Source organism: Cynocephalus volans, chromosome 11, assembly GCF_027409185.1.
Source record: "Cynocephalus volans isolate mCynVol1 chromosome 11, mCynVol1.pri, whole genome shotgun sequence".
Lineage (NCBI taxonomy): Eukaryota > Metazoa > Chordata > Mammalia > Dermoptera > Cynocephalidae > Cynocephalus > Cynocephalus volans.
The window spans coordinates 21,309,486-21,597,843 of NC_084470.1; the positions used below are offsets into that span (position 1 = coordinate 21,309,486).

Consider the following 288,358-nt stretch of genomic DNA (forward strand, 5'->3'; position numbering starts at 1 on the left):
AAAGTTTATTAAAATGGAAGTAGAAAAAAATGTGCTAATTTGAAAATTGCATATGTATTATTAGTACTCAAGAGTAACCGCAGCAATTATTTAGCTGTTAAATCAACAACATATTTTGGGGGAGGACTATTTATCCTTGGTAGTATACAGAAATATCACACAGTGATAATGAAAAGCTGACCAACTTTGAATGAATTTGGTTATTGCTTTTAAATTCTCTACAGATGATGTATCCCCGATCCCTTTTCCACATAAGCTCCTGAGCTTGGATTCAACCTGCAGGAAAATGTAGGAAGAAGACCCCATTTCTGTCATTGAGCAAAATGGGGCTTAAAGTAAAAATTATCCACAGTTATTAAAGAATGGACAAAGTTGTTGTCTTAAACATCGAGTTTGTGGCTGGAGATTTGTACTCAGTAACTTGTTATTCCAGAAACTGTTTCTGGGGGGCTTTCCCTCTTGCTTTTGTCTGAGCACTGGGTCTTCCTATACGGTGCAGTTTTTCTTGCATGGATAGAAGAAGAGATTTTAAACTATTATTTTGGAGAGAAGAATCACTTAGTGAATGGGATCTAAAGTGAACACGGATGTGCCTCCAGGGCAGAGGCATGAATGTATAACTCCAGCACAGTCTGCCCAGAACTCAGGATGCCCATGTCCAATGTCAGGTGGGACACAGAGGCCCCTTTCATCCTCACCCCCTTCCCTCCTTTGGGGCGTTCTACAGCTCATCTTCTTTGGTGATTCCTGGCCTGAGGCTGCTCCATGGAGCTAAACTGGCAGGTAGACCATGGATTCTAAATATCTTAGTTCCGAAAGCATTTATCTTAATATCTGTGGCTGTGAGTGAGGGGCCTGCAGTTGTAGAGGAGCGGCCCTCTCGTGGAGCAATGGAAATTTTTCTGAATAGTGAGATCCAATGTGACTTCGCAATTGACCGCTGGTGAGTGTGAGTCTTCAATCAGGATGCCTCTCTGGTGGTGTTTCAGCATGCCGTTATCTCCAAAGTCCACAGGGGAAGGCACAATCAATATGGTCCCCATCGGGCCTGATAACTCTTCAAGGCCTCCCTGGGGTGTGGTGCCCGTGCCAGGAAGGCGCTGCAGCAATTAAAGAAGGGTTTCTCCCCAAGCTCTGGGGTACATTTATCTTCAGGCTAATGTTACAGTTGGTGCTTCCTTGTGCCAAGCTTCGTAACAACTGGGCCTCCTATTCTATTCCTTTACAGCCTCATAACAGAGTGAGAGGAGAGTTCAAAAAATAAAAAATCTTCCTTCTGGGGAGGAGAGAAGAGTGCTAGTTGAATATCCATTGGATTCAATAAGTCAGCCTCATTTCAAAGGCATCTTGTTGACCTATCGTGGGTCCTGCTGAAGCTGTGACCTAGAAGAGGTACTGGACCTTTTGTCCCCAAGGGCCAGCGGGAGGGAGGCTGGGCGGCCAGGGACGATGCCCTGCTGGACAATGGAGAGCCTTGACGAAGTGCTCCCATTTATTGGCTGAGCGACTGCATCAGTCATTCATTCACAGGCACAAGGTCTAAATTGCAGAACCAATTAACAGCACTAATAGCCCTCGCCTGCATTAATCTTTGAGACAAAAGGGAGGAGAAGTGGAAGTGCTATTAGCAAATCAAGCTGTACCATCCCTGCTTTATTGCGGAAATCTGTGTCTGTATGTGGCTATTGTGCGCTGACTGCAATTACAGCTCTCATTTAAAAATGATTAAGTGGTTATAATTATTTTTCAATTAAAACTTATATCTTCCATTTATGCAACATTTCAGACTTCAATTAAACTTCTTTTTAAAAGTGCTGCAGAACCAAAAGATTGCTGTTGCCTCTTTTACCAGGAAACCCTAAACTCAACCCCAGATAGAGTTTTGATTTCCAGCCCTCAGAATTAGTTCCATTAAATGTAGACATTGTTATGAAAGTTAGAAAGTGATAAAATTTGCAGTGCCTGCTGGAAGTGACCACCACCACCACTACTACCACCACAGTGTGGGGGACAGAAACAGGTCCAGGCTCTTCCTGGAAAAGTCTGAGAAATTTGTGACAACTGAGAAGGGAAGTGTGTCCTTGGTGTTGGAAAGTAGTGTCACTAAAAGACCTGCCTCTCAAGGCTCAATATTTAGAGCAGCACCTTAACTGTGCTCTTGTGACAGTAATGAATTACTAAAAGAAAGGTGTGAAGTTTTGAACAATTTAATTCATTTGAAAACTGGAGCAGGACTGGCAGGTTAGCTCAGTTGGTTAGAACATGGCGCTGATAACACCAGGGTTCAATCCCTGTACGGCCAGCTGCCAAAATAAATAAATAAATAAATAATAAAAACTAGAGTAGTTTCAGGGTTTTCCCCTTAATATCTACCTTATTTGCCTTCTTTCTCAAGGAGGAGAGAAAGGAATTGTTTCATATTATTATGCATAATACGAATTATGCATAAATCATGGCCTATTTTTATCTTGCAAATGCCCATAATCAGAGCATATTCTTGGGAATGTGATCTTCATGGGACATCATGGGTCATGTGTGTGGTGGTGGAGAAGAGGGCTGGGAACCTCTGTTATCTAGAAGTTCCAATCAGGACTGCTTTCTAAAGCCCTGCTCATCAACTTTAGTGAGGACCAGAGTGGTGAAGAGTGATTCTTGGGCTCAGAGAGGTGGTATAAGTTGTCAGTTGTCATCCTGATAATGTCCCACCTTGACCTCCTAGTTCAACTGGTTATTCTGCGTTACTAACCACAGTTTTGTTCTGTGCTTTAGAAAACATGTATGTCACATGTAATAAGTTTCAAAATCACACAGTAAATAAGTCATTTATAATTCTTGTTCCTTAGTCAGAAAGTCCTGGTTTCTCTGACTTGATCATGGCACTGGTGAGGAATATTATGTCTCAAGAAATAAAAGGCAATGGCAGTAATGAATTCTTGAGCCTGTACCATGGACCAGATCCTCCCAAGACAATCAGACAAAATTTATGGCCCCTTCTGGAAGGAAGAGATGTACTATTGCAACACATCTCTTCCCTTTAAAAAAAAAAAAAAAATATATATATATATATTAAAAAATATATATATAAATCCTCTGATATTGCTTATATCTCCAAAGTACCTTTAATTTTTTACACTTATAAAATATATGTTACCTGTAGAAGAATACAAAATTTGGGAAATAAGCCTAAGGAAAAAAATCAAATCAAGTCAAGTTAAATGGCCCATGATCTCTGCTGAAGATTTCATGTAATGCCCTCTATGTAGATGTCTGAAAAGCTAAATTTCCAGATGGAATTAGAGAAGTTGTTCCAGGAGGCTAAGAATTACCCTTCGTTATGTAGCTATTAAGCAGAAAACTTTACTTGTCTATCTTGGCACCAGTACCCCTTTCTTAATTACAATGGCTATATACAAAGTCTGATGTCTGGTGGGACAAGCACTGCCTCCCTACTCGAGGTCCCAGCCTCTCTGTGATACACACCTTGTTCCTCTTCTCCAAAAACAGTTATTGATTTTCTTGACCTTTTATTCTTCCTTGTGCATTTAAGGATGAGCTTGTCACATTCTATACATTAGACCCCTGGTAGGATATTGATTGGACATTGACTGGAATTATATTAAATTTATAGGTTACTTTGAGGAAGACTTGGCATCTTTATGAGATTGGGTCTTCCTATCTATGAACATGGAGTATCTCTATTGATTCAGATGTCCTTTCATGTACTTTAGTATTTTATAGTTTTTTTCCATAGAGCACATCTATTTATACCAAGGCTTCTTACATATTTTTACATTTTGATGTTGTAAGTGACATCTTTTCCTATTGTCTTCCTAATTGATTATTACCCTTATAGAATATCAATTGATTTTTGTAGATAAATTTTGTCTCTAGGGAGCTTGCTGAGTTCTCTTATTTACAAATAAAAATAGTTTTGTTTCCTCTGCTAGTATTCAACACAATAGTGAATTTCTAAGTGATGTGGGCATTTTTGCTTCTTGTTTTAAAGGAACATCCTCTAATGTTTCACAATGAAGTATATTATTTGTTTTAGGTTTTGGTAAATGCTCTGTCTCAGATTAAGGAAATATTTTCTGTTTCTAGTTTGCTAGAAGTAACACTTAATCCTGAAAAGATTAAACTTCATCAGATCTCTTTCTATATTTACCGAGAGGATCACATAGTTTTTCTCATTTAATCTAGTACTGTGGTATATTGTATTAACGGATTTCCTTGCATTTCTGGGATATAGCCTACCTTGTCATGATATACTGTTGAATTCAATTTGATGATGTTTTAGCTAAGATTTTTCCATCTAGTTTTCTGAAAGAGATTCATCTATAATTTCCTCCTCTTTCCCTCCTTTCCTTCTTTGGTTTGTTTTAATACTGGGAGTATAATTTCTCCTCCCCTCTGTGAGTTAATTTCCATGAAATAACCCATGTGTGATTGAGATTGTGCAATTCAGTGCATATTTATTGATGCTGTTCACTGTGTGCTGGTTCATGTCTAGTCACTGGAGATGTAGCAATGGACAAGTAAAAGTCTTGCCATACATGTCCCTAGACATTTTGACAAAATTCTCCTGGCTCTAAGTCTCTGATAATGGGAAAGAGTCTTTTGATTTACTGTTCAGTTTATTTCATGACTTTTGGTTTATTCAGCCTTTCTATTTTTCTTCAATTTGTTTTTTAGATTTTTCCTAGGAACCTTAATATATCTGTTAACGAATGATTGAGATAAAATTATTTATAATATTAAATTATAATTTTTAATCTCTATTTCTGCCTTTTCACTCTTGCTAAGTCTGGTTAGGGATTTATCTATCTTATGAACATTGAACTAATTTTACTAGTTTTTTCAGGGAACCATCTTTTAGTTCTTAATTCCTGCCCTTAGCTTTACTGTTTTCTTTCACTTTTTTAATACAAAATTTCTGTTTCTATCTTCTGTTGTTGTCCACCTAACTAATTTATTTCCAATCTGTCCATTAAAAAGTGCATCTCTCTATCATCCCCCTTTGAAAGGAACTAGGGCTTCTTGAAGAATGGTTAAATCCAGATCTGGGGCAGAAAATATATAAAATGAGCCTGGAGCATCTGTCACAATAGATAACAAAGAAGCTATCAAAGACTACCAGGGTCATAACAATAGGACCCTGAAGCCTAATTAAAGGGGTTCATTCTCACTGGCCAAAGATGGAACAATATGACCATCAAAAAGAATAATATCTGCAGAGAATTGAAATGCATCATGTATATTAAAATCCATGAGCTCATAATGATACTAAAATTATTCATCGTGATAACCTTTGATGTTAGGATATTAACTTATCATTCTGAAAATCCTTTAAAAAGGGAGCGTGTCAGTATTTATCCTGCTTTTTCTATATACTTCAGGATAACTAAATAGTTGATGAGGGAAAGTTCTCTTTAAAATAATTTTAGTTAGTAAAGAAAGAATGATACACTTAGGATATCACTGCTTTGCAGCCCTTATAAACATATGCAGGGAGGCAATAGTCCCAATGGCTGTTAAAGCCTCCTGGTTTGATGCACTGAGAGTACACGCCACCACCTAGGAAGTATTCCTGCCACAGATTCAAACCTTGGTGGAATCTGATCTCAGTATCCAACCAACAGTTTATAGAAAGTACAGAGAACCAAGGAACATGTGAAATGACCCCATGAGGGTGTGATCAGTAAAACCTAGACTGTAGAAAATTCCACATGAAAAACATCAGGCTTCTTTAATAAATAATTAGCAAGGAAAAAAGAAAGAAAAAAAAAAAAAGAGGAAGCAGAACTTATAGATTAAAAGATACCTAAAGGACAACTAGACCTTGGTGGACTCTTTATTCAAACAAACTATATACAAATTAGTAAGGAATTATTACTGACTGTTTTAGTTGTGATGATAGAATCGTCATTTGGTTAAAAAAGAGATGTGTATCTTTGAGAGATGCACACTGAAGTATTTGGGAATGAGATGTATGATATATTTTGCTCCAAAATAACTCAAGATGGTCAAATGTTGATAATGCTTGAAGGTGGATGATAGGTACTTAGAGGTTCACTGTTCCCTCCTCCCTACTTTTGTATGTGTTTGAGTTTTCCTGTAATTAAAAAGAATGTTTTAATTTAAAGTTTTAAATTAACCTCTAAGTAGTAATTTAGTTTCACCCCGCGTTTTCCAGGTAGTACTGTCGCTGCTGTTCAGTTCTCAACATTTTAATTTCTTTTGTGACTTCCTCTTTTAACAATACATTATTTAGTGATGCATTTGTATGCACACACACTTCATATACCCTGATATTATATATTTTGTATGTTATCAACTTATTCTTCATTTCTGATTTGATTTCTGTTATATCAAGAGATGTTGTCTGTATTATATTGATTTTATTCTTCGAAGTTACTTGAGACTTCTTTTGTGACCTAATACAGAATCAAGGTCAACTTTTTAAAAATAATTTTTTAAAATAAATGTTGCATTTGAATTTGTAAGGAATAGGTATTTATTTTGTGGGCTCAGAATTCTCCTTGTATCTGTTAGATCATCTTGCTAATTGTGTTGTTCTTTATTCTTATAATTTTTTATTTGCTTGATCTATTTTTTTTGATAGAGCTGTGTTAACGTTTTCTGCTATGAGATTATAGATTCTTTCATTTCATTTGTAATTTGATAACTGTTTACTTTATACATTTTGAGCCTATTAGTTTCTACTTTATTTTCTGAGCCTATTCTGGCTATCTACGTAGCATATCTATGTGGCATAACACAACCACCATTTTAATCATGCTCATGGATTCTGAGTCAGGAATTTGGCCAGAGAACAGCAGGGCTGGCTGTCTCTCTGCTCTGCCATGTGTAGGGGCCTTAGCTGGGAAGATGCTAATGGCTGGGGGTGTCCCGAGTGGCTGGGTGCTGGGATCACCTGGAGACTTCTTCGCTCGTTTGTCTAGGGCCTGAGCTGGGGCAACTGCAAGGCCCAGACTAATGTCCAGGGCACTGCACATAGCTTGGCCTTCTCACAGCATGGCAGCTGTATTCTGAGAGGAGCACCCTAGACGGTGTGTCTAGAGAGCAAGCACTCCAGGAGGCTGAGTGGACGCTGCAGGGCTTCCACCTGGCCTGTGGGAAGTCTCAGAGCATTGCTGCTCCTGCTGCTGCATCTTGTCGCTTTCAACTGAATGGCCAAAGCCAACTCGGATTCAAGGGGAGGGAAAGGGGACTCTACCTCGCGATGAGGAGTAGTAGAGTTACATTGCAGAACAGAATGTGGAAAGGGAGATGTCTTTGTGGCCAGATTTGGAAAATATGATCTGCTTCACAGCTCATGCTGTTAGGGGCATATCTGAGGCCTTTATTATTATACACATGTTTTGTTTGACTATTTCTTTTATTATTTTGTCATGTTTCTCTTTCTTTTTTTAATAATCTTACGATATTTTTTGATGCAATTAATCTTGCTTGCCTAGCTTTCTGTTTAGTAATATTTGCATAATATCTTTTTAAAATTTCTTTATTTTCTATCTTTCTTGTAGTTTTATCTTAGGTTGGTCTTTTTAAAAATTCTTATAATCTCCATGATTTAATTGGTGAATGTAATGTGTTTATGTGTGTTGTGATTCTTGATATATTGGAGTTGTTTATACCATCTTATTTTGGGTTTGTTGTTTACCATCTGCAGAAGATATAGGTAGGAAAGACACTTCAAGAAACACCTGGTGAATGAACTCATGGAGGAAGATTTACAAGGTGTGATTTAGGGTATTCCAGCCACTTATATAATCATATCTACTTGCCAGTGCTTGAAGTTTCTTCAAAAAGGAACAAATCTGTTTATTCTAATATGGGAAAGAGACAAATGCTGATGGATGGGGTAAATTATTTTTTCCCTCAGTTGCTTATACAAATGATGGTTAGTAGATGACTGATGATTGTTAAGATCAGTCGGTCATTGAGTTCAGGTGTTTGTTGAGCACCTACTTAGTGCTGGGCATTGTGCTGGTGCAGGGATACAGTGATGCATAGGACAGACTCTACTGTTCCTGTCCCTGTGGAGATCATAGTGAAGGGAATGGTTATTAACAAATAAGGCTCAAACTGGGCTCCCTGGGCTATTTGGAGTAATGAGCATCCATACATGGGAAGAAAAGTGTTGTAAGCAGAAGTTTGGCTCCCATGGCTCTCACTCCCTGGTGTTATACACGTATTATCAGGGTCCATACAATCAATGGGCCTTAAAATAGGGAGATTATCCAGGTGGACCTAACCGAATCACATGAGTTCTTTTTTTTTTTTTTTTTTTTCTGAAACTAGGATCACTTTATTTTTTTTTATTTTTTTATTTTTTAAATTTTATTTTGTCGATATACATTGTAGCTGATTAATGCTCCCCATCACCAAAACCTCCCTCCCTTCTCCCTCCCCCCCCTCCCCCCCAACAATGTCCTTTCTGTTTGCTTGTTGTATCAACTTCAAGTAATTGTGGTTGTTATATCTTCTTCCCTCCCCCCCCCCGATTTGTGTGTGTGTGTGTGTATGTGTGTGTGTGAATTTATATATTAATGTTTAGCTCCCTCCAATAAGTGAGAACATGTGGTATTTCTCTTTCTGTGCCTGACTTGTTTCACTTAATATAATTCTCTCAAGGTCCATCCATGTTGTTGCAAATGGCAGTATTTCATTCGTTTTTATAGCTGAGTAGTATTCCATTGTGTAGATGTACCACATTTCCGTATCCACTCATCTGATGATGGGCATTTGGGCTGGTTCCAACTCTTGGCTATTGTAAAGAGTGCTGCGATGAACATTGGGGAACAGGTATACCTTCGACTTGATGATTTCCATTCCTCTGGGTATATTCCCAACAGTGGGATGGCTGGGTCGTATGGTAGATCTATTTGCAATTGTTTAAGGAACCTCCATACCATTTTCCATAGAGGCTGCACCATTTTGCAGTCCCACCAACAATGTATGAGAGTTCCTTTTTCTCCGCAGCCTCGCCAGCATTTATCGTTCATAGACTTTTGGATTTTAGCCATCCTAACTGGGGTTAGATGGTATCTCAATGTGGTTTTGATTTGCATTTCCCGGATGCTGAGTGATGTTGAGCATTTTTTCATATGTCTGTTGGCCATTTGGATATCTTCCTTAGAGAAATGCCTACTTAGCTCTTTTGCCCATTTTTTAATTGGGTTGCTTGTTTTCTTCTTGTAAAGTTGTTTGAGTTCCTTATATATTCTGGATATTAATCCTTTGTCAGATGTATATTTTGCAAATATTTTCTCCCACTCTGTTGGTTGTCTTTTAACTCTTTTAATTGTTTCTTTTGCTGTGCAGAAGCTTTTTAGTTTGATATAATCCCATTTGTTTATTTTTCCTTTGGTTGCCCGTGCTTTTGGGGTCGTATTCATGAAGTCTGTGCCCAGTCCTATTTCCTGAAGTGTTTCCCCTATGTTTTCTTTAAGAAGTTTTATTGTCTCAGGGTGTATATTTAAATCCTTAATCCATTTTGAGTTGATTTTAGTATACGGTGAGAGGTATGGATCTAGTTTCATTCTCCTGCATATCGATATCCAGTTATCCCAACACCACTTGCTGAAGAGGCAGTCCCTTCCCCAGTGAATAGGCTTGGTGCCTTTGTCAAAGATCAGATGGCAGTAAGTGTGTGGGTTGATTTCTGGATTCTCTATTCTATTCCATTGATCAGTGTGCCTGTTTTTATGCCAGTACCATACTGTTTTGGTTATTATAGCTTTGTAGTATAGCTTAAAGTCAGGTAGTGTTATGCCTCCAGCTTTATTTTTTTTGCTGAGCATTGCTTTGGCTATTCGTGGTCTTTTATTGTTCCATATAAATGTCTGAATAGTTTTTTCCATTTCTGAGAAAAATGTCTTTGGAATTTTGATGGGGATTGCATTGAATTTGTATATCACTTTGGGTAGTATGGACATTTTCACTATGTTGATTCTTCCAATCCAAGAGCATGGAATATCTTTCCATCTTCTTGTATCCTCTCTAATTTCTCTCAGCAGTGGTTTGTAGTTCTCATTATAGAGATTTTTCACCTCCTTGGTTAACTCAATTCCTAAGTATTTTATTTTTTTGGTGGCTATTGTAAATGGGCAGGCTTTCTTGATTTCTCCTTCTGCATGTTCACTATTGGAGAAAAGAAATGCTACTGATTTTTGTGTGTTGATTTTGTATCCTGCTACTGTGCTGAAATCATTTATCAATTCCAACAGTTTTTTTGTAGAGGTTTTAGGCTGTTCGATATATAGGATCATGTCATCTGCAAACAGGGACAGTTTGACTTCATCTTTTCCAATCTGGATGCCCTTTATTTCCTTCTCTTCTCTGATTGCTCTGGCTAGTACTTCCAACACTATGTTGAATAGGAGTGGTGAGAGTGGGCATCCTTGTCTAGTGCCTGTTCTTAAAGGAAAAGCTTTCAGCTTTTCCCCATTCAGGATGATATTGGCAGTGGGTTTGTCATATATGGCTTTAATTATGTTGAGATACTTTCCCTCTATACCTAACTTATAGAGGGTCTTTGTCATGAATGAGTGCTGAACTTTATCAAATGCTTTTTCAGCATCTATAGAGATGATCATATGGTCCTGGTGTTTGAGTTTATTAATATGGTGTATCACATTTATTGATTTGCGTATGTTGAACCAACCTTGCATCCCTGGGATGAATCCCACTTGATCATGATGAATAATTTTTCGTATGTGTTGCTGTATTCTGTTTGCTAGTATTTTAGTGAGGATTTTTGCATCTATATTCATCAAGGATATCGGCCTGTAGTTTTCTTTTTTGGTTATATCTTTACCTGGTTTTGGTATCAGGATGATGTTTGCTTCATAGAATGAGTTTGGGAGATTTGCGTCCGTTTCAATCTTTTGGAATAGTTTGTAAAGAATCGGTGTCAATTCCTCTTTGAATGTTTGGTAAAATTCTGCTGTGAATCCATCTGGTCCTGGGCTTTTCTTTGTTGGGAGCCTTCTGATAACAGCTTCAATCTCCTTTATTGTTATTGGTCTGTTCAAATTTTCTACGTCTTCACGGTTCAGTTTTGGGAGCTTGTGTGTGTCCAGAAATTTATCCATTTCCTCCAGATTTTCAAATTTGTTGGCGTATAGTTGTTTATAGTAGTCTCGAATGATTCCTTGTATTTCAGATGAATCAGTTGTAATATCGCCTTTTTCATTTCTAATTTTTGTTATTTGAGTCTTCTCTCTTCTTTTTTTTGTTAGCCATGCTAATGGTTTGTCAATTTTATTTATCTTTTCAAAAAACCAACTTTTTGATTCGTTGATCTTTTGAATTGTTTTTTGGTTTTCAATTTCATTCAGTTCTGCTCTGATCTTAATGATTTCTTTCCGTCTGCTAACTTTAGGATTGGATTGTTCTTGTTTTTCTAGTTCTTTAAGGTGAAGTGTTAGGTTGTTCACTTGCCATCTTTCCATTCTTCTGAAGTGAGCATTTAATGCAATAAATTTTCCCCTCAATACTGCTTTTGCAGTATCCCACAGGTTTTGGTATGATGTATCATTGTTTTCATTAGTTTCAATAAACTTTTTGATTTCCTGCTTGATTTCTTCTTGGACCCATATGTCATTAAGTAGAATGCTGTTTAATTTCCATGTGTTTGCATAGTTTCCAGAGTTTTGTTTGTTATTAATTTCTAGTTTTAATCCATTGTGGTCTGAGAAGATACATGGGATAATTCCAATTTTTTTGAATTTATTGAGACTTGATTTGTGACCTAATATGTGATCTATCCTGGAGAATGATCCATGTGCTGATGAGAAGAATGAATATTCTGAGGTTGTTGGGTGGAATGTTCTGTAGATATCTGCCAATTCCAATTGGTCTAGAGTGTTGTTTAGATCTTGTGTTTCTCTACTGATTCTTTGCCTAGATGATCTGTCTAATATTGACAGTGGAGTGTTCAGGTCCCCTGCTATTATGGTATTAGTGTCTATTTCCTTCTTTAGGTCTAATAGAGTTTGTTTTATAAATCTGGCTGCTCCAACATTGGGTGCGTACATATTTATGATTGTTATGTCTTCTTGATGGATCAGTCCTTTTATCATTAAGTAGTGTCCCTCATTGTCTCTTTTTATGGTTTTTAGTTTAAAGTCTATTTTGTCAGATATAAGAATAGCCACTCCTGCTCGTTTTTCTTTTCTGTTTGCATGGTAAATCTTTTTCCATCCTTTCATTCTTAGTCTGTGTGAATCTTTATGGGTGAGGTGGGTCTCTTGTAGGCAGCATATAGTTGGGTCCTGCTTTTTGATCCAGTCAGCCAGTCTGTGTCTTTTAATTGGGGAATTTAAGCCTTTAACATTAAGAGTTGTTATTGAAAGGTGTTGATTTATTCCTAGCATTTTATTGGTTGTTTGGTTGTCTTAGGTGTCTTTTGTTCCTTGCTTTCTGATTTACTGTTTGGTTTCTTTGTTTGTTGGTTCCTTAGGTTGTAGATAGTGTTTTTGTTAGCTTGTTTTCTCTTCATGAATGCCATTTTTATTGTACTAGCGGGTTTAGATTTTTCTTAGGTTTTTATGGCAGTGGTAGTTATTTTTCGGGAACCAAACCCAGTACTCCCTTGAGGATTTCTTGTAAGGGTGGTCTTGTGGTAGTGAACTCCCGCAGTTTTTGTTTGTCTGAGAAATATACTATTTGCCCCTCATTTCGGAAGGATAGCCTTGCAGGGTAGAGTATTCTTGGCTGGCAATCTTTGTCTTTTAGTATTTTGAAAATATCATCCCATTCCTTTCTAGCTTTTAGGGTTTGTGATGAGAAGTCTGATGTTAACCTGATTGGGGCTCCCTTATAGGTGATTTGACGCTTCTCTCTTGCAGCTTTTAAGATTCTCTCTTTGTCTCTGAGTTTTGCCAATTTGACTATGACATGTCTTGGAGAAGGCCTTTTTGGGTTGAATACGTTTGGAGATCGTTGAGCTTCCTGGATCTGAAGATTTGTGATTTTTCCTATACCTGGGAAGTTTTCTGCCACTATTTTGTTGAATATGTTTTCAATGGAATCTCCATTTTCCTCCCCTTCTGGAATACCCATGACTCGGATATTTGAGCGCTTGAGGTTGTCTGATATCTCTCTCAGATTTTCTTCCATGTCCTTGATTCTTTTTTCTTTCTTTTTGTCTGCTTGTGTTATTTCAAACAGCCCATCTTCAAGTTCAGAGGTTCTCTCTTCAACTTCGACAAGCCTGCTGGTTAAACTCTCCGTTGTGTTTTTTATTTCGCTGAATAATTTCTTCAGTTCAGCAAGTTCTGCTACATTTTTTTTCAGGACATTGATTTCCTTGTATATTTCCTCTTTCAGATCCTGTATACTTTTCCTCATTTCATCATGATGTCTAGCTGAGTTTTCTTGTATCTCATTCAGTTTCCTTAGAATTATCACTCGAAATTCCTTGTCAGTTATTTCAAGGGCTTCTTGTTCTATAGGATCTAGAGTATGAGATTTATTAACTTTTGGTGGTGTACTTTCTTGATTTTTTGTATTTCTGGTGTCTTTTTTTTGGTGTTTATTCATTGTGGCAGGGGGTTTCACAGTCCACTGGTTTGAGACTAATGACTAACTAGGATGTTGCTGTGGTTGCTAATTTGGTATGGCTCCCGCCGTGACTGCTCAGTTGGCCTCTAGTGTCTTGTGTGTGGGGTTGCCTCGGGTCTTGGGCTTCTCCGGGGATCCACCTTTCTGGTCAGCTTGTACTCTGCTGGGCTGGTGGATCACGTACCACAGGGTGTGTGATCTCTGTTGAGCTTTCACTTTCTGTACAGGACTTCTCCCCGTTCCGTGTGCTCTGGCCCAGGCTGTTAGATCGTGCAGTGGCGACCCCACCGGGTGTGTGGTTTCTGTCGAGTCTCCCCCCTCTGTGCACACTGTGCTGGGCTGGGGCGTGTCTTCTGCACCCCTCGTCTATCAGCTGGGCCTTCAAGACCCTGCTCAGCACCGACTCGCCCAGGAAGTCTATCAGGTTTCTGCTAGGCACAGACAACCGGTCTCTCTGGGTGCCTTTGTAGCACTGTGTAGATCTTTCTCGGGTCTTGTTCACCTTTGTATCCCCCCGGTATAAACCGAGTCTAGTGCCTGCCTGCAGCCTGCTCTCCGGCAGGTTCAAGCGGACCTGGGAACTCTCCTACCACACTATCCCAACCAGAAATTCGTTAGGCTTTTTTCCAAACTGGTGGTCGCAGAGATGTTATCTGCCTCCCAGTAACAGGAAGTTTACCGGGGCCAGAGTCCAGGGTGTGGTGGAGTGACAGTCGGCCCGCCCGTACTTTCTAGCCCTCCCAACACTGGTCGGGACGCCCCACACCCCCAGCCCCGCCAGAGAACCGCGGAGGGAGTGGGAGAGGAGGTCGGCCTGCAGGGTCCGGAAAGCCCCGCGCCAGGCCAAGCAAATGGGCTCAGTGATGGCCGAGCAGGGCGGAGCTGCCCGCGCCTGGGAAAATGGAGGCAGCACCGGGGCAGTGAGTGGCCTGGTGGTGCAGGCGGGAGCCGCGTGGGCCAGGGATCACTCACAGTGCTGTGCCAGGTCGGGCGCTCGCTCTGTCTCTGGTTTGTTGCCTTCCGTGTTCTCGGCGCTGCCGCCTCGGGCTGTTCAGTCGCGGCGCCGCTCGGGCGCTCCCAGGAATCTTCTTTAATGCCGGCCTGAAACCTCGAATCCTGAATAGGGCAGCTGGCCGCCTTCAGTGCGGCCCCAGCCTCCGGGATCCTGGCTGCATCCACAGCAGCCCTGGCGCCGTGTTCCCTGTTTCAAGACTCGCTTTTGCAGCTAAGAATCAGTTCTTTTCCTGCTCCACACTTCAAAGCTGTTGCCTGTAAATGAGGCAGCCTCTCCTGCCGGGGGCAAAGTGGCGTTGAGCCCCCACGACCGGCCAGCAGCAGCAGTCCTCCCTTAAGAGATGGCCAGAGGAAGGTCCACAAGTTTCCCGGCTGCCTGAGGCCCAGTGGCCACCTTTTCCACCTCAGCTACTCCGCGCCAGCCGCCGCAGCCGCCGCCATCTTGAAATCCCCAATCACATGAGTTCTTAAAAGCAGAGAACTTTCTCTGGCTGGTGGCACAAGAGGAAAACAGAAGTAGAAGACAGAAGGATGTGGCAGGAAAAGTCAGAGAGAGATATTTGAAGCATGAAAAGAATTTGATGTGCTGCTGGTGGCTTGAAGATGAAGGGGGCCCTGTGTCAAGGAAATGGGGACTCCAGTCCTACAGCCACTAGGGATTGAATTCTGCTAACACCAGTGAGCTTGGAAGAGGACCCCAAGCTCCAGACGAGAGCGATGGCCCTGGGTGATGTCTTGATTTTAGACTGATGAGACCCTGAGCAGAGAATCTAGCTACACTTGCTGAACTTGTGATTTACACAAACTGTGAAATGATAAATGAGTGTTGTTTAAACTTCTAAGTTTGTGGTAATTTGTTATAGCAGCAATAGGAAACTAATGCAAAGGGTACGATTCTCCTGCACTAGAAGTATGACCAGTCATGACTTGTGACACGTTTTCCAAACTGCTCCTCGCTGTCCTGGCACTGTGGACAGGTCTCCACTGCTATCCCATGTCACCATGCAGTGTACTGGTTGTGTTTGCAGGCTCCAGAGCCAGACCATCGGTGTTTAAATACCACAGTAGTGGTGTGATCTGGGCAAGTGTTTAAACTATCTGTACGTTAGTTTTTATATCTGTAAAATAAGGGTAATAATAGCACCACCATCACTGAGTTGTAGACAGGATTAAGTAGTTAATACACGTAAGGTGCTTATAAGAATGACTGGCATATAAGCAGGCCCTCAGTGTTAGCTGGGCTACTCCTCCCGTTATGGTTATTAATCCTGCATCCCATTCCAGAGCCCTCAGTCACGAAACCAGAGAGACGACTTTTCTCAAGCTCCTAATTACTCATTTTCCAAACTTCTCTGCTGAAAAATGCTGTTTGTGACTCTGTAAGGTAAGGATGTTCGTCAGAGACTTTCAGTGCTTTCTGGTGTCTGGCTGGGGAAAGACAGTTTCTTTCCTGGACCCGTAACCGTGGGGAATTTTCAGCACGGGCCTAGTTTTGGATACTGTGGTTAAGAACATTAAGTTTAGAATTATTTTACTACCTACTAGATGTTTGATTTTGAAAAAGTTACTTCACCTTTCAGACCCTCAGTTTTCATACTGGAAGATGAAGAGGCCAATTGCAATGAGAATTAAATGAAGTGACATAAAGTGACCAGCACAGCAATTTTAAGTAGAAGGTATGGTTATTGGCATCCTTTCCAGGGACACTTTCTGAGTGACAACTCCAGGTCAGGCCCTAAGCTGGGCCCCGGGGCACTGCAACCAGGGGACCAGCCTCTGGTCCCATCTTCCTCTTACGAACACGCTCCCTGTCGGGGCTCCCCCCACCGAGCCGTCCACTGCCATCTGTTTTACAGCAGGAAGTTAATCTAAGTAGCCTCTGCCTCTGCTGGACTCTTAGGTGTGTGATTCCCAGTGTGAGGTCCCGTGTGAGAAGAGGAGGACGGTGCCCAGCTGCGGGCAGGGGCCTCTGTGGCTGACATGCTAGCTTAACACTGAGTTTAGTGTTGCCACCCTGTTCCTTTTGTCTTCGGATGCTAGTGAGGAGCTTCTCCAGGGCTGATGGGTACATAGTGAGACACAAGCCTCAGGGTCAAGTGGGATTGAAATTTAGCAGCTTTTGTCTCCACCACTCGTGCACCTGCTGGGCAGGGCTGCACCAGGAGGGGTGGCGCTGCTTCTGCACGGCCATGTCTCTCAAGTGTCAGGAAGAAACAGGGCCTGGAGGATGTCGACTCGTGCTACCACCTTCCTTCTTTCTATCTCTCCTCGAAGGTGGAAATGTCAGTGGTTCTGACTGATGTCACAGTGCTGGGGGATGCTTAGGGCTAGTCCTGCCTCTCTCTCCTGTCTTTATCTCTGTGTCTCCTCAGCAGGGTGGGACCGACTGTGGGAAGCCAGCCCAGGAATTCTTCTGAATCTGCCCAGGCCTGTTAGGTTGGAGCTCCCCAGCAGTAGTGCCCTTCATCAGAGGCTGCTTGACTCCTGGCACCTGTCTCCACTCCTCCCCCAGCCACACTTTCTACAAAAGCACATACCCCCTCTGGAATGGGCACGTTGCTTCTCAAGCTTGTTGTTGGCCGTCAGTGCCAGGCTCAGATAGAAGCAGCCTTGGGAAGGGTAACGTGAGTCAGCAGAGCCCTGGGAGCAGCCTCAAAACAAGCTGGTGCCCTCAGGGTTTCCAAGAGTGTAGCTGAGTAGCTACCAAGAGTCCCGTCAAATTGGGAAGAGCATTGTTTCAAAATAAGCACATGCTCTGCCTTGGGTCTTTCTCATGTTCTCCATTGGTGCCATAGAAATCCCTTCTGTTACCTTTAAATATTTCTAACATAAAGGCATAGCTTGTCTTAGAATTCTGATAATTTTATAAAGACATGGTTGATATTTATTGACTGTGTACACGTGCCAGATGCTTTACACACACAATCTCTTTCAATCCTCACAAATACAGGTAAGGTATAGTGTATATTACCCTGATTATACGTGAAGAAACAGAAGCACAGAGATACTAAGCTGCCCCAAATCACATAGCTAGAAACTGAGGTGCAGAAAAATCAAGTAATGTGCTCAAGGTCACACAACTCTTAAATGCTAGTATGGGGGCTTGAGCCAAGGCCACTTCCACTCACACTTAATTGGCCAACTCAAGTCACAAGGTCATACTTGACTTCAAGCAGGGTGTAAGTGCAGTCCTACTGTGAGCCTGCACAGGTTCCCTTATCTGCAAAGACATAATGATAATAATTGTACCTATTTCATAGGGGTATTAGGAGAACTGAATGAGTGAATGCATATTAAATGCCTAGAACTGTGCCCAGCACACAGTTAAGTGCTTTTTAAATATCAGCTGTTAATATTCTCTCTGTGGGATAAGCCACCTGACATATGCAACTCTATGGATCATTTATCCATTCTGTAAACTTGACAGAGTGCCTCCTACATATCAGACCATGTGCTGTGCGAATAGGATCATGGAAACGGACAGCACAGGTGCCACTGTAAAGAAAGGATAAGTTGGAAGCTGTTTTAGTTCTGATTCCAAATCTTGACTCATGTTAAAATGTACCAGAGGATTCTGAAATCTTACCAAAACTACAGAGTCAATCCACCAATCTGGCTTATTTTATGTCACTGAGACATTTAACATATTGTCAAGTGCGTGATGGCAGTTGTGAAATACTTTATTCTCTATTTTAAGTTAGCCAGACATTTGTCTCACGTTACCCAATGTCTGCACTTTTCTTGGTTTGCCCTTCCTTGTGACATCCTAACAGTATGTGACAATAAAGCTCACCTGTTGCAAGGTTGTGAGACCTGAAGACTGGTTGTTAGGAGGTTGTGAGACCTTTCCACGTCTCAGGAAGCACTCTGGCCCCGGGGCTACTCTTTTCGTGAAGAACCACTAGAGGGCAGTAGCAACCCACTGATGCAAACACCGCCCCTCCCCCCTGCCCCCCCCCCGCCCGCCCACGGAAAGGGAACACTGGAGACAATCTGCTAAAACTAGTGCTCATTTAACAGATGAGGAAACTGAGTCGCAGGGGGACATTGTTTCCTCAGGGTCACACAAGGGATAAGTGGTAAGTTTGGACCTGGAGCCTGATTCCCAGTTTAAGGTCGCTAATTACAAATGCCACTTTAATGCAGAAAAGAGGTTACACACACACACAGAGAAGATTAAATGTTTTGCTTATTCTCATGTGTGCCTAAAAAGGACGTCCTGGGACTTCACTGGTGAAGAAAATTTTAACAATTTAGGAGAAGAGGCTTTTCAGATTAGCATCTGAAAGCTGGAGCATTGTAAGGAAAAGGCAGATTCTGGAGGGGAGACTGGATGGGGAGCTAGGCATCCTGGTACTTACAGGCCATCGTGATCAGGGAAAAGGCATTCACACCTACATCCCAGGCAGGCATCACTGGACACTCAAGCAAAGTTTGAATTAAGACCCTAGCTAAGGCCCTGACAATCTGAGTGTTATGATGAGAATTTGACTTATGCTAACATCATCTTATCTGGAGATCCTATACAGCCTTTGTATTACATGGCTGAGTCGTCTCCAAAATGACAATTGTCTTCTAGGAACAGCCTACACCTGATAACTGCCTAACCAGGGTCCATCTGTATCAATTAGGATTAGTTTTGGCTATTAAAAAACAGAAGACCCAAGAAAACAGTGACTCAAACAAGACAGGATGTATTTGTCTCTCTTGAGAGTTTAGAGATAGGTGATCCAGGGATGGTGTGCAACTCGGCTTCACAAAGTCCTCAGAGCCCAGGTGCTTCGATCCTCTTGGTCACTCGCACGGCCTTGGTTCCCACAATCACCTCAGGTCCCAAGAGGGCTGCAGCAGATTGCGACATCATGTTGCATTCTGGTCAGCAATGAGCCAGAGATGAAGAAAAGGAGCAAAGGATAATTACCAGTCATCTGTTAAGGAAGGTTGGTTCCTGAAAATGATGCACGAAACTTCTGCCCACATTCCATCAGTCAGAACTTGGCCACATGGCTGTAATTCCTGCAAGGGAAGTTGGGAAATGTAGTGTTTAATCTGAGCAATTACTGTGCTCAACTGAAAATTACGGTTTTATTGTTGTGAAAAAATGGAAAATGGATATTGGGGTGTGGTGACTTACAATCTTTGTGTGGTAGACATGGACATGCCCCACCCAGATCCCTCCACATGGAAAGACTTGCTGCCCAGCAGTGTGGGAGAGTTTGGTCAGCAGGTAACTTACAGCTGTTGACTCCTTCAGGATTGGCTGCAGCTGTACATAGTTGAGGTCTTGCTTTCCCTGACAGTCTGCATCTGGTCACTTCATTAGGTGGGAGTTAAAAGGCTCAACCTTTTCAGCCCATTGCAGGCCAACTTGGACCAGGCCTGCAGTGCAGTGAATCCTGCTTTTGCTCCGTCTTTTTACAGGTGTTGATCCCTAATAAGCATTCTACTCTCTAAACTCTGTCTCTCTGTCTGCTTTCAGAGAACCCAAGCTACAATTGTTGGTACCATTTACAGTTGGGTAAGGAATGCAGGCAATGAAATACCGTTTTGGGATCAAGATCACTCACTGCCCGGCTGCAGTAAGGAATCCATTACGGTTGGTGGGTGATCACAGATAGCCTCTGGTAGAAGGTGGAGGTCCACTTGTTAGACAGTGGTGAATCGGGGGTCTTGTGTGGTGGAAGGGAATGTACTAGCAGGCTGATGTATCAGGCTGTTTGAGAGGGAGGGAGGAAACAGGAGCTCTAAGGGCCACAGTATTGGATGGCTATTGCTAAATGCCACTGATGCCATACACCGAGGTAATGAACAGCCGAGAACAAGTAGCAGGCAATTGAAAGCCAAATGTGAAAGCTGAAGAGTCTCTTTGGTTAAATACAAAGAACCCCCCTTGTCCTGCTGGGAGGACATGAGAAAGCCAAGGATCAAGCTTAGTGTCTAATAGGTTCACTGGCTGACCATCAAGGAAAGTTAAATGTCCACCCAAAGCAGATCTGTTATACCCACGGTTGGGGCCTTGATTGGGAGATACCAGGACTCTGACACGTGAGATGAAGACATCTGGGAAGGTGCTTCTAAGGATTTTAACTCCCCAGACTGTAACTTCCGAGACTGCAAAAGTGGCTGGGCACCCTCTGGCAAGTGCTTGCACCCCCTGTGCTGGAAGACAGTGCAGAGGTCTCTTCACCAAAAGACAGCAGGTACACCCTGCTGTGAGAGGGCCACTGGTATCACTGAAATTTTCAGTGGTGGCTATGCTCTGTAAGCTGGAGCTGGTGATAAAAGATGTTACAAAACTTGGCTCTTTATAAATGTGATAGCAATGGGGATGATTGGACTCTGAAATAATAGAAGTCAGGTTGTGCTGCTTAACCTCCAATTAGAATTGTACAACAACTGGCAAGGTTAGAGTGACAGCCAAGAGGATCTGACCCACAGGGAGTTATGGAGATGGTGAGTGGAAGATGGTGGCCTGAGAGGCAAAACAGAAGGGAATCTGAGAAGGGTACTATCCAGTGTGTGCTAGCAAAACAGATCAAGGATGGGTGATCGGAAGGTCCTGTTCACTTTCCCAGTTTCCAGATCCCAGCCAATTCTTCGACTCTGGTCTATTGACGGAAGAGGTGGCTGGGTTTCCAGGAGGAAGGTCCTCCACGGAAGGACAACACCATGGAAATTTTGTACTGTAATGATTCCTATAGTCCTTCCTCAAAGGGACCTTGGCCACTTGTTCAGGTAATTGAATGTGAAGAAAGGGAAATACCAGATATTTTGAGGACTTTTGGATCCTAGATCTGAGTTGACATTGATACCCAGAGACCAAAAGTGTCATTGTTGACCCTCTATTAGAGTAAGGTCATATGGGATCTAGACAATAAATAGATTCCTGGCCAAGATCTGGCTTAGTGTGGATCCACTGGGTCTGAGGACTCATCCAGTTGTAATTTACTCAGTCCCTGAGTGTATAATTGGGATTAACACACTTGACAGTTGGGGAAAGCCACATGGGAGCCTTTGAAACCATCAACCCCACCATGGCTAGGATTTCAGTCAGACTCAATATTGCATCCCAGGGGGAATTGTGGAGATAAGTGTCATCTGTAGGGCTCTAAAGCAAGAGTTGAAAAATTATTTTTTCTGTAAAGGGCCAGATAGTAAATGTTTTGGGCTTTGTGGGCATAAGGTCTGTCACAACTCCTCAGCTTTGCTGTTGCAGCATGAAAGCAGCCATAGAGAGTAGGCAGATGATTGGGAGTGGCTGTGTTCCAGGACAGAGTTATTTACATGAATAAGGCACAGGCAGGATTTGGCCCTTGGACTTCAGTTTGCCAACTACTGATGTAATGGAGTCAGGAGTGGTGGTCTCCATAATACCTCAAATTAATTCACCAGTCTGACCCCTGAAGAAACTGGATGAATCTTAGGGATGACTACAGACTACCACAAGCTCAACCAAGTGGTAGACTTGATTGCAGCCACTGTGCCAGATGTGATGTCTTTATGAGAACAGATTAATATGTCAGGTACATAGTTCGGGGTATCAATTTGGCCAATGTATTCTTTTCTATTCCACCCAGAAATGAGGATCAGAAACAGTTTGCATTCACATGGAACAAACAATATATACTTGATAGTTTTCCCCCAGGGCTCTTTCAACTCTCCCACCCTCTGTCAGTATATGGTCTGAAGAGATCTGGACCATCTGGGCATTCGTCAGAACATCACTTTGGTCTACTGTGTCAGTGACAGTGAGCTGATCACCCTGGAGAGCAAGCTGGAGGTAAATGCATGTGCTCCAGAAGTGGGAGGTAGCCCTTTGCCACATATGTAAAATATTTAGGAGGCAAGTGATCAAGGGGTTGCTGGGCCATCCCATTCAAAGTAAGAAGATTATTAAATCCTGCATCTCCTACCAAAAAGAAAGAAACACAATGCCTGGTGGTCGTCTTTAGGTTTTTGAGGCAGAATATTCCACATCTAGAAACACTTATCTGGAATATACACTGAGTGACATAAAAGACTGCCAGCTTTAATGGGGCCCAGAGCTGGAAAGGGCTCTGCACCCTGGGCCATACAATCTGGCAGACCCTATAATGTTGGAGATACCAATGGTAGTAATAGATGCTGTGTGGAGTTTGTGACAAACTCCAGTGGGAGAATGACCCTTAGATTTCTGGAGCAAGGCCATGCCATCTGCAGCAGTAAATTATATGCCTTTCAAAAAGCAACTTCTATTGTGCTATTGGGCTCTGGTAAAGACAGACTACGTGACCATGGGCCGCCATGTCAGATCCACCAAGCTGTAGATTGAGTAGTTCCAGCAACAATCCATTGTAACATGTGACTGGTACATCTGGGATCAAGAATGTAGTAAAATCAGAGGGTGTAAGCAAACTGCATGAGCAGAGACCCCAGACCCCTGGCACACCCACCACTATTGTATCAAAATTGTGACCTATATGGGGATCATATATAACCAGCTGAAACAAGAGAAGAAAACCTGATCTTGGTTTTTAGATGAGGTGGCTTGGTATGTGGGCACAGGACAAAAGTGGACGGTATCTGCACTTTAACCTCACCTAGGCAAGGCCTTGATATACAGTAGTAAGAGAATATTTTTCTAGTGGGCATAGCTTTGGGTGGTGAACATGGAAGTCCACTTTTTGTGGAAAAATAAGTGTCTAAGATTAGACTACTACTCATGGGCAGTGGTGAATGGCCTGACCAGCAGGTCAAGGGACTGGAAGGAAAATATTAGAAGTCTAGAGACAAACACTTCTAGAGTAGAGGCATGTGAAAGGACACATGGGGGTGAGTAAAAGTGTGGAGACATTTCTATCACATTTTTTCACCCAACAGATAGTGTTCACCTTAGAGAAGGCACTGAATAACCCAGGTAGACAAAATGACCCAGCCCATTGACATCGGTTATCCTCTGTCATTGGCCAGCTGCATGACAAATACTTGAATGAAGTGGCCATGGTGGCTGAGATGGAGACTACTCGTTGGCCCAAAGCATAGATGCCCATTTACCAAGGCTGATCTAGTTACCACACAATGTGGTGACAACCTGCCATTAACAGGCACTCATGCTGAGCTCCTGATGTGGCGCCATCCATCAAGGAGGCCAACCAGCCACTTGAAGGCAAGTTGAGTACATTGTGTTCCTTCCTTTCTGGAAGAGCCATAGGTTGGTTCTCAAAGGAATAAGCACCTGTTCTGTACATAGTTTTGCCTTTCCTATCTGAAGGGCTTTGAGGTGCACCACTACCTGAGAGGTTATGGATTTTGATCCACTGACTCAGGCCCCACATAATACTATGTCACACCAGGGGACCTATTTTACAGCAAAGAAGGTGCAGGAATGGGCTCATGACCACAGCATACACTGATCGTATCACGTATTGTGCCATCCATGTGCTGCCATCCTGATAGAGCATTGGAGCAGCCTGCTGAAGTCATAGCTGAAGTACCAGCTTGGAGTCAATACACTTTGAGGATCCATCCTTCAGGACACGATGCATGCATTGAATCAGAGAATTTTGTAGGGTGCTTTGTCCCCAGTGGGAAGAACACATGGGTCTGAGAATAAAGAAGTAGAAGCAGCAATGTCCCTACTAACCATCACTCCCAAGGATCCACTGGGGGACCTGGTGAATCACATCCTTGAACCTCTAGGATCCATAAGGTTAGAGGTCCTAGTTTCCAAAGGATCCACTTTCACCAGAGGGCATAGCAAGAGTTCCATTTAATTTTAAGCTGATATGTTATGGCTGCTTCTTGGGCACTTTGGCATCCTTCAGTCTAGGGACCAGCAGTAAAGAAAAGTGGTCAATGTTCTGGTAGGGTGAACTCCTGGCTATCAGTAGAGGTATCCTGTTATTACACGATGGGGCCAGAGAGGAACTCAGATGATTATGTGGAACTCACATGATTCACTTGGCTTCCTCTTGGTGTTCCCTTGACCAGTGGTGAACAGATAAAGCAACTTGGAAAGAGTGTGATAACCAGGGGCTCAGGAGACTTGAGCATGAAGTTCTTGGTTAATCCACCAGGTAAACCACTGAAGCCTACAGAGGTGCTAGCTGAGGGTGAGGAGAATCTAGAATAGAAAGCAGAGGAGGGAGGCAATGAGGATCAGCTGTGGCCCTGAGACCACCTGCAGTGGTGGGGTTCATCATACTAATTTCCCTGTATATTAGTTTGTTGAGGCTGTGTAGTGGATTGAATTATGTCCCCCCGAAACTCAATGAAGCTTGAATTGCATCCCCCAAGTTTTATGTATTAGAAACTTAGCCCCCAGGCTGGCCCTGTGGCTCACTCGGGAGAGTGTGGCACTGGTAGCGCCAAGGCCACGGGTTTGGATCCTATATAGGGATGGCTGGTGCACTCACTGGCTGAGGGTGGTGCAGACAACACCAAGCCGAGGGTTGCGATCCCCTTACCAGTCAAAAAAAAAAAAAAAAAAAGAAAAAAAGAAAGAAACTTAGCCCCTACTGTGACTGTTAACAGGGTGGGAACTCCTAATATGGTAATTGTAAGGTGGGGGCCTTGAAGAGGTGATGGGATTGTAGGACCATGCAGTAATGAATGTATTAAAAATGGTGGTCAGGGGCATGGTTCTGAGGGCTTTAAAAGAAGAGGAAAGTCTGTCTTTATTTCTCTTTGCTCTCTCTGCTTCCACCATCTTGCAATGTGAGGCCTCTGGGTCACTGTCACCACCACCAGATGGACTTTGGACTTCCCAGCCTCAGAAACTGTAAGCAATAAATGTTGTTTTTCTTATAAATCACCCAGTCTCAGATATTTCTGTTATAGCAACACAAAACAGACTAATGCAGGCTGCCACAAAAACAAAACAAAACAAAACAAAACAAAAACCCACAAATTGGGTACTTAAATAACAGAAATTTATTTTCTGACAGTTATATAGGCTAGAAGTCCAAGGTTAAGGTGTTGGCAGGTTTGGTTTCTTCTGAGGCCTCTCTCCTTGGCTTGCAAGACGGCTGCCTTCTCGCTATGTCCTCACGTGGTCTTTCCTCTGTGAACGTGCACATCTGTGTACAGATTTCCTCTTCTTATAAGGACCTAAGTCATATTGGATTAGGGTCCATCCTAAAGACCTCATTTTAACTTAAATAGCTCTTTAAAGACTTTATCTAGAAATACAGTTAACATTCTGAGGTACTGGGGGCTAGGGGGGGGAGACACAATCCAGCTCATAACACCCTCTTACAAGCTTCTGCTCCAGAAGAGGGACCCAGCAGAGTCCTTCAGTAGCTGCTTCCTCAATGCACATGAGAAGTGGATTTGAGCAGTGCAAGGGGTGGACTGTGATGGACACAGAGACGCACCACTCACAGCCCCTCTCAGTTGTGGGGAGCGTGGTCAGCATAAAGTTTCCAGCTGTCAACTCCTTAAGGGTTGAACTCATCTATAAAGAGCCACGTTGTCTGAGGTCAGACCTTTCTGGAACAACCTGCCTCTCGTGACCCAGCAAGGCAGGGGTGTAAAAGCTTGGCCACTTTGACCAAACGTTGGCAATTAAAACCAGCAGTGTTTGCTCTAGAGCTCCCCACCGGATTGGCTAAGGTTTTGTCAAGGCTGTATGCAGTTTGACTTCTCCCTCCGCCCAATCCTACTTCCTCCCTTGAATCCCAATAAATATTTTGTACTTCAGACTCCATCTCAAGTATCTGCTTCTGGAGAACCCAACCAATGACATTTTCCCTCCTATATTTAATTAAATATTCTAGCTGTATTACAATTCTAGGCCATGCCACCATTTCAAGAAAAATTAGTTGAACAAACATTGAAATAATTGAAGATTAATGGAAAGTAAAAGTAATTATAACGGCGTTCTTGCCCTGTTGTTTCTGCCCTTTTTTAAGCCTGTCAACTGATGTCATTAATTTGGCCCCAGTCAAGATTCTGGCCCCTATTCTCCTTAAGCAAGTCCTTGCACTCCGGAGATAGGTTCTTATGTTACTCATTTATCACCAAGCCCCCACCTGGTGTCTTATCCGCTGTCACCCCAGCCCCCTCTCCCTGTGGGGGTTGTTTACCCAAAGTGGTTCTGCGCTGCCATATTAAATTACTAGAGCCCAGAGAAGAAAGCACATGCTTCATAGAGGTCTTTTGTTTGCTGTCCCTGCAGTCTTTTATCTCTCCTTACATTAGCACATAATTTTCCATAATGTGGCACTTAGTTTTCCTATAAAATTTGATAAGCTGAAGGTTAGACTTTTCCATCCTTCCTTATTTAGCCTCCTCCATCTTCTTCTCTTTTCCTCTTCCTCCTCTCTCCCTTCCTGCAATTATTGACTCTTCCTTCATGCCAGGAGAACACGCTTAGACAGAGAGATAGAAGACATGGTTTCAGCCCTCAGGGAGCTCCCAATCTATGGGTGGATGGGGGGGGGGGAGGAATCAGAAAAATAAACACGTAAAATCCACACGAGTGCACAGTACGGTGTTGTATGAACTAACAAGTCCCTGGGAGCCTGGTGTGCAGCTTCTTGGAGGAGTAGGGGCTTGGTCTGAGGGCTGAGGCATGAGAAGAAGGTGGTCAGGTTTGCTTCTGGATTCTTGACTGCATATGTGCTTGTTTCGGGGAGTTTAACCTTCAGATAAATAACATGCAAATGTAATTAGCTAAAATATCTTTTATATAAATGTTTTTGATGTGTTTGAAGCGTATGTGAAAACAATTATTTCAATATGAAATTCCCATTTGAAATTTTATCTCTGCACTGTTAGTTTGCCTTATAAGCCATGTCATTCTAGGTGGCAGGAAAACCAACTTCATCCTAGGTTTGGACCACATCACCTCCAAAATCTCAAGAAAGGCTGTGGAAATCAAAGAAGTTTAGTAGTATATTAAATGTTTCCATATTTCATTTTGGCTTCTGAGTACATACATGCAGATTTTCTCATCACATGTGAAACTACATTTTAAAAGAGTAATGATATTTCTCAGTCGTAGAACATCTCATCAAAAGGTGCCATTTTTCAAACCTGGGACTTAATGGCTTGGGGCTTATTCTGAGACTGTCTAGTGCTAGAATCCTTTCCTGCCTCTAAACATGTGTCTACTCTCCAGGCTGCAGTTGCTGGGTACTGCCCTGCCAATCCCAGAAACCTCTGGGTAGTGGTAACCTCAGACCTTTGCCATGTACCAAATATTTAGCTTAATTTTTCCATTTTTCAGGGAAAATAAGAAAGAACACCATACTGGTGACTAATCCGTCCCAAGTTTCTTATAAATGTCTGAGACAGTAACACTTGAATGATCGATACCTTGATAGTGTATATTCTAATAACTTTCAAAGTTATATAATTACTTACATATATCATTTTCATCAATAATTTCATTGGCACAAATGAATTCTTTACTGTTCAGTGCCAGGTAGAATTTATAAATAGAAATAACATAAATTCTATCACGTGTAATGTCCTAGAATTAACTAGTGTTCATTCTCAAGATTATCAATGGAAAAAAAAAAATGTAAGCAGAAGACAGCATCTGAAAAACTAGTTTCCCCCCCTTAGAAAAGGCCATTGATGATTTAGATTTGTTCAAAGTTTTACATCCCCCACTCCCCACTTACATGAAAATAAATCAGGTTAGTATTAGCTTTTGCAAAGTAACACATCATTTAAAGTAAAATCAGTGAGTCCCTCAGAAATCCTGGAGCACTGAAAATTTATCCCAGTTGATTCTAAGTCCCTCTTCCCCTTGTTACTGGCATTACCCACAAATGAGTCTTTGCCATCCTGAATCCTTCACAGAAATGAATGGAACTTGGCCAGCACCTGGGCCACATCTCAGTCTGCAACAGAATGATGTTCTGAAACAGTTTCTTGCTCAGCCAGCTAAGGTGCTCTTCACAGCGAGACCACCAGGCCCCAGTCCTGCCTGCCTCACAGACAGACACAGTGGGGTCACAGCATCAGCCCAGAGTGTGGCCTTGAGCCATCTTGGGAACTGTTCAACTGCTGTCCACACAGTCAGGGCAGGCGTGAAGCGCGAAGAGAAGTCCTCAAAAACAGCATGTGCCCAGTGGCCTGTTTATGATCTGCAGCACCTCGGACAAGCGCTTCCCACAGGCGTCTCCCAGTGAAGCCTGTCTGCTCCAGAAGTGCATCAAGACCCCATAACTGACCCTCCAGGTGCGCACTACTTATTACTTTTACCTAGTCATAAACACATACACAGATCCTTGAGAAATGATGCTATTTGCCCACAAAGCCAAAACAAATCAGATACTCATCACATCCTCTGTTAGTGCATTTGACATAAATTGCATTTAAGCTGAACTAGGGTGTGATCACATAGCTGTTTGATAGCAGCCGTTTGTGCTCCCTGCTCACTTATGCTCTGTGTTTATTACTGATATTATTCTGTACAAAAATGAATCTTTCCATGCTGAGAAATTAACTTGGTCTTAATGGGAAAGCCTAGAGGTCACAAAAATGATACAATGAATTCAGCACTTCTGTCTCCAAGTGACCGTTTGCAACAAATTATGAAGTGCGATTATGGTTATAGAACATCAGAGCATTGGCAAATTCAGTTAATTCTGTTGAGGCAAACCATTCAGAATTGGCTTTGGCTTTAGATTGAATTATTTGTGGTTTCATTTGGTGCTTCTCCATCACATTTACACATGTGAGGAGGCTTCGGGGACAGGATTTTGGCTGGAGTGCCAAGTACAGGAAGAAAAGAATGGCTGTAGATACAGGTCAGTCTTTTCCACTCACTTAAATAATGAGTGTCTTGGAGATAACGCTGCTAAAACCCAGTATATGGCATCTCTGCTTCAATTGGTAGCTCAGATTAACATACGTAGGTGCTCCGAGGACCGAGGATGAGCAAAACGAAACACCGATGCACAGGAGACCTAACATTGGGTGGAGGGCCAGGGGCCTCTCCCTGCACCTGTGGCTAAGATTCACTTGTCTCCTTTCTACATCATTTTCTGCAGGGTAGACCTGACTTGAGAAATCACAAAGCAGAATTTACCAGACCAGATAAAACACTCTGGGGAAAAACATTCGGCACTAACTTGGAGTGTGTCAAATGATTGATCTGCCTTCTTGAGGGGGCTGTGCGGGTGAAAGCACAAAACGCGCGCAGGAAGGCAGTGCAGTCAGTATCTCACTGCCAACGTCTTATCGCCCTTCTCTTTCTTTCTACCATAGTCCCTCCCTCTTTACCATCTTGTCCACATCCTGCCTCCCTCCTCCCATCCATCTCCCTCCTTTCCTGTCTAAATGATGGGGACAGTCCAATCAAAGGCAAAGAGGAGGAAAGAAGCATTTTTGGATCAGAGGCTAGTCAGGCAATAGTTTTGGCTGAAGCAAAAGGATGAAGTTTGGGCAAGTACACATGGACATGGCATTGAAAGTTGGGTTAGGATAGTCCCCAAGGACAGTAGAGAGCCTGGTAAAGTCTTGAGCAGGAAATTGACGTGATGGGATTAGTATTTAGAAGGACATTCCAACAGTGGGTGGAACTAATTGTGGCATAAGCTAATATTTCTTTATCAAGGTACAGAGCCACCCAACTGTCTCAGTTCTAGGTCATAGAATCTGCATGTGTCCTAATTAACAAAAGAAGTTATTGTTGGCAAGGAGGAATTCACTTTGGAAGACTTAAAGGTGCTTCTAAAAAATAGTCACAGCCATTTTTTGCCTATATCTGGGCTTAAGACATCTTTCCTTCAGGGCTCAGCTGAAGCATCTCTTCCTAGGGGAAGCATTCACTGTCATCCTCTGTCCGTGTGCTTTCCTCTGTCTCCGCTTATAGTAACACACTACTCTTCTCATCTGTCCACACGGGCTCCTGTCTCCCCCTGCCCACCTTATTCCTCCACTCCTGTTGACCTTTGGATAGCGCAGAGCAGGTGACTGTGGACTGGCTGAGCCTCCACAACTCTGGGCAATCAGGTGGGATGTACAGGTGCCATTCCACGTCCTTACTGAACACATTGGTTTTCAAATGTTCTTTCAAGCATGCCTTGTCTTAAGAAGAGGCCAGACTGTGAAAAGGCAGATTCAAAGGGACTGAGTTAGAGTGTTTGGAGCTCTGAATCCTGGGGCCCAAGTGCTGAACTTCCTAGAAGGAGGAGGAGATAGGATCAATGAAGCTGTCTGCTACGGTTATCTAGAGGATTTAAAGGCTGGAGGAAACCTGTTACCCTAATCTTCCCTAACCCACCCACATGGTCCAATCTAATCAAGTACTCAACATCAGAAACTTTAAACAAAACAAAGCCAGAATAAGGCCTCTTTGTTGGTGCAGCAAATAGAGCAGCAGAGATGCTGGGGTGCACCAGCCCTGATCTCCCTGAGTCTTGTTCAGGATAGATGTGGCTGTTGACAGACATGATGGTGATGACCTCTCAGATTGAGTTTAAATAGCTGTTGGATTCTCCACTTCAGCACATAAAGGAATACCACTTTAGGGCTAAGGCCTAAAGCATAATGATGATCACGAACAATATTTTAATAAATTCCCTGTACACCTTGGCAAGAAGGAAAACACAGGGGAAACCTATTTTTCAATTGGAAGGTCCCAGGGACTTCAGGTGTGACATGAGTGGTAGGGCAGTGGGGGTGGGGATTTTCAGATGGCTGGAAGAGCATGAGCAAAGGTGTGAACAACAGTTCAGAGCTATTGTGAGAAGCAAGAAAGAGTCCAGTTGTTCAGAGGGCTGGCTGTGTGGGGAGACAAAGCTGGAAAGGCGGGTTGAGGGTATACTGTATTGGGCCCTAAACTGGGTGGCAGTGAGCAAGTGAACCATTGGATGGCCCAGTTGGTGTTATTATTTAGAGGTTAGTCTCATGGTGGTATGTAGATCCATTTAATCTGTTACTATCCCAATGCTAACAGAATTCTGAGCCCTGTTGGAGGAGATTTTATAACTACAGATAGCACTAAAAGTGCACTGTCTTGCATCTCAGCTGCTTGGTCAACCCTGCTTAGCAGCCCTTCTGTGAGCCACCAGTCTGCCCCTCTCCTGTTCCCCATAGTAAACCATCCATTCTCCTATTACATCCTGTCTTCTTATGATATTTGGAGTTTTCTACTCAGTAGGTCTGTAAAAGCTCCTCAGCTGACTCTGACAGGAACTTCTGGTTAAGGCCATTACTATGGCAGTGGGAAAATACACAAAACAAAGGAACAAACAAAAACCAAACATAAAGTAGGGAATGCCCCTGATTTGCGTTTGAGAAAGTTCACTTAAGGTGAAGAATGAAGAAGGGACTGGGAGTAAGGGTGAGGGGTAGTACTTGAGGCGGAAAGACGCAAGGGAGAAAAGATAGGGGTCTGGAGTCAAGCCATGTATTGCCAATGAAGGAAAGAGAATAAATGCACAAGGATGTTTAGAAGATGAAATCCGCAGGACTTGTACTGCAGGTTGGATGTGAAGGTTGAGAGGGAGCAGGAGCAATCTCCCTGCTTAAGGTATCTCAAGGGGGCCTGACATTCAATGGGCCACATTTTACTGGAGGTCAGGGTGACTATTTCAACAGCAAAACCAGGCCTGCTGCTTTCTTGTTCACTGTGCAGGTGCAGCTGGCTCACTTGGGTCCTGCTCCTGTTGGCATCATGCTAGAGGCCAGCTAGAGGCCAGCTAGAGGCATTCATGTAGTTGCCTGGGAAAATGAAATTATAACCTGTTCTGGGGCTCAGAGATATCACTACAGGAGTATCTGGGACTGTGGGTCCCAAGATCTGCGTCTTTGGTTGAAAGTGGGAAATTCCTCATTGGCTTCATGCCTAAGCCATGTTCTCCGCTCTAGGTTTGGCCAGAAATTCTTTATTGGGAGATTATGTGCACTGATTAGTTAAATCAGTACTTGCTTTCCTTTCAGGTAGTGTCCTTCTGTGGGTGCTCCATGGTCAGGAAGGACAGGTAATTGGCATCTTGAACCCCTAACAGCCTGAATGTGTGTGACTGTCTTGGAAAGAGCAGGAAAAAGTGGGGTTATGCTATCCTGGTCAGCTTGGCTCACACTTCTCTAACCTTTGTGGATATTCGCTCTTAATCCCCAGCTCTAAATCCAGGTTTATGTTATCCTCTGTCCAAGGGTTTGGGTTTCTGATGCTCAAACAATACAATTTGTCTTGCCTAGCTCTATGATCCCCTTTATGCTTCTTGCTGTTTATCCACTGCCTGCTAAAGTCTGGTCCTCACCCCCAGTTAGATTGGCACTTGATTTCTGGACTCTGCTTTGACCTCGGTTTACAGTGATTACTCCTTTGGACTGATCCTAGTTTCAATGATTCTTTCTGGATTTATGTGCCCTCTGCTTATAAAAGGATGGATGACCCCTGGCTTTGCTCTTGTGATTAGAAAAGCAGGTCTCCCCCTGGACCTGGGGGTCTTCACAGACCCTCCACTTGGGTCCTGTTTATGACAGACAAGCCTGGCTTTTGGCTACCAAAGGGTGACCTTCAGAGCCTGCTCCATTCTCCAGGCTGTGGACGGGGACACTCTGGCCCAGGGGAAGAAGAGACATTGAATTGATTATCTCGACTGTAAGTGATAGCATAAAAAGACTTAGATCTGGGATAAGAAAGACTTTCTAGACATTGGTCATTCACTCATCAAATGTTTATCCAACATGGGCTTTTCGCCAGCTGTTATATATACTGTTAGCACTGTAGAGGTGAAATGATGCCAGGAGCTCCCAATGGAGTAGGGAAGACTTTCAGTACAGCCTGATAAATTCTCTGATAGGGCTAAGACAGAGGTCTGGGGGAGAAGGTGCTCCTCATCCATGGACATGGTGTTGGTCAAAACTGAGTTGTGAAGAGTCGAGTAAGAAGTAGACAGGTGAAGAGAGGAAGGAAGGTATTTCAGGCACAGGGAACAGCATGAGCAAAGCAATGGAGGTAAATTTGGTACAAGAATGGGAGACTGGGTGATGTCATGAGATGTTTTGCCCTGGACCACTTTGAGCGAAAGCCACATGTAAACTACCTAGGACATGTTTGTAGAATGTGTGATCCCAGAGCCAAGGTACACCTCATAACTTCTCAAGGTTGCTCTAGACTTGAAGAGTATGCTGAGAATTTTTCCCCTCACATCTAAGTATTCAAAGCACCTTGAGCTCAGAAAATTAGATGACAAATCCAACACGTTAACCACCTGGACATGGGTAGTGCCTTCAGCATTTTTTGGTGAACACTGAATTTTCCTCAATGAAAGCAAAACTCCACCTGCTTTCTGCTGCTTCTCTCCTAAAAGGGAGGTCCCTGCAAACAAATGTTCTGTTTTCATCCTTCATTTTTTTTGCAACATGAAACACTTTATAGCCCCTGTCTGCCATTTCTTAGTAAAAAGACGCCCTTCCTCCTTCCCGACTCTGTGTTGGAGCCCATTAATTAGAATGAGCTTTATCTAGCGAGCTTAGAATCCTTTCTTTTCTGTCCCTCTTCTTCAGCTTCACCTCTCTGGCTTCTGAAAGCAAGGACAGGTGACTGGCTTTTGTCATGAGCATTTGGATAACATGTTTTGACAAGTACATATATGTTTGTACACAAAGGCATGAAAGCCCATTTTTAATCGGAAGTGTTTTGTTTTCCTTGGGTTTTTAATTTTAAATGAAGCTCACACTCCCCCTCTTAGGCTAGTGTTCTGGGCCACTTTGTTTCTCTGTGTCCATGCTTTCATGTGCAGTAGAATAGCTTTTGTCTCAGAAGTACAGGGCAAGAGGACCCCAAATGCCAGGGGTCTGCATTATCTCCATAACGGTAGGTTTGCATGGCAAAGCGGAGGCAGGGGGAAGGTGAGAGCGAATGTTTTCCACTGGGAGCCTGAGTCCTTCTAGCAATGTGGGCACAATGGGTGCCTTTCTGAGCACAGAACAGTTTCCTGACACACTCACTCACATCCACACAATGGGCCCTGCACCGCAACCTTGCCCAACACCACACACCCGCTTCTCGCTTCTCAGTGTGATTGTTACAGAACAAAGAGAACTTTGTCTCTTGTGAATGCACTGAGCCTTGTGTGTTAACATTTCTTTCTTTAAAAACATTAAATTTTGTTTTCCCATTCTTTTATTTCTCTCTTCAAAGGGAACAGACTTAGGGAAGTTCAGCCTTGGTTCCAGAATCAGGAAATCCAATGGAGAACTGGAAGTGGTTGGTAGGAAAAGAAGACGGGACAGAGGTAATGAATTAAAGCAGCTCTCAGTGACTGCATCTTTTTAACCGTATTTTTAGTGAGGTCCCTACTTCACTAGCATTGGAGAAGGTAGGCAAGGCAGCCACCTCAGGCTGGAGCCCACAATGGGTGAAGACCAGGGAAGTCTCTGCTTCTAGGTCAATGCTGATGAACTGTCAGTGGCTCAGGGCTCCTCTCCTAGGCCCAGAAATCTTCCCTCTATCCATCTGGATATGTTCCACTGCTGTGGAGACAAATCGACTCTGTGTAAGCCTCAGTATTTGTGGAAATTCCAATGCCATTGGGCTTACTCAAATTTTAACTATTTATTTTAAAATTTTTACTCTTATAATCTGTTTTCTTTTAGTGTGTGTTCAGACAGGCCGCAGTACACAGTCCCCTGTTATGTTTGAGCTAGTTGTTTCTGGAAGTTGATTGGTTTAGGGGTAGTTCTTAGTTCACTGGGCACAGCTGATCTTTGATGACGGAACCAGCACTAAGAAAGCACTCGATCTGGAGCCGAGCATTGCAGCAAGACCTTGGCAACTAGTCTGACTCACGTATAATTCTGCAGGATTTTGATGCCATGGTTTTATCTACCATTACTAAAGTCAGTTAGTGGGTCAGTTCAATAGAAAGATAAGCCCACTAATTGTTCTGCCCATCTTTCCAGCCCTAGCTCATATCCTACCTTCTCTAAGGAACCTTCTTTAAGTTCTCCAGTCCATAGTCTGCTGTCATCTTCTTGAGGATTCTTCTTACACGTAATTAAAAGATGGCAAGAGTTTTATCACAAGGTGAAGAAAAAGCAATAGGAAGAAGAATTAAAGTCAGGGCTGTTTAGTCAGTACCAGAGTTCCGCATTCTCCTCGTTGCTCCCAAAGAGATTTGTTAAAACCTCAGACGTGTATTGACAAAACTCTTCTAGATCCAAACTGATTAACGCTGGTCACAGATAGGCCAACTTGTCCCAGCTGCTTTCTCAGAAGGGAGATAACTAAACAATTTTTAAAGATGAAGTTGCTGCAATTCCATTCAGGATCCTGGGTTATTTTGGATACAATTCTCAAGTTTAAGATGGCATGCCCATAAAAAAGAATGAAATTGTCCCATTTGCAACATCATGGATGAGTCTGGAGAAACTTATGTTGAGTGAAATAAGCAAAGCACAGAGGGATAAATACCGCATGTGCTCAGTCATAAGTGGGAGCTAAGAGAGAAAGAAGGAAGGAAAGAAAAACCACGTGGTGTGTTGGACTTGCAGAGGGAGAGAGCAGACCTTAGGATACAAAGTAGAGTGGGGGTGGGGAAGGGGAGCGGAGAGGTTGGGGATAACTGGGTGGGGGACATGGGGTACAAACGCAATTTGTGGTAATGGGCATGCTGCCAGTATGAATCTGGCCTTCACATCTTGGGCACGAGGGGTGATACTCAGCTCTGTATCTCATGAATATTCATAACCAATAAAAAAAAAAAAGATGGCATGCTCAGCACTCAAGAGCCTGTTATTTCCTCCTCAATGCCTTGCTGAGAAGCAGGGAAGTTATATGACGGAGGCTTTATTAAAATCTCCAGGTCTAGAGGTACTGGCTTTGGTAGTAGCCATGATTACCTAAGAGATTGTCATGGTTTTCTCAATTATCTTTTTTTTTTTAAAGGATCGTGTATTAAAATAGATAATCTCAGCAACTATCTATAGTGTATTGAAACAGGCTTTCTTTCTGGGGTTAATCTGTGACTGTTAGAAAAGCAATATGCTGTTGCAATGAAGAGGAGGCCTCTTGATTTGAATCCCAGCTCCATCCTTTAGTAGCTGTGTGACCTTAGGCAAGTTAGCCATCATCCCAGGGCCTTACTTTTCCTGTCTGTAAAATGGGGATAATGATAGTGTCTACTTAAGGGGTAGTAGGGGTGGGATCAAATGTGAGGCATTTAAAAGAGCACCCAGCATGCAGCAAGCTTCAGTACACATTAACTGCTATGAATGCAGATCAGAGTCTTCTTAGTGCTCTTTATTGCCGTTGGTGGTTTTCCTTTACCCACATCACCAGTTAGCTACATAAAGACAATCTCGTTTGTTCTCCTAGCCTCCCCTGTGGCCATGAAGGCTGGCTACAGCCTTCTATTTTATTGCTCTATCTAGTCCACTGGTACCGGAGCTACTTAAGCCCATGACCACCTTTTCCAAACAGCGGAGGATTTCCCAATCACTTTACTAACAAGCTGCCTTTCTCATTTCTGGTGAATCTATTATTTTAATAACAAAGTTTATGTTTGCATGTTAAACATTTCATTGCAATCCTCAATCACGGATTTGGCTCGTAAGTTAAAAAACAAAGTCAAATCAAATATCTGGCATCATAATGATTTATAAATGTTTTTATTATAATGATTTTTAGCTAATGCAAATAGGCTCTTTTATGGAATCAGTTTGAAAATAGGAACTCTGGTCAAAGATAGAATTCCTGCCCATCCTCCCTCAAAAGGAGCGTGTAATATTACTAAAAAAAACATGGATGTAAATGCATATTTATAACATACATAAAAAAGCTACACATTAATTTTAATGAAACATCAAAGCAAAACATGAATTGTAGCAACGACTTCATATACATAAGCGGAGAGTAAGTATATTTAGGCAGTGGGAGTGAGGGAGAGTGATAGAACACATCTGAGAGAGCTGGGTGAGAGTCTGGTGAGAATGGATTTGTGGAGCTGTGAGTAACAGAAAAGAGGCTGCTTGAAGGACAGCAGAAGCGAGAGAATGTGCCAAGAAAATGCCCTGGACTAGAGGGAAAGAGATACTCCAGTTCTTCCATGCACCTGACTATAGGTGATGTTACCAAAGTCAGTCACCTGGAAATTCCTGGCCAGAATCTATTTCTTACCTCTACCATAGAAGCAGAATTGAAAGGGTCAGTATAGGTCTAAATAAAAGGTTTCAGGCATTTATACGACCATCCCTAAGAGACCCTGGTGGATCTGAAAGTAGCAGCAGGGTGGTAAGGAGGCGATGGACCTGCCGCTCTCTGCAGCAGTTACACCTTTGACGAATTATTCACCCCCTGAGCTTCAGTTCACTCATCTGTAAGCTGGGAATAGTAGAAGCAACTACTTCCCAGTATTGTTGAGAGGATGGTTGCAGAGCCCGTAGCTTAGCGCCTGACATATAGTAAGTGCTCCATAAGTATTCATCAATCACCATCATCACCATCAAACAGAATAAACTGTTTGTGACCATCTCGATGGCATAATGCACTGGATATCATTTAGCTTCAGGCTATTCCATTTCAAACCCCTTGACCTTCCCACCTGATACTTTCAGTCCTGTGTCCTTCCAAGTGAGAACAGCTTGCTGGTGGTAAACATTTCTACCTTGAACTTTTCAAAATACTTTTCCTTTTAAAACCAATGAAGTAGGCTTAGAAATGAAAATATTGTCAGATAAATTCTGAGAAAACTTTAGGCACTGAGTGTTGGTCAAATATGGACCTGTGTGTCAGCACTAGCCAAATAAACCATCTTTACTCCAGAAAGGTTGATTAGTTAATGAGATATATGTCATCTTGGTTTCCAAGTCCTGGAGGCCATCAAAAGTATCCTGATGTTAAAGATATCACAATTTTAATGATTCCTGCTGAAGAGTATTTAAAAAAAAAAAAAAAAGCTGTGCTTTCAGACCTTAAGACTTATTGCCTGTATTTTCACAGCTTTCTTAAAGCAAAAAGGGGTGTTGTAGAAAGTGATAAAATTTATCATTTATAGCGAAATATTAATGTAGCAGCAGGAGATTCGATGAGGCCATCTATCTATGAGCATTCAGACTTCAAAGGAAGCATAAACACGAAATTAATGGTTTGTCTAGTGTAAGAGACAAATAAATGCAAATGTGGGCTCATTAATATCAAGTGGATGACTTCTTGGTTTATGGGGTTTGGATTGATTTTGTCAAAGGCCAATAGATTTATTTTTTAAAGTCTTTGAAATTTAGCATCCATACACCCATTATTGAGAGAAATAAAACTCCCAGCACTCCTGGACAGCCTCTCTTCCTCCTCCTACTTCCCCCGTTCCTAGATGTTGCTTTACCGAGATAAAGTTCTCGCATTAGGACTTACTTTCACACTGAAATATGTCCCTTGTAGGAACTGCTATAAACGTCAGCATTTTCCGCAGCATTAGTTTATGGGCAGAGTGAATTTTAATGGCATCATAATCTCGTGGCAATCAATTGCGGTGCTTGGAAAAAAAAGCTCTGGGGGTGTCCATTAAATGGGCTTTGCATCACTTTTAATGCTCCCAAATCTTGAAGTCTCTTCTCGTCTTCCCTGTTTGTCTATAGACAAAATAGTTTCCCCCCCCTCCCCTGTTTTAGGGTGAAGTAGAGCTAAACACTTTTATTTACCATTTAATTCTCTGACAAGGAGGGAAAAAGACTTATTCTCTTTTACTTAACAAGGGCATGAGTCTGTTGGCTCTGATGTAATATGAGAAACCAAGGCAGGAGTTCTGGTGGGTTTTTAACTCTTTCTAGATTGGCAAATGACCCTGCTAGAAATGACCCTGCTGTGAAATCTAGTTGTTGTGGTTGTCAAGTTATCCTGAGTGAAGTGGTCCAAATACTGAAAAGGACCCCATACACAGCAGCTCCTACTCTTTCTGAGCTTCTGCTCTATAATGTCTCTTTCCATCTCTACCTGCAATTCCAATGTGGTCTCCATATCTATTTCTGTGTATCATAAACATGAATGTGCAGCATAAATAGCATATGCATTACCATAATTATTTAAAGTGCGTTTTCCATTTTCAGTCTCTTTTTGCTCAATTTTTTGCATTCAAGAGATAATATGGATTACATATCCAATACCCTGTTCTGAAATTTTCAGGTTAATTGTATTCATATTTCTTAACCATTTTGTGATACTTTCTTGCTTCAAAATCTCTGACCCCTTTAAGAATTTATGTGCACAACGACCTAATTTGGGAAAAGAAAGTGTTCAGGATTTGGTTCTGATGTTGGTTCTCGACAAAACTTGAAAGTGGGGGAAATGATGTGACTTTCTGGGAGTTAACTTGTAAACGCAACACATGATGAACGAAAACAAAGATATGCAAGCTGATCAGAAAGAGAAGACTGAGGCTAGCAGAGTTAACTACAACCTGATTTGGTGCATTCACTAATTAATGATGAACAAATGTGTCAATTGGGTGGTCAGCTACAAAGTGGAGAGAAAGGAATACCAGGGGAACAAATGCTGATGTTCTTATCCAGTCCTACCCATGGGAGAAGAATTGCAGCCAAAAGATGGAGATGCAGTTCCTACTATGAAATGGCTGCATCAGGATATGTCAGCTATGGCCATTTGTGAGATCCACTATCTAGAATGTCTTGCCATCCCCAAAACCCCTTCTCTGAGAATCTGTCTCACTCACCCACAAGCCTGGGCTTGGCCAGAGTTGATTGCACCAAGGTAAGGCTTCTGATCCAAGGCCAGCTAATTGGAATTTGGATTCTGCAAATTTGGATGGTAATTCTAAACAGTCTCAACTGATGGCTTCAACAAAGAACATAAAATTCAGAGGTCTAGAGGTGATTGTGTTTGGTCATGAGCATGTTCAAGCAGTAAGAACAAGTCAGCAAGGAGAAAGAGGAAAATGAGAAAAGGATATAGAGTGAGAAATAGTAACATTAGGGGAGAGAGAGAAAGACATGGTGGGGCAGGGCTTGGATCCTGAGGCTTTATGGTTTTTGATTTAATCCTAACAAAGCCAGGCTATACTATCTGTCTTCAGGATACCCTGGTTCCTTATAAATAATCCCCCTCTTAGTTTAACTAGCTCAAGAGGCCTTTAGAACCTGATGAGGGAAAGGTCATTTGATCTGTCTCCATAGCTATGAATTTTTTAATGAGTCCTCAATGCTCACACAGGCTTCTGATTACCACTGGGTCTCCAGTTAGAGCCTGCCTTTGAGAGAGAACATGCTCTTCATACTGACATGAACCTTCCATTTGGGGCAATGGGTATTTCTTGATCAGGCAATAAATTGCCGTTCTGGTTGTATAGATGAGCCTCGTGAGCTTGCTTAAGGCATTTGCATATCTTGTAGATGCAGAGAATCAGGCTTCTGAGGGTGAAGAACTAGGGAGCATGCCTTAAAATTTGATCCAATTATCCCGAGAAGCCACCTGAGTCTAGTTTACTAGCCTTCCTTTGTCAGACTCATTCAGCCTTACAGCCTGCTTTATTTGAATGGCTACAAAAAACTTACGGCTGATTTGAGATTAACAAACTTAGATTTTTTTCAATTAATTTTTTTCTAAACTCAACTTTTTTTTAAATTTCAAAAAACCAACCCATGCTTTAAAAAGATCCTTGTCTTTTAAAGATGTCTACTCTAGTATTTATGGGTGAAATGATATCATATCTAGCGTTTGTTTTGGGAAATTAAGTAGGGGTGGAAGTAGAGGAACAAAATTAACAAAATGTTTACATTTTGTTGAAGCTGGGTGATGTGTACTCTACTCTGCATTCTGATGTTTGGAAATTTTTATAGTAAAAGGTGAAAAAAACCTAGCAGAACTGTCTGAATTGTGTTTGTGCATTTGTGGAACTAAACTGAATCAGCTCTGCTGGCTCTTTGTCCATGTTTCTTATCAAGTGCAATTTGACTCAATTGATTTTTGTTTCCCAAACATTGATTAAAGTGTTTTTTTTTTTTTTTTTTTTTTATGCTACATCTAGGGACTCAGGATCAAGGGACACAGAGAAGCTTGGACCCCTGTAGAAGTAGTAGACATACGAGTATGCGTATTTATGCCTAACATGTGCATAGATCACCTTAGCGATTTGTGACCTTTGATTTTTATTTTAACTAAAAGAATATTTCTGAGCCTCTGCATTTTTGAACTTAGGTACAAGTGGGACAGGAGGATAGGGCCATGTTATGACAATAAAAGCTTATCCAAAATGAGTAACCTGAAGTTTCCATGAAATACTCGGCCTAGGTAATGCCATTTTAATGCACTAATAAATAGTACCTATGGGTTTTTTTTTCCTTCCTAGGAAAGAAATTTTGTGGCTCTGTTAAATATCTTACAGTTAAGCCATGTCTGTATTCTGAGCTTTTCAGTGATTATGACTTACCTCTTTCAGGGATGTCTTTCTTTTCTTTTTTTTTTTTGTATTCAGTCTTCCTGGCATTTCTTAATCTTGGATTCCCACACCATGTTACCATTAAGCAATAGCCTCACAATGCCACTGTCTTGTTTTGAGTCAGGACTGCAGCCCCGGCTTCTGAGCTCTAGCCCCCTCCCCAATCCTGTGCTCTTCGAGTGGAATGTACACAACAGAAGGGTTCTCTGTTGGGTTGGTTCTGCTGTCTTCGCTCGATCAGTGTCCCATCCTGTGTTGTTCACAAATTGACCTGATGGAAGAAAGTGGGGATTAGAGAGCAAATTCTCACTCATTACTTCACTTTTAGGCTATTGCAACATGCTGCAGTGTATGAGTGTCCAGTTAAGTAAATGAAAAGATAATATTATGCAGTATTAATTAAGTAAGAACTGTTGGTTAAAGATGTTGCTAACAATAGAGGCATAAGTGAACAAAAAAAATGGCTATGCCTACTTTGTGCTTCCTCAAATGAGTGCTTCATCAGTCACCATATGTGGTAAAAAGAATGAAGATCTAATCCAGTATGAATGAAAGAGAAGCAAATACATGTTCCAAATTCTAAAGACTATTATGAATATGAATTGCATCCACCATCATTAATAAAAACCCTTTACCCATGTTTTACATTGACTTTGAGATATTAACCAGATCGAAAAAGTTGCAACCCATAAAACATGGATTAAATTTAGAGCATAGGACAAACTTCTATAGCTTTTTTTGCCAAAAGTGTCTAAAATGGTTTTCACAATGTTTAAAGTTTGCAATATTTTATTCATTTCTTAACATTTTAAAATTAAACTTAATAATAAAAATGGTTGAGAAGCCTCTGTAAATTTCTTTCTTAAGAGTGAATACAAAAAGTCAAACACTATTGGGAAAATACTTATTCTCCCTTCAAGGTATCAGCCAATCTAGTTGAGGACCTTCTTTATGGCTTGCAGACAGGCATCTTCTCACTGTGTCCTCCCATGACACAGTGATAGATCTGGCCTCGCTTCCTCTTGTTATAATAATACTAATCACTACATGGGGGCCCCACTCTCATGACCTCATCTAAATCAAATTACTTCCCAAAGGCTCTATCTCCAAATACCATCGCATTGGGGTTAGGGCTTCAACATACGAATTTTGGAGGGAAACAAATATTTAGTTCATGACAGTCATCATGGCACCCCAAATTTATGTCCTTCTTGCATGCAAAATACATTTATTCTATCCCAACAGCCTCAGAAGTCTTAATTCATACCAGCATCAACTTTAAAGTCCAAAGTCTTATCTAAATATTATACACATCAGGTATAGGTGAGTCTCAAGGTACAATTCATCCTGAGGCAAATTCCTCTCCAGCTGTGAACCTGTGAAACTACATAAGTCATGTGCTTCTGAAATACAGTGGTGAGACTAGCATAGGATAGACATTCCCCTTCCAAAAAAGGCAAATTGGAAGCCAGAAAGGAATAACAGGTCCCAAGTAAGTCCAAAACCAAGCAAGGCAAATACCATTAGGCCTTAAGGTTGGAGAATAATCCTCTTTGGTTTGAGGCTCTGCCTTCTGGATCCACTGAGGTGGTGGTTCCACTCTGCTGGGTAGGAGTTGTGTCCCCAAGGCTCTGGACAACTGCTATCTGGCCTTTTGAAATAGAGGCAGTGTCCCTTCTCCTACTAAAAACTGAGAAGGCATCCCTGATGATTCCTAAATTTTCTTTGGGGAATAATAGGACACGTTTGCATCCAAATAGCTGTACAGTTTGGTTCTATAGGATCTAAAAAGTCTGATAGTCTTCTTCATTCTGTCCAGTTTCCATTCCCTTCAATTCAAATTAGTAGTGTTTCTACTTGTTTAATCCCATAATCTCTTTACCAAGTGACAGTCCAGCTATACCCTTGGTGTTTTCTTATGATCATGCTTTCTCTTTTTTTGCAATATGAACAGGTTGAGAATTTTTTCAAAGCTTTAAGTTTTGGTTTCTTTTTGCTTAACAATTTCTTCCTCAATTTATTTCTCTCTTCTCACATTTTACTGTAAGCAGTAAGGAGAAACAAAGACACTCCTTCAACACTTTGCTTAGAAATCTCCTCAGCTAAATATCCAATTTTATCATTTACAAGTTCTACCTTCTACAAAACATTAGAACACAGTTCAGGCCAGGATTTCTTTTGCCGCTTTATAACAAGAATCACTGTTTCTCCATTGTTCAGTAACATGTTCATTCATTTCCATCTGAGATCTCAACCAGAATCGTCCTTAACTTCATATTTCTAGCATGCACTTCAAAACTCCTCCAGCCTCTAACCATTGCCTCATTCCAAAGCCTCTTCTACATTTTTAGATATTTGTTACAGCATTGCTCCACTTCTTGGTACCAAAATTTGTTTTAGTTTACTTGGGCTGCTATGACACAATACCATAGATTGGGTGGCTTAAGCAGCAAACTTTTATTTCTCACAATTCTAGAGGCTAGGAAGTCCAAGATCAAGATGCCAGTCACTTCAGTTCCTGGTGAGGACGCTCTTTCTGGCTTGCAGATGACTGCTTTCTCCCTGTGCCCTCACGTGGTGGGGAGACAGCACAAAAGATTTTTAATATAGGGATCAATATAATTCAATGAAGAAAAGATAGGTTTTCCAACAAATAATGCTAGAACAATTGGATATCCATATGCAAGAACATAAAATTCAGCCCATACTTCACACCTTATAGAATAGTTAACTTAAATTGGATTATAGACCTAAATGTGAAACCCAAAACTATACTACTTCTATAAGAAAACATAGGAGAAGAGAGGGGTCAAGATGGTGGAGTAGTTGGTTCCTGGTGTCACTCTCTCCCACAGAGTGACCAATTTGCAACTTTTGAGGAGCAGTGGCAGAGGACCCAAAATCTGTGCTGGAATAGACAGGAGCCACCCGCCGTGGGACCCCAGTTCAGGTTGCTCCCCATTTCATAGTGAGACCTTAGAGCTTTTGGGCCCACATGCCCCAAGCCTGCTGGCCAGAGAAGACAGGCGGGGCTGGGGCGGGACTTCTGACACAGGATATCTCATCTCCATGAATGAACTGAGAGGCATGGGTTCCCAAGCCCTGAGACAGACAAGCCAGTGAAGGCTGACGGGGTAGGAATTTCAGCCCAGGCTGTCCTGTCTCCGTGAATGTCCTGAGAGGCTCCGGGATCCTAAGCCCCAAGTCAGACAAGCTGGTGAACGCAGGTGGGATGGGGCTTCCAGCGCAGGCCATCCATCTCCATGAGGGAACTGAGAGGCAGGGGTTCCCAAGCCCCGAGCCAAACAAGCTGGTGAAGGCTAACAGGGTGAGAATTTTGGCCCAGGCTGTCCTGTCTCCATGAGTGACCTGAGATGCATGGGCTCACAAGCCCCAAGCCTGACAAGACAGTGAAGGCAGGTGGGGATGAAGGCAGGTGGGGTGGGACTTCTGGTCCAGGCTAGTTTCTGCTGTCCAGAAGCAGCAGACCCTTCAGGATCCAAGCCAGACATCAGGGTGAAACGAGTGAACAGGGATACCTCTGGACACAATGACAAAACACCAAAGGAAAGAAACCAGAAATGTGAAAAATCAAGAAAGTACATAACCACCAAAGGAAATTAATAACTTACAAATGCTAGATCCTATAGAACAGGAAGTCTTTGAAATGACAGAGAAGGAATTTAGAGTAACTATTCTAAGGAGACCAAATGAGATACAAGAAAACTCAGTGAAACAACACAATGAAATGAGAAAAAACATAAAGGATCTGAAAGAAGAAATGTACAAAGAAATCAATGCCTTGAAAAAGAATGTAGCTGAGCTTGTGGAGCTGAAGGATTCATTCAATGAAATAAAAAATGCAACAGAGAGTTTAACCAGCAGACTTGAACAAGCAGAAAAGAGAATTTCTGACCTTGAAGACAGGCTGTTTGAATTATCACAGGCAGACCAGAAAAAAGAAAAAAGAATCAAAAAAATTGAAGAAAATTTAAGAGAGACAACTGACAACCTTAAGCACTCAAATATCCAAATCATGGATATTCCAGAAGGGGAGGAAAAAGGAAATGGCATTGAAAACACACTCAATGAGATAATAGCAGAAAACTTCCCAGGTATAGGGAAAGTCACAGATCTCCAGATTCAGGAAGCCCAAAGATCACCAAACACATTCAACCCAAAAAAGGTCCTCTCCAAGACATGTGATAATCAAACTGACGAAAATCAAAGACAAAGAGAGAATATTAAAAGCTGGAAGCGAAAAACAGCAAGTCACTTATAAGGGAGCCCCAATCAGAATAACATCAGACTTTTCATCAGAAACTCTAAAAGCCAGAAAAGAATGGGATGATATATTCAAAACACTAAAGGACAAAAATTGCCAGCCAAGAATACTTTACCCAGCAAGGCTATCTTTCTGAAATGAAGGAGAAATAGTATATTTCTCAAACAAACAAAAACTGCTGGAGTTCACTACCACATGACCAGCCCCACAAGAAATTCTCAAGGAAGTATTGGGTTTGATACCACAAAAACAACCATCACTACCCTGAATACACAAGAAAGAACAATACCTACCAGCAAAACAAAAATGCGAACAAAAGAGAGAAAAAATAGTTTATCTATCACCCCAAGAAACCAACAAATACAGAAGATAAACAGAAAATTTGAAAGAAAGGAAGAAAAGATACTTAAGACATCTAAACAAAAATCAGTATAATGCTAGGAGTAAATCAACACTTTCAGTAATAACTCTGAATGTAAAGGGACTAAATTCCCCATTCAAAAGACACAGACTGACTGATTGGATTAAAAAGATGGACCCAACAATATGCTGTCTCCCAGAGACTCACTTGACCCCTAAAGACACACACAGACTAGAAGTGAAAGGATGGAAAAAGATACATCATGCAAGTAAAAATGAAAAATGAGCTGGAATAGCTATTCTTATATCAGATAAAATAGACTTTAAAGCAAAAACCATTAAAAGAGATAAAGATGGCCACTATATAATGATAAAAGGATCTATCCATCAAGAAGACATAACAATCATAAATCTATATGCACTTAATGTTGGAGCAGCCAGACTTACAAAGCAAACACTATTAGATCTAAAAAAAAAAAAAATAGACACTAACACCATAATAGTTGGGGACCTGAACGCCCCACTCTCATCATTAGACAGATCATCTAGGCAAAAAATCAACAGAGAAACACAAGATCTAAACAATACTTTAGACCAATTGGATTTGGAAGATATCTACAGAACATTCCACCCAACAACTTCAGAATATTCATTCTTCTCATCAGCACATGGAACATTCTCCAGGATAGACCACATGTTAGGTCACAAAGCAAGTCTTAACAAATTCAAAAAAATTGGAATTATTCCATGTATTTTTTTCTGATCACAATGGATTAAAATTAGAAATCAATAATAAATGAAACTCTGAAAACTATACAAACTCATGGAAATTAAACAACATTCTACTTAATGACATGTGGGTCCAAGAAGAAATTAAACAGGAAATCAAAAAATTTCTTGAAACTAATGAAAATAATGACATATCATACCAAAACCTGTGGGATACTGCAAAAACAGTATTAAGGGGGAAATTTAATGCATTAAATGCTTACTTCAGAAGAATGGAAAGATGGAAAATAAATAACCTAACACTTTACCTTAAAGATATAGAAAAACAAGAACAATCCATACCTAAAGTTAGTAGATGGAAAGAAATAATTAAGATCAGAGCAGAACTAAATAAAATAGAAACATGAAGAATGACACAAAAGATCAATGAAACAAAAAGTTGGTTCTTTGAAAAGATTAATAAAATCAACAAACCTTTAGCAAGACAAAATAAGAAAAGAAGAGAGAAGACCCCAAAAACGAAAATAAGAAACGAAAAAGGTGATATTACAACTGACACCTCAGAAATACAAGGAATCATTAGAGACTGCTATAAACATCTATATGCCAACAAATTTGAAGATCTGGAGGAAATGAATAAATATCTGGATGCATACAAATTACCAAAACTGAGCCAAGAAGATATAGAAAATCTGAACAGACCAATAACAATAAAAGAGATTGAAGCTGTTATCAGAAGGCTCCCAACAAAGAAAAGCCCAGGACCGGACCAGTTCACTGCAGAGTTCTACTGAATCTTCAAAGAGGAACTGATACCAATTCTCTACAAACTGTTCCAAAAGATTGAAACAGAAGCCATTCTCCCAAACTCATTCTATGAAGCAAATATCAACCCTGATTCCAAAACCAGACAAAGATGCATCAAAAATAGAAAACTACAGGCCAATATCTTTGATGAATATAGATGCAAAAATCCTCAATAAAACACTAGCTAACAGAATACAGCAACACACACACAAAATTATACACCATGATCAAGTGGGATTCATCCCAGGGATGCAAGGTTGGTTCAACATATGCAAATCAATAAATGTGATACACCACGTTAATAAAAGCAAAGACAAAAACCATATGATCATCCCTATAGATGCTGAAAAAGCATTTGACAAAATTCAACATCCTTTCATGATAAAGACTCTTTACAAGTTAGGCATAGATTGAAAGTATCTCAACATAATTAAAGCCATATATGATAAGCCCACTGCCAATATCATCCTGGATGGGGAAAAGCTGAAAGCTATTCCTTTAAAAATAGGAACTAGACAAGGATGCCCACTCTCACTCCTATTCAACATAGTGTTGGAAGTACTAGCCAGAGCAATCAGAGAAGAGAAGGAAATAAATGGTATCCAGATTGAAAAGGATGAAGTCAGCTGTCCCTTTTTGCAGATGATATGATCCTATATATTAAACAGCCTAAAGCTTCTATAAAAAAAACTCCTCAAGTTGGTAAACGATTTCAGCAAAGTTGCAGGGTACAAAATCAACACAGATAAATCAGTGGCATTTCTGTACTCCACCAGTGAACATGCAGAAAAAAAAATCAAGAAAGCTAGCCCATTTACAATAGCCACCAAAAAAAAAAAAAATTTAGGAATAAAGCTGACCAAGGATGTGAAAAATCTCTACAAAGAGAACTACAAACCACTGTTGAGAGAAATTAGAGAGGACACAAGAAGATGGAAAGATATCCCATGCTCTTGGACTGAAAGAATTAACATTGTGAAAATGTCCATATTACCCAAAGTGATCTACATATTCAATGCAATCCCCATCAAAATTTCAATGACATTTTTCTCAGAGATGGAAAAAGCTATCCAGACATTTATATGGAACAACAAAAGACCATGCATAGCCAAAGCAATCCTGAACAAAAAAAAAAATAAAGTTTGTGACATAACACTACCTGACTTTAAACTATATTACAAAGCTGTAATAACCAAAACAGTATGGCATTGGCATAAATGCAGACACACGGATCAATGGAACAGAATAGAGAACCCAGAAATTTACCCATATGCACACAGCCATCTGATCTTTGACAAAGACAGCAAGTCTATATATGGGGGAAGAGACTGCCTTTTCTACAAGTGGTGCTGGGGAAGCTGGATAATCATATGTAAAAGAATGAAACTAGACCTGTATCTTTCACTATATACCAAAATCAACTCAAAATGTATTAAAGAATTAAATATACACCCTGAAACAATAAAACTCCTTAAAGAAAACAGGGGAAACAATCCAGGAAATAGGAGTGGGTACAGAATTCATGAATAGGACCCCAAAAGCACAGACAACTAAAGGTAAAATAAAGAAATGGGTTTATATCAAACTAAAAAAGCTTCTGCACAGCAAAATAAACAATCAACAGAGTAAAAAAACAACCAACAGAGTGGGAGAAAATATTTGCTAAATATACATCTGATGAAGGATTAATATCCAGAATATACAAGGAACTCAAACAACTTTACACCAAAAATCAAGTAACCCAATTAAAAAATGGGCAAAGGAGCCGAACAGACATTTGTCAAAGGTAGATATACAAATGGCCAACAGAAACATGAAAAAGTGCTCAATATCACTCAGTATCTGGGAAATGCAAATCAAAACCACATTGAGATACCATCTCACTCCAGTTATGGATGGCTAATATCCAAAAGACTGAGAATGATAAGTGCTGGAGAGTTTGCAGAGAAAAAGGAACTCTCATCCACTGTTGGTGGAACTGCAAAATGGTGCAGCCTTTATGGAAAATGATATGGAGATTCCTCAAATAATTACAGATAGATCTACCATATGACCCAGTGATCCCACCGCTGGCAATATACCCAGAGGAATGGAAAGCATCATGTTGAAGGGATACTGGCACTTCACTGTTTATTGCAGCTCTATATACAATAGCCAATAGCTGGAACCAGCCCAAATGTCCATCATCAGATGAGTGGATAGGGAAACAGTGGTATATCTACACAATGGAATACTACTCTGCTATAAAAAAGAACAAAATACTACCATTTGCAACAACATGGATTGACTTAGAGAAAATTATATTAAGTGAAACAGTCAGGCACAGAAAGAGAAATACCACATGTTCTCACTTATTTGTGGGAGCTAAAAATAAATAAGTAAATAAACACACAAACAAATAAAGGGTGTGTGGGGGGGGAAAGAAGATAGAATAACCACAAAAATTCCTTGAACTATTTAAGCCAAGCGCACAGATACAATTGGGGGTCGGGGGGGGGCGGGAGAGGAATGGGTAAAGGGGCATGGAAACCAAGGACATTGTATTTTGAGAAGTAAAATAAAATAAAATAAAATAATAAAATAATAAAATTAAAAAAAGAAAACGTAGGAGAAATTCTTTGTGATCTTTGGCAAGGCAAAGGATTTTTCGATTGGACACAGAAAGCAGAAACCATAAAAAAATTGATAAGCTGGAAGGCACTGTTAAGAAAATAAAAAGACAAGCCACTGAGAGAAAATGTTTATAACACACATATCCAATAAAGGATTTAGATCCAGAATAGACAAAGAACTCTAATAGCTTGATAGTAAGAAACCAATTGAATCTTGAAAGAATAGGCAAAAGATTTGAATGGTCACTTCACAAAGATGATATGCAGATGACAAATAAACATTGGAAAAGATGTTCAATAGTGTTACTTATTAGGAATATGCTAATTAAATCCATAATGAGATTCTGGGAAAGGAAAAATCATAGGAGCAGAAAATAGGTCAGGGACAAGGGTTGGAGAGAAAGCTTGATGCAAAGGGGTGGTTCAAGAGAATGTGTCTGGAGATGGAACTGTTCTGTATCATGATTGTTGTGGTGGTTACATGACTGTAAGGAAGTGTAACCCAAAAGAATAAATTTTACTCTATGTAGCAAAAAATAATTTAAAAACACATGGTGAGATACCTGTAGACTTTATTAGCATGACTATGACTAAAATTTTAAAAATAGCCAGCAATATAGTGTTGGGGTGGATGCTGAGGATACACTGGTGGTCGGAATGAAAAATGACTCAGGCACTTTGGGAAATAGTTCGGCAGTTCCTTATGAAAACAGATATAATACACTTACGATATGACCTAGATACTCATTCCTAGGTATTTACCCAACAGAAATGAAAACATATGTCCACACAAAGACTCATACACAAATATTTATTGTAGCTTTATTTATAATCAGCAAAACCTGGAAAAACCCCAAATATCCACTAATATAAGCACACTGGTAAACACGACTTGATAAACACACTGGGAGGTGGCCGTACAATTGGGCACTACTGGCAACAACAACAAAATCAACCGTCGATAGATACAATGACGTGGATGAATTCCAAAAGCATTATGCTGAGTGAAAACAGTCAAACATAAAATCCTATGTACTGAATGATTCTATTTATATGAAATTCTTAAAAAGGCAAAACTATAAGAATTTAGAACAGGTTATTGGTTACCAGGGAGGGTCTGAGGGTAAGAGAAGGGACTTACAAATGGGCAAAAGGGAACTTTGGGGGGTTGATAGAAATACTCTACGTCTTTTTTTTTTATTAACATATTCGTTGTTACACATCATACTTATTCTTTTTGCTCCTTATCCAATCTCTCCCTTTCCTCCTCTTCCTCCCCCTCCCCCTTTCTCCTCTTTCCCCTCCTCTGTCCCCCTCCCCCTGCACTAACCATAGATTTATTCTCTCCATCTGATCGATTGACTGCTCCTCTGTTGGTTTGCTGCCTGGATGATCTGTCCAGTACTGAGACAGGTGTGATCAAATCCTCCCCTATTATCATAAATCACATGCTTCTTCTATTACTCTGGAGTGTGCTTTGTAGGAAGAGAGGACCTCTTCTTATTCTTTTTTTTGGTCCCCACTGGTGCCTCTCCTTGTGTCAATGAAGCAATGAAGTTGAGAATCTCGAAGGCCATCTGCACAGTGGCTGTGGCTGCTGCTAGAGAGACTAGCCGCTTTTGCAGCAGCCATGGCAATTGTGGTGACTATGGAGGGCTACCCCATGTAAAAATGGTGTTTTTGGTGAGCTCTTTACCTGGTTGCAGCTGGGTTCAGTTTCCCCCGGCTCCATGCCTCAGGCCCTCAGTGGAGCCCCAGGGTGGTCGCAGCAGCTTGGCTAGTTGAGGCTGGGTTTGGCTTCCCCTGGCTCCATGCCTCATTCTAAGATGTTGCTGTAAAGCAGTTGGGAGAGAGAAGGAGAGGGGAGGGGGAGGGGAAATAGGGTGGAAGGATGGGGAAAGAGGGGGAGCATGATCAAGGCCCATGCCCCACACTCCCATTCCAGCATGGTAGACCAAGGTGGTTCCAGCTGGGGCTCAGTGGTCATTGCTGGGCTGGATGCAGATGTCAGGGGGGTATGGCTGAAGCCCTCAGCCTCCCACTGCCCCAGCCCAGGAGCCTGGGGCACTTCCTGTGGCAACTTGGTGGTAGTTGCTGGGCTGGTTGCAGATGATGGGGGTGTGTGGCTGAGGCCCTTGGCCCTCTCCCCTCCACACTGGCTTGGGAGCCCAGGGGTCTTCTGGTCCTTTTAGGTTTTATAGGTGTTCTCTGGTGGAGTTGAATCTTTACTAGTTAATATCAAACTTTGTCTCTGATGTGGGCATTTTTTTTCTTTCAGTTTTGTGTTGAATTATTCGCTGTTCTAACCACTTAAACTTCACACTGGAACTAATTTGTTGTCCTTTTTTTACTTCTAAAATGGAGGAAATTCCTTGGGGACCAGCACTGGTGCCCTGTAGTTGAGCTAAATTGCTGCTTTATTGCTGTTTCCCTGGGGAATCCTTCTTGTGCAGCTCAGGTTTTAATGGTTGACCTTGTAAGCACTTCTGGGTCTTATGAGGACTGGTACACTCAGGTTGCATGGAAACTCTGCTCTGAGCCTGAGTCTTTTCAGCAAACTGCATCACCTGCCATTCTATATTCCTGACTAGTCTCCACTGAGTGGGGCTATGTTGATTGGAAGGCAGATCAGCGGTCTATGCTGTGCCCCAGTGTTCCTCCAATGACCTGTCTCCCCCACCACCCCCACTCCAAACACTTCCCATGAGATGGGCCATGCACTGGCCCCTTGTGATGATTTACCAGCCTCTTAGTGGCTTCTTTTTTCAGTTGTCGTGGCTCTTCACTCCTATGTGAGTTATTGGACTTGCTGGCCTGAGGCCCAAGGCTCTCTTCTCCCATGCTGCCTGTAAGCAACTTCATAGGAAGGGCACAGCTGTGGCTTTTGCCAGCTCTTGCTCTGTGTGCTCAGCAGCTCCAGCCTTAAAGTGACCAGGATTCAAAATGGTGGGAATAGTCCTCTCTTCTCTTATCGTGGTTTCTCTGGCCTTCATGAACTCCGTAGGTCTTTCCTCCTCTTCCCCTGAGCTCCAGCAGCCCCAGCTTGGCTGTTAATGCTTTTTAATAGTTGCAAATTGGTTGATTTGTGGGAGAGAGTGATGCTGGGGACCATCTGTTCTGCCATCTTGATCAGAAGCTGAAATAGTCCACATCTTGATTGTGGTAATGGCTACACAACTACATATCCTTGTCAAAACTCAGAATTGCATAGCTTTAAAAAAGGTGAATTTTATTATATGTAAATTATACCACAATAAACCTAACTTTGGAAAAATTAATAAACCATAGCTCCACAAAACATCATGGGTCAATCTTACAAATATAATTTTATTTTATTTTTTAAATTTTTATATCAATATACAATGTAGTTGATTTTCTTGTTCCTTTACCAAAGAAGCAAAAGAACACATAGAGTATGATTTCACTTATTAAATTTCTAAAAAGAGGCCAACCTCTACCTCACAATGTTTAGGGATTCATATGTGCATGACAAAATTATTTTTAAAAGGCAAGAATTTGATTAAAATATAAGTCAGGCTAGGAGTTACCTATAGGGCAGAGGGAGGAGATTGTGATCCAAGAGGAACATAACAGGATGGGGAAGGCAGGCAGCATTTGCCTTCTTGACCTGGGCAGTGGTTACATATGTGTTCACTCTGTAATTATTTCTTAATTCGTTTGTATATGCTTTATGCACTGCTACATATGTATGTTATATTTTGCAATAAAAAACATTAAATGGAAAGTTGATTATGTCACCAGCATTTACGAAATCATATTTTCCCTCATTGAAATGCCACCTTTATCAAATAAGATCTCATATATAATTAGATCTTTTACTAAATTTTGTATTTTATTTCACCAATGTATTTATCCAATTTTATGTTAATACCATAATACTTTAACTACAGTGATTTTTTAGCAATTTTTTATACCTAGTAGGACAAGTCAACTTTCATTACCCTTTTTAAAAATATGCTTGACAATTTCATTTTTTCCACATTTATTCTTTATTATTTTTTTAAATCTCCCACTTATGAGTGATGAGTGGTATGTCTCTTTCTCTGTCTGGCTTATTTCACTTAACACAATTTTCTCTGAGTTTGTCTATGTTGCTATGAATGGCAGAATTTCATTCTTTTTTATGGCAGAGTAGTATTCCATTGTATATATATGCCACATCTTTAAAATAACTTTTAAAACCACTTTGTTGAATTAAAAACATTAAGATTATCAATGGGGATTAGAATTTTATATTAATTTGGGAATAACTAATATTTCTATGATATTAAGACTTTCTGTTGAAGAGCATGTGTGGATCTCCACTTATTCAGTCTTGGGTTATGCTTATCAATAAAAATTATGTAGTTTTATTCCTACAAAACTCATATTTAGTGGTGTGCTCTAGTTAGTTCTCATTGACTTTAGAGAGATGATCATGTGCATCTCTTCCAAACTTCATGTTCAGCTGCAGAGTATACATACCTTTGTGTGGACACCAGGATTGTTTTTGGAATTTTGCAGTTACAAGTAGTGTCTCAATAAATGACACTGTTCATATGTTGCTCTATACATGTGCAGGTGTTCCACAAGGAGGATTGCCTGGCTAAAGGTAAATGCATTCATAAATTTTGATAGATTTGCCAGATTTCTCTTCTCCCCACCCTCAGCATTGTTCCATTGGGACAACCACAAGTAAAGAATGAGGGGGCCTGTTCACCCATAACCTTGACAGCAAAGTGTATTCTCAAACTTTCTTATTTCTCTGCACCACTCTGGTAGGTGAGAATGGTAGCTCTATGTGTACTTTCTTTGCATTTCTTTAATTTGAGTGAGATTGAACTTCCTTTTCATATGCTTAATATTTCCTTTCCAATGAACCATCTGTTCAAGTTGGGTTTGCTTTTCCCTTAGGGTGTACTGTTGGACTTTTTCTTCTAATTTTTCTAGAGCTTTTTTATGTATTTAAGAGATTAGCTCATTGTCTGCAATATGAGTTATAAATATTTCTTCCTATGTATTGGGTTTTCTTCACATTGCTTATGAAAAATCATTTTATTTTTTGCAATAAAATTATTAAATTTTTATTTTATGGCTTGTAGATTTTGAGTCACAGAAAGATCTTTCTTATTCCAGCCTTATAAAGGAATTTGTGTTATTATCTAGAGCATGTCTGTTTTCATTTTTTATATTCAAATCTTTGGTCCATTTGTAGTTTATTCCAGCAGTATCCTCTGCTTCTGGAGGGGAATATTTGCTGGAGATTTCCAAGATCTACCAGCCTTCTTCCTCTTGCATTCTTGCTGCTCTCCCCTGTGGCACCTCTGAGGCTTCTAGCACAAGCCTGCTGTTTGGCTCAGCCTTGGGAAAACTTAGGCGCAACCTGAAGTATTCAGGTTTCCTCTGTGTCCTAGTTTCATTGAAAATGTATTTTGTGAGGGTTTTCTCCACCATTATCTTTGTAGCTCTTGTTGGCTTGCAGGAGAAGTAGGAAGATTCAGACCTAAACCACAGCCACGTTCATGCCTTAAACAAAACAGCTAATAATACTTTAATGATTGTGTATATACAAAATATCAAACGATGAAATAAAATAAATCGATATACATAGAATCTGCAATATACCTACTGGGGATACCTCAGTGAACAAGAAACATTTTCCTCTCATTCTTGAGGATGAAGACAGATAATATGCAGGTAAATACATAATTTAATAATATACATGTAATTTGAATCTCTGTTACTGGACATATAAGCTGTAGTTCATATTTTGCTGTTCTATATAAGGCTGATAGGAACATTCTCACACATTTTTTTGTGAGCATTTCTGACTCCAGCAACCATCCCTCCCATACTCCCAGTCATCCCCAGGACAAATGGCTAGAAATGGGAGTATCGGATGAAATGGAAAGAGATTTTTAAAAGCTCTGATATATATGATTTCATATATATAATATATATGATTTTTAAAAGCTCATTGTGTATATTTATATATATAATGAACATTTGGGGTGTGTGTGTGTCTATATATACATACATATATATATGTATACACACACACCAAATGTTCTCTAGAGAATTTGTACTAGTTTGCCCTTTTCTCCCTTGTGTATGAGCGTGTCCATTTCTCTGAAGCATCCCCATTTTGTATTATACTGAAAGGTCCCTTAGGCTTTTTGACTATATAGTTAGTCATTTGAGTAACTATTTTATCTATCCACCCATCAGTGATCCATCCATCCATCCATCCATCCATCCATCCATCCATCCATCCATCCATCCATCCATTTGTCGAGTGTAAGGCACTCTCCCAGGTAATACAAGATATAAAAATTGTTGAAGGACCAACTTGATTTAATAGGCCAATCACTCTTAATTTTCAATAAATGGGTAGTAATTAGTAAGTTTACTAAAATATTCACCTTACTGGTATGCCCAATAATAATCTAAGACTGCATTTACAAGATGCCAGAATAACTGAGTGAACTAAAAAATTGAGTCAAAACAATAATCCTTCTACCACCCACCCTTGAAATTTGCAGCCCCAAAAGTTTCATCTGTAACATTCTTTCACTCTCTTCCTCGTACTTTTCATGAAGCCCAAAACTTCAACTTCATGATGGATCTTAAATGTATGTGTATAGACTATAACTCTTTTTTACTTATGGGGAAATACTAGGTACTTCTCTGTTAAAGTCGAGAACAAGACAAGGATGTCCTCTATACCCACTGTTGTTCAATAGTGTGTTGGAGCCGGCCCCGTGGCTCACTCGGGAGAGTGTGGCGCTGGGAACGCAGCGGCGCTCCCACCACGGTTTCGGATCCTATATGGGGATGGCCTGTGCTCGCTGGCTGAGCGCGGTGCAGACGACACCAAGCCAAGGGTTACGATCCCCTTACCGGTCACAAACAAACAAACAAAAAACTAGCCACTGCCCTTAGGCCAGAGAAAGCCAGTGGAGGCATAAGAACTGGAAAGGAAGGAGTGGAACTATCCCTACATCTGAAAACTGTAACGCTTAATAAAAAGTGTAGTAAGGTAGCATGATATAAAGTTAATATATAAATATCCATAGTCATTATATATGCAAATACAAACTAATTAGAAGAGGTAATGAAAGCCAAAATAATATTTACAATAGCTACCCAAAATATTAAAAACCTTAGCAAAACAAATTTAACAAGAAATGTAAAAACCACACGACTTTAAAATACTCCTGAAATTCACAAAGGCAGATTTGAACAAATAGAAATACCATGCTCTTGGAGAGACATCTTCAACAGCGTAATCTGAGGATTAAGACATAAACGTTTTGGGGGGGAAGAGGGGACATTATTCTGCCTACCATATTGTTTCTAAAGTTTATATTTAAAATGAGCAATGAAAGATAGGAAAAAGGAAAGCAATTTTATAAGAACATAATATAAAACATCAATAATTAAAAATGTAGTATTAGTACACGAATAGGCAGACGAATAGAACATAATAGAAAGTCTAGAAGTAGAACCAAATATATATGAAATTTGATATGACAAATGAAACTTCTCAATTTAGTCACGTAAAGAGGGGCTTGGTGTTGTGACAATTGGATAAGCATTTGGTTAAGAAAATTATCCGTATCGTGTCTCCAAAAAGCTCACAGTGTAGGAGAGCAGACATCCATATAAGTAAAGAATTTCTAAGAGCATAATAACTGCAGTAACTTAGATATAGCCTAGGTAAACTGGGCCACAGGAGTTGGTAATCAACTACTTCTTTGACTTAGTTTAGGCAGAGAGCCAGTCACCATTTGAAAGACGAGTTTAATGGAATCCATTCCAAGTCTGAGAATCTATAGTTAATTTCCTCTGAACCGTAGGTACATTAAATAGAAAAAACCAGGTGATGCCAGCTGTCCTTACTTAATCCAAAAAAATAAGCCCAACAAAATGTCACTGAATTTTATCTAGCAGAGTCCATGTACAAAAATAACCAGAATATTCTCCTAAGAAAAACGAGGGGGACTTGCTTTACTAGATGTCAAAACATTTTAGCATTGCTCTAAGAATAGACGAAAAGAGTTAGAAACAGAAAAGTAGATGCATGCCTCAGAACCTAAACAAAAATAAATCCTAACCGGGTCAGATATCTAAGCACAAAAACCCTAAAACATAAAGTATAACATTAGTAGAAGTAAGCATAGGAGAATCGTTTTATTATCATGGGAGTAGGAATGGCAATATGTGAAAACCAGAACTTATGAAGAGAAAAGACAGACAGATTTGACTAAATAAAAATTAAAAGGTTTTGTACAGCCAAATATACGACAAATCAAGATGGTATGAAATACGGTATAAATGCCTATTATCTGGAATATAATAAGCTTCTTTAAATAAAGGCAAGCTAGAGAGAGAGAGAAAGAGAGGGGGAACACCAAGAAAAAAATGGACAAAGGTTATGAATAAGCAATTCACAGTTCAGAAATGAATGACAATCAAACATGTAAAAAAGGTATTCTGTGTCAAGAATCAAGGACATTTAGATTACAACAAAAATGAAGTAATGGCTTTTGACCACCAAACTGGCAAAAATGAAAACATTTGTACCCCATTTTGGCAAGTATGTAGGCAAAGAAGCATTGTCCAAAACTGGTTTGTAGTTCTCAACTGGAAGAGCCTTTTTGAGGGGTAATTTGGAAGAATCTATGAACAAATTTTTAAATGTGCAAATTATATTCTATTACTGGGAACTTATCCTATAGAAATGTCTACATGTATACACAAAGTTAAAAGTATACTTATTGCAGCATTGTTTGTAATAGCAAACATTTGGAAATACTAAGTGTCCATTTAATTACATAAATTGTGGCAATGTATACAATGAAGTAATCCACAGCCATTAAAAAATAAGGAAAATCTATATGTTGTCATGTGGAGATACCTCCAAGAAAACATTGTTAATTGAAAAAAAGTCCAGAAAATTTGTGTTGGTGCAATCCATAATCCTGCTCAAAAAACAAAATTATACGACATGTGCATATTTAAACATAGTGTTATATTATATATATATATAGATATATAGCATATATAGTATATGTACAAGATATATAGTGTGATTCCATTTACATATTAAAATGTATGTAAAATTCTCATTTGTTTATGTAGCTGATTAGACAAAGGTCTGGACGGTTATGAAACCAACTATGAACAGTGAGATTATTTGTGGGAAAGGAAGCGAGGTTGGGCTGGGGGAGGGGGAGGCTACTAAAGGTCGTACTGCAGTCCTGGGCCTGTTTAATCTCCTGTCCACCATGCTGCCACCTGCTCTGCTTTACGTCTGAGGGTGGTTGACCCCAGCAGGTTGTGTTTCCCAGGCTGCCATGTCATTTACATCTGGCTGGGTACTAGCAGGAGAATAAAGGGCAGGAGGACAGGAAAAGCCCCCCACTGGTATTTTCCCCTCTTCTCCCTCAGGTGGCTTTTCTGGTGGCAGTTGTCTCTTCTATGGGTCCAGCTCCCACTTCACCGACTGGCTTTTCTGGTGGCAGTTGTCTCTCCTATGGGTCCAGCTCCCACTTCACCGACCCGCCAGCTGAGGGCTCAGCTTCAGTGGAGTGACCCTGGCTCCTGCTTCTGGTAATGCACCTCCTCTGACCCTACAGACTAAGAGTGGAAGTGGCTTCCTGGTGTCATCAGTCTTAGGTTGTCTCTTTGTTGTTTGGCTTCTCTGATCTTCTGCTACTGGTAGAGCTGATTCCTTGTATTAAATGCCTTTGCTTTGTCTCCATGTTCTGACTTGGACCCTCTTTCATACAGGAGTGTTTGCTTTTTAAAAAATCTGCGTACTTCAACTTTTGTTTTCTTTTCTTGGATGTTGTGAGTGGATTCATTGGATTAATTATAATCCTTGGTCATAAAGTTTCATCATTGTTTTATGCGTTGCTTTTCATCCATTCATTTGTTCATTCATTTCCTCACTCATCCATAATAATGTAATAAGCACCAGTCAGTTTGCCACCCAACACAAATCTAGAGCTCTAACGATAATTTATATCTACTTACATGTCCATCTCGCCACCCACTCCCTTCCTCCTTCCCCCATAACTCTCTCTCCCACAGATGTAACCAAATTCTGAATCCTGAGCTTAGCATTCACTCTGTTTTAAAAGTAGTTTTATATGAGATGTATTCCAAATATATATATATATTACTTAAACTGTTTACTTCTTAAGGAACGAGTACCATGCTGTACGTACTCTTGTGGATCTTACTTTCATTTAATGTTATATTGCTAAGATTCATCCATATCACTGCAGTTTGTTCATTTTTACTGCTATATAATATTCCATTCATTATACCACAGTTTAATTCACACATTTTCCTATTCATGGGCCTATAGTTGTTCTGGGTTTTTGCCGTTGAGAACAGTGCTGCTGTGATCGTTTTTGTTTGTGTCTTCTGGTGCAAATGAGCAAGAGTTTCTCTGGGATATATACCCAGGAGTGAAATTTCTGAGCAAAGAGTATGAGTTTCTTTGACTGCATGAAATAATCCTAAACCATTTTCTAAAGTGGGGTGTGAGAATTCCTGCTGTTCCACAGCCTCTCCAAACTCACACTGTTTAATTTTTGCTGGCTGAAGAGGTATGGAATGGTTTTTCATTGTGGTCTTCGAATATTTCTGTATTGTTTCCATTTTCAAATTGAGAAGATAGCTTTGTATCTATTTTAATAGTTTTTAAAAGCCAAATATATTTGGATAAAATTTGCTTGAAAGAACCTCTCTAATGTTTATTCGATGGAACATTTGCCAGCAGCTCAGCCTGTCAAACTAGAGCACAAAATTCACTTAGTTCATTCTGGTTGGTTTATAGCTGTACCTAGATTATAGATGTTACCTAAAAGTTATAGACTAATATTGTAGAGAAGCTTCAATATTATAGAACACAGTCTACTATCCTGCTTAGAAGGCTTTGGAAGACCCTATCCGGCATTGTCCAGTTCAAGAAGCTTCTATCACATATGTGAATGTGATGGTACCCGCCAATTAAATTAAAAACTCCAAGTTTAAACTTACTGTGTATGTGGCACTAGAGTCATGTACTTAAGGCTTTATGAGTGTGGAGTCCTATATTAAATGGGAATACGTAGAGAAAATGTTAGAAATAGCCTCTTTCAAAGAGCCTGATTATAAGAATCGAAGAGTCAGACAGGAAGACACGTGAGACAAATTTATGGAGCAACCTACTACCAACCATGAAATAATCTCATAAAAATCAAAACGACAAGTTCTGATGAGATAATTAATGAAGGTTTGTTTGGTTGGGGTGGTGTGTGGTAGAAAACTGATGACTTCCTGTAGGAGATGACATTTGAGCCCAGATTTTGAAGAGACTATTGTGTTTTAGATACTATAATTTTGACAGTGGATAGCATATATAAATTTCAGGTGAAAAATAATACCTCCATTTCTGGGAAAACTCAAATTTAACTTAATTTTTTTTAGTTATAGGGAAAAAAAGATTATGATGTTGAACATCTTTCATTTTGCCCATATGAAGCCAGCGTCGACTGAGTGGTTCTTCCAAAACAACTTTGCCTGATATTCTTGGAGTTAGGTGGGATTTCCAATCCAGTTATATCTTCTGCCTCACTAGTTTCCTGCTGAGCTCCTCTCGCAGTCATCTTCATTTCTATTTGCATATTTGTATGAAAGAATGATACAGAACTTGAGAAAGTTAAGACCTGATGAAACTTTTGCTTAATTTTCTCTTTACTATAGATTTTTCTTTGTGTACTTCTATACTTCTTACTTATCAACTTTTGAGGTACTGCACAACTAAATATGTGCAGTTACACAGATGGAGTGGAATGCACACAGAAAATATGCTGGGCAGAAGTCAACAAAATGGTGAATGATTGTCTGGTCTAAGACACACATCTTTAAGCCGTTTAACATCTCTGAAATAAGAGTGGCATTTTAGTCTAGAAGAAAGTAGAGCTCTTCTAAAGAGAATCTGCCCATCACCCAGGGGCACTGCAACCTGGGATCACTTAAATTCTCTGCTTGAGGCTTTTGGGACCATCCCAATAAGTGAGAATTCAGACTGAAAACTTACTTGAGTTGCAGTTTATGATTCAAATTCCCAGAGAATTTTTCCTTCCTTCCTTTGCCCAGTGTCAAGATGAGAAAGGCAAGTTCATTTCTTATTTGCTCCTGCACTGAGGACACAGCCCTTTCAGTCCCAGGTTTATGCCCCATCTTAGGGATTATTTTTTCCTCTCTTAATGTGACGTAAAGTAATGTGTATGTGCTAGAAATTGTGGCGTCCATAGAAGATACAGACATGAATGTGGGAACTTTCATGAGAGTAAACCAACTAATTCTGTCTTTCTCACACAGGGGGATTTTAATGATTCAAAAAGTACTTTTAATGATCCATCCTCATGTTCAGAGGTTTTTGCCCCCTGGATCTAACTGTGAAACTGGCATCTGTAATAAAGTAAGAGTCATTAAACCTTCTACTTAATGAAATGTAAAAAGAAACAAATTTGATTTTGGAAACACAGCACTTTCAATCCTTAAAGAAGTCTTGACATTTTTTTTTTCTGGGATTAACTGTTCTCTGAATTTATTACTCCTCTTAATTGCATTCAGAAACTGAAAGTCTCATGAACCTTCAATTTACTAGTGCATTAACTGGTTTTATCCCTTTGACTTGGACAGCTGTATGATTTGGAGCTGCCAACTAACAGCATGGAAGTAGGGTAGTTGGACTTTAGCTGAAGAAGTGGAAGGGGAGAGAAGTGATCACATTCAAGATGGAGCCACCAGGTTTTTCTGTTAGATTTGATGGGAGGTGGGAGAGAAAGTGAGAAGTGGGAGATGCCATTAAGGGTTATGGGTGGGTAGCAGTAAAGAAAAAGCAAGTCTTTGGAGAGGGATCAAGGGTTCTGTATGGGTAAGTATCACTAATTTCCATTACAGTTTTGGAAAACTCAGTCAAATCTCCCAAAAAAGATTCATGAAATGTGATGCTGCCTCCAGCAAAGTGAAAGGCAGGTTTGTCAGACAGACAAACCTGTCGCTGGAAAGAACTGAGGAGCTAAATAGAAGCACTGTCTCATTAGGTCTATCAATGGGACATTGGTCTTTTTGATCTCAGTCTGCATGCTAAGGAAAGGGTAAGTGAGTCTCCTTTTTCATCTTCTCTATCACACTTTAAAGGGCTGCTGTAATGTTCCCACCAACTGAATCATTTTCATTTCCAACTCTAATCAATTTGTGAATAAATATCCTTTGGAGATGTGAGCTGCTTTAAATGATGGCTGCCTTTCTACCTTTAATCTGTGACACTACAGCTCTCTTGAGAGAAAATAGCTCCTTGTGTCTTTATTTCCTCTCTGAGTTCATATATGCAGCACACCTCCTTTTTTATTATTACATAATAAGGGCTTTAGTAGGTGAATAAAAGGTTGCACAAGTTTTGCAAAAATGAAAGACTATTCAACCTTGCTACCTTTAATCTCCTGCATTCTCCTGTTAATGTGTATAAATTATCAAAGCTATTTCTCAAAGTCTTTATATAGTACAATACCAGTGGCAGATCATTCTCAAGAAGGGCTCTTTGTACATATCATAATTAGTGGTATTATCTTTAATCTTTTGTGGTGTGAAAATCAAGGACAACAAGAAACTTGATACAAAGTAAGAAACTGCCTATCTTGGTAAGTTTTGGGTAATGAAAATGAGGGTTTGAATCAAGTCTTCCTCCTTTAGAGAGTTCCTAAAGGATCTAAAAGTACAAGAAGTATAAATAAACTTTGATACTATTTCTTTATCAAATTGTTTAACTGCTTTGATCAGATGAGATCCAATTTGATCCTCTGCCCTAAGTTCAAAAGGATCAAGAGCTAAGCATTTTCTAGAAAGGTCTGAATGCATCAAACTAATTGCTCCTAATGAAGCATTTACTTTTGGAACCCTCTTAGATCAATTTTTGAAATATATTCATGGTAAATTTTGAGGTTCAAGTTGGTAAATTGAACCAATATAGTTACCTCTCTTCCCTATCAAAATCCTAAAAGTATATTAAAATGCAGAAACAAAAACAAAGAAGCCTATGACAGCTTTGGAAAATGGTGCAGAGCACCACACATAAACTGAAAACTTTGAAGAACTTCTGAAAAATAGAAAACAAATTGGACAGAACTAGTAGAAAAGTCAACCTACGCTTAAAAAGTCCATATATCAGCACCAGCCAAAGAGAAGTCAGTTGGTTGATTTCCTCAACTGAGTACCAGAAAATCTGAAAGCTTGGTGCAAGAGGGACTAGGACATTGGAGGGAATTGCTAAGAAAACTCTCAGCAATTCAGCCTCCACTCAACACACACACACACACACAGACACACATACAGACACACACGCTCTTAGATTGCCTGGCTGTAGGCTTCAATCCCTGACCTCACTTAGTAGGAGTCTTGCTAAGTAAAATGGAAGCTTTTCCTTATAGACATTTTAACATTGGGAATAGGTCCAAAGAAAGGTTAGGGCTGTAGTTTATTTAAGATGTTACAACAATAATGGCAAAACCAATCAACCAACCAAACAAAATCAGACAGAGCAGTAAAATTCCTGAACACCATTATACTCCATGTATCACCTTTTATATTTTCTACTGGCAATTACATTTTCAATAAGACCCAAGCATATTTTAGATGTCACCAGCAGAAGCTAGACAAATGTTTAAGAAGGGAGTGCAGTAAAAGAACTTGAAAACTGCACCAAAACGTGAACACAAGGTGGCTAGCCACCATTTGAACTCGGTCATTCCTTGGGTCTGATGGTGCCCAGGGGGAGCTGGGGCTTTTTACATGTGAATCTGCACAACCAGTCATCGTGCTTGAGGAGTGGGCTGTGGGAGTCTAGTCTACTCCATGGCCTGGAATCATAAAGGGAAACCTATCTGAATGTTTGTCTTTCACTACCATTTATGATAGTAAACCCCTCAAAATTGTCTATGATGATAGAAATTCAAAAATTTGGTTGTACTCCAGGGGCTGGTATAACCACCTATTGACTGGAAAAACTATTATTTTTTTAGAATAATAGAAACATTCTTTATCTTGATTTGGATGTTAGTTATATGATTATATGTACAGATATATTTATTGAGCTATACACTTAAAATCTGTTCATTTTAGAAAAAACAAAGAATATATATGATATAGAATATCACTTTAGATAACGTAAATACTTTTTCAGAAAAATGTAAATTACCAAAGTTTACCCAAGAAAACATAAAATGCCCTGAAAGAAACAAATAGAAAAAATTAAAGAGAAATAAAAGACTTACCCCCATATATACTAGTGCCAGATTTATTACTGAGTTTGAACAAAAACTCCTAAACCCAGACAGTTCCTACATTGTTTAAATTCTCGTACTGCAGGGAAAAATTAGAAATGTTCTCAATCTCTTTTTTCAGGGATAAGCCAAATTCCAAGACATAATCAGAATTTGCTCTCAACATTAAACTATAGATTAATTCACTTTTTAGTTTCCCTTTTGAATATAAATTCTGAAATCGTTAAGCAAAAAAGGACCAGGTAAAATTCTAGCAGTGTCTTAAAATAACAATTCAATATTACCAAATGGCTTTATTCAGAAAACACAAGAATAGCTCAATATTAGAGAATTTAATAATATAATCCAAGATATTAATGTAATTTAGTATTAAGTAATGAATTAAAGGGAAATACATGATTATAAATAAAGATGCTTAAAAAAGCAATTTTAAGAAATCCAGTGCCCATTCCTGATTTAAGAAAAAATAGTATGTTAGGAATAGGAAGAAACTTTATATTTTCTTTTTTATAAATGCCTTATTTTTTGAAGATATAATATATAAACACATTTAAATGTATACACTTTTTTAAAAAACTTTTTTGCGGTTGGCCTATATGGGGATCTGAACCTGTGACCTTGGTGTTATAAGGTTGCGCTCTACTACACTTTAAATCTTTTTTGGGGGGTGGGTGGTGCTGGCTGGCACAGGGATCACAATTTTAAAGGTATAACAGGGTAAACAGTGAAAAGTCAGTCTTCCTTCCACCAGCTGCTCAGTTTACACAATTTGTAGCTTCTTAATCACTCTATTCTGCAGCTTTCTGCTGTCCCCTGACAATATATCTCGGTAACCAAAACATATCAGTTTGTATAGAGTAACTTCATTTTTAAATGACTAATAGTTCAGTGTTTGGAAGTGCAATAATTTATTTAATTTGTCTTTAAGAGTAATCATTTATTTCACAATCTTTTGCTAGTTCACACAATACTTAAGTAAATGTCTTTGAAATAAATATTTGTAATTGGATGAGTGTATCTGAAAAAACATTTCTAAATGTGAAATTGGTAATCTAAACAATAAGTACATTCCTATTTTTGAGAGATTTTACCAAATTTTCTTTCCTGATGTACTAATTTGTAATCCTTCCATTAATGTATAAGTGGATTTTTAATTTTAATTTTAATTTTAATTTTCTTTGCAATATGGCTGACGATTTCTTGACCCACTTTCTCAAATAAAACAATTTTAAATTGTAGATAAAATATCAGAAAACGTTTTAAATGCACTGGTGGACTAAGTAAGACGTAAGAGAGAAATATCTCCCCCCAAATTTGCAACCACATATTTTTGTCTACATTTAAACTACCCAGGCATATCGAAATATCTGAAGCAGTGAATTGAATTTAAAGTGACCCTGGGTGGGTAATGCTTCTAGATGCCAGAAAATAGGCAAACATAAATACTTTCAGTGAGGAAAAGAGCACCTCAGAAAATGTAAGGAAAATAAGGGTACAATACAAGTGTTGACAGGAAATCAGGAAGGTTAGCACATAATATACTTATAAGAGTAGCCCCCTAAAATAAACCTATAAATCAGTTTCACATATAAATATAATGTACCAGTATATTTACAAATCATAAAGTGAAATGGATAAACAAAATTCTAACAATAATATGTAATTTAAATAATGATTTAAAATAATGTGCTATTATTATTTATTCACCTTCAAGGCAACTCACGGAGAAAATAACTAAACAAACAGGGAAACAATGAACATGATTGAGAATAAGTATAACATAAGACACGAGCATTTGATCCCCAAAGCTTCAGATATTGGAATTAATCAAGACAAAAAACAAAGTAGCCATATGTATTATATTTAAAGAGATAGAAGATAAACCTGGGAATAAGAATATGAAATAGGAGCACATAAGGAATGACCAGGAAGATCAGAAAGGAATAAAATTTAACTTAGAAAAATTTTTTAAAAATTGTCATTGAAATTAGAAACATGATGGGGAAACATAAAAATAGATTAAAACTTTGGGTGATGGTTTTTCAGTGTAGGTTCATCAATTGTAACACCCTGGTGGGGGAATGTTGATAGTGGGGAAAGCTAAGCATGTGTGGAGGCAGAGGCTGTACCTTCCTTCCTTTAGGTTCCTTCGTTGGGAACCTAAAAGTGCTCTAAAAAAGTAGTCTTTAGAAAAACAGATTAGAGACTTGCTTATCATATTCTTGCACATTTAAAATATAATTTACTGATTAACGCAAAAATAGTAAATGTGAGGTTTATAACATGTAGAAGTAAAATGTGTAACAATAATAGCACAAAGGAAAGGACAAAGAACTGGAGATATTGTGGTAAGATTCTTATACTATATACAAAGTGGTATAATATTATTTGAAGTTTGGGTGTGATAAATTAATGATACAATTTGTAAACCCTAGGCCAACCTCTAAAAATAAAAGAAAACAGTATAGGTAATAAGCCAATGGCGAATCTCTCAATTTGCTGAGAAAACATAAGAATCCTATGTGTATACACACAATAACAGAGCTTCAAAATATGTAAATCAGAAACTGACAATGAAAGAAGAAATAGACAAACCACAATTAAAGCTTGATGCCCCACTATTAGTAATTGATAGAACAGGTAGACAGAAAATATGCAAGGATATGGAAGACTTGAACAGCACTGACAATGAACTTGATACAATTAACATTTATAAAACACTCAGCAATAGCCAAATACTCGCTCCTTACATGTTAACATTGAACATGCAACAGGACAGACCATAAGCTAGACTATAAAACTACTTTCAACAAAATTAGGAAAGATTGAAATCATGAATAATAAATGTCCTTCCAGTAATGAAATTAAATTAGAAATCAACAGCATAAAGCTATTTGGTTCCCACCTATGGTGTCAGTGAGGTCTAGGTGGGGATGCTGGACTTCCATCACCACCCAGTAGTAATAAAATATCCCTTCTCCTTTTCTCCAAAGTGGTGTCAGAGGAGGCTGAACGAGAAGCTGGATCTTTCATCACCAACTAGCAGTAATGCAGCTTCTCTCACTATGATGACATCAGGGAAGAGCACCCAGGGAGAAGAGCTGAGGTGCCCCGTTCTCACAGCCCTGGTGGTGGCAGTAGAAACCTATTGCAGAGCCTGAAATCTCACCTTCATGAAGCAGCAAATGAGACATCTCTCTCTCCTCTGTGATGTCACAGGAGGCTAAATGGGGAACCTAGACTTCCAACCCCAGCCAGTAGTCAGTAGGTGGTGTCCCTATTGCCTTACTAGTATAAAATCACAGGAGACCTTTTAAAACAGAAGATTGAAATAATACTCAGAATTTCATAATATAATACCCCAAATATCTAAGATACAATAGAAAATCACTTGATATACTAAGAACCAAGAAAATCTCAACTTGAATGAGGAAGGACAATCAACAGAAGCTAAGACCAAGATGGCACAGATGCTGGAATTATCTGGTAAATATCTTAGGCAGCTATCATAAAAATGCTTCAGTGAGCAATTACAAACACACTGGAAACGAAAAAAATAGGAAGTGTCAGCAAATAAATACAAAGTATGAAGAAAGAACAAACGAAAAATTTAGAGCTAAATTAGAAGATTTAAAATTTAAAATTTAAAAATTTGGAGCTAAATGTAGAACTAAAACTACAATAATTGGAATAAAGTTTAATGTGTAGGATCCACAAGCAGAATGGAGAAGACAGAGGAAAGAATCAGTAAAATTGAGAATAAAACAATAGAATCACCCAATCCTAGCAATGGAGAGATAACTTCTTGGAAAAAATAAAAATAAACAGAGTCTCAGAGACCTGTAGAACTGTAACAAATTATCTATCATTCATGTCTCAGAAAGAGGGAAGAAAAAGGTCAGGGCTGAACAAGTATTTGAAGAAATAATGGCTGAAAGTTGACAAAAGATACAAATCTACATATTCAAGGAGCTGTGCAAACATCAAGCAGAATAAACACAAAGAAATGCATGTCAAGGTACATCATAAACAAACTTCAGAAAACTAAAGACAAAGAAATAATCTTGAAAGCAGAGAGAGAGGCTCTGCATCTTACCTAATTGGGAAAAAGAACAGAATTTGAATAACTACCGACTTCTCATCTGAAGCCATGGAGGCCAGAAGAAAGTGGCACAACATTTGTCAAATGCCAAAAGAAAAAAAAAAATACCTGTCAACCCTGACTTTTATATCTGGGGAAATTATCCTTCAGGAAGAGAGGGGAAACAAATACATTGTCAGAAGATGAAAAATAAAGAGACCTACGCTAAAAGAATGGGCTAAATAAAGTTCTTGAAATGGAAAGAAAATAATAAGAGAAGTCATCTCAAAACCTCAGGAAGAAAGAACAAGAGAAAATGCAAAAAACCACGGATAAATACAATAAAAAAAGAGAGAAGATACAAATTACCAACATCAAGAATGAAACAGGAGATAGGACTACAGATCTTGCAGAAATCAAAAGGAAAATAAGGGATTACTATGGACAACTCTACACACAGAAATAAATATAGGACCAAATCCTTAACAAAATATTAACAAATAGAATTCAGTAACATATAAAAAGAATTACCACGACTAAGTGGGGTTTATTACAGGGATGCAAAGCTGGTTCAATATTTGAAAATCAATCAATGTAATTCATGATGTTAACAAGTTAAAGAAGAAAAATCACGTGATTATATCAATTGATGCATAAAAAGCATTTGACAAAATTCAGTGCTCCATTTGTAATAAAACTTTCAGAAAACTAGAAATAGAGGGAAACTTCCTCAACTTGGTAAAAAAACATTTACAAGACTTACAGGCAACATTATACTTAAGGGTGAAAGACTGAATGGTTTCCCTCTAAAACTGTGACTAGGGTGAGGATGTGTGCACTCACAACTCGTATTCAACATAGTGCTGGAAGTCCTAGCCAGTGCAATAAGCAAGAACAGAAAATAAGAGCCAAATGATCAAAATGGAAGAAATGAAATTGTCCCTATCTGAGAGGACATGACAGTCTATACAGAAAATCCCAAGTAATTAAAAAAAAAAAAAAAAAACTCTCCTGAAACTAAGTGAATTCAGCAAGTTTGCAGGAAAAAAGATATGTACAGCGATCATATTTCCATACACTTGATATGAACATGTGGAAACCAAAATTTAAAATGCAACATCATGGAACTTGTAAGGTATATATCTAACAAAACATGTACAGGATTTGTATGCTGAAAACTACCTAATGCTGATGAAAGAAGAGTTAAACAACTGGAGAGACATACTGTGTTCGTGAATTGGAAGAATGTGTAGTACAGATTTCAGTTCAAACCAAATTGATATAGAGGTTTAACACAATTCCTATCTAAATCCCAGCAAGAACTTTTGTAGATAGATTCAAGTTTATTCTACAATTTATGTGGAAAGACAAGGGATCCAGAAATAGCTAAAAGCAATTTTGCAAAAGAAGAAAAAGTAGGAGGAATCACTCTATTCAATTGTAGGACATTCTATAGCTGCAGTAATCAAGATTATATAGTATTGGTGGAAGAACAGACACATAGATCAATGAAGCAGAATAGAGAACCTGGAAAGAGACCCACACAAGTACAGCCAACCGAGTGATAAAGATGCAAAAGGAATTCATCAGGGGAATAAAAATCTCTTCAACTAATGATGCTGGAGCAATTGGGCAAATGAACATACATGGGTGGAGGTGAGGGGAGAAACCTCAATCTAAACCTCATATCTTATTTAAACCTTATATAAATATTAACTCAAAATGGATCATAGACTTAAATGTAAAACATAAAACTATACTTTTGGAGGAAGAAATGTTTGAGACATAGGGCTTGGTGAAGAGTTCGTAGACATGATATCAAAAGCCAGTCCATAAAAGAAAAAAGATGGATTTCATTAAAATGAAAATGAAAAAAATTTATTTTATTATGTTTATTTTTCTTTTTTTTAACTGGTCATTCCTTATAGTTTACTATTGCCTGCAAATTTTTTTGTATCATTTAATATATTTTTAAATTCTTTACTCTTATTTTAAAAATTTTTTAATTATACCTACATGTGGGTTACAACATGGATTTTCAATAATTGTGTAGAATGTGTGGTGGTTAGATCAGTACAGTTAGCTTATTCATCATTACAATATGCAATCATTCTTTATGTTGGACACAAAGAATCATTTAATATTTTAAACTTTTTTTTCATTGAACATGTTTATGGGGTACAGTTTGTCATTTCAACACATAAACATATTGTATAATGGTTTTAAAGAATGAACTTAAAAAATTAAAAACTTTTTCTCTAGTAAAGACCCCATGAAGAAAATGAAAATACAGACTACAGACTGGGGGAGAAAATCTTTGCAAAGCACATATCTGACAAAGGACTCATATCTAGATTTTATCAAGAACTCTCAAAATTCAGTAGTAAACAAGCAAACAATCCAATTAGAAAATGGATAAAAACACAAACAGATATTTTACCAAAGCATATATACAAATGGCAAATTAGCACATGAAAAGATGTCCAACATCAGTGGCCATTAGGGAAATGCAAATTAAGATCACAATGAGATATCAGCATATACCTATTAAAACAGCTAAAGTAAAAAATAACGACAATATCAATGCTGTTGAGGGTGCAGAGAAACCGGATCTCTCATACATAGCAGGTGAAATTGCAAGATGGATGGCCAGTCTGGAAAATAGTCAGTTTCTTAAAATTAAACACACACTTACCATCTGACCCAGCAATCAGACTCACACATTTAACACAGAGAAAAGAAAACTTATGTTCACACAAAAACCTGTATGCAACTCTTCATGGCAGCTTTATTTGTAATAGGCCAAAACTGGAAAAAAACAAAATGGACTTCAGTATGTAGGTCTGGGGAAAATAGGATAATATAGTCAGGCTCCCTCCACATTTCTTGTAAACAAATGTGTGTGGGTGGAGTTAGTGCACATGTGTACCCATATATCTTTCTAGTTATTGCTATTGTGTGTTCTTCAGTTTGTGAAGCAGGCTGGCTGGCAGAGAGCTTGCATCTAAAAATAGAGCATGTTTAGAGCCAGGCTGAGTGCACACCAATCAGAGAGGCACCCCGCCGGAGAGGCCCGAGATCCGTGAAGATCACATGCCATGTGGTGCCAGTGTGCAACTGAGTAGGTAGGCCTCGCTACTGCTGGACCCCATCCCCAGCCTGGCTGAGTGCATGCCAAGCAGAAAGGCACCCCTCCAGAGAGACCCAAGTCCCGTGGAGACCAAGTGCCCCATGGTGCCAGTGCACAACCTAGCAGGACCTCGCCACTGCCAGACCCCATCCCCAGCCTGGCCGAGTGCATGCCGACAAGAGGTGCCTCCCCAGAGAGGCCCAAGAACCGAGGTGACCACACAACTGAGGCACCAGCGGGTGACCGAGCAGACACTGAGGCAGCCATGCCAAATTGGCAGCCCCAGCAACATCCTAGCCAGACAATAGTGTTGAACCAGTGCACCATGAAATCCCTTGCCACAATGACTAAACATCAAAGGAAAGATACCAGAAATATGAAAAATCAAGAAAGTACACCACCAAAGGGTAATAACTCTCAAGCTCTAGATCCTATAAAATAAGAAGCCTTTGAAATGTCTGACAAGGAAGTTTGAGTGATAATTCTAAGGAAACTAAATGAGATACAAGAAAACTCAGCTAGACAACAGGTTGAAACAAGGAAAAGTGAACAGGACCCGAGGGAAGAAATATACAAGGAAATCAGTGCCCTGTAAAAGAATGTAGCAGAGCTTGCCAAGCTGAAGAATTCATTCAACAAAATAAAAAACACAACAGAGATTTTAACCAGCAGGCCACAGAAGCAGAAGAGAGAACTTCTGACCTTGAAGACGGGCTGTTTGAAATAACATAGGCAGACAAAAAAGAAAAAAGAAAAGAAAAGAAAACAGAATAAAAAACATTGAAGAAAATCTAAGAGCGATATCAGACAACCTTAAGTGCTCAAATATCCACGTCATGGGTATTCCAGAAGAAGGAAGAAAAAGGAGATTGCATTGAAAACATATTCAACAAAATAGTGGCAGAAAACTTCCCAGGTATAGGAAAAGAAACAGATCTTCAGATTCAGGAAGCTCAAAGATCCCCAACTATATTCAACCCAAAAAGGTCTTCTCTGAGACATGTTATAGTCAAATTGGCAAAACTCAAAAACAAAGAGAGAATCTTAAAAGCTGCAAGAGAGAAGAGTCAAATCACCTATAAGAGAGCCCCAACAGACTAACATCAGACTTTTCATCACAAACCCTAAAAGCCCGAAAAGAATGAGATGATATATTCAAAATACTAAAAGACAGAGATTGCCAGCCAAGAATACTCTATCCTGCAAGGCTATCCTTTGGAATGAAGGGCAAATAATATATTTCTCAGACAAACAAAAACTGTGGGAGTTCACTACCACGCGACCAGCGTTACAGGAAATTCTCAAGGGAGCGTGGGGTTTGGTACCTGAAAAATAACTACCACTGCCATAAAAACTCAAGAAAAAAAAAACCCATTAGTAAAATAAAAATGCCAACAATGAAGAGGAAAAAAAAGTTTATCTACAACCCAAAAAACCAACAAATAGAGAAGACAAACAGTAAATTATAAAGAAAGGAACAAATGACACTTAAGACATCCAAACAAAAATCAATAAAATGCTAGGATTAAGTCAACACTTTTCAATAACAACTCTTAATGTAAAATGATTAAATTCTCCAATCAAAAGACACAGACTGGCTGACTGGATTAAAAAGGAGGACCCAACTATATGCTGCCTTCGAGAGACCCACCTCACCTATAAAGACTCATATAGACTAAGACTGAAAGGATGAAAAAAGATTTACCATGCAAACAGAAATGAAAAATGAGCTGGAGTAGCTATTCTTATATCTGATAAAATAGACTTTCAACTAAAAACTATAAAAAAGAGACAATGAGGGACACTACATAATGATAAAAGGATTCATCCATCAAGAAGACTGAATAATCATAAATATATATGCACCCAATGTTGGAGCAGCCAGATTTATAATGCAAACTCTATTAGACCTAAAGAAGGAAATAGACACTAATACCATAATAGCAGGGGACCTGAACACCTCACTATCAATATTGGACAGATCATCTAGGCAAAGAATCAGCAGAGAAACACAAGATCTAAACAACACTCTAGACCAATTGGACTTGGCAGATATCTACAGAACATTCCATCCAACAACCTCAGAACATTCATTCTTCTCATCAGCACATGGATCATTCTCCAGGATAGATCACATGTTAGGTCACAAATCATGTCTTAACAAATTCAAAAAAGTTGGAATTATCCTATGTATTTTTTCAGACCACAATGGATTAAAATTAGAAATCAATAACAAACAAAATTCTGGAAACTATACAAATACATGGAAATTAAACAACATTCTTCTTAATGACATATGAGTCCAAGAAGAAATCAAACAGAAAATCAAAAAATTTATTGAAACTAATGAAAACAATGATACATCATACTAAAACCTGTGGGATACTGCAAAAGCAGTACAAAGGGGAAAATTTATCACATTAAATGCTTACTTCAGAAGAATGGAAAGATGGAAAGTGAACAACCTAATACTTCACCTTAAAGTACTAGAAAAACAAGAACAATCGAAACCCAAAGTTAGCAGACAGAAAGAAATCATTAAGATCAGAACAGAACTTAATGAAATTGAAACCCCAAAAATGATACAAAAGACCAATAAATCAAAAAGTTGGTTTTTTGAAAAGATAAATAAAATTGACAAACCATTAGCATGGCTAACTAAAAAGAGAAGAGAGAAGACCCAAATAACAAAAATCAGAAAGGAAAAAGGTGATATTACAACTGATACCTCTGAAATACAAGGAATCATTAGACTACGATAAACAGCTATATGCCAACAAATTTGAAAACTGGAGGAATTGGATAAATTTCTGGACACACACAAACTACCAAAACTGAGCCAAGAAGATACAGAAAATCTGAACAGACCAATAACAATAAAAGAGATTGAAACTGTGATCAGGAGGCTCCCAACAAAGAAAAGCCCAGGACCAGAGGGATTCACTACAGAATTCTACGAAACATTCAAAGAGGAATTGACACCAGTTCTCTACAAACTATTCCAAAAGATTGAAACAGAAGCAATTCTCCCAAACTCATTCTATGAAGCAAACATTACCCTGATACCAAAACCAGGTAAAGATATAACTAAAAAAGAAAACTTCATCAAGGATATTGGCTTGTATATAGACGCAAAAATCTTCAATAAAATACTCGCTAACAGAATACAGCAACACATATGCAAAATTAAACACCATGATAAAGTGGTATTCATCCCAGGGATGCAAGGTTGGTTCAACATATGCAAATCAATAAATGTGATACATCATATCAATAAAATCAAACACAAGGACCATATGATCATCTCTATAGACGCTGAAAATGCATTTGATAAAATTCAACACTCATTCATGATAAAGACTCTTTACAAGTTTGGTATAGATGGAAAGTATCTCAGCATAATTAAAACCATATATGATAAACCCACTGCCAATATCATCCTGAATGCTGAAAAGCTGAAAGCTCTTCCCTTTAGAACAGGAACTAGACAAGGATGCCCACTCTTACTACTCCTATTCAACATAGTGTTGGAAATACTAGCTAGAGCAATCAGAGAAGAGAAGGAAATAAAGGGCATCCAGATTGGAAAAGATGAAGTCAAACTGTCCCTGTTTGCAGATGACATGATCCTATATATTGAACAGCCTAAAGCCTCTACAAAAAAACTCTTGGAATTGATAAATGATTTCAGCCAAGTTGCAGAATACAAAATCAACACACAAAAATCAGTAGCATTTCTAGTCTCCAATAGTGAACATGCAGAAAGAGAAATCAAGAAAGCTTGCCCATTTACAATAGCCACACAGAAAAAAAACAACTTAGGAATAGAGTTAACCAAGGATGTGAAAAATCTCTATAATGAGAACTACAAACCACTGTTGAGAGAAATTGAAGAGGACACAAGAAGATGGAAAGATATCCCATGCTCTTGGATTGGAAAAATCAACATTGGGAAAATGTTCATACTACCCAAAGTGATATACAAATCCTATGCAATCCCCATCAAAATTCCAATGACATTTTTCTCAGAAATGGAACAAAGCAATTCTAAGCAAAAAATTTTTTAAAAATAAAAAAAATAAAATAAAGCTGGAGGCATAACACTACCTGACTTTAAACTATACTACAAAGCTATAATCACCAAAACAGCATGGTACTGGCATAAAAACAGACACACTGATCAATGGAATAGAATAGAGAATCCAGAAGTCAACCCACACACCTACAGCCATCTGATCTTTGACAAAGGCACCAAGCCTATACACTGGGGCAGAGACTGCATCTTCAGGAAATGGTGCTGGGATAACTGGATATCCATATGCAGGAGAATGAAACTAGACCCATACTTCTCACCATATACCAAAATCAACTCAAAATGGATTAAAGAATTAAGTATACACCTTGAAATGATAAAACTTCTTAAAGAAAACATAGGAGAAACACTTCAGGAAGTAGGACTGGGCACAGACTTCATGAATATGACCCCCAAAGCATGGGCAACCAAAGGAAAAATAAACAAATGGGATTATATCAAACTAAAAATCTTCTGCACAGCAAAAGAAACAATTAACAGAGTTAAAAGACAACCAACAGAGTGGGAGAAAATATTTGCAACATATGCATCTGAGAAAGGATTAATATCCAGAATATACAAGGAAGTGAAACAACTTTACAACAAAAAAATAAGTAACCAAATTAAAAAATGGGCAAAAGTGCTAAATAGGCATTTCTCAAAGGAAGATACATGAAAAACTGCTCAACATCACTCAGCATTCGGAAAATGCAAATCAAAAGCATACTGAGATACCATCTCACCCCAGTTAGGATGGCTAATATCCAAAAGACTGTGAACGAGAAATGCTGGCGAGGTTGCGGAGAAAAAGGAACCTTCATACACTGTTGGTGGGACTGCAAAATGGTGCAGCCTCTATGGAAAATGGTATCGAGGTTTCAAACCATTGCAGATAGATCTACCATATGACCCAGCGATCCCCCTGCTAGGAATATACCCAGAGGAATGGAAATCATCAAGTCGAAGGTACACCTGCTCTCCAATGTTCATTGCAGCACTATTTACAACAGCTAAGAGTTGGAACCAGCCCAAATGTCCATCATCAGATGAGTGGATATGGAAAATGTGGTATATCTGCACAATGGAATACTACTCTGCTATAAAAAAGAATGAAATACTGCCATTTGCAACAACATGGATGGACTGAGAGAGAATTATATTAAGTGAAATGAGTCAGGCACAGAAAACTATCACATGTTCTCACTTATTTGTGGGAGCTAAAAATAAATAAATAAATACACAAATAAACTGGGGGTGGAGGGAAGAAGACACAATTACAATTCCTTGAAGTTGATATGACAAGCGAACAGATATGAGGTTGATGGTAGGGGGGAGAGTGGGAGGAGGGAGGGAGGTTTCGGTGATGGGCCACAATAATCAATCACATTGTATATTGACAAAATAAAATAAAATAAAAATTAAAATTAAAATAGAGCATGTTTACTCTGCTGGCAGGTGCTCTGTTTTCAGTTTTTCTTTGGACTTTGCTGGTAGCAGTTGAGTTTCTGAGTTTCTCTGTAAACTGCTTGGCTCATAGTGTTGTGTGTGCTGAATAAAGACTATTCCTACTTTAACCAAGGCTCCAAGGACCTTTTTGCTGGTTACCTAGCTCACAGACCTGCATGTGAAGGGTTTGTCAACAGGCTCGAGGGTTCTGTGAGCTCCAGACCCAGCCCTAGATCTACAGTAGGTATACACTGAACATGTGGTATGTACAAACCATGGAACACTATTTATCAATAAAAAGGAACAGACTATTGATACTTGCAATAAATTGAGTGCAACTCCAGGGTATTATGCTGAGTAAAAAAGAGCCAATATCGAAAGGTTACATACTATATGATTCCATTTCTATAACATTTTTGAAATGACAATATTATAGAGATGCACGTGGTTGCTGGATGTTAGAGGATGGTGCAGAGAGGGAGAAGAGGAAAAGATGGCTGTGATTATAAAGGGGTAGTATGAGGGAGATTTTTATGGCAATGAAATAGTTCTGTATTTTGATTGTGGTGGGTGGTTACTCAAATCTACACATGTGATAAAATGTCATAGAAACTAAACATAGGCATCAGACCATGGTCAATTTCCTGGTCTTGATATTACACTATAGGTACACAAGATATCACCATTGGGGAAAACTGGGCAAAGGGAACACTGGAATTTTCTGTAATAATTTTGCAAATTCCACTAAATCTATCATTATTTAAAAATAAAAAGATAAAGATGTAAGGTCGCTGAGGAAGGAGACGCTAGCCAAGTAAAGGAAGAAAAAAAGATTTTATTAGCAAGCAGCAAGCGGACCTGCCAGGCTGAGCTGAAAAATGGCATCAGCTTCAAGAGGCAGTGGGGTGTCTCCTTTTTTAGGGTTAAGATTGGCATCTGGCCTACCCTAGGAAGACGGTCACAATGTTCCATTCTGGGAGACAGAAACCTTGTCCTAAGGGAGGGAAACAGTTACAGTGTTACACTCTGGGTACAGCCTGCTCAGCGTGCTCATGGGAACAGAGACCTAGGGAGATAGAAACTTACAGAAATCAAACTTAGAGAAACAAAACTGAAGGGTGGGGTCTTTGTAAAAGTCAGGTTCTCAGTTCCAGGGACCTAGCAAAAGAAGAAATAAAACAAAAGTTACAATTATCTATGGGGTTATAAAAGAAGGACAGATGCGAAAAAGCTTTGATGAGATGAATTCCATAGGAATGAGCCTTTTTTTCAGAAGCTGTGACAGCATCCAAACCTGGGGTTGAGTACTGACCTGATCTGCAGGTGGAGAAGCTGGCCTATCATAAACATGGAGATTTGAAGGGGTCAGTAAAGACTGGCCAAGCCCTTGATGACAGTGAGGACTAGGAAGCTCTAAACACAAAAATAGAGAGTTCCAGTCAAGATGGCAGAATAGACGGTCCTCAGTCACTCTCTCCCACAAATCAACCAATTTGCAACTATAAAAATGTAACATTAGCCAAGCTGGGGCCCCTGGAGCTCAGGGGAAGAGGAGGAGACCTAGGGAGTTCATGAAGGTGGGAGAAACCATGATGAGAGAAAGAAAAAACTGCTCTGAACATTTTGGGCCAAGGCTGCTTTAAGGCTTGAGCTGCTGAGCCCATGGAGCAGGAGCTGGCAGAAGCTGCAGCTGTGCCCTTCAGATGAAGTTGCTTGGAGGCAGCAGGGGAGAAGAGGGCCTTGGCGGCCCCCAGGATAGCAAGACCACTAATAGGTTTCCCAGGGACCCACATAGGAGCAAGGAGCCAGAACAACTGAAAAAAGGGAGCCATTCAGAGGCCAGTGAGTCATCGCAAGGGATCGGCACAGGGCCCATCCCATGGGAAGTGTTTGCAGCACAGGTGGTGGGGGAGACAGGCCCACTGGGAGAACACTGGGGCACAGAAAGGACAGCCAATCCGCCCTCCAATCAGCACAGGATCACTCAGAGGAGACTGGTTAGGAATGCAGAATTGCATGGGGTGCACTTTGGTGAAAAAACTCAGGCCCAGATCAGAGATTCTACAGAACACAGACCCACTGGGTCTCTGGAGAGCTGGAAGTACCTATAAGATCAACCATTAAACCCTGAGCTGCACAAAAAGCCTTCCCTAGGGAAACAGCAGCAAAGCAGCAATTTAGCTAAACCACACAGCTCAAGTGCTGGTTCCCACAGGAAGTTCCCCCGTTTAAGAAGTAAGCAAAGGACAAAAAATTAGTTCTGGCCCAGGCACACCTCTAGTGCCTTGGTAACCACCAGGGGACATGAGCCATGGAGGCAGGGACCAGACCCCACTCCCACATCCAGGCATACAGCCAGTGCCTTGGGGCCTGCTTAAGGACCCAAGGCATGGAGAAGGGGACTGGACCCCCCTCATACAACCAGGCACACTGCCAGCACCTCGGGGCCCTGCCCAGGGACCTGAGGTATGGAGCTGGGGACTGGATCCCCCTCCCACAACCAGGCACACTGTGCCAGTTCCTCGGGGCCCACCCATGAGCCCGAGGCATGAAGAAGGGGCCCACACACTCCCTACAACCAGGCACACTGCCAGCACCAAGGAGCATGCCAAAAACATCATCTCCATGTGGGTGGCCCACCATAGCCATCACCATAACCACGGCTGCAGTGCTAGCGGCTAGACACCACAACCACCACACAGATGGTCCACCAGCCACTGGAGTGCATTGACACAAGGAGAATCACCTGCAGAGACCAAAGAAAAGAAGAGGATGTCTCTCTCCACAAAGCCCATTTCAGAGTGACAAAAGAAGCATCTGCTCTATGATAATATTGGGGGACCTGACCATACCTTTCAGCATTGGACAGATCATCTAGGCAACAAATCAACAGAGTAACCATTATTCTTTCAGAAGGAGAGAAGAAATCTAGGGTAATTTGAGGGGGGTGGAGAGAGATTGGACAAGGGGCATAAGGAATAATTGCAATTTGTAACAATATATATGCTAGTAATATTGACTTGATCAACATTTTTCAATGTTGAACCCCCAAAATATGTATAATCAATTTTGATTCAATAAAAATTAAAAATAATACAAATAAACTTGTGGAACAAAAACCCCACAAAAATAAGTCACTCATCCTGACAGTTCCCCTGTTAAGGGCTGAATTGTTTCCTCCCTCAATCTATATGTTAAAATCCTAACCCTCAATACTAAAGAATTTGACTATATTTGGAGACAAGATCTTTAAAGAAGAGATGATTAGGTTAAAACGAGACGTTAATCCAAGTTGATTGGTAGAAGAGAAAATTAAGAAACAGACACATACAGAGGGAAGGCCACGTGAAGACACAGGGAAAAGACGAGCAACTATAAGCCAGGGAGAGAGGCCTCAGAAGAAATTAATCCTGCCAACACCTTGATCTTGGACTTCTATCCTCCAGAACTGTTAGAAGATAAATTTCTGTGGTTTAAGCCACTAGTGTGTGGTACTTTGTACGGCAGCCCTAGAAACTAGTGCCCCCCAGCCCCAACCTGAATTTGCTGAGAAAGTGACAGAAGGGAGGAGCAGTCAGGCAGAATATATTTTCATTCTTGTGTATTCTTGTGGTGCTTGGGTTTCAGGGTTCTGCTGAAGAGGAACACAAACGTAGACTGAAACAACCTGAAATGTGGCTCGACCTCATTCTCACTAAAAAGATCAGAACGCTCAGCAGGGTGCAGCAGCAGTGTGGAGGCTGGAGGCAGGACTAAATGGAGGTCAACCCATATTATATTGCAGCATTCCAAGCAGCAGCTCACTTGACTCTTGGAAGAATCTGAATTAGCCTCTTAACCCTAATTGTCACACAGGAGGAAGCATTCACATTTTCATGAAAATAACACAACAAAACATATACTCCATTCTTTGCTTTTTTTATATGTAATTTCTAGAATCCAATAAAAAATTACAGGACATTCAAGAAGCAGGAAAATATGACCCATTATAAAGGAAAAAACATCAATAAAAGAATACAGAAGTGTTCTAGATATTGAAATTAGCCAAAAAGGATATGCAAAATAACTATTATAAACATATTGAAGAATTTACAGAAGACAGATATAATGGATGAAAATTTGAAAAACTTCATGAGAAAAACAGAAACTCAAAAGGAATCTAATTAAAATTTTAGACATAGAAAGTATAATATCGGAAATAAAAAATTCTTGGATGGATTTAATAACAGAAGAAGAAAGGAATAATGTGTACTGCACAAGGAAGAAATAATGAACTTGAACATAGGTCAATATAATTTGTTCAGATGAATAGGTCTGACTGGGTTCCAATAAAACTTTAGTTAGGGGGCCGAGCCCGTGGCGCACTCAGTAGAGTGCGGTGCTGGGAGCGCGGCGACGCTCCCGCCGCCCCGCGGGTTCGGATCCTATATAGGAACGACCGGTGCACTCACTGGCTGAGTGCCCATCACGAAAACGACAAAAAAATTTAAAAAATAAAAAAAATAAAAACTTTACTTAGGGTCACAGAATTTTGAATTTCATATAGTTTTTACTTATCACAAAATATACTTCTTTTGATTTTTTTCCTTCAGCCATTAAAAAATGTAGAAACCATTTTTAGCTCAAGGGCCATATAAAAACAGGTGGTGGGCCAGATTTGGCCTGTTGGCCATAGTTTGCCAACCCCGAGCCTGACACATGGCTATTGCAAGGGCCTGTGCTATGACCTTGGATCCAAGTTATTGCTCTGTGGGCCTTTCATGTGTTCTGTTGATTTACCCCAATCACATGTCATTCATTAGGAAAGATCTATCACCAAATATTTTATTTCATTTTTAGTGATTTTCTCATGTTTATGGGACTTTTCCAACTATGGTGTCTTGATATGCTTTTGTAATCCTGATTTAGCTGCCTTTAAGAAGAGGAGATAGAACAGAATAGAGAGCCCATAAGTAAATCCATGCATTTATGGTCAATTGGTCTTCTACAAAGATGCTAAGAACACAAGATAAGGAAAGGACAGTCTTTTCAATAAATGGTATTGGGAAACAGGATAGTCACATGCAGAAGAATGAAATTGGACCCTTATCTCATACCATATACAAAAATAAATTAAAATGAGGTCTTAATTCAAGATGATTGGTATAAGAAGAAATTAGGAAACAGATACATACAGAGAGAAGGCTTAAAGACTTAAATTTAAGACCTAAAACTATAAAACTACACAGAGGAAAATGGGGAAAACCTTCAGAACATTGGTCTGAACAATGATTTTTTTTGGTTATGAATCCGAAGACACAGGCAACAAAAGCAAAAATAGACAAATGGTATTACATTAAATGAAAAAGCTCTTGCACAGTGAAGGCAACAACCAATAGAGTGAAAAGACAACTTATGGAATGTAAGAAGATATATGCAAACTATAAAACTGATAAGGGGTTCCTATTCAAAACATATAAGGAACTAAAAAATTCATTAGCAAGAAAACAAATAACCTGATTAAAAAATGAGCAAAGGCCTGAATAGACATTTCTCAAAAGAATACATAGAAATGGCCATCGGGTATATGAAAAGGTGCTCAACATCACTAATCATCAGGGAAATGCAAATGAAAACCACAATGAGATATCACCTCACACCCACTAGACTGGCTATTATCAAAAAGGCAAAATTTAACAAGTGAGGGCAAATATATGGAGAAAAGAGAACATGTGTACACTGTTGGTGGGAATGTAAATTAGTATAGGTATTATGGAAAACAATATGGAGATTCCTCAAAAAATTAAAAAAAGAACTACCTTATTTTCCAGCAATTCCACTTCTGGGTATATATATATATCCAAAGGAAATTTAATCAGTACATTAGAGAGAAACCTTTGCTCCACTGTTTATTGCAATATTGGTTACAATAGCCATGGTATGAAATCAGTCTAAGTGTACACCAATGGATGAATGGATAAAGAAAATGTGATGTACATATACCTATATATATGTAAATATTCAATGAAATATTATTCAGCCTTAAAAATGAGGTAAATCCTGTTATTTGTGACAACATGGATGAAACTGGAGGATATTATGCTAAATGAAATAAGCCAGGCACAGAAAGATAAAAACTGCATGATTTCACTTATATGTGGAATACCAAAAAGTCAAATTCATAGAAGCAGAGAGTAGAATGGGGCTGTGAGAGGGGACTATGGGGAGATGTTGGTCAAAGGATACAAGTTTTAGTTAGACGGGACAAATAAGATCTGGAGATCTGTTGTATAGCATGGTGACTATAGTTAATAGTAATGTATTATACATTTGAAAATCCTTAAATGTTTTCACCACAAAAAATTATATGTGAAGTAATGAATATCCTAAATAGCTCAGTTAAATCATTTTTCAATGTATACATACATCTAAACATCACATTATATACCATAAATACAAGCATTTTTGCCAATTATACATTAATAAAGCTGAAACACACACACACAAAGATGAGGAAAACACACCCCACTCACATACTCTATCTGCCTTTAATATGTTAGTTAATGTGAAATCAAATCATAGGGTCAGAGTCTCAGACCTGGAAGGGAGCCCCTGAAGGTCACCTAGTCAACCTTCCTCCAGTGTCTGCATTCCCTCTGCCGTAGCCTTGTCATGTAACTTCTGCTCAAACACTTTCAAATTCCCCAATCTATAGTAGAAAGAAAACACTTAAGTTTTAAATGTTCAAGCAAAATATTGTCAATGCACACAAAGTGAAACTAAAAGTTTAATTATAAGATCACTTCATGTAAACTATCTTTTCACCACAGGGTTTAATTATACGTTTTTGTGAAGCTTCTGTAATAAATAGTCATATACCGTAAGTCTAATATGACACCTATTTTTAAAGAACAAAAACTTGTGAATGATATTTCTAACAGGTTAGCTTTTCTTCACTCAAGTGAGTAGCTTCTCAAAGAGATGCCTTGAATCTGGGCAGGCTCTGTGACTGCTTTTACCCATAGAATGTGGCAGAAATGATGCTGTGCCAGTCTATGGCCCAGGCCTTAGGAGACTGACAGCTTCCACTTCCTGTCTCTTGGAATACTTGTACTGGAGTTCGGAGATGTTTCATAAGAAGCTTGATTACCATGCTGGAGAAAATACATGGAAAGGCCCTTGTACTACATGGAGAGGAGGAGGCACCCAGCTGAGCCCAGCCTTCAAGCCACGCCTGCCAAGGCATCAGTTAAGCCATCTTGAACACATCAGACCAGATCAACTAACAGCTGAATATCACCTAGTGATCTCAGTTGATATCGTGTGTAGAAGAATCAACCAGCCTGAATTCTTGATGCACAAAATTCTAACATGGTTGTTGTCTTAAACTGTTGAGTTTTGGAGTAGTTTTTACACAGTAATAGATAATCAGAACAGCCATCATCAGTGATTGCCAAAGCTGTGACTGTAGATATGATCACTGAGTGTATATATATACAATAACTCCTAAAAATAATATGGAGTAAAGCTAGTGTTTTATCCACAAGATAACCTTTCATATGTTGGAAAATGAGAATTATAATCTCCCCTTTGATGTATAAGCAAAGCCCCTTCTTTTCAAGAAACAATCTATTTGATTTCATATTGTTAATCATATTCCTTTCTGATTTGCCGAGATGATTTTTTTTATTCTCACATTATTCACCATGTGTTTTCCCCAACCCTCTGAATTTCATATCGTTCATATGTGACTACTCAAGCATGGGTTTGTTGCCTTAAAAAAAAAATTATTGGGCTCACTTAAAAAAAAAAAAACTCATTAGGCAAAGACACTACTCAGTTTATGGCATTTTGTTAAAGCAAAAAGTTACAAATAAAAATGTTGACTAAGATAGACAATTGATACTGAGAAGTGGGGGTGCTGTTGTAACAAATAACTAAAATGTAAAAGCAGTTTTTGAACTGGGTAAATGGTAGAGGATAAAGGAGTGTTGAAGTGCATGTGAGAAAAAGCCTCCACTGCTGTGAGTTAATTGTTAAGAGTGATTCTGGTGTGGGCTTAGGAGAGGCGGAGAGTTGTAGAGAAAGTCTCAGTCTTCTTCGAGCATGTTTAAGTGGTCATAAGCAGAATGTTGGTAGAAATATGGACAATAAAGGCCATTCTGGTGAGGTGTCAGACAGAAATGAAGACCATATGATTGGATATGGAGGAAAGGCCATCATTGTTATAAAGTGGCAAAGAACTTGGCTGAATTGTATTCATGTTCTACTATTCTGAGGGAGGTAAGACTTGTGAATGATAAAATTGGATATTTGGCTGAAGACATTTCTAAGCAAAGTGTTGAAGGTGCAGTTTGGTTTCTTCTGGCTGCATATAGTAAAATGTGAGAAGAGAAATGATTTAAGATAAAATTGTTAATCAAAAGGAAAGCAGAACTTAAAAATTTGAAAAATTCCCAGCCTATCCATAGTGGAAACAATGAGAAAACCTGTTTGGGGAGAAAAAGGGTGTGCCCAAGTGACCATTTGATAAGGATATTTGTATGGATTGGTCATTATAGTAGATTGAATTATGTCCCCCAAAACTCACTGAATCTTGAATTGTGTCCCTCTAGTTTTATGTATTGGAAGTTTGGTCCCCACTGTGATTGTTGAGAGGGTGGGAAATCCTATTGTGGTGATTGAAAAGGTGAATCACCTTGAAGAGGTGATTGGATTGTGGGACCTTGCAGTAGTTAATGGATTAAGAATGGTGGTCATGGCATGATTCTGAGGGCTTTACAAGGAGAGCGAATGAGGAGGTTAGACAACTCTGCTCTCCCTCTGCTCTCTCTGCTTCCACCATCTTGCAATGTGAGACCCTGGGGTCACTGTCGCCACCACTAGATGGACTTTGGACTTCCCAGTCTCAGAAACTCTAAGCAATAAATTTTGTTTTCTTTAAAATCACCCAGTTCTGTGTATTTTGTTATGAGCAAGAGAAACAGACTAATACAGTCCTGTAAACTGAAGCCAGGTGCTATTCACCAAGACAACGGGGAAACGAGTCAGTCATGTAAATAGTGCCAGGGCCTGGGGCCAGAACAATATCAAGGAAGGGGTCACTGATGCTTGGTGCTACCTCTCATCCCATGCTCTGCTCACCACAGCTGGTTGCCATGCTCCTCGGGTGCAGCAAGTGCTGTACCTAGCAAACCTGTAGGGAAATGGCTGCCTCCACCTAGATTTCAAAGGGTGCCTCAGAGATCTGGGGGTCTCGGCAGAGGACCTCCATGGGGGTGGAGCTGCCTCCCGGACCTCAGATGGCAGAGCCATCTGAGTATAATTCCAGCCCAGGGGTGCTGCTGACACATGACTTAAATGTGTGACAGCCTTGGACTGGGCTGTGCCCAGCAAAGCCATGGGGGGAGAGGCTCCCAAAAGCTGTGGAGGTGGGACCACTATCCCCTCTGCTTTCTTCTTTCCTATTTCTCTGTTTTGGAATAGGAATATCTAGTCTTTGCCTGTCCCACCATTGTAATTTGGAAGCACATAACCTATCTGATTTCACAGGTTCACAGTTGGAGAGCAATTTGCCTCAGGATGACTCATACCTTGAGTCTCACCCATATTTAATTTGGATAATATTTAGATGAGACTTTGGACTTTAGACTTTTAAGTTGGTGCTGAAATGAGTTAAAACTTTTAAGGCTTTTGGGATGGAATGAAATTATTTTGCATGAGAGAAGTATATGAATTTGGGGGGCTAGAGGTGGAATTCTATGGATTGAATGATTGTGCCCCCCAAAATTCATGTGTTGAAATCCTACCCCCTAAGATGATGGTCTTAGGAGGTGGGTCTTTGGAAGGTGATTAGTTCATAAAGGGTGGAGCCCTCATCGATGGGATTAGTGCCCTTATAAAAGAGGTCTGAGAAGACTCCTTTTCTCCTTCTTCTATGTGAAATTACAGTGAGGAAATGACAACTTATGAGGAGATGCACTCTCACCAGACACTGAATCTGCTGGAGGCTTGATCTTTGACTTTCCAGTGTCCAGACTGTAAGAAATAAATTTCTGTTGTTTATACACCACCCAGGCAATGGCATTCTGTTATAGCAGCCTGAATGGACACATGGGTTTGCTGATTTCTTTTTTTTTTTTAAGTTGTTAAGCTCCTTTTTAAAAAAACTCATCAGACATTTTCAACAACAACAACAACAACAACAAACAACTTAACTTCTCCACCAGCAGTTCTAAAATCACTTCCTTAAAGCTTGTGATCAGTGGAAAAAAACAAACTCCATTACCTCCAACTCCGAAAAGAGAGGCAGGTGGGAAACTGCTGAATCGAGTCTTTTGCCTGGCCATCCCACCAGAACCTATGAAAAGGGGCAGGAACAGTTCCCCAAAGGGAGAAGAAGGACAGAGATCCCCAAAGGAGGGGAGGGATGCTAGGGAGACAGAAATAGTAAATGTCCATTATAGTTTCTCAAACTGTATTTGAATAGAGGCTTACAAAATAATCATTTTTTCCCCTAATGTCACTTAATGTTTATCTTTTTTACCATCAAAGCCCTGTGATATTTGATGATTAATTTCTTTTTTTTTGCCTGAAATTGGATGAAGATTTCTTTATTAATTAGGGAAAATATTACAAAATCTATGGAAGGCAGAATTACAGGGTGTTTTTGTTTTAAAGAGCAAACAACTCTACATCTTGTTGGTGCAACCAGATGTGCCTTGGCTTTTGTTTTTGCATATTCATTAAATTTCATTGTTCAGAGTGATCATGTAAGAATCTGGCCAAGCTTTGCAAGAGGGTTTCATACTGGCCTCATTCCAAGGAAATTAATAATCTTATTTCAAGCTGCTCTCCCTTCTCTTAGCCGTGAGCTTGTAGGCAAGGCCACTGGTGTTCCCCTCTGTATGAATTACAAGGTGGTTCAGGCCCCCAATATTTCTATTACAGAGCACTCTGTCTTTCATTTAAAAATTGCCTCTTATGAGTATTATTCTCTGTTCTAAAAAGACTTCATTGTTTCACTCCTATTCTACACTCCTTCTGTGTTCAAGGTCGCTAGTTACTCTATTATTCAGGCAGACAATCTTTTCATAATTTTTTTTCCAATCAGTCTCAGTTCAAGGACTTACATTCTCAATATCCCCATAAGTTTTGCCATTTCTTCTCATAAAAACATCCCCCATATCTCCCCTTTCTTCTGCAGCTTCCGTGTATTCAATCCTCAAAATGTGTCGCTGTGTGGAATGCAGGCAAGCCTTGTTATGATGGGTTTTGCTAGGGGAAATTTTTTCCTTTTCCTTAGAATCAGCAACAATTAACTAAGGTGTATTGACTGATTTTGGAAAACCCACTGCTCTCATCTGGCTGACATGGATAGAATTATCAGCTTCCAAAGGGCAAGACATATGTTTTGAGGGTAGGAGAAACAGAGCGTGGATGATCAAAGGGCAAGGTTACCTGAAGCTGAAGTTTTGTAAAAAAAGTGCAGAAAACAAAAGGATCTTTTGCATCAAAGTTCCAAAATAAAATTCAAGGTGGTCAGAAATCTTGCTCAAACTAAAGGTATATGTGTTATGTCATTTTATTGAGACCATCTCTTTAATGCTTATAATGACTGCTAATTATAAGCCTATCATGTATTGCTTCTGATCATGAAAAACTTCAATTAAAATCCTCATTTTACAAAACCCAAGATCAGACAGCTGGTAGGAAATGAATCTTTGAATTCCAAATTCAGTTACCCTTCTATACTCTGCTGCCTCATAATATAGCATGCAGTGCTGATATATGTGCAAAGCTGGTCTTTAGATTTGAGTAATCCTCATAGAGGAACTATTTTTTAATGAAACAAACTGAGTGTTCTGTAAAAGAAATATTGGAGGCTTGAACCTCCTTGTTATACCTGTGAGAGCCATGTCTAATTTTTCTTGGACTGAAAATCCAGATATCCCCTATAGTTTGAAGTTAGGGAGCCCTCTAAAGTGAATGCATAAAACAAGAACTTATCCCCCTTCTGTGCTACCATCATTATTATGCCGGTCCTTATCATCCTGATATGTATCAGCCCTACTGTACTTCCTAGCTGTGTGAACCTACAAAGTTACTTAGCCTCTCTGAGCCTCATTTTCTGCATTTTTAAAATGGAGAGGAGATTAGATCAAGATGGCAGACTAAACACATTTCAGCCTTCTATTCTCACCCTAAAACCCTAGAAATAACAAAAATATTTTGAAAACGCATAACAGTTCTGGAAAACAAGAACTTTAGGTTAATTGACCAGAAATTGCAAGGAAAAGTTGAAGTCAGAAAGCAGGTGGAACTTGAAGAAACCACAGCTGAAAACACACTCGCAGAGGTATGGTTGTAGGAGGTGGGAGGGTTCAAGCATCTCAGTGGAAGCAGATACTGCCTTCAAGTGCATCGATGGAAATAAATCAGGGTGCAAAACTTGGAAGCAACAGGGGCTGAGGGGCTACTTTAGGTAGGAAGATCACAAAGGCACTCTCTGAGGAGCCCTGAGGCCTGAAGGATAAGAAAGGGCCAGCAATGGTAAGACCAGGGAAAAATGATCTCAGGCAGGAGGAGAGGTGAGCACACAGGCTGAGAGTAGGAAGGAAGGAGTGTGTTCTTGGATGAGAAAGAGTCCAATGTGGGTAGAGCAGGGTGAGTGGGCTGAGGTTGGAGATAAAGTTCGGGATTAGGAACCCCTTGGAAGCACTGGTGACCCTGAAGGACATGATTGTGTTGCAAGGACCTCAGGGGGTATGAGAACCGACAGTTGCATGCTGTATCAGTGGGGCTAAGACCTCAGCCCTCACCTTCTGTCCTGGAGAACTAAGGAGAGTTCGGGGGTTTGATGGGTATAATGAGTGATTTTTCAAACTTCTCACTAATTAACTTGAGGTTTCCAGAGGGCAGATGGACCACGTAGCTTTGGGCTCTGAAAGAGAAGGGCTGGGCTCAGGCTCTGAGCTGTTTAGTGAGTGGTGATCAGAACACCAACATGAGTGGAATGGCCATTTAACCCCTGTCCACCTTTGGCTGGCCCCAATATCATTTATCACATACAAGCTGGTTTGGGAGGTTGGAGGGTAGTTGCAGGTAGAAGGCTGTTCTAGGAAAACTGCAGAAAGCAAAACCTCTTGCATTCTTTCTGACAGCGAGGCCTGATACCCTACTTACATCCACACTTTCTAGAGCAGAAGTGGGCTATCGAGAATACATTTAAGAAGTAAGTATGGAGTAGCATTTGAGTGTGGACTGATAACAGCACCTCACTTATCAGCAGTAAATTACATCCTGCAGGGCAGCATTGGATGGGAGGTCTAGTGGACAGTGATTTCCACATTCTTTATCAGTAAGGACTTAGCTGCAGAGAGGTAATGACGTTTGGGAAACTCAAGGGTCTGGGGATTGGCTAGGGATAGGGGCTGGCCGATACCCTTTACCACTTCCAGGCATTCTCCCATTGCAGCCATGTAACAAATAACTCAATCCGTGGTCCTAACTTCAGGGTAGGGTTGAAGCTTGTGAGAAAGTTCAGTGGGAAGATTTCAAGAGGCTGACAGCCATGGAAGGGAAAGTCACAAGAGCTCTGCTGCAAAACAGCCCAAGTGATCACTAATTTGTGGAGTGGTATATCTGCACTGCAAAGCTATAGTCTATAAGCGTTGTTACAGAAAAACGCCACAATAAGTAGGACCCACATTTTTCAATCTTGTAAAATATGGGTATCACAATATAGCAAGCCTAGTGAAAAACAGTATTTTTCAGTGGGTCAATATCTTAGTCCATTTGGGCTGCTATGAACAGCGTAGCTTAAAGAACAAAATTTTATTTCTCACAGTTTTGGAGGCTGGGAAGTCCAAGATCAAGGAGCCAGTGGATTTGGTGTGTGGTGAGTTCCTGCTTCCTTCATAGATGAATGTCTTTTCACTGTAACCTTACATGACAGAAGGGAAAGACTATCTTCCTTTCATGTGAAGGTCTTCAGCCTCTTACAAGGGCACTAATCCCATTCATGAGGGCTTCACACTCATTATCTGGTCACCTCCCAAAGGCCCGCTTCCTAATACCATCACATAGGTGATGAGGTTTCAACATATGAATTTGGGTGGGGGAGACAAACTTTCAGACCATAGAAATTAGTATTGTCACAAAAAGCAGGAAAGTAAAGATGGTAGATAGCAGACCATGCACAACTGAACACACATGGAAAAAAGGAAGTTCTAAATGACCATGGGGCCAACACTTCCTATCTGTCCCCTCTGAGCTCCTCCCCAAGAAAAGAACTTCAGCTGCTCTTGTTTGAGAATGGGAGACAATTGCCAAGCGCATTCTATCCAAGTCTGCTTCATTGGGGGTGTGGGCATGGGAGGAAGTTTAGGTACTATTGTCCTGGAAAAACCACCCCATGGTGCTGAGTAAGGTATGATGACCTCAGACACGGGTGAAGGAGAAGAAACTATAAATATACATGGCTACATTCCTGTGGCCCAGGGGACATTCAGAGGAATTACGACACCCCTGCCCAGCATATGTGCAGTGGAAACCTACTCTTAGAGACAAGAGAAAGAGAAAAAGAGAGACAGAGAGTGAGAGAAAGATTGAAAACTCAGATCAGTGAAGGGTGACAACTAGTGTGCATCAATTTTATGTCTCTACAACCTGAGAGTCAAAACCTCAGGTTTTCTGATGAGAAGCCCTATAGTCATGAATCCTAATCACATCCTATGAGGGCCAAGTCCTGAAAGTACAACGGGGGAAAGAAGCTGGGGGCCATCTGCTTTTCTTGGTGACACGAAGGTGTCACAGTGTTGTCCACAGTCGGTCCCCACTTACAGGTCTGTCATTCCACAAAGCAAAGATAAAAATTGTGTCTCCTGTATTGCTTCTCAAGATCTTTAGGGGAGATGGAGAGCTGGTTGGGAATTCAGGACCCCAGGTTCTGGCCATCTCTATCTCTCTCTTCTTTAGGTTCACATCAACTTCCACATCAACTTCCAGAGCTGATGTCTCATTTACTTGTGTCTTCCCTTGTGTTTTGTGCAGACTTTCCTTGTATCACCAGTCATTCAAGGCTGTAATCACTTTTTACTTGAGTTTCTTCCCCTTTAGATTCTGATTTCCAGAAGAGCAGTTTACTGGGTAGAATAATGTCCTCCAAAATTCATGTTGTTCCTGGAACCTCAGAAAGTGGCCTTATGTGGAAATAGGGTTGCTGCAGACATCATTAGTTAAGGTGAGGTCACACTGGAGTAGGGTGGGCCCTTAATCCAATATGACTGGTGTCCTTATAAGAAGAGAAGAGACAGAGAGAGACACACACAGAGGAAAGATGGTGTGAAGAGACACAGAAAGAATGCCCTGCGATGACAGGGGCGGAGATTGGAGCGATGCATTTACAAGTCAAGGAACATCAGGGATCGCTGGCAAACACCCAAATCTAGGAAGAGTTGAAGAAAGATCCTCACCTTCCTTGCCAAGAGCCTTCAGCAAGAGCATTGCCCTGCCGACACCTTCATTTAAGACCCATGGCTTCCAGAACTGTGAAGGAATGAATTTCTGTTGTTTCAAGCCAGCCAGCTTGTGCTACTTGGTTACAGCTGCCCTAAGAAGCTAACACAGGAGCTGTATTCCGGTCACTGTTGTACTGCAGGTGCCTAAAACAGGCTCTGGAATGGGGAAGTGAACTGTTAATATTTGCCGGGGATGCATCATATAGAGAGAGAAAGGACAAGAAAAACGTGATGGAGGATAGAGCAGACACAAAAAGGTAAAAAGCTTGCCTCTCTACAGTAGTTGGGACGCCTGTAAATCAACGTATGTAATATGTACCCAGTAAGCGCCCATTCAGCAAAAGAGTGAATAAATCAATGAATTTGTGATACTGGATTTTTCTCATCTTTCCATTGCTTCTAAAAGAACAATCCATCGACACAAGCTTGGTGGCAGAAAAATGATGAAACTCTTTGTGTCCAAAGCAGCAACATGAAGAACTATGTGAAGATACATACATGTACAAATGACTCATAAAAGGTGTGACAGTTCATTCTGCCCTGAATAGCAGGGGGCAAGGCTCAAGGATCAGACCTGCCAGCCTTGGGCATGGAGAGAGGCAGTGGTGCTTGGTGTCATGCTGTGCCTGTCACTCTCCCTGAAGTGACCAGGTCCCCTGCTGAATTTAGACCTAAGGTGAAAATCTTTCCCCTGCATCTTAGCTCTGCCACCTGATTGCTCCGGAGTCCATCGTGCACCGAGTCTGTCTGGGAGGCAGGCTGGTTTTCCTGGCAGCCACTCCCCTGCCCCACGCTGCCCTCCCCTCCCATCCCTCATTGCTCTTCACTGGCCAGCCTTGTTTGCGGCACAAGGACATGAAGACATTCTTCCCATTCTCCAGTCATTGTCACTAATTGAAATGGGAAGCAAGACAAAGCTCTAGAAGAAAAGCTTATTATGGGCTGCCTTGTTGGAATAAAATGAATCACCTAAGCAGATAGGTTTCCGTGATCTCAGGCAAACCTCACTCTTTATTCTATACAACCCCGTGTAATTGTTCAAGAAAATGTTCATCTGCTTCATAATGGAACAGCCATAATGGAAGTGTTGTGAAATCATTGAAAAGTTTATTCAAGGCTCACTCCTGAAAGCCCAGTCATAATGCATGGGCTTCGGGGGAGTTAATAGAATCGACTCTTATTGAAATTGCATGGATAACAAATTTCCCTAACATGTATCCTTTTAAATACGCCTGTTGATGAAAGTCTGAATTGGCATTTGACAGATGTAGAGCACTAACAAAAGGGGTGATTTTCCCAGCTCTGGCGTTAGTCACTCCCCTTGTGGCTGTGTCGTCAGAGCCCCTGCCCAGCCTCTCACAGCTGAATGGGGCCTGGAAAACCCCATTTCCCCCATGAAACCAAGCTGTAAACAGGGGGTACGGAACTACTTCCTCAAAGAGTAAAACATACAGAAAGATGAGAGATCCGTTCCATGAACTGGAAGAAAAACGTCCAGAAAGAATGAATGGGCTGAACAAGGCTATAGAAGAAAAGCTACCCTGCAGTGAAATTTCTTCTGATAAATTATGCCAGGATGGAGGAGTCAGAATCAACCTAAGAAAAAGAAACACAAAAATAATACTGCAGATGTGTGTACTCTTCGAGCGCACTACACAGCGCCTGATGGGGTACAAAGAAGTTTAAGATATATTTCTGCCCTCAAGAAGCCTAGTTAGAGTCATTCATTTATCCATCCACTGAAGAAATAAATACTCTTGTGCTTGCAGCCATTGCAAAATGATGATTGTTTAGGGGCAAAACTGGAGGAAGTCTCCATGAGTTTAAGGCAAGTTCAGAAAAGGGAGAAAGTCATTTGAGTTGGAGATTTGGAAAGCTGATTTGGAGACCTACCCTACATGCATCCCGTATCTCCTCTGAGCATCACCCAGGCCTGTGCTTCCAGAAGGTTGGGTGACTTGGATTGTTGGGCAGGAAACGTTTACTTCTTTTAATGTTCCCAATTGCCACATTCCACACTGGGCCATCTGTAACCTAATTTTTCTTTCTGCTCCCCATACTGAAGAAATGCACAGTGGGTTAAAGATGACTGTGTATTCTTATATGTGGTGAGGTCTGTGTCCCATCTGTGACTGCTGCAACCAACAGAATATGGAAGAAGTGATGCTGTACAAGTTTCTAGACCCAGAGAAAGAAAGTGGCCACTGCCACTTGCTGCTTATGGGAACATTCTCTCTGGGAGCTCTGAGCAGCCACGCTAGAGAGGCTACAGGTAGGTGCTCTAGTGGACAGTCCCAGCTGAACCTAGCTTTCCAGCCATCCCTTTCTGGGCATAAGATAAATAAGTGAAGCCATCTTGGACCCTCCAGACCATCCCAAGTGCCAGCTGAACACCATCAAGTGACCTCAGCTGATACTACGTAGAACCAATGAATTATCCCACTGAGCCATACCTACAGTTCTTACCCTCCAAACTATGAAATACAATAAAATGGATATTGTTTCAAGCTGCTTAAGCTCTGGGGTGGTTTATCACACAGTAACAGAAGAGAAGATCAAAAGCGCAAGTGACAGTGGCACTCCTGTCCCTTCCTCTGCAGTGAAATCATTTCTGTTTGCTTCTCCCTTTGGTGCCTGGTATTCACGTATAGTCACTCACTCCACAGGACCCATGCCACACACACAGTGAGGGTTCTCCTATTTCAAGCAAAAAAAAAATTTTTTTCCCCAGAAACATATCCCTGGGCCAGAAGGAATTTGCCCACACAATGGCCCACGTGTATGAGAGAGACAGCGTGTGTGTGTGTGTGTGTGTGTGTGTGTGTGTGTGTGTGTGTGTGCGCGCGCTTCTTGCTTGTGTGAGAAATGTTTCATTGCCAGACTTCATTTTCTGTCCTCAATGGAGCCTTTTTCTTATTTCTTTTGGTGGAGACTATAGAAACCATTTCAAGGCAAAGCCCTGTGCATGGCTTTTGTTTTTTCCTCCTTGTTTGGTGGGCGCCTCGTCCTCAGCGTTCGGCACGGGCCTTTCTGGAGGTGGCCGGCATTGTTCCTCCCCTGGGCCTGGCAGGAGGCTTGGAGGGTCAGTTGGAAATGAAGCTTCTATTATCTGCGATCTGCCTCACCCTCTAAGCCGGTCCGTCCCTACACTAAGGACCGGCCAAGCATGAAGAAAACTAATTGTCCCCACTCTCCGCTCTGCTGCACACCAAACGCCCGCTTGTGCTCGCCCTGGCTCCCCACCCATCTGAGAAAACCTAGCCTAAGCCGAGCCACAGAGGGACACATTCCCAGGTACTGCATTGCCCGGCTTGTGTGACTGGAGCCGCCTGCGACTCAAATTGAACAGTCCCAGGGCTTCTCCTGGAGCTGCCAGTGCCAGCCAGGGAAGGGGAGGAGGGAAGGCGAGAAAGCTGATGACTTTGCATGTTCCCAGTAATTGCAATGGGCATAGGAAAGGGGACTTGATTAATTTGACTGATGAATTATGCATCACCTCTGTGTGCCGCCCTCCCGGCTCCAAAGCTTCATATTCACCTCACAGGAATCCACTGCTTCTCCCCTCCTTGCCTTGAGACCTGCATCCAACAAGTACCAGGGAAGGCTTTGGTGCTCCTTTGAGTGCTCCCGGGACGTTGGCAGAATTACTGAAATGTGATCTGGATTAATTTTACAAGAAACATACACATATAGCTGGAGTAACTCATCAATCCCAGATTTGTGATGTGAAGGGAAACTCAGCTGTCTTTTGTAGTCTAGGACAAAGAAAAAAATTAAATACAGAAGTGGCAATTACTTTGTTAGTTGTGTTTTAAGTTATCACCACGTGAAAGAAAGTCTTCTTTAATAAAGAAAGAAGCAACAAGGATGCCTCAGCGCTGCAATTAAGTGGGTGTTTTCAAGGCCTGTGGATCAGAGATTTGATCTCCCAGTTTTTCGTCTCTCTTATCTGTTCAAATTTAGGTTTAACCAGAGGCCTTTTTCAATCCCTCCTGAGTGGTTAGTGGCCATCTGGCCTTTCATTAAGGTTCTAGCATGCCCTAAATGATGCCGACCACCTTGCCACTTGTCTTTCCAGGTGAAGACAGAAAGCTCTTTGGGTTACTCAGCAGAGTACAACAGAGGCCACACTCCCTTGTCGAGCAGGGCTGGAAGAACTGAGCAGGCCCAGTCTTTGGTCAAGCTTTTTCTGTCAAAGCTTGGCCTGGGAAGCTAAGCTAACAAGGGTAACAAATTCAGTTAGCAAAATAAGGCTATGATTTAAAAAACATTTTTTTTAGTAACATCTTTATTGAGATATAATTCACATACCATTCAATTCTCCCACTTAGAGTATGTAATTCAATGGTTTTTAGTTAGCCATAGAGTTGTGCAGCCATCACTTCAATAGTTTTAGAACATTTTCATCACCCCAGAAAGAAACCTGCAATCTTTAGCTAACCCCCCCAACCCAAGGCAACCACTGATTTGCTTTCTGGACATTTGCCAATTCTGGATGCTTCATACAAATGGAATCATAGAATATGTAGCCTTTGGTGTCCAGCTTCTTTCACTTAGCATAATGTTTTCAAGATTCATCCATACTGTAGCATGAATCAGTACTTCATTCCTTTTTATGGCAGAATAATATTCCATTGTCTAGATATGCCCCATTTTCTTTAACCATTCAGTAAGCTGATGGAGCAATCTAATAATTTTGTCATCGTTTTATTTTGAGTTTTTGTGCTTTCTGTCTTTATGGGAAGAATATTGTATTGAGCTGACAAGATATAATACACTAGATTAAAAGAAGACCAACATAAAACTCTAAGAAATAGGTTTTAGTTTCTTCCAAGCTGGGGTTATAGCAAATAGTGAGGTCCTAACACATTTCTTATAGTATTAAGAAGAAGCTTTAAAAACAGCTCTTTTTAAAAGTACTGAATAAAAGAAAGTATCTTATATTTGAATCAATCTTTTCAAAGCAGCAAGAGCCCTATTCAACAAACATATTTGTATGTTGAGCACTTATTTTGTTAGTCACTTACCTCAAAGATTTAAAAATCTAATGAAAAAACTATTAACAGTCACAGATAGCCAATGAAAACCAATGACAAATAGTGTTAGAGAAAACATATGAAGGCATAAAAATGGTCAGTTTTGATGGGCAAGTCGAGGGCTAGATAAACAAGAAGGGTCAACTAGCTGGGTATACCAGAAGCCTGGCTAGAGGCAAACTTGCTTCAGTTTCACCAACTGTAGACTAGGCTTTCAAACCAACATCTCAACAATGCCTCTTTCCTTAGAAGAGGCAGCGTCAGTGCCAGCATTGAGCTGTCCCTCTGTGTCCCTGATGGTCTTCAATCAGCCAGTCTGGGGACCCTGTTTTCCTGGCTGTATGGAAAATGAGGAGTTGGGCTGGATATTCTGCAACTTCTCTCGAGAGGCAGAGAGTAGAATGGGAAGACTTCAGTACCTAGCTTTGAATCCTAATTTCACCATTTACTAGCTGTGTGATCTTGGGCAGGTCATCTTATCCCTTCCAAAGCATAGTTCTCTCATCTGCAAAGTGGGAGGAATACAACCACAGACATGGTAGAAGGATAGACATAGTGTAAGTGGAATGAGGTAATGTCCGCAAGGTGCCTCGCAATCAGCAGGCAAAAAATAAATGGTAGTTACTTAAGGCTGTACCAATGCTAGCAAATCTCCAGTGTGATGGCAATTGATTATTTACTGAGCACTTATTATGTGCTCCAAGACATGAAAGAATAAAAGAAGATAAGGGCCTTGCCTGTTCTTGTGATGTCATGAGGAACTCAACCTAGTCTCTATGAAACAAATGGTTACCATGACCAGATATTATCTCCATAGCTGGAGTGGCTGCTGTCACCTGACACTCCCAGTAGCCAGTGGCTTCTCCCTCTCCCAGGGTTCTCAGCACTTTCTCCTTTGGGTTTGAATTATTAGGTTAAGAGTTTTATCTTTTCTACCAGATTGTGATGTCCTTGATGGTGGGGATAAGTTCTTTCATATTTAAAATCTGGGCTTATCAGGGATTTCCCTCTGAAACCACACTGCTTCTCTAGTTATCTTTCCTTTTTTTTTTGTCTTTCAAGTCATTTGTGATTTTATAGTTAGACTTTCATTTTTACAGCCTCTTGAGCCATATTTCTTTTCAAGGCATGGCTCTGCAGTCATGACTGTCTTTCCTTAGGACAGTCAGATGTTTAATTTCCTCAAGTCAAGGGTGTGGGTTGATGTGATGGGTACTTCCTCAACACTGGTGACTTGTTTCTCTCATGCTGATTAGCAAACTCAAAATAGCAATTACATTCATTGTTTCTTCTGCTTTTAGAGCCAAATAGTTGTCAGAAAGGCAAGTCAAAAATTCTTTCTTGATTAGAACAAGCCTTACCAATGAGTTCTAGATAGCTTAGGCCCCTATTGCTTCCCAACCTTGCCCAGGAACCAGGAGATCTTGGATGAGAGACAGCCACTGGCCAGTCCAGCTGAGCTCCCCACAAGTCTGGAGGTCAGGCTGAGCCTCAGCTCTCATCAGAAAGGGAGAGAACATTTGAGTAATGAAATCCTAACTTTAGCTTGGAATAGGTAGATGAGTTTATGGGTATATTATTGTATCCAAAAAAATAATGTGTTGAAAGAATCCTGGGGTGGCTCACAGGGGTGAGGAAAGAATGAATTCAGAGCTCAGAAAGGACAAGAGCTGGGGCAAATACCTCAGGAGATCTCAGCAGAGAGATCTGTGGACTGTCTCTCTGGGCGCCACCATTATGTTAATGTTACTCCAATTCTCCAGCTTCTGGGAATATAAAACTGTTTAAGTTTCAAATTTCAGAAGAGAGACCACTTAGCCCTGCTTGGGTCAGGGGTCTACCTTTCAGCCAATCCCTCCCACATAGCACGGATGTAGTTGCTGATTGCCTATACTTTTGTTTGGGGACATCTGAAGAAAGGGAGATTTGCTGTGAACGGGGCAGCCACCCTGGTTGGTTTCTGTCCCAGCAGGTGCTAGCCTCATTGTCCCAAACTGATCAGCAACAAGCGAGGCAGGGAAGAACTCTACCCAAGACACTCTTGAGTAAGCCACTCTTTTATGTGGTAAAAAGTTACAAGATCAAAGGGAAAAAAAAATCACCAACCTGTAATTTTCTGGTATTTATGATGCTATCTTCTTTTACATGCTTACCTAGCATTTTAAGTTCTGTTATTTAACAGGCTAGAAATTCATGAGGCCAAATATTTATTGCAATATGCGAATTTTATGTACCTAAACTGTGCAGCTGGGAATAGGTATTTTCTTAAAACATAGTGCAACCCTCAAGGAAAAGACTCTAAATCAGAACCCCTCAGGGATTCTTATTCAACAAAAGAATTCAGGAAGAACTTGGCCCTGAAGTCACTGTAAGATCAGGGACATAGGGCAGGGGAAGGTACACTTTCAATTATTTCTTCATTGACTAGTTAAAGACTACTTACTCCACCTAAGGCACTGTGCCAGGCACTTGGGATACCAAAGTGATCCAGATGGATATGGTCTGGGCAGGACAGACCAACACAAACTCAGGCCAGGCACTATCTCTATAAGTATCTTTGTAAATTACACGGCTGGCCTTGGGCTCCTGGTTCCACTCAGGCAGGAGCCCAGCACGGACACACATGTGAGGCCCAGGTCCAGAACCCTGGGCTGATTTAGATCCCAGGACAGGCACAGCCTCTTGGCAGCCTCCCCTTCCATCACCACCGCAGGTGGCTCGACCCTTGGTCTCCTTCCTTTCTCCTCCTCTGTAATTATTATTATTATTATTTTGCTTGGTTATACCAAAAGAGTGACTGGCTAATTTCCCAGTTCATTTCCCACTCATTTCTATGAAGGGAACAGTTCTTTGTCTGAAATGGCCGGATTGACTTCTTGTTTTATCATTCATTTAATATTTATTTAGCACCTATTGATAAAACCCCATGCAAGACATTTGAGGGGATGGCAAATGAAATGGATACAAATCTTGACTTCAAAGAACTTGCAATCACGTGTGAGAAATAAGACATGTTGATTCAGTGTATACTTATTGAGAACCTACCATGTGTCAGGCTCTGTGGTGGGTGCCTGGGATACAGCAATGAATGGCCACCTTCAAGGAGCTCACATGAGAACAGACTGAATGTGTTGTTTTAAAATCAGCCTGTTGGTTCCTTGGAGAGAGAGAGAAAGAACGAGCTGCTCTTGCCGAGCAAATACATTGATAAGTGTGCAGGGTGGAAGCCAGGGCTTGTGAGGAAGGAGCAGCTACTTGACGTGACAGTGGGGGAGAATTTGGATGTGCATCTTCCACTATGAACTGAAGGGGTGGTGACAAGGAGGGTAGGAATATGTCCAGAGTGGGGGTCAGAAAAGACCTTATAGGGCCGAGCCCGTAGCGCACTTGGGAGAGTGCGGCGCTGGGAGTGCAGCGATGCTCCCACTGTGGGTTCGGATCCTATATAGGACTGGCCGGTGCACTCACTGGCTGAGTGCCGGTCACGAAAAAGACAAAAAAAAAAAAGAAAAGACCTTATAATCGAGGCAATGTCTGGATGCTAGTTAGCTGGGTCAACCGGCAGGAAAATCTTCCAGGTAGAGGGAATAGAATGTCCACAAGTAGAGGGCAGAATAAATAAAAAGTGAAGGTTCATCATATGATGAAACACCACAGAATAATAAACAGCAATCTCTAAATCTATGTGTGTCTACATAGACAAACCTCAAAAACATAATGCTGTGTTAAAGGCAAGTTGCAGAATTACATGCGTTTATATATATTTACATATTCTATATGTTTATATATATTTATGTATGTATATAGATATCGATAAAAACTAGAAGGAAAACACACCAAACTCATTGGAGTGGTAACCTCCGGGGAGCGGAGAAGAGACTGACAGTGAAGGTGAAGGGGTCTTAAGCTTTATCTGCAGTGTTCTTGTTTCTTAAAAGGAGAATACATTCACGTATTATTTGGGGAGTGAGAAATCTGTAATGCAAGGTGGAAAGTGGTCAGTGCTAGAGACAGATAGAAATGGAGTCAATTGGCTATAAGGGCTGGGAGAGAGCACTCCCAGCTGGAAGGGGTTGGAGGACACTTCCCGCAGGGGCAGCTCCTGGTGGAAGGATGGGCCAGATCCGGCCTGGAAGGGATGGATTTGGACAGAAGGACAGGCACAGTGGTACAAAAGTGCAAGGTGTATAAGACAAACAACTATAGTTTGCCTGGAATGAACATGTGAAAGGGAGGATTGGGGGCTCAGGGATAAAAGCTGGATTCAGATCTGGTCACTGGGGGAAGTGTTGAGGGATTTGGGGGCTTTGAAGTAAATGAGGGGCTCAGTAGGGCTGGTAGATAAGGGCAAAGTGAGAGGCGGGAGTCAAGTCAACAGGCTGCTGTAGTGGCCCCGGGGACTGTGACAGGCCCAAACTGGGGCAGAGGCTGCAGGCAGGAGGGGATGGGCATGGAAGGCCCCGTGGGTGCAGAAAAAAAAAGGCAGAGCACAGACGTCACTTTCAGCAGATCATACAGTTCAAACCTAAAACACCTACCCAGGCTCTTAGAAAGGTTCTTATCTCTGGCCTTACCCACTGTGGAGATGAGGCAAGCTCTGAAGAATGACATGCTCTTTAAACTGACACTCTCAAGGAAAGCCTTAGTTTTCTTGAAAAACTCTTTATTAATTTAAATACCACCGCTTTCTGCTAACGCTAAGAAGAGATTATAATATTCCAGCGGGACTTCCTTTGCTTAACATGAAAATAAACCTGACAGAAGGATTACAAAACTGAACACTGAACATTACAAGAAACACTAATTACTTCCCATTCTTTCTTCTCGCTCACTAAAACAACTATTTGGACAAACAAAGCAGCAGAGAGGGGGAGGGAGTAGGGCTGAGGGTGCCTGGCTCTGCTAATCCCGCTGCTTTGATAGATCTGAAACGGGATCATCTGACATCTGAGAGCGGGGAGGTGTCCTTCACGGTGTGCTTTGCATCGGGTGACCTCAGGTGACTCAGATTTACCTTTTCAATCAGACAGCTTGGGACTGAACGTATAATTTCTCCTCTGTGAAGCCGTCTCGGAACCCTCCCCTCTCCTTCCTGGCACGAGTAATTACCCGTCTTTGGGCTGGAGCCCCCTGCTCTGACAGAGCACCTGGGCAGACCGCAGCTCAGCGAGCCCGGGGTCCATGGGAGTTAACATTTGGTGCCCACCCTGAGTAGCCCTGTGCCTGTGCTTGAAAGAATTTCATGACTGAGAAGCAGATTTGGGCAAGAAGAGGGGGAAACAGAGGAAGAGGGCAGAAGAGGGAAAGGATGGGTGGTCAGGGAGATTTTGGGCTGTTGAAACCTTGTTCTTTGGGTTCTAAATAAATCTGTCCACCCAAACAGAAACTAGTCCTATTTGGTCTGTTTCTGTAAAAAGTTTCCATACCCAAAGTTTGTATTCTGATTCTATAAGAACCCAAATGCCCCAAGGGATCACACCAAGGAATGTAAGAACCCAAATGCCCCAAGGGATCACACCCTGATCACATAAGTCCTTCTCGCCAACACCCCATCATGGCCCTGGTTGCCCTCTAAGTAGGGATTGTATTTTAAGCCAATCAGCCTTCCCTAAAAGCCCTATATATATGTGTGTGTGCTGCCTAATAAACGAGCTCTCTCCGGTGGATCGTCAACTGGTGTCACTCGTCCTTTCAGATTCGTCTTTGAATTTTAATGCTGTGTTAATTGCCATCTCCTAACCCCACCTTCTGTCCAATGCTTCTCTTTAGCAACCCTAAGAAGGGGCCTTATGATCAGAAAATCTTACTGAAAACTCAGGAAGGCCAGACAGCTCAGCACGAAATGAATGAGATACAGTTTTCTATGCAATTAACCCGAGCACGATACAGTCACATCAGTTGTGTGTACAATGACAGATTACTGGGTACCCTGCTGTCACCCACCCAACTCCCTGTCACCTCTGTCTCTGTCTCTCTCTGTCCGTGTCCACCATTCTCCTGGTTCTGCTTCAACTCCTGCCTTGCTCCTGTATCCTGTATTGTCTGTCTCATCATGTTCAAGGCTGATGAGACAAGTGGATTCTTGAATTCTAAGGGCTAATATGGCAATTACGGGGAATTCTCGGTCCTTCTGTGCATTTTCTTCTCCTTTTTATTGTAGGGGCTGAAATCCTGCAAATCCAGAGAGTATTACTCTCCTCCAATTCAGCCCCTACATCTGTGTTCCTGAAATACTTCTTCTTAGAGCTGTGGGTGAGAGACCTGAGATTATTAGTGGAAAGAGAACAGCTTCCAGTCCAAGGGTCACCTGAAACAGTTTCCCTCATGTCCATGACAGCCTTTATTTTATTTTTGTTCTTGGCTGTGACTTGGTGTTTTGTTTGAGCATTTTATGTTTACCTACTTACTTGTTGCAAAGGTTTCTCAAATATGGATCACTACAGTTAGGCAAACAAGTAATATAACGTGAAAACATAAAACAAAATGTGTGAGTGTGTTTCAGCTTTCACCAACAAACACAAATGACAACAGTGACAAAACAAAACAAAATATAAAACTATTCATTTCTGGAAGAGTTATATCCAGAAAAGTAATCATTGATTCACAAAATGCTTATTTTCAGGAACCCAATTCTGAAAAAAGAAAAAGAAGATCTGAAGAAAATAAGAGAGATTTGTACCACCAAAGTCAGATTACTAAGATTCGCTTAGGAACTGCGGGCCTGTCTACTGATAAGAGCCCACAGTAATTTCTTGTCCTGATTGTTTCAAACTGAAGATGAGCCACAGTGGGACCCTCAGGGTACATTGCAAGCCTGTTTGGAGATGAGTATAGTAAAACTTAAAGGCACAAATGAGAATTAGAATGTATCCATCTCTTTTGTGTCCATCTTTCTGTAAGGAGAGGGCATCCCCAAAGTGCTCCAGAGCCCAGGAGTTTGGGACAAGTGAGAGGACTGTGAGTCACTCTCAGTGAGTACAGGTTTCTTTTCCCACATTGAGAGAACTTGTGGAAGAAAATGCCTGTCTCAGTCCATTTGAGCTGCTGTAACAGAACACTACAGACTGGGTGGCTTCTAAACAACAGAAGTTTATTTCTCACAGTTCTGGAGGCTGGGAAGTCCAAGATCAAGGCACCAGCAGATTCAGTGTCTGGTGAGGGCTCTCTTCCTGGTTTATAGATGGCTGTCTTTTCCCTTATGCCCTCACATGGTGGAAGGGGCAATGGAGCCCTTCGGGGTCTCTTTTATAAGGGCACTCATCCCATTTAAGAAGGCTCCACCCTCATGACCTAACCACCTGCCAAAAGTCCCACCACCTTAATATCATCACATTAGGGGTTAAGATTTCAACATATGAATTGATGAGGGGGGCCAACAACATTCTGATCATAGTGGTGCCAAACCTCTTACTTCATCTTAGCGGCAATAGGGAAATTGGCAGGGGTGATGGGAGAGTGTATGAAGACCAGTTTCTCCCATTTTCTATAAGGAAGAAAACTTAGATCTTGCAGTTTTCTATTATCCAGAGCTCTCCCAAGATCTAATGGCCTGCCTATAGAGATAGGGAGCTTTCTGTAGATGCCTGCATGGTAGAGATTTTGCAGCTGGACTGTACATATGAGCCAAGGGATTCTCAACTAGAACAGTACATTCTCTCCTAGAAGTGGTTTGAAAATGTGGATGGGTGACTTTGGTCATTACAGTGACGAGCTAGATAACACTAGACTCATTTGTTTGTTTGTTTGTTTGTTTTTAAGGTAAAATGCTAGTAATTAATTTATTTATGTTAGTATATTCAACATTTCACAATGTAAACATTTTTTGTGGCCCTTTACCAATTCCTCCCTAACCCCCCTCCCACGTTTCCCACCTCTGGTAGCCTTAGTTCTGTTCTCTCCTCCTGAAAGTACAACAAATTATTGTGATTGCTGTATCTTTTCATTTGTTTATTTTTTTAGCTTCCACTTATGAGTGAAGACATGCATTATTTCTCTTTCTATGCCTGACTTATTTCATTTAACATAATTTTCTCTAAGTTCATCCATGTTTCTGCAAATGGCAGAATTTCACTCTTTTTTATGGCAGAGTAGTATTTCATTGTGTATATATACCATATTTTCCTTATCCAGTGATCCATTGATGAACATTTAGATTGGTTCCATAGCTTGGGTATTGTAAACAGAGCTGTGATAAACATGAGAGTGCAGGTATCCCTTCGACATGATGATTTCCATTCCTTTGGGTATATAACTAGTAGTGGGATTTCTGGACTGGATGGCAGTTCTATCTGTAATTGTTTGAGGAACTTCCACACTGTTTTCTATAATGGCTGGACTAATTCACAGTCCATCAACAGTGTAGGAGGGTTCCTCTTTCTCCACATCCCACCAGCATTTGTTATTCTCCTTTTGATACTGGCCAGTCTAACTGGTGTGAGATGATATCTCAGTATGGTTTTGATTTGCATTTCCCTGATACTTAGTGATGTTGAGCATTTTTTCATGTGTCTGTTGGCCATTTGTATATCTTCCTTTGAGAAATGCCTATTCGGCTCCTTTATCCATTTTTTAATTGGGTTATTTGTTTTCTTACTGTTAAATTGTTTGGGTTCCTTGTGTATTCTGGATATTAATCCCTTGTTGGATGCACATATTTGCAAATATTTTCTCTCATTCTGTAGGGTGTCTTTTTTTCTCTGTTAATTGTTTCCCTTGCTGTGCAGAAGTTTTTTAGTTTGACACAATCCTATTTATTTATTTTTCTTTTGTTGCTTGTGCTTTTGTGGTCTTATTCATAAAGTCTTTGCTCAGTTCTATTTCCTGAAGTGTTTCCTCTATGTTTTCTTTTAGGATCTTTATAGTTTCAGGTTTTATATTTAAGTTTTTAATTGATTTTGAGTTGATTTTGGTATATGGTGAGAGATACAGGTCTAGTTTCATTCTTCTACATATGGATGTTCAGTTTTCCCAACACTATTTGCTGAAGAAGCAGTCTTTTCCCCAATATATGTTCTTGGTGCCTTTGTCAAAGATCAGTTGGCTGTAAGTATGTGGGTTGATTTCTGGATTCTCTATTGTATTCCATTGGTCTGAGTGCCTATTTTTATGCCAGTACCATGCTGTTTTGTTTACTCTAGCTTTATAGTATAATTTGAAGTCAGGTAATACTAGACTCTTTTAAGGTCTACTCTGATATGGCAAGTCCAAAGGTCTATGATTTTTTTTTTTTTGGGAAGCATTTTTAAAAGATACATATGGTCACTCATGAAAGCACAGTACTACAAATAGAGTCACTCAGAGGTTGTGGCAAAGACTGGCTTCATTTTGGGTCCTTCAAATCAAACTTTCTGGATGAAAGAATAATACCTGCAGTTCTTGTTAAAAAGTCAAGTTCCTAGGCTCTGTCCCCAGACTGCCTGAATCAGACTCTCCAAGAGAAGATTTGAAAAGCTCTGTGTCTTGTTCTGAACCCTGGCTGCATACTGGAATAACCTAGGGAGCTTAGTAAAGCACTGATGCCTGGGTCCTACCCCAAAGATTCTGATGTAACTGGTCTGGGCCGGGGGGGGGGGGGGCTGGATTTTTAAAAGCTGTACAGGTACTACTGCTGTGCAGTCAGGGTTGAAAATCATGTCTCTATCTCAGAGACCCAAGTGATCCTTACCATGAATCATAATGGGCAAAGTGTATTGAGGAATAAGAGTTAATTGATGGACAGATTGATTGCTGGCATTGGCAGGTGTGAGCTGGGCATGGGATTAAAGAGTGTGGACCTATTGGAGGATCAAGAGTTTGAGGTCCTAAGTTTGACTGTAATAGGAACCTGAGTTGTGATCATGCAGTGGGGTTGGTGGTGGAATTTTATCACAGACATTGTTTAGAATTGTAGATGCATAGGATATTAAACAGTAGATCAGCGTTTATTATTGCCTTTTAAAAATAAAATTTTTGTTTTAGATTTACAGAAAAGACCATACAGAGGGGTTCTGTGTATCCCACACCCATTTCCCCTATTTGTTAACATCTTACATGAATATGATACATTAGTCACACCTCATGAGCCAATATTGGTACATTATTATTAAAGACCACATTTTATTCAGATTTCTTTAGTTTTTATTTAATGTCCTTTTTCTGTACCAGAATCCCATATCCTATTAAGGTTAGTTTTCATGTCTCCTTAGGATCCTGTAGACTATAAGTTTCTCAGACTTTTCTTGTTTTTGATGACCTTGACTGTTTTGAAGAGTATTTATTGGTCAGGTATTTTGAATAAAATCTCTCAATTTGGGCAATGATCCCTGAGAGAAGGGAAACAAAAGTTGTAAGCCTAACAATTGCCCCAGCTTATTGCTTGGAGTTTCCAAAACAGGAAGGGGAAACCAAGCCCAGTGACCTCCTTGAGTTAAGGAAACAAGTCCAAGTTCAGGGAGACCAAGGTTGTAACACGCTCAGGGCAGAGCACCAGAGAAAAGAGAGTGGCACAAAGGGAGAGCTTCAGAGATCTGCAGAAGGTTCCTCTTGTGTCTCCAGACTGCAAGACGGGGAGATAAAACAGAATTCAAATCCAGTCTTTCCTAGATGAAATAGGAAGTGAAAAAGAAGCCCTCCGAAAACTAGAAGGGACAGTGGGAGACACCAGTGGACTGCCCACCCACATGGTGAAAATACAAACACAATGGTGAGGTTGGTTTGCTTTGACTCTTGGCACATTGCTGGAAATGTAGCTAGCTCCCGGGGGCAAACTTAAGAAAGGAGGCTGGTTGCAGATTTTGATGTCTTTGTTCTTGTGCCAGATGGGACAGAGCCCTTCTAGAGATCTTTTTCTTTTGCTTCTGCATTGCCTGGTTAACATAGTCCTTGGAGGCATGTGCCTGCCACCTGTCTGAAGAGGTGCAGGCTTGCTTGTTCCTATTCAAAGCCATAAGGTGAATTGGGAAGAAATATCGGCTGCCCGTCACACTTAATCTATCTGTGTTAAGAATCTGTCCTTTGAAAGGAATATTGGAACTGTTGGGATACAGTCTGCAGTAACGAGGGCTGCTTTATTATACAATCCACACTGGTTTCCCACCCCACCTTTTTTTTATTGAGCTGGTTACTCAGTCATACTAAAGATGGAATAAGTGAAATAAATAAATATATAAAACTCAGAGTGCACTGAATCTTTTCACTGTCAAGCTGGCTGAAATGTTCTCAAAGTTTATCAGAGAGCTTGGTTGCGCTGGTGAAAATAGCATTGTGCAGTGAAACAGAAAATAAGATGTCATGGCAAACTAAACATCTTCACTTTCTGGACAAATATCTAAGTTGACTGAAGCATAGAGAGGAGCCTGGGGAATGACCAGAGGATGGAAGCCCGGCTCCCCTGCCCCATGATTTTGGTCTCCCTGGGGTTCAGGGAAGCAGGTGGGTAAAATTCACTGATACCTGGCTCCTGCCGAAGACTCTGGCAACTTCTGGCCAGCTCAAGTCTACACTTAAGCAGCCCCTTCATATGTTGGGAAAGTGAAGATGTTTAGTTTGCCGTGACATCTTATTTTCTGTTCTGCTGCACAGTGTTATTTTAACCAAGGCGGCTTACTCCTCTCTGATAAACTCACTGGGACTTGATATCTGTAAGTGACTCCCATTAAAATAAATAGGTATTACAATCACTGTCTGTGTGTGTGTGTGTGCAGAAGAGAGGGTGAGAATTAGAGGGGATAGGTGGGGTGAAGAGCAAAAGGTCCATGAATGTAACTATTATTTTATTATTTACAAAAATGTAAGGAGGAAAAGAAGAAAAAGAGAAAAGAAAGACATTTTAAAATTGAAGAACACACTGGAGACAAATGGGAAGAGATGACCTTATGTTTTTACAAAGATTATAAATATGGAGCCAAATTCATTCATCCATTCGATAAACAAGAGCATCCACCAGAGAAACACTGAAGAACAGAAATGGGCAATGCAGGGCACAGCAGTATATGTTGCTGGTGCTCGGCTGCTATCCCATCCAATGTGTTACCATTTTCCTGTATACTAGTTCCTTGGAATTAGCATTCCTTCACTTCCCTCAGGCTACTTAGGACCCCTTTTGCCTGAGGCCACAGGGAGGCCAGAGTGCCTGAGGATTTCTACCCCTTTGAGAGCAGCGCTTGACCAATGGCTGGTGGAAGACACACGTGCTTCCCTCCCTCCCTCCTGGCCTCCATCCCCACTCCCTGATTGATTTTTTCCTGATAACGCATCCTAATAAATCACTTGAGCATGAATTCCCATCTCAGACTCTTCTCCTTGGAAATTTAGTTAAGACAAGGATGTCCCCAACTTATAACTACTTGTTTTCCAAGAAAAAGCTTTGGAAATCAAAAAATATTCTTTTGTACAAAATATCGTAGAAATGTTGTTAGAATCCACAAAGCTTATTTAACCCATTGTGTAATTAAAGTACTGATCATTTGCAGGAAAACATTCTGTAGCAACAAAATGTAAAGGGGAAAAAAGTAAAGTACCAACAGGAAGAAGCAGTGTTTCCCCCGAGTCTCAATCAAGATTTAGGTTGTGAGGGAATTTCCACGAATTTCCGGGAATATGAGAAGTTGCTGGAAAAGGCTCTTTTTTTTTTTTTTTTTGTCTAGTCTTTCTTTCCTTCCTTTCCTACAAATGCACCACAGATAAGAACCACTATTTCCTTTCAAAATAATGAAGGGCCTTTTTGATAACAAACAGAGTAGGGAGCAAGAGGCATGTAGGGGGACCCTGGGAGGAGAAAGGAGATGTCACCACAGTATATACAGAAAGACAAAATAGAACAGGTGTATACCCTCAAAGTGGCCACTGTAGGAGGTTAATTTTTAGGTGAATGCAGGAACAAGGAATTGAAGATGGAGAGAAAAGTACTATGGAAAAGCTTCAGGAGGGTCAGGGCCAGAAGAATTTTCCTGGACATCTTTTCTCTTGTCTTCCCTTTTCTGGTTCAGAACCAACCATTTTTTAATGAATCCTGTTTGTCTTGTCTAGAGACCTGAGTCTCTTTGCTTCATAGATTCTTGAATTCTTTTCCTACTATTTGACATTTATACCAGCAAGAAATGTGTCCTTGGTCATTGACCAGGATAGGTGGTGACTCAGGTTTCATCTTTTGAGTTTAAATCAAAGGGTTGTATTAAGCAACTTTTATGCCACTCAGACAACTGTAGACGTGGAAAGGGGTGAAAAAGATTTATTAAGACAATCACTGATTGTTGGGGAATAGAATAATTCACTTCAAGGAAGCCGAGTCTTATTTGTTTAAGAATCTCTGATGTTTCTTTGGGGTGGAAAGGTAAACAGTTCTTACTCCTGTATTATCAAGAATTAAAGTGTCAAATCATGAAAGAACTAAATTGGTTTGTATATTAATGTTATTGAAATTTAGAGTCAGGAGACAGGGTGGGGAAGTGTTTAACAGATGCAGTAGAAGACAGAGGGAAGAATGCCAGAAAAATGGGGAGGAGAGACACCCCAGTAGATTACATGGGCTCAGAAACTCCCTCCTAAGAGGAATGGTGGATAAAGTTCTAGAAGAAGTAACTTCTGATATTGTACATTGATACACTTGATTTGTCATATGCAGTATAGTCTAGAATATTCAGAGACTCTGGGAAAAATACTAAGGTACTTACCCCAGCAGATCAAAAGTGGTCTCAGATAGTTCTATTTAGATATTAAGGAAAAGGTTAGTACAGAAAGCTCTAAGACAGAGGTCAAAAAATTGCATGCCTACAGGAATTAGGTAGGTCAAATCAATGTGTGAATTGGCTATAAGGAGTCAAAGCAAAATGGCAGAATGGTGGACCTGTCCAGTTTGATTGTGGTCCACGCAAAGGAATTCACATTGAGACTTTTAAAGGAAACCTGAATTATCATGATTAAGAACTGGATTCAGCCAGAAAGTTGACAAGTTTGACATCTGTTCTGAGCTGAGGACACCCAGGAACAGACACTCATGCTGTACAACTTTAGTTTGTGGAGTAAAAATTTTATTTCCCACTCTTGTAGGTGTGGATGTGATGCTACAGAGATGTGTTGCTATAATTAATATAAGACAATGAGATAAAGCAACCTCATTTTTCAATTAAATACCACATCTCTCAGTTAAATACCATACTGGCTTTTGGAATTTTGGATCTGATGACTTTTACCCTAATTCCTGCTGAAGGGACCTTGACAACCTTTTCAAGCATATTAAGGAACTAACCTGACTATAGAACCAGAGCCCTAAACTCTCCCCATGTAGAGTTGCAAATCAGAGCATCTGGTTTCTCAGGAGAATGCATATCTGCTTGTTATTGCTTAATTTGATCTAGCCATCGGTGATGTCCTTGGATTTCTAAGAGCAAAAGAATATTATTCCAAGAAATAATCTTAGCAGAAGCCTTTTTATGTAGTGCTGGTTTCTAGTTTGCTGAATATTTGAGTGTAGAAGAAAATGTTATTGAAAAAAATTCTTTTGAAATATGTAAAGTTATGAGTAGGTGATTATTTGCAATAAATTATGTAAACCATGGAAAACTTATAACAAAGTTTATCTGAAGTATATTTGATTAGATAAATATCTGTGGTAGGTTGCAAAACTGGTCACAATTCTCCACCCCTGCCTGTATACATACCCTTGCAATGTGACTTTGTAGCTCCTCCCATTAAGAGATAATGTCTACTTCTCCACACTTTGAATCTGGGCTCACCTTGTGACTTGCTTTAGCCATCAGAATGCAGCAGATGTGACATTGCAAATTCTGATCCTAGGTTTTAAGTGGCCCCACAGCTTCCTCTTTCCCTCTTGGAGCTCTGCTATGCTGTTAAGTGAACAAGGTCGGGCTAGTCTGCTAGATGATAAGTGTGTGGCCCAGTTGCCCTATTTCCCCAGCTGAGAGCCAGTCAATTGTCTGAAGCAGAGCTGCCTCGCTGACTGGAAGACAACTGCAAGCACGTGAGTGAGTCCCGCTGAGACAACTGCGCCTTGCACAAATCGCCAACCCACAGAATCATGAACTGAACAATTAATTTAAAGCCCCAAGTTCTGGGGTTGTTTGTTATACAGCAAAAGTATCTGATATAGTGTTGTTTATGATCATACATTCATCATTATAAAAAGCATGATGATTATAATACAAATTATTTAGAATTACTTGAAATTAACATGATTGTAGCTTGAAATGAAGTTTTTAGCTTTTCATTTCCTACTTATTAGTTCCCTGTTATCTAAAATCGGCTCAGAGTCTTCCATTTAATCTCTTTCTCACACACACGTAGAGACGAAGAGTTTAGGCCTCTCTTCCCTAAAGACTTCCCTAAAACAGCTGTGGTTCCCAAACCCTGGCACTTTATGGTCCAGGGTCAATATTTACTGCTCACCTCTCCACCTAGACATTCCTCATGCCTGGCCTCCTGTATCAATGAGGTCTCAGTCAGAAAAACAGAACCACATTAATCATTTAAATGGAGGAAATTTAATATAGAGAATTGGCTAAACAGTTATTGGAAGACTAAAGGCAAATCAGGGAACACTGCAGGATGAAGCCACATAGTCCAAGGGCTACAGAAGGAAGCAGGTGAGATTGAAGCTACTGGAACCTAGAAGCATGGAGGAGCACTTTGGAGCTGGGATGCTCCCTTCTGAGGAGAGGGCACAGCCTGGATAGTGCTGGTACTTCCCCAGGGATGCAATGGGACTATTTCTGGGAGTGCTGAAAGAAGCCAGAAACTGGAATCTATTGCTCCTGGAACCAGCTGCAGCTGCAGGGGTGAAGAGCTATTGCTGGGTCATAGTGATAAGAGGAGCACACAAGCAAGAAAGAACAAGGCACATCAACCTCCTGCTTACCAGTCTTGCTGTGGAGCTCCTATTGGTAGAACCTAGTAGGAATCGTTAGCTGGCAAAGAAAAGTTGTGGTTTCCAGAGTCCAATACCACATCACATTCACGAAGCAGAGTATACAAGGGTGAGCCTGGAGCTAAGAATACAGTAGCTTAATTAGGGTCATTCCCAATCTTTGTCTTAAAGACTCCTTGAGCATGTCTTTCTTCTCTTTTCTAAGTGTCTACTTTCGATTTTCTGAACTTGGGGCAGCAAAAAATCCCAACACAAAGTTGATTCTTTAAGAACTTTTGGTTGAATAAATGAATATGAGGCCTTAAAGTTATTTTTTTAGTACCTCCTTTGTGTCAGATGCTGTACTGAGCACTTTTCATGTTTTTCTCCCTTAATACAATCATATGAGGAAGGAGTTGATATTTCTCTGTCCTTGTGTCAGTCCAGGTAGAAAAACAAATCTACCTAGGTAATTCAAATAGAGAGAATTTAATATATAAAATGGGTTACAACAGTTGGAAGGTCTGGAGGAGCAAAAGGGGAAGGTGATGGATGCTTCCCAGAGCCTGTCAGTGTGCACTCATGACTGAGGCTGGCTGGGCTCCACTGCTGCACCTGGTAGAACCAGCACTATGAGAGAACTTCAAAAAGTTCGTGGAAAAATGGAATTCAAAGATAATATGATTCTTTCCGTAAACTTTTTGAAGGGCCCTTATGCTGCTTCTGAGCACGAAATTTGGATGCGGTCCCTCTGCTGTTGCTACAGCAACTGCCTCAGCGATAGAAACCAATGTCACTATTGCAGGAACCTGTAGTGACCTACTTTGTGGCTGTAACAATCACCTGGTCACCTGAAGTAGCCTGCAGTTCTATTGTGGTTATTGCTGGATCCAGAAGCAGAAAAACAGCTTCTGTCTTCCATCTGGCTTCTAAATCTCTGGCCATTGTCTCCCTTTGGTGGACTTTAACAGAAGCCACCTGGTAAGGGAGTTGGGAAATGTAGTTTTCAAGCTTCTGGCCCTGATAGTGTAGAGAATAGTACAGAAGAACAAGTGTGGGGCTGAGACCAAAGGTAGGCATCTGGAACAGCCCAACCCTTTGGCTACTCAGCAACTGTGGATGTTCTTCTACCCTTGTAAACTTTCAGCAGCGTCAACAAATTCATGCTTCCACGTAATACAGTGCAAATATCCCTCGTGCAAAATACTTTCACCCTCTTCCTAACGGGGAAATATAAAGTCTTACTGATTCTCCATTTCTAGTATATATTTCAATTGGCCCCATCCATTTTTTTTAATCTTCCTTGGTCTAACATCTCTATAATCCATTTCCATATATACTCATATTGCTTAGGGTTTTGTCAATATAATAAACAAAATCTTGCAATTATTTATATGTATAAAGCTGTATCTTTCAAGGCCAGATCTTAAAATTTTGTCCTTAGGGTTGCTGGAATCTGATTCTGGTTATGAATATGGAGGCTATGAGAGGCAGAGAGAGTAAATCTTGAAAAGAATTAGCATTCCCCCATAAGTCAACTGCCTTGGGTGAGGTTATTAACATGTTCTCCTTGCAAGGGAAGACTAACTAGTCTTCTCTGTCAGGGGAAGAGAGACTGCTCTTACTAGCAAGGGGGCTAAGTTGACCAGGAGTTTCTCAGATTTGAAAGAGTCCATCCAGACGGCCCCATTCCAATCCTCAGGATCTCACTCCTTCCAAATCAGTCCTCAAACTCCCACATAAAAGACCTGGTGAGTTCATGAATTCAAATTACGTTGTAATTCTCCAAACTGTGGGATAAAATTTTGGATCTATATTAGTCCTTTGGCTAAAAAGATGCAAGGATTCTTTAGTGCCATCACAGAAGCTTTGTGGTTCTTTGACCAGACCTTGAGCTGAAAGATTAAAGCCCTAAGCTTGTCATTCATTTTCTTTCTGTAAGCTCTCTGGGAAAGTTCGAAATAGCCATCCCACACTATAGTTTTATTTTTGTCATTCCTACTATCACCCTCACCCCATTGTCACAGTAATCACTGCCATTGTTGCAACAACCATGATTACCTGCTGGAACCTCTGTAACATTGCAGCTATCCTCCTGCTCTCATTTCCAGAGTCAGAAGCACAAAAATGGCTCTGCCATTAGCAGAGACTAACCCATAGCCAGCTGGTATCAGAGGCTGAAAAAGGTAGTTTTTAGGTTTCCTACTTTGTCAGTACAGAGAGAACTGAAAGGACAAGTGTTGGATTAAGAGCCGATGGGTTACTGTCTTCATCCTCTGCACTAGTCAGGGTTCTCCAGAGAGACAGAACCAATAGGATGCATATAGATATATGAGAGGGGATTTTTTAGGGGAATTGGCTCATGTGATTGTGAGGCCGAGAAGTCCCATGATAAGCCATCTGCAAACTGGAGACCCAGGGTGCTGGGATCATGTCTCAGTCCAAGTCCAAAAGCCTCAGAAACAGGGAAACTGATGTTGTGATTTTCAGTCTGAGGCCAAAGAGATGAGAGCCCAGAGATGCCTCTGGTGTAGCCCTAGAATCCAAAGGCTGAATACTCTCAAGTTCTGATGTCCACAGATAGGAGAGAAGAGTGTACCCCAGCTCCAGCAGAGAAAGGGAGATTTGCCTTTTCCTCTCTTTTGTTCTTTCTGGGCCCCCCAGTGGATTGATGGTGCCCACCGACATTGAGGGTGGGTCTTTCCCGTCTACTCCACTCAGGCTCACATGCTAATCTCCTCTGGAAACACTTTCACAGACGCACCCCAAAATAATGCTTTACCAGATTTCTAGGTATTCCTTAATCTAGTCAAGTTGACACCTAAAATTAAACATCACATACCCATTTTAAAGTTGAGAAGACTAAGGCTAAAGAACTTAAATAACCTGCCCCAGGTCATAACAAACGGAGCTCAAAACAGAGACAAAACTTTTTTTATCTCTCTGAGTCTAAAGTCTGTGGTATTTCTACTCTATGATATGTTCCCAGGAATCCATTGTTTGAGAGTCTGAGAAATAAGTGCCAGAATTTGAGCATTTCCAGCCTCCTCATTCCATTTTAGATTCACCAACCATTGCTCCCAACTGATTTGGATATGTCAATAGGCCTCCTTACCATCATCAAAGTTCAAATTAAGGGATGTAGAAATGCAGTAGCACATGGAAAGGCAACCACAACACAGTGTGAAAGCCACACATCGCTTGAGGTGGTAACTCAGCTCTGTCACCCACTCGTTGTCTAACCTTGAGCAAGCTTTGTAACGTCTTAGTGCCTGGGTTTCCTCACCTTTATAATGGTGATAGTAATACTCCATGTCTCACATAGTGTGGGGAATAAATGAGAGATCCACGTAGAGCTGATATGCATAGGATAGTGCCAGGTTCAGAGAAAATGCTCAATAAATCTAGTTCTTATTATTATATTTGATTGCATCTGACTACTAAGAGGCTCCTAAAGACAGAGCTTTATTGTCAATGTTTTTCTCAAAACCAATTATATCTACTAAGAACTCTCAAGAAATGTGGATGCAAAAACTCTCCCAAAAATAAAAGGCAAGGAAGGATTCAGGTGTTCCAAAGGGAAAAGAAGCCCTCAGGTGAGGGTGAATGTCCACCAAGGAGTGAGGGAGCTCAGGAGGCCAGCTACAGTTGTGGTCTGAAGCCATACTTCACGCCCAGCCTGGGGCAGGAGAACCAACACATCTGCTGTTTCCTGGGCAGCAAGGGGGTTTGGGTGTTGGGCACTATAAGAAAGTGTAAGAATATGGCACTTTCACAGGAAGAGAAGCCATATCACTTAGGCATCCTGGCCAAGGTGTGGTTTGGAGTAAAGGGCTGGGTGAGCTGGTGGACCTCTAAGAGGCAGCCCAGGCTGCGCAAGACTGAGCCCTATGGCTCTGGGTTATAGCATGTGTTGTTTATCTCTTATTCCTTCTTTCCTTCCTTCAACAACTATTTATTAAGCGACAACTTATATATCAAACCAAGCTGGGCTCTGAGGGCTAAAGAGATCCTTGCAAGTTGTATTCTGTTAGGTCCATGACTTGGTGGTACTTGTGACCTCAAAAACTTATTATCTGTGAACCTTTAGGCTAATACCCAAGGTGAATATTGATAAGTATTTGGAAAGAATAACAACTTCCATTTATCAAGCAGCTGCTCCGTGCCTAGTTCACTTCATGGACATCTTCTCACTTAATTTGCTCAACAATCCCATGAGATAGGTTCTAGTATTATCCCCATTTTACAGATAAGGAAACTGACATGCAGAGAGGTGAGGCAACTTGCCCCATCCCACAGGAAGACTCTGGATGGGCATGCTGGTTTCCCCTAAGATGTATGAGGGAAAAGCATGGTTTTCTGAAGCCTATGTGAGGAATCCCAGTCTTCAAGTGGGGAGCAGAGAAGAGAGTGAGGTGAAGTTGCTGAAAATTTTGTCATAATTACTCAGGCAACTGACTGATGGAGAAAGTACTGGGCAACACTCTATTATTCCGTGTAGCTCCTACTGCCCTTCAGAGGTTTGGCCTGAGTAGTGTGTGTGTGTGTGTGTGTGTGTGTGTGTGTGTGTGTGTGTGTATGTGTGTGTGTATGTGTGTGTGTGAGTGTGTGTGTGTGTGTGTATGTGTGTGTATGTGTGTGTGTATGTGTGTGTGTGTATGTGTGTGTGTATGTGTGTGTGTGTGTGTGTTTGTGTGTGTGTGTGTCTGAGTATGAGTATGAGGAACAAGAAATACATGATTACACTGATGTAGCTGCTTCCCTGGAAAGCCCGGTGGCTGCAGCTTCTAAATAAGTAGAAAACCTGAAATACACCAAACTTGCTAGGAAGGGACAGGCCACAGCAGAGTTTGGCCCAAACCCTAATCCCAGGTGAAGGGTGCTACTCTCCACTGGTCCTAAGTCTGTTTTATTATTCATGGTACCTGGCCGATTGCACAGATAGGGTTAGGAAGGTCAGTGCAGGAAGGTCAGTGCAGCATTAATATGTTGCATTGGGAGATGGTATGAGCTGGAGATGGAACCTGTCACACCAGAGTGATTCTTATTGAGGGGGCTTGATTTGATTTTAATATTAATTTGATGTTTCTTCCCATCTTTAAGAAGTTTGTCCTGCCTAGTAGGAGAATCCCTGAATGCTAGCCCCACGCAAAGCAGCAATATTATGTTGAGTTTTATGGTAGAGGTAGGGGAATTGGGGGTAAGGGGGTGGGGGATCAGCATTATCTACAATCTTTAGTGTGAGGCTTCACCATGGTTATTTGGGAAGGCGATGTATAGAGCCTTTAGTGGGAATTACATAGGTTCCACATTTCTGCCCAAATGTATAGTTCCCAACTATGTTTACCTACTCGATAGCATACAAGCCAATACCCGGGGAGAGACAGGCCAAGCGAATTATCGTCTTCCCTTCCCAGTCTTCACTCTGATGGTCCTCAAACTTCCTGGACATTAGAATCACCTGGGAAGCTTTTAAAAAATTGTGCATGCCGGGGCCCTAGACCTGGTTGATGGAATCAGAATCTCTGAGGTTGGGCCTGAGCACAGGTGTGTTAAGAAAAACTCCCCACATGATTCTAATCTGCATTTAGGATCACAAACAACCAGGATATGCTGTTTTTGAAATCTCTTTAAATGGAGCAAAGGGGATGAAACCTCAAGGACCAGGTATCTTCTAATGTTCTCCACACCACCCCCGCCCCCCTGCCAGGCTGCAGTGATGGGCTTTTCTGAGTAGGCATGAAAAGCAGGCAGGAGAAACCTTCCAGCCTAGTTTTGGGTGGCTTTGCTGCTTCACATGCCACTAGCTCTTCAGCTTGAATGTACATCAGATTCACCTACATACGGATCTCTGGGTTCCACCCCACAGTTTCTAAATTCAGTGAGTCTGGATCAGGGCCTGAGAATCAGCATTTCTAACCAGTTCCCAGGTGATGCTGATGCTGCTGGTCTGGGGAACCACACTCTGAGTACCACTGGAAAACACAGATGAAGGTTCCAGCCAGTTGAGTTATGAGATCTCTATGATGCTATCTAGCTTCTCTAACTGGCTTTTCTTTTTATTTATTTTTTTGACAGGTAAGGGGATCGCAACCCCTGGCTTGGTGTCATCTGCACCACACTCAGCCAGTGAGCACACTGGCCATCCCTATATAGGACCTGAACCCGCGGCCTCGGCACTACCAGCGCCGCACTCTCCAGAGTGAGCCACGGGGCCGACCCGTCTAACTGGCTTTTCTAATAGAAGAAACTTTGTTCTCACTTGGCTGCTGACACAGCAGCTGAGCTTAGGGTGGCATCCCTTGGGCTCAAGAAGAGGGTGGGCTTATGCTGAGCCTGGTTAACAGAAGTTGTTGTCTGTGTTTGCCGTGGTACACACAGCCCAGTGTCCTGCTTTGAGGTACACTTCATCTCAGATCACACTAGAAAATGGCAGCTGCAGGAATCTGGGGGCCTGATGAGAAACATGCTTTGTTGCTGAAATGATACACCAAGGCCTTAGGCTTGGACTGAACATCACTTCTGGAGGGTAAGCTCCCCCAAGGTAGGGCTGTGTTCCTTCACATCCCTAGCACAGAGGCCGGCATGGAATGGCACTCAGTTACAGTTTGCTAAAGGAGGTTACTCAAGTGCACCCCTCAGACCAAAGCCCAGCCCTGTCCACACTCATGGGCTCTGCTGGGAGTAAACAGAGCCGGACTCTATTGGAATTGGAAAGTCAACAAGACCTTCATCAGGGCCAGTGTCTGGTTCTCCTTTTCTTTCAGCAATTCCAGGCATTCCTGCTTTCCCTAACCCCCTACAGTTACACCATACCATGTGTCTTCTTCTGGCCAATTGTCAGGCTGGGTCACAGGCCCTTCAAACCCGTTCTGGGCAGACTGGGTCACAGACCCTTCATATGCAGGTCACAAGATAGGTAGTTAGAAAAAGATCCTGGGAGCCGCTGGCAAGGTTGACATGCTTTATTTGGATGCGAGCTCAGCCCCCAGTGAATCAGAGCTGTTGTCTCTTATCCTAGAGTAAGATAACCAAGGAACACATGGGCGTGAGTCAGATAGCCAAGGAACACCTGGGTGCACATGTGCAGTCAACATATTTGCATCAGATAGGCTGAGTCATGCTCAGCCAGATAATGAAGTGAAGGAGCCTGACCAGTCTGTCTCCATTTTCCTCACACCAATGGTCTGTTAGGAGAAGTAAGTAACATGGGTCCCTTCCAGGCTGAGCCAGCAAAGAGCTTGGTAGTGCCTGGTGTTTTTCCAGGCTCTTCTCTCCCATTGTGCTGAGTGTGAAGGAGCCTTGTACAGGGATGGCAGAGCCTCAGAGTGGAGGTAGTCTGCATGCTGGGTCACTACATACAGGGCGGCCGTCTTGGAGAGTTGACTGGACTCACATGAGTGAGAATAGAATTTGCTGTGTTCTTGATCTGAAGGTTTAGCTTTGCTCTAGGACTTGAGATTTTTAGCTCCTAGTGCCTTGCTTTCTGGGTTTTAGCTCCAACCTCAGGTCTAGTCAGCCACACTTGGCTTGCTCCATGAAAAACAGAAAACAATGTAAAATCATCATTTGTCTTTTGTAATGACTGCTTGCATTTGAGGGTGAATGAGGTTCAACCTTTCCTCTCCCCCTGGACATCTGCATATTATACTCTATCCCGATACTCAGAGGGAGTGAGAATGGGAGGGAGAAGAAAGGAAGAAGGAAGGAGGGCAGGGGAGACTTTCTGTGAATTAAAGAAGTTCTGGTATCCGTGATCGTATGGATGTTGGAGAGAGATTTGGAGGGATGAAGGAACCTTCTTAGCACTCCTGAAATTTGATATGCCTACTTGTAAGAGTTGCCTTGAAGGCAAACTTCTTTTCTTGGCAGAATTGTTATAGAAATAAGAAAGGATGCTATGTGTGAAGCAAAACTAACACATATTTGTTTTCTTCTTCCCAGTTCTGCAAGATACCTACTGATTAGGCTTTATATTTTTTTTATGTTCTTTGCCTAGACTGGTGAAGTAACTTGTCCAGGGCCACACAGTCAGCAAGTGGCAGAGCCAGGAGTCCCACCTGGGTCTGTCCACCTCCCTGTGCACTGCTTGTCCAGTGCTCCACATTGGCAGAGGTTGTTCATTTTCAGACAAACCTAAGAGTCCCCATGCATATCAACCAGCCTGCAATTCCTGAAGGGGATGCAGCCAGCATCTCTTCCTGAGGTGCAGAACCTGCCTCACCTGAGCACAACTCTTCTCCTTTGACTGCTGTCCTGACCCAGAATGCACCAGGACAAGGTCCTGCTGTCTCCTTTCTCCCAGGCCAATCCCCTCTGTCTGCAATCCAAGGCAACAGCTGCCAGGATTCCCGAGGGAAGGATCCTGCACCTAGCATACTGGGATGGGCCATAGGTACACAGAGCTGCTGATCCCCACCCTTCCATCCCTCCTACCTCCCGCCCCCACCCCCTGACACTGGAGCTCCCTCAGCCCAGGTTGCTTCTGGCATGAGCAACCTCATCTAATTCTCTTGGTGTGTCATAGGAACACTGTGGTCTTCTCCATGTGCCATGCCATCAGAAAGGCCGGGGAGCATTGCCTTGGGACACATTCTACCTGCTGAGAAGAAAAAGCTAGTAGAAAAAGAGGCTGTGATCTATGGAGAAAGGATAATTGATGGATAATGGATATAAAGTTTTTGTAAATTACAAAGTACTTCAAATGCTTGTATTATAGTGTGTGCATACAATGTCCCCATTTATAATTGCATCTTGCTTCTAAGTTAACAATATTTTGCATTGCTTTTCATTACAGTGCTTATAGACTTACCGTGTTCCTTTTTAATGGTTGCATGTGGTCCATCCTATGCTTGTACTATGTTTTGCTTAACTAGTTCCTTATCGATGGGTGTTTAGGTTGTTGCAGTTTTTTTGCTATTATAAATATTCTTGCAATGAACATCCTTATACATATGACTCTTTCTTTTTCTTTGTGCACATTTGTGAGTATAGCTAGAGCATAAATTCCTAGAAATGTAATTGCTAGATCAGGGTATGTTCTTTTTAAATTTAAATAGTTATTGCTAAATTTAGAGGCTTTAAAATGTACATAATCAACTTTACTAATCTTCCTGTTTCCATTATGGTTTATGGGTTTCGTGCCATGCTTAGAAAGAACTTCCCTCTAAAAAAACCTACCTTCTAGTGATTTTATGGTTTTATCTTTTCAATGTTTAAATCTTAGCTCCATCTGGAATTCAAGTTAGTGTAAGGAGTGAAATAGGGATCAGGTTTTATTTTTTCCCCAAATGGCTTACCAGTTGTCCCAACACTGTTTATTGAAAAATCCATCCTTTTTCTTACTGATTTGAAATGCTACTTTTATCATGCACAAAACTCCCACATGTATTGGGTCTTTTTTTTTTCTCCAAATTCTCTGTTTCATTAACTTTTCTGTCTAATCAAGTTTTAATTACTGTAAGTTTTACTATAGTTTGATTATTTTAATATGCAGTTGGATACCCCTAATTACTCTTCCTTTTCAGAGATTTTCTGGCTATTCTTATTAATTTTATAGGTAAACTTAAATATAATTTTGTCAAATAAAAAATGCTGCAGGTATTTTGTGTGTGTGTGTGTGTGTTTTATTTATTTTTAAAAAGTTATTTATTTACTAATATTATTAGTTTTTTACAATCTAAGATGTTGCAGAGTAGTTTGGGGGAGGAGGACAGGGAAAGAGGGAGGGAAATAGGGTGGGAGGAGGAGGAAGGAGGTGGGACATGGTCAAGGCTCGTGGCACCCCCCTCATTCCAGCAGGAGAGATCAGGGGGCTTCCAGCAGTGGCTTGGTCATTGTTGGGCTGGATGCAGATGTCAGGGGGTTGTGGCTGATGCCCTGCACTCAGTAGCCCATTGTCCTGGCTCAGGAGCCCAGGCACTTCTGGTTGCAGCTCGGTGGTCATTGCTGGGCTGGTTGTTGACATTGGGGGGCATGGCTGAAGCCCTTGGCCCCCCACCACCCTGGCTTGGGAGCCTGGGGTGCTTCTGGCAGTGACTTCGTGGTTGTTGCTGGGCTGGGTACAGATGTTGGGGTATGTGGCTGAGGTCCTTGGCCCCCCACCACCCTGGCTCAGGAGCCCAGGGCGCTTCTGGTGGCCACTTGGGGGTGTGGATGTCAGGAGCAGGCCTGGCTGTGGCCCCCAGCCATCCCCCTTCCCCAGCTTGGGAGTCCAGGGGGCTTCTGGTCCTTCTAGACAGGTGTTCTTTGGTGGTCTTAGACCTTTACTGGTTAATATCAAGCTTTGTCTCTTATCTATGGGTATTGTTTCTTCTGTCAGTTCTGTGTTGAATTATTCACTGTTCCCACCATTTAAACTCTGCACTGGAATGAATTTGTTATCCTTCAGTTACTTTCAAAATGGGGGAGCTTTCTAAGGGAACCTGCACTTGAGCCCTGTGGTTGAGCTAAATTGCTATTTTGCTGCTGATTCTCTAGGGAAAGCTTTCTGTGTAGCTCAGGTTTTAGTTGTTGACTTTATACGTACTTCCGGGTCTCATGAAGTCTGGTACACCTGGTTTCTGTGGAAACGCTGGTCTAGGCCTGAGTCTTTTCAGCAAACTGCACCCCTTGCAGTTCTATATTCCTGACCAGTCTACACTGAGTGGTCCTGTGCTGACTGGAGGGTAGATCATCTGTCCTTGTTGTGCCCCAGTGTTCCCCTGGTGTCCCATCTCCCCCACTGCCTGCAGTCCAAACACTTCCCACGGGATGGGCTGTGCGCCTGTCCCTTGCGATGACTCACTGGCCTCTGAGTGGTTCCTTTTTTCAGTTGTTGTGGCTCCTTGCTCCTATGTGGGTCCAGGGGAACCCTGTCAGTGGTCTTGCTGGCCTGGGGGCCAAGGCCCTTTTCTCCCCCGCCACCTCCAAGAAACTTCAGATGAAGGGCACAGCTGTGACTTTTGCCAGCTCTTGCTCTATGTGCTCACCAGCTCCAGCCTTAAAGCGACTGAGGCTCGAAAAGGTGGGAGTGGTCCTTTCTTTCTCTCATCATGGCTTCTCCTGCCTTCATGCACTCCGTAGTTCTCTCTTCCTCATCCCCTGAGCTCTAGTGGCCCCAGTCTGGCTGTTTCAATAGTTGTAAATTGGTTGATTTATGGGAAGGAGTGATGCTGGGGACTCTATTCAGCCATCTTGACTGGAAGCCAAAAAAATGTTGCAGGTATTCAGATTGTGATAACACTGAATGTAGAGATCAACTTGGAAGAATTAAGTTCATTCATTAATCTTCCCATTCAATAGGAAGGCATTCCTTTCTACTTAACTATTTTTTGTTTGTTTTTCTTCAGAAATAAGTAAAAAAAATTTTCTCATTTTGGTCTTTCACATTTATTTCAAAGTTTATTTCATTCTGAAGGGATGTGGGTAGAAGATGATTTGGGTTACAATATTAAATGGGACAACCTCTTGGGTTTTTCACGTACACAATCACACAACCTAAAAATAGTGATACAGTATCTGTTCCAATGAGAAGTCTCCTAGTGCTTTGATATTAAACACAATGCTGGCTTTTAAAGTATGTGTTTATGTATGCACATATATATTGGCATACACATATATATGCAAAAATGTTTGCACATTAATCAAGTGAAAGAAGCTTCAATCTGTTTATAGTTTACTAAGAATTTTTATTTTAATCATATTGAATTTTACCAATGCTTTCTTTATGTCTGTTAAGATGATCACATTATTTTCCTCATTCGACCTATTAATATGATGAGTTATATGAAAAGATTCTCTGATCTTTAACACTCCTTGCAATCCTGAATAAGCTATTTTTTCACGGTTTCTGCAACTAAAGAATCACTATATTGTATTTGCTAATATTGTATTTTGGATTTGTGTATCACCATCCGTAGAATGATTAGTACGTATTTTCTTTTTGAGCTATGTTAAGCAGGATTTGATAAATATTTTTCTAGCTCCTTTATTAAAATGAGCTTAGAATCATAGCTGGTCTAGAAATGAAAGTACACATCGGGGTAAAGGAAGGAGGTAGATGTTCAGGCTTAGGGAGCAATGTGTTTAGAAAACAGGAGCCTGGTGTTTGTGTGTGTGTGTGTGTGTGTGTGTGTGTGTGTGTGTGTCTGTGTGTGTGTGTGTGTGTGTAAATATGCACATTGTGTTTCTTAATGAGGAGCTAGAACCTAATACAGGTGAGCTGAGGTCTCCAGACTTAACCTTTAATTCACCCTTCTATCAGTAAAAATAAACTTGAGCCTGCACCCTTAAATGTTTGTTGATTTACTTATAAATGATCATGGGTACATCTGTAGTTATATGCTAAGAAACCTGAAGAGAAGCCTTTAAGTATTTATTATGAAGTTCATTGAAACTTTACGAAGTACTATATCATGTCCTGCATAACTTAAACACCACTTAAGAAATTATAAATGATTTTTTTCTAATATGATAGCTTTACCATTAAGTACCAGCTAAAGTTATAATGTGCTCCTGGGGTGAGGTTCATTTGAAGTGATAGTGAGTATAAAATTAATATTATAAATAGTCTTTTTTACAATTTCAACTTTATTTTTAATGTCAACCTGTCAAATTGGATTAGCATGCCACTCTTTTGACCTGGTATTCTGGCTGCTGATGAACTAGTCCTCAGTACACCGGGTCCACCCTGTCATTTTCCCATTGCTCACGTGTTCTTGCACTGCTGGTGACTATGATCTAGCCCATACTTCTATTTACCTGGGCACATGTGAACACATACCACACCCAGCTGAAGTGGCTGGTAGGTGAGGGTGCCACCGTCGACCTTGTGAGCCCCTCACTCTCTTCCATCAGGGAACCCTGAGATCTCTATATGACAGGTGACCCTCTGACAACTGGACCCAGCAAGGGTGCCAGTGTCAGCCGGTATGTTAAAAGGCTAATTTCTTTCTTACATTTTCAGATTCAAGTTAAATACAGATTATCAGTAATTCATACTGACTTAATCTATTGAGATAATCTACATAAAGACTCTAATATTTTCTTCCATTGCTTAAGTAGATAATCCTCCCTTCCTGTTTTGGAGAAGCTCAGGAGACCTAGCAAGCCAGTCAGGAGGCAAGACTTGGGGGAGACAGAGCCAGAGGTAGAGAGATCCTGGGCGCTGAGTCCAGGCAGAGAACACATAGAAGGGCGATGGACAGGAGGGGTCACATAGAACTGAAAAGACTGAGGACAGTGCGCGGATTTTGATGAGTCCCAGATTTTTCATCAGACCTGAAGGGTGGGGGTGCCTGTCACCATGGTTAGAAACACAAGAGGAAGAGCAGTTTGTGAGGCAACTGATGTCTTTTGAGGGGCTGTGGGATGCCTAGGTTACCTTGTATCTGGGGCTTTGAGATTCAGGAGAGAGGACAGGAGAGTGGTCTGGGCTGAGAAGGGAGATGTGGGGGTGCTCTGCATACAATTGTAGTTGACTCCCTGGGGGATGGATGAGTCCACCCAGGGAAATACGTGGAGTGACACAAAAAGCAGGCAGTGTCCTAGGAATCACCATGGTTAGGGACAGAGAAGAAGGTGCCAGGGAGGAAGAATGAGGAGCAGCTGGCCCTCTCTCCAGACTTTGTGAACAGTCTGGGCACCTTGGCTGGCACAGCCCTGATGTAGCGAGCCCCCATCGGACCCTCAGGTCCTATCACAGGTGCACAAGAGCAACTGAGCCAGAGAGGCAGCTCATGCAGGCCATTAGGGCCATGGAGGACTGTCCATGACGATCACCAGGCCACTGTCTCTGCGGAGGTGCTGCCACCTGCCAAACAGCACAGAGGGAGCTGCCCCTGAGATCCCACTTACTTTTGACAATACTGTTTTGTTGGCACCACATATAAGTGCGACATTACAAGGAAAATTGGGGTCTTGTGACAATTGCTCCTCCAGATGTTTTGTGCTTTTTTTGTTTTTTTAACATTTGTTATCTGTACAGTGACCAGAAGACCCGAAATGGTAGACTTCTAATTTGCAAAAGAGTGAGATATTACCCAATGGCTATGAGACCAGGCTTTAGAACCAGGCTGCCTGGGTTTGCTATCAGACTCTGCCACTTACTACCTGTAAAGTTTTAGGCACATTACCTAGCCTCCGCAAGCCTCAGTTTTCTCATCTGTAAAATGGAAAGAATAATATTTGTTTCAAAAAGACAGTCCATGTAAAGTTCTTGGCATGCTAAGTACTAGGTCAAGTTAGCTGATTTTAAGCCAGTGTGAAGATGACCTAAAGACAGTGCTGGCCAGACTGGTCAGAAGGGGTGCAGGGAGTGTGGCTGGCCTCTGGACAAGGCCATAGGGTCTTCATCCTAGGAAACCTGGGGAGATGAAGGCAGGTAGATCTGGGCCCTTTGCTCAGTGACTTACCACTTCCCAGCTCGGTGGGCCTGTTTCTTCCAAAGACCTGAGGCTGCTCAATAGCCAAGATGCTATTTGCATTTGCTGATCCAGCTAATAGTTTGTAGTTTTACAATAACTCTTCATTTAAACCTGTTTTTTTGTTTACTCATGTGATTAACAACTTAGTATTGTATATTCCAAGCAAATTAAAGACAGGATATTTAGGGATGGTTTGGGAATCTTTGTAGAAGAACAAGAGATACTTGTATTTTCAACTTGAAATAATTCTATATCTATTTTTGCAGTAAATAAGAGAACATCTTTTACTGGATTTCAGGATAAATAAGAGGCATCAGGTGTCAGAAATTGAAGAAGAATGTATGAGAAGAAAACTCAGAATTGATAATATTCTACTCATGAGTTGATTTAAAAATATATGAATGGGAAAGGCTGCTGTTGTTCAATTTCCATGGTAGAGCACATTACCACAGTTTGCAGAGCACCCCGATTCTGTGGGAGTGTAGCTTGAATGGACTATTTGTGGAAATCTTTTGTAAATTCTTCATATTCACTACATATTTTCTACTACATATTTTCTATTGTGGTAAAATATACATAAAAATTTCATTTTAACAGTTTTAAAGTGTGTAATTTAGTGGTATTAAATACATTCACAGTGTTGTACAAACATCACCACTATCTAGTTCCAAACGTTTTCATCACCCTGAAAAGAAACCCTTCCCACTGAGCAGTCACTACTCATTCCACTCTCCCCCCAACCCCTGCCAACCACTAATCTGCTTTCTGTCTCTGTGGATTTGCCTCTTCTGGATATTTCATATAAATGGAATCATACAATTAGCATGCATTTTGAAAACATGAATAACTCAAGCTGTCCTTTGGTTAAAGGTTGGGTATTAAAGGTGGGGAATTATGTGCTCTCTCTTCTAAGACCCCCCCCAAAGGAATAAAATATATAAACCCACAAGGACAAACAGATTGGTAGGGAAGACGCCAGTGAAAAGAAACCTCAACACTTTCTAAATGCTGGAAAGTAAATAGAAAAGCAGATAGAGAAGCCATGGCCAGAAGTGTACACTGAACACAGAGCCAATTTCCTCCTAGAATCCTGGGGCGGAACCTGTAGGTGCCACTTAAGGGGTGAGACATGAGGCTAAAGAGAGGGAGTTAACCCAAAAGATGAGTTCAGACCAGTCAACCTCAGTCATCCATCACCCAAACACCTCTTTTGCAGGATATCAGTGATCGGGTGTTTATTCCACCCAGTAGATCAGAGGTTTCTCTCTTCATGGTCCTGTGTGTTGACACTTATGGGTGTTCCAGCAATCCTGCCTGCTCAGCCTAAAGCAGAGTCCACTGTTTAGCAAGTCCTCCTCTAGTGACCCTCAGCTTCCAACCATCTTCTATTGCCACATAAGAATGAATAGACAAGGAAGACTCACCAGACATTTGAAGACTTCCAGCATGAAAAAGAGGAACCAATGCATACAAAAAGAACAAGAGGGATAACTCAGGGACTTAAAAAATAACACCAAAACTCAAACACACACAAACGCAAAAAAATCAGTATCCAATTGATATTTTAATTGGTATCCTCAAAAAATTAGAAGATAGTTGCAAATAAAAGGGATTCTAAGAGAACGAGAGTGAACTCTTAGAAATTAAAAATATTATTGCCAAAATGAGAAATTCAATAGATGTTAGAAGAAAAAATGGAGAAAATTTTCTGGAAAGGAGAGGAAAAAGACAGTGAAATTAAAAATAAGAAATACAGAGGATCTAACTCAGGAGGCTCAACATCTGATCAGTAGATGTTCTGCAAGTAAATCCAGGCAGGTGGAAGGGGGATGGGGAGAAAATTATTTTTAAAAATACAAGAAAATGTTCCAGAGCTGGAGGGTAAATGTAGAGACGTTCATTTAAAATCCACCAAGTACTAAAATAATGGATTTTAAAAGGGCTCACATCACGGCCTTTTATTATGAAATATCAGAATCCCAGGGATAAAAGACAATCCTAAAAGCTGTCAGAGCAGAAAGAAAAAGAATATCTACAAAGGAATGTGAATCAGAAGGGCATCAAACTTCTCCACAGCAGTGCTGTGCACCAGATGGCAGTGCGCCATGTTTTTGCAACTGTGAAGGATTTTCAACCTAGAATTCTACAGTCAGCCAGACTACCAGTCAGATGTGAGGAGAAAATGACATTTTCATACATGCAAAGATGCAGATAACTTCTCGTTTTAAATGTGCTTGAGTAAAACAGCTTGAAACAAGACGGGAGAAGTCACTGGGTGCAGGAGTCAACCCAGCAGAGCAGCAGAAGGGCGATCCAAGAGGACACCTGTGCAGCAGGACCTGACAGAGCCTGGTGAGGAGTGCAGAGAAGGCCACAGGGAGGGGATCTTCAGGAAAAGGGGACTCCATACAACACCTGATGTGATGACATAAAGACATGCTATGAGTCTGTTGATGACAGAAAGACAGCAGGAGGTGAGGAAGGCAATTAGAGACACAGGACAAGACAAAACACTACACAAGAGAGAAAATGTAGTCATGTATGCTCCTTTGCCTTGAGAGAGACACATTTACTGTGTCATAATGATGTAAACTACTGATTATTGATTTAACAAAAATGGTGAAATAACTATATTAGGTGGATGTGGACAGGTGAGGAGGGGACAGCCTAAGAGAGTTAAATATCCATTAATCTCAACACCATAATCGATAGATGATGTCGACAGTGGATGAATCAAGAAATAGTAGTAGAAGCACATTATCTGGAAATGGAGAAATTAACCAGTAGAAGAAACAGTTCAAAGAAGTTACAAATGCTGGCATCGGGGGAACAGGAATGGGGGTGGGGAGGCCTAGGATAAAGGGCCATTGTTTCTCTTTTTTTTGATAAAATGCAATTTTTAAAAACATGCATGTATTACATTGATAAAAATAAAGCAAATAAAAATCAACTCAAGCTGAGGTACGAGAAAAACAATATGTAAATGGTATCTAGAAGCCATTTCTAGAAACCATCAATTCATTTGTGATTAAGACCTCTATGCTCTACAACTGTAGACAATGTTTTAAAATTCCAAATCCTATGACAAATGAAAAATGTCCCCTTAGAAAAGAAGATGAACCTGCACCCAGCAGAAATGAGCTTCTATCCATTTCCAGAAGAAAATTCATTGCTCATTATGAGAATACATACAGAGTGTCTCTATCAAACTACAACCTGAGTTGTTAAACTTAAAATTTAACAGTTTTAAAACTTTACAAAGACCATGAAAAGCCTTTATAATGCTGTAAATTCCAACCTGGGTGAATGCATGAAGTCCATACAAATTCTGGCTTCCTTCAGCTTCAAGTAGTTCAGCATGTAAATCCTTAGGAATCAAGAGGAATTCTAAAAGTGAAATACGTTCATCTTTGTAGTCAAGGCAGTTGAGCAGCATGTAGGTCAGTAAGAAAGGGATTCTCAATTCCACTCAGCATGTGCACACACCAGTGTGTCCAAGGAAGCCTTCTCAAGGCTGTCCAAGAAGTTGCAGGGGCTGAGTAAGTTGGGCAGGAATAGATGTTTCTCTCTGCCCGAGTGAGCCCTTCTTGGTTCCCAAATGCCTTGGACATCACAAGGTGTATTATTCAGCTGGAGCTTCCAAAACAAAATAGCCCAGACCGGGTGACTTAAACAACAGAAATTTATTTCTCACGGTTCTGGAGGGTGGAATCCAAGATCAAGGTGCGGGCAGGTTTGATTTCTCCTGAGGCTTCTCTCCTTGTCTTGCAGATGGGCTTCTTTTCACTGTGTCCTCAGGTGGCCTTTTCTCTGTGCACAGGCCCCCAGTGTATCTTCCTCTTCTTATGAGGACACCGGTCTTACCAGATTAGGGCCCACTCTTATGATGTCACTTAAACTTACCTCTTTGAAGGTTCTATCCCCAAATACAGTCTCACCAAGGGTTGGGACTTCAACACATGAATTTTGGCATGTGTAGGGGGTGGGAGGGAGCACAATTCAGTCCATAGCACAAGGGGTAGGCGAAGAGCTGTTCTACAGTAAGTTCTGTTTAACTCTGGTGGGAACTAAAGGACCAAATGGCCCTTCTCAAGAGCCTCCCATTGAAGGACACACATTATCCAAACCTGGAGCCATCTACAGAGCTGTGCACTGGAAGTCACATCTCTTGATTGCTAGCTGTCAGTGTCTGTCAACGACCTCAGGCTGCCACAGAGAAGAGCCTCCCAGAGAGGGATGCTGTGTGATGGTGTCGTAACATGGATATAAGAGACATGCCATCGGATGTGTTTCCAAAAATCACATCCAATTTCCCAAGTTTCAGTGCTTTGAGGGAGTAACATATTAAGGCATAGGAAATGGACTTGAGCGGAGTTTTCCATTTCTGTTTCCCACAGAAGGACTCTCCAAGCTGCAGTACAATTCTGAAATTGAGGAAGAAACTTCCAGTTCTCTGGTAAAGATTTCTGTGGAGACAAATGGATTTTGGACAGAAATACCTGGACGCCTGCTTGGTGACCAGAGATTGTGCAGGAAAGGAAAAATACTCATATTTTGCTATGTGGTTTAACTGTGATAGTGTTTAAGCAGTTATAATAATGCCAACATGGAATATTAATCTAACCAAAACTAAGATTAACTCCGTGGGAGGCTCTTTGGAGGGCAGGGCACATGTAACGTTAGCCAGAGGGTAAGAGAGAGACCCAGATCCCCATCTTTCATCAGGAGAGGTCAATAAATCCTCATCTTTGACAGAGGGAAGTCAATAAACAATGCCTACAACTGAAAAATCATGAATTAGGAATACAGATATGTTACTTAGAAGCATAGATGTAAATCCTAAAACAATCAGTTAAAGCAGGAGAAAGTGGTTACCTGTGGGGAGGGGGAAGAAAGAGACAGGGAATGGGCCTGCTGTTTTATTTTATTTTTTAAGCAACATAGCTTGTAGAACTGGTTGACACTTTAAATTCTGGGCAAGTATAATTTTGATTAAAAATAAACAAATTAAATTGTAAAGAAAAAAAATGAAAAAAAAAGTAAATTGTGCTGACTCAGTGTGATTTGTCCTAAGATGACCGTATAGAAAAGACAGCAGCCACAGACACAACAGCAGTAACAGCAACAGCAGCAACTATGAGACAATATCCATTAGTTAGCACTTTGATAAGAAAGTTCACTTATTCAATAAGCATTTATTGAGCACCTACTTTATGCCATGCCCTGATAATCATGACAGTCAAGGTTCCTGCCCTCACATTTTATATTCTAGTGAGAGAGATGGAAAAATACATAAACCATCAAATAAATAAGATTATTTCCTATAATGTTGAGTGCTTTGAGGAAAATTTTAAAAAGTCATCTAGAAAGAAACTGGGAGAAAGGAATGATTATTTAGACTGGGTGACCAAGGAAGGTGTCTTTAAAGAAGTGGGGTTTAGCTCAGACCTGAGCAATAAAGGGGCAGCCATGGGAAAGGCAGAGGGAACAGACTGTGCAAAAGCCTGAGGTCGGAACAAATGTGGTGTGTTTGAGGAATGGCCAGGAGGCCAGTGTGACTGGATTGTAATGAGCAAGAGGGAGAGAGCATGTGATGGGTATATGGGCCAGTCAGAACCTAATCCCACAGGGCCTTTTAGGGGCTTGTAACAGGTGAGATTTTATTCTAAGTTTGATGGGAAGTCACTGGAGGGTTTTCAGCAGAGTTGTTTTAGTATCTGATTTATGCTTTAAAAATATGTCTGGTTGCTTAATGAGGGCTAGATTGGGATGGGGGTGGAAAGGAGAGGCAAGAGTGGGACAGGAAGTTTAGTGTAGAGACACTTGCAGAATTCAGGACAGGGTAAAGGCTTTGGAGATAGAGCCTGGTGGGCAGATTTGGGCTAGGAATTTTAAGGGGATCTCTAAAGGGCAACTAAGAGGCAGGTGAGAAAACCTCAGAGGGAGAGGGGCAGAAGGAAGGAAATCTATTCCTGCAGCAGCTGTTCTCCCCAAATTCTCAGTTTCCCCTTGACATATGTGAACAGAAGCTCTGGTCATGGGTGGCTGAGGGACCTAAGAGACTATGCAGGGAATAAAGACTTGCCAAATTGCTTTAAACTTGGCCCATCTCCATCCCGGCTTTCACTACTCTTGACATGAACATGTAACTGAGCTTGTAAATAACTGTGCTTGGAGGCAGAGCTGGGAATTACGCCCCTCTGGACAGCTATTCAGAGGCTGAGAGAATAGGGCCCACTCGCTATAATGCTATGCATTAAAAAGCACTTATGCTGCTAAAACCAGCATTAGAATTGCACATAAACATTGCTGTCATGCTCTCAATGGGACTCTGGAGTCCAAGTGGGACTCTCAGAGTCTGCAGAGGGGAGAAAACCTATCTCAGGCAGTGCAATGATCTCTTCCCCTCGGCCCACCGAGCAACGCCACCTCTTTCCTGCAGAGAATCCCCTCCATAAGTGGGGAGAAAAATGAGATTATTTCCAAGCCAAGATTAAACTGGGTCCACACTGCATGGAGATGATGGGCCTCTGAGAGAAGAGAAATGAAAGAAAGCCAAGAAAGCATATCTATCCAGGGGTGGCAGGAGGGGACAGTCCCAGTGTTCATGGGACTTACAGGAAGCTCCAGGCACAGTGCCTAGAACACAGCAAGTTGTGAATGAATGAGTGAATGAAGATGAGATCCATCTACCTCCAAAAGTCTAGTCTCAATAATGCTTTATTAATTCAATTTTTGTTTAAGGATCAAGTGAATCTGCTGGGCCAAGTCTCCAAAAAGGGCCTTAGGGGTTACATCTAGGCAGTTGGCACTCACCCACGAATTTGTGCTATATACACAGGGCATCTATCCCACCCCAGTAATTCTGTCCCTAATGCGATCTGAAGTCTAGAATTATCCATGACCGAACTGAAGGAAGTGAGTCAATACTAAGCAGTCATCTGGAGTGTATACACTGGACCACAGTTCATCCTAAGGAAGTAATCGCGGGGATTAGCCGGCTCTTCAGAAAATTGTCAACTCTCAAATTTACTTGGTTCTTAAAGAAGTGACAAGAGATATTTCTGAAACCTCTAGTGTGCAGCTGGGGGGAAAAGGACCTGGATAAGAACTCTGTGCTGGTGTAAGCCAAGCTTTGCACACCATGCCTCCTTTCCCATGTATGAGAAAGAATCAAATTACTACCCATCTAGTAAGGGTGCCAAAGGATAAATAAATCACTGTGTAAGGACACTTTGCTTCAGGTCCAAAGTATGTGAAACTTCTCACAGAAAAGAAAAAGATAGTTAAAAAGTATACAAACTTCTTGAGCCCCGAAGCAGCTGTCCCAGCACTAAAAAGTTCTTCACTGGGCTTAATGGCTTTTAACACCATGTTGATTCTCATGTAACACACAGTTACCAGTAACTAATATACGGCTCTGCAACAAATTAAAACAATGTGCATTAGAGAATTTGGACCTTAAAGAAAAAGGCCTGATATTAACTAGAAAAAAGATGGTAAGCTCAACCAAAATTCATACATTAATTTATCCAACCTTTTACAGTGAAAAAGGGTTCATGCTCCATTTGTGTAAGTAAAAGAGATACAGAAGAAAAGAAAATGGGACAGCAAACTTTATCACCCCTTGGCAGTAGCCACCAAGACGTGGTTAAGTTATGTTTCTGGTCCTCCCTTCCTGAAGAAAAGAAAGCATGTCAAACTTTTCAGAAATTTAGCCATAAATATGTCTAGGATCAAAAAGTTCTAGCAATTTCTGCGGGGTTCGGGAAATGTTTTATATCTTGATCTAGATGGTGGTTACATGGGTATACGCACATAAAAAATTATTGAGCCATTTATTTAAGATTTGTGCACTTACAGTATATATGTTATACCTCAGTAAAAAAAATCCTAGACAATGAAGGATTAAATTCTAGAAAAATTCATTTACTTGGAATATCTTATTTCCTAGTGTTGCCATATAAGTGAGGGATTATTTTACTTCTCGTACATATTAATTGTAAAATAGCTACGACTGATAGAACATTTACCAAGTACCATACCCTATGCTAATTGCTGCATAATTAACTCATTTAGTAGTCACAAATTCCATGTCCTCAATAAGAACTGAGGTCCAGAGAGGCTGTCATGTAAGATCCATAAGAACAGGGAACTGTATCCACTGTGATTATGGCCAGTCTGTCTTCTGAATCATCATATCCCCAGTACAGAGACTGGTGTCTTGAATATGATAGGCATTCAACAAACTTTTGTAAAATGAAAAATACTTTGCCCAATGTCACATAACTATTATTGGAAGATTCAGGTTCAGATCTTGAGTCTGCCTCTAAAGCCCGAGTTATTAACTATTTCATGATATTTCTTCTCATATAAAACACTTAAGTCTATATAATAACCTAAAACCATAATAAACCAACTTTAGGAATACCAAATTGAAGTCTACTATACCTGCAAAAAAGTGCATAAAATATACTCGTAAGCTTAAAGAGTAATAATAAAATGATTCGTCCACCACTGTTAAGAAATATAACATCATCAGTACCGTAGGAGCCCCGCAGCTCCCCCTGCCAATCTCTAGAGGTAACTCACCAGAATTTTGTGTTTATCAATCCTTTGCCTTTCTAGATTGTTTTAACACATATTGGTATCTGTATTAGTCTGTTTCTGTTGCTTACAACAGAATACACAGAACTGGGTGAATTACAAAGAAAACCGAAATTTATTGCTTACAGTTTTGGAGGCTTGGAGTCCAAAATCCATCTGGTGTTGGTGACAATGACCCAGGGGTCTTACATTGCTAGATGGTGGAAGCAGAGAGAGCAGAGAGAGAGACAGACCCTCCTCTTCTTTTAAAGCCCTCAGAACCACGCTCCTGACCACCACTTTTAATCCATTCACTACTCCATGGCCCTACAATCCAAACATCTCTTCAAGACTCCACTTTTCAATGACCATAATAGGATTTCCCACCCTCTTAACAGTCACAGTGGGGGCCAAGTTTCCAACACATAAACTTGGGGAGTAATTCAATTTCTGGTCTCCTGCCTGGCTAAACCTGTCAGGCAGAAGGCATGGGGGACCTGATGATGAGAAATTGAGTTCTGTTGATCAGAAATTGAATTCAAGCTTCAGTGAGTTTGGGGGGACATAATTCAATCCACTACAGTATCCTTGAACCATATAGTGCTTTATTTTTCCTGTTTTTGAACTATAAATAGCAGATGACTTTTTCATACTCTCATTACATTGGTCTTTAACCGTAATAAGTTATCCAGTCTATTACTTTCTCTATATTCTTCTAATTCATCAGCCCAGTTATGTTTTGTGGTTTAAAAAAAACAAATAATTCTCTTCCCAATATCATAATCTCTTTCATTTCTTTCTTGTTTTCATTGAGCCTATTCAGTAGAGTGCTTGTAAATGTTTTAATAAGCAACTGGGGGGTGGGGGAGAGCTGATTCGTAGTACTTGCTGGTTTCCTTGGTGTAAATTTTCCTACTGTGGCTGATTTCAAACTATCACCAGCTTGCCTCTGAACATGGGGTTTGAAAGAGATACACACAACTGGCTCTTGCAAGCTGATACAAGCCAACACCAAGATATCCCTGAACGTGCCATACAAAACCTGAAGCCTGGATAAGCCCAACTAAACATTGTATCCTATCCCCTATCGTAGCAGAGCAACCAGTTGGGCTAAGCAAAAGCAGAAATCAGAGGGCAAAGGAACCCATGACATAGTCCACGCGGGTCCACATCTTCAGGGCAGAGAATGGGGCTGTATTAGTTTCTTATTCCTGCTGTAACAAATTACCACAAACTTAATGGCTTAAAGAACAGGTATTTATTCTCTTATGGTTCTGGAAGCCAAAAGTCTGAAGTAAGTTGTACAAGGCTAAAATCAAGGCATCAGCAGATCTTCGCTCCCTTTAGAGACTCTAAGGGAGAACCTATTTCCTTGCCTTTTCCAGAGTCCAGAGCTGCATTCTTTGCATCTCATGGCCCCTTCCCACATCTTTAAAGCTGTGATGTACATCTCTCTCTGGCTCTGCTTCTTTCCCATGACCTCCTTCCCTTCTGTGTCAAATCTCCCTCTGCTTCCCTCTTATAAGAGCACTGTGACTGCATCTAGGGCCTTCTAGGTAATCCAGGATAATCTCCCATCTCAAAGTCCTTAACTTAATCATATCTTGGAAGTTCTTTTTACCATATAAGGTAACATTCACTGGTTCCAGGGATTATGACCTGGATATCTTTGAGGACCATTATTCAGGCTACCACTAGGGTAGAGGAGGGTGGAAAGTGAATCTGGAAGAGAATGGAAGGTGTCCAGCACCATCCACCCACTGCCACACAGCATCCATTCCTGTCCTTCCTTTAGGTGAAAAGTTCATGTCTCTGACACAGGAAATACTTAAACTCCCATCAGGTACCATGTTATTGTGGAGCAATGCCAATTTGGTGATACTCCCTCCTGAAACCTAAACTATTAGGCACCACCACTGTTCTCCACGCGTGGTAGTGTTGGGGAAGAGGAAAAGAGGGAGGTGAAAACATCAGTCAGCACGGAGCACAGCTCCTACAGTTCCTACTTCTATAGTTTGTCCTGCGGTCCGTGTTGAAATCAAAGATGCAAAGGAATCTGGGGTTCTTGGGGCTTCTGGGGTCCTCTCGGCAGGGGTCCAGGTAGCATAATGTCATTAATGTGTTGAAGTAGGATGCGTGCAGTGGGCTGTCAGTATGACTGGCACTCTCTGCAGCATGGCTGCTGCACTAGGATGGCATGGGGGACTATTCCAAGAGGCTTGTCACCTCCCTGGGTCTCACTTTGGTATGAAGCACGAGTCCTCGCTAATCTTACCTCTCCAAACTAAAGGAGGGTCTGTCAGACTCAGCCCAAGGTGCAAGGAGTGAGTGTGGGTAAAGCAGCTCAGAGGGTCTTTTATCTCTACTGTAGGCAGTAGGATAAACTGATTCAGTGAGTAGGCGGCTGAGTTTTTCTATCTTACAACCCAGACAAGTCATTTTTGTTTTTTGTTTTTTGTTTTTTGATTTTGTGAAGAATTTATTTTATTTATTTATTTATTTATTTTAAATTTTATTTTGTCGATATACATTGTGGCTGATTATTGCTCCCCATCACCAAAACCTCCCTCCCTTCTCCCTCCCCCCTCCCCCCCAACAATGTCCTTTCTGCAGACAAGTCATTTTTGAACTGAAGAGCCACGATTGGCTGGCATTGTCTATCTGGACTCACAGTGACCCCTTGTCCCAAAGCAGTTTAGGACTTCTGTCTAGCTGGGTTGGCTGGGATAAGGGAAAGCCCCCCACAGTATGAGGGAGGAAATTCACTAAGTGCAGAGCAGGGTGCGAGCGTGGGGCACGTCAGTGAACTCTGAAATATTACCCACACCACCTCTCTCATTTGCACCCAGCGGTGGCTCTCTAAAGTTGGTGAAATCTCTTCGTTCCTCAGCTGCTGTTCGCTCTCCAGCCCACTCCACGCTGAAATCCAGGATATCTCTCCACTCAGCAGCTCCCTGCGAGTTAACCAGGACCCACTCCCAGTGGACACGTGGAAGTCCTTATCCCACTTGTCCTTTCAGCAGCATTCTCTTATGCTTACATGCACCGGATTGTCTGTGTTTGCCCCTCCAGATCCCTTCTTCATCCTTTCCACCCTGTTCTGTGACCCAGGTTACATCAACAGGCCCCCATGCCTTCTGCCTGACAGGTTTGGCCAGGCAGGAAATCAGAGAGAGAGGAGAGAAAGGACAGGGTGTTTATTCCTCTGATTTCTTCCCCTCCCCTCCAGGATGCAATCTGGTGACTGTTGGGCAACCCACCCTGACAACCACATCTCTCATGGACTCAGGCAATTTCTCCTCTCTCCCCGTGCCCCTTGGGCCTGGGGTGTTAAGAGTAATCTCTTGCTGGCCCTGGGGTGCTGCAATATCCCTTGGTGGTTTTCCTTACATTGTTCACCCCTTTGCAAATAATCCCTTCCTTAAACTCTTTTACCACCTCTTTTTGTTGTGCCAATATAAGTTGATTGCCTCTTGCTTGAAACAGATTTTTTCACTTAGCCTCATGACACCTCACTTGCCTGCTTTTATCCAAATTTTCTCTCCACTCCTCCTCTGTCTCATTGGCAGGTTTCTCCTATTTCACAAAACCATAAATTTTAGGATTCCATAAGTCCTTAGCCCTCTTTCTTCCGACTACACTCCTTTCCAAGGCACTCTCTTCGATATCCACATCTTCTACCTGTAAGCCAGCGACTCACAAATTTGTAGCTCCAGCCACACCTGTCCCTAGAGATCCGGACTCATATGTTCAACCTCCTGTTTTCTATAGTTTCATTCATTGTATCCATGAGAATTTTTCAAGAGCCTATTGTGTTCCAGCAGGCCCTCTTCTAGAAGTGTTCTTGGATGTTCAAAAGGGCCTCAAACTCTGCTCGTCTAAACTGAATCCATGTTTTCTTGCTCTCTCCCTCAACCCTCTTCCTCTTCCCGTGGTCCTTGCTCCAGTGAGGGGCCAACACCATCCATCAACCCCACACAAGGACCTAGGGGGCATCTTCAATGCTCTCCTTTCCTCACTCTCCATCACTAGCTCATCAGCAAGTCCTTTCACATTAGCTCCTCTTGAACCTAACCAATTTTCTCCATCTCTATCACCACCACCGGAACCCAAGCTGCCTCCCTTTCTTACCTATATAGCACTCACTGCAGTAGTCTCCTTTCTTGTCCCTACGCCAATAAATAGTGAACTTACTGAGGCAAAAATCTGGTCATGCTATATCCAGCCCCGGCTTAAAATCCTCCAGTGTCTTCTGCTTGCTCTTCTAACAAAGCTACCTGAGGCCTGCCTCCTGCTCGCCTCTCCAGCCTCTTCTCAAACTACACCCCCTTTAGCACCCTGTTCTCTGGCCCCTCATCTTCTTCCATTTCCTAGAGTTGACATGTTTCCCCTGCTATGGAATCTTGACCCTTCCTGTTCCCTTTGTTTGGAACACTCTCCCCACATACCCCACATCACTCCATAGCAAACTCTTACTTACCTTTTAGCCCTCAGCTGAAATCTCACATTCTCAAAGATGCCTTCCTCGGCCCCTCTTTTAAATCTACATCACCTTGTTACTGTGAAATTATCATAAATGTATATATTGGTCTCTGCCACTTGTTCCTGACACAGAGCTCCTAAATCCCTTGGATTTCCTGGGTGATAGGAGCATCTTTTGTTCTAATGTGGTGACTCTTGGCGAACTCCTGGATGGGGGCCTAGTTACCAGAAAGATCAAGCCATGGTTAGAAGCCTCACTCTCCCCCGTCCTCTGAGGAAGGGAAAGGAGCCGGAAATGAAGATAATAATTGATCATTTCTATGTGGTAAGGCTGCTATAAAAATCCCAAAAGTACGGGGTTCAGAGAGCTTCCAGGTTGGTGAGCAAGAATGTATCCATGTGCTAGGAGGGTGGTGTACCCAACTGCAGGGGGACAGGAGCTCCTGCGCTCAGGACTCTTCCAGACCTTGCCCTCTGTACCTCTTCCTTTGGCTATTTTTCTGTATCCTGTGTAGTATATTTATAATAAACTGGTGAACCTAAGTAAGTGTCTGCCTGATTTCTGTGAGCCATTCTAGCAAATGCTCAAATCTGAGGAGAGGGTATTGAGAACCCTCAATTTATAACCAGTTGGTCAGAAGTACAGGTCACAACCTGGGATGTGTGACTAGCATCTGCAGTCTTGTGGGACTGAACCCCTAACCTAAAGTGTAGCTAAATCTGTGCTAGTGTCAGAATTGAATTGAGTTGTAGGTCACCCCACCGGTGTCAGAGAATTGGTCAGTGTGGGAAAAAACCGACACATCTGGTGCCACAAGTGAAGTATTGACTGGTGCACGAGGAAAACCAGTTTGTTGTTCCTATATTCATCGACTCTGAGGGTAGCAGACGCTTCTTCTCCACAGCACTCATCACGGCTGTAATCTTAGACTTACTTAAGTGCCATTTTGGGTACTGTACTGTAACTGCACCGGAGCTGAAGAGCCGCATGTGTTTCATTCAACACCCCATTCGCAGTTCCCGGCACACAGCAGGTGCTCAGTAAATATTTGTGGAATGAAAAGGTAAAGGAAGAGTTTCCTTGAGATTGAGACTTACTGTAGAAATGATATATCCAGGTTTCCGTCAGTGTCATTTCTCCTTGATGCAGTTTCTCGAAGGCTTTGAAGAAGCCAAGTGGTTTGATAACTGTTGGGGCACAAGACAGCAACGGTGGCCTGAGATGATTCCTAGTGAGGTCCACATTGCTGATCCAGGAGCCAGTCCCCAAAGCCTCAAAAGGAAAATACTCAATGTGTCACTTAATTGCCCCCAAAAGAGACTAACCTATCAAGAAATGTATATTATTTAGTGATTTAATCACATTCCTTAATTTTATTTTATTAGAACATTAAAACTATTTTAATCACTAAAATTTAAATTAGAACTCAATTAGAGCAAGATTTGAAGCAATGGAAATATTAAGTTATGAACAGGTACTACTCTTACTAATCCTTGACTACTAATTTAATTTGACTTCCTTCTAATGTAATCAGAAGAGATCAAAGTTTTCCTCTTAGAAATCCCAAATATTAGTGTCAGTTCTTACTATCTGGCAGGCACTGTACTGGTACTTTACACAGATTTTGCTCCTTTAATTCTTTCAATATCTTTCTCTTTTCTAGATAGGGAAATTGGGGCTCAGGACCTTATGGTTATAACTGTTCCCCAAACCTTATAGCTAGTACTTACTGAGGCCAAAAGCCAGTCCCTGAAACCCTAACTCCGGGGCTTTTGCTCTTATGATTGCATTAACTCTGAGTTCTTGCATCCTTCATGATCGTAGATGAAAGGATATAACTCTCAGTGCATCTTCATGCTTGCTAGCATGAAACCCTGTGTTTTGTTTTGTTTTGTTTCCTAGTTGGAAAAATGGAGTTTTCCACTCTCTTTGCTTTAACAATAAATGTTTCCAGGCATTCATGAGTCTTGTAAAAATGGCTTGATAAAATCCAGCCAATCAAGAGATAAATAAACATACAGAGCTAGAAAACAGAGAAGTTGTGATAAACTGGTGCTGGGAATTGAATCCATGAAATATGAACTAAGACTTAACAACTGTGAGAGCTATGGTTACACAATAAGAACACGTGAGGACAGATTCAAGAGGTGGAGGAGATGACAGGAGGAAAAATAAGAAGGATAATTTCCCCAGTTTTTAGATCATGGCTCAATCAATGCTGCCTAAAATTTAGGTGTCTGGTTTATTTTAAAAAGTAATGACACCGGCCTCTAAAACGGTTTCTTAATCTGTGTTCTCAATCTTAGTACTGTGTTTAGGGAATCTCTTATTGTGAAGAAGCATTTATCTAAAGTTCAGGCATTTCTTCATTTCATTTTGATTTCTTTCTTTTTAAATTCAATTAAATTACAATGTAATATTTGTAATATTTTTTTCTTAAAGTTAGTACATAGTGTTATTTTATTTTTATAAAAATACATCTCATGCTCATTCTTTCTCTCACTCATAAGGAAATGTCTAAAATGGAGTTTATCTATATTAACAATGGTTATTTCAAGGTGAAAGAGTTTGGGGACATTTTTCTAAATAACCACAATTCCATTATTACAGCTGACAAAATTAACAATAATACCTTAACATCATGTAATACCCACTCTGTGTCTAAAATTCCCCAAACTGTCCTCCAAATGGTTATTCAAACTAGGATCCAATCAAGGACCACACATTGTTATGTCTGTTAAGTCTCATTGTCTCATTTAATGTAGAACCACCTCCTTCCCTTTTTGTTTTCCTTAACAATAATTTGTCAAAGAGACCAGGCTACTTGTCCTTTAGAGTGTACTACCTTACAGACTTTGGGTCATTTGTGATAGTTTCACTAATCTCTGCATTTCTTGTAAACTGAAAGTTAAAACTAAAGGTTTGATTAGATTCACTCTAAATAGGTTTGGCAAGAATATGTCGTAGCTAAGTTGTACTTCATGTCGTTTCAGTATGGAAGGCACATACTATCTGGTTGTCCTGCTAGTAGTGATGCTAAGATAGAGCATTGAGTTAAGGTGACAACAGCCAGATCCCTCCTTTGTAAAGTTACTCTTTGCCCCTTGTGACCAGGAAGTAATCTATGGGGAGATGTTTTAGCACCAGATAACTATCCCCTTATGGTTTTAACACCCATCGATGATCCATGCCTGAATCATTCCTCATATTAGGGGTGGCAAAGTAGTGATTTTCTAATTCTGTAAGGGTACGTATTATTAGCTGGGGTTTTACTGTAAAAAAGAATGTTCTCTCATCATGTGGGGCTAATTGGAAAGGCAGGATAATGTCTAATTCTTTCTCATTAATTACAAATTTTAAAAGTAAGGAGCTGCTATAACAGCCTCGTCTGATGGTGACAGTTTTTTTTTTCCCCAGCTTTCTCTCATTTGAGTATCATTATAGGCTCATGGATTTTTATATATTCAATTTACAGTTATTTTTCATTTGATGCTTAAATTGTCCAAACTTTGGCAAGTAGGCAACCCTTCAAGCTGTGTCTATATCCTTTTAATACAACCCCATTTTTCTTTGAAAACTTCCTTGCTTTCTGGCTCTCTTGAGTTGGTTTTTAGCAGAGTAAACCCCATCCATTTCCCTCTGGTATCGAGAGTAGACATTTACCAAAACATTGTGTATCTGATGCACACATTTACATACTTAACCCAAAGCTGGGTGCTGGGCAAGAACCTAAAGAAGGATGTGGTCCGTTATTTGCTGGTCGAAACTCATATTCTTGCTGTAGAGATGACTGGCACCAAGCACAGTTAGGGGAAAGAAGAGGTAAGCATTTGTCCTGGTTGGCTGTCAGTCAAGCACATGGGCCCATGCATAATCAAGAGGCTGGGGGAACCTTTGACACCAGCATCAGGCCGTTGGCCCAGGGGGGTGGGGTGGGCTGTCTCCTGCCTCAGTGAGACTCAGGCTAATGTCCAGTGTTTACCTGGTTTCTGGAGTGCTCACCTCAAACCCCACCACTGAAATGGCACCCCCAGCAGGTGCTGTGGTTTATTCGAGAGCTTGGGTTTGGAGGCAGCACAAAGTTTCCAGGAAGAGGGCTGCAAGGTCGGAGTAGGTGGGTGAGCTGGTATACTACTTGACCTGAAATCTCACAGCCTGGTGGAGGGAGTGTTCTCAGTGGGCCACTGATTGGCTTGGGTGATGATTGGGACCATGTCTGTTTCACTCTCTCTCAACCGTGTGACTGGCTCCTGGTGGGCAGCAGCCTGCCTTGCTCACCTTCCTATGCCCAGAGCCTGACACCATGCCCTATACATCAATAATTATTTGATGCCATTAAGAACTTCAGAAATACATTGAGTTTACATTTGAAGTAGTCAAGAGGGGAAACAGCTTATTTTAGGCAGAGGACTACAAATTTAACATTGAAGTAGGCCCAGGGTTAGGTATGCGAGGAGAAAATGTAACACAAAATGATTAGATAATATCTATTAAGAACTTAATTTTGTACCCAGCAGGTAGTAAAGGACTGGGTAAATGTTATTAAAGATAGCATAGCATATTCAATAAGCATCTGTCTTTGTCACATACTTTCTTGAATAATGCTTATGTAAAAATATTTCACCTCTCTGAAACTCAGTTTCCTCATCTGTAAAATGGGGACCCATAACAGTACCAACCTCTCAGGGATGTGGTGAGGAATAAATGAGATAATTCATGTGAAGGACTTCATCAGAGTCTAGCACAAAGTCACTGTTTCACATGTGTCAGCCGCTAGTATTTTTACTGGCAGGGGGAGATGTTGGATGTAAACTGTGTCGATGCTGCAGAGAATTTCAGAACGTCAGGACCAAGAAAGAGTCTTTGGAGTTGGAGCAGATGTTATGAGAAAGTCTAAGAGCAGTGTTATTACAATGGTGGGAAATAAAGAGGTGCATTTTGTTATGAGAGTGAAAGAAAACTGGAAATGAGGCAAATAGGACACTCGTCTGATAAGTAGCTGGAAATAAAAAAAATAAGTAGAAGGGAGAGCAAAAATAAGGGGGTTCTGTATTGTCTGAAATAGAGGGGTGACCTTTATCTATTTGAAGGGAGAAAGGAAGAATCCAGAACAGAAGGAAAAAATAGAAATAGAAATAGTGGAGAGACACGCAGCAAAGGTAGGCTCAATTAGTGCCTGACACAGACCCATTCACCCACCCTGCTGTTTATCCCTGGACTGAAGAGAGAGAGAGAGAATAGATTTTCCCACTCAAACACCTGCATGGTTCTTCCATTAAAACCAGCAGCAAGGCAATCCAGAAAGCCTTGATTTTTGCCTATGCACTTACTGGACATTTGACCTTACTCTGGTTACTTTGCTTCTCTGAAACTGTTTCCTTCTCTGGACATCCTCGCAGGGATGCCTTAAAAATTAGAGATAATGCACATAAAACACAAGTGACTTTGTAGGTGATCAATAAATAGTAGTTACTATGTTATTAGTAGTTCATATTTATATGTCAGCCCCCAATTATGTAAGAAATTTTCTTGAAAATAATGTACTTGTCATCAAACATGTATTTGAAAATTATTTAAAGGGATGTTGTAAGAAATAATTTTGTATATAAATATGATCTATTCTATACAGGAAGATTGAAGAAGGCAATCTTAAGATCAGGCTAGCAGCACCATCAAGTAACTTTGGTGCTCAATCCTGCCAAAATACAGGTACACAGAACACAGGGTGATTCCCAGTAAATGAAAGAATGAGTTGGGAGGGGCCAGAATTCTTGGTGCTGCTGCTGCTGAAATATTATCAGAACTGGGGTTCTACTTAATTGAAATTTCTGATTAATTGTAGGTGAATCAGATAACCCCTTGTCATTACATTCGTCAAATATCATTCTGTAACACACAAACCCACTATATTGTCTAGTAAGTGTCATCAGTGGAACATAATTTGATCTTTCCTTGATAATTCAGGATTCTACAGTGCCACAGGTTGGTCATTACAAACATTAACAGGAAGTACAATTCTGCAGGGGAAATTAAGAAGGTTGAAGGTACTAGACTGATTTAGTACTGACCTCAGCATATAATCTCTTTATAAAGACTCACTTTTACGCATTTCTTCTAAAAGCAATTCTGTCTTGCAACTGCAGTTTGTTGGGTTCTGGTTAATCTAATTTAACCGGGGAGTAGAGAGGGCCCCCTAAGTGGTGTTTATTTCTCTGAGGCCCCATGATGCTTTCCTGGAAGCCCATTCTGTTTTCTGCCAGGCTTCTGGTTCAGGGGCATCCCCATCTGGTGCCACTAGCTACTTTTTCCCCTAACTTATCACCTCGTTTTATCCTGCCCCATTATTGAATGTACATTATTGCAACAAAGCATAATTAAAATATTAGCACAGCATTCCTGTTTAGATACCTAATTATGCAGCAATTCTATATTTTTTGTGAGATGTTTTGACATTTTTACAAGCCTGCACTGAGAAGAGTTTATTTGCATTTCAAAATAGAACTTTACTCGTGGAGAATCCACACCAAGAAGACAGAATCAGAGATTACTTTCTGATAGTGACAGCACTGCAGGAACAGCTCATCTTAGTTGAACAAACGGATTTACTAGGAATAGCCCAGATGCACACAGGTTTCTTTCCAAGGGATACTAACAGGCTTCTAGCCTTTAGCTACACCATACAAGAAGGTTCATCAAAGAGAAAGTTTATAAGCTGTTTGTAAGAAAATAGCTTTATCACAAGAAAAGTAATTTTATTAACATATTTACTAAACTATAACATTTCTGAGCTGATTCAAATATTTCCCCTAACATCTTTGTATTTTTAACATCAGTAACCTACCTTGTCTTCTGTCCTAAATTCTAAGTCCACCTTTCAACTGGAAACATCTATTTTCACAAAGTTCAAAAGGATGTTAGTGAGTTTCTGCAGTGGAAACATTTCATATGTTTAAAAAGTTAAATCACAAAGGCAGTTATGTCTGGTGACCACATGTTCAGTAAAGTCATTTTTACAAGGGTAAATCAAGTCACAAAGCATACCAGCTCATGCATAGAAAGCTGTGGCCACATTATTTTCCTACTGGCAAAAACCTTCTATTAGGTCGGATATATTAACAACGTACCTTACAAATTTAGTTTTCTAACAACTCTCACCCAATAAGTTCCCCAAATTTATTCAAGATTTTAGAGACACAGCCAACAGGAGCTACAGATTGTCTACCCCAAAGCCTCTTGAGATCTTCCCCCACCTGGGAGCCCCATCAACCAAGAAGTGAAAGAGCAGAAAGAAGACTCATTTGTGCCTGTAGTTGGGAAAATGCAACTTCTCTTTGTGATGAACGTGCAGCATTTTAAATTCCCACAAGGTGGCAGTACTGTCCCAGGATGTCACTGCAACCACACTGGAGCGTATTGGACCACTCCCTGCAGCCTGAACCAAAACACTGGTGAAAAGCCAAAAGGACACCAAGCCCAGCAGTGAAGAGGGTTGCCCAGAGAATGTAGAAGGCTTGGGTAGTAGAAATCTGGGTTTCAATTCAAGGATTGTGTTTGTAGAAATACTACAATTTCATACATCCAAGTGCTCTTGAGAAAGAGGCAAGTAAAACTTATGGGCCCTTTTGATTTTGAATTACATTTTCTTATGGCTTATCTTCTTATCATTTGCCAACAAAGCACACTGGGATTAGGGATTTCTTTTAGGAAAAAAGTTTCAGGGAAAACCCATACATAACCCAGTGCATCCTTTCTGACCCAAAAGATTTTAATCATTGAAAGACAATAATTTTCCAAGAAAAGCATAAATTAAAAGTGCATGTTTGTATTGATAAATATGGATTTCTTTTTCTTCCTTAAGTTTTTGAATATTTTGGTTCATTAATAGTTGTGAACATCAGTTACCTACACTGTTACTACTTTGGATGATTACACTATCACTGGACACGGTCATTTCTTTATCTAAATATATCCCTGGTTTATACGATCTGGATATAAGGTTTCAATACTTGGAAGGCTCAGAGGTGTGTATGTGAGTGTAAGCCTGTGCTTCTGTGTTATACTTGGAAATTTATTTTAAAAGCCAATATAGTTCTTAGTGCCTTTGGATTCCCCCTTTCCCACCTCCTCTAGCCTTACTTCCCATGGGTACCTACAGGTACTCTAAGAATGATTCAACAGAAGAAAAAAAAAAAAAAAAGAGCCATGTACCAAAACGTTCATTTAAGTTCTTTTATTTGTACCATTCCTTCAAATAAAGTAATTTGGTATTCCCCCACCCCCAGAAAAAAAGGGGGGAAAAAGCCATATGCAAAAATATTCTTTGTAGTATTATCTGTAATTCTGAAAAATTTGAAAAATTAAATGTCAAACATTATGATATAACAGTGATTAAACAGATTAAGGTACACCTTGTTACAGTCCCTGTGCTGCTAGGCCAGGGATATTCCAACTGTAGCAATAGGGCTTCTCTCCAAACAATGCCCAGTGCACAGTATGTTCAGGGGACAGGTAGATTCAGGGTACGGCTGTGTCTCTGGAGAGAGTCCTACAATCAGCATCCGTCTTCCCAGTCAGCATACTTGTGCTTTGCTGCAGAAGTGAGCTTGGTGTTAGGATGTCCAAGATAGTGGACTTGGCTTCCAAGTGATTGGCCACATGGTCTCAGTCGCACTGAGAACTCTCCTGTATCCCTGCAAAATGGAAACAAAGAAATCATAACTGCCCTCTCAATGCCCCCTTCTACCTGGCACCAATCTGAATTAGTGAAACAAAAGATGCAATAAACAAGCAAGGGAATATTAACTCTTCCCTTTCTACAAAGTTGTATCCACTTTGAATGCTATTTTATGGATTATATGGGGTGAAAATTTGATTTCCCCATGGCCGACTTCCCTCCTCCCACCAGCTGACAGTCTTCTTACCTTCCTCTCCCTGCTGTCTACACAGAATGCAAACTAATTTTATATCAGTCAAAATCATACATAAATAGAAATCATATCATGTAATTCCAAAGACAAGTATTTAATGATCTATAGAGAGGATCATAGGTTCTTTGGGAGGTTTTCTTGTTTTTATTTTGGTTTTTTTGTGTGCAAATACAGTGTAATATAAGCTGATAAGGTTCCAGGTTCCTAACTGCATGGAGAGCTTGCCCTGACTCAGCAAGCTTCTTTCAGGGTATCAGTTTTCACCTTGTGACACAAAACAGCTCCTACGACTTTATTTGCTGATGATCTTACTGCCACCACTCCAGCGGGTGAACAGTCAGTATGAAGAAAATTCCACCCAATTGTGGTTGTCTACAAATGTCAGTGAGAGAGACTTTAATTATTTTGTGAATTATTTCCTATGTAATTTGGATGAAAAAGGAGTTGGTGGTGAGTTATTAAAATAATTTAAAATATCATCTAACTTTTATCTAGAGCCCCCCCCCCCTTTTAACATGAGATTCTTCAAATTTTGAATGTCCTTTAGAGGCTGGTCATGTTTAATCCTTGTCAAGTTTTGGGGTTTGAGTAGGAAGGTGATAGAGGCGCAGGTTGTGAGTTAGATGCTATTTCAATTAAAAGTGTTATGGAGGCCCCTGCTAGACCCTGTGTATGGGAGGAATTGAGGTAAGGACAGGGTCCAGCAGACAGATGGACATTGGGCTGAGCTTGAGAAGGTCACCTTCTGGGGTTATTACCAGCACTATGCTGCTCCTGAGAGAGCCAGGCCTCAAAAGCAGCCAAATTCCTGGTGACGAGGCCAGCATCTAGAAAGGAAGAGAAATAAAAAAAAAAAAACAAAAACAGGCATCACTTTCCCAGATTAATTTTCTTTTCCTTTTACTGCAATGGTTTTACACATGGATAGCCTACATCATGCCTCTGCTGCCAAAATAATTTCCGTCTTCTATTGTGCCTATGGTGAATGAATTGGAACTCAAGCCTTGAGAGTTTAAAGAGCCATTACAGCTCTGTGTGTGAGCCGGGACCAAGGGGCTGCTTGCATCAGTAAATCACCACCGTGCTCTTGCCTGGTCCAAGGCCAAGAATTTAAGCATCCTCCAGAGGTAGCGAAAAATTCCAAAGGTCTGACTTCTTACTAGCAAATTTAGAACATAAAAATCACATGCTATTAAAAGAAAAATTTTAATTCAAGAGAGTCAAAAAAGAACATTACTTTGGAAATTAGAAGCATGATGTGTCTTTGTGTGTGCCAACCAGATGATTAGCAATGGACTAATCGTAACTTCCACTCAAAGACACTGAAGAGATTTACTCCAGGCCTCTCTGCCATCCCTCCTATATTGATAAATAGGTAGAATCATGTTTTACTGTCTTGTGCAAAGAAACATACATATGAAGGGCTCCACTCAGCATTCTCACCAAATTTTCTTTTTGCTTTTGAAAATTGTGTTCAGAATACAGGAATAGTGGGAGGTCTGGCTAGTCTACCTTATTTAAATTAGGAGAATTTTTTTAAATTAAAAGAATATAGATATCACTGACAATGGCATATCAATCTCATGTATTCAGCACTAAACATTTTGTTAAAAAGTTTACATTTTGTTGTATTTTTTTTTAAGAACTAAAAGATTTAAAAAAATTTTAAATCCTTTATTTTCCTCTTCCTGGTGCAATTCCCTCTCTCCCTTCCTAAATAAAATCACTTTCATAAATTTGGTGTGTGCCTGGTCAATGTGTCTATACTTTACCATGTACATAAACCTATCCATAAATAAATATGTTTTGTGGGTGTTTTATAAAACTACATAGATGTATGCTTTCATACCTCATATAATGCTTGCAGCTTGAATTTCATCTCAATAATGTTTTTGATCTCCATCCATGTACCTATGAATTTGGATCATTTATTTAAGACATTTAATACTGCTGTGCGTTAGTCCAGTCCTCTAATCTATCCATTTTCCTACCCCTGGATATTAGATTATTTCCTTTTTTAAAATTAACCTTCATAATTATGCTAAAATGGTCATTCTTGCTCATGTTTCCTTGTGCAACTACACAGGGCTGGCTGCATAATTTGCAGGCCCCTGTTCAAAATATAGGAAAATAGTGTTGTTAAAGGTTCTAAAACATAAAGTTTTTTCCTTTCTTTCATGATCTCTCTCTAGACTTAGGGTATTTTTTATCTGCCATCCTAATATTCCTCTAATAAAATTTAAAATGTAAATTATTATAAATTTTAATTTTCATCGTTCTATTGTACAGTATCTGTTTTAAATGCATATATAAGTGTACTTTAATCACATGTGGAAAGCATACAACTCTGTATGCACTTCATTCCTACCAGAACAGAGGAGACTCTGCACAAGACTAGCTCACGTGTTTCTATCGCACTTCTTGATACACGCGTGGTCACCACGCTCTGCCTTGGGCTTACTGGGGAGAAAGGACGGAAGGGAAAGGAGTGACGATTGCCTCGTCTTTCCCTCTCCTTCTGCGCCATCGTTTTCGGTGGTGGCTAACACAGGGAGCTGACACGAGTAAGAAAGGATACGACAGGTGCCGTGCGTGTTCGTGTTTCTAAGTTTCCAATGCCTTCTTTCTGCATTTGAAGCAGGTTCTGATTCAAATGCAAAGTGTGGCCTCTTGGGAGGGTCAACTCCCAGCTTACTCCATGAAATAACAACATAACATGCTCACTTGAGTCTTGCTCATCTCCTACGTATCATGGGCCCACTGAATTCTGTGCTTGTGGGCCCGTGAATAGGGCAGCAAGACACAGTGGACATGCCTATTGAGCCCATCTCCGCTCACAACATGCTCCATTGTCCCATCAAACTTCACTTAAAAGGACAAGTTCAAAACTAAAATTATTGGGCCGAGCCCGTGGCGCACTCGGTAGAGTGCTGCGCTGGGAGCGCGGCGACGCTCCCGCCGCGGGTTCGGATCCTATATAGAAATGACCAGTGCGCTCACTGGCTGAGTGCCGGTCACGAAAAAAAAAAAACTAAAATTATTAAGAATTTCAAGCTGGCGAAAGCAGAGCATTAAACCAAGCACAGGGCCCTTCTGAGGGCAGAGCACTGCAAGACTGCACATGCCCATGAAGCTGGCCGTGCACCTGTGTAAGCGTGTCTTGGGTGTACATGCCCAGAAGTGGGTTCCTGAGTAGTTATGCAGGTTGTCAATTTCAACCCGGTACTTCCAAAATGACTTCTATCATGGCTGCACAAATTTACACTTACCAGTAAGATGTAAACATTGCAATTGGCTCATGTTCTAACTCCTACTTCTGATGATACATCACTTAATTTTTTTCCAGTTGTGTTATTTTTGTTGTTATTTCCCTGTGGGGTAGTACAACTTTTCAATTGTTTGTTTATTCTGAAGGTGTGAGTTTGTTTTCTGTGAACTTCTTATTCTATAACCTTTGCCCATTTATCTACTAGGTTGTCAGTCTTTGGGTATTGATTTGTCGGAGTTTTTTGGTTTGTTTCTTAATACATTCTCAATACTAACCTTGACTATTGTATATCTTGCCAAATATCTTTTCTCAGGCTACTTCTCACCTTTTAATCTTGAAAGCTGGGCTTTTTGTTTTACAAAAAAATAAAATTTTGTGATAGCCAAATTTATTGAGCTTCTCCACTATTATTTCTATTGTTGTATCTTCCCTGCCCTAAGAGGACAAAAATATTCTCCTATATTTTTTCTAATAGTTTTAAAGATTTTTTTAAAAAATGGTTTTCTTTTAAGCTTTAGATGCTTAAGCCAGATGAAGTTTGTTTTTATGTATGTGGTGAGATAGGAATTTATATTTATTTTAATATGGAAAGTCAGTTGCCTCAACACATTTATTAATAGTTTATCACCTCCCCACTGATTTTTATTGTGCTGTATTATTGTCTATATTATCCCACTGATTTATTTATATTTCCCACTTAGCAAAGTTTTTAATGAGTCATAATATTTGGTTGAGTGAGAACACAGTACTTTACCCAGCATATTTGCAATTCATTAAAAAACCCAGAAACAACAAAATAAAAGCAAACAACTTTTCTTGTTTTGGGATGCATTAAGAAATTCTTTAACATATATAGCATGAAAGCACAAAGTCTTTGAAATCGGACAGTCTTGAGTTCTTATCCCAGGCTTGTCATTTTCTGGCTGTTTGAACTTGGGGCATGTATCTTAACCTCTGAGGCTAGACTCTCTAATCTGTAAAATGGGGATAAAAAGATCTACGACCTAAAGCCATTGAGAGGATTAAGTGAGTTAAGTGCCTGGCACAACCTAAATACTCAGGAAATATTACTTTTCTTCCCCTTCTTGCCCTTGAAAAGAACCGAGTGTTTCCTGTTTATTCTATTCACTTCTGGACTCTACAAAGGACAACTGGAGCTTGCTTAAAGGCAAAACAAAATCCATCCCAGGCTGATGATCTGATTCAGTCACTTTTCTGAAGCAAAATAATCGCCTGGGCTTTCAGAAAAGCAGAAGCTGCAAAGATGTCCTTAAGTGGTTCAGCAGCTGGCTGCTGCTTCTCTTATTAATTAAATGACACAAACAGGTCATAATAAAACCAGAGCCAATCAGCTGCCACTCCCCCCCCCCCCCCCCCCCCCCCCGCCAAATTACACGAACTCAACTCTCCTGACAAGTGCTGAAAAGATCAAAAGGACTGGGAATCAATAGGATTAAGAGTTTGAAATTCTAACGTCTCACCCACAGTGAGTCTGGGACCTCCAACTCTCTGGCACTGCTCAGACCGATATCATTTCCTCAGATGGAGAAAAATTCTTTAAACTAATACACCTTGAAACCTGGGATGGAGGTGAGAACATGGTTGGAATTTCATCATGTCCAGCTAGGAACCTAAATTGAAGTGGCTGTTTTGGAAGATCAAAGGAAAAAAAGTGCATCAAGAATAAATACCTGACTAAAATGGCTGCAGCAAAGGAAGAAAGCTAATGGGCCTAATGAAGCAGGTGACCAGGCCCTCTCAGTAGCTTCCACCATGCAGGGCACACTTTTGGAGCGAAACAAATCATAAGTAGGTCACCAAGCTGACCTAGTCTGTGCAGGTTACGTTCTGGGGCACCATCTGATGGAATGGAGGTGCCCAGCAGGGAGAGTGTTGAAGGCAGATGCCATGAAGAAAGGAGTCTGCTGCTGTGGTTGTAGAGGACAGAGGCCATGCCTGTCCTGTAAGCACTACTGTGCCCAGTACCTCCCAGAAGACGAGTGTCAACAGAGAGACAAGATGCCATGGAGAGAGGCTTTGGGAGCAGACCTGTGTTCAAATTCTGACTCTGGCTCTTGCCAGCTGTATGACCTTAGGAAAGTTATGTAGCACTTTCTGAGTTTTGGATTCTTCATCTACTAAATGGGGAAAAGAATTTCAATCTTAAAGTGCTGTTTGAGAATAAACTGAAAACAGATGTCACCTAGAGTTCTCAACATAGGAGGTCCTCAGTAAATGTGCCTACCAGCATCTTGCACATGGGAATGGTGCTCGTCTTTGGTAGGCCCGGGGAGCTGAGCAGCCCTGAGTTTTGCTCCTTTACACAGCTGCACCAAGCCTCCTATTTCTCGGGTCCTACACTCCCACTGTGAGCTGACCATCTTCCTCAGCAAGCTTCCCTTCCCCTTCCCACCTCTCAGCAAAGCCACCCTGTTCTTGGCTTGTCTCCAATGGGTGTGTTGAGCTGTGTGTGTAAGTTGTGAAATTACAGAATGTCTCTTCAAAGTTTGTAAACGGAATGTTTGTGACTCCAAACACATGGTCTCTTGGTTACAATATTCCAAATCAGTATCTCCTTCAGACAATCTGATTCAGTAGGTTGAGGGGAGGCCTGGGAATCTGTGTTTAATAAGTAGCTCTAGATTCTTGCTATCAGTGTGATTTGGCAGCTTGGGTACCCATCACCTGGGAGCTTGTTAGAAATGCTGGAATCTTGAGCTTCACCTCAGACCTGCTGAATCAGAAGCTGCACTTTAAAAAAATACTCAGAGTTGACAGATGAAATACAGGACACCAAGTTAAATTTGAATTTCAGATAAACAATAAAGAGTTTTTTTAGAATAAGCATTTTCCATAAGCACACCTGTATGTTTATTTGCTAAATCTGGCAACCCTATCTCTGGATGACTTTTATGCAAATTAAAGATTGAGAAGTACTGGTCTAGATCAGTAGATCTCAAACTCTCCCACACTTCAGAATCACCTGGAGGCCTTGTTAAAACCCAGATTGCTGGGCCTCACCCCCAGAGTTTCTGATTCAGTAGGGTCTGGGCAGGGGCCTGAGACTCTGCATTTCTAACATATTCCCAGTTGATGCTGATGCTCACACTTTGAGAACCACAAGCCTACATGATGGCTAGATTCCCAGGTCTGCCCACAAAAATCTCTGCAATCCCTAGGGCTTGGACAATATAAGGGCTGAGGTTGTCTGCAACACTCATATCTATGGATAGAGAGAGAAATAACAGTCTCTGATTCCAAGCCAACTGCCTATAAAACCTGACCACCATTTCCAACAAGGTCTATAAGGACAAGTGTGGCCGGCCATGTGGCATATCCAGAGCTTGTCTTCTTCTGACTTCATGTATTTCTTCCCTGTTTCCAAGTTACAGGTGATAGTTCCCAGAGCATTCAGGGAGAGGATGGGAGGGCTGGGAATAGATGTATTCAAAGCAGGAACAAACCTCTCAAGGGGCTGGGGAAGAGTGGGGACAGATTTTAAAGGTCAGATCTGGGGTGGAGGGAGACCAAGTGGGCAGAGTGGGAAATGGGTTTGCCAATGGTGAGGAGTGAGGGGCTGTGGGGGGGGCGGGGAGGACAGGGCTGTCTCCTCAGTAAGACTGGGTGGCCCCAGCTGAAGTGGCTGGTGGAAGTGACAGGAAGAACACCAGCTCTTGGAGTCTGAAACCCAGATTCAAATTCCAGTTCTGCCAGGCGTAAGCCCTGTGACTGTGCTCAGTGTGTCCCCTCTTATTTCCTGGTGTGAGAATGGGGAATGACAGCTTCCTCACAGGGTGACGGTGGGAGAGAACAGAGACAACACGTGCACATGAAGTGCCCGAGCCCTTGACGAGGCACTCGCTGGATGGGAGCAGCTGCTGTTACAGCTGCAAGAGCGTTTAATGCTACTTTAGAGTAACATTCTGTTTTAAAGAATCTCTCTACCTGTATTTAATTTCATAAGATAATAGGTTTAGGAGAAATGTCATCCATACTCTGTGGCGATAGAGGCCTCTTATAAAAGACATACATTGTTAGTAAGATGTACATCCCCCTCCAAATGTGATTCCCCCCTCACCCATCCCTGCTCCCATCCCTGCTGGCTCAGATAGAATGATGGGGCCCATGGAAATGCTGGAGTCTGGATTTCTATGCAACAAGCCCCTGGCCCTCTGCCAGTGCCATGGAAAGGTCAGTTGTCAGCTGGACATCATGCCTATAGGGTGAGAGGCACCAGAGGCCATACTGAAGAGTGGCTCATTTAACTGGATACTTTGTATCCTAGTGAACACAGCCCAAGTGTTCTTCAGTGAGTTTCTGCACCTTGTTTTACAACATTTGGTATTATTTTTAAAATAAACATATAGTACGATTGACTGTTTTTGGTGTACAGTCCTATGAACTTAACCCATGGAGAGTTCATGCAGCCATCTCTCCATCAGGCATAGAACATTCCATCACCCCACATTTCCTGGTGCTGCCCCTTTGTTGGCCCACTTTCTCCACCCTCAACCCCCCAGCGACCAGTGGCCTGTTCTCCATCAACGTACTTTGTCTTTTCAAGAATATCACATAAATGGAAGAAATATGCTAAGTGAAAAGCCAGTCTTGCCTGGTTTTATATTTTTAAATAAAGACAACCTTTTAAAAAAATTCAACCTAAAAACTGAAGATGAGGCAATAAAAAGACTAATTTGTAAACTAGTCTTTTCTTTTTATTGTCAAACTCTGTCCCCCCGCCCTCCCCTCTGCCCCCACAACGCCCACACTCTCCCTCAATTCTCTACAGTTGTACCTCTTCCAGGAAGTCTTCTCATGTCGATTCTTCCAAACTTCCTTATGCTGTCCCTCTGGTCCTTTTCCTCCCACACGCTACATTTCTGTCCTTGTCACTTTCTCAGGAAGTCAGTTCTGAGCACGAACTAAGCAGCATGACACAGAGAAAAGCACACACTCTTTGAAGACACACAGATCTCAGTATCAATCTGGATCTGTTAGGAGGTGGGCAAGTTACTTAGCTTCCTTGTTTCTCAACTTCCTCAGGGTACAATAATATCTGCCCTGAAGAGCTGGCATGAGGATGGAATGAGAGGATGAATACAAAGTCCCTGGCACAGACTGGGCAGTCAGCACACAGGCAGTTATTATTCTGGGCTATCAGTATTAATAGTGCTCATTATTAAGCATTTACATTTGTTTGTTGATCACAAGAGCCCACAGACCATTCCATTGGAGGCCTCATATGTGGACAGGCAGAAAACCAAAATTAGTCAGCATCAAAAAATGCCCCAAACCATTGACTGAAATATTCATTTTGCCATCCATTGTTCTGGCAGCACAGTGAAGTGTAGCTCCAATGGGGTAGGTACCAAAAGACCTTGCTCTGCCACAGACCCCTGTGTGACCTTGAACATGGCACTTTACCCTCCCTGGTCTTTGATATTTTTAACTGGAAATATAAGGCTGACCTCAAAGCTCTCAAAGGTTCCCTTCAGCTCTGAATGTCTAAACCCCAGGTGCACACAGACCATGGTTTTAAATTTAGTAAGTTCTTATAAGTGCTTTCCCCATTCTATCTGGGTTAAAATTCTGTTTTCTGACCCTGAAGATGTGGACCAACCCCTCTCCCTTAGTTTGTTTATAAAGAAAGGGGGAGAGATTATCAAGTGAATTTAGATTGTATAAGTATGATGCGATAACTGTCTTTAAGAAATACACAGGGGTATCTTGCTTAAACATCATGAGAAGAAAAAAGAGAAGGAAAGTCTGAATTAATAAAGTCGTCCCCTCCATTGGTTTCTGTCACATAGATGCAGTTTAATAATAATACATAACAATCATTAGGTTTCATGGGCATTTAGCCTGTGCCAGGTGCCAGGCTGGGCACCCTGCATGTTATCTCATTTAATCCTCCTAACACATCTGTGGCAAGGTGTTGGATTGCCATTTTAATCCCGCCTTTAACTGATGAGTAAATTGACCCTGAGAGAGGTATAGTAAATAGCCTATAGTAATACAGGTAGTAAGTGGCAGAAAACTGGGTGGAGCTCTGTAAAGTACAGGTAACTTCAGAACAGGAATTACACTCATTCCCATCACTAAAGGGAACACAGTAAACTCCAAGGGTTAGCCTCAGCCCCTCTGAATTGCTAGTGGCCAAAAGTGCCTGAATGCAACTAGCACTCCATGACTATGGGTTGAAGCAACAGAGGTATAGAGGGAAAGGAAGAGGAGAAAGTTGGGGTAAGAAGGTGAAGTAAAGAGAGAGAGAAAGGGAAACACAATGGAGAAAGAAGAGATAACCTAGGAGGGGTCAGGTTCCGGGGGGGGGGCAGCTAGGAGAGGCTGTCAATCTCCAAGTGGCCCTGGCTCTGGGAGAGGAGAGTTGGGAAGCACAGAAAGAAGGGTGGGGACCTTCAGGGTTGCAATTACCTAAGGGGACTGTGATGACGACAGGAGGCAGGGAGATGCTGGGTTTGGGCACAGGAGGAGATGGATAATGTTTTCTCTGGCCCCGTTGCTGAGGAACTCACTGAAATCTCCTTACCATTCCAGCTCCTGATTACCAAAGAGGCCAATGCTTCTGAAACAGGAGAGGTTTTTTTCTTTTCAATATAACTGGGAGAAAACAAACAAGATTCGTCAATGAAAATAATTCCTAAATTCTATCCCTCACCCAACCCCCAGTTGTGCTGCGAAGAAAAGAAATAATATGTAAAATGATGGGGAAACTGTAGCCACACGGAAAGGAGAAAAAGGCTGGGGATTATTGTGTACTATTTTAAAAAGGAAAAGTATGATGTCACTTTAAAGAGATGGACAGAAAAGATCCTAAGCCGATATTCTCATTCACCATAAAAATATATGCAAAAGGGATCCTGAATTCAGAAAGGTATTTTCAAAAGGGTGAAAGAAAAAAAATAATACACCCAAAATTATAGCTAACATCAATTACACAACATGGTACTAAGTGCGTTACAACCCTTATGCTCCTTAATATTCAAAACAGTCCTTCAGGGCTGTAGTTACCTGAAGGGATCATTTCCATCTGCATTGGCAGTTGAGGAAAGTGAGACAGAGGGGTTAAGCAACTTGCTGGAGCTGGTACAGCTAGCAAGCAGCAGATCTAGGACTCAAGCTTAGAGGGTCTGACTCTTAACACCCAAGTCGTTACCTGCTAATAACCAAAATGCTAATCTCAATTTTTTCTCAGTTTTTTGAGAAAGATAAAACAAATCCAAAGCAGAAGAGTCCCAGTGAATTAGTTATCGCTGCAAAGAAGGACCCTAGGGCTCTGGAGAAATCATGTGTTGGTTTGAGGAAAGAAAGAGATGCATGAGATACAGGTGTGGAGGTGTAATAGGGGGATGGCAAGAACCCCAAACTGGGAGGGGAAAGATCTGAGTTTCAGGTCCTCTTCATGTTGGCTTGTGACTGTAGGCAAGTCATTTAACTCCTCTACGCTCCAGCCTCTTCTGTAAAATTATACCTGCAGAATGGTCAGTTGTGAGAATTGCTACATGCCCGAGTCAACTGACCGGGAAAGCAGTGGAAGCTGGGATGTGTTACACACATTCCTCACAGCAGTGGAGACCCCAGGAGGTTTAGAGCTACAAAGTACTTCCCAGTGAGAAATTGTGTGGAAGGAGAAAGTGTAGATTGTGAGTCGAAAAGACCAGTTAGACCTTCAAACAAACAAACAAACAAAACCAATACCAGTCTGCAACAAAATACTTCCTTGATTAGTGAGATCATTTTTCCTTCTATGGGGCTGAACTGTTCCACTAAGCTTTTTTTACTTTTAGTGAAGACGACTTTGGAATCTGCTGGAAGTGACAAACCCGAGGCTACATGATGCTGGAAACAACCACAAACTTTGAAAGGCCACAAATCAAGAATTCAGCTCTCTACAACATGCTCCCAGTTAAAACAATCATCCAGGGAAGGCAGCAGCTGGGGCTGTGTGCAGCACTGGGACGCTACCTGACTGAAGAGGCTTGTCCCAAACTGGACTGATTACGGTTAGTGGACTTTCCCTCTCCTTTCTGCTATCTCCTGCCTAGCGGACCTTGGAGGATGGGCAGTCCCTGGCTCTCAAAACCCATTCAGGGCCCTCCTTCCCACAGAGCCCCTCCAGAGGAAATGAGTTAGGTTTTATACACTGTAATTAACAGATTGAAGATTTCATGAGTAAGCACGTTAAAGTTTAGCACTACCAAGAAAGCATTAAAACTTACGCATGAACCTGGTGAATCTGATGTCTTCTTCCCCCAAGAGATAGTGCTGATGGCCTAATGCTTTCTTTTAGCCTCTAAGAAGGATGATAGAAGGAAAGCGTGCTGGGCCGACCCCTAAAAGACTTAGGTGCTAGACCAGCTGGCTGTGTGACCTTGGACAAATCTCCTTACTACTCTGATCTTTTCTCATTTTCCTGAGTGGTAGAGAGCACTTTAGATCCATGTTTCCCAAAGTGACTTAAGATAAATATCTCTGTTACAGGGGAAAATTTTAAATTTTAATTAGTATTATTTTAAAAATATCTATCAAAAGAAACTCATGACACATGATACAGTACAGTATTGCTTAAGATGAGGCTTGGTGAAAAAAAAATGAATCAACTTAAAGAAAAGTTTAAAAGTAAATACTACCATAGGTGGATGTGACTAAAATTGTGGAATTAATATTTGAAAGAAGGAAATTCGGCCAGTGCTGACCTTCAGTCCCTTAACAAGGGCAGGGACCAGGACCAGCACTCTGCCATCTCTTCTGTTGCTGTCCTTGGTGCCCCTTTACTCTGCCTCACCACCCTCCATCAGGGCTTCCTGGAAAGGTCAGGGAGAAACCTGCCCAACACATGCATCCCTTGCTCTGCAGTCCTTAGGTATAAAACTTTAATTGGCACAAGTGGTCATGCCATCGATTGCAGTTCACAAATAAGAGTTTTAATAAGGCTAATAGCATTTTGAATTCCTTTTTAAAATTTTTATAAAATTATCAAATCTTGCTCATAAGTCTCTGGGCCTCAGTTCTCCCTGGACTCACTCCTCTGGCTTCACACATGTATTTTTCATGTGACTTGGTAGGAATCATTGTATTCTAACTGAGAGTATGATTCTACAACTAGAAGAAGGAGGAGTAAATGAGCATACTTTCAAGCAGTTCTGTAAAAGTTGTGCCCAAAGCAGCTGAGAGACTTTGGAATGTCCCGATATTGCCTTAAACATATACATTGTGAGCAGTAACTTTTTATTTATGGCACACTTTTTTCCTTCCAGAAAGATGCAACAAATACAAACTATTATTACCAAGGAAATACAAAAACCACTCAGTATACCATGGTTGATAGGCAAAAGCTCAGTGCAGGCTGAGCAAGCAAGAAACATTGCTCCCATCTTAAGGCAAAGATACAGAGGCTGGGCAGATTTAAAGAATATAGCTGAGAAATTCGAGGAAGTGATCAGGGTAACAGATTTACATATTTACCAAACCCAGCTAGAGGCAGGAGAATGAGGAGAAATAGGACTTCAAAAATATTTCTTCTTTCCCTTCCCAACGTATTATACCTTCAACTGCTAAGCTGCCTGGAAAAGGGGGCCCCTCTGTAGTGCACACCATGACATGGGTCTGGGAAGGGCTGGGTCCTCATCTGGTGGACTCTGCAGAAAATCTGTGTCTGTGGATGAGCCCCTTCAAATCTATGATGATTCAGGATCATGCTGGTGATGTCCTGGTCCTTGGCTGTGTCTACAAGTCTTAGAAGCTACCAGTGAGACTTGAGCCTGTAAAGTGAAGCAGTGTGGGCCCAACTAGTAAAAAGGCTCAGTGGCAGAAGATGCTGGTTGGTTTACATTCCACATATTCTACTCATCAACCTGGGAAAGGGAAGGTGTTTCAGCTCCTCGGCCTCATCCCCAAACTCTTCATTTTCTCCCCTTCCTTGGTCTCTTCCTCAGGTGTGCATCTCATGAGTTTTCTTCTCTCTTCTTTACCCACCTCCAGAGAGCCCTTGATTTTATACACAGTAGTGTGCAGACAGTGAGCTTGGGTATAGCTGCTCTACTGTGAGGGCTGTTAGCTCTTTGGTGAGTCACTTAATGTCTCTGAGCCTCAGTTTCCTCATATCTGAAATAGGTAATAGCAGTACCTACCTCATGGTGCTTTGGGGAGAATTTAAGGAGAGAGAGTACCTAAAGCACTTCATAAACTTCCTTGCACAGAATGCTCAGTTAACATCCATGTAATAAAGCAGGTGCTCCCTCTTATTGCGAACAGAGTACATCTCCCCAGGGAAGATGGAGACAAATCTTCAGAGTCCTGGAAAGAGATACAATCAATTAAAACATATCCTTAATGCACATTTTAATGAAGAAAAAAGTAATCTCATCTAATTCATTAGTTGAGATGGTACCTAAACACTGTCGACAATGTTGGATTTTCTCTCAGCCACTGATTTCAGAGAAATCAAAATCTTACCCATTTGCATCCAATGGACTACTTTACACCAATCCAGGCTCAGTCAATGTCCCTGGGAATACAATATGTTTCCTGATCTTTTTGCATCTGAGCCAGACACTTCATTAAATGAATGGTCTGAGGCTTGGTGCTCAGCTTTGGGCTTCTGTGCCAGGCAACATCTCCACTGGGCTCCAGGAGTCTTCCAGGCTGGTCTGATCATACTCCAGATTTTGCATCTTTAAGTATCATAGACTTCTCCTAGTAAGACAGATCTTTTGATGCTGCCCTCTCTTATCAAGGGAAAGAGCATATGAGCGAACTTGATACCATCAGTAGGGGACTAAAGGCCAATTGTTGGGATTTTCATGGTTAATTGACAGTAGTATGCCACTCCCTTCATCATCCCTTTTTCACACTGTTTCACTGATAAAGTGGTGCAGAACCTTAGCACAGGGTGTCTAGGTTCTCCTGGGTAGGAGGAAATTAGCTGCCATTCAGGAAAGTAAGGAATTTGAACCATAAAGGGTTAGCAAATGCATTCATGAATCAAGGCTTTTTCAACTAAAGGAATGCATTTTGACATTTAGTTGCAATTCAGAGAATGACCAGAAGATAGAAATTGATACATACCCCTTTTGGTCTCAATCCAAAGAACTTTTTTTTTCTTCCTGAACTTACCTTACTTTTGAGCCCTCCCCTACTAAGAAGAATGAAATAATAATGGTAATTTTCTTGTTGGCAATAACTTAACACAAATGAAACTTACCTGTTTTTCTCCAAGTTGTCTTATACAGGGATGAGGGCTCCTCTCAGTGGATTAGATGATTTCAGATGTCCATCATATTACACACTAGAGAATAGCAGAGACAATCTAATTTCTGTTTCCATTTTTAAAAAATGGAGAACAAGAAGAAAATGTCCCTATAGAGTATCCTCTAAGAGTTTACGTGAAAGGGCAAGAGAATGTCTCCCAAAAGGCAGATGCTCTGGGTCTGCCAAGAGAGCTCCAGAAGAGGCCACCTGCAGAAGGACAGGGCTGCTGCAGAGAGACCTACCTAGTCAAAAGGCTTGGATTCAGACTAACCATTGAAATTTCTCCTCATAAAATAAAAAAAATCCAAATCAACCCTCATTATCATTATTTTTACCTGTTTATTGTAAAATATGTTTTCAAAAAGTGTCGGATCATTTCCAACCATCTGCAAAGGAGCTAAGGTTGCTTAATTTTGACAGCAAATTAACCTCCCCTCTGATTCCAATCTTCTCTACCTGACAGACTGGCCATGAGTGCTGCTATAGTTGTGTGACACACTGAGTATCACCCAGCCTGTGATCATAAGACTGGTCTGAACCCCGGGTGTCAGCTGGACCTGCGAGAGTAGCAAGGAGTCATGTGTACTTACACCAAGTTTGTGCTCACATCAGCTCAGAGCATAATCTATTTATACAAATACACAAATGTCTCATTGTAAACCAAAAGTATATTCAGACAGGAAAAAGTTCAGCTCACCTCTTGTACAGATGAAACACCTGCAGGCCTTCAGCTCTTTTCTTGTCAATTCAATTCTCAGAGATAACTTAGAGCAAACAGGTTCTTCTTATTAGGTATAATTATCATAAATACTGAAGAGCCCAGGAAGTAAAAGACAATGGTAAGAAGCAATTCTAAAATGTCCTTTCATCCAGCTGATTTATATTGTAAGCACTTATTTCAAATTAGTCTAGAGAGTTTGCGGCAAGATATACATGAGACATTTCAATTTCTGACCAGATTGTTACTTCTTTTGACTCATACTCAGTTTGTTTGATTAAAAATTAGGTGAGCAAGAAAGTGCATTACCACAGCGGAAGTGAGACCGAGAAGAAACACACATGATGAAGAAAGATGTTGATAATTTATGAAAGCCCAGAAAGGAAATTTCTGATCCACCAGTAGTGTTTACATTTTAAAAAGGAAAACTAAACAAGAGGAGGAAGAAGAAGAGGAAAAGGAAAGGATAAAAAAGGATAAAAAGAATGAAAGAATTAGTCTTAGGTCTGGAGAAGCTTCATCCTGGGAGAATGCATTGCTATCTTAAACAATGTGTGTTTTTCTTACTTACGAAAACCATCATTAGATGTTGATGGTGGTTTGTCCTTGCTTCGGTCTGTAGATCTCCAGTCACTCACTTGGGCATCATTGAAACAGGGGGTGACACTACGTTACCCCTTTACTTGGGAGGATATGGAGAAAGTCTCTGTCATGCTGGTCATTTTTCATGTCCAGAAAAGTAAAACCTATTCTTACGTAATCTTCTCCACCACTTGGAAGCACCTTCCCTCCCCCAAATGACAGCACCTCTCATTTCTTTCTCAATGTATGGAAATTTTACTGCACACCTATTTGGACCTGGCAACTCTGAACACAAAGATTTGGTGCTGCTCATACCTTGACCGAACAGAAACTCCTCAGGGAAATGTGGCTTGGTTCATACTCATAATCACTGCTATTTTAGTGAAACAATGCATTATTGACCCAATATCTGACAATACATAAGGTTTCATCTTTTCCTACATTTTCTATGTTACAGAAAGATTTTCAACTGATAAATGTCTTTCTATTGCATACACATTTTATGGAAAAATAATTGCCTGTCCTCTGCATATCTTAACCACAGGCACCAACTGCATGTACTCAAACTGCAGCCATAACAAGATGTGAACATGGTTAAAATTTTGTCCTAAAATCATAATGTTAAAATATCAGGGATATTTGACAACAATAACAAAACCTTCTCTTTACCTACATCCTCTCAATCTCATATAATTTTAAAAAAAGAAAACTTCATTGCATATTCTAGCAAAATGTATTGGCAGGGGAAGGTTCAACAGAGGCAGAGAGAATGTGCAAGCAGTGAGAAAGTGAATTGATGGATGGATGGTTAAATGAATATAAATGAACTGACACCTTTACAGGAAAATAACATTTCTTTTCTTTTTTTTATTCTATAGATCAGTGGGTTTTGTATCTGTAATTCTTTCATATCAGCAAAGAGGAAATAAACTCTCATGTAAATCATTTTCCCCCCATCTGGAGCATATTAAAACCATGCCTTTTTTTTTTTCCTTTTAAGCAGTCTCTTTTTTCCCTATTTGCTTATCAGTTCATCCACCATTACATTTTAAATGAAATTGCAAGACCCTTGTCCCTCCCCCAAATTTCAGCCTGATGTAGGAAAGTGGGAAGCAGACTTTTCTTGCTTTAGAATAGTGACCTAGATTCAATTACAGATAGACCCAGAAAAGAGAAGTGACACCTCACAATTTTCTTAGAGGTCTGAAAAAAAAATTAGAAATCTCAAAACAATACTTATTGGAAAAGAACTTGTTTATTTCCCCATTTTCCATCTTCTTCTCTGCCTTAACTGCATTGCTTTGGTCCATTTAATTGTTCCTGGTGTAACATCACAATAGGTTTCCCACGGGATATTCTGAATCGTAAAAACGGACATGTCAAGGAAATTTCTGAGTTTGGATTTTGAGGGTTACTGTCTACACACGGAGTGTGTGTAATTCTGCAAACTAAACCCAAACGAGTGAAAAATAATCGCATGAAAGGCACATTTTCCCCTTAAATCCTTAAAAGAAATCAAACAAATTACACTGAAAAAGTACACCTATTATAATTGCATTAGACAAAAAATTAACAGGAAAGACGGGGGAATATATATTTTACTGTTTTCCCAATTACTGTAAAAAATGTGGTCAAAAGAAACAGAGAAAAGAATCCTGTGATTCTGCTTATTGACTTTTATCACTAAATTAAGCATATAAATGACCTGAACGGGTGGCTTGGTATATTAAATGTAAAAAAGAAGAAAATCCATGATTCTCTTTTCTTTTTCCCTCTCTCTCTCTCTGATCTCAGCCTGAAAGGAGTTTCCGAGAGATAAGAAAGACGGGATTCGGTCCGCGCTACTCGGGTGGGTCCTGCTTACCCAGGAGCGGGGAGGCAGGTGCCTTCCGTGCAGGATTTCCGTTCACGGTTCACAATCAGCGGTCTCGAGCGGGGACACATTCCCTGTCACTTCCACTGCCCCTCAAATAAACAAGCCAAAGTCGGCTGTCCCAAGACCACTGCTCGTGGGAAGCGCTGGGGTGCGAGAGGCTGAGGCGGGCTGCCGTGGGCAGGTGCGGGCCGCCCAGCGTAGGAAGAGGGCAGAAGTGGGCTAGCGTCTACGCGAGTCACCGAAACGGAAAGGAGCTGCAAACGGCGCGGAGGTCCGAGGGCGAGGTGCAGGCAAACAGAGCAGGGGTGCCGCCTGGGTTCTCCGGCGCCGTGGATGGATGGGTTTTCCCCGGGAGATGATTTTAGAACCTGGGAACCAGGGCTGCGCTGCGCGCCGGCCTCAGCCTGGGGACGTGGGTGCGCGCCCCGCTCTGCGGGAAGGGTGTCCCCAGCCGCGCGGGGGAGCGCAGGAGGCGCCCGGCCCCAGGGGAGCCGGCCGAGGATTGTTTCATTTCAAAGTGAAAATCTGCAGGCTTTGGGAAACGATATTCAAAAAAAGTGTATAATCTCCATATGCCGCTCAATGGAGAATCCTCATAATTTACAGCGGCAGATAAGGCTAGAGGGTGTAATAAAAAATCGGAAGCCCTCCCCTCCCCCTCGCCGCCTCCCCGGAATTGCACCTTGGGCAGCGGAGCAGAATCCGGAATGTGAACTTCTCCCGACATATGTTTCCCGCAGATAAGTAAACAATCTGGACGTGAAATGGAAATGGTAATTAATGCAGTAATGCTGTTACACCTCGAGTGTGCAAATCCCATTGACTCGCCGCGCCACGGGGGGCGCCGGGCGGACGGGGACCGGCGACGTGCGCCCCGGCCGCCTGCTCCCTCCCTCGTCTCTCCCTCCTCCCTGGGTCCCCGGGCGGGGCGTCCGGCGATCCCGCGAGGGCTTGGCCGGGCTGCGGAAAGTCGGGGGCTGCTCGGCGCCGCTCGGGAGTCCCGGCTCTCGGGGCCGCGCCTCCCGCCGTTTCTCCCACTTCCCACTGCCCCAACAGCGCCCGCGCGGCCCCGGTGCTCGGAGGGGCGGCGGCCCGGTCCCGAAGCGCTCGGGAGAGCTCAGCTCCCCAGCAGGCGGCGGCAGGCGCGCAGCGGCCTGGAGGCCCAGGGCACCCCCGCGCCCTAGGAGGGCGGGTCGTCGCCCGCAGAGCGGCCGTCGGGTCTGGCCTCTCGTCTCCTCCTTGCTCCCGGCCGAGTGCGGCCTGGCCGGCTGGCAGACTTGTTCCTGAAGTTCCTTCCCATCCTCGTCCGGAAGGCACGGATGGCGCGGGCATTGCTTCTCGGCTGAACCCGAGTGGAAAAGTTTGGAAATGCATCGGCGACCGGAGTAGCGCGACACCTCCACTTTGTCGCAAAGAGGAAACTTGAACCTCCCTCCAGCCTCTGTCCAGTCTGGGCACCCGCTCCCTTCCCCAATCCGGACCAAACGCCTGGGGTCTTTGGGGGGTCAGAGAGGCTGCCCAGCGCAGGGATCCGAACAAATAGGACGGAAAACCGAGAGGGGCAGCCAAGGGAAGGCCCAGGCCCGCCGCCCTTCCCGCTTCCGGAGAGCACGACTCCTGCTTGGCCAGGACCCTGAGGCTGGGCACGAACCCGCGGAAGAGCGCTCTGCCCGGCGCAGGGCTGGGCGCTGGGACGGGAGGCGGGTAGCGAGGCCCCCTGCTTTCGGCCTTCAGGCCCCCTTCCTAAGTAGGCGAGAGCTCGGAGAGCCGGGGTTAGGCTGGGGCAGGGCCAGGGGCGCGAGTCTCCGGGTCTGCGTCGACGCCGAGGATTTCTAGCGCCCCCCACCCGCCTCCAACTTCATTATTTCCTTAATTACTCTGCGGCGGGCCGGAGCCATCGCTTCTGGTTCCAAGCCAAGGCCCGTCCCAGCAGCGCCAGGAAAGAACCCAGCCCAAGCAGCCCTCCCAGGGCTGGGTCCCCGAGGGCCAGGAGAGCACGGCCCCTCGGCGGAAGCGAGACGCACCGGCCCCGGCGGCATCTCCTGCACCCAAATCCATCTCTTTTCCTCTCACACCCACGCACGCACAATCCACTCAGCAAATAAAGAGATGAGAGTTAACACGAATCTTCTGAGTTACTCGGTATGCAAATTTAAGTGATTTGAAATTCATTGTCCACTTGAACAATAGTGACAAGGCCTGAGCTGGGGAGGAGCCGAAAGAAATGCGAATCCTCGAGGGCAGCCCTGGCGCCGCTGCTCGCCGAGTGCTCAGGGTCCTGGCAGTCTCGGGTCTCTCCAGAGAGGCAGTCGGGACGGGAGGTGCGGCCCTAGGCAGTGGGATGCAATGAAGGTTTCTCGGTCCTACCTTGACTGAAAGGTCACCCTGACGTGGATCAATGGGGATTCCTGCAGGTTATGTGGCTCCGGTTTAAAAATGCAAACGTAAGGGGGTCTCGGATGTCAGTCACTCACACCTCAGTGTGATTTGCTCAAAGTCTGGCCTTCTCCATCTTTAAAGTTAGAGCGTTCTAAGTAAATTGATATTTAAATGAGAAACTAGGACACTGGAAGGGAACCAAAGGGGTTTTAGTCGGTCCGCAAGCTGGGAAGTGCATAGAGATTGCAGAGGCTCTCCGAGGGCGGCTAGGAGCGGAAGGGGCCGAAGTTCCGCATCTGTTACGAGACGTGGCCAGCGTGCCCCTGAGCCAGCTGCCTTCCGAAGTGTAAGACAGAAAACCCAGCTAAACCCCACGCCACTCCGCCCCTGTCGCGCCGGCGCCGACCCCTGCCACCCGGAGCAGAAGAGCGGCGGGGACCTGCGCGCCATGCATTTGGGCCCCAATTTTTTGTCCCCTGGAAGCAATGGAACCCGCCGGGGAGAGGCCCGGCCCTCCCTGGCCAGTCCACCCGTGGGAGGCGCAGGGTGCCCGCGGGAGTAGTCCCGGGCTCCGCGGCTGCGGGCCGTGCGCCGAGCGCGGGGCGGGCGGCAGAGTCTCCTCCTGCAGGGTCGCGGGCGGCGCCGGAGCTCGGGTTCCCCGGACGCCCGGAGCCCGGCGAGGGCCGCTCCTGGCTGCTCTGGGCGGCGCGTGGCGCGCTCGGGAGCAGCGGCTTTTCTCGACTCCGGGCGGGCGGGGCGCTCCTCTCCCTGCAGGTTTGCTTTAATGATTTTCTTGAAAGAAAGAGACAGTTGTGAGCAAACAGGTTTGACAGGGACAGCTTCCCCCGCACCCCGGGGGGATTTATTTTCTGTCTGCGTCTGACTTCAAAGTCAGTCGCCGGCCCCTGTCAGCGCCGTGACGAGGAGGCTTTCGGCTGTGTGAGGCCGAGTGGCGGCCGCGCCCCTCGGAGGGCGCTCTGCGGCCCGCGGCGCGAGGGAGGCGGAGCCCGGGCAGGGCCCTGCGGGGGCCGGGGCAGGCCCGGGGCGGAGGAGGGCGGGCGGCCAGGAGAAGCGGGCCCGCGAAGGCGGGGGACGAGGCGTGATCGTCGGGCACGGCCCGGTCTGCGGCTGCAGGTCCCGGGACCCACGCTCGGCCCCCAGCTCTCCGCGGGCTGGACAGGGGGCTCGGTGACGCGAGCGCCCGGGCGCCTCTCCGCTGCGGCACAGCCCGGTCTCCTGCGGCTCTCCTCCGAGTCCCTAGGGCCGGCGCGATCCCGAACGCCGGGTTCAGTTTTCCAGCTTCTGCCGCCTCCCGAGGCCTTCGCCACTCGGACCCGCCTTGCGCCCCTTTCCAGCCTAGCCCCGTTTCCCGAGTTGACGGGACACCCTATGGGGCCGTGTGCGCGGGGTGCCCCCTCCGGCGGGGGTGCCCCGTGCGCCAGTTGACGGGACACCCTATGGGGCCGTGTGCGCGGGGTGCCCCCTCCGGCGGGGGTGCCCCGTGCGCCCAGGGCGCTCCCGCGCGGGGCTTGGCGGGGAGACGCCCAGACCCCTGTAAACTTCATCGCGGGAGATGTTAGGGGACACTGAGCTATGAGGGAGATGAGAGCAGCTGACAGGACTGTCAGTTGGGGTTATATGAGACAGCGACACCGCGGCGCCTCGGCCCCGGGCCTCCTGGGCTTCCTAGGGGGCGGGCGGAGGGACCTTCCCTGCGCGCCCAGAGCCCCCAGACCGGACGGCCACCAGAGGCAAGTCACTTCCTAATTGTCTCGATTTGTAAGAGGGTTTTGTGATGCTAAGTAAGCGTGGCGCAGCCCGCCCGGCCTCCCCACACGCCTCCCCAGCCCGCCTTTGTTTACCTTCGCCTGATCGCTCATTTATTTATCTATCTATTATTTATAGGCGTCCCCTCCTATTCAGCGACCGTGTCTGTTAATTGTGTTATACCATTTAATTCTAACATCGGTCTCAAAAGAGCTCTTAATGAGAAAAGCATATACAACACGGATCACTTTGCTATTCAGCTCAGCCAGATGGACAACTGCTAACTTTTTTTTTTTTTTTTTTAAAATAATGAAAATCCCCCTTTGACAAAGGGGCTCGGATGAATAGGCTCCAAATAGCACCTCAAACACTTTTAATTGTTTTGAGGACAATATGCTAATCCGCCGCGGGTTTCGGCTTTGGTGTCTGTTGACAACGTTTTGCTTGCACCTCGAACCTCCGACTCTGGAAAGGCAGAAGCAAAGGCGCAAATCCCTCAAGAGCACAGAGAGCCGACGAGCCCCAGGCGGCCCCACCCCGCCCCGCAGCACATCAAAGCCGGTGGGAAAAGCACGCGACCTACGGAAAAACTCGCGTGAGCGCGGCTCTGGGGGTGACACTCGGGGGATACCGGGCTGGGGGCTGAGGAACACCCTCCAATTTTGAGAACAAATTCCAAAGAGTTGTTTCGATGGCATCAGAGGGTCTTTTCTCCTTAGAAAAAAACAGAGTGATCTTCAAGCAAACATTCACCCAGAGGGGAAAGAATGGGGCTCTTTTTCTTGTTAAACAACACAGGCTGCGAGTTATTTGCTTTTTAAGATTTTTTTTTCTCACTCCTTGCCTGAGCCATGAAAATATTGCCTTTCTTTTTCCTTTGCTCCCGCAGGGTCTTGTAAAAAGTCTCCCGTAGTCTGGGGTGGGGACCTAGGGCACGTTTTTCTGCATTTCTTAGACTTTTATTTTTTAACTTAGGGACCAGTATAGAGCCCCCAAACCACAGAGGAGCCGGCAGCAGCATTTCCAAATACTTAAAAAAAAATTATTCCACCCGTCTCCGCTCATACTTTAAGTTGAACTTAAACACCCACCGCAGAACTCAGTGCTGGGCGCGCAACTGGTTCCCAGGAAACTCTGCTCTTCCCATTGCTTTGGAGTTTGGTTTACAAAGACTAACTACACCCAGGCCTCAGGGGTCTGGGTCGGCCTTTATCTTAGGACAGTCGCTCCTTGAAGTGATCTGACCCCTTTGTGAAGAACGCGCAGAAGGAGTGACGTCCAAGAGACAGAGGCCTTTGTCTAGCCTCTAAAGGCAAAAAGCGGATCCCGAGGGCGCGACCCGGACGGATCCCAGACTCTAGGCCCCTCTGCACCCGGCCCGCAGGCCACCAGGCTCCACCAGCGCGGGGCAGCCGCCAGCCGTCACCGCTACAGAGCGGCTGTAAGCACTCGCAGCCTCCCCACGCCCCGGCCCCGCGGACCTGGCCTCCTGACTTCAGATTTTATGCACATCAAAGGTTACTTTTTGCAATGACAGATTGTCTTTATTCAAAACATCTTTGTTCAACAAATGAACAGAGTAACGAGGTAAAATCCTTCTAGGTACATTTCCAAGACATCGTCAAAACATTTATGATCATTTAGGATGTTTTTATTCTTTTAATTTTTTGTTCACTTTCTACTTCCTGACTTCATAACCCGACGTTCTGTCTAAAAGTAAACTTAGGTCTCTAGGAGCACTGTTTTACACAAAGTAAATAACCATGTGGGTCCTTTTAGTTTTCCCTTTAAAGAAGCAAACACTATCATAGCATGGTTTTAAATAGAAATGTTTCCCTTTCTGTAGTTTTAAACTTTTAAGCCTTTCCCCCCACACATGAAGAACAAATGGCGCCTAGTTGTGTCTTGTGGCAAAACGCAGAGACACAGCTATAACGCTTTTCTTCAGGGAGCAAAAGAAAAATATATATATATGCATATTCTAGATATAATACCGGGATCTGGGAGTTCGGAGTCCAAAGCCTATTCGAGGAGAGTGAAGGGGACATAAATAAACAAAACTGTCTACATTTTTGTCCAAAGGGGGTACAGTCAGAGGAAATTTGTTTTGGGAGAGTCGGGATAGGGGCAGCTGTGTAGCTGTCATATCATTTGCAAGTTTCTGGCACCTGTCTGCGCCTTGGGCTCAGGAGGACGCCCCTCCCTTCCCCCTGGAAGAGAGAGGCAGTCTAGGGTAGGGTTAGGGGCTGCGGCAGGACTGACCCGGAGGCGTCTGCAGGCCGGGGCTAGGCGCAGAGGACAGGGTGCAGACCCCGCTTCCAAGCAACCCTTCAGGTCCAGACCGGGCTGGGGGTTACATGGCCGTGGCGTGGGCTGACGAATAAGGGTCTATGCCAGTCTTGGTCATGCCTGGGAAGAGGATGTAGGCGACGGGGGGCTGCAGGGTGGAGGCAGACCAGGCGGTACAGTTACAGGGCACCACGTAGCCCGGGTTGGTGGGGGACGGGTGCGTGTGCGTGTGCTGGCTGGGGCAGCTGAGGCTGCCGAAAGCGCCGTTCTGGTAGCCCAGGGTGGATGCGTAGGGCAGCGCGCCGGTGGCCAAGGTGTGGGGCACTTCACCCATCTTCTGGATGGCGCTCGAGCTAAACTGCGCGGGGTCCAGCAGGGAGTAAGGCGCCGAGGCCGGAGGCAAGAAGGCCCGGGCTTTCTCGGGCGCGCTCAGGAGGCCGTCGGAGGCCCCCACGGGCAGGCCAGCCGCCTTGAGCGGGTCCGTGTCGCCCAGGTAGGGCAGGGGGAAGACATACCTGTCCTTCTTGAGCAGGTTCTTGGGCTTGCGCCGCGGCCGGTACTTGTAGTCGGGATGCTCCTTCATGTGCTGGGCGCGTAACCGCTTGGCCTCGTCGATGTACGGCCTCTTCTCTGCCTCGGACAGAAGCTTCCATTCGGCGCCTAGGCGTTTGCTGATCTCCGAGTTGTGCATCTTGGGGTTTTCCTGGGCCATCTTGCGCCGCTGGCCCCGGGACCATACCATGAAGGCGTTCATGGGCCGCTTGATGTGGTCTGAAGGTTTGGACATGGTCCCGGGCGGCTAGGCGGGCGGGGGTGGGGAGTGCGGGAGCTCCGCAGGCGATCCTGGGCGCGGTTGGCTGTCTGTCTGTCCGTTCTAAGCCGGGACTCTGCGCTCCCCTCGCCTTGGTGCCGCTGAGGGGAAGCCTGAGAGAAGCGCTGACTCTGCGAAGTTCAGCTGATCATGCCAGTCCCAGCACCCAGGCAGCCCCCGGGGGATGAGCGGGGGCAGGGAGGGCGGGGGAGGAGAGGGCGATCAGCCGGGGGGCTGCGGGCACCAGAGGCTGGGGCCCCGGTCCCAGAGCCTCGAGATTAAGTGGGCAGGTAATTTTCAGGAGAGGGCAGGAAGCTCCCCCTACTCCCCCTCTCCACTTTCGCCCTCTCTCGTTCCCTCGTCTCCTCTTGCGTCTTCAGCTGGGGCTCCCCCCTCCCGTGGTCTTCCTGGAGCTGCCTCGCCTAGCGCTGCACCTGGCTGAGAATGCGGGGAGGCTGGTGAACGAGAGCCAAAAGCGGCGAAGTTCAAAGGCGAGGTGGGCCGGGACGGCACGCACTGTGACATAAGCGCGGGGCGGCGACTCCCCAACCTGGTCGCCAATCAGCAGCAGAGAAGGCGAGGGGCGCACCTGCCAATGCGCCGGTGGAAGAAAGAGGGACTGCGACGGGTGGGGGCGGGGAGAGGTGCGAGGGACAGAGACAGAAGGGGAGAGCAGAGCGGCTGGTTCAGGACTGGAGACTTAGGTTCCACGTTACCGATGGCACTGCCAACAAATAAAGGTCTTCACGCCTCCTGTTTCCTTTCCTGGTTGTGCAAGAGCGAATTAGGGCTTCGAATACAAAGGCCCGGGGAGGGAGCAGCAAAGGGAGCGAGACGAGAGCTCCTGTTGATAAATAGGACAGCCTCGCCACGAAATGCAAGGACAGCACTTTCCCTCCTTGTCAAAGATCCCTGGAAGAGAAAAAGAACATATCAAACTTAGGGTGATACGCGAAATAAACTTTTCGCGCCAGACCCTCGGCGGTCCTTTGCCGGCCTTCTCCCGGGACGCCCCTGCGGTTCAGTCTCCATCCCTGCCCCGGGATGGGGCGCCTGGGCATAGCTCTGGGTCCCCGGGTGGCTAAGCAGTGCGCTGCAAAGTCCTGGCTGCCTGCAGTGCAGAGGTGTGAACCCTGGCTGGTGAGCCCTTAAGAGCACCACGACCTGCTCTTCACTTTCGGGTCAGGGGTGGGGTGGGATATCCATCATGGTTTCTATGTAATTATTATTCAGTGTTTTTAAACCTCCAACTTCCCTTCCACAGTTGTCCAAACCAGAAGGGCAGCCTGCAGACTGGGCATGGGGGCCCTCCCAGTGTCCCTTCTGCAGCGGCCCTAGAGCGGATTCTCGGGCTGTATCCGTAACCAGGGTCGGTTTGTCCCCGGACGCCTCTTTCCATCCAGCAAAACTGCTTTTGAGACTAGTTTCTTACGTCAAATGAGCATTCTTCGGGTAAAGAGGACGAAATAACCGGAGGAACCAACCTGCGCGCCTGTTTCCTTTGAATAATTGCCTGCCTGATGTGAAATGCCCTTGGGGAAAATATTTATTAAATGGAAACCATTGTCCCTGCCCCGGCGGGATCTGCGTGTGTTTCGGGCTTATTGGCTTTTGCACCAGCCTCTCTCGGGAGGACCGGACAGAAACAGGCGGCGGTCATCGGCTGGGAGGGGCGGGGAGTGAGGGAGGCAGGCAACGAGGAGGCAGAGAGGAAGGGTCATTTCTAGCATGTAGTGTATCAAGTGTGAGGAGAAGACTTTGTTTCTCCTTCCTACAATCAGAAAGACGCGTGGAATTTCTCACCCTTAGCACGCTCTTCAGAGAGGTGGACACTATTCCCATTTTACAGATTAGTAAACTGAGGTTGAGAAAGGCTAGGTGATTTGTCAAAAGTGGCTCCGGGAAAACGTGGTGACGCCTTGCGTATATATAGGATTTTAAAACCCCCATTTTTTCCCCCACCCCACACGGCTTCACATCTGAGGATCTGATGGCGCTACAGCCAAACGTGGAACCCTAAAGGAGACTATTGGAGCCATCGCAACCTGCCATGCAGATAAACTGCACTGAAGGACTGATCCTGCTCTTGATTCGCTTAGGCTCCGGTCGAGATCCGACTTTCCTTAGCAGACGCCCGGAGCCAAGGGCGCCTCCTGCGTGCGGTTTGGCGAGCAGGGGCACAGCCCTTACATTCCTTCTCAGCCTCTCCCCAGCCTCCCTCCGGTAGCCTCCGTTTGTCCCTCTACTCTTGTTTCCTCTGCAGAAAGTTTCATTTAGCTTAGGGTCGCAGGAAGTAGACGCATTTTTTCAGCCCAATCGGGGAGGGTTCCCAAGCGTCTCAGGCAATCTCTACTCAGGTCTGACCAGCAGTGCACTCCATTCGGAGCCTGCCAGCGATCGGAGGTCCAGGGACCATGCGATTCTAGTTCTACCAGGCGATCCAGACTGCTTTGGGAAGGAATGAGAGAAATGCTCATATCTGCAGAGAGGTCCAGCGTCCGGCGGGGACCCGCCAATCTCTCACTCTGAAACTTCTGTGGGCACCAAACCTACACCCAGAGGTTCGGGTTAATGCAAACCAACCTCTTGGATACTGCTCAAACAGGGAGGAGATCTAGCAAAGGTTCCTCGACCCTGTCTCTCCTCTAACCCTCCAGGCCAACCCATTCCAGTTGCCCCGAGGCAGTTCCGGGCAGGCGCGCGCCCTCCATCAATTCCTCATATTTCCTCCTCCTACATTCCGCGCTCCTCTCCAAGCCTCTCGCGCTCAGCCCTAGGTCGCAACCCAAGAGCAATCCGCAATCCAGAGCAGATTAATAACAATGGCGCCGACAGCGGGGTGACTGTGTGCAGGGCACCACCTGACCTCCAGGGGTTTTGGAGTCCCAGGCTGCCTGGTCAGGCTGCATTGACCTAGGAGGGTGCCAGCTTCCAGGCTGCGCACCTGGGTCTTGAGAAGTGAACTCGCTGGAAGAGAAGGCGGAATTGAGGGCCGCACCTTCCTTCCAGGCCTTGCATCGGCTTGCCTCCTAGGCGAACCGCGCAGCCGCGCACACATCTTACGCAATATTGGGTGGTCACCGGTTTATTCAAGCCTCAGAGCTGAACCTGGCGCAGGAGTTCCTTTGACCCCGCGGGGTCTGGCGGTCTGGCCTGGTGATGTCTCCAGCCGGTGCTGCACTGTGACTCCCCGCCAGACCTAAACCACTGGGCAGGATAATCCGGAGAGGTGGCCCGTGGGGAGAACCATCAGCTTCGGTCACCGCCGGAACAGGCATTAGGACAGAGTTTGCCTAAACGCGTTTTCTGCTTTGTCCGCAGCCTGAAGTGCGGACCTTAGGCTGCCAGTCCATTCTCCAGGGCGGGAGACGTCTCTGGGATGAGGTCTTTCCGCTTCCACGTTTGCCTGGAGAATCCGCGCACACACTTCTTTACGCAGAGCAGTTGCTCAAGGCACGACGGGGGCCGGCCTTAGGCAGAGGTCTAAACCCTGCAGCAGTAGGGTTACCAGCAGTCAGGGAAACGCCGCTGTTCGGGGATAAGTGAAGCAAGAGGCCTCGGACGTCACGACCCTACCCGCTCCTCTCCCGGCCCGCGCCTCCCTCCACCGCGCGCGGGGTCCCGGGCTTGTCTTCCTCTTTTTCGGGACGGGGGCTTTGCAGGGAGGATTTCCCCTCTCCTTTCGCCCAACTCCTTTGCCTACTTCAGGTTCAAGGCTATCACCACCTCTGGGGAGCCTTCTTTGATTCCTGGGCTGGGCTAGGACCCCAGCTACGCGCTCTCCCACGTGTCACATACAACGTCGCGTGGAGCCTGTCGCAGCCCGTGCAGCCCATCAGACTTCGAGCTCCTCGAGGGCGACGGCTGCGTGTCATTCGTCTTCACGTGCCCGGGGTCCTCACAACTCCGAGCGTAGAGAAGACGCTCAGTAAAGTTTCCTTCAGCTCAGGCCCACGGAAACCTTTCCAATAGGCCTTTTCCCGCCATGCGGCTGCGGGAACAAGTCCCCAGATGTAGCCTGATAGAGCCGGACGCGGAAGTCTGGGGTCCCGAGGCCTGTACCCACCTGCCTGGCTTCAACGCTGTGCCTCGCCCTCCAGCCACCACCCCCTCCTCTCCGGTGGGCAGAGGTCACCGCTCCGAGGCCTCTGGGACTGAGAAGTGAGTGCTGAGAGGCCGTGTGCAGACCACGGCTTGGAGGACGCGGTTGGGCGTGGAGGGAAAGAGGGACTTGGTCATGCGTCTCGTGCCCCGCGGGCTTTCGGAAGAGGCCACAAGAGTCGCCTGCGTGCGGAGGGGCCGGGGTGCTGTGCACTCGCAGGACTAATCCTGCCCGCTCACTGTGGCCGCTCGGGGATTCTGGAGAGAAACTGAGTGAAGTCGCAGGTGCGGTTCCCTAGAGCCTCCGCGCAGCGCGGTCTCCGCTCGCTGCTGGGAATGTGAGCGCCAAGGCGCGCGCAGGTGTTTAGCAGCGACGGCGTTGATCAGGCCCACCCCTAAGCGTCGGCAACCCAGCAGCCAACATTAAGGGTGATAAATTGATCTCTGGAAATAACGCACTTTGGTTAAATCACAAACTTTTAATTTTTCTTCTTACCAAAAATATTTTTAATATTTGGCACCCCTGATTCCCACCCATCCGCCGTTTTCTATTTTAAAATTCGGAGATCTCACATATCCCATCTTGAGAGAGTGCCCAGAAGGATCCAGGGCTCTGGTCTTACTAAGACATTTCCTGGTAGTTGCTCTGGGGTCTTCACTCCAGAAAACAGCCCCGCCCACAGGAGTGTCTTGAAATTTTGTAAAATTCCACGTGTCCCTCGTAACCAAGATGGCATAGGAGGGCACAGCTTCCACCAAGAAACAAAGAGAAACCGAACAAAACCCGGTCCCAGGACAGACGCCTGGAGCGCCTGTGACAGAACGCGTTTGCTGTCGCGGAGACGGCAGATCAAGTTGGGCTGGGTGAAGGAAAGACACTTCTATCTCAACACCTCAAGCTCGCCCACGTAAGGAGAAATTTTGATGCTTCAGGTTGCCTTAACTTGAGTGGTTAACTGGAGTCTGTAGCAGGTATCATGTGACTCACTGACTTCAACAGAGCATTGCATATAACATCTACATACATCCCCCAGAAAATGGAGGGGTGGGAATGGGAGTAGGGCTTTGGAATCTTCTTCTTCATTAAGTCCATGGCTGTTTGTTGAGCACCTACTAAATGCCAGCCACTGTGCTGGGTGCTGGGATGCAGCAGTAAACAAACCTACAAAGGTCCTTGTCACATGGTGATTGTTATAGCCCAATGAGACGACCGACAAGAAATAGGAAACAAATTCCTGGAGTGATTTCTGTGTCTGCCACCAAGTAGCTGTGTCACTTTGCACAAGGTACTTAACCATCTGTGTCCTGGCTTCCTAGCCTGTCATACAGATATAATGGATTATTATCAGGACTAAATGATTTTATATGAGAAAAACTCTTAGAACAGGGCCGATCATGTAGAAACTACACAACAAGTGGTCAGATTATATTATGTTATCATTAAATATAAGGAGTTAACTTCTGATAGTGATAAATGCTAAGAAGTGAATCAGGGGGTGAGAGAAGCAAGGTGGTCGAATTTACATTGAGTGGTCAGGGTAGGGGGTCACTCAATGCCTGGAGAACAGCTGAGTGCACTGAAGGATTTAAGGAGCTGGTGTGGCTGAAGCCTGTCTACGACCCTGGGGAAAGTATAAGGGCCAGGGGGAGGTTGGCAGCGCCCGGATTATCTAGGGCCTAAACTCCCATAAGGAGGTTAGGTTTTATTCTCAATGTCCTGCGATGTCACTGGAATGAGACAAATCAGAATTATTTAACAATAATCCCAACATTCACACACAAAATATATTAGTTATCAGACATTCTACTTATAGAGCAATCTCATGTCTAACCACAGGCCAGAAACTTTATAAATTGACAGATTTTTTTATTGGCCTTGGGGTCAACTGTTTGACCATCCCTTAAAGATTAAGGGCTGCTCTGCTGAATCCTTTGGATTCCTCTTATGTCTCCTTTCCCCTCAAGAAGCCAAGGAATAAAACATGGAAGAGATGGTCACAGCTGTTTACAATTCTGAAAACATGTCCATTTATATCCAGTAGGTATTAGCAGCCTGATGCAGCCCTGACTTACTTTTTCTCACTTTCCCTAAATAGAATTCTCTAGCTTCTGGAGAAACTGAGTCCACATTGAGGAATCTTGAAAATCTTAGCCTGAGAAATATTGGATTTGTATATGAGCAAATGAGGTTTCTTAGGATTAAAAAAATCCCAGTCATTTTAAGAATGGAAAAGACACATTTTGTTTCTAAGAATAAAAGCCAAAAGAATGTTAACATTGCATGCCTCTGCCTTGGGTTTATTGTATTCTGGCGATTCACATGCATTAGGGCTCCCCCACTCCCATTCTTCTACTGTAAGAATCCTTAGTCAGCTTTTATCATATATAATACTCTTTAAGGCTCTGTGTTTGCCTGTGGCAATTGGCCAAGTTATTGGAGCACACATTCTCTTGCCAGTTTTATCACAAATTATTCACTGCAGAGGAGAAGACCAAACTCTGGCAACAAGCCCCAGTCAAGGATCAGAGCAACAGGTTTTTCTGTTGTTGTTTGCTTGTTTTTGTAGTACCTCTCTGCCCCAACATAAATAGCAGGAAATATTTTGAAACTAGCAGTTCCAAAAGGTGCTACATTAAGCATGCTTATTTTCATGTCTATGTTGTTTCTTTAAAGCACAATTTTTACATGTCCTGAAGACCAACAACACATAACATCTTATTTAATATAAAAGTCATGGAAATATTTGCAGAGTGAGTTGATGGTTAAGAAGATGGAACTATAAAAATGGACTTCAAGACCTAAGGCTGCCAATTACTGTGAGACTCTGGGTAAATTACTAACTTCTCTTGGCCTCGATTGTCTCACTTGCAAAATGTGGATAATAATGCCATACTGGTTGCCTGACAGGCCCTGTATTGGTTATCTATTGCTGTGTAGCCAATTACCCCAAAATTTAGTGGCTTAAAAGAACAAATATTTATTACCTCATATAGTTCTGAGAGTCAAGAATTCAGGAGCAGCTTACACGGGAGATTCTGACTTAGGGTCTCTTATGAAGGAACAATCACAATGTTGCCAGGGCTGCAGTCTCATCTGGAGGCCTGACTGAGCTGTAACATTTGCTTCCAAGCCCACTCATGGCTGTTGGCAAGAGGCCTTAGTTTCCGGCCTCACCACATTGGTTCTCTCCCTAAAGACTACTCACAACATGGTAGCTTGATTCCCCTTTGTGCAAATGGTCTGAGGGCAACCAAGACAGGAGCCTGGTATGAAGTTGGAGGGGACTGACTACACAAAGGTGTGAATACCATGAGAAGGAGTCACTGGGGCCATCTTGGGGCTGCCTACTACAGGCTCCAACTGGATAACAGACCAGGAAGAGCTTTGCAGGCAGCAAAACACCATAACTCTAATGTACACTCACTGATTTTGTTTTTTCCTGACATGATCATAGGTAGCCCTTGGCAGAATCATGTAAAGAACACCATTTAGTTCTCCGACCACTCCATCACCTCTGCTTCCCCTCCTTCAACCTCTCAATGCAGTTCTATTAGTTTTTTTTTTGTTGTTGTTAAAATCAACAATGCTCACACTATTATACCTATGCAAATATTCACAGTTGAGCATTGTAGTGTCTTATGACTATTTTCCTTTCCTACTTTCTAATAATTGTCCTATTTTCCACTTGCTTGATTTGCTTTGTAGCTATTACTGCTCCTCCTCACATCTTCACATAGCCTCTCTCACAATTTTCCACAAGGTTGGTCATATCAGGTAATCAGCCACTCCAGTCTCTTCCTTGTGGACATCCTTTCTGGAGGTGTTTTCCTTCTGGGTTGACCTTCCTGTTTTGCATTTCTCTCATCTTCCCCTTTCTTGTTTTACTCCCACATTTTGCTGAAGTGTGTCTTCCAGTACTTTCATCAGGTTGAAGAGATGGTATGACAATGGCAGTCCTCAACATGAGTCTCTTAAGTCCCACTGCTCCAATCTGGAACGGTTGCTTCTCTGCCTTGGTGTCTCCCCTCATCTTCACACAGAAGATGCCCTTCACTTTTCTTCCATGTTGGAGCTTCAGTTTTTCATGTCCTGTCTTTCCCTCTCAGGTTTCATCCCTTATGTTGCTGGGTGGCAGGAATGTCCTGTCTTCACTTTTGCTCATGCCCTTGGCTCTGATCCCCTCTGTCTAACTTTCTGAGTTCCTCTCTGTTTTCCCTCTTAGCATTCTTTCTCCCTTCCCTGCTGGGAGCCAGTGTGGTCATGCTGTCCTGTGGCATTCTTGCCCTCTGAGAACTAGTACAGGCTTCTCTACCCTGACCAGAACTCTCCCTAAAAACATACGGGGGAACAGCTGTGTCTGAAACAGTCCTGACCTAGGGGTCTGGAAAACCTGGTATCTCTGGCATCTTCTAGTATGAGTTAGTGGTGAGAACAGGAGCTATGCATGAGCAAAAGCTCAGTCATGATCCAAACCTGGCAAAGTCTCCCATCCTTGGTGATGAGGGCCCAACAGGACTTGATAGAGGACTTGGGCAGGGGAAGGGATCCATCTTTCCTTGTCATTGTCCACAGGAATTTCAGTTGGACCAGTGAGGCAAGACTGAAATTTGACAACAGACAATTTGTAGCAGGAAATAATTTGAGAACAGACGATTGTAGTAGGTAGCAGCCAACAATTGCTGAACTTTTTTCACTCATCCCATGTTCCTGGTACTATGCATAAACTCTACATACATTATTTGATTTAATATGCAGTAAGCCTAGGCAGAGAGATCTGTTATTACTCCTTTTGGGGGGGTTGAGAGGACTGGCTGTACAGGGATCTGAGCACTTGACCTTGGTGTTACAATGTGGAATATACTATAAAGCATATGTACTTCACAGGGCCTGGTTTTCCAAAGCCTTGCAGTTTCAAATATTGACCTTGCAAGGACAGGAAATTTTCCTCAGGCTATAAGTCTCTGGTGTGAGATAAAGATTTGTGGCACAGAAAGGTTGCTGGCTTAAGGACAGACTAGTTACTGATTATTATGTAAAGATACTGAGAAATTGCTGTAAGAAGGAATGTTTGCTAAGATCAAGCGTGTGTTGATAAGATCACTTAATTATTGACTGGAATATCATCTGGCTTGTTTCACTGAAAGTTACCAGCCTATACTGTTAAACTATAACCCCACCTATGTCTCTTCCTGTAACTTCCTGGTCTGGAAAATAAATGCAAATTTCCCAAGGAAGGGATCCCTCTTGCTGGAGGGTCCCAGGGAAGTTAACCACTTCAGGGTCTCTCACTGCTCAGAAGAGAAGGGCTTTGAGTAATCCTTTGTATCTCCGTCACCCAGGGGAAGTGGGGTGACAAATCCGTGGGGGGCGAAGCAACACAAAGCAACAAAATGGTGCCCCATGTGAGGACGTTCTCCATGGATTGGAGACTTACCTGCCAAGCATTGGAGAGGAAATGGATGTCCGATTCATCCCGGCAAGAGAGTCCCTAATAAGAGAAATGCACCCCAGTAAGGGATCACAGATGGCTTTCAATTAGCGATTGCACACCTGTGGCAGGTCAGAGTTAGGTCTTTTGAACCCCGGAGATATATTTTTGTTCTCTTTACTTTTAAAATATGGATAATTCATTAATGAAAGGGGAGACTGAACATACAACTCCAATGTCTCCTTAAAGCAGCAGGCTGTGAGTAACTGAATGGCAGTTTATAAAACTGTTAGTGGATATTAAACAACCATGTCCTTGATACCTCAAGGAAGGGAGCCTTAACATAAAAATTTGGGAACAAATTCATCACTGGTTAATTATGCCATGGGTCTCGTTAAGGCTTCCCACCTAACAACTAGGAATCTATGTCAAGTCGCTCTGAGACCTATCCAAGACCTTAACAAAAACTAAGACATGTTTTTGTCACCAAAAAAGGATAAAACTTAATCTTTGCCTAAGAGAACTTTAGTGACTTTAAGTGACTAAGAGAACTTTAAATTGGACAATCTAAAGTAAAAGAAGTTAATATTTCTTTACAGTGTTAGTATCGTTTGAGCATGTTTTTCTTTCTTATCTGCACGATGCTTCTCTCCTCTCTTAAAAGCAGTGGTTCTTTTCTTAACTGCATGTGCTACTCTTTTTCTCTAAAGACTGTGGAGTTTTATGAAGAAAAGCAGCCATGGTGCCAATTAGACCCCTTTTGGGTCTACTGCTCTTCTCCTAAAAACCTCAAGAGTCAAATGGTTTTCTCTCTGTTTGGTGGCTCAGCTCTTAACTCAGTAATTCATTTAAGAAATGAGTTAAAACTAACCTAAAATCTACCCGTTTAACTAGATGCTCTCAAATTTTCTGGCATCTTAAACAGACTTCTAAATTCTCTTCTAGTCTCATCAATGTATTTCTTCACAAAATTCTTTGGTAGAATTCTATGCTATCTTCTTAAAGGAAGAAAATCTTCTCTGCATCTTCTTGAAAAGGTTTGCATACTTTGCTTTACAATGTAAATTTCTTATCTTGCTTTCTTTAAGGCAAGGTAAAGCCTCACCAATAAATCTTTTGGAAATAACACAATCTAAACCTGTCCTTTTTACTAGTGAGCTTTTCTACTACATCTTGAACAAAACCTATAAGATCTTTGTTTGTTCTTGTTTATGTCTACATATATGCATGTGTAAGCTGTATGTTATGTCTATATATTCATGTCTGTTTGTGTAATTGTTTTATGTGCTAGGTACCAAATTGGCTTATAATTAATGCACACTCATTAAATAAATAAGTATACTTTTCAAGTTCACGTGACTTAAATCTTCTAAAGTTTTGATAAATATATTTTCAAAATTTGATTCAAACCTCTTACCTAAGTTTGTCTCTAGGTCAATATGTCTCCTTTTTATCTTAGTTCTGCCTCCTGGCCATGCTGGGAAAAGCAATATCTTTTAGACATAGTGAATACTGCCCTCTGCCTCGCTAGATTCCACTTGTCTCTAAATGCCACATGGAAACCTGGGACCTGAAATGGCTAGTGAAAAGAAACCTATGCCAAATATCACATAGGCCCTAGTTAGCATTAACTGGTAAGGGTATAGATCTAATATACCAAGTTTTTGGCTGGGAAACCATAAATATGTATTTGGTAAATATAGCTAAAACTCAAACTGGGCTTTGTATAATTTGCTCTGGTAAATGGATGCCTATTTACTAACCTGAATGTATAAAAATGTTCTTATAAGCACACATCATTGCCTGGGTTTACTAATCAAACAGCATTACTAAAGATCTTTTCACTTAACTGCTCTTAATGCAAAGTTGTTAAGGGATTTTCTTTGTGCCTTACATAACTGGTTTAAAAAACTTATTTCATGATAAGTTCTTGTGCTCTCTGCCTTTAAAACACTTTGTCACTTTGGTTTTATTTTTTGTAACAATTTGTGATCTTATTCAACTAAATGTTTTAAGCCTTTTGTTATTTAACAAAGCTTTCCAACACGAAATTCTGAAAGTTTAAAATAACTTTGAGGGATTCCAAGGGCCCTGGAGTTTCTCAAAGGATATATAAAAGATGTATCAAAACTAATTGGCTTATTTAATAAATTAGGCTATATGGGAAAGCAGTGTCAGTACTGAAGGTGTTATGAGTATGTGTTCCAAAATCTTGTAAGGTTCTTAAATATCTGTGTCTTGATATAAATGCTACTGGTCATAATCTTGGTTTATTTATAATTTTAAAATGTTATGTCTTCAAATATTTTATTACAAAAACTCTGATAGGTACAGTTTCTGACAAACTTTGAGTTCATAGCTTTAAACTAAGTTCCAAAATTTTAATGAAGAAACTGATGGGTTTGTGAAATTGTTCACAAAGGTCAAAACAACAAAAGTTAATTGGTAAACTAATTAAAAAGAATTATGGGTTTTTACAATTTCCTTATTTTAAAACACTGCTGGTTCTCCTAATGTTTTCCAAATGTAAGAAAACTCTCTCTCTCTCTCTCTTTCTCTCTTAAGCTATCTATAACTAACAACAGTTTGGTAAAATGTCATTTAAAACAGAGATAAAAGTATTTGTTTTCTCCCTATTTGATTCCCCCCAAATTTAATAATTTAAAGTATTCTTATGATTATTATGATAATGTGGCTATTTTTATAAGTTCAATGAAAATTAGCTCTCTCCCTCTTTATAACAGGATATAATTTAAAACTTTGGATATAAGATAGCATGTCTCATTTCCATGTTGCCGACCCTTTTTTTATGTTGCCTAAATTTGGCCTGGTGCTGCTTGATCCTGCTGTTCAACTTTCCCCCTGATGTGGGACACAACACAACCTGGGAAACAGCATTCCCAGCAACGTGGGACAGATCACTGAAGGAAAGTGAGCCGAGATGCTTCTTTCAATCGCCACCTGGGAAAGAGCCTTCCCAACACTAAGAGATTTATGCAACGAAAAGTAATACCTTTTCAATCTAGATATTGATCATCGATGCTTTTATGAGGAATGCCTTGATCATAAAGGGGGAAATAACTTCTCCACAAAAGCAGTTCTCTAAATTTTCCTGGCCTTAAAGAGGGTGTTTGTAACTTGGATGAGACATCCTGTTCCTAAACAAAAGACTTGTAATTGATCAAAAATTTTACATAAGACTAGACACTCTGAAAGCAGTAATGTCCGGGACAGTTTTAACATTAACAAACTCTCTGGACTCAGAATCAACTATTATATGGAGCAGAATCCCATTCCGGAGTTTCAACAACTGGTAATTACACCCAATTCACAGCACCTGGAGTGATGCGCTGCAGCCGCCCTGAGAGATGATGACATCATCAGTCCTCACCTGAAGTAAATTAAAAGGACTTGCCATGGTAAATGATACTAACTTTGCTTTAAATGCTTTTGTCTTAACTGTGCCAACCTGATCTATAGCTTTTGCTTTTTCTTTTAAACAAATAACATGGGGGAGATGTGGAATATACTATAAAGCATATGTACTTCACAGGGCCTGGTTTTCCAAAGCCTTGCAGTTTCAAATATTGACCTTGCAAGGACAGGAAATTTTCCTCAGGCTATAAGTCTCTGGTGTTAGATAAAGATTTGTGGCACAGCAAGGTTGCTGGCTCAAGGACAGGCTAGTTACTGATTGTTATGTAAAGATACTGAGAAATTGCTGTAAGAAGGAATGTTTGCTAAGATCAAGGTTGTGTTGATAAGATCACTAATTGTCTACTGGAATGTCATCTGGCTTGTTTCACTGAAAGTTACCAGCCTATACTGTTAACTATGTCTCTTCCTGTAACTTCCTGGTCTGGAAAATAAATGCAGGAAGAGAACCCCAATTTGGGGTTAATTTCCCAAGGAAGGGATCCCTCTCGCTGGATGGTCCCAGGGAAGTTAACCACTTTAGGGTCTCTCACTGCTCAGAAGAGAGGGGCTTTGAGTAATCCTTTGTATCTCCATCACCCAGGGGAAGTGGGGTGACAAATCCGTGGGGGGCAAAGCAACACAAAGAAACATTACAAGGCTGTGCTCTAGCCAACTGAGCTAACTGGCCAGTCCTTGCCCACATTTTGAAGATGAGGAAACTAAGACCCAAAAAGTTGAGACAGGACTTGCCCAAAGTCATAGAGCTAGTAAGTGGTGGACCTAGGATTCTTTTTTTTTTTTTAACTTTGTAACTTTTTATTCTTTATCACTCTCTCATGTTTGTGGACGCTTTAATTAATTTGGACCCAGGATTGGAGCTTAGGTGTTGTCTGACTCAAGAGCCCTTACTCTTGCTATCCCAGGTGGGGATATCCCTCATTATAACCCTGTGTGAATTTGGATGAAACCTCAGCCTGGTAGGAGGCAAGGGAAAACTCTGTGGATCCTTGAGGGGTGGATCTTCAGAGCAGGCTGCCTTGAGCAGGGGCTTTGTTCTTCTTCCTTCATGAAAATAGGGAAGGATTGCATAGGCTGAGGGGAGGGAAGGAGGCATTTCAGATGGGGAGGTGTAAGCACTGGGGCGGGTATAGAAATGGGATGAAGGACTCAGGTGAACTTGGAGAAGGTGAAAGGTAAGGTGGACCAGATCACAATAGCACTGGATGCCAAAATGAGGGAATGGTAATCTATCAGATAGGTAACCAAAATAGTATGTTTTGGAGATGAGAAATGAGGGCAAAAGTGGGACTTTATGAAGTACAAAGTGAGAGTGTTATATAGCTGGTTGGAGATGAGAAGAAATTGGAAGTTACCCTTTGCTTGTTTACTGTCCTTATTTATTCTGGGTAAGCAATTGCAATGTCTCTGCTAATGTGACAATTATTTCAATAAATTCCCCTAACTTCTTACTTTTATCAGAAAGAAGAATGTCTGGTCTGCTGCTGAGAACTTATTTTGGTCTGTTATTATGGTTTTAACTGGATATATCTTTTAGCAGTTCTTTACTAAAAATATCTTTAGGTTTGTACTTATGATGCTGGAGTAGATTGATTCCCTTATCAACCTATATTCAAGAGCTAAATTCAGTAGGATAATTTTAGCAATGATTAGCCTAGACTATAAATCAGGGCAGTGCATTTATAACTCTTGGATTATAATTTAGAAGATAACCACAATCCTTGTATTTCATAGTACTTATTATACACTGGGATTCTTTGCTTATTAATCTCCACAGTAGACACAAGATTATGAGAGAAGAAAACCACCTTGGAATGGCTTGGCAAGGGTCACCTATGTACGTGCATGTCATGGAGCCAGGATTTGTACCTAATTCTGTCTGATCCTACTCTACCAGGCTATGTTGCTGAAATACTTGTTTAGATGTCTAAATGGAGGGCATATTTATTGGATATCTGAAGATGGATTTGAGCTGAGTAACTAGGTCAGATACCTTGAAATTCTTTGGTGGTCCTGGTTGGTGTTACAGAAACCTCTCCTCATTTGTGATCCATCCTATCTTGACTCTCTGACTTGCTAACACAAAATCTGTGACAGACAATGCTGATTGCCCAGCCAACAGTCACTTCCCTTTCCTTCCTTGCTAAAAAGATCTTGATTTTTTTTTACTATCAAGTTTCCAGGGGTTGCTTGATTAAACAGACAATAGACTCTCCATCTGCTTGCCAGTGATTGATTTGAAGGTGGATACGTGACTCAGTCTGGCCAATGAGAAAAGTCTGCTTTGGGGTGGGACTCTGGGAAAAGTTTTCCTTGTTCTTCAAAAGAGTTGCACGAGAGGAAATGATCCCATTTGGGGTGTTGTGGTTTGCATGCCACCACTTCACCACTGCAACTAGGGTGGCCCCCTTGAGACCATGAGGGGAACTGGCCTAAGAAATCATGTCAATAAGATGAGGATTAGGAGTGGTAAAGGGGTAGAATCCAGTTTCTTGATGATTTTGTAGACATGGTGAATGAACCAACTTTGGGACTCAATTTCGAAATTTGATGTGTGAGAGAATTCATTTTCTTTACTGTTTAAGTCCTTTCTGGTTAGGTTTTCTGTTGGTACTGCCAAAAGCTCCCTATATGATAGCAAAGCCTTCCATCTTCACCACCTCAGGTTTTGTCTGGAATTGGACTTAGCTGAATTTATGCAACCACAGTTAAGCTTTTTATATGTAGAAGCTGAAGCTCTTTTGGTATGCACATCTGAATCTTTTTATGGATTTTCTGTTCAGCTATACTCTATTTTCACATACTTTAATATAGTAAAATTGTGATTATTTCTACTGACCAGTTTATTTGGCTTGGCATCTGCTTGTTGTATAAATAACCCCTCAGTTTTGCGATCCAGGAGGAATAGGAATGAGCTGTGCTGAATTTCTCCCTGTAATGATCTTGGGACCATAGCTACTGCTCTCCCTTTACAGCTTCTGGGGAAACATGATGGTGGCCCAGTGGGATTGGGGGTTGCACCTCCTCAGCTCCTATCCTGGAGCCACAGACTGAGTCCTGCAATTGTGATGACTTTGCCAGTTCTGTTACAGCTGCCTGTGGCTGCTTAGCAGTTCTTTTTTTAAAAAATGTCTATTTTTCTGACTGCACTGCCTTTAGTGGGGCTTGCACTGAAGATCCATCAAACTCTAGTCATTTCACCTGTGAGTTCTCTCTTAATACCTCTCCATACCCAAACTTGTCTGTTTTTCCCCCATTCTATTTTGTTCTCTCCTAGTCTCAGAGGAAGAGGTGCCTCCTTTCCTCCAAGTCTCCCTCTACCACTATATCATTCCTCTATCTTCTCCCTGCTTTAGGGCATGGTTCCTCTATATTAATGTGTCTTCTGCAAAGACTTCATCCTTCTGCCTAGGGATGGGCACTGGTTTCTCTTGTCTTGGGGCAATAACCAAGCTGACTGTACTGTCTTCTCAATGTACCATCCTGCGGTCCCTCTTCCCTTTACAAAATATTCCTCAGTTTTGCATTTCAGGAGGGACAGGAGTGAGCTGTACTGAGTTCCACCCTGTAACAATTTTTGAATAGTAGGTATGGCTCCAGATGTCTAGAATGGAAAGCCCATGCCTTTGGCTCCATGTCTTCCCTGCACCTCCAGCCCTGCATTCTGTTTCCTGCTTCTGCAAATTGCCAAAAGTGGACTAGCAAAGGCAGCCAGGCTCTCCTAATTGCAAATGTATGACCTTTACTTGGCTCTGCTTTTCTTCACCTTCTTTGCAGCACTTGGAGCTGCTGTCTGTCCTCTAAACTTTTCCCTTCAAAAAGCCCTGACCTCCGCCTTCTGGATTCCTTCCTTTTCACTTTCTGCCTGGGAGAGCCCAGTTGTGTACTGAAAATCTATCAGCTGAGTTCAGATGGGGTTGTAGCTAAGAACAGTCTTGTTAACCTTGTATTCAGGACACTTCACAGTGCTACCTAATAGCTCAACAGGTACCTGCTGAATGAACTTAGACCTGTCTTCTGCTCTAGCCTCTTTCTCAAGTTCCAGTCCTGTTTCTGCGCTTAGTGGGCATTTCCAAAGGAGTGTCTGGACTTTGCTTCTAATTCCTTCTGTCCAAAGCATAAGTGCTCTTTCCTTCCATGCTGACTTTTCACTCGTTTCCCTTCTTTCTTTCAGCCTGTACAAGTGCATTCACCAGAGCTGGAGATATTGGCATCCAGAGCTCCAAAACCACAATACTCCTAGCTCTTCTTCCTTCTTCTCCTGTATGCTGCAGACCACCAAGCCTCATGTAGTCTTTCTTTTCAATGCTTACCCATTCATCCCTCCTTTTCCTGTACCATTCTTGGGGTTTTTTTGGTGGGGGGTGGGGGGGTGGCTGGCTGGTATGGGAATCCGAACCTGTGACTTTGATGTTATAAGGCTGTGTTCTAACCAGCGGAGCTAACTGGCCAGCCCCATCTTTAGCTTTTGTCACTTCATGCCTGAACTGACAAGAGTGTCTCTTTGCTTCCAATTACTGCACATCTATTTTAATTTAACACTGCACATGTCATTCCTGTGCTAAGATACTATTCAGAACATGGATGAGGTGTCTGCAGCTCTCCTGGCTCCTAGAGGAATATCCAATTGTTTTTCCCAGTCCCCCTTTCATTAGGGGAGAGCCTTTTCTTTGTGGTCATCTGCCAACCCAAAGTGTTGAGACTGTTAGGTGGCAGGTTTTATGTAGACGGTGGGCCAGGTGGGGTGTGGAGGACCTGGCAGTGTCCTCAGGTTGGTGGCACTGAGCAAGATTCATCTTGCTCTCAGCTCCCTTGTCTTTAAGATGCTGACTCCACCAACCCCTTCCAGTGGAACCAAATTTTCACTTCCTTCCCAAGTGTCTCAGTGGCTCCCCTCTTCCCTCTTTTCCCTTTTCTCCCACAAGGTCCAATCTTGTTTCTGGTAGTAGGGAAACCTCCTTGGGTAAACTCGTATCCCAATTCTCTGCCTTGTGCTTTGCGGCACTTGGTCTTTGTAGTTATCCTCCAAGTGAGTGACTCTCACAACTATGGGAGTGGCTGAGAGAGGGGGGAAGACCCTCTGGACACCTGTGAGAGAGGAGGGAAGAGGGAAATTTGCTGAAACACAGAGACAGTTACTAAGGGTGATAGTCTTGCCACTCTTACGTGACTCCCTCTGTCTTTAAAGTCAATTTCAAATGTACATTTGAGCTTCAGTCTCATAAGCTATAAGACAGAGGTAATAATGCCTTCTCCACAGATTGACGTGAGGATCAAAAATGAAACACCATCTAAGCAACAGACTGGCTTGGAACAAAGTAGGAGCAGAATACGGTGTTATTATTTTCTCACTATTCCTCTCACTGTGGCTCCACATAGCTTTCTCATTCTTACCCCAAGTCATGCATATTACATCTGCTCAATTTTGTTTTCCAGAGTTGAGTCCTGTGACCCATCTGTCTGTAAAGGAGGCTGTCCCAAATATTCTGTAACTGCAGAAGAAAAGAAGTAGGATGCTGGGGGACAACTAGCAGTGTCTGCCAAACCATCTTGCTGACTTTTCCCTGTCTTTTCCTCGGGCATAGAATTTTAACAAGGAGTTTATAAGACTATCTTACTGATATTCCTGATCAAGACATACATACCTACCCTCTTGAGTCTTGCTGTCAAAGCCCAACTTTTACTCCAGAGGCTGTAAATGGCAAATCCATATATCTATAGTCTCCTTTGCATTTATGGGTGAGCATGACACCCAGTCACAGACAATGAGACCATGAGACATCATATAAGGGATTTCTGTTGAGCTCTTTGGGAATAATTTTCTTCCCTCATGAAAACAGAAACTGTACTGGAAACCTCTGATGCACCCCTTCAAAATCCCCTTGGCCTCTCTGTTGGGGCAGCCAGCTTTGTGCAAGCCAGTTGGATGGGGCCTCACCTGGGCCCAGGCAATGTATTTCACACTTCTTATCCTGGACTTTTTTGACACTGTAACCCTGGAGGTCTACGGGAATCATGCTCTGCCCTTATGCAAGCATTATCTGGTGGTGTGGGGGAACTTAATGCCTCTGGGACAAACTTGATTTCTGGGAGCTCTGACGTGATAAATCTTCCCCTTTTGTTTCTTGAGTGGACAATTATGAGATACACTTTATAAGGCTCCACAGAAAGTTCCAGTAGTTTTGAGTACCAGTATCCCACAGAGATAGTCACATTAATAATGCATTCTGCTATTGGTTTTCCATCCATCCCTGTTTCATTGACTGTATCCTAAACTCCTATTCTTTATTAGAGAATCACATTCTTTAATCAACTACCTTCATACAAGTCTTTGTTGCAGGCTCTGCATTTAGAAAAAAACGAACTAAAAGAATCTTTGAAGAGAAATACCTTCCCTCTCTATCTTCCTCTACTCCTTCCTTCCCTTCCCTTTTCTTCTCTTTTCTTCCTGTTGTCCTGTGGGGATGAGATGTGTGGAGCAACGGCAGCCAATCTGTGACCATGAGGAGAAAGCCAAGAAAATCTCTGAGGAGCTGATCCAGAGTTCTCACATCCGTGAGCCACTGATCCAATCCAGTAAGCATCTACCTCAGGTATTTCTGTTGCATGAGAAAAATAAACTATAATTGTTTAAATCACTTTTAATTGAATATTACAGAACTTGCAGCTGAAAATATTTTAACAACACAAGGCCCGTAAATCACATCTAATTATAGGTGAATATATAATATTACCACATATATTTATTTACTCAGTTTTTTCAAATTCATGTTAGTCAACTACAAACTCATTTAAAAGGATGTGGTGGGCATTATTGCTTGTTTATCCGATGTGTATTCTTGCCCTCTTCTGTATAACAGAACCCTAGTTTTTCCCCTTTCCCTTGCAGCCAAGTGCCTGAGAGAAGCCATCCCACTCCCAATTCCAGGAATAAATCTGATCTGTCTCAGCCTGGTCATAATCTCTGCTCATGGTTAGTCCAGGAATAAGCAGGTGTACAAATTTAGGCCAATGAAACTTGAGGGAAATGTTTTCAGGAGGCTTCTAGGGACACTTCTTTTTCTCTAAGAGAGAACTATGGGAAGACTTGGACTTTCTTACCTTTCCGATGTGTGTCTCAACATGACTGCTGGAGCGCCGTAGCTGTTGTTCTTCTTGTCTGAGGATGAATTGCACAGTGTGGATGCAGAGTGGCATGGGGAAAAGACCCTGGGCTCATGATGACAATGCTGATCTGGTGAATCAGCCCTCTATGAAGCCCTTCCTTTGGACTTTCTGTTGTATGAGATAAGTAAATATACTCATTGTTAAAGGCAGGTATATCTGGATTTTCGTGTCTTGCCACTGAAAGCATCCTAACTGTTTCAAATCATTACTGAATTCAGTGTAATTTTCTGTTTCACATTTTCTCAGCTAACAGGTACCCTAAATATATCCCCAATCATGCTGAAGTCCATGAAATATTTAAATGTTATAAAGGGGTCTGCATCCTCCAAAGGGTTCGGAATGGCTGTTCTAGAATGTCGTTCAAGCTATTGCAGCCTTTCTCTTTTGGTTATTTGCCTCCTTACCCGCTTCTGCTCCTCCCAGGACTTGGAGAGTATTCAGGATGAGGAAACAAGAAGGAATTAGCAAGAGTACTGCCAAGATACCTTCACCAATGGGATGGAGAAGGCTTACCCAGAGGAGGGTAGGATGGATACTGCCTGGAGCAGAGCTTGGCTCTTGATGGCCACTCAGTAAATGTCTGTTGAATTTAATGAGCTCTCATGGGAAGGCTGAGAGGGAGCCGTTGTAATTGACTAATGGAGAATTAGCCCCAAGGTAATTGTGAACTGTTCATGGTGTAAAATTCAAGTCAATTAGACCCAATTCAAAGAATTTGTTCTAAGTACCTAATATGTACAAAGCATCATGGTCAGTGCTGCATGGGCTGCCACAGTGTGCAGTTTGTACCTCTGCAGGTAAAGTCCAAGAGAAGTTATGTCATGTAAAAGTAACCATAAAAGGTGACACATGATGCTACATGCTGCATTCTACCAGTCTGACTGATGAGTGAAACTGCAGCATCTGAAAAGCAAAAAGCTAGTGGCCCTTCAGACTAGGTAGAGATCTGACAACTCCACCTGGAGGAAGTTTTGCTCTGTTGTCACCACGTAGGTTAACTGATACAAATAAGAAAATCTCCAGAGGGGATGAAAATGGAATGAATGGCAGATGTGGTCCTTAGCCCAAGTTCACCAAAGTCTGCACATATTGGCTCCACCAAGGTTATAAGGGTCCATAAGTCTGATTCTTTTAAGAAATTCTAGGTTAAAAGTAGATATAAGGTTTCTTTACTGCAGGTTTTCTATGGCCTTTAATGTGTCAATGGGCATTGTGAGTCTTTAAGAAAAGAATGCTTATAAATCTTTCCCAAACTTACTTTGGCCAAGGAATTCTTTCCTCAGTAGTCTGGTCTAGTAAAATATGCTTTAGGAAACACTGTCCAACTCAATAGAATCTAAGGATGGGATCTGGCAAAAATGAAGCCCCCACAACTGGAAATGGTGGGTTCTCTATTGAGAATGTAAAATTCTCACATAAATGGAATTTTGACCAACCTCTTCTGTCCTCCCACATTTCTGACACTGTGCCCCATTTAGAACTGACTTCTCTTTTTTAGGAATAATAGCTAACAATGGGATCAGTTTACCCTGGGAGTAACACTTGAGTCAGCGCTCTATCATCTGAGTATGGCCAGTGTGCTTTCTCCAAGCATCCTACGATTGGAAACCTATTTATAGTTTCCCCAGTACAGTATCTGGCACTCAGCAGGAATGAATACTTCTGCAGAGAAGGCCCAGACTCTTCTCGTTGGACTCTTATCTTCTGCCAATTGGGGTTAAAGAAAACTCCTTCTATATATTCCCAGAGTATAGGAAGACTGGGTATTCTGTGAATAGTGGTGAAACATTTTTCTTTGTGGATGAGCAACACAAGTGAAGAATGCAGATACTCAAACCTCACCAACAGGCCTTTGTGTTAAATGAATTGGATTACATCATATCCTGGCCTCAGTCACAAAAGCACAGAATTATTGAATTCTAGGCAGGTGGAAATCCTTGCAGTTACTTATGGCCAACATGACCAGCTTCCTCACTCATGGGTGATTGGAGGAAGAAGTTCATGGCTGGGGGAGTGAGGCAATGCTGTCCTGTGGTCAGTCACTACAGGTAGACTCAGCAGAGCCACTCCCCAGGGAGACAACCTCTGGGAGGAAGACCTGAGAAGAGAAAAAGAGACAGTCATATGCCACATGATGGGCAATATTTACACTGATGTAACACTGGAACAAGAAAAGAGGAGAAACAAGTATTTATGGTACTGAGAGCAATAGTTCACAGACACAAGACACATTTCTTTTGTGGGAAAATGAGAGCATTAAGAAGAAAAGGATTATGTGGTGAGTTTTTTATGTTTAAAATTTAAGTATGAATTATCAGAGAAATGCACGTTAAAACCACTACGAGATACCACCTTACACCCATTAGGAGGGCTGTTATCAAACAGATGAAAGGCAACAAGTGTTGGAGAGGACGTGGAGAAAGGGAGCCCTGGTACAATTCTGGTGGGAATGTAAATTAGTACAGCCATTACAGAAAACAGTATGGAGGTTACTCAAAAAATCAAAAATAGAACTACTATGTGATCCAGCAATCCCACTTCTTGGTATATATCCAAAGGAAAAGAAATAAGTCTGTTGAAAGATACCTGTACTCCCATGTTTATTGCATCATTACTTACAATAGCCAATATATAGAAGCACCCTAAGTGTCTATCAGTGGGTGAATGGATAAAGAAAATGTGGTATATACACACACAATGGAATACTATTCAACCTTAAAGAGAAGGAAATCCTGTCATTTGCAACAACATGGATTAACCAGGAGGACATTATGTTGAGTGAAATAAGCTAGGCATAGAAAGGCAAATACCACTGATCTCACTTAAAAATCTAAAACAATCGAATTCGTCAAAGTAGAGAGTAGAATGGTGGTTACCAGGGACTGAGATGGGGGGTGGGAAAGAGGGCACTGGGGAGGTTTTAGTCAAAGGATACAAAATTTCAGTTAGGAGAAATAAATTCAAGAGATTTATTGTAAAACATGTTGACAATAGTTAATAACAATGTATTGTATTCTAGAAAATCACTAAGAGAGTAGATTTTACATGTTCTCACCAGAAAACAATTGATAAGTATATGAGGTAATGCATACGTTAATTAGTTTGATTCCATCATTTCCAATATACACATATTTCAGAACAACATGTTGAACATAATACATATATAAAAATTTATTTTTTAGTTAAAAATAAAATACAATTTAAAGTATAAGATTAAGTTTTTCCAATCTTTAAAAGTGTGCATATTCCTTGGTTAGTAAATGATAGTAGACAGTAGCTGGGTTTTTTTTCTGTTGTTGTTATTTGTTTTGTTTTAATATACTTTGCAAAATAAAAAGTTACTAGTTTAGTCTCCTGATTTAAAATTCATTTTAGTCTCCTGATTTAAAAATTTTTGTGTGTGATTTGTTTTCTTGTGCTTTATTTGCAATTTTACTGCCCCACATGTAGCAACCACTGTTCTGTAGCACACTGAGAGCTTGACCAAGAGTTTCGTGTTAGGCTGCAAGATACCAAGAATGGGAGAGAAAGAGGGAGAGAAATGACTTGGAAGATGTGACAGTGAGGAGGGGTCCAGTGAGGATTCTCAATGCAAGTTTGAAACAACACGTTTTAGGTAAGTTAGTTATGCATAAATAATAGTGAAAAAGCTATGATGCCTATTTCAGGATAGCTATGACAGCCCAACTCCCTGTAGGCAGTTCTGCTCTGTCCATGCTCACCAGCTTAGGGAGAAGCAGACAGCTCCTGTGAGTGACATATTTTTTTTAAAAATTCAGAAATCTTATTGAGAGTGAGGGTTACAAACTTAATGGCTCCTGTTTTAAGCACACAATTTTAGGTTTATTATAAAATATTATTCTGAGGGTTATCTATGATTCTGTTACCTAATAAGTACCAGTTACAAGTTATAAAATCATATTTTCTCCTGGTAAAGAATTTGTTATCTAAAATGGCGACATATATCTTTTGGAGTCTTAAGATAAGAAGCTGCTAGATTCAAACTATCAAAGTTTCATAAACCATATCTATTGATGATACTAAAATACGTCATGTATGAGGTTTGATTACAAGGGAATTGGGTTGATTTATATGGATGGTTGATGAAATCTGTCTCATTTATCTCTAGTAATATGTTGGACATGAACAAGAACTTTTAAGAGAGAGGGAGTAGAGCACAGTAACTTTGGAGTCAAACTGGTTTCAATTTCTCAAGCATAGACAAGTCACTTAAACTTTCTAAGTCTCAGATTCTTTAGCTATAAAATATGGACAATAAAAGTTCCAACCTGAGAAAATTATGTTCAGTATGATGGTTTGAGGAAATGCTAAAATCTTCTACTCATACACCAAATCACCAAAATGTTAATAAAAAGAACTACATAGCCAAATTTTAAAACAACAAAGAGGGTTGTTTATGGGCAGGAAATGGAGCATCCTTCTTAACAAGGAAATAAAAAAAAAAAACACAGAGCAGGAACCAAATCAGGAAGTAGTGGCTATCATGCTGCTACAAAGGGCTCTCAGCTTTTGTAGAATCTTCTCTGTGAGTCTGAGCTGCTGTCATGAGACTGCCCCACCCAGAGGGGACAGAATATGAGTGACCCACACAAAAATGGCCAGGTATCCCAGGAAGGTCACCATCAAAAAAGAGAGACAATGTGACAGATTGTATTTTCTTAAGTGGCCATAAGAACATCTCCTATCCCACCTTCTCATCCTATAATTTTACTTTTAACTCTTCTCACTGACAGGTAGAATCTATAGTCCCAACCCTTAAATTTGGTTAGGTTTATGGCTGTGGCAGAAGTGGTGCTATGGAACTTCCAAGGCTAAGTCATAAAATCTAATACAACTTCCACTTGGGTCTCTTAGAGTGCTTGCTTTTGGAACTAAGCCACCCCATGATGAGGCCCAAACACTCTGCTGTTGAAGCCCCACATGGAAAGAAACAAAGGTCCATGATTTTTAGCCTAGGCTGAGCTCCCAGCTGATAGCAAACACCAACTTGTCATTTACATGAGTCTATATAATCTATCTACTTATAGATATTGAAAAAAAAGAAACTTCAATTTATGGTTTGAATAACACATTGAGCAAGCTGTACAGTGAATCAATGAGCTGAACAGTTGAGCTGAGGAATTCTTCCAGAATGTTATACAAAGAGAATAAGAGATAAAAAATGAGAAATAATAACAGGGGAAATAGTACAGGTCTAGCTTAACTGAGGTGGAGAAGCCAACAGAAGGATGGCAGTAGCCACTACCCACAGGTGAGCATCCTATGAGCATTCCATGGGTAAAATTATAAGATTTTGTGGAAATTCGTAAGTAACTTAAGCTGTCTTCCTACTACTATATCAGTCTGCTTCAGAGCACACAGTTTTAGCCAAACATCAACCTAGGATATAAAAATAAGTCTAACTTTTTCACAAAATGTGTTTATATGTCTCACTTTGTTCTTTGGCAATCTATATATTTTTTATCTTAATCAAATAAATCTTAGCTGTGCTTTTAACTAAAGTGGATGTCTCTGTTTATTCTTTGACAGAAATACGCAAAAAAAGTGAAAAAATGGAAATAAAGAACTTTAAACCTTTTAAAAGGAGTTCCAGAAAGAGAAAATGAAGAGAATGGAAAAAAGGCAATATTTGAATAAGAAAATAAAAACTTTCCAGTGCCTGAGATGGTCAGAAGTTTTCAAATTTATAGAGTCTACAAAGTGCAGAGCAGAGTAAATAAAGATAAATCTATACTTAGAAACATTGTAATAAGACTTCAAAAGATTCAAGAAAAACAAGAGATTTAAAAGATAAGTAAAAGAGGCATACTAACTACAGTGGAGTAATAATTTGCATGACACCAGACTTCTATTTAATGACATTGAATCCAAGAAAACAATCGATAAATATCTTCAAAACCCTGGTGGAAAGTACTGTTGAACTTATTTTTATACCCAGCCCAACTACAATTTAGTTGTGCATGTTAAATAAGTGAATATTTACACATTTAGGATCAAAAATTTTACTACCACAAGTCCTCACCAGAAGAACTACTAAAAGATATATTCCAAAAAAGACAAATGATATAATGCATATAAAGCATTTAATATGACATTAAATCTGTTTTTTCTCTACTAATAAAAAGGACAGAAATGCCTAGCACTGTTCTTCTCCTTTCCACCTTTTTTCTGTCTTGATCATGGATGTGATACAGGGCACTATAGCAGGCATCTTATGGCCATGAGGCTACAAGAAGAAGTGAAAGACCAAAAAGACCACAGAAATGCAGACCTTGGTATTGTTAGTCTATTGTTTCACCTCCAGCAATTCACTTACCTTCTTGTTATGTGAGAAAAATAATTTCCTATTTATTTAGGCCATTGTTGATTGGATTTACTGTTACTTCACCCAATGCATTCCTAAGGGATTTACTTCTCCACTTTTCTTATCCTTAAAGTATGAGCTACTAGGGTTAAATGAGAAACTAAGTTAAACTTCTCCGGTATCTAATGCATTCTCCAATAAATATTAAGCCTCTTCTTATCCTCCACTCGAGATCATAAGCTCAATGAAGACCATGCTGTCTTTATCATATTTTAATCCCCATTTCTTAAACAATTTAATCCAGTTTATTGGATATTTTTTGAATGCCAATTTATTGGCTAGGTTTTTTGCTAATTGCTAACTTATTATGGGATATCAATAACTATATGTTAAATAGCTAGATGAATACAAACTAAAGATAGGTCAGTAAAAATTAATACTGACAGTTGTTTTAAAATATCAAATCAAACATCTAACTTCTCTATTTTTCCCTACAGTGTTAATGCACCTTTTGCAATGTTTAAAATAGTACCTCTTACAATCTTTTGCCATATTCCTGGCTTCTTTGACTCTTAAGATTCAATTCATAATTTTTAATTCATTTTGAAGAGAGCTATAAGTGGAGGGGAAAAGTGACTTTATTATCTTCTCTCTAGTGACCTTGCTTTTGTCAATTTAAACATTTCTTTTTTTAAAAAAAAACTTTTTTATATTTTAATTAAATTTTTGTTAATTTTAACATTCACTTGTACATATTTGTGGAGTACAGTGTGTTGTTTCAGTACACTCATACACTGTGCAAGGAATGATTCACTTAGGATACACAACAAAGTTTTGTATCCATTAGTCCACCACTTCTACTAAACTTATTTCAAGAGTTGTTAATCCCTTGAATTCTCAAGCAAATAACTGAAAAACAGCATAAACAGAGTGGAGGGTTTTTTTTGGGGGGGGGGCTTGTTCTTGAAGTAGTTTATACACAGGGACAAATGTTCTGAGTGTTAATCTTTGAAAAGGAAGTATCAGCAAAAAGGAAAAGGACAAAGGCAGAAGACCTAAAAAAATACCCAAGAACTTTATACATAAAGAAGTATCAAAGGTGAGCCATGCCCATAAAACAGAAATTGATGGGTAAATAAATGAGGCTACTTAAAAAGGTTTGTAGAGACTGCAGAAATTAGAATAATTTGGTCAAGTATAGAAGTTGTACAGAATACTTCACATTAAAATCATCTGGAAATAAAAAACAGAACTAGCATCAGGTTTTGTATAAGAAAATGATTTTGTGTTTAAACCAATGGGGAAGAGGAAATACATCGATATGCAGTCTCTGATTGACAGATAAGCAGAAGATTTGGAAAGCTGGCTGCCCAGTAATATGCGGGGAAAATTACTTTATTGGAAGGGAAATGGGAAGAGCATAAGTTTATGATCCTGCTGACAGATGAACTACCTGGACAGCAGAAAGTCCAAAATACATGCAAAATAAAGATTCAGGTGAGAAATGACCTGTTGTGTGGGCAGTATCCTGGGCCTAAGGTCAGACCTAGGTGTGAACCTCAGTTCTACTCCTCACTAGCTATGTGACCTTGGGCAGGTCACTTTCTTTCTCATATGATCTATAAATTGGAAATAAAACTGGGTTGTTGTGAGAATCTAGAAAGAATGGATGTAAGAGAGGTTATCAAAATTATGAAGGAGACTATGAAAAATAGGAGATAAAGAGGAGGAAATGAAAATGAAAATTTATTTTGTTCATAAGATACTGACAATGCTCAGGGTTTGTCGGGGATAATTTTCTTGATGCCAGGAGAAAGCTGTATATGCCAAAAACAATTAAAGGAACTTTTCTGAGTGCTTACCATGTGCCAGGAATTACACTGCATAATCCCAGTGTAAAAGACAGTCTCTTGGAGTTTCATGTTTGTCACAAATATAACTACATAGGTGGAGGTAAAGGATAATTTAATAAAGTATGTGTGAAGTCCTATCATATATTATATATATTGTATAGTGGAGGGAGAGGTAACCATAAGTAATTTAGATTGTGCACTAGGAGGACAGTTAGATGTACTAGTCAGCTATTGCTGCAATCATTTTGCATAAAAAAAATTTCCAAAAGTCAGTGCCTTACAACAATTAACATACAATTTTCTTACTCATAGGTCTGCAATTGGTAAGACCAATGCTGAGCTCAGCTGAGATTGGAGGGGTTTAGCTCCAGAGGCTGTGGATTGGGTTCAGGTTTTTTCTGCATGTCTCCATATAGAAACTGGAGGCTACCTGGAAATAGTCTTCTCACGGCAGATGGCAGAAGCTCAAGAGGGATGAGTAGAAACTTGTCATGCCACTTAAGACCTCATCTTGGAACTGTTCTGTCATCATTTCTGCTGATAATACATTGGCCAAAACAACTCACATGGCCACGCCCAACCTTAATGAGAAAGTGGGAGGCACTGTGAGGTAATATGCAAAGAGTGTATAAGTACTATCTTACTATAGAAGAACATAGAATGGGAAGCAATGATTCAATCTATCATATGTCCACATGAAGATGTGTATGCAGCATTATTCACAATATCCCCAAACTGGAAATAACCCAATGTCCTTCAACCAGAGAATAGATAAGCCAAATGTGGTATTTCCAAGGAATGAAATCCTGTTTAGCAATAATAAGAAATGGAGTCCTGATTCCAATGTGGGTGAACTTCAAAGACATTATGCTAATGAAAGAAGGCAAGCACAAGGGATCACATAAGGTATGAATCCATTTGTACGAAATGTTCAGAAAAAGAAAATCTATAGAGATAGAAAATAGACTAGTGGTTGCCTGTGTCTGGGGTTGAGGACAGGGAGTGGCAGCAAATGGACAGAGGTCTCTTTTACCGGGAAATCCAAAATTGTTCCAAATTCGGATTGTAGTAATGGTTGTTCAATTCTGTAAATTTGCTAAAAGTCATTGATTGTAGAGTTAAAATAAGTGAAGGTTATTGTATGTAAATTATACCTCAATAAAACTATAAAAGAAGAAAAACACAATGGAGTCATTCTTGGGTGACAAAAAATGCCCTTTATTCTATCTATCTCAAGAGTTTTTCTGAGGATCAAGTGAGATGATGTTTATAAAGTGGCTGACATAGGGATTGGCACGTAGTAGTTGTACAGTAAATGGTAGCCATTATTGTTATTATTTCAGATAGATGGACAAGCAATGTATAAAGGAGGTGAGAGGAAGCATGGTATGTTCAGGAAACCAGTGGTTTGGAGTAGCTGGAAGGTAGATTGTACGTTGGAGAGTGACCAGAGAGGACTATCCCCAGGGTCACTGAGCTGGGAGGTGGTGGAGCACTGCAAAATAAATGCTTGCTTTCTAGACTATGTGTCATATGAAGCTCAGTCTGGGGAAGTCCTAGGTTATAACCTCTAATTATTGATTACTTAGGGAAAACAAAAGGAGCTTATTTCAAATTAGCTGACAAACCACAAGGGAATATTGTTTAATTCACTAGGGAAATTGAATTGCCCTTATGAAGTATCCAGGGAGAGGGAATCAGAAGGACTGGAGCCTAGACTAGACATTTCATGTTCCCAGGCTGGAAATATGAGTGTAGAGTTGCTCTGATGTGGCTAGAAGATAATCTAAGCTGTTATGTTCCTCCAAATAGTGGCTGATTGCTATGGGTTAGGGATCAAGGACAGAGGGTGCATTGTCTGCTGCCAAGTGCACCCCATAGAGACAAACAAAGACTTGGACAGGAGAGAAACAGATATGTGCTCAGAAGTGGCTCAAGATGTTATGTGGGTTCAAAGCAGAGCCAAGCAACGATGTGTAGTGTGAAAGCCAGGGCCTGAGCCTTCTGCCAGAAAGGGGCACCGTGGAGGGAGGATAAGGCTGCCTCCTCCTGCTGCTCAAGGTCCCCTTGGAAGTCAAAAAGGATCACATAGATCAATATGTATAGACAAGGGAAGATACCCTAAATATATGGTAAGGTGAAAAAATCAAGTTATAGAACAATATGTATGGTATGACCTTATGTAAAAACGTGTGTAGACGTGGAAATATACTTCACCCCCGGCAGACACATTTCTTTCTTTCTTTATCGTGTGCTCCCAACTAGAACACCTACTCCAAGAGAGGTGGGACTGTGTTTTGTGCCTGGAACAGTGCCTAGGACATGGTGAGCATTCAATAGTTGTTGATAGGAATTAGCAATACCTACAACATAGAGCACATTGTTGTGTTCTTTCTGGGGACTGTGATTATGTACATGCTCAAATATTTACGTGTATATTTGTGGGGGATGACTTTTGGGGTCCATTGGCAAAGATTATGGAGAAGAAAGTGTCAAAAGTCTGTCGACATTGAGAACTCAGGGGTAAAAAGAATGAAGGCAGCAGAGACAATACAGAGATCATGATTTGGCTAGTCAGAGACAGTGGGGAGAGAGAAACTCCATTGCATGTGGAAGGAATCGGGATGGGAGGATTAAATGCAGTGGGACATGAAAGAGAAGAATGAGGTGAAGGAAAGAAATTGAATCAGAGTATGTGAGAGAATCTGATTTTGTAGTACAAGTTCTGCAAACGTGCCCCGCTTGCTCTGCCTCTGGGCTCTGGCATCCTCGTCTTCACCTAGCCAACCTCTGCTCTTCCTGCTGCTCTCAGCTTAGCTGTTGTTTCCTCCAGTGAGCTGCTTCTGATTCTCCCTCCCTCCCCTGCCTAAGACCGTGCTAGGTGCTCCTCCCGTGTGTTTTTCATGCGTGTTCCTAGAGCCTCTCCCACTTCCTCTACTATTGTTCATGCCCGTTTGGTTTGTCTGTCTTGTCCACTAGACTGTGAACTTGAGAGCAGGAGGAGCATGTCTTATTAATCTTGGTATTCTAGGGCCTATATAGTGGCTGGCTTATGGTTGGTACTTAATAAATGTTGGTGAATAAATGAATGAATGAATGATATGAATTTGTGACTGATTTAACTGATATTTGGATTTGGTATCAGAATACCTGTGCTTGAATCTTGACTCCTCCAACTTCTGGCTCTATGACTACAGACAAGTCACTTAACCTCTCAGAGGCTTAGTTTTCTCAGCTGTGAAATGGGATAATACTATCTAGCCTACAGGATACATCACTCTGACCATACCTAATCTTGTTTATTTAGACAATCCTGTCTGGTTCTGGTGGGGATAAAATAATATTATGGGTGGGAAAGCTCTTTGTGAAATAAAAAATGATTTTCAAACATGTTATCATCAGAGTTTAGAATGTGAGTGTGCATATGTGTCTGCATGTGTGTATATATAAATAGTCATGCATTGATTAATGACTGGGATATGTTCTGAGAAAGGCATCGTGAGGCGATTTTGTCATTCTGCAAACATCACAGAGGGTACTTACACAGACCTAGATGGTATAGCTTGCTACACACCTAGGCTATATGGTATAGCCTATTGCTCCTAGGCTACAAACTTGTACAACATGTTACTTTACTGACTACGGTAACATGTATTGTATTTCTGCACCGAAACATATCTAAATATAGAAAAGGTATAGTAAAAATAGATATCAAAGATAAAAAATGGTACATGTGTATAGGGCACCTATGAGGAATGGAGCTTGCAGGACTGGAAGTTGCTCTGGGTGAGTCAGTGAGTGGGTGGTGAGTGAATGTGAAGACCTAGGACATCACTGTACAGTGCTGTAGAGTTAACAAACACTGTACACATAGGCTACACTAAATTTATCAAAAAATAAAGTAATTTCTCTATGACATTACAATGGCTGTGACATAACTAGGTGATAGGAATTTTTCAGCTCCATTATAATCTTATGGGACCACCACACCATTGTATATGTGGTCCATTGTTGACCAAAACATCATTGTGCAATGTATGACTATAGATAAAGAAATTTTAATACGTAAAAACATTTATAATAAACATTTAAATTCAAAATTATAATGAACAAGCTTCTGAAGATTTTTTTATAGTGCATTTGATGGTTTAGAACAATGCTCTCCAATAGAACTTTCTATGATGATGAAAATATTCTATGTCTTCATATGTAGCTAGTGAAGTGCTCACTGGAAATGTGGTTAGTGCGACTGAGGAATTTAATTTTAAATTTTATTTAATTTTAATTAATTTAAATTTAAATAGCCGCATGTGGCTAGTGACTATCTATTTGGACAACATAGACATAGAACATTTCCATCATGGCAAAATGTTCTGTTAGAGCTGGTTTGGAGTTTAAATTGATAGTGAAAACTTTAAATGATTTCATGGGACAGGTAGGTATTGTAAATGTCAGAAGCGGTTGGATATAAGACTGAATGGAATTGTATGGACCTCACCTAAAAGGCACTCCTATCTATTCATAAAAACTTTGGTTTTGGATAGCAGTTGCCAGTTTAAATCTCTGGGAATATTTGCCAATATGGAATGAGCTGACATGCCTCAAAGCCTCAAATTCATTTTGAAAGTAGAGATAACTATTATGTATCTACCTACTTTTCTACCTAAGCAACTTACCCATCTACCTCAATAATAAAAGAGAGGAGCTGGGCTATCTCTCAGATACATGATTCAATCACTGTATTCCTAAAGAAACAGGTGAGAGTTATATCCAAGACAACTGATTCAATGATCTGTATACACAATAATGCAATAAATAAGGAAATCTGTTAATAATAACATTTAAAGATTGATACGAAGACCTTCTGTACTCACTTCAAATTTAGCGGGTATGAAAACCTCAGAATAATTTTTTCTATGCAAAGTCTAATTTTTCTGTAAAATCCATATTATATAACAAATGTCACTTTGAAAACATTGCTTATCACATGGCCTCAATAGCAAGGAAAGATGGGTTCCTTCTTCAGTGTTTCCTGCACTTACACCTCCCGCTTCTGATAATTCTGCCGATGTGTTCCACTGAGGAGAAATAATAAGGTCAAAATAAAGAGAGAATCTTGGAGGGAGATATTTTCACAGCATTATCTGGTGCATTTATATTTATCCTTTGCTGTGTTGAATAGCAGACATACTGAGGGCAAGCTTATTCAGAGAAAAGTGGAAAATTCAGAAAGGTTACCATGTATAGATGAACGAAACCAACACACATGACCAACTTGAATTAGAAACATGAAATTCTACTCTAGAATTTTTATTTTGAGAAGTTGATGGGCTGTGTTTCTCAATATTATGCCAAGATGATCTATAGTGACACATTTTGATTTAGCTTTAAAAGATATTTTTTGCGGATTTGCAGATTTTTTTGCTTTCTGATTTTTTATAGTTCACGTATATTTAGTCATGTCTAAACAAATAGGTTTACAGAATTAACCACCACCATAAACCTAACCCCCAGTTCTGCTTCAATGTTGAAGAATTAATTATGGTTAATTAGTCTTTGTGTTCTAAAGACTTAAATGAGTAGCTTTCGGGACTAATCTTGCTGTCTGTGCTGCTCCCTTTTGTCAAGTTAGGCTGCACAATCACCTGCGTGGACTGGCCACAATTAATTGACTTTAGGCTTGCAGAAAAGTTACCAGCTTTCCAGCCTGTCTACAGTTTTCGCCTGGTTTTTGCTCCACCAGGATACAGTAGAGAGCAGAAGCTGTTTCTGTGCAGTGACTTAGCAAAACACCTCTGCTCCAATGCAGAACCTCTTGAGGTGCTTTCCATCAGTTCCCTGGATCTCAGTGCTCCTGTGTGTGAGGCGCATGTGCTATTGGGCTGGGATGATGAGCAGGCCTGGAAACACGGAATTTATAGGCCAGCATTGGGAACCCAAACTCAGCTTCATTTCACTCAGCATCTACAGTAGAGCCTCCTTGGATAAAGAGCAGTTGCAAAACTCTAAACAATGGTTAAACAGTTAGTTATTGCTCAAAAGCCCTTTCATAAACCTTTGAAACCTACAGCAAAAGTGAGTAGTTTATCTTAAACTCTGATCAACAATTCATTTTCCTACAATTTGTTTTCCCCTTGTTTTCTTGTTGTATGAGTGCTTGTGTGTTTGAGCCTCTAGTTATAATACTAGTCCTGTAACCCCTTTGTAATTAGAAATGTGCCCTTAAGAAGATATTGTTGACTCTTTGCTTTCTACCCTATTGTGGAAACTTTTAAGATTTATGGAAGGTGTTGTAGCAATGGAAAAATCATTTCTGTTTTGGGAATCAGGAAAGGTTTTCTGAGGAGGCAGCAGTGAAGATGTGCCTTGAAAAACAGGGCAGGCGGGTTTAGGGAGCATAAAGAACCAAGGCAGAAGCTAGTGGCATTGGGCAACAGTGGGAGATAGGCCTGGAAAAGCAAGTTGGAGGTATTTTGGACAAGAGGCTTTTGGGAGACCAGGGTGGGAAGACTGTACATAATTCAAAAGGCAGAGGGTATTCTGGTTACACTGAATCCCCAGAGTCCACTGAAGTGACAACAAAGGGATAAGACGGGTGCATAAAGAAAAGGTCAATGGAGAGAATTGTGAGCCAAGTATCAGAAGCTAGAAATCAGATGCACAACTGGTTACTGACTCAGTGGTGTAGAGAATGCTGAAAAGTAAAAGCCTACAAAGGGTGACTGTGAGGAGGATGGTAAATGGAGAAATGGCCCTATTCCTTCTGCAGAACCCTGGAAATCTTAGCAGTTAGAGGTACTGGAGGTGGGTGCAGCTGGGGTTAAAAACAGGTTCAACTCCTTCAGCAGCAATTAGAAGCCCAAACCCTCTCTTGACCCCACATGGTAGAAAATTGAAGGTTTCACGGCTCTGGATATTGAGATTTCCAGTATATGATAGAAGTAGAAAGAAGAAGTGTATTAGTCATTATGGCTCCAAGCCTCTGACATCAATTCCAAGAACACTGATACTCAGGATTTTCTGACCCCAGCCAGAGATTCAAGGGGAACAACCTGCCTAAAAGAAAAGATCCACAGACATTGACAACTGGGTGATCTCTTGCCCCTGGACAAGCACAGCCCATGCACACAGGGCTTTCTATCAGCTTTCTAGTGCCTCACTCTTGAATATGAGAAGATAGCCAAGTATCATCAGATATTTGCAGACATTTGAGGAAAACCTCTCACACGAAATATAAGGAGCAAAATAAAGAATTAGAAAAATGGAAGAGTAGAACACAGAGATGATGCAGAATGATCCAAAGGAAACTGAATCACAACAATGAAACCACATGGTTAATATCCTCAGAGACATAAGGAAGGTACTGTATTCATCAGACAAGTGCAAAAAGCTAATACAAAAGAAATATTCAGAGAGAGAAAAAAGATTTCATGGAAATTGAAAGTACAAAAGCAGAAATGAAAAATTCAATAGAGGGCTTAGAAGATACAATTGTAGCACAAATTGGCAAAAGGATGGAAAATAGGGAAGAAAATATAAGAAAAAAAGGAAAGATAAGAAAATTAGAGGATTGGGTCAAGAAATCTAATATCCTTAAAAAAAAAAAAGCACCTTTAGAAAGACAGCAGAAAAATCAGAGATAAGAAAATGACCAGATAAATAATAATTCAAAACAATTTCCTATGACCACAGAACATAAGTTCCCAGGCCCTTTGGGAGCCCACCACAGCATCAGGAAAAAAGTGCATTTCTTATACCAAATCGTATTATCATAAAATTTCAAAACTCTGGGGACAAAGAGAGGATCTTTAAAACTTCTGAGAGGAGAAATGGGTCATACGGAAAGGATCACAAATCACAATGGATTCAGACTTCTCAACAGCAGCAATATAAGCTGAAAGACAGTGGAGCAAAATGTTTTCCAACCTAAATTCCTATATCAGCCAAATTTTCAAAAATGTGTGAGGATAAAGTGAAGACATTTTTAGTATTCTGGTCTCAATTTACCATTCATGCACCATTTCAAAGAAGCCACTGGAGGATGGGCTCTTCCAAAATAGCAGACATGATCGAAAATACTGAAGACATGAGATTCAGGAAAGTGAGAATCTAACCTTGGAGAGAAGGGAAAGGAATTTTCAGGATGACAATCCCATGACAATGGCTGTGTAGCAGGCACAAAAAGCAAACACCTGAGATTAGACTTAAAAAAAAAAAGGAAGAAGTTAAAAGAAAAACAAAACCAGATAGCTTCAGGAGAGATGGAAGGGAGAGGTAATACTGAAGTTATGGGTTTGAGTCCACTGAGATGAATTAGTGAGAGGCACCTAGAAAACTAAGCAAAAGCAAAAGCAAAGAAGACAGTTGTATAAAAAGGAAAAGAAACAACATATTTCTTAACTATGTATAATATTAACATAAACATAATAAGTAAATTCAACCAGAATTTGTGATATTACTATATAGAAAGGTTATGAAGGGGTGAATGAATTGCATTTTGGGTAGGGCATTTTGTATGTGGGTTAAAACTTAAGTTTCCATAGTAGTAAATCAATAGATCCTATCTTACACTAAAATTCAAGCAATGATGATATAAGTATATAGTATATGTATCATATCCTTTAAGTAATATAGAGAAAAATACCAGAATAAGAAGTCAAAAAAGATGAAAGTGGTTGCACTTGGGTGGTAGGGCCTTGGAGTGCGGAGAGGCAGGTCAGGGGCCTCTGGCTTTCCACTATAAGACTAGAATAAAATTTTAATTTTTTAATTAAACACATAGCCAACATCATCCCTAATGGGGAAAATCTGAAGCTTTTCCTTTAAGAATAGAAATGAGACAAGGATGCCCATGCTTGCTACTACTATTTAACACAGTATTAGAAGTAGTAGCCAGACCAATCAGGCAAGAGAAAGAAATAAGGAGCATCAAGATGGTAGAAGACAAAGTCAAATTGTTCCTGTTTGCAGATGACATGAACCCATATATAGAGAAGCCTAAAGGCTCCACCAAAAATCTCCTAGAGCTGATAAATAAATTCAGTAAAGTTTCAGAATACAAAATCAATATATAAAAATCAGTAGTGTTCATATACACCAACAACAAATTAACAGAAAAAGAAATAAAGAAAGGAAGCCCATTTACAATAGCTACCAAAAAAAACTCCTAAGAATTAATTTAACCAAGGAGGTGAAAGTGAAAGATCTCTATAATGCAAACTACAAAATAATGATTAATGAAATTAAAGAAGACACAAAAAGATGGAAAGATATTCCATGCTCTTGGATTGGAAGCATTAACATTGTGAAAATGTCTATACTACCCAAAGTGATCTACAGAGTCAATGCAATCCCCATCAAAATACCAATGACATACTTCACAAAAATAGAAAAAACAATCCTAAGATTCATATGAAACAACAAAAGACCCTGAATACCCAAAGCAATCCTGAGCAAAAAAAATAAAGCCAGAGGCATTACACTACCTGACTTCAAATTATACTACAATACTATAGTAACCAAAATGGCATGGTACTGACATAAAAATAGGCACTTGGACCAATGGAACAGAATAGAGAACCCAGAAATCAATTCACATACTTATAGCCAGCTGATCTTCGACAAAGGCCCTAAGAACATGCATTAGGGAAAGAACTGCCTCTTCAATAAATGGTGTGGGAAAACTGAATATCCATGTGTAGAAGAATGAAACTGATCCTTATCTCTCACCATATACCAAAATCAACTCAAAATGGATTAAAGACTTAAATATAAAACCTGAAACTATAAAACTCATAGAAGAAAACACAGGGGAAACACTTTAGGACAAAGGACTGGGCAAAGACTTTATGAATATGAACTCAAAAGCATAGGAAACAAAAGAGAGAATAAACAAATGGGATTATATCAAACTAAAAAGCTTCTACACGACAAAAGAAACAATTAGAGTGAAATGACAACCTACAGAGTAGGAAAAATATTTGCAAACTATGCTTCTGACGAGGGATTAATATCTAGAATATACAAGGAACTCAAACAACTTAATGGTAAAAAATAAGTAACCTGATTAACAAATGGACAAAGGAACTGAATAGATGTTTCTCAAAAGAAGACATACAAATGGCCAACAGGTACATGAAAAATGCTCAGCATCACCAATCATTAGGGAAATGCAAATCAAAACTACATTGAGGGGCCAGCCCAAGGCTCACTTGGGAGAGTGCGGTGCTGATAACACCAAGGCCGCAGGTTCGGATCCTATATAGGGATGGCCGGTTCACTCACTGGCTGAGTGGTGCAGACAACACCAAGACAAGGGTTAAGATCCTCTTACCAGTCATCTTAAAAAAAAAACAAAAATCTACGTTGAGATATCATTTCATCCCAGTTATAATGACTATTATTAAAAAGACAGAGAAAAACAAATGCTGGTCAGGAATTCGGAGAAAGGGGAACCCTTATACACTGCTGGTGGGACTGTATATTGGTATGGCCATTATGGAAAACAGTGTGGAGGTTTCTCAAACAACTACAGATATAAGTGCCATACCATCCAGCAATCCCACTACTGAGTATATACCAAAAGGGATGGAAATCATCATGTCGAAGGGATACCTGCACTCCCATATTTATTGCAGCTCTATTTACAATAGCCAAGATATGGAACCAATCTAAATGTACATCAATGGATGGCTGGAAAAGGAAAATATGGTATATATACATATACAATGGAATGCTACTCAGCCATAAAAAAGAATGAAATTCTGTCATTCACAGCAGCATGGATGAGCTTAGAGGAAATTATGTATGTGAAATAAGCCATGCACAGAGAAAGAAATACTGCATGTCCTCACTCGTAAGTGGGAACAAAAAAAAAAAAAAAAAGAGAGAGAAAAACAACAATCAAAAGGAGAGAATAAAACTGTGGTTTCTAAATCCAGGAAAGGGGGAGGAAAAGAGGGCACACCAAGAAATGGGTTAATGGACAGAAAACAGCTTGCTAAGAAAATAAGTTTTATGGATGTGCAGTCAAGCTAGGCAACTATAATTAACAGTAATTTACTGCATGCTATCAAATGACTAGAAGAGAGGACATCTAATGTCCTCAACACAAAGAAATGATTACGTTTTCTAATGATGAATCACCCTGACCGGATCATCACACATTGTACACAGGTATGGATACCCTACTCTGTACCCCACAAATATGTATAATCAATTATGTTAATTAAAAAAAAGCAAAAGAGAAAAAGGTGGTGGGAAACTAGTGCTGGTTTTTGACTAGAACAGTGACAAGATCAGTAACACTTTGGCAGGGTTGTCACATGTGAAGAGCAGACAGTGAGCTCAGGTAGGAGGTCTTTGAGGTGGCCCAGGCAGCAGACACTGAGGCCCTAAATTAGGATGGGTCATTAGAAAGGATAAAAAGACTGAATCTGAGACCCTCTGCCGAGGTAGAATGTGCAGGACTTTGCCCTCCTCACCTGAGGTTAAGAAGTTAATTTTTGAAGCAAAATGGAGGATCCTACACTTTATCCCAATCAAGTTTAAATTTCATGGTTTCAGTCCAACATTCCAGATGGTCGTAAACTTAATACATTTACAAGATTTATTTAAGATATATACACACAATGAAAATCAGAAATGTATGACAACATATAGAACAAAAAGTAAGTTTTTCTTCCAACTCAGACCCCAGATGCCCTAGTTCTTTTCCCCAGAGACAATCACTCACCAATTCCTTGATCTTCCTTCTGGTCATGATCTAGGCACACAATATCAAGGACTCAATAAATACTTTCTTTGTTTTAACACATAAACACACCATGCACACTGTTCAGCACCTTGCTTGTTTTTTCTCTAAAGTCCATTTATCTGTTCAAATGTTCTTGAGCGTCATCTACGTGCCAGGCACAGATCCAGGCATCTGGAGATCTGAGCTAGTCTTTCTACAATTACCTGGCATCTAACAGAGTTGCACCATCATTTTACTTACATACCAAGTTCCCTGTAGAAGAACATCTGAGGAATCTACAGAAGTTGAGAGTGTTTTGATTTTGAGGTGATCCTTGCCACGTTAGTATTCCTCACAGCTCTGCGCCACCTGAAAATCTGATTCATATGTCTCCTAGGTCTTCATGACACTGTGTGAAATGCTGAACTTTATAGAGCTACTCGGCACTGTACTAGAGAATCCCCATGATTTTGCTATGGGTTCTAAATTCTTATTGTGAGGATTTTACTAGCTTGCGTGTAACTGACTTCCTGATAACCAGTGCTCTCTGCTCCTTTTCTAAACTCATTGAGGAGTAGCCCTATTCTGCAGAGTTAGGCTGGCAGTCTGCTCAGGTAGGTCTGTAGGTTCCTGCTGCTTTCAGCAGTTGAGTTTTATGCTTTCCAAGAATCAGTAGTGTTTGCCCCCAGCCTATTTGTGCCAATTGTACTTGCCACTGTAATTATGTAAATGAATTAAATACCATGTGAACCAATGAAATATTAGTGTGAAAAGGAAAAGTTGTTTACATAAAAACTGAGCTTTAAAAGATTGATTAGGCTGAGTAGCTTTATAAAAAAAAAATCTACACATTTAGATGTAGGTGAGAGAACTGTAGAAAATTGTTTAAAATTGTTTTTTAAAAAAACAACGTAGAAAGAGTTTGTACTCAAAGTGCAAATGCCTTTAAATTCTTGATTTGCTTTAAAAAACAAAACCCTTTAGATCACAGAGGATTTATGAAAGGTGTGCTTTTTTGCAAAAAAGAACAAAACATAGACTTTGTCCTCAGTCAAAAGGTTGCCAAATGATTGTACATTTATATGCTTTCATATCAGATAAAAATTTTAAAGTGTACATGTATCTTTTTTTATATAATGCTTCACTCTAACCAATTTGTTTTTCAGTTAATGGGTGAACTATCAGGCCCAACAGCATCAGGCTTCTACTGTAGAGATAAGTGATTTGGATTCACCTGACAGTAATATCATTGAGTCCACAGTCATCATTTTATTCAAAATGGTATCAAGGGCAGCTGTGTCAGATGCTTACTGATACTGAGAGAGAGACATGGAGTCTCTAGCATTTTCTTGATCTTAAAACTCCAGGAATGGAGATAGTAAAGCATGCTCTGTTCGTTGTAAATTTTTGATTCCAATTTGATTTTTTCTAAAAGGTCACCTTTGTGGTGTATTGAGGTTTTCAAACCCTTCCAATCTAGAAGGGCTGTTGATTTCCATTCATTACTGTGTCATCTATTTATGCACAGCAACTGGTGGAAACTCCCTGACATCCATATGAAGATGTTACACAAACATGTTTGGACTTGTGCAATACCAAGGCTACAATTGCAGAGGAAAGGATATGCACTAAAACGTAAGCTCTACAGGGCTAGTGACATTTCCTTATAATTTGGCTGAACATAAAGAAAAGCTTACTGGGTCTGTAGATACTTACTGGTCTGTGTCTTTTTACTTTTTTAAAAAGAATTAAAATATCATTTTCTTGTCTTCATTTTTCTGGCCCCCATTTCCAATATTGAAAATGGTCCTGAGATGCTGCCTAGCTGCCTGTAATTCAGGATTTGGATACCTGAGTTAAGATACACTAAATAACTGAGGGCTTTGTTGATATTTTCTAACTCATACTAGGTGCAGTTACATTGTGATGTTTCTTCTTTTCATTTGAAGAGCATTCTACATTCTGGTTATTTTGGAAATGAATTAGATGCTGTGTTCCAGTGGAAAGACCCTGGAATGGAAACTTAGAAAAAATGAGTCTCAGCTGCCCTTGACCATGACGATTTCCCACGGGGCCCAGCAGTTAAGGGGTCAGGTGACTCTTATGACTGTGGGAACACACTTCATGGATGAAGCAGCCATGGCCCTCCTTCAAATTTTCTTCTTTAGTTCTCTTTAAGAAGACTCCTTAACCTGTCATAAGCTCCCAGTGTCTAAATGCCCACTGGCCAGTTGGTTTTCTCCCCACCATGATTCCCAGGTTATATTCTGCCACTTCTCCTTCATGTTTTTGTTTGTTTGTTCCATTCTAGTTATTACTATAATTACTATCATTTTCAATCTTAGTGTAGTGGGGGTGGCTGTTGGAGCAAAACTTGACTTTTTCTTTCAAGGAAGAGAAAATTCTATTTAAAAGTTGCCCCTGTCCACGCCTCTTTAACTAGAGCACAGTGTCACCCTTCCCCCCTTTAAAAAAAAAAAGTCTTTAAATGATTTGAGTGGCCCTTCTAACTTATTCATTCATTCGACAACTATTCTTGGGGTTCCTCTATGTGTCAAGCCCTGTGCCAGGCACTGGGTGACAGAGTGGATGGGGCAGGGCTAAGCTTCATGGGTAGAGGTGAAAACTAAGGAAGGTAAATAAATAAACAAACAAATGATTTAAAGAAAATGAACACAGAGCTGTGATAGGTGCATGGGGTAAGGCCGCTTTAGATGAGTCGGTCCGTATAGCTTGACTGAGGGGGATATGAGATTTAAGCTGAGAAAGAGCCAGCCGTGTGAAGAGCATCCCAGGCAAAGGGAATTCATCGTGATAGTCTGGGAGGGAAAAGAAATGAGTATTCTAGAAACTGACCCAAGACGGATGAGGCTGGAATCCAATGAGTGGAATGAGGAACAAGTCACAGTGATGTGAGATGTGAAAGAGAGGTAGGTCAGATAAACCAGGGCAAGACCATATTTGTATCCCCACAGTGTTACATGGGTCGTAACTGTTACATTATTAGTATATCACACAAGAGCAGCTGACATTTAATAATAGCTAGCTGCAGTGGAGCATCTCACAATGCGCCTGGGGCTATCCTAAAAGTGTTCCATCTGTTAGATCATTTATCTTCACAACATCCTTACTATAGCCATCACCCCCATTTTGCAGATAGGGAAACTGAGTCACATAGAGGCTGAATAAATTGCCCAAGGTCCTCTAGTAACTAGTAAGATGCAGACCTACTCAGTCTAGTTGAGGGCCTGTCCTCTTAATCGCTATGGTTTATGCTACACCTTCTGAAGGGGTTAAGGTGACCTTGACTGAGCTAGTTGCAGGCAGCAGCTTGGGTACAGAGGACTTCTGCAGGGGGGCTGCTGACAAGCTGCTGGCAGGAGACAGCCACCCTGCTCGCCGGTCTGGGGGGAGGGCAAGTTGTTGCAGCCAAGCCACAGAATCCCATGAATGGGGGCTCAGTGCCACACTGGGACAGGAATCAAGAGAGTAAGTAAACTGGATGAGACTGAGGATCTAGAAACATTCAGAAATGAAAGCTTACCTTGTAAGCCAGAACTCTACATCAGCCACAATACGGAGGAAAAAATTGAGCTTGTGAATGAGACCAGAGCCGGGGAAGGAGGCTGGACGTGCTGGATATGGAAGGCAGACTCTGACTCACTGTCATTATTTCATTAATTATAATTAAACAAAAATCAGCATGCATTAAATGTTTTTTAGTACATAGCCAAAAGAACACTATTTTACTTAACAAATAAGTAATAATTCTAAATATCATCTAATCCATATTTAGATTTCCCTAATTGCCTCAAAAAATGTCCTTTAGAGTAGCTTTGTCGAATCTAGGATCTAACATAAAACCATACATTACATCTGGATGTTACATTCCTCAATGTACATTCTTAATCTCTAGAGCAGTTCCTTTTCCCATAATATTGTTTTTTTGAAGAGACCCAGACCAATGTCCTGCAAATTGTCGTACCTAGATTTGTTTGAGTGTTTCTTCCTGGTGATTGTTAGCTTGGTCCCATATCTTGCATTTTCTATAAACTGGAAGTTAGATTTAAAAACTTGATTATTCAAATAAAACCTTTTTGGCCAGAATAGAAGAGCCGTGGATTTTTCGGTTGTTTGTTTGTTTGTTTCTTTTTCTTTTTCATAATGATTATATGTGGATATGCACGCTGCTCCTTCTCTGGCTTTTCCTGCTAGAGCCCAAGGAACAAATTGCCATCTAATGACAGCTCACAAATGCAGCTTCAGGTCTTTGGAGGGACTTGTTGTTGAATCTATAAATTAAATCATAAGGTAATGGATGGCAAATGATAGCCATCCCTTCATCTCTCTCATCAACTCTTGATCCAAAATCTTCTCTGTCCTCAGACACCCTGAGTTTTCATAAAAGCTGCAAGTCCCATTAAAATTCTGTCTGATTCCCACTTACTTCCCCTGAAACACCATCTCTAGCCTCTCCTTCTCTGTTCTCTTTCCAGCACCTCTGTTGTTCCTACTTCAAAATTTATTCTCCGTCTCCAATTCAGTATTTTCAAATAATTACCTGAACCGTCCTCCTTGGTTGGAAGTTATGAATGTGTCTTCTGGAATTTAAGCAAGATAATATGCCTCAACATTTAATCTTTCATTGTTAATTAGTAATTAATTTTTCTCTTAGAAGACATATCTCTTTTCATTTTGGTGATCCATGCAATTTAGAATTACTGGAATAAATGAATTCTGGATTCTTAAGAAATATTTGTCTAAATCCACACCCAGTCTGTTCCCTCTTTAAATGTACTTCTCATGTTGTTTTATGTGTGTACATGTATGGGTTTGTTAGAGCAGAGACATCCATCCATTTTGGGGTTCCTGAGAAGTGCAGGTATTTCCAATTGATTAATCCTTCCCAGGATGAACTATTTCCCTTACCTGGACCCAGGCTGGAGTGATCCTGCAGAGAAGGCTATTAAGATAAGTCCACAGAGAATGAAACTGAAGAATGCTCTGGCTAATGAGATTGACCCTGAGACTTTGTGGGTCTTCATCACCAGAACCTCCTCATGACATTTGATGGATGGGGTGAAGTCGTCAGGGACTGTTTTGCTATGTTTAAAAAAGTATAATTGATTTACAACTGGACAGAAGTTGCTAGTAGGACAATAACACTTCCGGACATAATATATCTATTAGGAATGTTCTAATTAATTAATAAGTACAGGAGTCTGACATATAGTCTGAATTAAGAGCAATAGTTAGAGAGGCCAATGACAGGTATGGAAAAAGTTGTAGCTGAGGCCAGCCCTTCTCAAGATAGCAGCAGGATAAGAAGTCTGTAGCAGAAGATGACACTACCTCTAGCACTATGACTGCCTTTACTGTATCTAATACCACCTCCTCTTTCCTTCTTGTCAATCGCTTTTGTGGCTCATTCCTTAAATATCAGGGTCCCCTGGATGTTGTTCTCAAATCACTTTTCTCGATGTGCACACTCTCTCCAGGGGCTCTTACTCACACACTGTGTTTCCAGAGCATGCTGGTGACTGTGTATATATTCAGCCACCTGCCAGACTTCTCTTCTGATTTTCCCCAGCACCTTGACTTCAGCACACCAAAAAGCTAAACACACTATCTGCTATCTGTCCCCCCTGTATTTTCTACCTCGGATAAATGGCACAATCCCCTACCTGGCTGCCTGCGCCAACGTCTTTAGTGTCATCCTTGTCTCCTCCCACTCCCGTACCCCAAGCTCTGTCTATTTTGCCTCTCTCTATTTTCAGGTCTGTTCACTTATTTTTCACTCCACCCCCACCACTCTAGACTATGCCACAATTGTCTCCTACCTGGGCTACCCTAATCCATCCTTAACACAGTTTACAATTACTCAGTGATTCATCATCATTGTCAGGATCAAGAATTTATCCCTTAACCTGGTGCCCAGGTTGCTTATGATGAACATCCTGTTTCCATACCCAGCTTTATTTTCCCCAATGTCTTATGCTCTAGCTACATCAAATGGCCTGCTGTTCTTAGAATACGTCATGGTGTGTCATACTCATCTGCCCCTGGACATCCCTCTACATGAAATGTCCTCTTTCTGCACTCACCTGTAAATTACTATTTATCTTTCAAAACCCAGACTAGATGTCACCTCTTCTATGAAGTCTTCCTGGACCACTGGTTTCTTTCAGAGTTAACTGCTTTCTGCTCTGTAATACTTGTATGCCTTATGTGTATTTTTATTACACAATTAATCACACTATATAGATATTGCCTACTTATCTTTTTGTTTCGCTCAGTAAACTTTAAGCTTGGGGGAAGGGACCTTGCCTGATTTTGTCTCTAATATTCCAAATAACATAGTTTCAGAGGTGGTCCTGAGGAGACCAGGATAAAAAATATTAGGGGGAGAAAAGCATTAGAGGAAGCCATAAAAACAGAACAGATAACAACTGTAGCACACAGTGGGGGATAAAAGGTTTGCAATTTGAGTCCAGGAACATAAAGTGCCTAATAGAAAAAAATCCAACAATTTCTGAACTCAACCAAATCCAGAATTGCTATAATGTATAATTTACAAAGTCCAGTTTTCAGCCAAATTGTGGAAATGCAAAGAAAAAGGGAAGTGTGACCCATACTCAGGAAGAAACTAAGTAAATAGAAACTGTCTTTAAGAGGGACCCAATGTTGGATTTAGCAGACAAACATGAAAGCAGCTACTATAAGTTTGTTCATAGAATCAAAGAAAAATGTTTTAAAAATCAAAGAAAAATAGCTTCAATAAATAAAAATATAGAAATCTTATCAGATAAATGGAATCTATCAGCTGAAAGTACAACTATTGAAATGAAAAGGTCACCAGACGGGCTCAACAGAAAGTTGGAGATGGCAAAACAAAGAATCAGTGAACTTGCAGAGAAATTGAAATTATCCATTCTGAAGATGAGAGAAAAAAAGATTAAAGAAAAGTGAACAGAGTTTCAGATATCTGTGGCATAATGTAAAGTGGTGTGATATTTGTCATTGCAGTCCCAGAAGAAACGTTGAGAAAGACACAAGAATTGTTTTAGAAATAACGGTTAAGAACTTCCCAAAGTTTATAAAAAGTAATAATTTCAGATGCAAGAATCTTAACAAACTACAAACAAGATAAACACAAAGAAAACAGCTCCTAGTAAGCTGCCTAGAAAACTACCCCTAGGCACATCATAGTTAAACTGCAAAAATAAAACATAAAATTTTCATGTCAGCCAAAGAAAATGACATTACATAAAGGAGATCTATGATGTAATAAAGGGCAAGTTCTTATCAGAAACAATGGCGGCCAGAAGATATTAAAATGACATAAAACTCTCAACCAAGAATTCCTTTAAAAATAGGTAAATAAGGATATTTTTATCTAAACAAAAACTGAGAAAGTTTATTGGCAGGAGACCTGTCCAATAAGTGATGGTAAAGAAAGTTCTTCAGGCTGGAGGGGAATAACAGTGAATCTATAAGAAGTAACAAAGAAATAAAAAATATACTGTATATGTATGATATATGTGTATATATATGATATATGTGTATATATAACTGTATGTTATATGATGCTTGTATGGTATATACAATATATATTAAAAGATGTGTAAGTATTTAAAACAGAAGTATTACACTATATTATTGTTTTTATAGTGTATATAATTATATTGACAACAATAGCACTAAGACTGGGGAAGATAAATGGAAAAATACTGTTGCAAAGTTTCCTTATTACAGGAAGTAATTCAATATTAGCTGTAGACATATTGGGATAAGGTATAGATACAACCACCAAGAAATAATGCAAATCAGTGACTAGAAAACCAATAAAAAAATGGAACACTAACAAATACTTGGTTAACACCAAAGAAAGAAAACACAGGAAAAGAGGAACAGAGAAACAAAAAATAAATGAGGCAAATAAAAAATAGCAAAATGGCAAACCTAAGTACAACATATCAATAATTATATTATGCATAAATGGACTAAATATTCAAATCAAAAGGCAGAGATTGTCAGGCTAGATTAAAATGAGTAAAAACAAAGTATATTCTATCTATAAAAGACACACTTTTATTATGAATATTCATGAGATACAAATTACCAGAAATTGCTTTTATACCCTGTTTCCCCACCCAATCGTCCCCCAACCACCCTCCCTCTCTACCCCCCACTCTGCTTTGCAGCCCTAGGAATGTTCCCTCCCTCTGTAAGACCACCGCAATACTGTGGTCTTTCTTTCCTTCCTTCCTTTCTCTCTTAGCTCCCACATATGAGTGAGCACATGTGGTATTTATCCCTCTGTGTTTTGCTTATTTCACTCAACATAAGTTTCTCAAGGTTCATCCATGTTGTTGCAAATGGGAGTATTACATTCTTTTTTTATGGCAGAGTAGTATCCATGGTATACATATTACCACACTTTCCTTATCCAATCATCCATCAATGGACATTTAGGTTGGTTCCATATCTTGGCTATTGTAAATAGAGCTGCAATGAACATGGTAGTACAGGTATCCCTTTGACATGATGATTTCCATTCCTCTGGGTATATACCCAGAAGAGGGATTGCTGGATTGTATAGAAGATCTATCCATAGTTGTTTGAGGAACCTTCCTTACTGTTTTCCATAGTGGTTGTACTAATTTACAGTACCACCAACAGTGTAGGAGTGTTCCCTTCTCTCCACACCCTCGCCAGCATTTGTTATTCACTGTCTTTTTTGATTATAGCCAGTCTAACTGGGGTGAGGTGGTATCTCATTTCCCTGGTGACTAGTGATATTGAGCATTTTTTCATGTATCTGTTGGCCATTTGTATGTCTCCCTTTGAAAAATGTCTATTTAACTCCTTTGCCCATTTTTTAATTGGGTCATTTGTTTTTTTTACTGTATAATTGCTTAGGTTCTATGTATATTCTGGATATTAATCCCTTGACAGATGCATAGTTAGCAAAAATTTTCTCCCACTCTGTAGGTTGTCATTTTGCTCTGTTGATTGTTTCCTCTGCTGTGCAGAACTTTTTAGTTTGATATAGCCCTATTTCTTTATTTTTTCTTTTGCTCCTTGTGCTTTTGGGTTCATGTTCGTAAAGCCTATGCCCAGATCTAATTGCTGAAGTGTTTCACCTCTATTTTCCCTTAGTAATTTTACAGTTTCAGGTCTTATACTTAAGTCTTTAATCCATTTTGAGTTGATTTTAGTGTATGGTGAGAGATGCATATCTAGTTTCATTCTTCTGAATATGGATATCCAGTTTTCCCAGCACCACTTGCTCAAGAGGCAGTCTTTTCCCCAATGTAGATTATTGTTGCCTTTGTCCAATGTCAGATGGCTATAAGCCTGAGGGGTGATATCTGGGTTCTCAATTCCACTCCACTGGTCTGAATGTCTATCTTTACACCAGTACCATGGTGTTTGGTTACAATAGCTTTGTAGTATAATTTGAAGTCAGGTAGTGTTATGCCTCCAGCTTTATTTTTTTTCGCTCAGGATTGCTTTGTTTATTTGGGGTCTTTTGTATTTCCATCTGAAATATAAAATTGTTTTTTCCATTTCTGTGAAGAATGTCATTGGTATTTTGATGGCAATTGCATTGAATCTGTAGATCACTTTGGGTAGTATAGATATTTTCACAATGTTAATTCTTCCAATCCAAGAGCATGGAATATCTTTCCATCTTTTTGTGTCTTCTTTAATTTCTTTCAGAAGTGGTTTGTAGTTCTCATTGTAGAGGTCTTTCACCTCCTTGGTTAAACTGATCCCTAGACATCTTATTTTTTTTCGTGGCAATTATAAATGGGCTTACTTTCTTTCTCTTTCTGTTAATTCATTATTTGAGTATATAAATGCTACTGATTTGGGGGCATTTATTTTGTATCCTGCAACATTACTGAAGATTTTAGCTAGCTGTAGGAGTTTTTTGATAGAGTAAAAAACACACTTTAAATACAAAGACATAAAAAGATTAAAAGAAAAAAAGTGGAAGAAGATACACTATGTAAACAATAAATGCTAGAAAGCTGGAGTGGCACTTATATCAGACAAAATAGACCTCAAGACAAGGAGTATTGCTGGAGACAAGAGGGTTACTTCATAATGATGACAGGGTTAACACTTCAGGAAGATTTTATAACTGCAATTGTATATGTACTTAACAGAAAACTCCAATAAGTGGTAATGATAATTAGAAACTAAACTTTTTTCAAAATGAAGAAACTTTTTTCAAAAGTGATTCAACAATCTGTCAAAAGTATAAATAGTTAACAAATATTGTGGTGATAATAGGGGTCTATGTTATCTGGGCACAGACTTGTGGGCATTTCAATACAAGGAAAGCTCAAATCATCCTTCTAATGATTTACAGTAAAAAAAAAGAAAATACCTCGGCCTTTCTTTCTTATGTATAAATACATCACATTTAACATCTTTACACATTTCATTTCTTCCTTAAAGGTCATCATTTGTAGATATTTTAAACCCAGGCAAATAAGGTTCATTTCTTTCATCTTTATTATCTTCTTTCATGCTCTGGTACAACCAGCCAGTTCTTATTCAAGACACAATTCTCTCCTTTTTCTTGATAAACAAAAGCATACCCAGTATTTTGCATATCTATCTCTTTACCAGACACTGTTCTTTTATATTTCTTCAAAGATGAACATGAATACTAATAAAATTCAAAGATATTTGTGCATTTTGGACATATTAATTGATGGCTACTTTATAAATGTAGAAAACAGAGTACAGGAAAATAAAAATTATATTGTCCTGATATTCAAATGTTATAAAGTAACAAAAATTAATATAAATTCAAGATCTTAAAGTTAACCAAGGATATGGAAATTACAGGTGTAAGTTGACACATCAAGTTCCTATGATATGTAACATTAGAAAAATTTTACTAGCACAACACTTTTAAAAGACATTATTTCAATGTCATTTCATGAAACTTTTTTTGTAATCTTAAACAAGTTTTAAAACCATAATAACTTTTTGACTTATAAAACCAGTATAGGAAATGTAGAAAATTTTAATCAAGAGAAAATTCACTCTACCCTTGTATAAAGTAGAATATTGTACTTACACTATTTTTACAAGGTGGTAAAAACATGTGGAAGACATAGAGTTGGTTTTAAATTAAAATCATTAAATTATCTAATTTGTCCAAAGTTGCTTGATAGGACTATTACACTAATTTTTAATACAATTTGAACATATGTGAATTAATAAACCAAATTTTAAAGATTATTCAAATCATGTTTAAAAACTTTCAATATCTCACTTTCTATCTTGTTACCTAGTAAACAAGGCCATTAACTTAATTCACAGATAAAACTTTTTATTTATTCGCACAGCTGTAGTTACAACAGAATTTTTTTCCTTAGAAGAGCCAAAATAACAAAACAGTAGGAGATAATTTTTCTCCTTTGAAAAACTTGTGAGACTTTTTTTTCTTTCAAATTTATATGTGTATTTAGTGTATCAATTTTTTTGCCTAGAAGTCAATAGAAACAGAACTTGCCTCATTAGGTTTTAAAAGACCTTGTAATCTGACTTATTAGATATGTTTATCTGGATTAGATGTTCTTAGAGTTGACACAGAACAATTTACACACACACACACACACACACACACACACATATGTGGGGTGGGGAGGGGAGAGAAAAGCTACAGATGGTTTAAACAACTCACGACCTTGATAATTTCATGAGGATCCTATGAATAAAAGCCCCAAAGAAGGGTGATCTTTCATATTAAAGTGATATATCTTTTAATCAGACAAAGCAGAGAATTTTCTCATAAGGATTTTTCCACTTTTTGTTCTAAGGTACCCATTTTATTTCTGATCTTCTGAGAAATGGATGGCATAACTGAGTTAGATGTAAAAAATATTTATTGGGGAGAAATTCCTCAAAGGGTAAAGGGAGAATAGAAATAGACAGGAAGAGCTTGTAGGCTGCCATGCAGGTGTGACACCTGTGAAAGGAGAGAGGAAAGGTAGGAAGATCAGGTGTAAAGAGCCTCTGAGAAAGTGTCAACCAGGCCAATGGGAAAGTCCCAGAGCAAAGATTGCTGTTAGAAAAGTACTATGTTGGACAGGAATTACCTAGATCTAGTACCCCTGTAGTGCTGTTATTGGCTAGGAGCTATCTATGAAGATTTGGTCTTGACATAAATGTGATAGATTCTGAATGTGGGGCAAATCAGTTGACTGCATTTCTTTCAGCAGTGTTCTCTTAAAGGGAGGTCTGAGCAGCTCACTCTTATGGCTGCTGTAGAACCTCACCAGTGGTTTTGGTAGCCACAGAAAATCCAAATTGACCTTAGAGAAGTTATGACATTTAGAAAGATAAATGTAAAACTGAGAATACATAAGTCAGAGTTATTGTAGGAGGTAGTACAACTTACTAACTGGCCTGGCTGACAGCTGGTTTGACCCTAAGGTCGAGCCGATCCTGACTTCTGATTCAAGAAATCATCAGCCCTTTGCAGGCAGAATATATGGAGAGAGAAGCTCTTTCACAGCTCAGTTCTCAAACACAGACCAGACTGAGGGATGTTCTTATTAGGTTTTGGTAAAGACCCAAGGCAAATTCTGTCTTAGAAAGAATGGCAGACTATAAAGACCTTCTATTCAATGGTCTCCAACGCCAGATTAGAAGACAGAATTATGAAACCTATATCCATCTTCAAATCTATGTACTTCTTACAGACATACAATAGTATAGATAATAGACAGACAGACAGATGATTAGTGGCAAATCATAGCTTTGGCAGACCTTCACCAACAAAAAAGGAAGTCAAAACTTTCCCTTCTATTTTTCTAAAAGTTTAAAAGTTTTGAGTTTTATCTTTAATTCACCTAGAGATATGTGAGAGTGTGTGTGTGTGTAGACAGGGATTGGATTTACTAATAGTCCTTTCCCTAGTGATTGTTGTGGCCATCTTAGTAATATACCAAGTTTCCAGGTATGCACTGGTCTGTTTTGAGCTCTCTTTTGTTCCATTTGCATGTTTGGCTATATCTGCACCGATGCCGTGCTCTTCCAATAATTCTAGTTTTAGAATCTTGAAATCTAGTAGAGCAAGTTGCCCTACACTGTTGTTTTTTTAAAATATACTGGCTGTTTGTCATAGTCATTTCCTCTTTTGTATAAATTTTAGAATAAGACTACCAAGTTCCAAAATGAACTCTATTGGGATTTTGTTTGGAATTAAATTTAATTTATAGATCATTTTGGGGAGAGCTGGCATATTTACAATATTTAGTCTTCCTATCCATGAACATAGTATAACTTTTCATTTATTTCATTCTCCTTTAGTGCCTTTTAATATCATTTTATAATTATCTGTAGACAAATTTCACACATTTTTTATTCAGCTTATCCCTAGTTTCTCTCTGTTTCTTCCTCTCATTTTCTTTTTTCTTTTTTTTTTTTTCTTGTATTTTCTAGCTTGGTTTTAATATCAAGGTTATAATAATCTCATAAAATGAGGTAGGAGTTACTTCTTTTTCTAGTCTCTGGAAGAATTTTTTAATTGAACTCTTCCTTGGGAGTTTGGTAGAAGTGAACTATAAAACCATCAGGTCTGGAGTTTTATTTGTGGGAATACTTTAGACTATTGATTCAATTTCTTTAATAGATTATTAAAAAGTCTAATTAGGCATTCTGGTTCTTCTGAAAACTGTTTTTGAAAGTTATAGTTTTTAAAAGTGTGTAAACTTTAGCTCAGCTTACAAATTTACTGGCATAAAGATATCAATGGTGAATTTTCTTTGTTTTTAATCTCTGCTGATTCTGTTGTCTTCTTTTTTATTCCTAATATTGAATATTTGTGCTTTCCTTCTCTTTTCTCCCTAGATTAATCTTACCCTAAGTTTGTTTTGTATTAGTCTTTCCAAAGAACAAACTTTTGACTTCGTCCATCCTCTCTATTTTATTTTTGTTTTCTATTTCATTATTTCTGCTCTTTTCTTTGTCATATCATTCCTCTTGGGGTTTATGTGGATATTATTTTTCAAGCCTTTTAAGTAGGATGTCTATCTCATTCTTCTGATGTCAGCATTTCAGGCTACAAAATTTCCTTTCATTAGTGATTTAGCTTCATCCCACAAGTTTTGATGTGTAGTTTTTTAAATTGTTAATCAATTATAAATATTTTCACATTTTCATTATAATTTTTTGTAACCAAGGAGTTATTTATAAGGATCTTTTTTCATTTCCAAGTATTTTTTTTGTAAACCATCTTTTGTTGTTGATTTCTAACTTAATTGATTTGTGGCAAATAATGTGGTTAAATGATATTGATTTTTAAGAAATTGGTTGAGAATTATTTTATTGCATAGAATATGGTCAATATTTAAATATTTCATGTGTTACTGAGAAGAATGGGTATCCTAATTTGGGGGTGAGGGTTTTACATATGTCTAATGTCAATTTTATTGTGTAGTTTGTATCTTTTATATATTTACAGGGGCTTTAATCTGCTTGTCTTTATTCGAGAGAGGTATAACAAAATCTTCCACTATGATAGTGTATTTGATGATTTCTTTTTATAGCTCTCAGTTTTTGATTTATAAAATTTGAGCATATTCTGCTAGATACATACATACATACATACATACATACATACATACATACATACATACATATATATGGTTAGAATTGTTATAGTACATCTTCTTGGTGAGGTGGACCTTTCCTTATTATGTAGTGATATATGAGCCTGGTAAATTTTTTTGGCTTAAGGTCTATTTCACTTGATATTACTGTAACTACTCCAGCTTACTTTACTTTGAATTTTCTTGTAATGCCCTTTCCTTTTCCTTTTATTTTAAGCCTTTTAAAACCCTATGTACTGTATTTCTTCTCTTGTAAGTAATACTAGAAGATTTTTTTCTATTTAGTGTAATAATTTTTGTATTTAATTGATGAATATATTTATGTGATCAGTAATATATTTGAATTTACTCCTGCTGGGAGATAACTCCAAGAATCTCTTCTGTTTCTGTACATCTTGCAGGAGAGGTACTGAGTACTCTTTGTTCCAGACTATCTTCTCAAGAGTGTTTGTGTCATGAGCAACCTTGGAAGAGAAAGATTGTGTCTCTGTCCAGAGCAAAGAGAAAGAATGCTCACTATCCATCAGAAAAGATTCAGCTTCCTTAAGCTCAGGGTTCCTCTCCAGTAACACAACCCACTCCATATGCAAGTCATCTGGCTGTCTTGTCATAATCTGGGAATTGTGGTTTAGAGACTAGGCACAAAAATGCTGATACTCTGGCCACTGCTACTGCTGTAAGTAATAAATCATCTTTTGCCTTTGACTGAGGAGTTGGATGTCTTCTACCAGAATGCGAGAAATTGTGGCAGGCTAACTTATTAGCTTGCAAATAGGGTAAAATCTCACACTCTTCACAATCCTTGACAATTTCTGCTTATTTACTTATTTTTCCATTTGTACTTCCCATCCTATCTCCTTCCTTCCTTCCTTCCTTCCTTCCTTCCTTCCTTCCTTCCTTCCTTCCTTCCTTCCTTCCTTCCTTCCTTCCTTCCTTCCCTCCCTCCCTCCCTCCCTCCCTCCCTCCCTCCCTCCCTCCCTCCCTCTCTCCCTCCCTCCCTCCCTCCCTCCCTCCCTTCTTCTGGATCAATCAAAGTATTTCTTCTCCCTCCCCACTTCTTTTCCTCTCCACTGGTTTGAAAATTAAATACTACGTTTCTATTCTATACAGTCTTCCTGGTGCTTAGAATAATAACTCTGATCACCCACTCCTGACTTGTATGCTATTAATGCTCCATATTTAAATATGCTTTGTTTTTTTCTCAACACCACCAATTAAACATTGTAATCATCATTTCTTAGAGTCAATATTAGTTTAGGTTTATTTGCATATTAACTAATTTATTTACTCAACATTTCTTTCTACGTGTCAGATCTTTCTTCCTTCCTCCACTTTCTAGTGAAATTATAAAACATCAAAGAAAAAGAGAAGACTTTAAAAGAAGCAATAGAAAAACAAGAGATCACCTTCAAATAAATGAAAATTAAACATGAAACCACAAACACAGGAAGTCCAGCATATACCAAGCCATATAAGTAAAAAGAAATCCATGCTTAGACATATATTTCAAAGTGTCTTTATTTGAAAGTATCTTTATTTGGCCCTCTTTTAAAAAATAGTTTTTCTGGATACTCACTTCTATATTGATAAATATTCTCTCTGAGCACATTGAAAGCACTGTTTTACTGTTTCCTGGGTAAATTGCTGATATTTAGTAATTTGCTATTTGTCTAATTGTCATACTTTTAAGGGTGATTTCTCTTGTTTTCTGTTGTTGTTTTTAAGCACTCTCTATTTTTGGAGTTTTGTTATTTTACTCTGATATATCTAGGTATGGATTTCTTTTTATTTATATGGCTTGGTATATAATTGGCTTCCTATATCTGTATATTCATATTTTACAACAGGTCTGAAAAATTCCTGTCTTTGATTTTTGTCTCTTTTTCATTATTTTCTCCTTCTGAAACTGGTTAAACATATTCGCTCCTCTATATCTCTTAACCTTTCTTTCATAAGTTCTGCTTCTTTTGCTTTCTGTACTGCAGTCTGGGTAATTTCTTTAGATCCATTTTCCAATTAATTTTCTTTTCAGGTGAATCTAATCTGCTTTATAACTCATCCAGTGAATTTTAAAATTTTGTTATGTTCAAATTTTAATATTTTATTTGATTCCTTTATCAAATCATTTTGGTAGTTCCTTGTTCTTTGGTCATTTAAAAGTTCTCTTTTAAAACATTTCATGTAGAGATATTTATAAACTAGTTACAAAATTTGAAATACTTGGGGTGTCTAACCCTGTGGCTTGCTGTTTCTGCTGAATTTCCCTCATAGTGGCTCATTTCTTTTCATTTCTTTTATAAAAAATCATTACACAATGCAAACATTTTTTGTGGCCCTTCACCAATTACTCCCTAACCCTCCCCTCCCCCCGCACCTTTCCCACCTCTGGTGGCCTCAGTTCCATTCTCTTCTTTTGAGAGTTCAAGGAATTATTGTGATTATTATATCTTTCTTTCTTTTCTGTTTCTTTCTTTCTTTTCTGTTTCTTTCTTTCTTTTCTGTTTCTTTCTTTCTTTTCTGTTTCTTTCTTTCTTTTTTTTTTTCCAGCTCCCACTAATGAGTGAGAACATGAGGTATTTTTCTTTCTCTGCCTGGCTTATCTCACTTAACATAATTTTCTCTAAGTTCATTCATGTTGCTGCACATGGCAGAATTTTATTCCTTTTTATGGCAGAGTAGTATTCCATTGTGTATATATACCACATTTTCCTTATCCAGTCATCCAACGATGGACATTTAGGTTGCTCCCAACTCTTAGCTATTGTAAATAGAGCTGTAATAAACACGGGAGTGCAGCATCTCTTTGACTTGATGATTTCCATTCCTTTGGGTATACACCCAGCAGTGGGATTGCTGGATCATATGGCAGTTCTACCTACAGTTGTTTGAGTAACCTCCATACTGTTTTCCATAATGGCTGGACTAATTTAGTAATTTACTAATTTCTCCATATGCTCACCAGCATTCGTTATTCTCAGTCTTTTTGATAATGGCCTGTCTAACTTGCATGAGACGATATCTCAGTGTGGTTTTGATTTGCATTTCCCTGATGCGGGTTAATGTTGAGCATTTTTTCATGTGTCTTTTGGCCATTTGTATATCTTCCTTTGTGGAATGCCTGTTCAGCTCCTTTGCTCATTTTTTAATTGGGATACTTGGTTTTTTACTGTTAAGTTGTTTGAGTTCCTTGTATATTCTGGACATTAACCCCTTTTCAATGCATGGTTTACAAATATTTGCTCCCATTCTGTAGGTTGTCTTTTCACTTGTTGACTTTCTTTTGCTGTGCAGAAGCTTTTTAGTTTGATACAATCCCATTTGTGTATTTCTCCTCTTGGTACCTGTGCTTTTGGGGTCATGTTCATAAAGTCTTTGCCCAGTCCTACTTCCTGAAGTGTTTCCCCTATGTTTTCTTTTAGTAGTTACATAGTTTCAGGTCTTATATATAAGTCTTTAATCCATTTTGAGTTGATTTTGGTATACAGCAAGAGGTACAGGTCTAGTTTCATTCTTCTATATACGAATGTCCAGTTTTCCCAGCACCACTTATTGAAGAGGCTGTCCTTTCCCCAGCAGCACATCAAAAAAATTATACACCATGATCAAGTGGGATTCAACCCAGGGATGCAAGGATGGTTCAACATACACAAGTCAATAAATGTGATACATCACTTAACAAAATTAAGGACAAAAACTATATGATTATCTCAATAGATGCAGAAAGAGCATTTGACAAAATTCAACAACCCTTTATGATAAAGGCTCTCAGCAAATTAGGTATAGAAGGAAAGTATCTCAACACAATAAAAGGTGTATATGACAAACCCACTGACAATATCATCCTGAATGGGGAAAAGCTCAAAGCTTTTCCCTTAAGAACAGGAACAAGACAAGGATGGCCACTTTCACCACTCCTATTTAGCATAGTATTGGAAGTAGTAGCCAGAGCAATCAGGCAAGAGAAAGAAATAAAGGGCATCCAGACTGGAAAAGATGAAGTCAAACTGTCCCTATTTGCAGATGACATGATCCTATATAGAGAAAAACCTAAATACTCTACCAAAAAACTCTTAGAGCTGATAAATGATTTCAATAAAGTTGCAGGATACAAAATCAACATACAAAAACCAGTCACTTTTTTAATCCTCTAATAACAAACAAACAGAAAAAGAAATCAAGACAGCAACCCCATTTACAATGTCACAAAAAATAAAATAAAATACTTAGGAATCAATTTAACCAAGGAGGTGAAAGATCTCTACAACGAGAATTACAAATTGCTGCTGAAATAAAGAGGACTCAAAAAGATGGAAAGACATTCCATGCTCTTGAATTGGAAAGATTAACATTGTGAAAATGTCCATACTACCCAAATGATCTACAGATTCAGTGTAATCTCCATCAAAAAAACCAATGACATTATTCACAGAAATAGTCAAAAACAATCCTAACATTCACATGAGACAGCATAAGACCTCAAATAACCAAAGCAATCCTGAACAAAGAAATAAAATAAAGCTGGAGGCATAACACTACCTGACCTCAAATTATTCTACTAAGCTATAGTAACCAAAACAGCATGGTGCTGGCATAAAAACAGACACCTGGACCAGTGGAACAGAATAGAGAACTCAGAAGTCAACCTACATACTTACAGCCAACTGGTATTTGACAAGGGTAACCCATTTCTTTATGTAATTTTTTCATTTTTTATTGTGAGTTCATGTTTGATCCAACTTAATCTGTGTAAATCCTGAGCAGTTAGAGTGTTTTCTTTTATTTTTACCAGATGTCACAGGGTTTCATTAATCTTAAACTACTTTAATTGCTAGATTGAGTGCATTTCTGACCTATGAGTGTTATAAATTTGAACTCCAGACTTGAGTGTAAGATGGCCTAGGGTATCAAATTCTCTGGAGAGACTAGTATTACCATTGTAATTATTGGTATTGTTGCTGCTGTTATTTTCTATCCAGAACCATGGCAGAGAAACAGAGTTCTTATGGCTCCTTTTGCTGGTGGGTGGATAATTTTACTCCTTATTTCACCCATGGTGCCACCCCTTTCAAAGGTTTTGGCATGATCTGAGACTCTTGGGCAAATTTCTCACATTTTTTTTTTTTTTTTGAGCCTAAGGTTTATTCTTTTATTTCCCTATGCAGTAGTTAATTCCCAAGCCTTTAGGTTCCTGAATTGGCACCTACCCTTAGGGCTTTACAAGATTTTGCTTAAAGTTATCACTTACAGATTTTTAAAAAAAATTTCAGTGAGTGTTATTTTGTTTTGCCTTTGGCAGGAATTTCTCCTACTTATTTTGAGCTCAGTTATACCTGTAAACATATATTGTTGTAACATATTCAGGACCTAGTCATATTAGGTCATTCGGGAAGGCATTTTGGAACATCTAGTCCACCAGTCTGCGAGGAGAGTCTCTTGCCTGACACCTTCTTATTTATTTGTTTGTTTGTTTGTTTGTTTATTGGCAGTTGGCCAATACAGGGATTTGAAAACTTCTCATTTAATAAACTATGTCTTCTTCATTCGTTTCTTTGTTGTGGCTAAACAACAATCTAGAATTTTTGTGTGTGGGTGAAAGGCCGGGGAAAAGTCATTTCCAAATCACTGATATATAGCCTCTACAATATATCTTTTTAGTCAAAATTTCCTGTTGTCCATGATTCCATAAACATTATCAGTTATGGTTTGGCATTTACCTCTCTGTTCTCTTAAGTCTCTTCTTCGTAATTCATTTGGATCTGAATGTGCTCTCATATAATCTTCTCTCTCTCTTGGAATTCATTTTTTATTACTCCTTGCTTGAAGATTATTCCTGTTAATAAGGAAGGTGGAGGTCTTGTTAATACACAGATTCTAGAAGAATTGTCAGGTGAAGCATTACCTTATGACTCTTACCTTATGAATGGCTTATCTGGTCAGTAAGAGAGCCATAGGCTATGAGTCTTATGTTCATATGGCTCTAAGTCATTTAACTTGGTACATGTCTTTCTTAACTTTACCTTCTGTATGATGCTGAATTCTAGCTGGTTTTCAGAGGTATCTGCAGCTTCCTAGTCTTCCTTTCTGTGCAGTTCCTGCTATTTCTGGGTGAGTTTCTCCTAAAGGACAGTGTGCTTTATTTCCATCATGCCTGGGCCCCCACTGCCACCAAGATCATTGTTTTGCTAATAGAGTCTTTGATCTGAATTCTACAAATTATGACATCTGTTAAGTGTTAACAACATCGTGAGTCTGGGACACAACAGTTGAAGCTTTAGTAGTAAAAATTAGTGTCTGTGGGCTGCCTTGGGCAGGCCCCATAAAGCCGAACAGCAGAGAAAGGACAGAGAATTTCAAGCCCATGGTCTTGGACTCAAGTTGAGTCCCACCAGATTTCGGGTAGAGCCAGCAACAGATGTGGTGATACCATAGGATACCCTGAGGCCTGAGGTAATAGTAATAAATAGCACAATGTCCAAGACAGAAGTTTCTTGATTGCTCAAGACCTGTTGCAGCTTTTTAAACTATAGCTTTTTAGCTTCATTACTTACTCTAGTGCCTCTAGTTTAAAGCAGTGGCCACAATGGTTTTGTCCTGGTGATGACTCCTCAGCAGAGGCAGCCCATGTGGATTGATAGGAGAGACAAGAGGATCGAGGGACCCTGGCCCTCTCTTGCCATCTTGTCATTAATGTCACAAAGAGTTGGGCAGAGATCCTGCTCACAGGCCCCCAAAGAGCAGAGGTAGATCCAATTACAGTAATGGAGGCAGCACTGGCTTGAATTCTGTTGGGAAGATATGACATTGGTAAAGGACAGGAAAAGAAGAGGAAGTGTTTTATCCCATTGCATTTTCTGCTGCTGCAACCACAGGTGTGTGCTGGTGTCTGGATGCTGCTCACACATCCAGCAGTAAATGACAGGTATCAGACTTTTCTGTATGCTTGTCTGTCTCTTTGCACTAGAATGTGAGTATTTTGAGGGCAGGGACACTGTTTCTTTTGTCTTATAATGCTGGCTTAGTGGGTGTGGGGCATTGGGCAATTTCTTAACCATCCCAAGTCTTTCCTAATCTGTAAAATGGGAATAATAATAACAGAACCTACCTCATAGTATTGTTTTGAAGATTAGTGCATGTTGAATGAATTACCTGATGAATGAAATGATTTTTCTTCTGTTTATGTTCTCTCTCAAGAAGTTCAAGCAGGATGGCCTTAATGGCATTAAACGGTGTGGGATTGGGCGTCATGGTCTGAGTTTTCCCCTCAGAGCAGTTGGACAGAGAAGCCAGTGACCCGCCATTCCCTGACCTCCCACCCTCCCCTAGCCCACCTGAATCCTCACACTGTGCTGGGGGGTGGGTAGATGTGGGGAAACCCATGATACTGAGCCAACTGCCTTTAAAGTCATTGGAACCAAAGGCAAGGAGCCAGAATCAAAGATTACCTTGTTTTTTGGAGTGTATCACTGGCTATTGTCCCCATCAAACAAAGCCCTTTCATCAGAGGTTCTTTAAAACACTTTTTTTTTGCCTCCTTTATTTTGCTTTGAAATAAGCTGGGCAACAATTAATTTCAGAGAGAGAGAGAGAAAGATAATTCAACAAGGATCTATTACTACTCTCAGCTTCTATTGCTGTAATGAAAATCTATTTCCTTTCCCTTTTGTGTCCCATATAATTTAATGCCCATTTTATTAATGGTCTGAAATAATTACGGAACCCTTTGTGATTCTCAAGTATGTTTCATTTAATTGTGCAATAAATGCCTAATCTCTTCCTCCATCTGAAGCTATTATGGCGTTAAAATTAACAATTATGCAGCAATGCGCCGGGGTCCATAGAAATCACTCCAGATAACTAGACATATATAAATCATTCATGAGAACAATTTCTGAAAAGAGACGGAGGGGAAAAAAATTGTGTTGAAAATGACATTGGGAAGCCAAGGGCCCAGCCTGTAAGAAGATAGTAACACCTTTAAAAAAATCTTTTTTCTTTCCTTTTTTTGTTATTATTATTTTATTAATTGTGCATGTGGCATAGCCCTCCCCCCATTTCTACTAGCCTGACAGATATTTTCAGAATTAATTAACTGTTAGCTCTGAGGATAAATTGTTCATTATCAATCCTCCCCCCTCTTTCTTTCTTTCCTTTTATAGTTTTTCTTTTTCTTTCAGGCCAGCAATTACACTCCCTGCCTTTCTCCAGCAGCTCCTGTTCTGCACAGCTATCCAAATGGGGAAAGTGCTTTTTCTTTCAGCCCTATTCACTTCTCCCCTTTTCCCTTTTGTGGGATTTAATAACCATGGCTGATAGGCTCACACTGGACAGAGAGGTTAAGTTTGTTGTCTCAGCACTTTGCTGACAGGGGACAGTGCAGGAATTCTGTAACTTCTAACCAGCCCTATGGGGCTGCCTACAGCCTAGCCCACACAGGCGTAGCCTGCAAATGGTGTTCAAAACTCTGTAGCCCCCAAATCCTGATTGCCTAACAGCATTTCCATTGGTGCTGCTAAAGCCCGCCTCCATGTTTTAAAACATTCTTAAGTCCTAAGAGATTCCCAGCAAATAGCCTCTATCCCACATCCACTCCTTAGCACAGGTGCGCACACACACACACTCACATGCACACATGCGCATACACACACATGTGCACCCATACACACAAATGCAAGGTATGGAGCAGGGTCAGAAAACCAAGTGCCTTCAGTGCTGGGCAAACATTGCTGGGTGAAGCAGGTGGGGTGGGGACTGTAGCAAATTGGAGATCCCATGCCCTGCCTGAAGGGGGCAGCTGCTACCCAGCTTCCAGGGATCACTGCCTTGGGGAATGTGGGCCCAGCACGGTCAACTCTTGTGATATTTCAGAAGCCTGAAATTTTAATGTTGACTCTACCAACTAATTGCTGATAACCAGTTTAGAAAACTTTAACACACAGAGTGGGCCAGATGGACGGCATGGATTCTGGCTAGGACTACTACTTCATGTCCCTGATCTAAAGGATTGATGTTTACTTCCAGAATTTGGTCCAGCAGAAGATTCCTAGAATGGACAGCCCAGCACACTGACTCTTGGCTATCTGTCTATGCTTTGCAGACCCTGAGCTTGAGTCTTTGGGTCCAAGGAATGCTTGAGGTTGTTCTGAATGTTGAGATCTATAATAATGAGGGTACTGGGGGGAGGAGGTGTTATATTTGATTTCCTGTCAAGTGGCACCAATTCTAAATCATCATGTAACCACTGAAGAGTCATCATGGTTACTGCTAAAGGTGACAAGTCCATCCATGCTCATGTTCCTAATGATTTCATGGGTGGTTTGGCTAAGTGTTATGTGAGGGCTTAAGGGATTTAGAGTTCAAATGTGCTTGATGCAATGATGCCAGAAATATGGGCTCTATTGATGATAAGTTAACATTTATTTATAGCATACTAAATATTAGGCCCTAATCCATATAACTGATGTTAGATTAAGTTATTTAGCCTTCTTCATAACCTTATTGGTTAAGCATTATTATCATATTCATTTCACAGATGAAGAAATTGAGAATTTAAAGAACATGTATCAGATCACTTAGCATAAATAGCAAAGGCAGGATTCAAACCCATGGCCTTCTGGCCCCAGAGCTCAAACTCTTGACTGTGTTAAAATGCCACCTTGCCTATACCTGATAGAACTGAGCAAGATCAAGCACAAAGATAGGACATGATTAGAGAAAATTTCAGTAAATAATAGCATAAACACACCTATATAGAGCTAAACAGCCCATTAAATGTTTTAATGTTCATTATCTAACTTGTAGACAACTTTTAACTACTATGAACCACACACTGATAAACTTCCTTAACATCACTGGACTTCTTTTATATACTAGCAAGATTATTTTCTTAAAATTAAGTAATGAAGATGGAATTCTTTTATCAAGGATGTGCAAATTCATAAAGATTTTAAATATGTATACTGTTGAATTGTTTTCCCTGTAAATTGTACGTACATCCCCACCAAGAGTTCTGCCTTCATTTTTACTGGCTGCATATTATCCCATCACAAAGTGGAGATATACTCATGTAAAGCTTCAAGGTTTTCATCTAGCTTTTATTTAAATCTTGCTTTTAAAATTAGATGATTCTTTTTATCAAGGTTAAGTGAAAAGCAACCTGATTCATGATGAAACATCCCCATAAAATAAAAATATTCATAGGGCTGGCACTTTGGAACATAGGGGAGGTTTGACATTCAGATCCCTGAGAAAAGCTTTTGTACCATTTCAGTATTCTTTAATTATCTGCTTATATGAATAAGAGAGCAGAAGTTATGTTGCTTTCTGAGTACTCCTAGCTAGATATTTGACTATATTTGACTTTGTTTATTTTTATAAGTATTATCCCTGGTTTTCTCCTCCAGTAAAAAAAAAAAGCATCCTGCCTGCATATTTGCATGTCTGTGGCCTGGAACCACCTGCAGTGATGTTTCCATTCAGAATTTTGTGGTTTTCCTGGTCACTGGGATCTAAGCTAGCCCAATTTTGTCACCAAGTTCTTGATTCAGATTTCTGTCAGTTTTGTCAAAAGATGTAATGCCTTTTAAAGAAACAGATTAAACGTTTAAACAGAATATACAATTCTAAATAATAAATTGCATGGGACCTGCTTTACATTGTGGAATACCTATCTCACCCCTGGAGACCTTTAAAAAATAGGATAATAATAAAATCTGACATTTCTTGAGCACTTATGACCTGTGAGGCACTGCGCTTTGCAAGCATTAATTTATTTGCTTTCACAGTAATCCTAGAGTTAGGTTATTTTCTTTTTTTATCCTATTTAACAGATAAGGAACCAAAGCTTAGAGAGTTTAAGTAATTTGCCCAAGGTCACACAGGTAGTAAATGAAAGAGCCTGTATCCACTACAAGCTTGTCTCTTAATCACTCTGTTGTAGTTCCTGAAGTCTTGATTGGTGTTGGCAACAGTCCTAGGGACAAAGGGATTGTGACTCTGGGCCACAGGGAATTCAGAAGTGAGTGCAGAGGCCTTTACCTACGTGTAGTCCATGCGTTTTGAAGAGTATCTCTGTGGTTTTGAGACCCATTCAACAGCTTGATAGGGCACCACCATATGGACACCAGAGCCACAGGGCCTGCCCATCCCAAGCACTGCAAAGCCCTGGTGCCCCGGGGGGAACTCTGAGCCTGTTCGATCTTGGGAATGGTAATATATTTCTCTCAGAGGCAAAATTCAGGGGCGACACATCATTACCTTTGCTAGCAATTGTTTTGTTTAATTTCCATTTTAAAATTTATTTCCTGTGAGAATGAACTGACTGGAATTCATTTGTGCCAGGGAGGGACGGTGAATTTCTTATTAAGTCTCCCAGGTAATGGGCAGCTGCAGCCTGGGCTGTGCAGAGAACGTGAATCACTCAAGACTGGGGAGGGCTGGGGAGGGCTGGGGAGGCCTGGAGAGGGCTGAGGAGGGCTGGGGAGTACCCAGGCAGGGCGTGATTGATGCGGTGTGCAGCCTCAGCGGGGAGCAGGTGTGCTGTGGGCCTGGTTGATGTGGTCTGGAGAGGAACGCACCGGTTGAAGTTTTATACAACAGTCTAGACCAGGCAACTCCTTGCAGTGGAAAGAGCATCCTGTCTTTGCCGCTGGCTGGAACAGAGACCGTATTAAGGGGGAAAAAAAGATTTTAATTAGTTGTAAGAATCCCTTCCTTAAGACAAAGTTTACCTCCCTTTCTGTGGCTGGCGGATGTGAAGTGGGTATCAACTGAACATTGAGAGTTTTATGGAGCAGTCAGGGCAGTGAGGTGTGTGGGGGCAAAGTCATGGCAGATGTGCAGGACATCTTGGTCGTCCCTCTGCCTGTGCACACATCTGAGTGGGGCCCTGAGCACTGGACCTTATTCTACTGTGGCTTTGGCACTCCTTTCCCTGGTGTCCTTGTTCTTGGGCAGACTGGATGGCTCAGACCCTGTAGATTCAAAGACTCACATCCTACTCCCTCCACAGTCACTTCCAATGAGTAGCCAAGTGTTGTCTGCTCTCCCTCACAGTAGACCTGGTGTCCATCCCTTCCTTTCTGCATTGATTGCCTGTGCCTTGTTTCAAACTCTCCCCTCCTTCAGGGGACCCCCATGTGGACTATCTGCCTCCTGTCCATGGCCTCTGAGGCTGTCCTACATGCTGGCACCAGGTTCATCTTCTTAAAGCATGGCTTTGGTGGTGTTATGATTCTTTAAAACCTTTGATGGCTTCTTACTGGCTAAGACAAATGTCTTAGCTTGGCATCTAATGACATTCGGCAATGTTTCCCCATGATCTAGACTCACCTGACTCAAAGCAGCTGCTCCTTTTACAGTGTCCCTTCAAATGTCCCTGGCCTTCATCACCCTAAGCCCAGAGGAAAGACTGAAATATTTTCAGGGGCCAGGCAGACCATATAAATGAAAGGAAAATGATCAATGGGACCCAACACTTGGTCTCAATTTAGAGGAGAAAAAGAAAGGCTATTGCAGGCTCTGGAGAATTAGACAACATGCATTTCACATCAAGGCGGCAGCTGCTACTCAGACCTAGCTAGTGTTTCCATGCAGGAATTCTTTTCCAGCATTTATTAGAAAAATGTCTGTTTCTCTGATCCTGAATCTTGAGAAAAATCAGTTGAAAAATCAAGAAAATAAGAAAAAGTATTACAATTCTTTGGCAATAATTAAGGTTTAACAATCAACATAAACACATAACTGGTTCAAAGAAATCCCTGATGTCAAGTTAAAAACAAGAGCAGGACACACTGACATATGGAATTGAAAGTTAAGTTTGACTTTGCAGGGAATCAGGACAGAAGCGTGTAGGAAAAAAGTGATCAAGATTTAATTAATCTTTACAGTCTCATTGGTTGATCTTTCTTTTAGCTTGTCCCCATGTTTTAGGTGTGTGTTTGTGGTTCTGTCTGCTGCTTACAGTGAGTCAATCTTGCCAATAAAATAAATATTAATAAGTTTGTATGCATGGTATACTTAATACAAATCCCATGAATGGTGTTCTAAGAAAGAACAAGTTTGGAAGCAAAGTCAGTCCTTAAATCGGTAATTTTGATATATGGTTCTGGGTAGTGTTATTGACCTTTCTAAGAGATCTATTCAGTACTACCCAGTGATTTTTCTTGGCCTTTCCAGTGTTTACTATGACCCACACTTATTTGTAAGTACTGCTAAACAATATTTATTATTTATTGAATAAAACTATTTAAAACTATACACAATAATGAGTAATGAGTATAAAGAATTTTGAAAATATCTTAATAATAACATGATGTAGGGGAATTTCTGAGAATTACCAGCCATTCCATTTTCCTGTTCCTGAATCCTAAAGATTAATATCTGTGGGGAATTTTGAAACACTAAACACAGCTGATCATTGCTGGAAGGAATGGAAAGTGGCATCACTGATATCAGATCCCCTTATTTTACAAGAAAAGTTAGAAATGTTGGTGTTGACATAAAAATCTCCCAATTTTAAAAATTGCAATATTTCAGTGCTCAATTTTATGCCCTAAGCTGTTGACCTCAACTTTTCTTCTACTTAGAATGTCTTTCCTTTCCCCTGCTGCTAGTCCACTGGTCATTGCTAACATCTGAGTCTGCATCCACCAGCAGAATTTCAATTCTTACCTGCCTGGCCCTGTGCTGCCTCCGTACTTGTGCGGTCCATAGCACCCAAACGCTACAGGACTCCATCAGTATTTCTTAAGTGAGACCGGTGAAAGAAGGTTGCAGACTTCTAGATTATAAATCCACAAATCTTGGATCCTGATCTGCCAGGACTCGTCTCCAGACGACATGTAACATTTCTATCAATGGCCACTTCCAGAGAAGAAGGTTGGCCAAAGGCCAAACAGGGAATTACAATTAGCAAATTCATGAATAGCTTGTTTACATTTCAAACAAGCTCATAGCTTGGTACCTAAAGGATTGTGTATTATTTATAGACCACTAATGACTATGAATAAGTGAAATTGTGGTTGAATTTCACAAATGTTGCAATTGGAGAACAAACTCACACTTGTATGGAAATTACTCTGATTAGAGCATAATGACTAACTAAAGAGGTATTTGTCTGTTCAATTGCAGGGCAGAGAAGGCTAATGGGTTTACTGCTCATGCGCAATTATTCTAGAAGCCACAGTAGGTAATTTTTGGTCTTCAGTCACAGCAGTGCAGTTCTTAAGAGGTCTTTGCTCACTTCCCAAGAATCCACTGCCCTGGGCCCTCTCCCAATAATAACAGGAAGTTAATCATCTTGGTGTTTCCATCACATCCATCACAGAGCCTTGAACTTGGTGAGTGTTTAATAAATGTTGAAAAGAATTCCTCCATCTTAACTTCTCATCTCCATTTATTTGAATCAAACATTTACTATTTCCATACTGTGTATTAAGTGCTAGGGATACAGAGAGAAATAGGATATGGTCCCTTCCCTTAAAAAGTTCACATTCTCATAAAGAAACAGATAGATGAACACATGGTGACATATAATTCAGTGTAGCAAATGGTAAAACAGCCCAAGACCCCACCACATTCCCCTACTGCATCTTATACTTAACTTTTATAATATTTCAGCTGCTCTGTATTGGACTTTATTGTTTTTCATCAGTTACCCCCATTACACTGTAAGCAACTGGAGGGCAGAGAATGTGCCTTAATCAATTTTGTGTCCTGGTCTTAACTCAAGCCAGTACTCAGTAGTTTACTATGAGGGTTGAATGAATGAATAAAAGAACTGGAGTGTCATGGGTCTTCTGGAGCTCTGGCACTGCAAGCTCGCTCTGCCTTCAGAGAACGGAAGGAGCAGAGCCTTCTACCTGGAAGTCTGCCAGGGATTGGGGTCTATTATAAGGACACATCGAAGCCTCCTCAGCCCTTCAGGGAAGCTTCAGGGACCACTTGCTCAGTCAGAGAAGTGGACATGGCTTACAGCTTGCTGCAAGGCATGTGTCTCCAGACCATGAGTCCTGATGTGAAATGCTTCACTGCAAATTAATACACCAACATCCTAGTGACTCTGTGAGGGTCCTGTCTTTGACATAAATTGGCTTCCCTGAGTCCCATAAACTCCTGACCCTGGTCAGATCAAATATCCAAGTCTACAAAGCTGAGGGCCAGGCCTTGGAGATGAAAGAATCATGTGAGCCAGAGCTGCTTGGGTTTCGTCTTCCATTGCTGCCTGAAGAAAGCCATTTGCAGAACGAAGTAATGAAGCCAACAAAGAAAAGCAGAGTCAAGAGTTGCCTCCCTGATGACACTGCTAAAATGCCTGGATCTAGCTGTGCTCAAAAATAGTTATCCTCTGGACTTCTCAGTGATGGGAACTGAGACATTCCTCCTACTCCCTTTTTTACATTTAAGTTGGATTTCTATCACTTGCATCCAAAAAAGCCCTGATTCATATACTCCTATATTCCTACTTTTAGGAAATTCTTCAGCTTTTTAGAAAACCCTGATATAGATTAAGGGAGTGAGACAAATCTCACTTAAAATTCTGATCACTCATTGCTGAGTTCAGCCTCTTACCCTAATTAATATATCTTCTAAAAAAATGTTTCAGGCCTGAAGTGAGGTGGTAGCAGGGAGGACAGGCAGAAGGAGCTAGATTTGAGTGTTTTTAAGGTGTTAGGATTGACAGAATATGATAGTTTATTACATGCGTGAGAGTAATGAGGCAGGGGTGTGGGGAGATGGGAAGTCCTGGTTTCTGGATTGAGCGACTGGTGGATGGCCAGCTTCCTGCACCCCTGGCCCCACATCCTGGCAAACTTCCAGGTGGTCAGCTCTGCTCCTTCCACTCTAGGAAGACATAGTGAGCTTGAAGTGTCAGAGTCCTGGAAGACCAACGACATTCTCTCTTATTCATTCATTTGACCCTTATAGAAAACTTACTGTGTGCTGGCAGGACACAAAATTGATTAAGGAACATTCTCTGCCCTCCAGTGGCTCACAGTGTAATGGAGATAACTTCTGAGAATCTATGAACTCTGATACAGAGCAATTGAAGGGCTTAATTAAAGTGGTACAGGCCTCCACACTGATTTTATTGCTCTGTCTTGAAATTCCCAAACATTTTTGAACAAGGAGCTCTACATTTTCATTTTGCACCAGGCTCACAAATTATGTGGCCAGTTCTGGTGTGCCATTTACCTAGAAAGAGCATGATGGCAGAAGAATAGTTTGGGGATAAAATATATTGGATTTGGTTTGGCTTGAAAGTGTCCCCCAAAGTTCATGTGGGAATGAAGCCTAATGGGAGGTGTTTAAGTCATGAGGCTTCACCTTCATGATGGATTAATTCCATTTATGAAAGGTCCTGAGGCTGCAAGTTTGATCTCCTGCTCTTGCACTCTCTTGTGCTTCTCTTTTCCACCACGGGATGACGCAGCAAGAAGGCCCTTGCCAGATGCAGGCACCTCAACCTTGGATTTCCCAGTCTCCAGTCTCTTTTATTTAAGTGAGAAATAAATCTTTGTTCTTTGTAAATTACCCAGTCTCAGATATTCTATTATAGCAGCACAAAGTAGACTATGACAGAAGTCTAAAGGTGGGAGACTGACAATAGAGGTCTGGGGTGGACAGGTGAGGAGAGAAGGCAGCAGTGATTACACTTCTGGAGTTTGAGGGGTAAAATTCGTGAATTTCTTATGGGCCAGGAGGATGTGTCCCCTGCCAACCATTCCAATGGAAACATGGGAATCACAGCCTCTTTGTCTTGTGGGGAGTGCTTCCTGTAGTTTCTGAAGACCCCCACTGACATGCAACCAGACAGGTTTATAGGAACCAGATCAAGATCACCAGGACAAAAATGAAGCAACTCTCAGATTGAGGTTTATAGCACGAAGGTTAATATATTCAATATCTTGCACATACAGACACTGTGCAAAGAACAGAAATGATTGCCCTTAATCTGCTACTGTATTCCTTGGCAGATAATATTTTGTTTGTTTTTGTTCTAGAAATTTGACAGTTTGACTGTGGATACTATATCTCTCTGGCAACCGGACTCAAAGCAGTCCTGTGCGGCTCATTGGGGGAGTGCTTGATATCTTCAGAATGAAAAAAATGCCTTTTGATTGATTTAATCTGTGTGATGGAGCATTTTGAGACATAGTGCAAAGGGTGTGAGCTTTTAGATCAGGCATCTCAGGTTCAAATCCAAGTTCCCCCAGTTGCAAGCTGAGTGATCCTGGGGAAGTTATCAACTCTTGTCACCAGGCAATACATTAGATCTCCAAAATTTATGCGTCTTGCATAACTGAAATTTTGTACCCTTTGACCAACATCATCCTGTTTCTCCCTCCTCCCAGCCCCTGACATCCACTATTCTACTCTCTTCTTGTATAAATTTGACTATTTTAGATTCCACATGTAAGTGAGATTATGCGGTATTTCTCTTTCTGTGTCTTGGGTTTTTTCACTTAGCATAATGTCTTCTAGCTTCGTGTTGTTGCAAATGGCAAGATTTCTTCCTTTTTTAAGGCTGAATACTCTGTGTGTGTTTGCGTGCGCGTGTGTGTATATATATATGCACATACATACATATATACACACAGAGTAACTATGTAGAGGTAATGGGTATGTTAATTAGCTTCATCAAAGTGCTCATTTCACAATATATATGTATATCAAAACAACAAGTTGTATACTTAAATATATACAATTTTTATATGTTGAAGATAACTTAATAAAGCTGTTTTAAAAACTCCTCATTACCCGACCACCTATCTCAAAATGAATGTGTCATATCTTATTTATTTATTTTAATGTTTTGTTTTGTTTTTATTGGTTATGAATATTCATGGGGTACAAAGCAAACTGCCACCACTCATGCCTAAGAAGTGATGGCCAGATCCATACTGGCAGCATATCCATTACCACAAATGGTGATTATACCCAGTGTACCCCACCCAATTATCCCCTCAGATATCCCCAACCTCCCTCCCTATCCCCCTTTTCTCACTCCACTTTGTATCCCTAGGTGTGTTCTCTCCCTCTGCAAGTCCAATGCACCACTGTGGTCTTTCTTTCCTTTCTTCTTTCTCTCTTAGCTTCCACTTATGAGAGTATATATGGTATTTATCCCTCTGTGCTTTGCTTATTTCACTCAACATAAGTTTCTCCACGCTCATCCATGTTGTTGCAAATGGGTGAATTCATTCCTTTTATGGCAGAGTAGTATTCCATTGTGTATATATACCACATTTTCCTTATCCAGTCATCCATTGATGGACATTTAGGTTGGCTCCATGTCTTGGCTATTGTGAACAGAGCTGTGATGAACATTGGAGTGCAGGTATCCCTTCGACGTGATTATTTCCTTTCCTTTGAGTATTTACTCAGAAGTGGAATTACTGGGTCATATGGAGGATCTATGTGTAGTTGTTTGAGAAACATCCATACTGTTTTACATAATAGTTGTACCTTATTTAGAAAAAATAAATAAATATCCATGCAAAAGGTAATTGCATTTTCTAAGCATCAAAATTCAGCTGGGCTGGTAATAATCAAAGTGTGGTCTTGAGGACTGTAGAAACCCAAGACACTTCCAAATAGACACCGAAAAGGTCTTCTGTAGTCACATGACAAATATTTGTGTTTCTGGCATATAATAACATTCACAGCATGATTTTTTTAAAATAGTCATCTTGAAAAGACCAACCAATAGAAGAGAGCTATTTTCTTAAAAGGAAGTTTGTTGAACATTTAGGGCTGTATCACTGAAGTAAGATCTTAAGTGTTTGCAAGAAGTCAGCTAGAGAGAACATCTTCATTAGGAAATGAGACAGTACACAAATCCTCACTTGTGTGTTGGGTACTTTCCAAAAGAGAGGAGCAGGATTTGGGCTCCTACACTGACAAGGACATTTAACAACCAAAGGAGATTTACCAGCAGTTCCACCTAAGTTAGAAAAGCATTTGCCCAATTTTCTTCTAACTCCTCCTCCCTGATCTGCCCCAGGGAGGTTAGAAGGTGGAAGGCATTGGATCAAAGAAAAAAAAAAGACATATCATACTGTATACCCCAATTTCTCCACCAAGAGCTTAAACCTGAACTTAGAAGTGGGATGAAGGGAGGTAGAAGACAAGATATAAATGAAATGACAATTTTAAATTGCACTAAAGATTTGATTTCAATTGGAGCTGACTTTTCTTTATTCCCTTACTTGAGGGAAATTTCAAACATTTACAAAAGTAGAGCAAAAAGTATAATAAACACTAATATCATGCTGAATAGACAAAAATCAGAGGCTTTTCCTCTAAGATCTGGAACAAGACAAGGATCCCCACTTTCCCCGCTCACATTCAACGTAGTACTGGAAGTTCAAACCAGCAAAATAAGGCAAGAGAAAGCAATAAAGGGCATTCAAATTGGAAAGGAGGAAGTCAGATTACCCCTATTTGCAGATGACACGATCCTGTACATAGAAAACCCTAAAGACTCCACCAAAAAATTACTGGAAATAATAAATGAATTCAGTATAGTGACAGGATTCAAAATCAACACACAAAAATCTATAGCCTTCCTATACACCAATAACAAAATAGTTGAAGAAATCAAGAAAGTAATCCCATTTACAATAGCTACCCAAAAAATGAAGTACCTAGGATTAAATTTAACCAAGTTGGTGAAAGACCTCACAATGAAAACTATAAAACACTGGTGAAAACAATTAAAGAGGACACACATAAATAGTTAGACACCTCATATTCACAGTTTGGAAGAATTAACATCATCAAAATGTCCATATTACCCAAAGCAATCTACACAGTCAATGTAATTCCTATCAAAATACCTCTGACATTCTTCACAAAATTAGAAAAACAATCTTAAAATTAATATGAAACCACAAAAGACTTTGTATATCTAAAGCAATTTTGAACAAAGAACAAAGTTGGAGGCATCGTACTTCCTGGCTTCAAAATATACCATAAAGTTACAGTAACCAAAACAGCATGGTACTGGCACAAAAACAGACAGACTGACTGATGGGATGCAATACAGGGCCCCACAATAAGCCCACACATTTACAGCCAACTGATTTTCAACAAAGGTGCCAAAATTTACAATGGGGAAGGGACAGCCTCTTTGACAAATGGTTCTGGAAAAACTGTATATCCACATTCAGAAGATTGAAACTAGACCCCTGCCTCTCACTATACACAAACATCAACTCAAAATTGACCAAAGATCTAAATTAAAGACCTGAAACCATGAAACTCCTAGAAGAAAACATAAGGGAAATGCTACATGAAAGGGGAGCGGGCAGTGCTTTTTGAGTGAGACTACAAAGGCACAGGCAACCAAAGCAAAAATATATAAATAGGACTACATCAAACTGAAAAGCTTCTGCACAGCAAGGGACATTGTCAACAAGGTGAAGAGACAACCTACAAAATGGGAGAAAATGTTTGTAAACTATACATCAGACATAGGACTAATATACAGAATATGTAAGGAACTTAAAGACTTGAACAGTAAAAAACCAAATAACCCAATTTAAAAATGGGCAAAGGACCTGAACAGACATTTCTCAAAGGAAAATACACAAATGACCAACAAACACATGAAAAAATGCTCAAAATCACTAATCATCAGAGAAATGCAATTTAAAACCACAATGAGGTATCATCTCACCCCAGTTAGAATGGTTATTATCAACAAGACAAAAAGTAACAGATGCTGGTGAGGATGCAGAGAAAAAGGAACTCACCTACATTGCTGGTGGGAGTGCAAATTGGTACAGCCACTGTGGAAAACAGTATGGAGGTTCCTCAGAGAACTAAAAATAGATCTATCTTGCAATCCAGCTATCCCACTACTGGGTGTATACCCAAGGAAATGAAATCAACATATCAAAAAGACACCTGTACTGCCATGTTCATTGAAGCACTATTCACAATAGCCAAGAGATGGAATAAACCTAAATGTCCTTCAATGTATGAATAGACAAAAAAAAAAAAATGTTGTATATATACACTATGGAATACTACTCAGCTACTAAAATAAATGGTATCTTATCATTTACAGCAACACGGATGGAACTGGAAGCCATCACATTATGTGAAGTAAGTCAGGCACAAAAAGACAAATACTGCATGATATCACCATATGGAGAATCTTTAAAAAAATGATAAGTTTTCATAGAAGTAGAGAGTAGAATAATGGTTACTAGAGGTGGAAGAAGGGGAAGAGAAAAAGTGGTAGACTACTGGGTACAAAACTATGCTATTTACCCTAAGTGAATCATCGTACATTATATGCATGTATTGAAACAACACACTGTACCCCACAAATATGTACAAGTAAATGTTAAAGTGTTTTAAATAAAAACAAACAAAAAACTTCCATGTATCTCTCAGCTTCAATAATTATCAATTTGTGGCCAATATTGTTTCATTTATAATACCAACCACCCCCTATCTCTTGAGTTGTTTTGAAGCAAATCTAAGACATCATAACATTTCATCTTACAAGTTTTCAGGTATGTCTTTCTAAGATACAAGAACTCTTTATTTAAGCATAACTACAATATCATTATCACACCTAGGTATTTGACAATAATTTTTTAATGTCATCAAATATCCAATCAGCATTTACATTTCCCTGTTATGTAATAGTTTTTTACAGTGAGTTTGTTTGAATTAGAATCCAGAGTCCATATATTGCATTTGGTTTATTGGTGTTTGTATTAGTTTCCTAGGGTTGCCATAACAAAGTGCTATAAATTGGATGGCTTAAAACAACAGGAATTTATTCTCCCACAGTTCTGGGGACAAGAAGTCTGAATTCAAGGTTTAATAGGGCCCTGCTCCCTCTGAAGCCTTGAGGAGAGGACCCTTTCTTGCCTCCTTTACTTCCGATAGCCCCAGGCATTCCTCGGCTTGTGGCAGTTTAACTTCAGTCTCTGCCTCCTTCATGTGTCACCTTCCTTCTGTGTCTGTCTTTGTGCCTCTTCTCTTCTTATAAGGACACTGGTCACATTGAATTAGGGCCCTAATGAGTTCATCTTAACTTGATTACACCTGCAAATATCCTATTTCCAAATAAGCTCACATTCACAGGTACCAGGGTTTAGAACATTAACATTTCTCTTTGAGGGGGCACACAATTCTACCCAGCCTCATAAGATGTTTTTATTCTATCGGTTTCCCATTCCTCTATTTTTCCCCCTTGAAATGTATCTGTTAAAAAAAAACTGGGTCATATGTTCTGTACAGCTTCTCACATTTTACATTTTCCTGGGCATTCCCATAGTGTCATTTAGCATATTTCCCTAAAAGCTAGTAGATCTAGAAGCTTGATCTGACTCAGGTTTAATTTTTCTTACGAAGTGTTATATTGGAGGTGATGTATACTTTCATCAGGAAGCATATAATGTCTAGTTTGGGATGGACTTTTCGATATCAGAAAATTAAATTTTAATATGTGAACAAGACCAGCAAGTTTGTGAATCTGCCTGTGGTATCACCCAGAGGCTGGGAAGGAACTTCTATGGCGTGATGGAGAGAAGTGCTACAAAAAGACAAAAGTTGTCTTTGGTCCCCGCCTTACTCACAATACACGGCGAGGGTTTCATCGCCAGAATGCTTGGGTTTGAATCCAAGCTCCATTACTTACTATTTGTGTGTTTTCAGGCAAGTAATTTAGCCTTTTTATGCCTCAGTTTCCTCATCTGTGAGATAGAGATAATTATGGGGTCATTAGGAGGATCGAGTGAATTAATATAATGTGGAACACTTAGGACAGCGCCCAGCACATAGGAAAGATTATATGTGTTTGCTATTATTATTGGTGGTGGTGTGGTTGCTGTTATTGTTGTCAACATGCCTGATGTTAGTAGGTGTTCACAAATGCTAGCTGTTTATATAAAGTGTTTTAAATAATGTTTCATATTAAATGGTATTGGTGACCTCATAGGATCCAGGGTAAGTTGTATCCACCACATCCACCCTTTGGTAAAATAATGAGGTAGGAAGGAGTTGGAGAAGTTTTTCTTTTTACCTCCTCATCTTGCTTCCTTCCCCTCCCATCTTCCCTCCAGTGTCTTCTCTAGTTGCTAACATGCTTGGACAGGGCCTGAAGTGCAGTGTGGAAGCTGCCTTGCCCCATCGGACCAGAGTCCTCGTCTCGACATCAGCACCCTGGGGGAAGTTGAGGCATCTCTGCATCCTTGTCCTTATCTGCAAAATGACAGAGTAGCATAGTTCCCATTCAAAAGTTGAATGTTTCCTACTTTATCAGAAAGCCTGTTCCTTGCTCTGAACAGTGCTTCTGGTAGATGAGGAAATATGGGTAGTCACCACCTCTTCCCCATTAAAATCTGCGTCTTGCCCTGCCTGGCAACTTTTCTACGCTTTCTAGAATGGCTCAGATCTCCACTTCAGATTGGTAGTGATGCAAAGAGATGGGAAGAGGTGGGGGAAAATATTCCACACAATGATCTAGTCTGGGTGCTAAAAATTGATTTCTGAACACTTTTATTTAAATTTATTTGACAAACACCTATACTGCATTTATTTTCTTCCAAGCATTGTTCAAAGTGCCTTATATTAATTTAGTTCTTGCAACTGATCTGTGAGGTAGGTACTAATATTATTCTAATTTTACAGATATGGAAACTGAGACATATAGATTTTGACTTGCCCAAAGTCACACAACTAAGGTCAAAGTATATATTTTTAAGAAGTAGTTAAAAACATTTTCTATAAATAAGTGGATATGTGTCAAAATTTAAGTCATTAATGAGGAGACCAGTAGGATGGTAAAGGTTGTTCAAAGAGCATTTGAAGAACAGACATTTATATAATTAGTTGGGAAAAGCATACTAAAGTAAGCTTGTTAAATTAGAGACAAAGCTGGTTCATGTCTTATAGGGCAATGAAACTCTACTTTTGGGGGTTATCCTCTCTATAAAACAATTTGCATCTTTACTGACAAAAATCTGTAAGTTAACATATAACCACAGAGAATATAAACCTTGCAAAGTAGTAACTCAAACAATGGTTATTCTAGAGAATTAAACAGCCCTCCCGTGGATCTGTTAGATAATGCTCCAGTGTAACACTGAAGAGCTGTATTATACTTTTGTCTCATTTCCAAGTGTTGGATTCAAACCCAGTAGATTGCATATGAGAGCTCAAATCAGAACCACCACATTTTCTTGCATCTCTAAATGACAGGATCCCACTCTCCCCATTTAAGTCATGACCAATAAGAATTGTATGGTATACAAAAAAAACACTATTTTGCTTTCATAATCTAAATATTGGAAAAGCACATACATCTCCAAAGGCCTGCATTTTTAAGAAATTCATTTCTCCTGGGATTCTCCCTTTCGTTTCATTGGGTAGGGGATGTGGGAGGTAGGTGGGAAAATCTGTTTCTGGGGAGATTAAACATTATTCAAATTCATATACAGCTTCTATGAGAGTGGAGGCTGATTGTCTCAAAAAAGGAGCCAGGGAGAGAGAATTTGTGGGTACACCCTAGAGTTCCCCATGCCTCTGCCTAGAAGAGTCATTCTTCTCCACTTAAGGGAGTGAGCAGATACAGAAACTAAGACACATAGATTTTGACTTGCTTTAGTTTTAAAAAAATATTTATTGTGCTTATCTAAAAACATTATACAAACAAACAAATGGATAAGTAATATATAGAAAGTATCTTGTTGGATGAGGCCTGGCTGAAGGGGATTGGAGGTAGCATAGAGTTGAGAGTTTGTAGAGAGCTGTGCACAAAATATAAGTGAATTATTTATTTCTGAGACAAACGGAACCACTGAGTATATTTCCATGTGCTACATTCCCTAGAGACTTTTTTCAAAACCCAGACTCCTTGGTGATCTGTCCTTTATCAGCTTGGGTGTTTAATTCCTGTTGCCCTTTTATTGATTCTGAGCATGTGTTATCTTAGTAAGAGTTGGTTTCTGTCAATTTTCTCTCACTCATTGTTACTGGGACTGTATTTAAGATCTCCCATTTCTGTGGGCCTGTTTGGGACCCACCACCAAATTCATAGAAGAACTATCCTTCCTGTGCCTTCTCTGTTGCTGTTGCCTAACACAGTAAGGTAAGTGTTCTCTGTCTCAGAAAGGGGGCAAAGCACCACTGCTCATTACTGCATCTTTCAGGGGCACTTGATTTCCTATTATAATTTAATTTTTAAAATGTTTCCTTACGGATGTGCAGATAAGCAGAAAGATGACTCTATCCATTTGTAGAAGCCTGGAATCCAAAGATATTGAATAAAGTAAGGTTCATTGAAGAGACAAAAAAAGGGTGGTAGGTAAGGAAAGGATTTAAGAAAAAATATGGAAAAGACAAAAAACTGTATTCACTGGCACAAGTTATGGGACACCAAGCAAAGGTACAGAAGGGGCTCCTTGTCCCTTGGTAAATAGTAGCAGTGGCAGAACTGTACTGTCTGTAAAGAACAAGGTGTGAACATGAGCCATTTTCTTGTCCTTTCACTTCTTTATTTCTCATTTTATTCCTTTTTCACGTATTAATTCATCAAATATTGCACATCAGGGCATAGTGCTGAATTCAGAATACAGCAATAAAGAAGACATGCTCCTGCCTGCATAGAGCTCACAGTTTGCTCCTTTCCATAGTGTTTCTCATTTTGTTCGTGCATGGCAGAAAAAAGTTATCTAAGAATTGTTCGACCAAATTCTACCATCACGTAGGTCATTTAGCTGAGGTATTATCTATATAAATATAGATACACATCTGTATGTGTGTCTTATGAAGTCATAACCCTGTAATTATATTTTATTGAATTATTGTCTCCATTTTCTCCCCATCAATTTATCCTATTAATCTCCTGCAATACAACCACCGAAAGGTCATGACTAATCTCCCAGTTGTCAAATGCAGTGAACTTATCCTTGACTTCTCTGAGCATTGGACAGTGTGGAGGACACCCTTCTTCCTGAACCCTTTTCTCCCTTTCTGGCATTGTCCTCTCCTGGTTAGGACGATGGGCTTTAGCATCTTGCCAAACTCACTTTGAATCCTTGCTCTGCTACTTTCTAGTTTTCTGACTTTGGAAGTAGTCACTTCAGCTCTGTGCCTCAGTTTGCTTATCCATAAAGTAAGAAAGTCTCACTTTCTCACAGGGTTTCATAGGGTGGGGATTAAATGACATAATGTGTGAAACAAGGGAGTGAGCCCTCCAGCTTAACCCCTTTTTCTTCCCTCCAAATGTGTTTTGTGACTAGGTACCTGAGTCTGGGCCTCCGCCATCTCAGCCAACGCCCTTCTCTCTTGGATCTCATCCTTTCTCGTGGCTTCATTTTTCCCCTTTAGGTGTATGAGAATGACTATCCAATCATTGTCTCCAGTTCTGACCTCTAACCAAGTGTTAGTCCCACCTCACCACCCAGAGTGCGCAGCATCAAAGATAAGGACACAACCTTCATTTTTCAGAAAAAAGCTAGGATAGTGCAGTGGTTCACTCCCATTGTTCAATAGCAGAGGAGGGAAAACCAGACTGAGTAGGACACACTAAAGCTAGGGTGACCACCTGTCCCCAGTTGCTCAGACCAATCCTAGGTAATGCATGTTGTCCCAGTGTCCTGTCCAATGAGCACCCCTTTCACCCTCAAAAGGGTCACAGTTAGGAGAATAAATTATATGGTCACTTTAGTTAAGTGTGAGTTAACTAGAGTTTGAGCATAGATGGCTGGTTGAATTACTCCATTTACTTGCCTACTCACTGGGTCTTTTACTCAACAAATATCTTCTCTGGGTCAGGGCCTGGGGCCAGAGTACTGGACAACAGGTGATACCCACTCAAGGAGTCACAGCCCAGTGGGTCAATAATGACAGAACAGTGTCATCAGTGCTGTGACCGGGGTGAACCCAGAATGCAGCAGGAATGCAAAGGGGAAAGAGAGACAGAGAGTGAGAGAGAAACAGCCTGAGGGATGTGTGAACATTGAAGGGGTGTGGATGGATCTGCGAGGGGATAGAGGTTTCCAGAAGAGATGCCAGGAAAACACCGGCATTATGAGGTTAATATATTAGGGTGAGTGTTTAGGGAGGGGGAGAGAGTAAACAATTTGGACATTTATAAGGAATGGAGTTTTGCCTACATCACACTCCAGGCTGCAGAGAATCCTTAAGCAAAAGAAAATACATGCCACAACTCCAGGAGTGTTTCCTCCTTCTACAAAGCTCTTTACTTCCACCAGCTTGATATTAATGCCCCAAAGCACTCCATCATAAAGAGAAGTTTAAAAATTTCCTTCCAATTAAGACATAATTTCCACACCATTTAGAATTTTCTGTTAATTTTTTAATGTAGTTTATCATTTAAGGAATTTTATCTTGCTGGTTTCCTCTTCAGGGAGAAGAGGTGCAGTGAAATGTCTTCGGTATCCCGGGGTATGGCTGGCGGTGGGGGAAAGAGTTGGGGTTTTGTGTCCAAATTAGCAGTGGTCTCACATGTGGGTAAGATCCCATCCATGGACTGGTGCATCAGCACTGTCTCAACAGAATGCCTTCCCACTAGCTATTCCCGGCCACAGAGAAGCTTAGGGAAATGTTTGAGAAATGCCTTTAATCCCAGTTCACATGAGGATATATATAACTCTTTAGCATCCAGTGGGCATGTAGTTTTCCTGACTATGCCATTTTGTGGAGTTTTGAGTTTGGTGCTCTTACTAGGCAGAGTTCTTGATCTCACATAAAACCTGGGCTAACTTAAGGGAAAAAAAAGAATTTATTGATCAGATATTGGGTAGGTTACAACATCTACAGGAGGGCTGCAGAACTACACTGGAAGACTTGGTAATCAAGGCCACACTGTAAAGTCTACAGTGGTGCCACTGTTCTGGCACCACTGCTAATGGCTAGCTAGCTCCAAGCCATTGAGTTGCCCTGGCCCAGAAACTCACCCCTGTGTTTCTAGACTCTTGTCTCCCTCAGGGCCCTGCTGTGTCATTGTGTCACTCAATGTCAACTCAGCTCAGGCTGAATCACCTGCTTGGCTGAGCCTGGGTTGCCGATGCAGTAACTGCAGGCATGCTGGTAGAGGAAAACTGTTCCTTCACCTAGGGCCTGCTTCCCATCTGTCTTGGGATTTCTCCCCAAAAGAGAGCTGTTTGAATGTAGTAGAAAAAAAAAAAAAAAGAAGGATACAGACAATCCCACATATACTATAGACCTAAATATGAAGGGTAAGACAGAGAAAACAACTTGTAAAAGTATATTCATGCCCTTGCAATTAGTTAAAAATATCTAAATAGGACAAAACAGGCAGCAGCCATGAAAATAGATTGATAAATTGGACTTCAATAAAATTAAGAACACCTCTTCACCAGAAAACATTATAATGAAACTGAAAAGATAAGCCACAAAGCAGAAGTAGGAGGAGCTATATCTATATCTAGCTATCTATATATCTGGCATATATAAAGAACATAACATATATAAAGAATAAGAAAAAGAGAAACAAACCAGTATTTTTAAGGGGCAATGCTATGGTTCAAATGTGTCCCCCAAAATGCATGTGTTGGAAACTTAATCTTCAATGCAACAGTTTTGAGATGTGGGGTCTCAGGGAGGTGTTCAGGTCATGAGGGCTCCACTTTCATGAATGGATTAATGCCAGTTATAAAAAGGGTTTGAGGCTGTGAGTTTGCTCCTTGCTTTCTCTTACCCTCTCTATGCCCTTCTGCCATGGGATGACGCAACAAGAAGACCCTCACAAGATGCAGTCTCTTGACTTTGAACTTCCTAAACTTCAGAACTGTAAGAAATAAATCACTTTATTATAAATTGCCTGGTCTCAAGTATTCTTTTGTAGTATAAAATGGACTAAGACAGGCAAAGACTTGAGTAGGAACCTCACAAAATAGGATATCCAAATGGTCAGTAACATAGAAAGAAGCTGAACTTCATTATCATCAGAGAAATGCCAGTTCAAACCATAATGAGATACAACTATATACATCAGAATGGCTAAAATGAAAAGTACAGGCAGTAGTAAGTATTGGTGAGGGTTTAGAGCAACTGGAACACTTATATATTGCTATTGGGATTGATACAACCATGTTGTAAAACAGTTTGGCAGAATCTACTAACACACAGATACTTTATAACTCAGCAATTTCATGCTTAGGTATATAGCCAATGTGTACAGAAATAACCTTACCATCTATTAACAAACATAAGAATAAATTTTTGTGTATTCATATAATGGAATACTGTGTGGCAACAGCTACACACACAGCATGAGTTAATCTCACAGACATAATAGAAGAAAAAAAACAGAAACAAAAAAGTACATACTGTATATTTTAGTTATATAATTTTCAAATCATATGAAACTAATCTATAGTGATGAAGGTCAGAATAGTGGTTACTTTGGGGGTATTAACCAGGAGGGGCTCAAGAGAACCTTCTAGGTTGTTGAAAATATTCTGTATCTTGATCTTAAGCTGTGTACTTGAGATTTGTACAATTTACAGTATGTTTGTTACACTTCAATTGTTTCAGAAAGGTACTGGCATAAAAACAGACACACAGACCAATGGAACAGCATAGAGAATCCAGAAATCAACCCATGCACCTACAGCCATCCAATCTTTGACAAAGGCACCAAGACTACACACTAAGGAAGAGACTGCCTCTTCAGTAAATGATGCTGGGAAAATTGGACTTTCATATGTAGGAGAATGAAACTAGACCCGTACCTCTCACCATGTACCAAAATCAACTCAAAATGGATTAAAGAATTAAACATATGTCCTGAAACAATAAAACCCCTTAAAGAAAACATAGGGGAAACACTCCAGGAAGTAGGATCAGATATAGACTTCATGACTACGACCCCAAAAGCATAGACAACCAAAGGAAAAATGAACAAATGGGATTACATCAAACTAAAAAGCTTCTGCACAGCAAAAGAAACAATTAACAGACCTAAAAGACATCCAACAGAGTGGGAGAAAATATTTGCAAAATACACATCTGACAAAGGATTAATATCCAGAATATATAAGGAACTCAAACAACTTAGCAAAAAACAAGTAACCCAATTAAAAAATGGGCAAAGGAGCTGAATAGTCATTTCTCAAAGGAAGTTATACGAATGGCCAACAGATACAAGAAAAAAATGCTCAACATCACTCAGCATTCGGGAAATGCAAATCAAAACCACTTTGAGAGACCATCTCACTTCAGTTAGGATGGCTAATATCCGAAAGACTGAGAATGATAAATGCTGGCGAGGATGCGGAGAAAAAGGAACCCTCCTACAATGTTGGTGGGACTGCAAAATGGTGCAGCCTTTACGGAAAATGGTAAGGATGTTCCTCAAACAATTACAGATAGACCTACCATAAGATCCAGCTATTCCACTGCTGGGTATATACCCAGAGGAATGGAAATCATCATGTCGAAGAGATAAGTGTACTCCCATGTTTATTGCAGCTCTATTTACAATAGCCAAGAGTTGGAACCAGCCTAAATGTCCACCATCAGATGAGTGGATAAGGAAAACGTAGTATATCCACACAATGGAATACTACTCTGCTATAAAAAAAAATACTACCATTTGCAGCAACATGGATGGACTTACAGAAAATTATATTAAGTGAAATAAACCAGGCACAGAAAATGAAATACCACATGTTCTCATTTATCTGTGGGAGCTAATAAAAATAAATAAATAAATATACAAACAAATAAATGGAGTAGGAGGGAAGAAGACAAAATAATATTTGGTAAAGCTAAAAAAAAAAGTTTGCTCATAAAAGTGGCAAGTACTCTGTTTTTTGGTTTTCATTAAAAATATATCAACATAGTAATGACTAAAAAAAGGACAGAAAAACTTACCATGAAAATAGATGGTCTCTTGTCCCACCCCTTCTTATTTCTAGGACTAATCACCAGATTTAATTTTTAAATATTTTCTTCTTTTAATTCTTCTGCTATAACTCTAAGTAATATGTTTACACTTCAATTTCTTGATTTATACACTTTAGATAAGATATATGAATAAAAGATTTGGATTACATACACAATTTCCCCACTTCTGCCCCCCAAATCTTACAGTTTTATTATCACCTGTTCTTGTATTATAACTTTATTTTTTATTTTATTTATTTATTTATTTATTTATTTATTTATTTTAATTTTATTTTGTCGATATACATTGTAGCTGATTAATGCTCCCCATCACCAAAACCTCCCTCCCTTCTCCCTCCCCCCCCCCAACAATGTCCTTTCTGTTTGCTTGTTGTATCAACTTCAAATAATTGTGGTTGTTATATCTTCTTCCCTCCCCCCCCCCGATTTGTGTGTGTGTGTGTGTATGTGTGTGTGTGAATTTATATATTAATGTTTAGCTCCCTCCAATAAGTGAGAACATGTGGTATTTCTCTTTCTGTGCCTGACTTGTTTCACTTAATATAATTCTCTCAAGGTCCATCCATGTTGTTGCAAATGGCAGTATTTCATTCGTTTTTATAGCTGAGTAGTATTCCATTGTGTAGATGTACCACATTTTGAGTGGATATAACTTTAAATAATATACAAAAACTGTCATTTCTTATCTTCTCAATATTGGATAGTATCTCTCTACTACTCACTTTATCAGATAAGCATAATAGCAACCTTAGATCTACTTTCACATTTTCTCCCTAATTCTACCTCCTTCCATCATTTCACTTTTTCTTTTTCATTGTCAAGGTTGCTAATGTTTATATTTTGTCCTGCAATCACAAGCAAGTCTTTGTGCTTTGCCTATAAATTGACTCTAAAACATTAAGCAATACACATTAGTTTTATTGTTACTACATAAATATTAAACTTCAACTGGCCAAGTAGTAGGCTAGCATTTTATCTCCTTCTCTAGAGGAAATAAAATGAAATCATCATTCAACACAATGATCATTGAGCTACTAGATGAAAGAATAGCTTTAGCATTAAGGTAAAAACACACGATTACATCCCATTAATTGCTTTGAAACATGCCTTTTCATTTAGAGACCTATGAGCTAAAAAGACAATATGTCCCCTCTATACCCAATAAGCAAACAGGATAACCAAAATACAAACTGCCATCCAATAAGGGTGAAACTGGGAGACACAGCAGCAGCAGGCCTGCAGCATTCCTGAAATCCTTGCTTCTAGATGTTGCACGGGACAATCTCCTGGGGTTGAGGAAAGTTCCTGATTCTGCTTCCAGGGAGGAGCTATTCACCCACTGTTGTCTGAGATTCTTCCTTCTCCCTGATCCTTCTTGGCCACATTTGAAGTAGGCATGGAAGAATTTGTCCTCCTTAGCATTTCATCAGTTTTCTCAGCCCACTTTATTTCCATAGAATATTGAAAGCCCTAGGGTTGATTTTGCCTTTAGCAATCCTTGATATTTTGGTCCAGGTACATTTCTGGAAAGGGAGAAATAAATACAGCATTCTCAAAACTGTAGCCAGTCGTACCCAATACCTATACCCACAATTTTTTAAAAGAACATTTTTTCTCCCCTTACCCCCATTCTTCACTTCTCTCTCTCTCTCTTTCCCTCTCTCAGTGTAGGTATCTTGAATTTGATAGGCCCAGATGGGAAAGCCATATCCTTATCCTCTTCTCTCTCAGTTGTTTTCACCAACTGAAAAAATTTACTGGGACCACAGTCTTGATTGGGTATTTATTCTGAGACATAATCCATTCGGAGGTTAACAATGGGTGTAACAAACCATATTTTTTAATTTGCTTTTCTTTATCATGCTGCTTGTTCTTCTCTGCCTGAAGATCCTTGTCTATCTTTCTATTTGTTCCAACAGAAATCCTGATGGGTAGCTCTGAATGTGTCAGAGCATTGTAGGTCATCCCTACTTCACTTCTGGGAATTCCCTATCATTCCCAGAGGGATTTACAAATAAAGAGCTTTAACAGAACATTATTAAAAAATACTTAAAATCCTGCCCCCAGAGCAGTAAAGACCATGGGGATGATACCAGGGGACCATGAACACAAATCCCATGTAACAGTAAAAATGCCACCTCTGGTGTGGTCCCCATTTTTTGGTATTTTGGTAGGAGCCCTGGCTCCCCAATGACCTTTGATTTGGGGCAAACAAGGAGGCAGAAGGACGGTTCGGCACACTGGTAGTTCAACACAACACTGCAAGAGAGAAAAGAGTGATATAATGGTTTTGCACCAGGAAAAATACATCAGAGATAGCTGTGGAATTTGCAGGTTTTTGACACTGGAAAGACACTCATTATTTGAGGGTAGCCTGGTTAAGGTCCATGCCAGTTTATAAGATAACCAGAGAATGAGTGGGGTGGGGTCTGTCAAGGTGGTGTGTCACAATAATCTTCTCTCCACTTGGGAATGAGTGCGAGGGGATCTGCCCTCCTGTGGGACACTGTCTTTGAAACTCGGCAGAATTTATAGGCAGTATCCAAATGGGACCAAAACACACCCTGCCACTCCATCACCAGACACAAGGAGGGGTAGAGAGCGGAGGGCAGCTAAGGGACTGGCTGCTCTTTGAGGAGGGGAGGCAGTGGCTCCTTGAGCTGGATGGATGGCAGACTCCCTTCTGTGAACTTATATCTGGAGGGAGTAGTATTTGAGCCCCTGGGGCATGGCCAGTACTTCTCCAGTGGGGAAGAATGTATTGTTGAAAAACAGGTGATAGTTATCTCTGAGCAGGAGCTGGTGCATCTGGTGTATCTTCTGAGAGGGAGAGAGACAAGTGTCAGCTCCCAACTGAAGGTGTTGGGAGATCCACCAGCGTCTCAGGGGCGCACGATAGCAGGACATATGGAGAAGCAATGGAATAGACTCAGACATGCTGTCTCTCTTTACCCACTCATGGTGGGAGAGGGCACATGCTAGCCCCCTTTACCATGTCTCAGAGTGTGGTTGGGATTGCCATCATCAGAACAGCAGAGAGGAAATGAGTGAGAGCTTTGGGGTCAGATGGCCTGGGTTCTAACTCCAGCTCCAGGACCTGCTAGTTCTGTGGCTCTGGGCAAGTCACTCAGGCCCTCTTGGCTTTCTTTTCTCCACCAGTAAAAGGCAGATTATAACAGTACCCACTTCCTAAGGATGTTGTGAAGATTAAATGACGTAATAAATGCAAAGTGCTTGGTACAATGCCTAGCATATAGTAAATGTGAATTAGATGTCAGCTGTTATTAATTTTCTCCCCCCTATCTCCTGGAGCTGTGTGTGTCCTCAGCTAAAGTAATGAAAAGGACTCCTTGTAATTCAATTCAAGGCTGAGAAGGAGATAGTTACTCTCTTAGTATAATAAGGCAGGTTGAAATTCTTAGTATAACTTAGATGTGCCACCGGTGACTAAGTAGTCCTCTCTCCCAGTCCTCCTACCTGGGAAAGGAACTGGAAGGGGCAGAGAATGATTGAGAGCCCTTTCCAGGCTTGTGATGCAGTTGGAGTTGGGAACTGGGTGGCGGGTTGGAGAATGGGTTAAGAACTGGGCGACTGTGGGAAAGAGAAAATGACCCAAGGACAGGATTCGTAAGTATTCTTTGACATCTGAAGAGATGGCCATGATGCCTGTAGAGAGGCCCTGAGCCTGGGGAGCGCACACTGAGGCAGCCTGCCTCTGCCAGGGACAGTAGTCAGAGGCACAGTAGTCAGAGGCACAGTACTCAGGGGCAGCCTGCCTCTGCCAGGGCAGTCCCTGGTTCTGTCACTCTGGGGTCTCAGAATACAGTGAGATCTATAACTTGTAACTGAAGCAGATCATTGATGGGACATTCCTGTGGCTGTCATTAGGATATGTTGGTGTGGTGTGGATTGAGTGGCCTCTCCTCTTTCCGAGATCCCTACCAGGATTTCCCTCAGGTAGAAGACAGGTCACAAAGAACCTGTACAGACCAACATAATATCTATTCAGTTATTTGATGTACCACCACTTCCTTCCATGCTGAGAGGGGTACTGACTGAGTTAACACAAGGAAAAGTGCAATTAAGAGAATGATAGGGAATGCGGACAAAAAAGGGAAGCTAGGGGGAAGCAGGACAAGTGGGCTGTCACTCAGGAAGGGGGCAGAGAGGAGAGAAGGGGCAAGCAGGAGTGAAATGGTGGACAGATGGGGAGTCTCACTACCCCCATGGGAGCGTAGGGACCCATTCTCTCTGGGAGTTTCCTGCCAGTTGTGACTGGGCAAACCTGTTAGTTTCAGGGCCTGATTTCTGCAGCAGCCAAGCTGCCTGGGAGCTTCCTGAAACCACTATTGCTATTTATTTTCTCTGAGCCCTGTGTTTAAGGTGTGATGAAAAACAACCTAAGGCCCCAAGCACAACTGCCCCATATGAGAGACCATTAAGATAAAGTCCTGTGTAAGTGGCTCTAATAAAAGAAATTTATCACAATACATGGAGAGGAAGGTGTCTTTATTCACTAGGTGAATAGCACCAGGCATTGTCAACGTAGCTTTTCAAGGCTCAGAAATTATCATTCATTCTCCAAATTACCAACCGCACAAAAATTACTAAATGGTGCGTTATCACTCCCTCTCAGCGAGAGAATGTCTTTGTTTAACGTTTGATTACAAATGGCTTTCCTACGATTATCATCAATAAATCACAGGTAAGTGTATCCATGGCTGGGACCGATGCAGAAAGACTTTATGAGCCACTGGGAGTAGAAAAACAAAAAGCATGCGATAGCTAACACTTGAGAGTGCTGGACTTTTAGGACTTATTTTGTTGGGGCTTCATGGGTATATCTCAGAAGCAGAGCGTTGACTGTGTCCATTCAAAGGAGGTGGGAATTTCTGTAGTGGTCTGTGCATGAGAAGGTGCATGAGAGCGTCTCAAAAGAGTGAGAAAAGTGTCCATATGTGCAAGATTGAAGGGACTTGTCAGTGAGAGAACAAGTGGGAGAAGGGAGAGAAGGTGACGGATGGGAAGAGGAGGAGACAGGGGAAGACCAAGGGAAGGGGAAGGCAGGCAAAGAGGGGAAGAAAGCAGAGAAGAGCACTGCCCACCCCTGACCTGCCTCTGTACCATGCCTCGGTTGGCCCACAGGCACTCATCAGAGGCCAAAATCCCAGGCCCTCCTGCCAACTGTCATGCCCACTCCCTATTGACAAGCCCTCAGCTGCTTGTGCTTGTATCCTTGGCTGAACAATTCCCATCACTAGACCTAGCCTTTGGGGTTGTGTTTGAGTCTCCTCTGCTTTTAGAATCTCATCTATGTCTTTTTTTTTTTTCCTTTACAGTGATTCCTAGCCTTCCCTCCCTCAGTCCCACAGCTTGCCCACATTTTTCTTAACTCTTCAGATATCTCTGCAGCTTCAGATGAAAAACTCTCCTACAGCCTGACCCCAAGAAACCGTCTCCCCAGAGGTCAGACTAATGCACAAGGAGTTTCCAGTGGAACTGGATGCAAGGGTAAGTGGTTGTAAATTTAATTCCATGACACCTGGAGGTGAGCAGAGGACATTCCTGTCTGGAGAATGTGATAATACAGTTGGAGAGCCAGCTCTGAAGAATCAGGCAAACAGTAATGCCAATACCAAGAAAACAGGTTTTGTAAAGTTTACTGTGGCCTTAGGGATCCGGACAAGGAGAAAGCATGGCTTGCTCTCAGCATTCTGACATCCCAGGAGGAGAGGAACCGTTGGAGCAAAGGTATGCAGGACAGGGCCTGGAAGGAGCAGAGGGCGCTCCATGGGAACTCATGAGAAAGGCACTCACAAGATAGAGACAGTGGATAGTAGAGTGGGACGAAATTTAGGAGACCTCGAAGGAGAAATTCAGAAGTTTGGAACTGATTTCATAGGTCACTAAGAACCTTTAAGAAGAGAGAAAATTAAAGTAATGGCATTGTCATTACTATTGTTAGGACAGAGAGAGATTAGAGGATGACCTCCTCCTTCTTTGATCCATCATGTCATTTATTCCTTCATTCATCTATTCTTCAGCAAATGTTTATTGAAGTCCTACTATGTGTCAGATGCTGAAATGTGGATATCATGGTGAAATCATGGTGAAGTAAAGAGATGGTTCTTGACCTCATGAAGCTTATGTCCCTGGAGGAAGATAGACAAGTGAGGTTATAATTTGTAATAAGTGCCATGGAGGATATAAACAGGTTAAGAATATAGAGATTAACGGGCGCGTGGAGGGCAACCGATACTCTGTTCAGGGTGGCTGGGGTTTCACCTCTCTGAAGAGGGCCGAGACCCTAAGGATAAGAACAACCAACCTCTGGAAAGAACATTCCTGAGAGAGAATTTGAAGGACAACGAGAGATGAAAGTTTCTGGCAATAATCTGAGAAGCAATGATGCTTTAGACACATTGTCACAGTGTGACTCAACTGTCAATGGGCCATTTTGGAGGCAAAATTGAAAATTGACTGAAAGGGAATGAAATGGAATGAATCCTTTACTTCTTGGCCTGGATCTGCTCCCAGTGCCTCCAACTCGAGTGCACACTTGGCTGTTGCTTCCTACCCAGGTCTCTCTGGGTCTTCTTGGAACTTGGACATTACCCATGTGGTCTCCCAGCACAGGCATTTAACAGAAAGGCTTTGCCCTGATTCACTGCTGCCTGCTGCTTTTGTGGCCCTGCATTTTAAATGTGTTGCTCCCAGGCCTATTTCAGACTGTGTTGCAAGTACTACCAACTAGGACACTAGCTGAGACCCTAATTTTGCCAAATTAACAAAATATAGGCATCAAGAAAGTCACTGTCTTTCCATTTGCCACAAACATTTATCTTAACCCTCTGCTTCTATGTGCGGAAATTTGCCAAAGAATAATTTTACTTTCTTGATGATTTCAGAGATTTTTGACAATTAATTATTAGGTATTGACATATTAAAATTAAATGTGGCCTAAACTCTGTGGGAACTTTTGAGTATTTAAATTTGATGGGTGTTTATGAGAGAGACAAAGGAACAAGAGAAAGATGGAGCGGGAGAGCCAAGACCCTACAAAGAGTGAGAGAAGGAAAGAACTGGGCTGCGAAGGAGACAAAGGGAGATGGTAATAGAGAAGCGAATGGCACAACCAGGGGTGGGGGTGGGGGAAAGAGACTGAGACAGCGCCAAGAATGGGGAAGGAGGGGGTGGGCAGCAGCTTGCTGCCTGTGAAGGGGACACAGTGTGTAGATTAAGATCTCTATCGGAGCTTGTGGCTGGAGCGATTACAATGTATTAGGGTGCTGTCAGTGTTGACAAACACTGCCCCAATTAGGAATTAGTTCCACAAGGCATCAGATAGCAGGGCTGCTGTTGACCTGTAAATAGACTGGCCTTCCCTTCCCTCTCTCTTATTCAAATAGGCGCAGCTGTTTCCTAGAACAGCCTAGGAAGCCCAGCCCTGCATGGCTCCTCCTACAGCAGCCACCAGAGAACAGAATACCAATCACCTGGTGTCCTAATTTTTAATTTAAACACCAGTATTCCGGAAAACACAAGACTTTTGCCTAAGAATGCATGTTCAACAGTCACAGGAGTTCACTCTCCCCACACTTCATTCAGCATCAATCTCAAGGCTCATCTTTTCCCACTGTTTCAGGGACATGTAAGTACTGTCCAGGGGAGGTGCCCATTCCATGACAAACCGTTGGTAAGCAATTTAAAATTAGTTTCCAGAGACTGGATTAAGAGGGCAGCTGAACACACATTGCAGACTCACCTCTCCCTCTCCAAATCTGTGGAAATGATAGAAAAGAGGTGTAGTTCTTATGGGGAAAAATCCACAGCCAGAGTGGAAAATAGGAGGTGTCTTCAATGCATTCAAAGCTATGGGGAATCCCAGAGAGATGAAGAACAGATGGAATCGGATGTGTGTGCAGAAGAGCACTGTAGCGAGGAGGCTGTGGCTGCTGGGGAGCAACAAGCCTCAGGTGACAGATCCCTGAAGCAAGAGGGACTGCTGGGGCAGCTGACAGAGGCTGACTGGGGTCCAGACTGGCGGGAGAACATGCCTCCGCTCCGTCATCTGTCAAGGCAGGTGACAAGCCACTCTGGAGGGAGGATGGGCTTTTTGTCAGAGAGGAAGGACAGTGCCTCAGGAGGCTGGTGTTCCCACAGAAGCCCCAATATTTAGGAATCCAACGTCTGAACTCACACTGCTCAGCATGTGTTCCGTGCCTCCCCGAGAACCTTTAGAGGCTTTTTTAGGTAGGCTAAAGGGAGTAGCAAACACAGATGAGTATACCACCAAGAGTCACTTGAGGACAGCCAAAATTATGGAAGAGATGCACCAAACTCAGCAAGTTTGTGGGCTGATGCCAGGAAATTGGGCTAATTGAAAGCAAAAAGTACAAAATATTAGAATAAGCATAATGAAAATTATTAGAGGATATGGCATTCATAATAATCAACCAGAGATACTGGAAATTAAAATTTTTATTTTTGAAATAAAAATTCAATAGACTGACTAGTAGAATGGAAATAGTTGAGCTAGTAGGTCAGAAGACCCAGCTGAGAAATTCCCTGAAAAGCAAAATATGAAAAAAAATTAAAGCGCATGGCACATATTCTAACACCCATCTGATATGAATTGGGGGAGAGGTCTTCAGAGAGATTAATTAACTCACAACAATGCAAAACCAAACAGAAACACAAGGGTTGATGAATGAATCCATAATCACAATGAGAAACCTTAACTCACTGCACTCACAATCATTAGAAGTGGCAGAAGAAAGTGAAATTAAGTGAAATAAATGGAAGAGTGTAGAGAGGTTGACTGACATAATGAATAAGCTTGACTTACTCTGATAGAGAACACATATTATTTTTAAAAACAGACTTCGCACAAAAATTGATCATGTTTTAGGTTACAAAAGAAATCTCAATAAATCCCAGAAAGCAAAAATCATATGATTTGTACTTATTGATTACAAGGCAATAGAAATATAAATTAACAACCAAAGCAAAATTTTGTTTTTGAAAATTAAAAATTGTGTTTCTGAATAATTTTGTAGCTGAAAAGGAAGTAAAACTGGTTATTTCCAACTCTGGAAATGCACAAAATTAAGAACACACTTACCAAAGTCTATGGATTGGTCAGAGACAGAGGAGGATGCATGGCATTGTGTGCATTTACTAGAACACAAAAATATTACAATAACTCACCTTTCAGCTTAAGAAGCTAGAAAACTAACAAAATGATTCTAAATAAAGAAAAAAGAATTCGTAAAAATGAAAGTAATAATTGTAGGATTATGAAATCAAAAATAGAGTAGATGAATACAACCAAAAGTTGGCTCTTTGAAAAGATCACTAAAATATATAAATATTTGGCAAGTAGAATTAAGGGAAAAAAGAGAGAAGGACGAATAAACAGCATAAACTTAAAAGAGACATGACTACAGACACATTAGGGGAAAAAATTATAAAGCACAACTTTGTACCAATAAATTAAAAATACAGACAAAACAAAAACTGCTTAGGAAAACATAAATCATAAAAATTTGCTTAGGAAATAGAAAACCTGATTAGAACAATGTTCATAGAAGAAACTGAAGGAGTAATAAAACAATTACCTCTAAAAGGGGCAAGAGGTCCCAGTGGTGTTTAGGATGAGTTTTACCAAGCTTTCAAAGAACAGAACATTTTCATATCATTTAAAGCTGATCCAAAATAAAAGAAGAGAGATTGAGAGAAACTACCCAATCATTTTACAAGGCTGGCAAACCTGATAACAAAACCTACAATTATAGTGCGATCAAAGACAACCGCTGGCCAATCTTCTATGAAATCAGATGCGAAATTCTATTACAAATACTTTTCCAGTAAACACCTTGGTACATTACATCTACTATTACGTTCAGACGTCCAATAAAAAAAAAAGTTGCAGAAAAATGTGCATGATTTTATCCAACTTTGTGTGTCCTTGTAAGTTTGTAAGTTGCACTAGAATTGCCAGAAGGCTACTCGAGAAACTGTTAACAGCACTTATTTCTGGGAAGTGGAAATGGAGTATGGGGGGATGGGGAGGTAGATGGACAGATTTGTCACTTTACACATGTGTTCTGTTTAAACATTAATTCTTAACCATGTGTTTACGTTTAAAGTTTTAAAAGAAGGATGGGAAACAGAGTGATTTTGATTGATTACCAATCTAGGGTCTTATTTCCAGAATCCTCTGCAAGACTGATGATTCTCTCCGTATGAGATCAAGCATCCCCTTGACTTGGAGAAAGAGATTTGTTCTCTGAGATCGCAAGGAGCAGAGCTAGGAGGAGTGAATCGAGACTTCAAGGAGACAGATGTCACTTTCCTGTGAGGAAAAACTTTCTTCAAATTAGAGATCGCCAAAGAGAGAATGAATCTCCTTCAGAGGAGATGTTTCCTGTTCAAGAAGAGGTAGGATGAGGTCAGCAGAAGGTAGATATTTTAACCCTGAGGTTCCAGCTTCTTTTCCTAAATGTGATTATACAGATGTTAAAAAGTGGGTTAATCCTTGTTCCATACATTCGAAATCCTTCTCTGTGAATACTCATATATCTATATGGCTTCTCAGAAATTTAAAGTGCTACAAAAAAACAAAGATATATTATTTTTAGCATATTAATCAGTAAGTGCCTTAGTTCTTCATTTAGATTAGTTCTTACAAGTTTTTTATAAAGTTTACCTATTTATCATTACTTTAGAATCCGTATAACAACCTTGTTAGGTAAACAGGACAAATATCTCTCTTTCTCAGATGAGCAAACTGATTCCGGGAAGTTAAGCAAATCACACAGCCAGTTCTCGCTGGTTTAGAAAGGGCATCTCATGACTCCCAGCTCAAGGTTCATGTGAATCGCATCCTCGGTTCACAATATAAAACCTCAGTCAACAGAAGCAAACAATACAATGAGTTAGTGCGATTCCTGGAGCCAAAGGAAATCTGGGTAGGTTTTTTTGTTTCTTCTTCTTCCTGAATGATCTGCCTGGGTGAATAAGGACTGTTGCCTTAATGATCTGTGAGTTTCTCCAGCCGTGTCCTCTGCACTGCGTTAGACCTGGGAAAGCAGCATTTCAGAGAGCCACGTGTCCTCACGTTGGGTGAAAGCCGGGCTGTTTTGATCTACTCCTGCAGTGCTGGTGGTTTCAGACAATTCCCAGGCTAGGCTTTGTCACCGGCGGATGAATCATTCATTGGAAGTTGCTAATAGCCTGGGAAACAGCAATCGGATTGGGGTAAATGGTTGAGCGCTGTTATTTGCGAGTTGTTTACACTAGACTGTAGAATAACTCAAGGGCCAACTGGCCTTAAGTGAATTATTGACTCAGCCTGCGCCAGGCCTGGGGGAGCTGCAATTAACGCTTTAATCACACAGAGCTCCCCGCCCCCCAGCCCCGCGTGTTAACACAGGGGATTTAGTAGCACTCCAGTAAGTTGTTGATGAGGCCTGTGGCGGGATAAAAACCCTTGGAATACAAATGTGACATCTCATGCCCCTTTATTTGTTAGTCAATAATCTGAATAACCCCAGTTTCACAGCTTCTGTGTTGGATTTGCTGTTCCTTTCTCTCCTCCGCTAATCGCCAGCGAGGCGCGATAGGGCAGAGACTTTAACTTTGATTTGAACCCCCCTCCCCCTCCCCCTCAATAAAAGCACAGGTTTTTATCCACATGCGTATATTGCACAGACATCAAAGAAAAAAAAAAGCCTCATGCATTTCCATTAAAGCCGCGCGGACCAGGGGGAGGCACCAAGCTGGGTGCGGGCTTTTGAGGCGGTGGAAATTGATAAGGTTCATCTGCATACAAAAGGCTGAATGGAGAGGCAGCCGGGTGAGCGAGGTCGGACACCCAGATGGATTTTTTAATTCTGGGGAAAATAACACCACGCTCACAAGTGATAACTGAGCCTTTCTTCCCAACTCAGACCAAAATATGATTTCCATTTGTGCATTGGAGGAGAAGAAAATTATACAGAATTTCATTCTGCAGCATAATAAGGCTTCACACTGAATAATACTACCATAAGGCAGTGTAATTACTGAAGGGCAGAAAATACACTTTCAGTTTATATCTAATCACAATACCACATTGTCTGCTTTGGAAAAAAAAATCTGGGGTGGGGGTGCAGCGTGTTGCTAGACTGTGAGTAGGACCCAGGAGAGTTTGTTGGTCCTGGTCTTATCAGAGTCCTGAGAAAAGGTGATGGCTAGGGTGACTTACGGTCTCATCTAAGACTGGTTGCATCAGGGAGGAAGTCGGCTCTCTCTTCTTTGAGGATCTCTAGATTCTAAGAGATGTTGCTGCACTTCTAAAATGACTTGGCCTGATCTATACGGCTCCAGTAAAACCATGGCTACTGCACACAATGATCAGACAAATTTGTTTGAAGGCCAAGAAGCTGCAACTCTTCAGAGACTAAAAGAGAAAGAATCAGCCAAATCACTATTATTGTTTGGCTGGTCTGACTATTGAAGCGGCCAAAGATTTTTGGTATGTTTCTAAAATGTTCATCCTTGATGGACAATAAATTTTTCTTTCCATTTTGTGGTCCATTTCTTATCCACTTTAAAATAATATATGTTTGTTATAAATATTTGGAAATAGAAAAGTCCAGTGGAAAAAACATCCGTTATTCTACCACCCAGAAAAAATAACTGTTAGTATTGTGGTGGATTTTTCTTTCTGAGGGAGGTGTGTGCTTTGTTTTGTTTTGTTTCTTCCTGAATAACAGGATACAGTTTCCACAGTGCCAGAACTTGCACAGTGAATATTAAAAACAATTCTATTAAAAACAATTCTGCTTTGGAAACAATATATTTTACAGTTGTATTTTACATACTGTGTAAGAAGCCTCTGGACTTGTTAGGCCCTAGCCCAGTGGTTCTCAAACATGACTGCGTCAGAATCACCCACAGATTGCTGGGCCCTTCCTGCAGAGTTTCCGGATCGGTACATCTACCGTGGGGTCCAGGACTTCATTCATCATGAGTCATCCCTGATGCTGATGCTGGTTTGGATACCACTTGTTGAGGACCATGCCTTTGAGTGCTGGGGATGGGGTTGAGGAAGGCGCAAGAGGTGAAATTTCCCACGGCACCTGATGAAGGTATTTCTGAAGAAATGCGTAGATTTTGAGGACTTAAGAATAGTATTATGCAATTGTTTGTAGCGCAAATTAATTAAAATTTTAGTCTCAGATCCTTCTGCAGAATTTCTCTACAGTCGTTGCAGCCAGTCAACTTTAGCAGGTCTCACTGATTCATGTGTCTATCTGCCAATGCCAGTCTTGATTACTGTAGCTACATAATACATCCTGAGATCAAATAGAGTGGCTCCTCCCACTTTATTATTCTTTTTCAAAAATTTTTTAGCTATTCTAGTTCCTTTTCTGTATGAATTTTAGAATAATTCTGTCTATTCCTGCAAAAAATCTTGCTGGTCTTTTGATGAAAATTGGATTAGAACTGTATTTCAGTTGGAGAGATCTACCTCTCCATTTATTTTGACCTTTTATTTCTTTCATCAGCATACGAGCTATGCATATTTTGTTAGACTTACACTTAAGTATTTTAGTTTGAGCAATTGTATTTTGAATTTTGGTTTCCACACGTTCATATTTAGTGTATAGAAATACAATCGATCTTTGTGTTTTATATCCTGCAACCTTCCAGAACTCACACTTATTAGATGTTGTTTTGAATTTTTTTTTTTTTTGGAGATTTCTTGTGGTTTTCTATATAGATAATTATGTCATCTGCAAATATGGAGTTTTATTTCTTTCTTTCTTATTCTTACTTTATTGCTCTGATTAGGAGTACCATGTTGAATAGAAGTGGTAGAATAGATATCCTTGCCGTTTCCTGATTTTGGAAATAAGCATTCATTCATTCATAATTAAATATGATGTTAGCTGTAGGTTTTTTGTAGACTCTCTTTAAAAGTTGAGGCAGTTCCCTCTATTCCTACTTTTTTGAGAATTTTTATTAGAATAGGTGTTAAATTTGTCAAATGCCTTTTCTACATCAGCTGATATAATCAGGTGAATTTTTTTCTTTAGCCTGTTTACATGATTGTTACATCAATTGATTTTTGAATATCGAATCAGTCTTCCATCCCTGGAATAAACTTGGTCATAGCATATAATTCTTTTTATATATTGCTGATTTCTCTTTACTAATAATTTTGTTAATTTTTACATCTATATTGATGAAGGATATTGATCTATAGTCTTTTTCATTTTGGGGGGGGCTGGTTTTGGTATTAGCGCAATACTGGCTTCATAGAATGAGTTGTAAAGTCTTTGTCCTATTCTGTTGTCTGGAAGAGATTGTGTAGAATTGGTGTTAATTCTTCTTCCAATGTTTGGTTGAATTTTCAAATAAAGTCACTAGGGCCTGGACGTTTCCTTTTGGGGAGGCTGCCCCTTTCCTGGTCCTTTTGCTAGAGGGAGAGGAGGCTTTTGTTGTTTGTCTGTGCCCAGTAGCATTTCTTGGTTGCTGGCTTCTCTAGTACCCAGTGGTTTATATGAGGCAAAAAGAAAACCCAGGGAACTCACCACCCTGGGTCCCAAGGTCACTAGGAAATTTTCTTTCTTTTTCACATTTCCTAGTCTACTTATGGATGTTTTATATAATGCTCAGCGTGTTTGGCTGTACCTGGTAGAAGGAATGGGGAAAAGTACATCTACTTCATCTTCCCAGAAGTGGAAGCCTTAGTGCATTTTTATAAAAGCTGCTTTAAAGTCATGGTCAGATAATTGCAACCTCTGTGGCATCTTGGCATTGGTGTCTTGATTTTCTTTTTCCCTGTAATTTTCTTGGTTTTTGGCATGTATCCTGGACATTTTATTATTACGGTTTTGAGATTTGTATTTCATTTGAATCACAGGGAGAATGTTATATTTTTGTTTTAACAGGCAATTGATCGTGTTAGGTTGAGGCCACCACTTCAGATCAGCTTCCTATGAGTTGTGGTCCCAATGTCAGCTCAATTTACAAAGGCTTTGTAGTGCTGTTCAGAGTTGTCCGGTCTGTGTGCCACCCAGTGGCCAGTCTGGGGTCTGGGCAGTGGTCTATCACAATTCATTTCTCAAGGCCTAGGTTTACTGTTCAGGGTCAAATCAATGCATGCATCATTCTCAGGTAAGACCATTATTTCACAAACAATTTTAAGGAGTTGATTTTCTGAGCTCTTCCCTCTATGTGATCTGCCTGGTACTTTCTGGTTCTCTGAGGCTCCCACTGGTTCTCTAAGGCTCCCACTTTTTGATCTTCTGGCCAGAAAGCTGTAACTTTATTATCCTGCTCAGATGCCCACCTCTAATAATGGCTCCACATCTCATTGGGAGGATTGGGAGAGGGAAAAGTATTGGAGGTTTGCCCACCTCTTGGGGAATCTTTTCCAATGAGATAGGAAGGTTCCTTTCTCTTAGTATTTTTGCTACTCTGGGCACCGCTTAATGCCACTGCTACTACTATGAGATAGATTGGTAAATAGCACAGAGAAATGAAGGGGGAAATTTGGGGATTTCCTCTTCTCTCTCTCTCTTTTAAATTAGCAGATGTTTTATTAACATGATGCCAAATGTTCAGCTGTTGAGATATAACTTTTGTAGACAAATTATGCAAATGACTTAATTTTTCTTTATCTTATTTAGCATTAACTTACACCCACCCAGAATTTCCATACTTGTTACAACTCATAAAATATATATATATTTTTCCATTTTTTAAAAAATTGAAACAATTGATTGTACATATCTGTGGGGTATAGCATTGAATATCAATACCTGTGTGCAATATGTGTGCTCAAATAAGATTAATTACTATTTATCATTACACAGCATATTCATTTTTGTGGCCCATTGCCAACTTCTCACTAACCCTCCCTTGTCTTCCCCCTTTCTCTCCTCTGGAGGCCTCAGTTCCATTCTCTCCTTTTGAAAGTTCAATGAATTATTGTGATTGTTGCATCTTTCTTTTTTATTTGTTTGGTATTTTAGCTCCTACATATGAGTGAGAACATGCAGTGTTTCTCTTTCTGTGCTTGGCTTATTTCTTTTAACATAATTTTCTCTAAATTCATCCATGTTGCTGTAAATGGCAGTATTTCATTCTTTTTTATGACAAAGTAGTACTCCATTGTGTAAATATACCATATTATCCTTATCCAGTCATCCATCAATGGACATAGGTTGGCTCCAACTCTTAGCTATTATAAACAGAGCTGCCATAAATATGGGAATACTGGTATCCCTTCTACATGATAATTTCCATTCCTTTGGGTATATACCCAGCAGCAAGATTGCAGGATTATATAGCAGTTCTATGTATAGTTGTTTTTCCATAATGTTTTCCATAATGGCTACACTAATTTACAGTCCCACCAACAGTGCAGGAGGGTTCCCTTTTCCCTGCTTTCTCACCAGCATTTGTTATTGTTTTTTTGATAATGGCCAGTCTAACTGGCATGAGATGATATGTCAATGTGGTTTTGATTTGCATTTCACTGCTTAGTGATGTTGAGCATTTTTTTCATGTGTCTGTTGGCCATATGTATATCTTCATTTGAGAAATACCTATTTAGCTCCTTTGCTGATTTTTTAATTGGGTTACTTATTTTTTTTTTTTTTTTTTTTTTTACTGTTCAGTTGTTTGAGTTCCTTGTGTATTCTGGGTATTAATCTCTTGTCAGAACCATAGTTTGCAAATATTTTCTCCCATTCTGTAGGTTGCCTTTTCATTCTGTTGTTTCTTTTGCTGTACAGAAACTTTTTAGTTTGATATAATCCCATTTGTTTATTTTTTCTTTTGTTGCCTTTGCTTTTGGGGTCTTATTCATAAAATCTTTGCCTAGTCCCACTTCCTGAAGTGTTTCCATTGATAAATTAAGATTAGTAAAAAAATGAAATTGGAGCATGGAGTATTAAAAGGTTTCTGGGAAATTCTGAAACTAAGTAAGATACATACTGGGTACATAGAAAAGAGTTGCACCTGAGGGTGATTCATTGAAGGTGTGTGGGGACTGCAGTTCCCAATAGGATGGATGAATTCTTGTTTTCTGGCACCTTGAACATTTTCCTCTACCATACAATACTGAAATAAAACAAACATTTGTGCTAGACCACATTTCATTCCACATTCTCATATAAGTCACAAAATATGTCATGTATCATTTAAGTTATTTATGTTGCTTTTTAACTTCTACTTGATTCTTTCCAAACACAAAACAAAGGTTGGACAGAGATATATAGGAGGCTGCAGAGATGAAAGAAGCCCATTTCTCTCACCATGAAAATTAAGTCCAAACAACCTTTTTTTTTTTATAGCTGATAGCATCCAGATCAACTATCTTCATTTTATAGGCAAATTTTCTGGGAAAATCAAGCTGAATTACTTCTAATTACTCAAACATCCCTTAGCTGTTTCAATAAGCATAATTATATATTATAGACATTTTTTGGAGTGACAGAGAAAGGCAGCCTTGATGAACATCCCCATGACCAAAATGCAGATATAATGGTCTTAAGCTACCTTAACGTTGTTGGATCCTAATTTTTCCATCTCTAGAATTAATGGAAAGTAGCACTTACTATTTCCTTTGTTAGCTAAATCTCTTTTACTCTTCTTTAAAATGGACGGCCCATAATTGGGTCAACAATGTATGCATTGTTAGAAGCTGAATGAATCTTTGTGGATTACCAGGATTGTATTTGCTGTAGACTGGATGCCCCCCCAACCTCACTGAAGCTTAATCTTCACTGTTAAGTTTAGAGGGTGGGAAGTCCTATCATAGTAATTGAAAGGTGGGGCCTTGAAGAGGTGATTAAATTGTAGGACCACGCCTTAGTGAATAGATTAAAAATGCTGGTCAGTGATGTGGTTCTGAGGGCTTTAACAGAAGAGAGGAGAGTCTGTCTTTCTCTCTCTTGCTATCTCTCTCTGCTCCACCATTTTCACAATGTGATACCCTGCCATCGCTGAAGCCACCACCAAAGAGAGGCTTCACCAGGTGTGTTCCTTGGACTTTCAGCCTGAAACTGTAAGCAATAAATCTGATTTTCTTACAAAGTACCCAGTTCCAGGTGTTTTGTTACAGAAACAGACTAAAACAGTATTAATAATTCATTGGTTTCTAAGGAGGAACTGCTCAGAAACTCTGAGTCTAGTTTCACATCTGTAATTAAATTATGATGTAACTTTGAGCAAATTATGGTTAAAAGAAGGATACTGATACTTGCTATCCCTACTAAAGGGAGTCTTGTAAAACATTAAATTAATTATTACAGATGCATATGCACACATGCTTTCGATATTTGTATACACTTAAAAAAAAAACCACTCTATTGAATGAACTATAAATATCTGAGTGATGTGTTTCCCTAAACCAGTTACCAACTCTCCCATGAAAACTAAATGAACAAAAAGCTATATTAGGATACATATCATAGAATTCCAAAAATGCATCTTGCAATACCCTGTCCAACCATTCTACCTTCCTCTCAGACTGATCCTCAATTCAGAAACCCTAGGGAATCATTTATTAATTTATGCACACATTTATTCATTTAGTCAAGAAAATTTATTGATCCCCTACCAAAAGCCAGGTACTGTTCTTCTGTATGTTTTACAAGTGTGTTCAGGGAACGTGGCAGTGAACAAAACAGATAGCTCCACCCTATAGTTGGAGGAAGGGAAAAATAAATGAATAAGCAAACATATAAACACAAGTATAAACACATATATAAAAATAAAATGAAAGGATATGAAGTAAATACTATACCAGTTAAGTGCTAGAGAGAAGTGAAAAGCAGAGAAGAGAAATGAAGAAAGTTAGTTGGTGAAGGGAGGTTACAATTTAAAATTAAGTGATCACTGAAGGCCTTATGGGGAAGGTGAAATTTAGGAAGAAACATAAAGTGGTTGTGGGAGAGAGTAATGTGGCTGTCTGGGGAGTAAGTATCACAGGTGGAGGCAACAACCTGATGGGAAGGGCATGAGGCAAGAGTGTGCCCAGCATGTTCAGGGAACAGAGAACATCTGTGGGGGGATGGAGGAAACACAGTGCAGAGGAGAAGGAAATGACGTAGGAAAGGAAATGGCAGACTCAGATTGTTAGGACCTAGGAGGCATTTTGAGGACTTTGGCTTCTGTTTTGGGTATGCCATTGAAGAGAAGTGAGTGATATGTTTTACAGGATCTCTTTGGATGCTATGTTAATAAGAGACCGTAGGACAGCAAGGCCAAGAGAGGTAGACCAATAATTGATTCACAGAAGTGATTAATTCACAAAAGTGCCTCTTTCTCACTGAAGTTATAGAGCAGGGATTGGCGAGAAATGGCCCACAAATAAATGGCCCACCATGGATACAAAAATAAGGAGGGTATTCTGATAGGACTTCCAACTGGTAGAAGGAAGTATTGAAAGTCTTAAAAGATCACCTAATCTTGTGAGATTGACAGCTTTATTTTCATGTCAAGCAAGTTGTACAAGTGCCAGATATTCATATGAACTTCCGGATGCTTCTCTGAACTAAAAAGTTCAACCTCTTGAGGTTTGCTCTTTTGTGAGTGGAAATTTACACCTGACATGCCATTTTTTAGACTCAGGAATTTGGGGTGGGCATTAAGCCTTCACCCTCAAGTGGTATTGAGCTCCTGGTGAAATATAATTATTATGAAACAAAATTCCTGAAAAGAAAATAGTAGCTAACCAAGGCTTAAGTATCAAATAAGTGCTTGTATATTCATCTATAATACATGAAATTATTGTACCTACCTACTAAGAGTGTTCTCTTTAGGAAATGAAAGGTATTTGAGACATAGTATTTTTGTTTTGTTTTCTCACAAAGATTGTGACCTTCTGAGCAGAAACTACATTTCACTAACATCTATATAACCAACGCCAAACACACCATCTGGTACACAATCAATACATCTGCAATGATTGGATTAACAGATGGAGATATGACTTTTTTCCAGATTAACACATTCTTAAGGAAGAGCCAAGACATGAACCAATAGAAATATTTTGTTTCTAGTCACAAAGTGGCAACTGACATATAAATGACACAGAGAAGTGCTACCACAATTCAAAGAAGGCATAAAAGTTCTCATGGGATTTGTATAAGAAAAGCCATTGCAAGGAGAAGGAGATGGCTTTTGAGTTAATCAGGGAGGGGTCACAGAGAACCTAGATTTTGTCCTAAGCTTGAGTTTAAATTGAGACTGCAATGTGGTAATATTATAGATGACGGTAATGGCATCAACTTATACTGAGACTTGTAGAGATTATGAGGGTTGTCCTAGATCCAAAACCAAGTACATCTGAAACTGAAAATTTAAAAACTCAAGGTGTTTCTGTGGTGCCATGTTGCCTTTCACAGTAGTTTTTTGGTGGAGTGCTGGAAATAGGCTCTAGATGGAGGGTAGGAAATAATGGCATTGCAGATTGGTGAAATGCATCTAAATGGGACTCTTATCCTGCTCTCAATGAGTGTGGAAAACTCATCAAATGGTTCAGTGAAAAGATTAATGTGGAGAGTGACTGCAGAAAAATGGCAGACTAGGAAGCTCCAAGCTCTCCTTCCCCCAATGGAAACACCAAAAAATTAACCAGAAATTGGCTGAACTAACTTTATAGGAGCTCTGAAATACAGTCAAAGGACTACAGCCCAATTAGGAAAATCAAACAAACAAAAAAACCAAAAAGCAACATTTTTAAATGGTGGGAAATTTTTTGGTGTTTTCATTTACCTTTGCCCCAACCCCCTTTTCCTCCCTGGTGTATCATGGTTTGAACTTACTTTAGGTGGTTTCAGTCCCTTTTTTTTTTTTTTTTTACATTCTTCAATCTTGATGGAATAGGGGGCAATGACTACTCTATCTAATTACTGTTGGAAATGGGTGCAAGTCAGGGTATGAGGGAAGGAACTGTTTTGCACTTAATTGTAGATATTTACGTGTAGTCTGGAAAATCATCACATTGTTAGGTGATTTGCATTTGCAAGACAGGCAACACACAGAGTTTTATGAAGAAAAAAATAAATCCCAATATGCATAATATTATGATTCCAGCTTGAGCAAGTCCTCAAAGGTAGATCCCTGTGAGACCCATGAAAACATGTTCTCTAATTAAGTCCATATTCCTCAAGAGACACTTGCTGGAACCAAGTGGCTTGTTGTCTAATCTTATGCCAATGTTGTCTAATCAACCTAGGCAGAAGAGTTAATGGAAATACAACAAGATGTATTAGCCACAGTATAAATGCTTCCCTGTTCAGCTAGTATATAGTCTAGTGCTATTTTATTATCTAAAACAACCTTAGCTAAAGAATCGAAGCTCTGTTGTTGAGCAAGTCATGCCTATCTGGTTTCATTGGCAAGTATTTTGAAGGTGAGGCAAAGATTCCTGAGCACATGTTCATGGGCTGCTATGGACATGTGCTCCCCAAGGCAATGGTGTCCCTCCATAGAAGTATCTAATCAAGTCCCCTTGAGAGCCAGGGAACTGCTTATCTGTTGTCTCCCAAACTGAGTTTCCATCCAGTATGGATCTTCTAGCTCTGGGAAAAAGTTTTTAAGAGCTAGTTCAATGTTGGGTTCCATTGGGCCTACGTATGGAAAAAGTGGTAGTTAAATATCCCAACATACAAGTGCTTCCTACACTTCAACTGTTAATACACCCATAAGCCCATGGCATACCTCAGTGCCCTTCACAAATAGATATCCTGGAGGAGCACAGAGGACACCAGACAAGTTGGAACCTTCTTTTGTGGAAACTTCTTTGTCTTCCTATATTTCAAGACGGGTATTGAATTCAGTTACTGACCTCTTTGACCGCTGATTATTATAGAAAATATTGTGAGGACCTTCAGGGAGATATTCAGCAGGCACGAGTGAGTCAGGCCAAAAAGCAAGGTCCAACCCAGTGAGAAGGCAGAATAGAATAGGCAAATTCTCTGAGCAGGCATCACCCTGCCAGGTTTTCTGTATCTGGAACAATTCAAAAGGTTAAAGAATTACTTCTAGTGAACCTAGGAAAGCAGTAAGTGGTGGTATTTAACCTATCAAGGATAACTTTCCACTCTTGGGGTTTCAGGGTGTTCTTCACTGGGAACTAGGAGTGGAATTGGCATTAGTAGGTAGTATCTGACTGTTAGGCATCAGCCCACCAATTTAGCAATCACTCTGTTTTCTTACTAGAGCATAAGCTTCTGCTTAAGCCATCCACAGATTATTTGTCCCATGGGTTTTCCCAAAAGTAAAGGGGAAATGTTAACACATCAGGAAATAGGGGAAAAGGAGGAAAGAGACGGCTTTCATGATAGCAGGGAAATCTTGATAGTGATCTTGGGGGAAAGCAAGCTGACCTCATCTTAAGGATACTGTGTGCTTCTGGGGAAGAATTTCCTTGGTTAGCTTTACCTTAAAGTCTCCAACAGGTGTACAGTTTCAGGATTCCAGAGGGACCCTTTTACATTGTGAGGTATTATGGACCCAAGTTTAGAGGCCCTGAAACTCTGCTGCAGTGTGGGTGGTGAGGAGGGCCTGGAGCACTTACGAATGGTGGAAACAGATGGGTCCTCTGACAAACGTTCTTCCTCATAGTGGTGGCTCCTCTAGGCGTAGAATGTTTCTTCTGTTCAGGTGTGCCCAAGGTGCTCTGATGGAAAGCAGAAGCAGAAGGGCTTCCAGCCTTGGGTGTGGAAACGTCTGCTGTCATCACACTGCCTGCGTTCTGGGCAGGTGGGCCAAAGTTGTACTGAGGAACAGAAGAGGCACATGAGTCTCCAACCATGGGAGTGCTCCTGTCCCCAACAGCTGCACTATCTGTGTTCTGTGCAGGTGGACCCCAGGTGCTTAGCATGAAGGTGTAAGAGGAAGTGGGTTCAAACCCAGGGATGGTGCTGGCGTTTGCAACCACAGCAAATGAGGTTAGGCCAGGTGAGCCCAGGAACCGTAAGTTACTGTCCCATGTCATCACACTGCCTGTGTTCTGAACAGGTGGGCTCCAGGTACCTGGAATGAAGGTGGCACTGGAAGTGTGTCCAAATACAGGGGTGGTGCTGGGCTGTCCTGTCCCAGCAGCTGTGCTGTGGCTAAATGGGTCCCAGATTACCTGAGCAAAACTGGGAACAGAAGTGGTGCTAGGTGTTCCACTCAGTCCTGCCCCAGAGTTGAGTTGTCTGGATGTAGAACTGGGGCCTGGGGGGTCATGGTGACCCCAAAGCTCCCATCACCCATATGAGTTGCAGGTCCCATAAAGGCCAGTGGACCCTGAGTGCTGTTGGCAAACAATGAGGTACTGTCCCCAGAGCCAGCCATGCCACTGGCACTTCCAGAGCCAGAAGTCACGGCTTTGCTAATGAGGAAACACTTGGGGTGTTACCAAAGGCAGGATGGGTGTTGGCAGGTTGACCAAATGCAGACCACGGTGAAGTTGAACCTGTAAGACTGGGCTGCATGGTGCTGCCACTAGGTGGCCAAGCTAAGGGGAAATTAGGTCTGTAGCTTGCGCTGGAGCTGGAGGATGCCCCGAAAGGAAAGAGGTGTGAGACTGCTGCCCACCAGGGACCCCAAACATGGGCTGAGGGGTGGCTGCTGGATTTACAGGATGGTTGCAAATTGCAGTCAGTACCCTGACTTACTGTGCAGGCCAACTATTGGCAGCTTGGGCTGGGGCCATGCTGCCACTGGGTGGTGTATTACCAGAGCCAAGAAGAGTCTTTTAAATGGGGTATAGTTGTCACTGGAGACAGGGGGAGAGTGGAAGAGGACAGCCTTGGATGGAGGGGTGGTATCCATAGCCTTGGTGCCAAAGGCAGCCTTGGATGACATTATTTCAGAGGCACTGTGTAACAGGCTGGAGGCAAATGCAGGAGCTCAGATGGAAAGGCCTGTAACAGCAGGGGTGTGCTGCTGCCCAGCAGGGGTCCCAAATGTGGGCTGAGGGGTGGTTTGTGGGCAACAGGGGTGGTTAAAAGTTGGGGTGGCACATGGGAGCTGTTATGTAGATAGGTGGGCTGCTGTTGTCTCCTGCCTGTGCCGAGTACATCTGCCTCCTCTTGTACTGGATTTGGTAAACTGGGAGAAAGCTCATATTGCAGGGTGGGGGTGATCTACAGACTACAGCCATGGAAGGGGGAGTAGTGTCCGTGTTCTCAGCCCCAGGGTTCAGAGTAGGCTGCCAGGTCAGGTGTGCAGATGCATTGGCTGTGACAGAGGATACTGTGGAAGGAATGGGATTGCTCATGAATGCAAAGGCCCTGGTGGGAGGGACGGGAGGCGGGGTGGGGGGGGGAAGGAAAGAGGAGGAGGGGAATCTACACACACCATGGCAGGGGTTCCATTGTGTAGGTGGGAGGCCTGAAGGAGAAGGGAGCAGGACTGGGAGGTGTGGGCAGAACAGAAATGGGAGGCCCTGCAGCTGTGACTGAAGGAAGAGGACCTCCATTCTCGTTAGTTGGAGCCCCTGGATTGGGACTGGACCTAAAGAGAGGAAGGGAGTCAGCAGGCACAGCCAAAGGAATAGGGTTGGAGAAGGTGTAGGTTATTTCCTCCCCTGTGTTTGGTGGGGGGAAGGGAGAGGGACAGACAGGGTCGGGGGCTGGATAGGAAGGCTGGAGTCCGTGGTGGTGGTGATGGGAGTAACTGCTACCTGCACAGTGCCCGTGGGCAGGAGCAGGGAGTCTGCGGTCCCCACAGCAGGTGGGGAGGGCTGGCCTGAGAGGCGATGGTGTCTGCCCTGGCCTCTGTCCCATCCCCCAAGGCCTCCTCTTCATCCTCCAAGATCTTGCTGTTCCCGCCGCTCTTCCTCGTCGCTCTACTGGGAATCTTAGTAGGTGGGGGCAGCTCACCTGGACTCCCCGGTAGGAGCAGTAGCGGTGGCATCGGCTTCCTACGTTTCCTGCTGCAGGGCCCCTGCGGCTTCTTCCCTGGCAGCAGCGAGCCTGGGGAGCCGGGCCGATGCTCTTCCTCCCGCACGGCCTGGGCTGCCTTCCCCGGGCTGGGCAGGGAGAACCGCTGCCTCTGGATCAGGCCTCCCTAAAGACAGGCCGCCTCCAGCAGGGCTGCCTGTGATGGAAACGGCATGGCCTTCGGAGAGGCAGCTGGTGGGAGACCTCACCTCAGTCTCCTTCCGGCAATGACAGGGCAGGTGACTGGATGTCACCGGCTCCACAGCTGGCACTTCCTTCTTGGGAAGTGAAGGCCGAGAAGGAAACAAGCGCTGGGGAGTAGGGATCCTTACAGAGCCCGAGCATCTGGCCATCAGGGAGTTGGGATCAGACAGCACAGGCTTCTTTGGGGTGTCCCCCCAGAATGGCCAGGGAAGGATCCCCACAGAGGAGAAATTAGCCCGCCTGGTGGGGTCGTGCCTCTTGGGGGCGATGGAAAAGCCACCTGACAAAGGCACACGACCCCGCTTCAGGTTGGGCGTCCTGCCATCAGGGCTGAGGGCAGGTGCAGGAGCAGCCGGGTGATCCCGGGCGGCGGGAGAGGGTTGCGGCCGGGGGGCCTCGAGTGGCCGAGGATGGTGACGCCCAGGCCGGCGGTGGCGGGAAGGGGGACACGAAGCTCACTAAAGCAGTTGCCCATTTAGAACAGGCGGCGCGCCAGACGATCCAGAGAAAGAGAGGTACAGACGGAGAGAGCGCTCGCAGCCTCCACGTCTCCTCAGGACCGAGCAGGCACTGAGTAGCTCGGCAGGCGTTGCTAAGCGCCGTGCTCGTGATGTCACACTGGAACGCGTGACAGGAAAGGCGCGCCAGGGAGGGCGCGTGCGCACGGCGCAGGGCGTCCGTTGGAGGCGCCAGAGGGCAAAGGCCGTGGTCCCGCGGCAGTCCCCAGGCGGACTTTTTAATGCCTGGGGACTTCCGGTGTTCGGCACCAGATGACATTACACGTGGGGACTGTGGGGTCGGGATTCGCCAGAGCTCGTCCAGTCTTAGGGTGGGCTCTGCGGGCTCTGCAGGCTCCTCAGCGCCTGGAGCAGGAGCAGGGAGCTGGCTTGGGCACCCAGGGGCTGCGCGGGGGCCGTCCCTCTCCCCAGGGTCATGGCTTGCTCGAAGCCGAGCTCGCGAGTGACCCAAAGTCAGGTTCCTCAAAGACGCCGCGGAGCGCCCCCCTTCCACCGCCCCAGCGTCCCTGCTCCCCTGGAGTGAAGCCGCCTTCTC

At 41.1% G+C, this 288,358-nt stretch overlaps 1 protein-coding gene across 1 annotated transcript; it reads right to left on the bottom strand.

The window, feature by feature from the left end:
• Nucleotides 1-175,794: 175,794 nt before the first annotated feature.
• On the bottom strand, nucleotides 175,795-176,517 carry SOX14 (SRY-box transcription factor 14). The gene has a single exon (XM_063113339.1). It carries the CDS (start codon nucleotides 176,515-176,517, stop codon nucleotides 175,795-175,797), a length of 723 nt encoding a protein of 240 aa, XP_062969409.1.
• Nucleotides 176,518-288,358: the final 111,841 nt, after the last annotated feature.

What these genes read in the sequence shown, in the direction of transcription:
- SOX14 (XM_063113339.1), bottom strand. Translation starts at nt 176,517, where the DNA reads ATGTCCAAACCTTCAGACCACATCAAGCGGCCCATGAACGCCTTCATG.